The sequence below is a fragment of the Chamaea fasciata genome, unplaced genomic scaffold (genome assembly GCF_029207755.1).
Source record: "Chamaea fasciata isolate MVZ Bird 193981 ecotype frontalis unplaced genomic scaffold, bChaFas1.0.hap1 SCAF_5, whole genome shotgun sequence".
Lineage (NCBI taxonomy): Eukaryota > Metazoa > Chordata > Aves > Passeriformes > Sylviidae > Chamaea > Chamaea fasciata.
The window spans coordinates 44,825,864-45,065,465 of record NW_027094090.1 but is presented as its reverse complement, the minus strand read 5'-3'; the positions used below and the strand labels follow the sequence as shown (position 1 = coordinate 45,065,465).

General features: G+C 39.6%; 4 protein-coding genes and 2 long non-coding RNA genes across 13 annotated transcripts; 4 read left to right on the top strand and 2 right to left on the bottom strand.

Moving 5' to 3' along the window:
• Positions 1-10,120: 10,120 nt before the first annotated feature.
• VEZT (vezatin, adherens junctions transmembrane protein) lies at positions 10,121-65,785 on the bottom strand. Of its 3 annotated transcripts, none has more exons than XM_066183396.1 (12): positions 65,686-65,785; positions 50,600-50,734; positions 45,252-45,341; positions 42,952-43,127; positions 40,230-40,505; positions 34,708-34,845; positions 30,441-30,588; positions 27,323-27,654; positions 26,531-26,724; positions 22,318-22,418; positions 20,929-21,136; positions 10,121-17,021 (listed from the first exon to the last, which is right to left on the bottom strand). In XM_066183396.1, the coding sequence occupies exons 1-12, from the start codon at positions 65,719-65,721 to the stop codon at positions 16,459-16,461; spliced, it is 2,397 nt and encodes a 798-aa protein (XP_066039493.1). In that variant the 5' UTR covers positions 65,722-65,785; the 3' UTR covers positions 10,121-16,458. The 3 variants fall into 3 exon arrangements, with proteins under 3 accessions (XP_066039493.1, XP_066039494.1, XP_066039495.1); XM_066183397.1 differs by lacking the exon at positions 10,121-17,021 and adding an exon at positions 17,057-17,804 and having other exon boundaries at positions 34,708-34,857; XM_066183398.1 differs by lacking the exon at positions 10,121-17,021 and adding an exon at positions 17,057-17,804.
• A 303-nt stretch (positions 65,786-66,088) lies between these two features.
• On the top strand, positions 66,089-140,502 carry FGD6 (FYVE, RhoGEF and PH domain containing 6). Its single transcript, XM_066183395.1, has 21 exons — positions 66,089-66,183; positions 76,297-78,712; positions 96,178-96,325; positions 99,039-99,106; positions 99,199-99,229; positions 107,643-107,794; positions 108,545-108,701; positions 109,360-109,447; positions 115,517-115,567; positions 118,567-118,625; positions 118,794-118,865; positions 119,353-119,421; positions 121,022-121,105; positions 122,253-122,332; positions 126,958-127,060; positions 127,549-127,695; positions 128,537-128,639; positions 130,525-130,652; positions 132,290-132,418; positions 134,722-134,870; positions 137,410-140,502. The coding sequence occupies exons 1-21, from the start codon at positions 66,171-66,173 to the stop codon at positions 137,444-137,446; spliced, it is 4,284 nt and encodes a 1,427-aa protein (XP_066039492.1). The 5' UTR covers positions 66,089-66,170; the 3' UTR covers positions 137,447-140,502.
• Positions 140,503-143,391: 2,889 nt separating this feature from the next.
• Positions 143,392-202,826, top strand: NR2C1 (nuclear receptor subfamily 2 group C member 1). 6 transcript variants are annotated; one of them, XM_066183393.1, is made up of 15 exons: positions 143,392-143,476; positions 157,807-157,882; positions 162,418-162,525; positions 166,976-167,206; positions 170,551-170,632; positions 172,585-172,764; positions 174,739-174,886; positions 174,988-175,078; positions 176,288-176,472; positions 179,789-179,951; positions 181,407-181,528; positions 184,581-184,720; positions 186,527-186,664; positions 190,386-190,491; positions 191,032-191,582. In XM_066183393.1, the coding sequence occupies exons 2-15, from the start codon at positions 157,829-157,831 to the stop codon at positions 191,204-191,206; spliced, it is 1,923 nt and encodes a 640-aa protein (XP_066039490.1). In that variant the 5' UTR covers positions 143,392-143,476; positions 157,807-157,828; the 3' UTR covers positions 191,207-191,582. The 6 variants fall into 6 exon arrangements, 5 of the variants coding, with proteins under 5 accessions (XP_066039490.1, XP_066039487.1, XP_066039489.1 ...); XM_066183390.1 differs by lacking the exon at positions 166,976-167,206; XM_066183391.1 differs by lacking the exons at positions 143,392-143,476; positions 166,976-167,206 and adding an exon at positions 147,815-147,838.
• LOC136289510 (uncharacterized) lies at positions 200,401-202,812 on the bottom strand. Its single transcript, XR_010720810.1, has 3 exons — positions 202,697-202,812; positions 202,516-202,612; positions 200,401-202,405 (listed from the first exon to the last, which is right to left on the bottom strand). It is a non-coding gene; the product is annotated as an uncharacterized lncRNA (long non-coding RNA).
• A 28-nt stretch (positions 202,827-202,854) lies between the features above and the next one.
• NDUFA12 (NADH:ubiquinone oxidoreductase subunit A12) lies at positions 202,855-215,876 on the top strand. Its single transcript, XM_066183394.1, has 4 exons — positions 202,855-202,986; positions 206,171-206,253; positions 207,228-207,315; positions 215,611-215,876. The coding sequence occupies exons 1-4, from the start codon at positions 202,898-202,900 to the stop codon at positions 215,789-215,791; spliced, it is 441 nt and encodes a 146-aa protein (XP_066039491.1). The 5' UTR covers positions 202,855-202,897; the 3' UTR covers positions 215,792-215,876.
• Positions 215,877-228,943: 13,067 nt separating this feature from the next.
• Positions 228,944-236,738, top strand: LOC136290224 (uncharacterized). The gene is made up of 3 exons (XR_010721050.1): positions 228,944-229,032; positions 234,867-234,925; positions 236,348-236,738. It is a non-coding gene; the product is annotated as an uncharacterized lncRNA (long non-coding RNA).
• The last annotated feature ends 2,864 nt before the right edge of the window (positions 236,739-239,602 follow it).

Genomic DNA, 239,602 nt, shown 5'->3' with positions numbered 1-239,602 from the left:
AAGGCTGTAATAAGGGTGACATGAACTTGAAAAACACTGGAAAACTTTGACTGATTACATTTATGTATCATGCGAGCAAAGCAAAGCTTCAAGCATACTTGAATTTTATGCTTGAAGGCACAAATTCATTGCTTGTGGTGGAAAGAATAATGAAATTCCTCCATGTCATAACATCACAGAATCAACCAGGTGAATTGTAATGGAAAGGGTTACATTCCTCTGACAGCGATGGTAATTGCCAGAGGCAGCCTTCTAATTTATATTCACTTAGAAAACTTTCAATGCAGTGTGCATGCATGCATCAGGTCATTTTTGGAACAGAGGTACCTACCCCTTCTATCAGCCTCTTCATTTTGTACAGTTATGGACCACGCATAGCAGGGAACAGCAGTGCTCTTTGTAAAGCACTCTGTAGGCAATCCCACAGTGGCAGAAGGTTCCTTCCTGCTTGTTATCATTTCCATTGTTAGCCACACTGAAACGCTGTCGGAGCTCCAAATGAAACAACACAACCAGCGTGGACCCCACCATGTTTTGGCAGTAGGATAATGCCCATGGTTACAAGGCCAACGTGGGAGCAGTGTTGGGGCTTCCTCATCCACGTGGCAGTGAAAGGCTCAGTTGGACAACACTACATGTGAGGACCAAGTCAAAGTGCAAATCCCTGGTATAGGGAGCAGAGGCAGTAGGCTGAACTGGAAGTGGCTGGGGGTTTCTTTTCGTGTTCTCTGTGCTCCCACAATAGGCAAGGAAAGAACATGCAGAACTGGGGAAGAATGATAAGAGAGATAGAGAACTAAGAGCCTGGATGATCTATGTAATGAAAAACATGATAGGGAAGGAGAGGGAAGGGGAAGTTATGGGAAGAAGGATGAGGCATTATCAAAAAGAAAAAAAACAGGGAGAGAAACATAGTACAAGATACGAGAAAGAGAATGAAATAAGAATAGGAAAATCAAGAAAGAGTCAGGAAAGTTAGAATAAATGAGTAAGAATTTGCCTCAAGGGAAAGAACACAGACATAAAAGGGTCCATGTAGCCAGAGAATCAGCAGCTGAAGCCAAGTGCTAGCATCATTTCCACTTGCTGATGTACACTCAAAACTGTACCCCAAGGAGAGCTTATAGGATTCCCTCTGTTATGATGCTGACACAGCTCCCAGCAGTGAATTTAAACAAGAGGACACACAAACGAGGACTTTTACCATAATGTGACATGTATTATGTTGATATAACTGTTCATCACTTCCAAATCTGTGCTGCTCTGAGTGCTCCTCTCACACAGGTAAATAAAGCTCTTCATAGTAATGAGATTAATGCTACTCAACTGAAAGAAAAATGTTTCTGAGTAAAACAATGCTTTAATAATTTTTGCCAATAAAACTGAAAATTATTCCCCCTCCCTCAATTACCCATAAGTAAAAGCAGTGTTCTATGTTACATTCATTACTGGTCATATGACAGATTAACACATACTGGTATGAGTGTAAGATGAAGGAAATTCACTGGTCCTTTGGATTTCCTTCTAGTGAAAAATACATCCATTGTTGCTTGAATATGCATGACCCTGAAGTATTCATGGAGTCCTGCACACTGAGAGCTTCCCTGAAGTAAGCCAGGGGTTTCCAGTTGTTTAACACCAGGAACATCCCACAACAGAAGTAGTCTTGGATAGTACATCAGCTTTAATGATTCTTAGCATTTCAAATCCAATTCAGTCAATTTTGTCTGAAACAAAGACTCCTTTACACTGCCAGAACAATGACAGAGGCCTTCATGTCAGCACGAATCTGGCCCAACCACGTCACTGACTGAGAAAAGGCTATTGCACCCACGTTCCTTCTTGTATCTAGTATTTCAGCAGGCTTTTCCTCAAGCCCTAAGTCTGACATCATCCGTATATTATATCTGTGTGGAACAGTCTTTGCAGTATGTTGGAAAATTATTTCTCTTATTTGAAGTTGCTCTGGTAATTTTGAATCTGGAGACATAGGATTAGTGTCACACAATCACATAGACTGTGTGATACTGTGACTAAAACCCAAAGCAAACAGAAACACTCTTAAAATTCAGAAGGCTGCCTTCCTTTCATTTGTTGACATCTTACTACAAAATGCATCATTAACCCAACTTATTTAAGAATTAGCACAAAACAGAATTTGGTTTTTAACTCATGCTTTGTTGAGAATGTCATGATGTGATAGAAATCTATAAATGACACCTTCAGGAAACATTTAAATGGTTGAGACATTATGAAATTCACTTCAGAATCAATATAAGGTTCAAAACTGTGGAAATAAGTGTTGGGAAATATTTCTGGATCTTTCTGAACAGCTCTGAATTAGCTTTAGTTTTGTGGTTCACTTTTCTAGGGAGAAAAAATTGCTAAAGTTTCAGAGTTTGCCCACATTTTGAAAACTTTCAGCTTTGAATATCAAGTCTAGTTAATTTCTATAGGTTTATAATCAGTTGTCAAAATAACCTTGGTCACTTTTCTTCTCTAGAAAAGTTTCCTAAGAGATACAGTATTTAAACAGGAAAGTTCATCGCTACTTACAAAAGTTTAGAAGCAGGATATCCTACTTTACTCCTTCTTGTTAAAAACACAAACATGGGGTTTGAAAGTCCATGAAGCAGCATGCAAAATGTTGTTTTGTACACTCCCATATCTCTTTGGAAATCTTGGAAGGACTGGAAGAATCTGAGTTTTATTTTTTAATTTTTAAATAAAGTATTTTATACAAAAAAGTTGTGAAAGGTGAAAGCTGAAAGCCATAATAAAGTTGTAAGTCAGGCTACCTAATAACCCTCTTTGTTTTTCAATCTATCATCTTCATTTAGAATAAGAGGTTGCTCTTGCCAATTCAGCATTTTTTTTGTTCTCTTCCTTGGCAGATGTATATCCAAGGAAAGCTGTTCTTTGCCAACTCTGCTATCAATGGGTACAGCCAGTCTACTAAAGACCTTAAAAAATAGCTAAGACAAAGAGTGATTATGGGTTACTTCCAAGTGATTTCACGTTCAGGTGTTTTACTTTCTATCAGCATTGGTTTTAATCATTTCATTCGGAGACCTTTGGCTTTTTTGTTTAGTTTCTTAAATATAAAGCACTGTGACTCAGAGCAGCAAGCCCAGCAATCTCAGTATCAAAGTACTTGGACATTTTTGGTGTGTTTACAAGTTCTCCATCTTGTATATTCCTTCCTGTCCCATTCAACAGTTTGAGGTGTCTAAACCCAGCTGCTGAGTCACAGAATCTTTACTGGTAGTTACGGTCAAAGAGGAAACAAGAAAAGAGAGGAAGGTCCTGGACTCATCCCGTTTCTTTGTGCATGTCTGACCAAGACGTACTTGTTTATGGGCTGTTATATTTACATTTTGGCACTAGTCATAAAAATTTAATTGCAATTAAAGGAGCAATTACATTAGCCACCTGTCTTCTAGCAATTAGCTTCTTCATTTCATTAATAGTTGCAGGGAAGCTTTAGAAATATAACCTAGAGAAATAACAGGAGATGGTCAAATACCTCACATCCTCATACTGAGCACACAGCTCCAGGAGGGAGCAATCCCAGGAGCTAAAGCATGTGCTGCAACAGTTGGGTCTCTCATAGAAGTTTTCAAAGCAGAAATAGAGACAGGCAGGAAAAGGAAATAATTGCAACTTCTGCAATTTATTTACTTCATGGCTTTTGGGAACCAAATAATTGTTTTCAATTTAAAGCTGATGCAAGCCAGCAATCAAACTGAAACTTCAGAGTTCCTAGAATGAATGCAAAGGTCACTGTTTTCCCCCCTTGATTTAACCAATACATCATGCAGGTAATGATGATGATGAGGATGATGATCTATTAGCCTACTATTAATAGCTAAGAAGGAGGTGGTAACAGTGACAAGAGAGAAGAACACGGAACATAGGCCAAAATGAATTGTGCAGTCTTTTGCTGAGCTGCTTTCAGCTAGCTTAGACAGGTCATGGAAAGTCTTTCTTTGACTTCTTTTTGACTTAACAAAACAATGTATTTCATTTATATCGAACAATGGCACATATTATAGTTGCAGTCCATTCATCTCTGAAGGAAGCTTGTCACTTCATGTGCACACTAAACAAATACTGGAGTGGCAGAGAAGTCAGGGATTAAATATAATAGATAATTAACAGCAGCATTTTCAAACACTGAAAATTACTGGCCTACCATGCTTTCTCTCCAAGTCATGTTCTTCACTGAAGCCTGGACAGATCAGATTTAGGCTGGGTGGTTTTGCAAACACTTCTGTGAGTGATTGAAAAGGCTACACTGGCCTGTGGAATTCCCTGTGCTAGTTCTTCTCTACACTACAATTTTCCTTAATATTTTTCACTGTGGCATCATCCCTGAATGCAACTTTAGAAGCAAATAGCAAATGTGTGCAGTTGCACAGACAGGCATCGGCCTAATCTGAACCTATGTATAACCCATGTCAGGCATGGTCAGAACCAGCATGGTTATTCTACATGTGTGTTTCTGCTTCTTGCTACCACAACACCATGACAAGAAATCCTTGAATGGACTGAGATATTCCGTGGGGTTCTTTCATGCACAGATACAACTGTGGCACAGGAATAGTTTTAATGAAGGAGAGGGTGATGAAGTCTGAGTGAAAACCAAGGTTAGGTGACATAGCAATTTCCACATACTCTACCATAATTATAAAGACGGTGCTGAAATGAGATTACCTTTGTCCTTAAGTTTCCAAGAGCAGAAGTTTCTGGTATTTTCCAAACTTGCCAGTTGATCTCCTAGCCTCAGAAATTGCCAGATACTCACCACACAGGTGTACGTGCATGTTCTGTTCACTTCCTTTCTTTCAATACCTTGGGCCCACTCTACAGGACCTTTGAACTTTTTCTTCCTATATATCATTCTGTGGGGAAGAGATCCTATTAAGAGCTCGAGTTTAGGGAAGATACTACACAGCTAAAAAGGAATTAGCATCAGTGAAACACTGAAAATCTTGCTTTTCACTGGCAGGATAAAAAAAGCACTATAATTTCTCTATCTGTTCATAGAGTGGTTTCTTGTGAGACAGCATTTTCTTGTTTGTAAACCAGCTGTTTCCCTAATGGAAGCAAGCAAACAGGTCCTAATCTGCATTCATTTTTTTCCTCTTTATTTATCTGTAATATGAATTAAGCATGGAGATGGCACAGATAACTGACTGACTTAAGTTGATGGCCATACTTCTAGGAAAAAATAGCCCTTAGGATCCTCTTCCAAATCTCTCCTCAAAATTTGCTTCCCTCAGGAAGTCCACCAATACCTTAGCGAATGTAAGCAGAAACAACCATCCATAAGACTTATGGGTTTCATCATTCAGTACATTGTGTCTTGTCCATTTGTTTATACCTTAGTCCCATTACAGGTTTCTTCTTTACTATATTATATAAGTACAGACTACACTGCAAAATTAAGCTTAATACAATAAAGCTGATTACATGTTGGGATCAGTAGAACAATATACTAGAAGTCTGAATGACTGGCTTTTTAGGACTGGTCTGGATCCACCTCAGGCTGACCCACTACACTAGATCAGGTTACTTGATATGGTGTGAGTACTTCCAATATGAAGCAGCACAGTAGAATGAGAAGAATAGGTTTTAATGAAAGAAAGAAGAAATACAGCAATACAACTGATACAAAAAGTACACAACATAACACAAGAGTCTAATAAATTAGCAGAAAACTTGAGAAACAGGAAGAAAGTTTCAGGTGGTTGAAGAAAGAGGCTTGCTCAAAAAGATACAATCTTAAGTCTTCATAGATATAGATACATTCTTGGCAGTATAGGAAACATACAATTCTAACATAGAAAATATTGACTGAAGTGGTAGTATCAATTCCTGAAGAATATTTGCATATGGTACATTATGAAGTATACACACAGGCAATTTAGCATTCGAGAAGTCTCCAAGTAAAGGAAAACATTATGGATTCCTTTTTGGTAGACAGACATCTCCTTCTAACAGCAGCAATTGAATCTGTTCAGTATTCAATATCAAAACAAATACAGAAACCTGAAAATAGCAAACAGTAAGCAAGACCTTTTGCACAATGAATTATGCACCAATTTGGCAGAAAGATTCAAAAGACAAGAAAAAATACTCCTCCCTCACCTCTTGCCTTTCATGATCAAATTATTTCCCTTCTTCCCAGTAACCTTTTAAGCCTGCCTTCCTGGGGATGTGAATTAGGTGAGAGTGGGTGATACCTAAGTGAGAAGAGTGGTCAATAGCTGTTAACCTGAAAACCAGATCAGGGAATGCTTACAGGAAGAGGTGCACATTAGCCCCAGCTCCTCACAGCAGAACACAGCCTTTGATAAATTCTGATACAAAAATCTAAGCATTAGGAGAGGGAACAAAAATTCTCCAGATAAAAGGAGCCACTCTGTCTTGTTGCTGCTCTTTTGGCACTTTCAAAGCCTACAAAGGAAGTCTCTCTCTTAGGAGTCACACACAAATAGAATACATCTTCTGCAGAGCACCTAAGTCCCGTTCCTGGATTAAAGATCTACCTGCTACCAGTGTCCTCAACTGACACATTATTTTCTCCCTAAAGCCCCATCTACACAGGCATTTAGGTGATGCTAAAGGGTTTGGCCAACAGCTGCCACAGCACAGAGGTCTCTGAAGGATGATGGGAAGGTACAACGGGAAGCATATGACATGCAGAAAAACATTCTTTCTTCAGTCATCACTTACCCAGAAAAGAGTAACCAGTGCTCATTACTAAAGTGCTTGTACCAAGGAGTCAGCAAAAAGTACTGCAGAAACTATTGCCAGGATTGCTTAAAATTAATTTCATCTTCAGGATGAAAGTGGAATTATAAATAAAATTCTGTATTAAAGAAAATCAAGCAAAGTGTTAATACAGCATTTTGCATCCCTGTATAAGCATTCTTCATTCCATTCAATCATTACTAATTGGAGGATGGATAAGCCACATCCACTCCACCTAGGCAACTGTCAGGGATATGGGATAAAGAGAAAAAACGATACAGGCATTAGTGAGGCAGAATTTTATTACAGGTGCTGAAGAAATAATAGCAACTAAAAGGACTTTAAAAGTGGTTAGCATTACAGTCAAGAAAACTAATTCTGAAACTGGGAAAACTCAGGCACAAATTTTAAAATGACTTAAAAATAATCCTGGTGATGTACACGATTACATGTATAAAAAAGACTCTAGGTCCTGACTCATATCCATGGGAAAAAGAATGGAGGTAAATGAAAGTACAAGAAAGACAAACAAAGTAATTTGGCAAAATATCATAGGCAGGAAACCTATCACAACAAAAGGTCAGCATCCAGGAACGTCTTCCCGCTACTGCCTACATCCAACCCAGAACTCGAGTTGTTGGAGCCCTAGCGCAGCCAGCCCCCAGGCTTCATACCTGCTTTAAGGACCTGCTGATCTAAACCTCCTTGAGACTGATCGAGTGAACTGTGTTTAAAGCAGCATCAGCAACTGGCAGGGTGGGTGCAGGGGAGACTCCACAGAGCCGAAGCACATGAGTTTTCAGTGCAGTGGAAGGAAGGAGACTTCACATAGAACTTAAAGGAAGAGATGCAGAGATTGATTACACACAGCTTGAGACAGCAGCACCAAGTCTTTGTGGAAACGAAACGTAGATAAAATAGAAGCTTTTTTAAAAAAGCTGCTGAAGACTACCAGTCTGGTGAGCATTTCCTGTCTCTACATGGACAAGAAACTGTGGATCCTTCTCAGTGTCTGCAAACTTCAGAATGTATCATGTGATTTCCCTCTGTAGCCCTGCCAGAAGTCTCTTGCTGCAGTTTGTTCTTTTGAACATTTCCTCTTACATTTTAGCTCTCATTTATTAGCCAATTAAGCAGCGGCTTATCAAGATTATTTTCTTTTCCTTCCCTGTGGTTCCTTGGCAATCTATGCTGCCTTCAGGCCCTGTTTTGGGAAATGCTAAGACTTAGCAGGCAGGAGATGTTGAGGAACATGTATTTGTTTACATGTTTAAGACAGGGCAAATGGGCATACAGGCACTCACAGCAGCTCAGGTGCAACGCCTTGATAAGTGAAAACAAAGTGAAGCAGCTCTTCTAATAAAAGATGTAAAATCAGGTTTGAAATACACAGTCTGCTTGGTAGTAAACAATTCTTTTGCCTTTGGATAGCAAGAATCAAGTTTTTGTTTACCTTTCAAGTAAGTAACTGGATAGTTTGATATGAGAAAAATACAACCTCTTTGCTAGACAAGCCTTGCGGTGGGATACTTGGCAATACACATTTATATCATAAAGGGGTGTGTGTGTGTATATGTATGTATGCACACATATATATTTATAAAGCTTATTCAAACCTCTTAAATTAAGAAATAATTTGTTCATGCTCCTCAATAAAAATTCAAAATGGTTCAATTGAGGAAGATTTAGTAATACTTGTATTCTGAAAACACATGCTCTTTACCTGTGGGAAAGGTTTAAGCACAACTGCTAGATCCCAGTGCTTCCTGAGCTCAAGATCACGCAGTTGTGGAGACAAAGCACATTGGCACGGCAGCTGGAGAGTACATGGTCAGCCCCTACTGCTGAAAGCAGCAAACTTGTTTTGGGGGAAGGCAGACTTAGCCATGACTGTGCCACTCTCCTGTGGGAAAGAGCAAGTAAGGCTCATGTAATGAGGAACATGTGTTCAAGGACCAGTCTTGCTGAGGAGGCAATACCATCTTATAATCAATCATTAAGGAGGGAAGGAAATTCCTGGGAGTGAATGTTCTGAAATCCAGGAAGAAATAGGAGGCCAGGTTGAAATGTAAGCCAAAGCTTCCTGGGAGGAATGTCAGGACAGACATTGCACCAGCCCTAAGAACCCTTCTGTTTATAAGTTTATGACTGAGAATGCACAGCAGCACCTTGGTGTGGATTCCCTCTAGCCTATCATTTCATGAAGTTTAGACAAAGGCCTCAGAACTGAAGGTAAAAAAAGTGGCCAAATTCCTCAGCAGTTGGCAGCAGAATACTGGAGAAGAGCTGAGGGCAGCTAAAAGGGAGAGACAATCAGAGAAAAGGACAGACCTAGTAAAAACTAGAGCTTTCAAAGACACCTGCAGAGTCAATGCACCCAGCTCAGCACTCCTGTGGTCACCCACCTCAGGAGAACCGTTGGCAGAAGTGGTCAAACCAGAAGAGCTTCTCCAGCCCAGGCTCCATCTTTTGCAGTTTGGCCACTAATGTTTAAGTTGCTGTTGGGGATAACTTGCCTGGTGCATTACAGATAGTCCCATAGGTGAGAAACAAACTATAAAACTCTCTCCAATTGGTTTGTGTGGCCTGTGAAAAGCAAAGGTGGGAAGAAAAAAGTTCACGAGTGGGATTGCATATGGCATGGATGCTGCAATAGAGGAAGACAGACAATAAACTCAAAATGCTTGTGAAGCATCTTGTTCCTATTTAGGTTTGACTCAGCACTGTTCTGTGATCACTGCAAGCTTTGCAGACCTCAAGCACACAGGTGCCTGCAGACCACCCGTGAACACCCACACTGGGACATGAAAAACTCGGACTACATCATGCTGAGCAGTGCAGGAACAGCCAAAACGAACTTGTTTAAATTTCACCAGCTGTGCCTTTGGATGAAAGATCTACAAGACAGTTTGTAGATTTCTGGCTTTTATCCCATAATATAGTCAAAACCTTACTACTGAAACACACATATCAAACATTATAAATAGCTTGCATTTGTGGTGCTTCTGTTGAGATCAAATGCATGATTCCCTGTCAGTAATGGCTACTGAAGATATTAAGCACTGACGTTTCTCTGTTTGTTTAGGAATGGACCTTTCTTTAACAGCACAAAGTAACGGAAAAGATTGGTCACTCTCTCTCTTGGAAATCTGAGACTATTTTCAGTTCTCATCCATGCAGCTGGAGAAGGTCAGGAAGCAATCTTTAAATATTAAGATGTGAGCACAAATCAAGCCAACTAATGACACTTATTTTGGAACCATGTAGCAGAGTTGCAGTTATTTTTAAAATGCAACTTTAAAATGTTTTTCAGTAAGCTGCAATTACTTATAAGAGCCAATATACACCAAGAGTGTGGTATAAATTTGAGCTGCTATCCATTATTACTTCTGTTTTGACTGTATGCTCCCCATTATGGTGCCCGTCTTCTGTTTCAGTTCTCAAGTGAGAAAGTCAGTACACAACTCTAGATCTAGTTATTCCTGTTACGAATACATGTAAAAAGAATTTGTGTGTTATTTTAAAATGTGAACCTCTTAAGAGTGGTGGTCAAGGGAGAGTACCATGGGTGTCAGAGGATCCAGAAGGGTGAAATGAGTAAGTAGAAAAAAACATGCACAATAATTTCAGTTTTACTGGCAGTATCATAAACAGCTCCTAGAAACTTTGGGGAATAAGACACAAGTGGTCTTGGGCACCCTAGGCCTCACGAACAACAACAACAACAAAAGGAATCAAAATGAGTGAAGAAAATAATGAATGGCACCATCTTCATTAGGATCGAGGAAGCCAGCTGTAAGTTAAAGCACCGATGCACTTCCAGGCCTATCCATATCCTAAATCACTGAGTGGTTACAAAAGCCAGCCTAGATGAGGGACTGGGATTTCATGGCCATGGAGTGATTTAAGCTGTCACAGAACTGCATCCCCTAAAGCAAATTGTCCATGAGGCCTTTAAGATGTAAAGCTGAGAAGGTATAAGGGTCCAAATATGACGATCACATGAAAGTATTCAAGTTTTGGTCCCATTCAACCCTTTTACAATAAGCCACTTTGTGACAGAGAAACTTTTTCCTTGTCTACTAAACTGCAGTCACTTTTTCAGAATCCTGTGTTCAATTCAGAAAGTGTAACATGGGCTAACAGTGCACTCACCCTGTTGAGCCAAGTTGTGTTCTGACAAGCTGCCAATAACCCGAGCCATGGCAGTTATTGTGAAAGGGGAGGCAGCACATCAGGAACAGTTTCATATCCAGCTGTAGCTCAAGCCAGATTGCTTTATCCATCTACAAAGCAAAGTTCATGGGAGGTAGATTTCACCCCTAGCTATGACTGTGTCTTATCACACACTACCATTACCTCTTATCTGATTTCTGCACTAATTTCCAAGTTGAATAAATCAAATGTATTTTTTAGCATTTAAAATTCAAGGTGGCAAAATAAACACATATACAGGAGGGAATTAAACATTATGAGAAAATGAATAAAACACACCACCAAGCATTTTAAAAATTAGCTACAGAGGCCTTTGGTTTGATCTCTGATATCCATATATCCACTGCCATGTTTCTTGTGTGATAATGTATTTTGCAATACATGCTTATCCATCAGAGACCAAAAAAGCACTGAAAAGTCAAGCTGAAATTTAAACAAGTGTTGTTTAGCATCTTTAGTTTGTGTTAGACCAGGTGGCAGCTGTTGGGAGATCATTTTGTTTTAACAACTTTTTGTTTTGTTAGCAAAGAAAAACATTGTCCAGCCAAATCCTGCTGACAGTGAATAAATATTTCTCCTCCATCAGACCAAATATTTTCATTTGCCATCCTAATAGCTAGGGCCAAAAGATCTGAAGGTATTTTTCTTTCTATATGGACTCAAATGACATTTGAATGGTTTGGTGTTTTATGGGAGGTAATTATTACTCTGTACTCTGGACCGCTGAGGTTAGTCTGGAGTACTGCACCACACTTTGGTCACTATGCACAACTGGAGAGATTTCTAAGGAAAATCAAAGGGCAGAAAACATGACCTCTGCAGAAGGACTGAGGAAAGTGGAAAAATCAAAAAAGTTTATTGACAAATCTTCTCGTGTGTACAAGATGGTAATGATTGATGTAAAGATGACCACATAGTGGACTGGAACTAGGAAAAATTGACCAAACATGAGACTGAGCAAATCTATGGAAAAGGATTCCATCAGAACCTGTTAAGCTGACGTCCACAACCACTAGGTCAAGAAGTCCCTGAGCCACAAATTGCTGAGGAATAGCCTGGAGAAGTACCACTACTCATAGTCTTCCCTCAGCATCTGTTTAGCCCCTGTCACAGACAAGATCCCAGAGCAGCCTGGCCCTTTACACTGACCAAGTGCCATTCTCACACTCTGCTTGCTTTTTCAGATGAGATCGTATGAAATCTGTTAATTCTAAAAAGCAAATAGCCCTGGGAACAAGCCACTTGCAGAACAACAGCCACCCTTCACAAAATAGTTTAAAGAACTAGGGCAGTTTAGTGTACTTGTCCTCTTGTTTGTTAAAAAACAAAACAAAACAAAAAAGGAAAAAAAAGGATAACCTACAAGATTACAAAATTCAGTGTGGGCAAACAACTCCACACAGTCCACCATATAACTGGGTTTTTATTACCAAACAAATTAATGAGAAAGTTACAAATTTTGCACTTCTGATAAATGTAAGGTTTTCAGTACTGTAACAAACAGTCACATGGAGACAGGTGTGCTCGGGACAAAGTCTGAAATCTCAGTAAAACTGGCTACTCTACCAGATTCAATCTTGCATTTAGAAATCTAAGTGCAAGATTCAGTGATGTCCAGCAATCCTCTGCTGGGAGTAAAACTGTCTCATTTCTATGACTGATGGCAGAAGCCTTCACATTTGCAAATCTTGCTTGTAGTTGAGAGAGTCACATTTAATTGCATTTGAAATTTGCTCTATTATCTGTACCTCTCTACATTTGCTTCTATGACACAACCATGTAATTTCTGTCAGGAATACATACACTTAACAAAAGGGACAAGTTGCCTTCTTATCACAGATCTTTGCCTACATTTAAGCCTTTACCTAGATCTTTAGCTGTAAAATGAACCAATATAAAAAGATGTAGTGATAGACTGCAATCCAATCCAAGAAACAAATATTGTCTTTGGAGCGGTTTCCAGGTAGGACAGAAGGAGAAGAAATTATTTAACCCCACATAATTACTTGTTTCTTTACTTCACAGAACTACTAACTGGAAATGGGATAGGGAAAATGCATTTATTGTTAGCTCTGCTCTTCACAAAGGATTTTGGCTGCTGATATTCTTTGTCATAACCCATAATTTAGTATGGACTTCCTGCTAAATGTTTCAAAAAGTTACAAAGCTCTAAGAAGCAAATGTTCTGTTTTCACAAAAATACCTATCTCGGGTAACGAGCCAAAGAACACAGAACAGCACTCAGACCTTGACATGCTCAATATATTAAGACAACTCACTAGAGCTAATGCACACTTTGGTGTGTTCATTAACATTATTTTAAAGGCAGCAATAAATTATGCCAAAAAATGTGTCAGGTTCATGAAGGAACCTACAGCATGTATGTACAGTCATTTCAAACGACATAATTATGAGGAAATCTGGATCATAACAGAGTGTATGACATAGATAGAACCCGGTTATCAAATCAAGAGAAGTCAGGCTTTCTGTGCTGTACACTGTTAGCAATATTTTTCTTCAGGGAGAATAACAAATAAATCAAAATAAATTGCCTCATGGTTGTTTCATACAGGTGATGAGAGGGAGAGAAAACAAGTCAGTCCAGGTGTTCATATGGGCAACTTCTAAGACTGCATTAAATAAGACCATGGAAATCAGTTAAATTGCTTGCAGAAAATCTATTCGTTCAAAGTAGCATCAGGACTTCCTCCAAAAAGTCATCATTTGGTCATAGCCAAAGGCTGTAATTTCACACTACACCATCTTTGCCAAGAGTGTAAATGTGGGCAATCCTGAGTCTCAGGCCAGCAACACAGTACGTGCTGATACAGCTATTTGGAGGTTACTGCTGTTAGTGCATTGCTGTGATAAGAATGGTGAAAACCAAAAACCTAAAAAGGGTGAATTTTTGACCCAGGTGGACTCATGAACTGGTTTATAACACAGCCACAAAACCCCATGTTGACACATCTGCTGGCTGAATATGGACAACTCATGATGGATGGGTTTTTTAAGGCCAGTTTCATTACCAAGACCAGCATGTAATAAAACTAGGCCCCAAGTGAGCTACCTAAGTAGATTCTCCAGGATTCTTACTAAGGACTGCAGCAAAGGAATAAAGAGATAGCAGCTTTTATAAATGAGAGATCTGTCACAGATTTCTGAAGTCAGGCTACTACTGACTTCATCTGAAACTGTAAGCACAGTGATAATTCATATCCTAAATCTGATCATATTTCCAGGTTGGTATCATAGCCATACACACTGTCAACCATGATTTGAATCCCATAGAAAAAGGTCAGGAGTACCCTTTCTGGGATACACAACATCAGACAGTGGAAGAGTTCATGGAAAAATATTAATGGAAGATATATTTAGGCTGTCAAAACAATTAGCTAGGAACAAAAAATATCTGGGCACTTTGTGAACTCGAGGATCTCAAGTCAAGAATGAGGAAGACTTCTTCTTCAGAAGCATGGACAATGCTTCAAACATAATCTATCCAAAGCAGCTGTTCTAGACTTCGTAAAAAAATTGCTTACCACAGAGAAAATAAAAGTGTTCCATCATCTTAGCCTAATCTTTATTTACAGAAGAATATACTCTACCACTAAGAGGAGGCTTATCTTCTGAATACACTATGAAAAGGATCAGATTTTTATTCTACAACCTCCTCAAGACATCAACCACTCAGCTTCCAGTCACTGACACAAAATAAAGGGCACAGAACACAGTGTTACTGGTCAATGAAAAACAGCAAAACTCTTCCCAAAACCTGTGTGTGAAGGAGAAGACAGGCATTATACAGTGAAAGAACACTGTAAGTCATACTCCCTTCTCTATCAGTTGGTATTTCCCTCTTTACCATCTGTGAAAAGGTCCACATATTTCACAGTGTTCATGCAAAATCACTAATAGAGGCCAGGGAGTTGAAAGGACACACTTTTTTTTCTGACATGCCATCAAGAGTTCCACCCTAATCTGCTGACCTGCGTTACCTTCCCCACTTCCCATGACACCATCCTAGGAAAGATATTGCTCTGTACCACCAGCATCTAAAAACCCCTTTGCTCTATAGAATCTGCAAAACCTAGTAAATACTCTAAGTAACCGATGCAGTGTTTTGTCCTGGAAGGGTATCCAGGTCCAAGTAGAGTATTCCACACAAAGAAGAGATGCTCTTGCCATTACAGACATGTGAGCTTTGCTTCATTTTGTGTAAGAGAGCAAAAGAGAGGGCAATGAAACCATTAACCAGTTCCTCTGTGAGGTAAGCATCAGTTTCCTGCTCCTTGTAACACCACCACAGAGAAAAATGCAACTTGCATAACCTCATACCAAACATCCAGACTTCATCATCACTTAATTAAGTTACCAGAAAAAAAACACACAACTGTAGATCTCTCTTGGATTCTTAATCCCACAGGTTAAAGTTGTGATCTAAGGAAAAGTGAAAGAACTATAGTGAAAAGCAAATACGGTGTTCAAGCAAAATACTGCATGTTGTTAAGATAATTTCCTTTAAGAAAATTGCTTCAGGACGTAAGCAAAAATGTACAATCAATCATTATATCAAATCAAACAATTACATTAAGGTTCAGTTTACAAAAGGTTAACAAACAATTAATAGCTGGCTTCATGAATAGGTGTTTACTTCTCATCTCTGTCAATCCAACAGATAATTTCTAGCTGTCTATAGTACTTTCTACTGGTGTGCTTATAACCTTCCCTGAAATTTACTTACAACACATTTCTCTAACATGAATTACAACTTATAGAAATCATTTATTAACCCTTCATAAAATTCTAAATAAACCTTAATATGAAGCATGACTAACTTTATACTATTTCAGCCCCATACCCCAGGACACAAATACTAGCTCTTTCAAGTTTTTATTTAAAATTCTACATTTTAGCTGGGTGCCACATCACTAGTCGCAGAATCACAAATGCCTATCGTGGCTTAGCCAACACACTGCAGACACAAGTGAAACAAAAGTGGCGGGGGAAGATCACAGGGAACAGTTCAGGTTCTTCCAAAAGAAATGTCCTGGCATTTTTGTTGGAACAAACACTGATACCATGACAAAAGAATCAGAGAGCAAAAAAACCGGAGTCTGTTGTAAATCAAAACATTGTTTTTCCTTCTTTTTAGAAACAAAAAACTACAATATGTCATAATATAAATAAATAAAAAACCAGAAAACACAAAGGTAAATTCCAACCCCCATCACTAGGATCTTAAAAAGGGAACAGCCATCTATTTCTCGGATGCAGCCTAAACTTCTCTTACCTGCAAACTTTCAATATACTTAGAAGTCCTATTTAGTGTATCAGTCTTAGGGAACATGATGTATTATATTTAGGTCTCTTTTTTTTTTTTTTCCATCCAGTATTTTCAGCTTCAACCCCCCCCTTAGTTTTTTTCTATCAAACTGCGTGCTGTTGATTTAATGAAGTTCAGCTCAGACTTATACTTTTCCTTCACTTTGAGAGCCTCCCTTCATTTTCACAGTTCTCCACAAGGTCTTCATTCTCCTGTGTCTTTTCTTCCTCCTCCTCCTCCTCCCCATCATCTCCAAAAGTCTCTTCCTGCATTGTAGTAAAAGTGAAAGACCTGGCAGCAACTTGTGCAGCCAGACCAGATGTGAAGTTGAAATCTGTTGATATGTGGAGCTGGGCCAGCCTATCCTTGATTTTTGAATGTAATGCATCCTTAGAGGGAGGCTGTGAAGCCTCTACTCCATCCACACTGCTTGGCTTGAGTTCTTCAGCATCCCCTTCACACTGATAATACGTTCTTTCTTCAGCCCCTGTAGAAACATCTTTATCTGCAGTACTGTCTTTGTTTTTCTCCATCTCAGCATCTTCATACAAATATTCTGTCCTGCTTTCGTCAGCAGCATTCACTTCTGGACTAGAGTCTTTTTCTTCAGATTTATCACAACTTTGGCTGCAGTCCTGCTTTTCTGTATCTGAATTCATATGTGATTCCACATTATTTAGTAGCTTCAATGGTTCTACAGGAGACAAGGGTTTCACTGCAGCTTAAAAAGGGGGAAAAAATTAAATGATAACTAAAAGCAAGCTGCTATATATAAGTAATTTATTTGCCTGAAAAGATGCAAGATTGTAAGAGTGAGAATTACTGAAAAAACCCCAAAGCAACAGAAACACAACCCACAACAAAACGTAAAATAAGTGTTTTCTAATCACAAAGTTGAAGTGAAATGTGACAGCTACTTGTAACTATTCCTTAAAATCTGTGACACGAAGAGACAGCACAAAATTGATGGTGTTTAAAGCCAATATCAAACACAAAGGCTGTGTTCAGTGTTAAAGCAAAACCCACGTAAAACTACCGTACTGCACACAGATTTAACTGTCTTCTTGTGAACAACAGTTTACCTAATCCACTAAAGACAGCTGGTACGTGAAAAAGTCCTTATAGGCAATATCTGATCTCATACACCACAACATACAAATACAACACATATCCACACAGTCAGGTCGGGTGTCCTCACAAATGAAGAGTGGTTTAATTTAGCCTCTCTTGAAGTTAGTAGCAGCAGCCAGTCCCATTGCCTGCAACGGGATGCTTGCCAGAAAGTCTCTCCTCCCAGTGTTAAGGGTTAGTGTAACTCGGTACAATCACTCCTTGAAGAACAGACGTCTCTCATTTTAAGAAAACGATATAATGTCCATTTCCAAGTAACAGATTCCCTAAACTGCAGCAGCTCCATTATAGTAGCAGCACGAATATAAATGAGAGAGGCAACAGCAGATTCCCAAGTTGCATTTCCCTTTCTAATTCCATTCTGACTTTACTCCTGTAAGCAGAGATGAAAATAACTCTGGGAAATACAATGACTTTTCATGGGAAACAAAATCTATGGTATTGGGATTTTTCAACCTCATCCTATTTCAGTAATATTCACTTTAGCTAGCTGAAGGCAGGCACATCATTACGGTAGTCATATTTATAATTATTGTTATTAGTACACTGAAAGACTGTGGCATTGAATGAGTATTGTACTGTTTTTGTTTAAAACCTTATATACCAAAGGAGCACTGCACCAGACTTGTCTCAGTTGTTTATGGAGCAGTTCTTTCCCTGTCTCATAAAAAAATATGCTTCTACTTATTTCTGCCCATTTGCTGGAAGAGACAGGAATATGCATGGTAATCTCATCATTTGGGAGCAAACTTCTTGCCTACTTCCTCCAAAGAATACTTTGAAAGGCAAAATTTCTCAGAAAATAAACAGATATTTGAGATTGGTAGCTGGCCAATTTGTGGAATTGATTTGAATTAATAAACAGGATGAAATTCATCAGTTTTGATAGCATGGGTTTCTAAATCTGATAAATAGGTATATAACAACTGTTGTATGGACAAGGTGGGAGAAGGGGAAACAGGGAGACAACAGGGAGAAGGGGATACAACACAACCACTGACAGAATGACTTTTTTGCAGAGGAGAGGTTAGGGAAAGGCTAGAAGTGATTTTGCAGCAGAAGAAAGTTGTTTTACAGTGTTTGACAAATGGAAATGAAGCTAGTAAAAACTTAGCAGACCTTTTCAAAAGCACTTCCATGTAGTAGCTCAACAGGAAGCCAAAGGACCAGAAACATAAGCTTACCTACACTCCCATGAACTACTTACTCCCCAGACTGTAAGAAGTATTACCATGGTACTGGGCCTTGGAAAACGTGCTTTAGCCTAGTGTTCTGCTATGATGATATTTTTTCTTCTGGAATCCAACCTGTCATCTCCAACTGACTTCATGTTGTGTTCTTAAGACATATCAACTTGTTTGGAGCTGACCTCTTATGTGGAAACCCTTCCCAGCCCCTCCTTAAAGAAACCAAAAACCCTCATGTCTTCGTTAGGACAAGTCAGAATGGCAAGCTGGATGCCTTGCCTAACAGATTAAAGCCTTGGAATATTTCTGGATCTTTTTCCACAATAATCAAAAGACAGGAAAACACAGGATTTCTGGAATCTGATTGTCCTGTAACAGCAAGATTCAAGAGGACTATGGAAAAGTGGCATCATGGCCATCCATTGGCCAACGGGACAAGAATATGAACCTTTCTGGATTTCAATCTTTAAGATAAGGCAAGTCAGAAATGTGGAAAGTGCAGATCACATAAATGTCTCTTTAAAAACTGATCTGTGTATAGATAAACTAAACCATAATATGCCAGAGTCTATGATATTGTATTTACTGACTTGTGTTTCTTTTGCAGAAATACTGAAGGATTTCCTTAAAAACCAGTAGAAGATGTTATATCTGATAAACATATCAGTCTGTCAGATTAGACACATACAATCTGAGCCAAAAGGAGACAATATTAATTACTTTCATAAATTGCCCTCATGTTTTTCAGGTGTGTACAGGATGGCAATAATCAATGATTAGTTAGTCCTATGCAGCTGGAGAAAATCATACTTTATTCCCTCCTCACCCTTTTATCTCTAATCCTAAACCAATGTAGTACCTATACATGGAAAGGAAAAGGAACCAACATGAGCCACAAAGGCTTTCTGGTGAGCTGTTACTGCAAACTACAGGAATCAGCTGACTTCTTCCAGCTATGGCCCCAGATAGCCTGAGGATATGCTGATATGGACAAGTATCAGCTGCTTAGGTAAGGAAATATCCTAGGCAAGTCCTCCTGACAAAAACTCTTTCTGCAAGAGCTTCACTAGGTCTGTCAAGATTTGAACTAGATGTAGGATCTCTTCTTCCTCCAACAGTTAGGAAAGGAAGATTTGAAGAAATTTATGTGAAGAGTTGTACGGTGTCGTATCTAACACAAGAGGGATAACACAAAAATCCTACTCCTGAGCAAACTCTGGTGCAATTTGATGTCTCAGGGGTTTTTAAAACAACTAGAAGAGAAATCAGTACCAATGGTCAAGTGATCTCTTTTACCACAGTTGTACCTTAATGGATATAAAGAAAATTGTTAAGAATGGATATTTTTGATGGTTTGATGTCAAAAGAGACAGTATCATAAATAGTTATGGTCTTTGTGTTCCTAGTAAATTACTGAGAAGTTGCTATCCATGGTCATTTTTCTGGTAGACACTATCAGAGGCAGAATCCTTGGATATGGTGCCAGACTTGAGGGTTGTTTTTCGGAACATAGAACATGAAACCTTCTGGAAAGCTTTTCCTAACCTGTCTTTAGGAGGAAGAAATGAAAACAAGGAAAAGACAAACTCCTGCCAATTTTAAAGACAGTAAATCAAATAGCTCAAGCAGTGAGAGGAATCAAGTTGTAACAGACAAACTGTCTTGTTGAGGCAAGAGAAATTTTCATATTTCTGTTTTCAAGTGCAAGTGGATGGAGCTACCCAGCTCAGAGTTACTAAAGGCTAGTTGGAAAGAACTCTTCTTCTAAGATGGTTGGGGGTGGGGAGGGTGGGGTTGTGAACAGAGTCTGTATTCACTCTCATAGAAAGAAAAGCTGGTTTTATTATTTTATTTCTCTAACATTTCAAAGTCTAGCTCTTCACTTTAACCTATATACTTCTGTATGTCCGAGATAATTTTCTGCTGGTTTCTTTAAATTCTGAAAAGTAATGTATTTATGCACCCTGATAAAAATTCATATTTACTGGAGAGCCATGAAAGAGTCAGTTCAATCTGCATGGTTTATATCCAGACAGCTTTCTTTATGCTGTCTTACTATTTTTGTGTGTTTAATATCTTAGCTCAGTGTTTTGTTTAAAGCCAAATTCCCACTTCTATGAGTTCATTTCAATATATAGTAAAATGATTGCCAAAATATAAAGATATGGAATGGCAACTAAGACCACACAGCTCTATCAAAGACACTACTACAGCTAAGCACTGTCTGAATTCTAACACAGTCAGAAATTCATGGCAAACAAACACCTATGTTTTCTAAGGAAGGAATTAATTTTCAAAAGAAATGCTTACCATGTTCACTGAATAGTAGCTGTTTCCACTTCTGCCTTTCAATTTCTGAAGCTTTGAATCCCAGTACCGATTTCAATTCTTGTAACACCCTCTTAGATTCCTGTCTCTCTCGCTCTTGCCTCTCTCTTTCTTCTTGGGAGAAGCAGTAAAAATCTTCCCTTTTGTATTCATTTTCTGTATCTGAATAATCAACATATGCTTCCAGTTCCTAAAGAAAGAAAGAAAGAAAGGAAGAAACAAAGGAAGAAACTCTTGATCTTCACTGTCAGGGTGGTTTTAATCCTACACTCTGATTCATGATCAAGTGATGCCCACACAAGCCAACCACAGTAATAGGAAGGAGCCCTATTTGAGCAGGGCCGGTGGACCTGACACTGCTCTTGGTGATATCTGTATGATTTTTGAGCAAGTCCACTCATTAACGAGATTTCCCTTCATACACAAATTGGATCAAGTGATAGAACTTGAAAATAGGAGATCATTTCTCCATAATTAGAGGTGGAAATAAGCAGTGCTGGTGTGGGTTATTTGTTGTTTTGTTTTTTTTTTTTTAATTTACACTGCAACCAATTCTTGGTAGTCTGGCATTTTGCTAATTTAACTTACATAAATCCTTATTAAGAAGATATAGAGAATAGCAAATTTCTCTTCCAATTTTAAATATATTGGATTACAAGCATAAAAAAACAGAGCAGCATTTATGTTGTAACAAATTTTCAATAAACTAATTAGTCACAGCTTTTTGATGTGGAAAAACATCTAGAGAGAATACATGTGGAGGAGAAGCAAGGGAAGGACAGAGCAGAGCATGGGTGTTCACTGTGCTTTCAGAATGCATCTGCCACTCAGTTCTGGGATGGAGGAGGCCCACCTCTCTTCAAGACAGCCCAACCATCACCCAGGAGTTCCTCGAACAACACAAAATTGTTCAGTGTTACAGTAAAAAGATATCCAAAAATGAAGAGACTAAGCAAACTGAAGGCAGGATGGTTTGTGCTTGAGCTTGTCACTTTTGCAGCTGTGTCAGTTTATCCAGCAAAAGTAGGACTATTTCATATACTGCCTTTTAGCAATTCTCACTTTTTATTACTCTGACTTGTGTTGCTGCTCTCCTTTGGTCACTCATTTCTAATGACATACATGAGAATTGAATACTAGTGCTCTTTTTTCCAGGATGGGGAATACCTCCCCATGGAACAGCAAAAGGAATGTACATAATTTTTTTTCTACAAGTCCAATTTTGAAGTGGCACTGGCCACTTACTTGTCTGTCTCAGCAAGACAACAAGGTCACTGCACAAGCAACTGAAAAAAAGAATGGATACAGCAAAGAATCCCCAATTATTATTTTAAATGTATTTTAAATGATCCTTTTTTTTTTTTTTTTTACCTGCTCTTCAGGGATTGGATCTTTGTTTTCTATGTATATGGCAGGCTGTGTTAAAGGTACTGTAGTATGCTGTAGGTTGTCACAGGAAACTTCAATTTTGCCTTTAGGGGAAAGAAAAAAAGGGATTTAAAAAAAGAAAAGTGAGTATTGAATGATGTTCCTGACTCAGTCAGGCAGGGTCCAGGTATTTTCGTAAGCAGGATTTGCACACATGAAAAAAATGGTGAGAAGGCCGGTTAGGTTACACAGAAACACTGTTAGAGAGCGCTTAAGTAACTTGGATGTTTTGATGGAAGCTGGGTCCAACAGAATTGTGCTGAAACACTTTAACTAACAAATCTCAGAAATTTCATAGACTTTGAAAACCTGCAGATGGCAAGGAAAATCAGTAAAACCAGAGAAGAGACTTTGTTCAGAAGTTTAAAAAAATGAATAGGTAAAACAGCTTCAAAAAGCTTGAAAATATTGGAAGAAATAATGAAGGAAAGTTCACAGGAAGATATCTGTGAGGTATCAAGGAGACAAGCAACAGCCAGTGTGGATTTGTTGAAAATAGAAGATGTTAATTTTTCCATGCAGTAACAGGTCTTGTGTACAGAAAGAACCAAAGACAATCCTGCATTTTGTTTTAAGTGGGACTTTTGACATGATGTCATGACATCCTTATAAGCAAAATGTAAAGGCCAGGAAAAGTTGCTATTAGGTGCACAGAACAGCCTCTTGGATCATCACAGCATGGTTATCATTTTCAGACCAGAATACATTGAGTGAGGATTTGTCTCACGTCCAATACTCTCCAATATTTCCAATGGGTGAAAGAGAAGTGTCGTATCTCACTAAATCTGCTGATTTGGGGATAATCTGCAAGAACACTGAAGGGCACCACTAGAATAAAAAATAATATTGGAAAATCAGACACACAACCCAGGTAGAAATGGATTTCAGACCCAGCAGTTTGGTGACAGTGGCTGCAAATTTTTGTGCTTTGGAATAGCCAAGTGGGCAAGTATGTCACAACTGACTGGGGAGCACCACTGAGAAAGAGGTGAGGAGCCTCACAGTCAACTCTACTCCACTGCAAGCAAAAAGCCAAACTGCAAACTAGAGCATACAAGCAACAGCACTGACTCTTAGACACATGAAATAACATTTCCACTCTGGTACTGATTGAGCTGTGGATGGAACATTGTGCCCAGTCTGGGACCCCTTCATTCAGTAACACAGTGGGCCAACTAGAGGGAATATAGAGGAAAACATTGCAAATTATAAGAGGACTAAATAAAGTATAGTCATCGGGGAAGAGGTGAAGCATAGGGAGTCATGTCGAGAAGACAGAAAGAAACATAATAATCATCTTTGAGAACATAAGAGCCATCAAGAGGAAATGGATTTCCATTGTGGGTGGATAAGAAGTACGACTTTTAAATTGCATCAAGAGGTACTTCTATTCAGTAATAACATTTTACTGGTAATGGAATTAAGTGCTGGAACAGATGTCTGGAAATATGGTAAAATGTCTCCTAAAAAAAGAGTGTTTTTTAGGAACAGGTAAACAACATTTACTCACAAATACTAATTTACCCTTGAGAAGGGAAATGGGTTAAATGACCTTGCCAAGCCCCACCAACCCTATTTTCCGTTTCTAATCTATATACTGAATGCTTAAGGGATGGTGAGATTACAGCAGAGTATCATGGCCTTGCTCTTACAAATATCTACAGAAGTTGTGTGTATTTGCAAAGACAGAGACAGTTTAAAAGGAAAAAGGATGGAATTTAAACAGTTTGAGGGCCATTGTTTCAAAGATCATTAACACAATGCTGTAACTAGCCATAAAGAGTACTCCATTCTGTAATATTAACAGTAGACTACATGCTTATATTGTTGAAGCTTTAAGTGGTAAATTTTATCAGTGATGAAAAAATGTGAAAGAATAAAGAGAAGAAGCTGAAAGTTCTAGGAAATGAGCAGAGATGATAGATAGGTCCATCACTGCCCAAGAAATTTAAGTAGAGGTGAATTCCCATCAATATGCTAAAGCCCCACTTGTTCTGAGGCTCTGCTCTGTACCAGACAGGATCAATGAGTAAAGGCACTAATTCTAGAAATACACCAAATCATGTAAAGGAAGAAGCCAAACTGCATTCCCTGAAGGAACCATATGCTAAAATATAAGACACATGCTGGTACCACCAACGACAGGCTGACAGGAGGGTGAGAGTGTTCAGTCTGTTACCCTGAAAGGCTTTGCTCTGGCTGTTTCATATACCTGTAAGAAACCAGCTCCGACATCCAATGATTCAGGGCAAAAAGCATGTTCTGCTTGTTGAAGGGGACTCACCTCTTTATATAGATGCTCTACTGGCTGAACTAGTTAGTTGAACTAAACATCTATTGCAGCAAAAGTGCTCAGCATCCACTTAGACACAATGCTCTAAGCCCATGGGGGCTCTTGAAACAGCTCTTGTCAAAAGATTGATTTAGTTTTGGATAATAATGCATAAACATAAAAGCTGTGCTGAGCTGCTATATTAATTCAACAGGAAGGTATCTTCTCCCAAAGAGTTTTCAGAAAATATTGGGAAAAAAAAGGAGACAATTTATTGAAGTAATTTACATAACATGACTGACAGACCAGCTGTTAAAATTTGTAGGAAGGCAGCAAAAGAATTGAACTTGATTTCACATACAGCTTGACAAGTTCAATTCACAAAAGCTGGATGGCTTAGAAATATATCAGGAAAGCCAAATGTTGTCAGATAAAAATTGTTTTCAATGACCAAAATAATTTCAAGTAGCTCCTGTGGAGTAGTTCAGTAAACTTGTTGCAAAATAGAGGTTCAATCCCAGCACATTTACAGGAAAGCCAGTGGGCAATAGTGAAAGATTATTTTATTTTTTATTTCCCACGCAATCCCTTCCTTCTAGATTACACACAAGGTTATTTTTGTACTGAACTTTAAAGGGAAGCAAGTTATAATAAAAGGCCTGCTGTGAAATTTATACACAAAGTAAAAATAAAACTAAAATAACTAAAAATACTATGGTGTGTACTCTAGAAAGAACTTTTAAGTAAAGGAGAAAAAAGATCAGTGGAACTGCAGGTTGTGGAGGGCATCAACAAAACACAACAGGTCAGCACATGCAGATGTATCAGGCTACATCTAATATCCTCCCAGGCTGTTTTATGCAGCACTGAGGGGGAAGCTGTAAGACTGCACTAGCAGGCAAAGTACAGGAGTTTATGTCACGTCTGGTCTTGCACAGAGCCTGCAAGAAGCCTCCCAGTGCTGCCAGTTCTGATGTAAGCATGAACAAGGTTGGCCTGCCTGCCTCTAGGCACACAGCAATATTTATCCATCTACTGGATATTCCACCCATACATCGTTAAGAGCACAGTGCACTTCAGATTGGGTTTTCTGTAGGTAACTTGCTGATACCCCAAGTTCCCCCCCAATTTTCCTAGTGCAGTCTCCATTACCAGCATTTTTCAGATGCTGGGCTGTGCCTCCCTAGGACAGTAAAAATTCTCCTGGAAAAAAGAAAGATTAGAAATTACAGGTTTAATTCCATGTCAGGAGAGCCTAAATTCACTTCAGTTATTTAAGCTGGTTATGCTTCACAAGAACAGCATGGCCAGTACAGATCCCTAAGGAGAGGGACAACAAACAAAATGCTGGGATATGCTGCTCACCAAGACTTTTAAGAACACCAAAGATTAGCTCACTCTCTTTGAGAGAGGAAGTAAATGGGTATTATGTGCTCAACATGTCCTCCATGATTTAAAATGTTCCAGAAAATGTGATTGTCAATAAAGTTTCACGACAATGCCATTATCATTTCAATCACTGGCATAATTTTAATGCAGTAAATAAACGAAGATCTTGAGGGCGATTCATTAAAATCCTACCCCTTCAGAGGTGATTCACCAAAAAGGCAAAAAGCCATCATCAGTCTACACTTGAAAATGTAACCATTGGAATCCGCAGGTCTAATGGACTGAGTTAAAATGTTTGCATTTTTTGCTGAAACAAAAGCTTCAAGGCCCTCACAGTGAAAAAGTGTGATTTAAAGACACAGTTTTACAAAGTGTATGGTTCTAAGACCTTCTTCAACTAAAATTCTGATACACAGGCTGAACACTGTCACTGATCCATCTGACCATTTCATCTCTGAAGTACATCCCAGTAGCTGCTCAGTCTCTCACATTTACCTTTTTTGTTTGGGTTTCTTCCACTCATTTTTTCCACCTGAGAAATGGCTTCTTCCCAGCAGCTGTTGCTTGCCTGGATATGAGGCTGAATAAACTTTAGTTTTTGTTCCAGAACCTGATGGGCTTCTGTTGTCAACTCGGTTGTCTCCTTAGTGCTAACAAGCTTTTCAAGTTCATCCTCAAGAATTATTACCCTAAGTGATGACACAAACAGCAGTAAGTAATAATAAATATTTGACTTCATCATTCTTTCAAGTATTTAATGTAATATACTGTTATTTTCTTCAAGTTTAAGAACCTAACTTAGTCAATTCCTCAAAGATGCCACAAAATTTTAAAATAAAAATATTTTTTTCTGCATCAAGATACATTGCTTACCTGCATTTGTTACAGTCTCAACTGTTTCACCAAGGCAGTGACAATTTAAGGATATTTACTAGGTAGTTACTATGAGCTGAATGTTCTTATAAAGCATTTGATATATTGAAAAATCAATGGAAGATAATTATGTTCTCTTATTTTTTATAAGGGGGTGACAAAAGCAAGGCAAAATCCTAGTGCACTGCTTGTCTTCAAGTTTTCACCAGATACTCAAAGAATACCCAGGAAAAAATATCAGATTCCATAATAAACCAAGGATCTTTGGGCCCATACTGTGTTAAGGTACGGCTATGATTGCAAAGACTGTATGTATCCGCTTTTTTGCTTTTAGTTGGGGATACAAGCTGACAACCCAAAGAACTTCGAGTCCAAAGCCTTCTGCATACTCCGTTAATTCACATGTAAACTTACTCATTGAGCAGCGCCTTGAGATGAAGCTGCAAGCTGCGTACCGCGGTCTGGAGACTGTTCAGCTCTCTGGACTCCTGCTTGGTCCTGGCTGGCCATTCCAAGCCCGCCTGGTGCTGAGTTTCGAAGTAGCGATAGAACTCGTAGCTCCTCTTGAGCTCCTCCAGGCAGGCGGCGTGCGTGTGCGGCAGGCCCTGGGTCACGTCGCACAGGATGTGGTGAGGCAGCCGCTCTGCCGACACCGAGGCCTTGGGGGATGCGTTGGCTGGGGAGAGCAGCAGCGCCAGCCTCCTGAAAAATTCCGAACTCTGCCCTACCCAGAGCTGAAAGAGGACCTGCAAAACAGGGCAGGGTTAGCTCTGTGCACCTGGGAAGGCAGTCAGCTTCCAAAGCAAATGTACAGATACACCATAGGAAAACATTCCCTGGCCAGCAAGAAGAACTTAGAAAAACTGCAAAAATCCGCTGACTGTTTTTGAAGGGTATGCCAGAGCACGTGAGGTTCAGATCTAGTGAACCCGAGGTGACTGTTAATTCCTTGATGAAGGATATTAAATGCAATTATGCTCAGAAAGTTGTCAGAGTCCAAAACCTCATATTCCCATCGGCCAGTTTCATTATTTGCTATAGTCTCCACATACCCTACAGCTCATAAAGAGCTGCCAAAATTCCAGTGGCAGCAAAGACATTTTTCCCTTTATAAGGCCAAGCTGCCATTTCTACAATCTAATAACTACTGCACTGCCCCTCACCCAACCTTGAAACATGAACCCAACTGCACTGTACTTCAACAAAAAAATATTCTACATCTGAAGAAAGTTGAGCTGCTAACTTATTTCTTTTTTCAGCCAAAGTAAGAAATTCCACCAATACCACTAAGGCTTTTAAGACATGGATTGATTCACAATGTTATATATGGTACTAAAGAGGCCAGTCCATCTGGGAGCAAGGCAGCCCAAAATTTCATTTTCTTGAGAACTTCCATTTCCAATGAAATGAAAAGAGCTGTTTTCTTAGTTTAGAGAAGTTTGCACAGTACAGACCATGACAGTGCAGCAGCACCTTTCATGTCTAAAATGAAAAGGAAAGGTTATGATACTTTTCTCTGCAATAAAAGCAGCCTTTATTAAAAGGCTGTAGGTGATTATGAGGTGCAGACTGAAACTTGTTTGCAAGCATTCCAGACCAAGGAAGACAAAACATTTACTCATCATGTCAAAAATACTTGGATGCAAACTGATAAAGTATTCCAAAAGAAAAAATAAATCTCAATTTACAAAAGAGGCTCATGAGAAAAAAAACCACATGAATGACATGATATTAATTTGGGCCACACATGCAAGACTGATTTGGCTGGGTGCAAAAATACAAAGCAAACAAATGGGCAGCTATCACTCCAATGTCCCTGAATGTGTGACGCCCTAGATAAAAAATCAAAAGCTCATGCTGTAATAAGCACAAAAGACCAATCCCTTCCACCAGACATAAATCACAGGCAGTAAAAAAGTAGCACGCAGGATAGTGGACTTCAGGAACTGATAGTAATAATCAAAAACCTACCTGAAAAAAGGCATGATAACAAGATAAAAGGAAATTCCAGATGTATTTATGGTTGCAAGCAGCTTGCTCTGCCTATAACTACTGATGATCTTTGCTGACACATAAAATATCCAACTGGTCTCTTCAGCTTAAACAGGTATCTTTTTCTTAAGTGAAAAATTTTCAGTCTTTAAATTGCTTTACTTCAAGGACAAGGTAACCAAAAGACACATGCTACATTTGTCATATGGCTTGGCATGACCTGCCTTTTAATATAAAGACAAATTCTCAAAGTGAAAAAAAAAAAAACTGAAGAGGATTGCACATACATTCAAGGCTCACCACACAAATATCACAGGGTTATCAAAGTATGTTATACCTAAAGAGGAACCTGCTTAGGACTGATGTATGTTAATTTAGCTTGGTTCAGCTACACCACATCCAGCCAACATTGGTGGCTGTTACGAGTTACCATAAATTGAGATTTGCTAGCTGTTGTGAGAAAAGCTTGCTAACCAGTTTAACTAAAACAGAGATCAGTTAAATTACTGCAATTGCAGGTAAACAAAGGCTTAGTTTACAAGCTGGGGCACCTCGGACTGGCTTCTTGTGCTTAAAAAGAAGTGGGCAAATTAGCAGACTTACATGGTTGCAATTAGAACTTCAGCTAATGAAATGCAAGAAAAAAAATCCCAAAGGCTTCTATTTATTGTAGCTCTTAGCTTACAACTAATTAGGCAGAGCCTCAAAGCTTAGTAATCACTATTACTGTCAGAACAAAAGAAGTCGATTTCTATAAATTAGAAGAAATAAATGCAACAAAAGCTAACCCCACAGAAACACAGAAGTCATATAATAATGGAATTTTCCATTAAAAAAGACAATGCTAAAGGGGAACTGCCCTGGCAGAGGACCATTAGAGTATAGAAGGCTTGCATTCAAATTAGATCTTCTTTCCAATTCACTCATGCAAATAAAAAATACCTAACATCTCAAAACAAAACAGATAAAAAAGGCCATTATATGGTTGTCACTCTGTTCAGTTAAAAGTTTTTCAAAGATTGAAGAACCATACTGGCCCATGGCAGCAGGGGTCCCAGCTTATGATTTCTGCTCCTCAGTGTGACTAAAAGCATTACTACTCCCTTTGGCATTTACAACCAATTTGTGATTTCTGATGTCTCTCTTTTTATTCACCTCAAGAGATTAGATTAAAAAAGAATTAACTATAATTCCGGAAATTATTTTGTTCAGCTGGGATCAGGTGAAATCAGAGAGCAAAAAATCACGTTTAAGGGGATTGATCAAGCTCATTATAGAACAGTGACTTGAACTTCCATGATTTGCAGAAAAAAATCCTAATGTTGCACTGAACACCTTCTCTTTCTCTACATGCAAAAAGAAATCACGTGAATGCTGATAAATGTAGAAACCCATGGTGAGAGCCTGACTGGTTACACCTTACCCTCAATTCAGTGTCTTGCTACAGGCTAGGACGTACAAGCCACGGGACTTCATGACAACAGAAAGATTCTCACCAGGAGCCTGCATGGATGCATTAAGCCCTTCTAGGAGAGCTTACCTTGAGTGCAGGCAAGCTGAAGCCATCAGTCAGGTTGTGTGCCTCCTCTTCAGAGACCTGCTCTTCACTCAGTCCCAGACCCAGCTCCTTAAAGGGGACCACACAGATGTAGCTGGTCACGTTGTCACTCTCCGAGTTCAGAGGGTAAGTTTAGCTGGAGTTAAGGTGGTAAACAAAGCCACTTTTGCATTAAACACACAGAAAAGGAAAGAAATACTAAGGTTTCTTATTCCAGGCAATTTTTATAAAAACACATACTTTCATCCCAAATCTACCTGAATCCTGTTTAATTGGAAGTTTTGCAATCCTTATTTGAAGCACAAGTTTTAAAGGCTCTTAGAAGGATGAGAAATTAAGACACTGCAAAATACCTATGTCAAAATACAAACACATAAAAAGAAAGAAAGTAGATTGTTGAAGAAACCCTGCATCCCTTTTGAATGAGTAAAACAGCTTACTTTTAAATGTTGAGTTTCCAAGAGATAGTTCATGTCAATCTTAAACCAGAAATTAACAGAGGAAAGAGAACAATTGTGCAGTTTTAAGTTTTAAAGGTAGCCTGTGTTATAGACTAAACTCAGGATGTGAATTCACTGAGAGGTCTGTCTGTGGATGGACTGCTCAGAGGTCTTTACAGTCAAAGGTCTTTGACATTTCAGAGAGCTCTGTGAAGAACAGGAGCTCCCTGACTGTCATAACATTAACTTTACTGATTACATCACTGTAAAGACATTATGGTCTTGGCAGGATGAGTGGCAAACTGATATCTATCAACACCATTCAACACATTTAAAATCTCAGTAGGAAAATGTACATTTCTAGTCCTCAAAAAATGCTTAAAAAGTAGGAAGCAAGCCCAATATAACTGATTCCAGAAGGCAGATAAAATAATTCATAGATTAGGCAGCATTATTTTAAAATAGCACTAATTTTAGGCTAACCTCAGGTTGGGGCGGAACAGTTCAAGAGTTTTGCATGTTTTCTCATGGTTACCCAGTCACAAAATAATAAAATTAATTTTAAAACAGGTATGTAAACGTATGGCCATAAGTACAAAATCACATTTGTTCCACAGAAATATATATATATTTGTAAAGCATTAATGAAAATATGATCTTCATTTAAAATATGTTTTTTTCTTTTATAGTTTGATCTAGAAACTGAATGCCCTCATCTCTTGCAGATAAAGCCAGTTGGAAGCACTTGTCTCTGGTCCAACTAACGTGTTTTCTGGGGGAAGCTACGAGTTCCATCTGCTTTCACACCCAAATTTTCCACGTGCTAAATTCTCAAAGGATTGAACTTGCCAAACTGATCCACTCAAGAGATGTTTACTGGTTAAGCAGAAGAACATTGCATGAAAAAGTAATATTCTGTGTCCCAGGAAACAGTAAAGCAACGTGTCCAGGATCTAAAAAAACACGTTTCCCCCTCCTTTATCCCTAATGCCCAGAAAGAAAGAAGCCTATTAAGTGTTCAGACAAAACCTTGCGATGTAAATTAATTAGGATCAGAATATTACCGTTGTCACCAGCAACTGCCTCACATAAATGGTGTCTACTCTAAATTAACCTGACAGCATGCCCAGCAGAGGGAGCACATAGGATGAGGATGGTATCTCCATCAGAAATTAAAAAGTCACATCAAAATCCTTCAGGACCACCCATCTTAGAGACTACTTGTACTCCTTGATAGCCTTTTCCTGCAACATGGCATTTCCAATAGTATGAATGCCACAAAAAGCAGTTTGGACACATGTGGATTCCTAAGTCATGCTAAAAATAAATTCCGGGCAACATCTCAAATGCGAGGTTTGACCAAGGAGCCACTTACCCGTACTGTGTCTCAGCCAGGGATTCCCAGTGGCCTTCTGCACCTCCTGCCTTGCCCTCCCCTACTGCAGCCCTTCCACTTCTATCTGACAAATGAAAGCAGAGAACTGATCCCATGCCCCCATTAGTTTCCTAAGGATCAAACATTTAGAAAGTTTAAACATGTACACACCATTATATACAGGAACACACTTCCTAAGTGCACTTTGATCTAGTGATATTTTTAGCCCTAATGCCTTCTGTTAAAACCAAAATACTAAAGCTTAACTATCTTAGATTAGTTGATTTTTTCTGTGAAAATTTTTCTGTGAAAATATTTCATTCATCTGTTTAACTTACATGCCTTATTAGCCTGAAAGAAGAGAAGGCAATGCTACTCAATAATGAACTGTCAAATCCAGAATAAAATACTTGTACAGTGAATGTCTAACCTTTATCAGGTTAGACACTCTTATTTTCCTATAGAAAAACAAGAATGCTAATGTATCCCTGTATGTAACAATTTAGCGTTCATATTTTAGTCTTCAAAAGCACATTCCCATCTAAACCTAACAGGAGGGCCTCACAGGATCCCTGGGAAATCCAAGCTGCTCTTCTACAAAATTCTCACCTGCTCACCAGGGGTGAGCTAAGCATGTGATAAACTGGCAGGTCAAGGAAGAAACACTGCACTAAAAAATGCCCAAGTGTCTCTACTCAGACCTTTCAGCATGGCAATTTAGGCTTTTATATTCTCAAGAGGGTGTGACTTTTTGTTTAGCTTACTTGTTTTCTTGTATGAACTTTCCCTCTCTGTAGTTAAAGGTATGTGTTTTTCTAACAGTTCATGATGCAATAACTAAACCTTTACAGAGGAGAAGGAACAAGTTTTTATTAGATTTACTACAGGAAATTTGCAACTTTCCCTGTGTTCAGTGCATCTCAAAGACACAGGATGCATTTTATATGCATTCCATCCTAATGGGGTAAGATACCACTCAGTTTAAAATATTACCATTATTACTTTTATAAATATATTAATATTATCCAAAGTCTGGTTTTATCACTAATAAAAAAGTAACACTATTTATGCCTTGACAACAAAGAACATCACCTCACATCAATACCCAAGCTTTTTAAGTTTATGTGGTCCAATGCCCGGGTCCTACCTATCAAAATAGTTCAAGGGAGGTGGAGTATCAGACCATTCTGCATCAGCTGAGGATGAGATTATTAACATCAGCCAGTAACATAAGCTACAAGATTTCCTCCATCCAGCTTGTATATAATTACATCAGATTCCCACGATGTAGAACCCACAAGGCTCTTAAGAATAAAAATATTAAGCAGCTAGCATGCTGAGGGAAGTACTGCCTGAGCTACCACACAATTCAGTGGAGGACAGTGCAGAGAGCTTTTGAACTGGTCTGCATGACACCCTGTAAATACTTAACCCAAAGTGCCTAATTTCTGCTTCAGGCTTTCAGCCATTGCATCCTGCTATAACCTTAGATTCTGAATTAAAACAGAAATACTCTTTCTCTAGCATTCTGTTCTGCGATTTTGAGCAATACACTCTTGCTGACATGAACAAATCAGAGTAAGAATGGTGTAAGAAAATACTAAGTTGTTTCACTAGTACACAACTACAAAATGCTCGTGCTTACAAAATGTAAGCAATGTGACTTTCCATCTCACTGAATTACTGGTCTACCAAGTTTGACACAACTGCCTGGTATAAGGCTAAAATACGACTCCGTATTTTCTCTTCTACATGGGAATAAATTTTCATTAGGGCAAAATCATTTAACTGTACTCACTGAAGCAGCTATCTAACTAAAAGAGGGTACACTAACCACAAGCAAATATTGCTGAACTTCTAGTTCTACTGAAGTGAGAATGATAACATATCAAATTTATGCAATCTGTACCAGCATGAATAAAGCTGTGACCTAAAATTTTTAATTTTGTCACAAGTTCATCAGATTGATCTCCTTCTAACATATTTGAGATATACATTACCAAAAAAGCTTAATTTGCTGCACTTAATTTTGTTAGGAGAAAACCAACTTACCTTTGAACACAAGAGATGTCGAGTGAAAGGCCATATTGATCAGAGAAGACGATATTTTGGTGTAAGGGATATTTTGGGCTAAGAGGAATTATAAAACAAAATCTTGAAGGGCTCTGAAACACATCATCAGCACTCAAAGCATGGGTGTCAATAATGATACAAGGTTTTCAGCGCACTGAACCTTATCTCACACTGGACAGTACACTAAAAGGGAAATTTTAAGCATGTTCCAAACCAAACACATGCCCCAATTTACTAAGCTACCCTTTTCCCCTTTGTTTAGATACTGCATGTCTCTAGACACCCCGACTCTAAACATTGGCTCAGCTGCAGGTAAGCAACACGGACTACGTGAACTGGTGGGTTTTTAGAGAAAGGATATTTTTTCAGCATGTACAGAGTGGCCAGTCTTGCAGCTCGGAAGTTGGCTCTGACGGATCGATACACGGCTTTCCGGAGGCCGATCAGGTGCTGGCTAGGATGCTGTCCAGCTTTATTAAATGGGCAAGCGGCACTGACCCTGTCAAGCAAACTTGAAAAGTAAAATGTGATACAACTGTACAGATGTCCTAAAGTATTTTTAAAGAACAGTACATCAGTTTTCCTATTTCATTATTTAGAAAGCTTTTTCAAATCACTCGGTAACTATGAGACTTAAAAAAACCCCGATCATATCAGTGATACATTTAATCAAAATTTCAGACAGCAGCCAGGATTCCTCAGTAAATAGCCTTTATCTATCCTCACCTGAGCCATGACAAAACTTCTGAGCACATTTATTTTCTCTAAAATTTTCCAGAATGGTACATTAATGGGAGACATACCGTAACATTATCTCACTCAGGGTACAAAACTATTACAAGCCCACTATCAGCTTTGGACGTTTTAATAAACATGTATTTAACATGTACCTCTTTATATCCAAGTTTATTTTTTCAATAATTTTTGCAGAAAAAAGGTGCCAATACATAGCTTTTCATGCAAAACACTGTATTCTTTTAATCTTCCTGATGCAGGAAGTCTTCTAGGTGAAGAGAAGTATTATTTGAGAGGTGACATAGATTTTATCATCATGCAATGAATGGCAGCTGTATTTGTAAATCTTGACAGGTAAACACGTGAAATGCATACACCACACAAGCATACTGGAAAATACATTTGGTGTCTGGCTATTCAGTGAACGTCCCATTTAAAAGAAACTATGCCATTTGCCTATTAGAATATAACTCAGATTGGCTTTAGCACTGTAAGAAATCGGCTCATCTGGAAATAAAATGAATTGTGAACTGAGTGAACATTGAACAGGTCTGTGAATCTTTGAGCTCCAGCTGTATCTCTTCATATACAGTCTCATGTCAAACCTGTGACTGAGACTCTGGAAACAACCTAGGTGCACTCTACTTGCTGGGACTGTTTTTACTAGAATCAATTTAGAAATGAACATAGTCTGGACAACAGGACAATCAGTTGTGATTGTCTGGGGGCTGGAGGCCTGCTTCTGCTCTCACCTTTCCCAGGGCACAGTGAAGAGGTGATTTCACTTGCAGTCACTTAAAAGGGAAAAGCATACAGGGTACCTGGTAATCCTGAGGTGGGCTGCTGCATTGGTAACTATTTCTCTAGTCCATCTGACTAAAAAGCTGACCAAGTCAGCAGACTGACACAGCTGGGAAAATGACAGCCTACCCCATGTGCTTAGCTGGACTGTGCTGCACATTGACTGGGAAGGGAAATAGCTTGTGCCCTTCACTATCAAATATGAAAACCAGAGCAGCCCACCCAGTGAGCAAGGCTGGAACCACATATCAGTATGTTTAACACCATTAACACAAGCAGATTCATGCCAAATATTGCCATTTATTGAATATGCTAGCTGAAATACAATATAAAATATCCACATACCATTCTAAATTATGTGTTTTTAAAATGGTTTATATAACATCTCATAAACTACTTTAAAATCTGAAAAAAATAAAAACAAACTCTGTTCATTTCCATTTCTAAATGTAAATTTAAAATGCTAGCCTTCCTGTATCTTTCACTAGGGAACATGGCATGTAATGCAGTACATGCCAATCTGTAACCCTTCCCTAGCTTTTGAAAGTAACAACTGGAAGTGTTTATATATAAGCTCCCACATCAGTCTGTAGACCCAAGCCCACGTGAATGGTCAGAAGGAAGTTCAAAGAAAAGGAGCAGAATTCTTCTACCATAAAAAAGAGACAGAGATCTATGTACTACTACAGTTATGCAGACTTTTCCAACTCCTATAGAGAACAAATATAGCATAACTCATGCACAGCACATACTGTCAGTATTCAGCAAAACAATCTGCTTTCCTTCTGGAATGGATTGTTTCAGTGCTTTTTATAAAAAAATTCTTCCTTATTCTACTAATTAAGATTAGTAGAATCTATTATACGTCTTTCTGTCAGGCATGTCATATCCCTAAATTCCTGGTGTTTCATTTATCATCACAGAATCACAGAATGGTTTGGGTTGGAAGGGAACATGAAGATGCTCTAATTCCAAAGCCCCTGCCTTGGGCAAGGACACCTTCCACCACGCTCCTCAAGGCCCCATCTAGCCTGGCCCTGAACACTTCCAGGGATGGGTAAGTCACCACTTCTCTGAACAATCTGTTCCTGTGTCCCACCACCCTCAGAGTCAAGAATTTTTGTCCTAATAACTAATCTAAACCTGCCCTATTTCAGTTTAAAGCCATTCCCCCTTGCCCTATCACCACACATCCTTGTAAAAAGTCTCTCTCTTATCCTCTATGTATTTTAATTGGACTTACATGTTATCAAAATGTTATCAGCTTTGCATATCAGCCACAAGAAGCAAGAATCAAAGAAAGTTTAAGGGTGAATTTCCCCTTTCCTACAGCTCCAAACCCATTTTACTGTATAGAACAACAAAATATTTCTTCATTAATTTTACAAGCCATTTTTTAAATTGGCTTTCAACTTTTAACAAGTTTATATAAACACATTAATAAAAATCTATTACTGCAATTCTCTAAAGATGCTAATATACATCCATATGTATTTAGCTCACACAGTTAATGCTAGTTTAAAATACAGTAAAAAGAAGTTAATTATTTTGGTGACAAGCAAAGGAATAAACGCTGCTTACTGCTGCAGCCTTTCATTATGTATTCCTTCAGTTCTTGTTTTATGATATGCAAGACAATGGGCATACTTTCATTACCCTCCAGAAATTCCAGGCTGCAACCTGTGATCAGGCCTCATTTAGCTAATTGCAAATGAAGCAATTAGACAGAAATACTGCCCTTCTGCCTGAGCAGAGCACTGCCCCACCTTTGCTCCACAATTTCTGTAATCCAAGCTACCCAGGTGAGGCCTTGGCCATCTGCATCACAGAGCTGGTACCACACAGACACACCTGAAATTCCAGCAGAGCATTAAACACTTTCAAAGGCTATGCTGAAATCAGAATATCAAGTTGTCTTTGAGAGCAACTAATGTAAGAGAAGCCTGACAGGATTACAGAATCACAGAATAGTTAAGATTGGAAGGGAGCACTGGAGGCCATCTAATCCATACTCCCTGCTCAAGTTCTTAGTTCCTAATCTATGTGGCTGCAGTCAGTCTTACTGGGTGGGAGGGGAATGAAGGCAAAAGGGTGTCTGACTATCTATTTGAGTATAGCTATTCGAGTATAACTCAACCCATAGAGAATTGACCAAAACCTCCAGTAATAACCTACCATTTACAGAGACAGTCTGGTATCAATTAATACGGGGCAAATAGGGTAGAAGAAAGCAAAGCCATAGATATTTCAATGGATATGTAAATTAGCCTATGAGAACTGCAATGGATGGTGTCACAGGGAGGAAAACCAGCAGTGGAGCATGAGGAACTTCAGCCCAAAGCTGCAGACCTGGACTTGCCCTGTCAGAGTTTAGCTAAGTACAACCAGTCAAAGTCTGAACTTGGTACTATTTAAATGACAGCTTCAGTACCTTTCCACTCACAATATGGTCAATGCACAGGCCAAACTATGCTGATTTAGCAGTACCTTAAAACAGCTGTGCACGTAACACTGACCAGGATGCTGTACCTGATTGAAATCTCATTCCTTCAAGGATGTAAAATAACACAAGAGGATACTCAGTAACTTTTCAAATGCAACCATTTCAATTGTCCTGAGATTCCTTCTGAATAAGCACTAAGATTTTGATAACCTGGCTATGGGAGATCATACTAAACTTTGTTCTGTTGAGGTTTACTCTAGAAAATTCTAGGACAAAAAAAAGAGGGAAAACTAGCATTTTGGACCATACTCAAAGAGATACCCAAAGCAAAGAATTTCACACTGCCCCGTGTAGCAGCATCTCTTGTATATATGGATGCAGAAAAGGACCCTCTGGAGATAGAACTTCCTCTAGGCTAAACCAACCCAAAACTTGTACAGCACTGACTTCTTTATACTGTACAGTTATTCCAGTGGGGATGCTGGCACAGTCAGACTTCTCCCACTCCATCCATATACCAAAGTCTTTTGAAAGCTTGCCAAAGTTTCAAGTAAAGAAGCTATTAGATCAAGCATCAGCTTAAAGACCAGTCTGTTTTTTGTTAATCTGTTATCTAAGATATGTAGTAAAAGAACAAGGCAGCAGCAATTTAGCCATTGACCACAAGTTCGTTTGCTTAAACTTGGGCAAAAATCCAAATGTTTTTCTAATCTGTAATTTGGACAAGCCCGAACAATAATTTCTTTTAAGAACCCGTTTGCAAAGATAAGACTGCCTATTGCTCAAGTATATGCTTCTTCAGCAAAATCCAGACCAAAACAAAACCCACATAGCTAGGCAGACTGAAGACATGCTTATGCATTCCAAAGGGAGAATAAAACATTTCTTCAGTGAAATACACTGAAGGTATCTCTAGCTAAAAAAATAATTCAGAATTTTAAGTCTAAAGTTGCACACTTGCATGTAAGAACATGTGTCTGAATATAGAATAGTTGGTCTGGCACAGATAAACATCTTGTTGCCCCCGAGGGGACTTTTGCTTTTTTTTTAGAAAGAAGTTGACTGTATTTTCAGTGTTGGTGTTTCCCACCTCCTTTAGCCTTAAGCAGAATTGGCACACACATGGATTCATCATAGGTGGGTACAACGCGAAAGCATCCACGGCAATGACAGTGCACAGAAACAGGCCTGGTGGGTTTGGAATCACTGCATACACTGAACACTTCCTGATGTCCTTTCACATAGCAAATCAGCAAAACTTATCAAATAACTACAAGAGCTAAATAATCAGAAACACTTTTGCATCCCTTAAATGGAAGAGAGGCAAATTCGACAGTAAATAATTTAAGAATCTACATGTTTCAACAATTGTATGCAAGCAAAAAAGACTAATGTTAACTTTACTTGAGGTGAGAAATGATGTTTGATGGTTTTTGCTGATTACTGTGTTCTCGCTACTTCAGACATATTTGTTATATAAAAATAGAATGGTTTTCATGTCATCCTGTTTTCTAAAACATGAGCGATTACTTGCAGATCAGTTTTTTACATCAATTTGGTAATATAAGATTAAAAAAACTCTCTAAATGACTCTCCAAAATAGTTAACTTAGTTCAAAGTCCAACTGTTCATATATTTCATTGCTAGCACTGGAGGACATTCAAAGGTATATGAGTTTTGTGAGATTTAATTCACCTTCAGGATGCAGGGTTTTAACACTGAGTTGTTAGAATTCATACTTTTAGTATGAATAGTAATTATACTATTTCATGTAAATTAAAACTTTGAAGCATTATGTTTTCCAGTAATTCCACTTGTTATGGGAGACAGTGTAACAAGACAACTTTAGACAACAGCTGGTTTGAATGGATCTGTGTATTAAACAAAGTGAAATACAGACTCACAGGGTAAATCCTCTGGAAATCACTTCGGTCTCTTGAATGAGTCGTAGAGCTTTCCTGACGAGGTTAGTAAATGCTCGGCTATTGGCCACTGTTTCTTCCAGCTGGACACAGTATTTTCGCAGGGACATTTGCAGCTTGGCCGTCCTCCAGGTGCCCCACACCCTAAAGGCTGCATAGAGGAGCAGCACGGGTCCGCATAGCAGCCATGAGGATTCCTTCCACCACGAAGGGAACATAAGCAGCGCACTTACAAAGGCAAGGAACAGCGAGACATCCCTGCAAACAGACACAAAACCACCAGCCACACATTACTGAGAGCAAACAAGTGGGAAAATTACCAAGTTTTCAGTTACAGTTGAGATTGCAACATCTTATTGTGGGGCTTTTATGTAGGTCCTGAAGGGAGCTGCAAACACTGACAACTCCTTGAGACAGGTTTAGATGAATATGTACGTGATATTACTTGGCTGGTACACTCTAAAGAAACCTTCCTTCAGCTTTTTTACAGCATGAGTAGGAGAGTAATGTACCACTTTGAAAGGTCAGTTTCTCTTACGCATACGACTTTAACAAAATAGAAAAGGAAATTAAAAAAAAGAAAAAACCTGACAACTCAGCATTTTAAGCCAGGGTGTGCAGGAACTGTAGTATCTGTACTTCCAGGTTCAAGAGTACAGTAGGGAAGGGCATGTTTCTTTTGGTAGCAAATCCCTCAATTAGTGCCAGCTGTATTTTTTCTACAGTCTGACTCATTTAACTTGGACATCAATGCACCACTAGTTTCTAACTCAATTTTATAAAGATGGCTTGCATAATCACATTAAATAATTTGGCGCCTTTTGAAAATCCTTGAAAAATAGAGTTCCTAGTATCTCAGTTATTTCTCAAAGACATTTAAAAAGCTTATGAAGTTGTTACTTTCCTCTACAAAAATTCAACATAAATAAGTAACTGCTAGAAAATACACTGCATTTCATATATATTATTACTTGATTTTGTAAAATAATCACAATCTTCAGAGAGATTGATGGGATACCAGCTTCAAGGTGCATTACAACTATACTTTTCCAGAATGTTTTCAATGAAAAACATTTTTTTCCTTCACCCCTTAAAGCTGTGTATCCTGCATTTAGGTTTGGAAGCATTCACATGGAATATTTTTCCATTTCTAAAATAAGGCACAATCTCTGAGTTTCTATTTCCTGGACAGTTTTGTGGTCAAATTTCAACCAGCTTTACAAGTGTTAACTCTTTAGGGCTACTGGCCACTGAGAGGTTTCAGTGAAGGTCCATTAAAATATTCCAAATATATAACTAGCTCTAAAAGGGACAGGTACACAGTCTCTAACTTCCTTGGCACATTAAAAAATAAAGTCCCACAAATAAAATAAATCAAATCATAACAATGAAAAACTAGAAGGGATTTAACAGCCCACTTTGTTCATTTTAAGCTTCTGGTTGGTTAACCCAGATCATCATGGACAAACCAAAGATGAAAATGGAGACTCCACAACCCATTCCATGCCTATTCCATCTCCTAAGTATCCTTAGAGTTCAAAAGATTTCCCCTAAGTCCCAATTTGAATCACTGGCAAATTAATTGCATTATTCCTCTTCATATCCTTCCCTTTTCTGAACTGAAGAAATGATGACTGATCACCACCTTCTACATATCATAACACTATACCATCCCAGAGATATGCAGATCCTTTCCTGGAGTAGTACTGCATATCCAATTATTCCCCACTTGGTGTTTATGGACTTGACTTTTCCTTCCCAAGTGTAGCATTAAACCTGTGTCTTTAATGAATTTTCTATCATTTTCAAGGCATTTCTCCAAGCTACTGTTGAACTCTGGTCTATGAAAACACAAACGTAACATCATCTGGAAGGTGAAAAACATTCACAAATTTTGTAAGTGTACTTTATCAGCTGAAAGTTAAAGAAACTGAATAATGCCAGGATCAGAAAAATCTGGTTCAAAAGTTCTCTTGTTTAACAGCATCAATAATGACATAACTTAAACAGTTGAGGTGTGACTCTATAATAGTTTAAGTGTATATATGAGAAAATTGCACTGGCCCATATTATGTGATTTTTTTTTTCCACTGATTACCGCATTTGAAGAAAGACGCTGTCAGAACAACCACTGGCATTGTTGTTTTTTAAACACAGGTGTTAGCTGTTCAGATACTGCTGCAGTCAGCTCCTTCAGTATTCTTCACTAAATTCCACAAGACTGCTGACTTCAACGTATCTTATTGAAATATTCTGTATTCTTCTGATATTCTGTGTTTGAAAATTGATTGCACATCCCACATCACCTCCCCCCACCCACAACATATTTTATAAAGACCACACCAAAATAAACACTTTTCAATACAATCTTCACAATCATGTCTCATTATCAAAATTACCTCTATATAGCTTCAGAAATTAATGAATTAATCAACTATGCTAGTTCTTCCTCATAGAATATATTAGTTAGGGAGTATTCATTCAGGTTCATGTAGTCACCTCAGATCAAAATTCACTCTTTCAATAAAATGCCCAACGAAAAAAAAACATGCTTATACAAAAATCTGGGGACCAGTAGAATAAAGACCCAAGGACATGAGAAAAAATACAGCTACTTCAGTGATGCATTTTATATCAAGAATGCACAATATATTCTTTGCTTGTTTCTGAGTGACTATAATGGTAGATATCCTCAATACAGTACCAAATATTAGGAGTTGCTAGGGAGCGTAGCGTTGGAAGCTGTCTGTTTTCCTGTTGCTTACACTGCCCTGCAGACAGGATGCTGGGGTCAAGGAATTCAATCAGTTCCACATCCTCCTGCAGCAGAACTTCCTGTTGCAGGATGGTACGGAGCGTGTCAAATCGAAATCCAACATCCTTACCACATACAAACGGGCAGGAGAAAAAACAGGCATTAGTAAAGAATATGCAAATTCTTAAAATTTAGTTAGCAGAACAAGGAAAACACCCCCACGCTCTACACTTTTCTGACAACAATCTGTTCCCAGAGCACAGGAATGTTTCAGATATATCACAAGTAGCTACTTCTTTTATATTAAACTTGTTGAACTTTAAAAGCTCACACACTACCTAAGAGTTCAGGCTGGCAGGATGCATCACACTGACTTTGTGATCTGACCCAGACAGTAACAATAACTGGAAACAGGCCACAGAGTATGCCAATATATTTGCATAAGAATAAGAAAGGTACTGAATTATATAAGATCATTAAAAAACCAGAAAATACATCATTTATATCATTAATAAACAAACAAAACTTAGAGAGAGATTGCTAATTAGTCAACAAAAAGTCACTTGCGGACACTTAATGACAGTAGGATCAGTGCACTGGATTGAAGCCCCAAGCCAAGGCAGTGGAGTACCCTCCTGCAGGATTCTATACGTTTCCCAAGGGAACTCAATCCAAACATCAAACAGCATGGGGCTCCAAAGACCTCATACCTGCTAAACCTCAGGCAAACTTTAGGGTGTTACTTAGTTGAGAATTTGATGCCATAAGCATTTGCTACTTTTTCTCCAACTAGAGCTCTTCAAGACAAATATGCAGTTCATGAAGACAAATACAACCATCAGAGAAGGCCCCTGAAATTTTCATTTGCATACTGCACCAAACCATAATTACTTCAAGTTAAGAATGTCATGACAAAACCCAACAAACACTGAACATGTGCATCCCTGCATCTAGCTAATTACAGGAGAGAAAAGAGAATATTTCTGAAAAGCCCCTAATAGAAGCTTTTAACACAAGTGTGACATTTCACAGTACAAAATCTGTTTCATTCTGTCAGTGACAGAATGAGATTCTTTATGAAACCATAAGATAGTTAGTTTAGAAATTTCATTCCATGCACAGATGTCACCTCAGATAACTTTCATTCTACTTTTAACGGAAAACATTTGTTTCAGGACTGTGTGCAAGAGGAAACTCTGCCCTCCTCCAATGCATCATGTGTCACTTCAGTACTCTACTATAGTATGCAGCAGGACAAACATGTTTTCCATGTTCTTCAGTTATGCCACCATCTCAAGAAAGTAAGGCTAAAAATTGCTGTTAAGATAATACCCTCAATTCATAGGGGAAGAGGGAGGAAGAAAAAAGTCAATCGAAGATCACTAATGAGAGATTTTCAGAGGAAATTTTGTCTTCCTGAGATAAAGGAGAATTGAGATACAGCAGAACTCTGTGGGAAATGGAAAGTTCTAACTTCTCATGTTGTTCAACATTTTCTTTTGAAGCTCCATTTGAAGACATCATCTCTACATCATAGCAGAAAAAATAAATCAAAATTCTAGATTCTGGAGCGGTCTGACTAAGGCGACAATTGCAAGCCACACGAGGAGCGTGAAGGAGCTGGGTACAAGTTAGGGCAGATCTGAGACAAGCCCAGACTGGAAAGGGGTGCTGCAGAGAAAGAGCAAACAAAGTTTGCTTTGCCTTTCCCAAAAGCAGAAGCCCTGGAGAGGGCAGTGTTGAAACAAAGAGGGCAGGATGTGTTCCGGGCCAGTACAGCTGCACTGTGACGGTGCTGTGCGTGAGCTAACAAGCTGAAACGGAGGGTGAAGCAATACTCAGCTGAAGCTCCAGAACCTTCTGTCTTAGGTGGTCTCTACAAGGCACTAGGTTACCACGTGTGGACTTTCTCAGTCAGCATCCCCCACTGCCTTCCACTAAAAGGGTACCTACACTGCAATTAAATTCATTTCAGCTTTCAAGAATTTCTTTAATTTCTCACATATTTTATTATCTTCCACATTTCGAACATCTTCAACCTGGCTACTGATACTGCTCCTGTCCTTTTGAGTCCACTTTGGCACAGTAACTGAAAACCAGAATTAGTACTATCTAAAGAATAAGTAATACTCTTAGAGCCAAAACCAACAATACAGACCAAAGATGTTGTTCAGAGGATGAGACACAGAGGAGAGGAAGAGCTGTGGATTAGGAAAGGAAATGGAAAAATAAAAGAAGTGATCACTTACCAGTCGGTGAAGTATGTCATTGTTCTTCTTATATTGTGGAAAAGGAAACCAGCTTCTAAAAAATTCAACTAGTTTTGACAGGATGCCTTGCTGAAAGGAACAGAAATTACTCCAATTAAAAATACAAAACAAACAAAAAAAACACCCCCAAAATTAAATAAATAACAGCAGACAAAGCCTTTATTTCTGCATTTGATTTTCTTGTTAACTCAGACCCAAGTACCTGTAAGGAAGTTTCACTTACTGTGTCTGGCCTAACTTCAGAGTACACTAAGAGAACATCTGCTTCCCGTCAGTTTGCTTGTGAACAAGACAATAAAATAAAACCTTCAGTAACCCCACCTATTTGGAGCATAACAGATTGTTATGTTGTTCTGTTAAAAATAACTCCAGCTAAGATTAGATTGATCTCAAGCTGGCAGCCACTGTATTGATATGAAATACTTTCTGTCTCCTGGGGGATAAAAACCCAAAGGTTAAATGATGAACAGGCTTTAGAAAAGTGAAAAACCAGAAGAGGGACAACCTCTCCTCAGCAGCCCACTGCAGCTTGAGCACAAGACTCCAGAAGAGCTGTGAACAGAGACAGGGAGAGTGATGGTAAGAAGAGGAAATACCCCAGAAACTCCCTGTCCACACCACTGTGTGTGCTGCCAGGTACTTTGTCTCTATGCTGCTTCCCACACAACCTAAATGCAGACTTTTGTCTGAGCAGTAAACATAACTTCAGACACCACTAATAGAGGGACCCCCTCTCAATCATCACACATTCTACTCTTATATCCTCCTAAAACAAGATGCATGACAGATTATAACTGAATAGATGCATGGTTTTGCTTGTCTGCAGCCATTCTATGAACAAAAAAAGAGCAGTTTTTGACACAGCATTCTGTCTACTTTCCTCAGACTGAACTAACAGGAAGTATTTTTCAAAATATTTACTTATATATATTTCATGAATTCTGAGGCCCTGTCTCAATCTTCAGACTGCTGACATGTAACAATCAAATAAAATGTATGCCAGAAAAAAAAATAATTGTGAAGTGTTTACATTTTGTGGCATACTATTTCAAAATAATAAAGCAAAAACCCCATACAGATTGTAATAGCTCAATGTATAAAAGGTGACAGCACCTGTTTCTCCCTCTTGTTTGGGTGGTTTTTTGGTTTTTATTCCCCTCTTATTTGTTTTTTCTTGGTTTTCTCCCAGCTACAAGGTGGGAAACAGAAAAACAAAACCAAGCAACAGGGGCTCAGAGTTTTGTAGTTAACCTGTGACCAGGCTGACAGCCTTCTGAAAGGCAGTGCCACCAGGCTGGTGCAGGAAGCCAGGGCAGAACAGCCTTAACATCAGGAACTCTCACCCTAAAGCCCTTACACTTCCACAATTTTTGAAATAACTTATTTTGGTGCTCAGTTAAATAATCTAACTGAAGCTTTTCTTTACAAATGTCTCATCTTTCTGTGTACAGTTAGATTTTGAGATCTATGCCACAAGGAAGTGTTTTTAGGTCAGTGAAGAGGTAAACCAGTAACAGGGATCTCATAATGATAGCTCTTCCCGAAACGCTGACATCATTGTGGTTTGTTAGGAGGAGCTATTCACACTTAAGACTATGGAATAAATCCAAGTGATTGTATTTTGATGTTGCTCAAGGGCAGTGACATAAGTCAGAAGAATGTCACTAACTGCAGCACTAGATTATCCTTCAAGTTTCTTGTGGAGTGGTGCAAAATGAAATAAAAGTTTCTAATTAGAATTTGTAGAAAATTGAAATTAAATGAACAAAGGTCTTGCTCTGCATTTGAATTTCTGACAGGTATTTCACTGAACAGTACTTTTCCCTGTACCTTGAAAGCAGGGTACAGAAAGAGTCATCCATTTAATTTAAGAATATGCCTCTTGAATCCTATCATTTTCAACTGCTTAGCCTTTGTAAGTCTTTGGATTTTTATAAAGAACATTTAAAGCTATACCAAGGATAGTTTTAAAGTGCTATCAGCTTACTAAACTAGACTGTGGAGTTACTGAAAAAAAAAAAAAAACCTCTAGTGTGCCACATAAGCAATCTTTTCGTTTATTCTCCATGGTTTAGTTTAAAAATAAAGATCTGAGCTTGCATAAACACTCAACAGGCAAGTCAATGCTTGAAAATACAAAACAAGACAACCCACTGTCTTGGGCTGAGACCCAACAGAGTACAGCAACACACTGAATTATTCACATCCTTGGAATAGTGTCTCTCAGTTTGCATTCCCATTGGGAGTGTTATTGACAAGTAAAACTACTTTCACCAACACACAAGTCAGGTCACGGTGCCAATGCTTCTGGAGTATTCTTGCAGCTTTAGAACAGCACTCAATAAGACTCTCTGTAAACTAAATAACAAAGATGCATAACTCCTAAAAATTGCATACATTAAAAATATTAGCATAATACATGCACATTTTAGGTAAATTAATTTGAATCTAGAAACGAATTCTAAGGTCTACTTCTCTTTTGTAGAGGAATTCTTCAGAAGATAATGCTACACATTGAATACCTTACATTAAGTGGGTGGGAGCCCTAGGCAAAGGCAAAGGACTGGTCCCTCTGCCATCAGGGCACCTGCACAGCTACTGAGAGCTAGCCCCAACGCAATCTTCAGAAGCTGCCTCCAGCACCACCTCTGTTCTAATGACAAAATATCATCATATCTAAGGTGGGACAAGATGTGACAGTATAATCAATTTAAAAGTTCAGATATGCACAGCAGTCTAGGAAAATGGCTGAGAAAGGAAAGATGTAAATGGGAAGTAATAAATTCGATCAAGCAGAATTACCCAAATGGGATTTAATTCCAGAAAACAAGTCTAGGAGCTCTGGCTAGCAGTGTTTTTGAGTATCAAGTGATCATGAGACCAGGACTTCAGATGTAACTTTCTCCACATATTGGCACAGCCAAGAACACGGCAACTGCAATTTCTATGCTAAATCACATCTCCATAATCCCTCAGATGGGAGCTTAGCATTTCATCAGTCCCCAGAACACAACCTTTACAGCTTTTTAACTCAATGTTCATTAAGACCATATTCCAATTAAAAAAAAAAAACAAACAACAACAACAAAAAAAAACCAAACCAAAAAAACAAAACAAAAACAAAAAAAACCCCAACCAAACCAAACCAAACCAAAACAGCCAAAAAACCACCACCAAAAGCACACATCCTGAGAAGTATTTAAAATATGCTTCAAATTCAACTGCTGCCTCTGCCTTTCCTTACACCTGAATCACACGCTCTGCTTGGCAGGACAGCTAGACACAACAGAAATATTGGTATCAGTCACTAGGAACCTCTTTTTCTTCCCAGATTTGTTTTTTCAGTCCCTGAAGATCCCAAAGTAGACCTTTGCCATGCCAAATTTTTGCTGTGTGTCACTTGCTTTCAGCTGCACAGGGTTGCCACTTGACGGAACACGAGAGGAGGAAACAATCTCAACTCAAAGAGAAAGCAATACTCCGGCTTTTACATTTTTATTTTAATAAAGTGTTCAAGGCATTTGGAAAGTTGATTTTCAGAACAGAAGGAAAGTGATATACATATACTGGGAATCACTCAGTATGGAACAGCATCTGCTCCCTGTAATCATAGTTACACCAAGCCTCAAGGAAGATCATTTTATATTAGGACTGTGGGGAGGTACATATTTAGAAGTCAGAAACCATTTATTTTCCAGACATTTTATCATTTCAGTAGACTAGGCCAGTGAAGGCCAAAAGAAGGGAAATGGTAACAGTCTCATGTAAAACTGAGGAAATGACTGGATAGGAATGCAAATTATTTGTCTGTATGTCATAAAAAGTTGCAACAAAGCTTCAGATCCTCCTAAATCCAGTCTACTTTTCTACATGTGTGGCCAGCTGCCTCTCCCCTTATTTTCTTTCCTATTGAGACACCCTACCAAAATGGGACACAGAAATCAAATGACAAAAACAGACTTTCTGATATCAGATTACAAAAGAAAACTATTAACTCTTCCAACTGGTACTGGAATTGCAGCAGGAAGAACCTATGACCATTTATCACTAAAAATTACACACAGGTTTCTTCCTCATTTCCACTATGTATCCTTGTCTAGACAGAGATGAGACAATGTGAACATCACCTAGTGTTTGTAAGAAATGGACAGCCTGATTTCACACACCCACTCCCTTCAAGTTGCAAGGCAAACCATGAAGAATTACTTCTGTGTCTGACACAATACTAGAGGAATTGCTGCCAACACAATAAAATGAAGTGTAAAATGCTTGAGGGGAAGGGAGGGGAGAAAAACAAAATACCTGAGGTTTTTAAAAGTGGTATATCTTAATACTTTTGAGGTTCTTAACCCCACAGCACTCTTGTATAAAATTCAGTGGAAATTATATACACAAACACAACATCATACTGATTTTCTGACTGCCACAAAAGTAACTATGCAAAATAATGTAGTGACAGTCCGTGCATTACTTCATAGTAACCAAGAGTATCAACCAATGAAATGTCATCCTATTTTTTAATTTATGAAATGAACAAATGCTAACATTTAATAAATAAATACTTAATCAAAATCTTCCTACACTAAGTCAGAATAGGTATCTTCAGTATAAACATACCACAAAACAACCAGTAGCTTTAAAGAGAAAACATATTTTCAGCTGGATTCTTGAGGGTTATGGTGAGTGCTAGCTGACAATTCTGAAAAGCAAAAGAGGTAGACCTAATATTTCCATGAATACTTTTAAAGATAGCTCAAAATAAAGAAAATTGTGAGATAAATTCTGATTTAAATCCTGCCTTGCTTTGTGACCAGTGATAGAAGCAATCATTATTAGAAATGCAATAGCTATCCACACCAACTCTGTCATTCAGATTGGTTACTGTGTTTCTACTTCCCAGAAATCCTCTTTCTTAATATGTTTTGTCACAGACAAAGCTATACTTAGCAACTGAATGCTTGGGGAGGGCTGGAAACTATAAATATTCTGTTCTAGAAAATTACAGGTTTTATTCCCAGAACGTCATGCTAAGCTAAAATAATAAGATCCACTATACAAGATAATTTTCAACACTCAAAAATTTATTTATCAAAGCTTCTTGCTTCCCTTGCTTACATAAGTGCAAAGAAACACTCCAAACTATACTGATTAACCAGGACTTCAAGATACCATGACGGGCTGAGAGGTTCATTGCCTGGGGGTTTTTGCCTTTTTTTTTTTTTTTTCAATACAGAAAGCGATTTCTCTCTGTTCTGATTTCTCCTATTTGTGAAGCAATGCAGTTTTCTTGTGAGAAGATAAATACTCAGCAACAGGAGAGTGCTCACCTTCTGGGCAGCACGCACACTCTGCTCCCTTTGGCTTTCCGCTGCTGCACATTGCTCTGCCTTCTGTGACACTGAGGAACATACTTCAAAATCTGTGTGTCCCAGATCCTGCAGATATTGGTACAGTGGGGAATTCTGAAAAGGGAGTTATAAAAAGAAAAAGGAGGAAAAAAACCAATGTTAAAAATCATTTCGTGTTTCCCACAAAACACCACTGTGAATTCAGCAACCACACAACCAGCAATGAATGGATTGAGAAATGGGAAAAATAAATTAGAAAAAGGCTTCCACTCTCTCCAAAGATGGTATCAGTATTCTGGCTTTAAAAAAAAAATCCTACAGCACACAAACAAAAAACCCCCTCAACTTTATAAAATTACTCCAAAACGAATTATTTGCAAACAGTCCTTAATGAAATAGAAAAGGTATGGAATTCTGATCACCAGAGAACAGTGATATTTAGAGTGATTAGATATTTATCTATATAGATGTGTGAAATTTCTTCTTGTCATCTGCACCAGGTATCTAGATTTATTTAACTCTTATTTTTCAGTTTACAACTACATATATGCCAGTATCTAGGACATGTTTGATGAAAACAATACCTAGGATAACTCCAGTTCTACTCAGGACATGCAAAGAGACTTCATTTTTAAGAGAAACTCTCAGGAATCTGTCTGATACAACCTAGTTAGACAGGGATTAATTGTGACCTCTGAAAAATTTTATTTACTATAGTATGCAAACTCTAGCCAACTGCATAGAAAAAACACCAACATCTTAATTTCACATGCTATCAACCAAAACACTGTATATAAAAAGTAAAAACTTTACAGTAAATGATGCACAGTTGAGGAGGTCTGCAGAAATAACCACCAACAGAACACCTACCACTGTTATCATTAACTTGCTGGTGCAAGTGCTTGTGAAGGGACCCACCTAACTCTATGTACCAGCACAGCTGAATCTCAAATGACTGCCTGCCACTAAATAAAACCTGGAAGCCAGCATTCATACCAGCTGAACAAATTAACTTGTTACCTTTAGGAATTTTGTTAACCCTATCACCAAAGTGCTATTTTAATCCCTCTTATCTATTTAAAGCATGCAAAATCATACTTGTGTTTACTCTGTTTCAGTTACTCACAACAGATTCAGCATCCAGTCATTACCTGAAACTTAAATATTCCTACTAACTCACAGGTATAGACAATCACACTCACCCACAATGACAATGATTGTGCAAAACACTAGGATAGGTTAATGACTCATTTCCTTGTGAGAATACACAGAGTGTGATGACACAATCCTGTCTTTTTTCCAAGTACCCTTCTTCCATGGTTGAGTACTTTTTCAAAATGCATCCAACTCTAATTAAACTGTGCTGTTTCTCTCTAAGTAGAACATGCTATTTTACCAGAATTCCTTAATTAAAATGGAAGAGAAAATGTAATAGACTAGAATACTTGTTCTGTTTAAGACACTGTTAAATTCACCCAATAACTTCAGGACAAAAATGAGAACATGCACAGAGATGCATAACCTTGTCTTCTTAAAATGGCTCTCATACAGAGCCAGGCTGTGCGCTGCCAACACACCTGGAACAACCTGAACACCTCCACACAAGGACTTTTAGAGTAGCATGGAATTTTCCCCGTTTAGATGAAGACACAGACAAAGCAGTGGGTGAACAGAGAATGTTTTCTTCAAAGATCATAGTTTTAAGGCTCACTGCAGGCAGAACTTCAAGGAAATCATATCTAGGCTCTTGGCAAACCTGACCATCATCTTGACCATACTTGCCACGAGCAAGGCAGCCATCATACGACACATGACTATTCTTGTACTTAATTGGCAGTCACCAACATACAGACAGCTGGAAAATTAATCCAAAGACACTAAGGAGTTTTTCTACTATTACCTCAGGGTGCACCTTTCTTTGCAGTCCATGATGAGATAATTTTTTAAAAGCTGATCAAGAAAACTCGTCTATTGCTGTTTAGATTAGTTCCATTTCCTCACAAAAACGGGTGAAGGAAGGCAGAATGAGAAGTAGACACAAAGAGAGACTACCCACTGGAAAGTGAATTATCTAAAATCCTGAAAGCTATCACTAGGAAGTGAAATATGGCAGAGATGTAAGAATGCCCAATTCTTCCCTTTTACTGGTTACCTAGTTACGTCACAACCTTCCATCTAACTGCAATTAGTAGATTTTTCTGCTCTACAGAAACAGTAAAAAATACACCATGTCTCCAAATGTTAATGAAATTTCAGCCCCTAACGAGGAAGAATAATTTTATTTGTTCTTGTAACAAAGGTAGAATATGGGCACCTTACTAGTCACCCTTCCAACTAACTCTCAGAAGGCTTTTACATGGTCTCGTAATGGGTAAATTTACACTTTTTTGTCCCTGTTCAGAACTGGAAATCAGTTTTCTGACTGTTAGCTTAGGAAACGAAAATTAATTAAAATTTCATGTGACTGTCATTCCTTTAATTAGATAATGGGTTCTCTCTTTCAGTTTCTCAGAAAGTACTCAGGCTACAAAATCTTCCTCTAACAGATTTCTTTGGCTCCCCATGCTTTGACTATCCCATTCTTCCTAAAATATTATTAGCAGAACTTACTTGCATATTGGAAAAATCTTGTATTTTTATAAACTTCAATGACCAAGAAGTATGCTGTGACTAAAATTCCTTATGTAAGCAAAACCACCATTGTTCCCCTTTCTGAATCAATTAGAAGCATGCAAGATGTGCGTAAAGAAAGCAATGAATAAAAATTGGGTTGAGGCCTTTCTGAAATTAGATTATTACGAATCTTAACAAACTACTCTCAAAAATCTTCCATTAAGAGTCAGGTCTCTTGTGTAGCACAGGCAGCTTCACATTTTGCTTAGAAAAATCTGAAGATTGATCTCCTATTAGAAATACCACAGATGGCGTACATACATTAGTCTATGCAAACATAAACCCACACTATTTATTTATTTATTGTATTTCATTTCCTGGGCCTAATAAGCCTGTCACTTGCAAAGCTGTGTGGTCTGTATAACTCATGGTTGCCTATAATCAAAAGAGGAAAAAATGGGGGATGTCTCCACCAATCTATAGATAAAATGTCCCATGACACGTAAGCAATGTCAAGAAAATCCATTAAAGCAATTTTTAAAAGTTGAAGGGTAGATTTTATGTGTGGACATTCATACAGAATTTCCAATATTATCAAGGAATCAGAAAATTATTAATTATGCAACTACACAATTGCAATGTGATACCATTAAGATATCCTGTTTCGTATACTGTGTTTCAGTGCAAGAGACAGAAGTACTACACTTAACGCTTACAAAGCATGTTTCATCCTCACAAAGCTCTAAAAGCAATAATTAAATCTCATAATGTATCTCCTGTATCACAAATTATAGCTCTGAGTTTTTAGCTTAGATCCTTACCCAGACCTCTCACCCCTAAAAGCCTTCTTTCCCATAAAAAAGATCGCAGACATGCACATATTCTTGAACATGCACTTCTAACTGTGAGAAAAGTTCCTTGGTTACAACTCCTGCTGTTGTTCATCAGCACTGCTAGGCTCGGCTGTTTTCCCCTGCAAATATGATAATATTTTAAAAATATGCTTATTTGTTGGGGAAAAGAGAAGGTCTCTGCCTTGTTTCCTCCCATTTTTTTTTGCCTACAATTCATACATTCCTTATGACAACAGTCCAACATTAAAAAGGGAAAAAAAAGCACAACAGCATTTCTGCATGTGATATAAATGCTACACTTCTATTTCAAGAAATTCAGGATACACCAGAAAGTTTATCCTTGCAAGCAGTAATAGGTGGTAAAAAAAAAAAAAAAAAAAGACTTGTGAAAAAGCTTTTATATTAGAATGTGAGGTAAAGGGACAGCGAGTTTGTTTCAGTGGATGGCTCAAAGAGGGAATTTTAAATACAAAAATCTCATCTTCCTGTTAATGCAGCATATTATTCTAGAGGAATCTATTCCAAGTACTTTTGAATTTTTACTTTCAACCCCTCTCAACTTAGATAATAACTAGAATCATTAATATTACTCCCATTTGACGTTGAGGTTTGTTTGTTTATTTCTAGTTATCTCTGGCAGAATGACATGGTAATGAACAATGTACAAAGTAGAGAGGAAATTTTCAAAAATAAGTAAGGTTATTATTATGTTTCCATCAAACTATCAGTTACTGACAGGAAATATTATCTAAAGTAAGTGTTTCTAAAACAAGGTTTTTCAGCAATATACTGTATTTACTTCTAAAGTTTCCTCCAAGTTGCTAGTGCTTCTTGTAAGTCACTTTCTGAGACACAGGAGACAGGGATTACATTTACGGCCAAGGCATTTTTAAAAATTATATTAATTGTCCAAAATGAGTGCTGGAAATGAAACAGTTCCAGAACAGACAGAAGACTAAAAGCCATTCTTCTTTGGTGTACTTTATACAGATTATATATGAAAAAACTTGTTAACAAGTGAAGCGAGATAGTCAGAAATAGCTGATGTACTGAGCAGGAACATGGCTTTTAAAAGTTTGAAGCATCAGTTTTCTATGGACTCAGCAGAGACCAAAAAAAAAACAAACACGAAACCACATATCTTTTTACTTTTCTAATTCACTATACTAATACTGCAAAGTCATTCAATTCTAACCATATACAGTACAGTATAGGTTTATCTAAACACCTGTTAAGAGAATCAAGAAGGAAAATCCTTTCCTTCTCATTCACAACTCAATGAGCATATTTATTTTAGATCTATACTGCTAAAAATTATTTCACTCACATACATATGTTTAATTACAATTCTTTTTTCATTGCTGAAAATAGTTGAGACTTATTCTAAACCCACGATATTTTTTGGAGGATTAAAGAACAGTCCACTAAATTACTGTGGGTCTTTAACACTTCCCCAATGCTTATTTAATAGAGCACAGACTTGGATTATGAAAAATCATCATCTAAACTGAAGACTAAGCATTGTGTTTGCAATTATAAGACAGTAAAAATAAAAATGAAAAAAAATCGAAATCAAGGCAAACACTGAAAGACAATAAAACACAATATTGCCTACTACTATGTGATGGAAAGGCTGTATTAACAGAGAATTCCCTAGCCTCAGGAAGAGCTTGCTTGAGATACATAAATACTCTGATACTTACATCTATTTATGTTTGCTTTTGATACATAAATACTCTGATACTTACAGCCTCGCAAGCACACATGTCGCACTTTAATATTTGAGGCATTTTGTGCATATCCTGAGAAAAACCTTTGCAAGCAGGTATCAGACTAAGACACTGTTAGCTTTCCTAGCCTTGTTACAATAGCAGCTGAAAATCAAAACCACACCCAATTATTTTTGCTGATGCACCATGAAGTAAATGACTCACCATTTCTCCAATAAAGCTAGGGGCTTCCCTTACCCATGTTCTTTACTATGGTACAATCTGTCACTTTGTAGCTAATGAAACAGATTAACCTTGGAAGTAGTATTTACTGACATTGGACAAAATAAGAGGCTTAAAGATCTCCTCTTAAAATACGAATGTTGTTCAAAGCTGAGGTTTCCAATATATCAAAAACACTGTGGGAGCTTAAGCCACCTCCAAAATACCTACAAATTATGAATTATCAGTTTAAAATTCCAAGAGAGTAAACATTTCTACCAGAATGACAGCAAAGGCTAAGGTATGCTGAACAGGTGGCTAAACTCAGAACAAATTACCAGTATCGAAATCTTCCCCTCTCTCAAAACAGATCTGAAAAAGTTGAGCTAACACTCACAGACAGTGCGATCTTTGTCTCCTGGAAGAGTGTGTTCCATTTTTCTCTTTGGTACTGCTCCCATGCACCTGACAGAATCTCGCCCACCTCCCCGTTTCTTTCTGCTTGTCCCTCCAGGATGATCGGAGATGAGGATGAGAAGTCGTCAGTGTAACTGCACCTGTGTCCCTGCACAGTGGCATTTTCCTCACAGCATCAGCGGATGCAGTTTGAAACTTCCCAGGATCATGCGATTTCTCCTGACTAATGTGGCTTTCTAACTGGGAGGAGGGAGACGAGGATGACAGATTGCTAAAGGCTTTTAAAAAGATGCTGCTTGAAAGAATTATTGCACATTGATCTCATATTCAGCCATTAATAAGACTTTCCAAGCAACAGTATTTAAAAGCCTTGGTCATATTCTCCTGGCTGGTAACCACCTCCTCCTGAGCGCCGACTGACAAAGAGCCAGGCGCTGCTGACAGGGCTAATATTAGACAATGACTTCAAGGCAGCCAAAGAGTCATTTAGATCTCCTATTCTGCTTTCGCCGCCACAGCAGCACAGACCTTGGTTTCTCCAGCACTAGTATCATCTGATTTACAAGGAGGCTCTGAGAACTGCTTTAAAGTCATTAATCTTTTACTGTTCCCAGATATTTTTTGATGCACAATATCTTGGCCAGTGGCAGGACTCGGCATGAGCGGGTGGCATGGGGCTGGGTCAGGGGAGGTTTGGGTTGAATATCAGGAGAGGAGATTTTTCACCTCAGGGGTGGCTGAGTACTGGAGAAGGCTCCTCAGGAGGGTGGCCATGGCATCAGGTCTGTCTGAGTTCAGGAAGCATTTGGAAAACGCTCTCAGGACCATGATGTGATTATTGGGGTGTCCCGCATGGGGCCTGGAGTTGGGCTCGATCACCCGGTTGGGTCCCTTCCAACTCAGTATATTCTCTGATTCCATATGTACCTATTTTGCACGGACTCACGTGTCCTTAAGAGTCTGGGAAGTTTTACAGCCTGTGTGTATTTCTGTATCACTGTATCTCTGACATCAGAATGCTCTTTCCTTTGCATTGTATGGCAGGTGGTTGCACATTACTGCCACCATGGAAAAGCATTGGAAAAAAATAGTGCATACCAAACAAAGCTCTGAAATTCACCGAGAGCTCTGCACTGTTCACCCATTCAAAAGTGGACCTGCAATTGCAGGTGAAAAGCTGACAAGTTCCTTTTGGACAGAAATGAAAAATACCAGAAAAACTGCAAGTAAAAGCCAGCTGACTGTACCTGGAGTTTTGGGTAGGAAGTCACTCATAATGCCGGTTATCAGACTAGACTGATGATACAGCAAGGCTGGTTTGCTTTATACCAGTCATTAACTCACAGATTTACTCCTTCATTTACATTCAAAACTCAATTAATTAAATAATTGCATCTGACTGGTAAAGTAGTGAAATATTTCTGATACATTTTTGAAACCTCTTTAAAACATTAGCTCCAAATAATCAACTTATCTATTACAGATCGTGTCAATTCTCACTCGTAACGACAACACACTGCGCAAACATCCTTACTGAAGAGAAAGGCATACAAGAAACAAAAGGTAGTCACATTATGAAGATTAAAAGAAAACTATACCAAGCAATTCTTTCTATTCCAGTGTGTCAAGGAAGTTGGTTCACGACTTTAAGTTGTAAGAGGAGTACTGCAGTATCAACCCTCTGTAAATGGCTCCAGAGCAACTAATACAGAGGAGGATTAAAAAATAGACCTCAAAATCTACTCTGAATTATCACGCACTTTCTTAGAATTTTTTAGAAGATCTTAAAAATTTCTATTAAAAACAATACAGATTTACACACTATATGGTCCATATAATGCTTTTATCTATCTGTTCTGACATCCAGAAATGCCTGATGAGTTGACTTGGCCTCTGCAACAACCAGACTGTTATTCACATAGTTTGAAGCTTGCAGTTTATTTTATTTTCTCTCTAGTATCACCTGCTCCCAGTCATGTGGTGAAAAGAAGCAAAGTCTGTCCTCCCCGCCAACTCAGCAAACCGCTGAGAAGCAAAATACCTGAAGCAGCCCATCCGTCAGCAGTCCAAGTGCCTGAAGAGCACACTGCAATCCTCAGCAGAGCCACCTCCGCGGGCTGCGTTCGCACGCTCCATTTAACCTGCCATTACCAGTGGGGGCAGCTGAAAGCTGCACTACAGCTTCAGAACACAGATGGTAGTGTTTCTGCAGCCAAGTGGTGAGATGGAACAAGGAAACAATCGGATAGAAAAAATCTAAGATGGATTTTTTTTTTTTCACATTCTTAGCCAAGTGAGTTTATCTAATCAGTCTCCTGAGCCACTGTGCAGCATCACCCACAAATCCAGGGGCCAGCATAATAAAGAGGATGGGAATAACCTGCAAAAGAGGAGTGAAGCCCAAACACTGATTTTGCCAACAGCCCATACTTCAGGCAGGCAAAGCACAGTCCCAAAACCAGCTCATTAGAATGAAAAGTGAACTGTGGCTTTGACAGAGCTGTATATTTATAACTGGCTTTATTTCATGCATATGTAAAAAATAAGAGTACTACTTCTTTAGTATACCCAATATTCAGTGAGAAACATCCTTCTATTGGAGCATTATTGACAGTACTGTTGAAGGTATGTGAATGCTACTTTTCAGCTTCTTTTTCCTAATGTGTGTTTGAGACATTATTTTTTAGAATACAACATTACAAGTCTGATCGCTGACAAAAATCACATTATTTTGCAAGTCCTAAAGTTTTCAGGTTTTTGAATGAAAGTGACTTAAAATTCTGATCCCAACAAGAAGCTTCTGAGGTTAGATTCCCTGGGATTTTCATTTGTTTTTGTTTAATTTTTTAAACACAATTATTTTAGAACAGTTTATTTGGGTGAAAAAAACATTTGGGAAAACACGTGACTGCGTGTTTTGATAAAAGCCCAACCTTTTAAACAAGGTTTACAAAGGTTCAGATAGGATTTGAACATTTAGTGATGCACCAATATTCGAAGAAATACCACATTTTAGACATATTTTACTACTGTAGGCATGTAGAAAAGACATCAGCTAAAGGCTGTTTACTGTGTATCATGCTGGGAAATGGTAGTGCTTCTTGATAGAATCTCTTTCAAATCTTACAGAAATCAGTGGATCAGAACATTATATGCAGGCATCCTCTGTGCCCCTCAGCACCAAGCAGCATCTTGGTTTGATGCCTAAATAAACAGTGAGAGCTGTCTTTCTGAACCTGACGTTGGAACACATTAAGATGTTGCCCAGGACTTCCCTTCTGTGCCACATCCCTGTTAAGCAGACTCCACCATTCCTACCTCCTCCCCACACAAGCCTGACCCAGTGCCATGTAGCTGCCAGCTCTGCTGGGCCCTGGTATTCCTTTCTCTCTGAGGATGGCATGATCCTTGGAAACCACTTCCCCACTCTTTTCAGAACTCAATTCTCACATTAGTTTCTTCCACTACTGCAAGAAGACAAAGAGCACAGAATGTGTGTCTTCAAACTCTGGGAAGGGTAACTCCATTTCTGTACGTATTTTGCTCCAGCAATGGGAAGATCGCTTGAACAAAGGCTGGTTGTGACACGAGAGTAATCTGTTATAGGCTCAAAATCTTTGCTCTGAGTTTGTAGGTTCAGTACAGCTGTGTTCAATATTTTACACAGATACAAACTTCTGAATTTGGACATGAGGTTTTGATGCTCTCTGTGCTCAACCCCAGCTTGCTTTCTTTTAAAATACAGATTAGCATAGATTCTGCAATTTGAGGCAGACAGGTGAACCAAAGAAACCCTCAATTTTGTTAACTTGGTATTATTATCCCACTTGACAAAAGAGAATCTGAAGTCGTGAAAGAACACAATTTATGCAATTTATATGGTACTGTTCAGCCCAGGATTTCTACTGGGCCAAACAATCCCAAACTGAAAAGTCTGGAGTTACAGTAATGATCAGATCCTCTAGATCTAGAACAAAACATTAGATTCCACAGTGATACAACCCTCACGATACACAGCCAGCTATTCTTGAACACGTATTTCTACTAGTACTGAAATAGCTAATGAATAGCAGTATTAAATAAATAATACGGACACAACTGGTTGTAGGAATGGCACAAGATCCATGAATAAATTAAAACAATGCCTCAAGTGAGCAAATATTTATTTCCTAATTAAAAATTTTGAAAATGGAGATTTTATGCCAATGAAATTAATTCAGTATTACACAATTCTACATATACATAATTCTACATGTAAATTTGTATTTCAAACAATGCACATGCAAAAGCCCTTAAAATCTAAAGTGCTGGCAGTTTGATATTGTGTGTGTCAAAATCATATATTTGTGCAGTCTGAGTAACTTTCTTCTGAATACACAGAATTAAAACAGAAAATAACAGTCACCTACAGCCCCCCTACCAGAACTGCCCTGACACAGTAAGGATCACTTTCTGGGATCTCAACAATGGTCTGGGTAAAACTGAAAGAAGGAGCATCTCACACATGAGGAGAGGCTGAGAGAGCTGGGACTGGTGAGCCTGTGGAAACCTCAAGGTAGGTCTCATATCCAAAGAAAGAGTGAAAAGAGGAGAGAAATGGGCACTTTTCAGGGGTGCCCAGTAACAGAGGAATGGGCACTAAGTGAAACACATGAGGTTCCCTTTGAACATCAGGAAATCTTCTGGTGTGAGAGTGACTAAGTATTGGCAGTGGCTGCCCAGAGAGATTGTAAGATCTCTCTCCATCCTTGAAGACACTGAAAAGCCATCTGCACACGGCCCTGGGCCACTGATTCTACATGACCCTACTTGACGAGGGTGGTAGACCAGATGACCTCCAGAGGTCCCTTTCAATCTCAAATATTCTGTGGTTCTATGAGCACAGCTTGAATATCTATCCAAAGGTGTAAAAAAAAAAAACACACAAAAAAAAATAAACAAGCTTGCACAAACTCATTAAAATATAGGACAAATTACACAGCTGAAAGCAGAAACTGGAAGCTGACAATGCAGTATTTGGATCACCTTCATCCCAGTTCTGAAAGAATGGGCACAAGAGATGAAAGATGCAGCAGAAAGGATTTTTAATAAATCTATGAACTTAAAAGCAGAAAAAATCCAAGCACAGTGCCTATATTGAAAAGGAGAAAAAGCAATCAAGAATATGTCAGGTTTATGAATTTGATCAAAACCCAGCATGCCATTGAGAATAATAATTCTTTCTTGCAAAATTCAAAGACACAGAAGAAAACAAATGATCATCAAAGAAGGTATCACATGGGTTCACCAGAGGTAGATTGTGCCAAACTTCCTTGACATCTTTCTTTGATAAGACAGCTAATTTTTATAGACAAAGGAAATGAGGGAAGTTTATATGGACTTTTTACACTATGCTGTATGGGTATAGACTTTTGATACCATGCCATATCAGTCAAGATAAAAAAAATGGGAAAGGAACCAAGTGTGTTGATGGCAGAGACAACAGTGGTCTACACTGAATAGAAAGCCATTGGATCAGAAGTTACTAACGGAGTTCATAAAAAATGAGGCTTTGGTCAAAGCTTTTGCATTTTTAAAAACTTTGATATTTGCCATAATTAAACTTGTATCAAAAACCTTGCTAATGACATTTCCTGATAACACCAAATAGCATCACATATGCAGAAAAGTATTGAAACATAATAGAAAAAGAACTGGAGGACCTAAAGTGGGTAATTGATAATGGCATGCAATTTAACAACTGACAACAGCAAGACCTTACACAGAGGGAGAAATAAAAAACAAACTCTCCAATAATGTGGAGGCTGTTGATAAAATCAAGGACACATACATGCAGTTACCTTATCATATCTGAGTCAAACAGTATGAAGACTTGAAAACATTGTTTGTAGGCCTAGCATGCAAGAAACAAAGTATTCCTAGAAGCAAAAAGTAAAAACAGTTGTGTAAGACCCTAGCAAGACTGCCAAGTACCATGCTACAAGATGCGGCAAAGAAACACGAACTGAAATGATGTGAAAACCCCAACAACCCAAACTAAAAATGATGGACAGAAAAATCTGTTTCATGAAGGGAAACTAAGATACACTGGTTTATCCAGCCTGACATAATGCTTAGCCAGAACAAGTTTGCTTTCTATGAACACATTAGGAGAAGTAAGTTCTTCCCCTGTACTTGGCACTGGTGAGGCCACCCCTTGAGTACTGTGTTCAGTTCTGGGCCCCTCACGAAAAGAAAGACTTTCAAGGGCTGGAGCGTGTCCAGAGAAGGGCAGTGAGGCTGGGGAAGGGTCTGGAACACAAGTCCTGTAAGGACTGGCTGAGGAAACTGGGGGTGTTTAGCCTGGAGAAAAGGAGGCTCAGAGGTGACCTCATCACTCTCTACAATGACCTGAAAGAAGGCTGTGGCCAGGTGGGGCGCAGCCTCTAATCCAAGGCAACCAGCGACAGGACAAGAGGACACACCCTCAAGCTGCACCAGGGGAGATTCAGGCAGGACATCAGGAGAAATTCCTTAACAGAAAGAGTACCTAAACACTACTGCCCAGATAGGTGGTGGAGTCACTACCCCTGGAGGTGTTCAAGAAATAACTGTACCATGGTCCTAGTTGATAAGGTGGTGATCAAAGGCTGGACTTGATCTCAGAGGTATGTCCAAACTAAATGTTTCTGTGATTCTGTAAATTCTGGAGACAGATAAGAACTGTATAAGATAACAGAAAATATTAGCTGATGTGCAAGTAGGTATGAAGTGGCCATGAATAAATTTCCAGTCAGAAATTAGATGGCACTTATAAACCATCAGAGTTCTGACACAGCCCCTCCACTGGCATAATGATGCAGAAATTTAGCTAGCTTGAAAAAGAAGCTTCTTTAATTTACAGTTCTTTAATTTTATAGTTTAAAAAAAAAACACAAACAAAAAGGAGATCATACTGTCCACACAACAATCAAAAAACCTAACACAATTCCAGTCTCATAAAAATACACAAAACGCTCAAAATTTCCAGAGGATTCCAAGGTACACTGTAACTGCAGCATGATGGTCTTCCACGTTTTTTATAAAAACTCATCTTAAGCAATTTAACATCAGTTTGGTATCTCATGATCTCCCCATCAAAATTCAGACAGACACTAAAAAAGAACACCATTTATTGTTCCTCCATTGTTTAGTACCATCTGCTCTACACTGCCACGATTTTTAATTTGTCAACTGGTGGGTAAACAAGCCCAGGCCCAACATATCGGACTCTGTGTTTCTTGAGTTCTGTTCCTCCCCACTGTGTTTGTAGTATTTTAATTAGAAGAGCAACTGCTTGTAAGAAATGCAAGAACTGAAGTGCTGGGACTATTCAGTCAGTGAATAAATACTGCTGGTTGCTGCAGGAATTAATTTATAAATTGGATAGAATATGGCAGCATTTAGGAGGAGGAGCCAAGCATTCATACCTGGATAAAACCTGAGATTCAGAACATCAGGAGAGCTTGTTTCCACTGGATTTTCCAGAGGAGGCCTGCACCCATCAGCACCACCACTGGAGCTTCAGAGGAAAACTTCACCCTTCTAAAGGATCATTGCTTCAACAGAACCACATCTGTCACTCCAGGAGGACTGCAGCCACGATTTAATTGGACTGCTACCAACACCCTGACCAACAGGGTGTCAGGCTGTATTCTGTCAGTAGGGTTTTTTGGTACTACTGCATTTTTATTTTCATTTTCTTAGTAAAGAACCTCTATTCCTGGTCCCGTATCCTTGCCTGAGAGCCCCTAATTTCAAAATTATAATAATTTGGCAGGAGGGAGTTTACAACTTCAAGGGAGGCTCCTGCCTTCCTTAGCAGACACCTGTCCTTCCAAACCAAGACACAGCCCAAACAGCCTGTATACGTCCTACTGTTGCTTATTTGATTTTATTATGATGTGCCACAATATATGACAGGTCTGTTACTGTGTCACTCAGTATACCTGTAAGTGCGTACGGACATACACACACACGCTCGGTACAGTAAATGTATCCAAGAGCCTTTATTAGTGATGGAAGTCTGTTTCCAAAACACAAGGATAATAGTGAAGAGCATATGCAATGAGATCTTTACTGTCTCTGCAGCAGAACTTTTTCAATCAAAATGGTAATTGCTGCATGGACTGAAGAACTGTGAAACTGTAAAACAAGTACCACTCTTACTGAAGATAGAAATGCAGAGAGCAGACATTATACCTGTGAAATAAATTCTCACCACAGATTTACTGTATGAAAGGAGGCAATTTAACATAGCAGCAACATAAACAAATCTTATTGTTAGGATCCAAGGTTGGTTGTGGATGAACACGAAACTTTTTGGTAGGGACCAAAGACTAAAGACCTACTACTTACACAGCTGACAAAAAAATTGAGTGCTTATGTAAGGAGTGTATTGCATCCTGGTTGAAGGAGAAGCCTTATTGCCATTATAATAATTATTATTTTTAAAGACAGCATTTCTCTATAACCACTCTGTACACCTGCAAAACCAGGTGTGCCCTCCATTATGATACAATTGCATTTACCTGCTGCAAACAGAGTCGATTTTGTTACCAAATCGCAACAGCTGATATATTTAGCCACTGTTATTTAAATAAGGCCAAGATGATATTATAGCTCTAACAAGACGTGACATAACTAGACACGGTTTATGCAAATCCAGTAACAACACAAATACGACAGAGATAAAGCAGTTTCAGTGCTCGCTGCACAGTTGTGTGCGTGCCGAAAGACACCTTTTACGTGAGTGACACCAATTCAGAAGCAGAATCTTTTGGCTATTTCCTCCCTCTGCCCCGACGCCGCAGTTGAGCCCGGCGGTGTTCAGGGGCGGCTCTCGGGGAGCCCCGGCCGTCACGGGCCGCGGACACCTCCCACCGCGGCCGCCCGGCAGCGGGGCCGGGCAGCGCCACCGCCGCACAAAGGATCGCCCGGCCCCGCTCAGCCGTCCCGCCCTCGGCCTGCGCGGAGGGCGCGCCGCTGGCCCCGGGCAGCTCCGGGGCGCGGGACACGCCGAGCACCGCCCCGACCCGCCGCTGCCGCCGGTCCCGCCCGACGCCGCCCGCCCGCCCGCCCGCGGCAGGCGCTGCCCTGGGCCGGGCACCGCGCCCGCCTCGCGCCCCGCGTCCACCCGGGCCCGACCGGCGCACGCCGCCCCCGGGGGCCACGGCGCAACGAGGGGCGAAGACACCCGGGCCCAGCCCGCGCCGGGTCGCCCCGCGCCCACCTCAAACACCACTTCTTCGTCGAACTCCGGTGTCATCCTTGCCCGCCATGCCACCCCCTTCCCGCGGGCACGCTGGGAAACCGAGTCCGCCGTGCCGCCGACCGCCCGGCCCCGCCCCGCCCCGCTGGGCGCTGCCTGGCGCCAGGGAAAACTACAGCTCCCAGAAAGCCTAGCGAGCGCCCGCTTTCGGGCGCCCTGTGGGCGGTGCTGATGGGGCGGGGGCGGGGCCGGGAGGCAGAGGGGGCGGGGCGAGGGCCCTGCAGGGGGGGGCCAGTAGGGGGCGCCGGCGGGCGGTGGCTGAGGGCGCTCCGGCGCTGCCGTGGGGTGGGATGCGGCGGTGGCGGGCGGGGGGGAGCTGCTCCTGCTCCGGCTGCTCCTCCGGCTGGGTGGCGGCGCGGGGGAACAATGGGCTCCTTCTCCTCGGCCCTTAGAGGGGCCGTGGCGTAAGGGACGAGGGGAAGCGCGTCTCCGCGCTGGGGAGCACCATGAGCTCCGCCGGTGAGTGCCCGGGGAAACTTCGGGGAGCGGCGGTTTCCGCCCAGCCGGCGGCAGGCGGGGAGTCCGCGTGCCCCCGCGGCCGGACAGCTTCGCCCGGCTCGCCCCGCGGCGGCGGGGACGCGAGGATGAGGGGCACTTGCGGCCGGACGGGAGCCGGAGCCGCTGGCGCGCTCCTTGTCCCGGCAGCGCCGCGCGCTGCGCCCTCGGCTCGCTGCGGGGGCAGCGCGGGGAGCGGTCGGAGCGGTGAGGGGCGCACCCGGCTCTGGGGACAGCCCTCGCCGGAGCGCAGCCCTTCCCGGGGTCCGCTACGGGCTCCCCGCACCCCTCGGCACGTTTGGCCGCGGGGCCGTGCGGGCACGTCCTGCCCGGGGCTGGGGCTCCGCGGGCTCAGCCGGGCTCTCCGCTCACCGCCCCGCGTGTTCCCGGCGGGTCCCTGCGCCTGGGCTGAGCTCACGGCGGGGGAAACCTGCTGGGGGCCGCCTTCTGTCAGCAGAGCCGGCACCGGGGCTGGGGGAGCTGTCGCTCCGTCTGACTCCGCGGAGCTGAGAGAGTTTGTCAGCTGCGGCTTTGCTTCGGGGATGTACCTGCCTTGGCCGAGATCTTCCAAGCAGGAGCCCCACGGGGGTGCTGGAAAGCGTTCCCTTCTGGCCTTTCCAGCTGTGGGTTGGAACTGACCTACTTCAGTGCTTTCCTTACCTTTCCTCCCCTCTTTCTTGACCCCTGCCAATTTAACGACTCGAAGAGCTCCAAGGCAAATTCCTCGTTCAGAACAAGAGCACCCCGTGTTTAAGGGAATTTCTCGTATTTATATTTGCCAGCACGGTGGTGTGCTAACTGAGCGCTCTCGTTCAGACATCTGTTAGACTGCAGATTCCTTTCTTATCTGCCTAAAGACGAGAACAGGAATAGTTTCTGTATTGAAAACGTGTCGTGTAAATTATGATGTATTGGATGGAAACACAGCTAATTGTAGGGTTAAACGGGAAGCAGGAAAGTACTTCCTGGAAGGATTGGGGTGGTGGGTGTTCTACAGAACAAGCAATACACAGTCATCAAGTAGAAATATCAACCCAGTTCTCAGTGTTTGCCTCTCAACTATGTCAACTTGTTATTGACTCCAGCGTTAAAATTAAGTTATCCGAGCTCTCATAGCTAATCAGAATTTATTGGAAAATGAAAGGTGATTTAATGCATCTTTCTGCTTCATTTAAAACGTTCCCATTTTTAATATGTTTGACAGAAGTCATTTTGTTTAGATTTTGAAAAGCATGTAATGAAGCCGGTTATCTCAATGCTTAACCAGCTGCATTGTACGTTCCCGTTTTCAGTAGTGCCGCTGATTGTGCAGTTCACCCCTGGTCTTTTGAGAGTTAAACAGCTGTGCAAATAAGTGTTAGGGGGTGCTCAAGAGCTGGGCTGTTAAAATTTTATACGGTACTAAGTTTCAGAAAGTTGGGTAGTTTCAGTACTAAGCAGTGATTTCAGGACTTGTGGATGTTAGGTGGTGTGACTAAATCAGTTTTAAGTGTACGTTGTGGTGGTGTTTTTGGGGAAGGTGAGGACAAAAGGGGTTCTGGTGAACAAAGTAAGCAGAAGCAAAAAAGGGATGCTGAGGAGTATCAGAACAGAAAGTGGGACAGTTTCATGGCAAATCTAAATTTTAGCAAGTTTTTTCAAGAGGGAGGCATAAAGAGTACTGAGGCAGAAAGAGGGAAGATGAGGGGTATTTAAGAGGGGATGAAGAGTATTTTGTGTTGATGTATTATGTGAAGATAAAAAAAATAAATGGAGAACAGGTGAAACAAGATTAGAGATTCATGATCCTGCTGACAGTGTCATGTCAGCTTTTGACATTTCAGTTAAGGGGTTCCTTCTGAAGGTTTAATATCCTTCTCTTGTTATTGCTGCAGAACTCAGTGCCTGTAATTTATAGGCATTCTTTATAAAGCTACTGCTCACATAAAAACTTAACAACTCCTGTATTTGAATTTCAGTCCTGTGATCTATTTAATCTATTTTCTACATTGAATTATTGAATTGTGAATTCAGTTCTTAGTCTGGTTTGTGCTAGGTAAGCCAGTTTTCTGACACCTGGTTGGCAATATAGCGTTTCAGTAAAAATGTTATTGTCTGTGAAGGCTTCAGGTGGAACTTGAAATGTGAGAAATCTTTCCTTCAGTTTGGCTTGAAAGGCCAAAGTGCCTCTCTTGTATCTTCTATTAATGTACCTTTAGGGTAAAGCAACATGGTACACCATCATCTGTATTGCTTTAATATTTTTTAAGTAGCATTTGTAGGTGTATGCTTGATGTGCAGGGCTTTCTCCAAGAGAGATACTGTGCTCTTTGAGGGGACTGTGGTATGGGGAGAAATGCCAGACATGGCTTCTCCCCAAGGACAGAAGTTCACAAAAGGTCTGAGATTGATAACCCAGCCTGAACCTCGCTCCAGCTTACCTTCTGCTTTTCTAAATAATGCAGTGCATACTCAGTGTCTTGTTGCATATCTTTTCTATTTCCTCCATAGAATTGTTTTGTTTATATCTCAGTCCAGAGCTGAACGTTATTCCCTGATGGAGTTCTGGCATAGCTGCGCTTACATGTTTTAAAATGTATATGTAAGTTCTGGAATTATTGGAACTAAAGAACTGTAGCACTGTAAAAAAATACCTCTATATAATTTGAAGATTATCTTATTGTAGTGATCAACCCACTGTTGGTTTCCGTCTTCACTTACAGCTATGCTCCTGCCATTGCTTTCTCATGCACTGCACAAGATATATTTATGTATACCCACTATGTAGATGATGCCAATGGATGTCCATTTACTCATTTTCTGCCTGAAACTATTATGCTGGCTTCAAGTATGTGCTTTGCCTTTAAAAGGAAAAAACAAAAGCTCAGAGTTATGAGTTTGACATTTATTATTTCTTGCTGAAGAAACAGTCCTTATATGTGAATCTATAGAGCTTATTTAATGTGGGTAGAATGTGTAACTTAGGCTTGAAATTGGATTTGACGACAACAATGAGAAAAATGTATTTTAATGTCAGAAATGTAGTTCAAATGGAAAAAAACATAGCAGGAACACAATAAACAAAATCAACGTGACTTTTCCAATCAAACTTCATTGCTTTCAAGGATTGAAAAAAAATGAGGCCTGCAGGGTTTAATGTCCCTTTAACCCTCAAATGTGTCAAGTCTCATTAGAGTTACTCAGCTCTGTCTCTGCATGTGATCTCAAAAGGTTGTTTATTCATGTCTTGTCCTTACTCTGAAGTTATCCCTAACTTTCCTGTTTTATTTCAATAAGTCAGTGAGCAACCTAAGATTTTGAAATTGATGTTTTCCTTTTGCAGTTTAATTAGGATGTTTTCTAAAACTAGTGACTTGGAAACCACAGTTTTCCCTTGTCCTTTAAAAACTACATGTGTTATCTTCCGGGATGTTATGACTCATTCCTTTTTTTTGTTTCTTTTGAGCATTGTGGCACCTGAGAAAATCAGAGCCTCTCCATAATGAGAAAATAAATAAACATTTGCAGGACGATAAATTAATGATCTCACAGCACTTTTTTGAGGTATTTACCTAATGAAACTTTCTTTTTGTAGCTGAAAACAAAGTAGCCGACCTGAAAAGCCTTGTAACAAGTCTTTAAAATTTTGGCTGCTGGAGAACAGGAGTGTAAAATACTTTATCTGTTTCTCTCTGCAGTGTATTGAGTGCCGGTGTAATAATCTCTCAGCATATCCCAAACATAGCAGTAGTTGTCTTTCTCCCTACATGTTCTTTAAAAGCCAGATCAGCTTTCTTGCTTTGAGACTGTGAATTGTAGTGTTTTATGCCAGAAATAGGCTCAGGAACAGCAGATTGGCTGTTGGAGCAAGCTCTTCCTTCACGTGAGAAAAGCCAACACATTGATCTCTTGGTAAGATACCCTCTGGGCATGGCATTATTTTCATTTGTAGCCTACAGATGTGATTTGCTGTATCTGAGAATGCAGTGCGCATATGTAAACAAGGTGCCACAAGAAAGCCAATGCATGTTTGCTCTAGGCCAGCTGCTGCGTGGTAACTGTTTGAAGCCCTTTTCTGTTCCTACTCTTCGTGAAATAGATTTGTGAAATAGTATGTGAAATGTATGTAACCTTATAGGTGAAAAGGAATAAACTGCCATATATATATTGTGTAGCAAGGTCAAGGTAAGAGTATGTATACGACAAGTTTCTGTAAAGTAGCTGATTTGTTAAATTCACACCTTTGCTTACCCCATAGTAATTTGATTGTGTACCCTTATCTTAAGCTTAGGCTGAGCTGCTGTCAAAATCTGACGCCACACTGATTTATTGTTTTACTTTCTTCCTACTGTTTTGTGGTTCATCAGGGACATTGCTTTAGGGTAGGTTGCGGTAGCCTGCCCAGGGTACCTCTTGGGTGACTTGAGATAGTCCCATAGGACATCCTGAATACTGGGAGGGGAGCCTTTGTTCATGTGAAGCATTGGGAGGAAAGGAATATCCATTTATGTCAGCTTGACGGTAGAACCATTTGTCCCCTTTTCATGGACAGATGCAAGTCAACATGACTTGTTCCTGTTCTTTTGTTGTTTCTAAATGTGGAAGTTGTAAACTCGATCTCAAAGGTATTAGCATTAAAATTACCTGGGAAAAACATTCCTCTAGCAACAGTAGGGCTTATTGCAGAAGGGGTAGTGCTGTTTGATTTTTTGCCTCAGTTCACCTTCATATATCATTGTTTCTCCTTGTTCCTATGTAGGTCAGGGAAAAGAACAAGAGATAAAAAAAAATGAGAAGGATTTAAAGCTGTCTAATAATAATGTTTAACATTGCAATATCTTATTGGCTTTTCTGTTCATTCTCATGATAATGCATAGGAGAAGACACACAAGTGTTTTTAAGTGAGGTTCTCAGTTGTCAAATTCTATCATCTGAAGAACAGAAATGGGCAGCACTTTAGGATCAAAGCATTGAGTAGAAGTTGCTTCAGGATGTTCTCATCCTTCTCTGAAATCAAAAGAAGAACAGGAGCACTTACTAGTCAAGCAATAACAAGTGTTGGTCACAGAGATCAGCAGGATGAGACCAGGTGTTGCTTTTTCCTCAGCATGCTGAAGGATATCATTCACCAGAGAGATAAATGTCTGTTTTCTGTGCTGTGACCTGAAGTCAAAGAGCATGTGCATTGATCTACATAGGCGGTACTAATGGCAATTTGTTGTTAGAAAAATAATGCCCTTTAAAATCCACTTTTTCTAAGGGGGCTAGGTGTTGGTATTTTTCAGCACCTTTTTTTTTTTTTCCTTCAGCACTGAGCATGGTATTGGCAGTTCCTACGTGAGCAGCAGATTTCCTGTTGGTGATGGCAGCACTGCTAGTCACTCTATTTATGGATTTCTTCCTTTGCATAGTCAAAGAGGTTGGAGCATATCTCTTTGACAGTTTCTCTGGCTCCTATACATTTAATCTATTTATGCAAATAAAATTTTATATTTCTACTCTAAGATTTGCATTTATTATTGGAATCCCTGGATGCAGGGATTCTCTTTGAGAAATGGGTTAAGGTTGAAGGTGGGAGTGGGGAAAATCATAGTGATTCTCTAATTTCCTGAGTAAGACAGACTAGAGAATCCAATGTTCAGTCCAAAGTTTCCTCTGAAAATTCTACATGTGTCAGAAAGGGAGTTTAAGTCGCCTGTAAGTGGCTCCCCTGCAGCACTAGGCGAGATGTTTCTGTAGGTAATTGTCCTTTAGGTTTCATAAGAATTTTAGAACTTTGTTTCTAGTTTGAACTTGTCAAACCTCGGTGGTCAGCCAAGGAATCTCATTAGGGGTTAGGTGGTTTTTTTTGTTTTGGCGTATTTTTTGTGAGTCAAGAGCCACCTGTTATCACAAACCTTTCACATGTGCATAAGTATATATTCTGTTACCATCTTAGCTTTAAATTCTTGATTAAATTAACCAGGATGAGCTTCCTTGGGATTTGAAGCATAATTTTTAGACCTTGGATGATTCTGTAGTTATTTCTGAGATTGCCGGAAGGTGACATTGCATCTCACTAACAGTCGTGGCACAGCAGGTGCTATGTACAGAAATATTTTCAACTCCCTTCATCTTTTCTACTTCTCGGATTATTTACTGCTTAGCTTCAGACCTTCATGGAGCTCTCATAAAATAACTATGTGCAATGATTTCCAAATTTTCTTCAATTTTTACGCACCTAAGCATAACCAACCATCTCTGTCCTTAGGTGAATAGTTAGTTCCATATGGCAACAGGAAAAAGCCCACTGTCCAAACAACTAACTACCCCATGCATTTGCTCTATAGCATTTCCTTGATTATATTTATTGTTTTTCACCTTGATTATGCTTGCCATTTAACAAAAAGTCATTCTCATATGACTTCCAGTCATTCTTTACACCTTTATATATAACAGTTGCCTCCTACTTAGTTTTCTTTCTATTTTGGATGGGAAATTGTCCCTTTTAGAGCACTGTGAAGTAGAACTGTGTTTTTCATCCAACATTGAATTGAATTAGTTTATAAGCAACTGAACTTTTATTCTTGATTTCTAATGTAAATCTACCATACTTATCAGCCGGTGTCATTTTTTTCTCATTGCTTGTATTCTTCAGAAACTCTAAGATATTTTGTTGAGGAAAACTACTGGTATGCATTCCCTTCCTGGAGTCTTTCCTCTCACGTCACATTTATGTTTGAAAAGGCTCTTCACCACATTCCTTTCTGATGGAGCGGTTGACTGCAGATCTGTATTGATACCGAGACTATAATGTGCCTGTTAATACGTTGACCCATATCTATTCTAGATGTAATGTGCAATCAGTTAAAAGCAGACAGTGGTGTCTTTATTATCCCACACAGTTTGCTGGTCTCTTCTGTCTGTCTCAATGCTTTTTAACATTGAAGTAATTTGAAAAATTCTAGTAGGCTTCAGAAATCACATTGAATTGCACTTACTATCTGTCTCGGTTAAGATAGACAGGTATTTGCCAGGGAGGGTTGGAGTCTTCCTTAAAATGTAAGCCCTTCCCCCTTTTTTCTAAATTATCATAAATTTGCAATTAAAAGGCTGTCAGGCAAAGATTTTGGGAGGAGGTGTAGCAGTTCTTTACTAGGGATATAAAAATACAGATGTTGTAGTACAGAAGAATAAGCAAACAAATAAACAAACAAGAAATCCTAGAAAACTTTGAGAGAGTCAGAAATTCAACCTGACACCCTGTTGGTCAGGGTGTTGGAAGCAGTCCAAAGTAAGCCTTCCTGGAGTGGCAGATGTAGTTCTGTTGGAGTAGAGATGGTCCCGTTGAAGAAAAAAGGGTCCAGTAATGGTGAGATGGGTCCAGTCTTCTTCCAGGGATCCGGTGGAATAACTGGATACTTAGTGGGACTGTGGCTCTTTTTTATCTAGGTTAAGATGGTTTGGCTCCTCCTCCCTGTGTGGAGCAGCTTACAATAGTGCAGTGTAATGTGTAATGTCATTGATGAGCTCTTAATGGTCCATTAGCAGAAGACATTCCCATGGAAGTAGTGAAACAATGAAGTGAGATAAGTAGCACTCCACCATCTGATAAGTGACACTGACCCATTTGGACAAAGATAAGCAATTCTGCTCCACTCAGATGGAATAGAATAATATGCTCTTTACAAAACCCATGACACTATCAGAAGTGATTTTTTCGGCTCTGTTCATTATCCAGGTTTCTACCACTGGCTTAAAAACAACTGATCCATTTGCTTTTCTTTTCTTTACATTTTCATAGTTTAGTTTTAATAAAACTAAATGGGGGTTTTTGATAGTTTATACTCAGGTAATGGTGTCACATCGTAACTTCTGAGTGTGCTCTCTAATAAATACTAGTTAAAAACCTTGCAGAGTAATCTAGTTTGGTGGTATACAAAATATTAGGCACTCCCACTATAGTGGGAGAAACTTCCAAGGCTTATGGACTTCAGTTTGTGTGTGGGAAAAATAATCCACAGGATATTGCTTACCTAGCCAGTGTTTAATCTCCTGTGTCTTTTTCAATCTGTTTCTCTCACTTGGGCATCAGGAAGGGTTCCAAAGCAGCCTGTCTCTCTCCTGTTTCCAGGGAACTTTAATATCTTAGTAAATATTACTGAACATGGCACAGGTCTACTACTGTGTTGTGTTTGGTGACAAATTTGGCATCCCTTCTTTGTTTTTTTACTGTGGAGCACAGGCTCCTTTCCTGCCATTGCTTCATATTCCAATTGAATAAGCAGTTGACTTGTGTGAAAGTGAGTGAACAGCTCTCTTCTGCTGTTCTGGATCAGTAGTTACCCACCTAAAGAGTTATTTTATTTTTTGCTAGCGAATTGTTGATTCATCTCTGTGTGGGAAACCTGCCTTTAGATGGGATGCAGAAGGTGGGATAGCCTTGGCAGTGAGTTGGGTCACTGTTGTCAGTGGCTGTAGGGAGCTGCTGTGCCTTTGGAAAGAAATTCTGGATTCCCTCTTGCAAAATTTCTTGAAAATGGTCTCTGCCATCAGAGACATCAGAGATTCTGCCATCAGTGGTTTATCTCTTCACTAATATAATGGCAGCAAGGGCAGCCATTCTGAGTGTAGGTAGGGACAGTATGGGTACATTTAGTGATTCATGTCCTAGAAAAACATGGTTTTACTGTTTCTGGCGCTCTGCTTAGAGCAGTGGCTTGCTGTTTAGGAAACAGTTGCAACTGAGGGCATTTGGCTTTTTTTTTTTTTTTTTTTTTTTTTTAAACACCCATCTAGATTTCCTTCAAACAAATCCCCACAAAACAAACCTAAACTTTGAAACTTCATTCTTGCATTTCTAGGCTAGAGATTAAGCTAGTGTGCATATCTGTAGTAATAATGGTGGTAAAACACAACCAAACACCAAACCCACATTTCAAAGGGAGTAATAAATCAATGGCCTACCCTATCTATTTGCATGTGAAACATTAACTAATGTGTTTCTTGAGGGTGTTATTTAACATGTATGTATATGATTTACTGAAAGTATACCACAATATTGATCAAAACAAAGGAAGTAAATACAGAGGTAATACATAAACAGTGAGGAACTTGTTTATATTACAAAATTGCGCATATCAAAAAGCATTCAAAGCACTTAGAAATCTGAAAATATTCCAGCATAGGGAAATGGTCATAAATAATCTCCTGAAATATTCAAATGTTTCAGACATACTTTTAAAAAAAGCAACCACAAAACAAGCAAACAAAAAACCCCCAAACCACTCAAACAACAGGGTCAAAACTCCACAATCTCAAAGTTCCTCATGAGCTCCTTTTCCTGAGTGCTGTACACTCTCCCTGGGGTTTGTCATCTTCTTGTGCCAAGTGGGTCAGAATTCTTAATAGTGGTGACTGTTACTAGGTCAGACATGTGGGGAATTTTGTAATTTTGTATGAGGCACAGAAATAGTGTTTTACAATAGAAAGGTACTGCCTTGCTACAAATTGCTGCATTAACTTCATATCACAGACTAACTGAACTGTTGGTAGTGATGTGCCAGTTTAGCAACAGTTTTTGGTACAGTAGTTCATCTCAGTATTATTTGAAGAGGAGAGGAAGGGAAAGAGGAATTTTAGGTTATACATTTCTCAGCGTGATGGAGGAAGGGATTGAGCTACCCTGATCACTATTCTGGCTGTCCCATTGTCCTAGTGGCTTGTTATATGTGTGGCACTTAACATACTTTCAACATTTTAAAATGGTATTACAGTTAAAACTGCAAAACCAGGCCAATCTGCTCTGCTTTTCTTGGCATCAGACTTTAGCATCTGAGGGAGTACATGTACTAATATTATGTTAAACTCTTTATGAAAAGACTTTGGAAACTTCCCTGCCACTCCTTGATGTGCCTATTAAAACAAAAAAAGGCAGCTAGTAAAGAAGTGGTGTTAGGGAAGGAAGGCATGCTTTTAGGAGAAAAATGTATCCATACACAAACTGAGATCTTGTGGATCACAAGTTAAATGTTACAAAACTTTTAATACTACTGCATTGCAGGTGAAGTTGTTCTGTGGGCAATGGTTACTAAAGTCTTTTTTCTCCATTCTTCCTAGAAATTAAGAAGCCACCAGTGGCGCCCAAACCAAAATTTGTCCTAGGACACAAGGCAGCGCCTCCACCTGTTGCACCGAAGCCTGATATTGTACTTTCTGGTGGGATACAAGCAGCAAGGAAAACCAAGCCAGCAATTGCACCGAAACCAAAGGTTCTCAAAAGCTCCTCCATCCCAGAAGTTAAACCTCCATCGTCTGCACGAAAAAGCACAAAAAGCTTTGAGGAGCACAGGGAAGATTCTTCTCAAACTCTAGACCATTTGAACTATAAAAATGAAACCTCAGAAGGGAGTACTGGAAACACAGCATATATTTTACCTGTGTCACCTTGCAAATTTGAATGCCTTCATAAACTTGGAAATGGACCGAACACCTGTAAAACTCAGATCATTCTTGAGCACTTTGACACCTTAGAGAACATCAAGCTTGGTGAAAGAAATGCACTATCTCTGGGGGATAGTCACAATGAAAACTTGGCAAGTAGAAGTCAGGTGGTTTTGAAAGCCAGCATTTTGGAAGAGAAACTTAAGGATGTCCTAACTCATGGTGTGTTTCCTAACAGCAGTCCTGTGAGGCACAGGTATGCAGACAAATTTGACAAAGGAGATGGCAGCAGTTCCAAGAATGACGTTAAAATAGAGTTTATGGAACTTGTACAGTCTTCGTCATCTTCTGAGGTAGCTAAAGGGAAGCAACAAAATGCTGATGGTAAGATTATTGCTGATGAGTTTCAGGTATCTGAATTTTGTCCTAGTTTGACTGAAAATAATCACAGTTGTTCCTCCCCATTGGACAAGGAAACTCTAGAGAATGAAAATTTAAGTAGTAATAGGATGGTTTTGGGTGAAATAGGGACGAAAGCAGATGCCTATAAAAGCTCCCCTGAAAAATCTTCAGTCCTGAGCTCCAAAGTGCTTCCTATCCCTAAGCCAAGAAAGCCACGTGCTGCATGTCTAGTCCGTCAGGATGGCATAGACAGCACAGAAGGAACAAGGGAACCATCTATTTCAGAGAAAGATTCTTACAGTGTTGTGGACCAAAGCTTAAAAAAGCCAGCAAGAATTAATGTCCTTGGTCAAAGTGTTTGTTATAACAATAATGCAGAGGTGTTTCATCCTGAAAAATGTGAGGTAACTCAAAGCAATGCAGAAAAAATGCCTCAGGAAAAGGAACCTGCTGTGAAAGAGTCAGCTTCACAAAACCTTTTGCCTCAATTTTCACATGGAAGTCCTGATTTGGTGAGACATGCTGCATCTTCTTTAAATGCAGACCATGACTCCGTGGATGAGGTAACAGATGACACCAGTATGCCAGATGGTGTGCACAAAAGGACTGACTTTGTCAGGTGTGATACCCTGTCCATGAGTTTGCCAAAGCAGCTCAAATTGGCAAGCAGTCAGCACTCATCTGCTTTCAACAGCCTTCATGTTTCCCCACAAAACTTGGAAAATAAAGAAGTTAAAACAAAAGCTGAGAGTTCTCCAAAAGTTGTTCCTAAGAAGCCACAGAGGCATGGCCTTCCAGCTGCTGGCCTACTGAAAAAAGCTGCATCAGCAGAGCTTGTGGACAAAAGTTCTTACACCTCCAGTGAGAACAAATCAAACAGCCTTCTAGAAGGATCTCACTTCACACATCCACAAGCCGAGGAGCAGGATGCACTTTCATCCTGTGACGTACGCAAACGTTCTTCTGAAAAACCCGTCTGGAAGTTACCTCATCCTATTCTTCCGTTTTCAGGAAATTCTGAATCATTAAAAAGTGCTACCAGCTTCAGCCACTTGACTGTTGTGACGAAGCCTAGGGCCAAGTCTCTGTCTGCCGTGGACATGGACAGGACAGACAAGCCCTGCAAAGACCATCACAAGAAAAATAGCTTGAAAAAGCTTCTGAACATGAAACTGTCGGTTTGCTTAAAGAAAAGTGACTTCCAAAAATTTCTGTCTAAAGGCAGCCAGTCAGTGGAGAGTGCAATTGCCAACCTTTCCAATGGGGATGGGTATGGAAATAACAACAGGAATATAGGGTCTGTAGGCAGTGAAAGGAAAGCTAAATCTGCCAAGGTGCATTCCATAGAAATAAATAGTCTGTCATTACAGAAGAAGAGGCAGAGAAACAGAAGTCAGCCTGAGATGCGAAATAACCAAAGGCTGGAGCCTTTAGAAAGACATGGACTTTTGGGAGAGAATTTGTCCCAAATTCCTTTGAATTCTGTAACCAGCATTTGTGATCCAGAGTACGAGAATGTGCGTCACTATGAGGAAATACCTGAGTATGAGAACTTGCCTTTTGCTATGGGTGCTAGGAGAAATCTCTGCTCTGAATGGCAGAACTCCAGCAGCATGGAAGACCAGAGCACTGACTTCTATGAAGTTGAGGAGCCTTGTGAAGCTACAAGTAGGCGTTGGAGACTTGACAGGTAAAACAAAGAGAAAGGGAAGTTAAAAAGCTGCATTTGTAACTCTGTTGGTTGTAAATATGTTTAAATGATAACTTGAGAGGCTGTACCTCTTTCGTTAAACGTCAGCAGGACTGTTGTTCCTGTATATCTATCTGTAGGCTTTTGTTGTTTTGAAAACTGCTTGCACATGGCAGTGAGTCAAGAGGAAAAGTAAGCTTGTTATTCCTCATATATTCCTCAAAATTTGGGAAACTTTTCCAGGTTTAATTAAAGCAAATCAGATACAGCCATGTATTTGTATCCAAGAATACTTCATGGGGAGGAATGAACCTTACCAGTCTCACGATGAACTGGAATAACTATCCAAAGAGTACATAGCTGCTAGGTTTGTAGGGGGAATGAGTATATTTTTAGATCAGTTGATAGAGCTGGGAAAAGCAGACAAGCTTTTGGTTATGCAAATTCTTCATCAGGTCTGGAAAGCTTTTTTGGGTATAACAAGCTACTGCCTTTCCCTAAATACAGTGAGTCTTCTGTATCTGCCTGTGCTCCCAACAAAGGTGGTAGTGGTGCACAATTTCTGTGTGACTCATAGAATGTTAGTGTGATGGGGTTTGGTAACTCTGCAGGTTACTGCTGTGTTTCTTTAGCTCAGGAGGTGGTGGAGATAGATAATATCAGCAGATTCAAGAAGGGATTGGACAGGTTCATAGATATGTGGGAACAGCCTCCATTTGCCCCAGGGAGGTTTAAATTTCATACCAGGAAAAATTTATTCATGGAAAGGCTGGTCAGGCATTGGAATAGGCTACTGAGGGAAGTGGTGAAATCACTGTCCCTGGAAGTGTTCAAGAAATGTCTGCCTGTGGCACCTGGGGACATGGTTTAGTGATGAACATGGCAGTGATGGTTTAACAGTTGGACTGAATGATCTTTGAGGTATTTTCCAACCTTAATTATGCTGCAATTCTATGTCCAAAATGGTTGCTAAATGAAATAGGCAGGAATAGATCTTTTAATATTTGTATTGCTGTGATGGATGCTGAGAAATGGGCCACAGAGAGTGGCCAGACTCATATGCTCTCCCTAAACAGCATCACAGTGTGTCTGTCAGTGTGGTAACAGGTAAAGCATTGCTTTGTCCCAATATGGTACCATACAATTTCTTTACTTCAGCTGATCAGTTTGTCTTACAGATAGATCCTGAAGATTTATCTCAACCCAGCAATAAGGATTTGAATGAAATATGCAGCCTGTATATTTCAAAGTCCAGCAAACTTCTTCACACTATTGAGAACATATGCATAATGACAGGAATAAATGAATTAGCTTCTAGATAGTCACATTTAACTTCATTTTTCACTGAGAGTTAAGCTTTGTTTCATTTTGGATGTGTGTATAGCAAACACATGCTCAAAAGACTCTGTGTTCTCTTACATAGGAAAAGACAAATATTTTAAGGGGCATCCTACGTTAATTGTTTTATAGCTAATATTATCAACATGGGTCTGTTGGTTGAAAAGCATGAAACCTTATCATGGACAGTAGGATTTCTAGTTATGGGCTAGGTACAGGTACATTTATTCAAGTGGTTGTTGAGTATATTTATAGTTTACGGCAGGGTGTTTCTTAGTTTTGTCTTTGATATACTTTAAGTTCCTGACAGAGTGCATGCTTTTTGCATAAGTCTAATCTTTGAGCATCTTTCAGGGATTTTGAGCATGGTCTTTTGGTATTCCCTCAATTTCGTGCACCTAAGAGGGGTGAGACCAGACTTGAATAAGGATGCATTTCATGTGTTTATGTGACTCATTTTGGTTGGTGGTGTTTTGTTCTAAATACAGGTGAATATCTGTCTGCTTTAGGAAGAGGACAGTTTTGCTGTGTGAAGCATAGTAGATGTGAGACGGCAGATACTCCTGAAGTGAAATTCTCTAGTTTTATTATCTGGCTAAATGTGTGAGATTTATTGTTATTCCCTCTCCACACAAAAGTGGTCTCTCTTGCACATCTACACCTCAAGCTGCTCCCTAAGTTGCATTTCCTTGGCACAGCTGGATTTGTGTTGTTTTTCTTTAAAAAGCACACATAGAAAACCAGAACTAGGGTCATTTATGTGTTTATTTTAAATTGAATGAAATAGTTGGAAACTACCTTATGAAACAAGTAATGCATATAGTCACTTCAATAGACTTCAGAGAATAAAGAAATCCCTAGGGAAAAAAAAGGAGGCTCAACAGTACAGTAGTCTCTTGACCTGGATCAGTGCTGCTGGGAGAGCAGGGATGAATATTCATTTTGACTCTGACTTGAGAGGTGTAAGGGTCCTCGCCCAGACAAGGCCAGGCAGGCAGCTTCTCTGGTTTTCCCATCCAATATTATCTCAAATCCTTTGAAGCTTCCTTATCAACGTTGCCTTACCCTTTCTGCATAGTTCTGTAAGAGCTTTTTATCATTTCCTGGGCCAGGCTGTATTATAAAACCAGTTAGAGGAACAGTGCTGCTGTTGTTATTGAGATAATTGCCTCTCGCGTTTTCCCCAGCCCGTCAGAACATGCACTCAGCTCTTTTTCATAGATCATGGCACACAGATTCCTGTAATGCACTGCTAATGGGGATCTCAAAGCAAATGATGTTATGGTTAAAGCCAATGCACAAATGAGATTGTTCTTCTGAGAAATTCAGACCAATTGCCGACACTTCTAGTCATAATAGCACATTCAATATATTAGGTCTGAATGCCAGTCTTGCCATTACCAGAAGAGTTCAATGGTGTCTTTAGCTCATGCTACATCTCTTTCTGGAGGAAGAAATAAAATTTTGATAATGTTTTGCTCAATGCTTTGGTGGTTACAGAGGAATTTCCTCACAATCCCATCTGGTGAAACCAGTATGCGTTAATGGAAAATGGTAATAGCTTTTGACACTTTTATCTGAACTTCATATGTTGCATCTAATTCAGCTATGTTTTGTTTGCTTGAGCCTTCCCACAGAGAATTAAATGCAAATGGCAGGCCTGGGTAATTAATAGTAGGTATCAGTTGTCAGGACTTAATTTCTGAGATATTTCATGTCAGCCTCCTTTCTACTGAAAAGAGGAGGCTTGGCTTTGAAAGGAAGAGAGTCAGGGTCCTGATCCAGTGTATGAACCACTGAGGTGGAACGGGTGCTGCTGCTGGGAGTCAGAATTGATTTGGTTTTTGTTAAGTAGTTCAGGGGAATATTCTCAGTAAGTAAGTAATGTCAATAGCTTGGGAGCAGATAGAATAGTCTATGTTTTGTTTCCACTATACAAAAAAAAAGTCTTTCAAAATTATGTTTAGGGATTGTTTCTTTTGGTCTAGCCTACCTGTTTGACTGCCAATTTAAAATGGCTATTTTAGATGAATGTGTTTTTATGAGGACTCTATAAACAAAGTGAGTGAAGACTAGATGCTGTGAGATAGAAAATATGCTGTTAAGTGTAAAAGAAGTTTAAAATACCATTTTCCAGTCAGATGACAACAGGAAATGCAGCTCTCTGGATTTGCTGGATTTTGTGTTTGGTTTTTTTATGTTTGGGGTTTTGGTTTGTTTGTTTCTTTTGGTTTGGTGGGGGTTTTGGGGTTTGTTTGTTTGTTTGGTGTTTTGTTTGTTGTTTCTTTTGGGGTTTGGGGGTTTTTTTTTGAGAAGACAATGGTTCAGGCCTGAAAAGTGAGAGGAAAAGTCAGCTGTGCTGGTACCACAATTCATTTAGTGTTGTCAGAAACCAGTAGTTGTAATGATTGTTTCAAAGTAACACCATTCTTTTCAAAATTCCAAATGCAAGAGAAATATTTATGCATTAGTTATCATATTTTTAGTGTCAAACCTTTATTCTGAGGAGGACAGCAAAATCTTCCTTCGATCTAAAAATAACATCGAGTGTACGTTTGTGCAGTGAACTAAAGATGCAAAGGAACAATGAATGTGCCTTGGAACATCTGTCATGCTGTAGAAAATAGAAACTTTAACATTTTTGGATGGTTTTGCCTTCCTTTTAGTATTGCATTTTTCTAGGCGAGACAGTTGTGTTTTAGGTTGAGTGAGTCTACTCCTTCAGCCTTCTGGGAATAGCATCCTGTATTTACGGGCTACTTTTGACAGTGTTCCTTGAAGATGTTGCAAATGTTCATGACTGCTAATTTATTTATGACTGTGTCATTGTGTTTCCAGCTAAGATTTTTCTTTGGAAAGGCCTGGGGAGGGCGGAATACTATGTGACAACAGTCCTTTATGATTTCAATGTTGGTTTAATCAAATATTACTTTGTATTTTACCCACACGGGCTGATTTAGAATAATCCATTGGTTTTCCAGAAATGAGCCCGTTAATGCAACATATAAATTTAGTTTTCTGTACTAAATTCTGCTCTGGAGACTGAGTCCCCAGAGATCAATTAAGTGTCCATGAAAATCTTCGTGGAATATTGAATTTTGTATTGAAATCTGTGTGGTTAAGCACTTTGCTTTGATACATATTCCTCTTTCATGTTGTGGTAGGGATTTTTTTCTGTGTTTTGTGGGGTTTTTTTGCGTGTTTTAGGGGGTTTTTTTGCAATTGCAAAATTCCCATTCAGAAACACTAAGTTAATAAAAACTGCACGATCTAAATAGCATTTAGAATACTGCAAGTTCAAACCCTTATGATGAGATTTGGATGCACAAAATACATTTTAGGTATTGGACGTGTTATACCCATATCTTCTTTTTACTGAATTTTTTTGGAAGGATATAACTTCCTGATAAGTAGAGGCCAAGTATGTAGGTGGGGTTTTTTATTATTTCATCTGTTTCTCAGAGATTATTTTCTGATCTGAAGAAGGTCAGTTCCTCCTTCTGCATCAGCTCTGCAGTTTTGCCTTGTCTTCCAATCTCCCCTCTGTGTCTAGCTGTCTTCTGCCACCCTTCGTTGTACATAATTTTTTTTCTCTGCAATTGTCCATCAGGTTTTAATGAAAAAGCTTTGATAATAAGCTGTTTAGGTTTCCTATCAGGCTTCATTATCCTTGGTCACGTGTTGTCACTGGCTTTCTTTTTGTGTTGCGCTTCCTTGAGCCTGCCTTTCTTTTCCCCTCCCTCCTTTTGTCAGTGCTGGTGCAGCAGGGAGGCCTCTGGCAGCTCTGAGGGCTTGTCAGTAGGGAGTGAGTCAGAGGGCTCAGATCTGCGCCCCCAGTCCCCTCAAGGCTGCCTGCAGAGCCTCGCTGGCACTCCCAGCCCCAGAGCTGGGAATGGACAGGAATGGACGAAGCAATTCTTGCCTATCAGATATAAGGAATAAACTGTTTTGCTGACTTGTCACTTTTGGCTCTTACAGACTATGAAGAAACAAATTCTGTGATTGTTAGGCATGTCTAATCAGAGGCAAATCAGAGAGGCATGGAAATGTTGGTGAGAAGTGGTAGTTGTACAGTTGCTTGGGAATATTGATGTTTGACATAAGGACTTTGGGGAGGATGCAGGCGCTGGGAACCTTGGATCTCGAACTCCTCTATTTTTTAGTGTTGAGTTAATTATTTTGTACACTAGGGTAGCAGGGTAGCATGGGAAACTGCATGGAAGACATACCTTTTTTTTTTTTTTTTTTTTTTTTTTTTTTTTTTTACTCAGGAGAGCATATGGACTGTTTTGGGTTTTCTTTTCTTTCTTTCCAAGAATCTTTATGTGAGTCACTGTCTCCATGGTCTGCTTTTCCAGTAGGAGTTTTCCTTAGCAGTGGAGTGTCTTTCAGTTACACAGATTTATCGTTTAGTCTGCTATACAATCTGAAATAAAATGCTGTAAGAAGAAAATAGGCACTCTGGAAAAATACTCAAATCTTCTAAAGCAAACTGGTGGAACTATGCTGATATTCTCCTCTGATGCCTCACCCTGTTTTTAAGATCTTTTAAAATCAGAATAAATAGGAACTCTTTTAGAATCTTGACACATTCTCATGCAAATATGTTTTTGAGATGTGCTGATTTAATCTGTTTTGACAGTGGAAGAAGTTCTGAGGTCTCATTGTCTCTGTCTTCAATGAGGGAGAGAGAAGTTGGAGAGCAACATTTTTCCAATACTGTTATTCTGGTGTACAATCCAGTCATGAAAAGATTTAGCATGTCTTATGACATGCAAATAATTGTGAAGATCCCCAAGATGGTAATGAAAAAGAATTTTTTTTCTTTGATATTTTTTTAATCCCCCTTTTCAAGGGCTCCTTCTTGATTTTGGTAAAAGAAAGAGGTGGGTGAGGAAGGCTGGCACAGCTGGGGAAACTTCTGGCAGAGTTGGAGGTGCAATAATGAAAGTCTTGAAAGTTATCAGGTGGTTTTACAAATGCTACATAAAACCAGATGTGGTTTCAATTCTCGATGTTATCTTTTTATTTTATATAGTTAGGGCTGGGTGTGCTTGTAAGTACAAGAGGCAGTAAGATGGTGGCAGTGGTGATGAGGCAGGTGCCGCTGTGAGCACTGCCCAGCTGCTGGGTGAATCCTCATGTGCTCTCCAAAAGATTTGGTGGCTACTTTAGTCACAGTCTTGTGCAGTCTAGAAAATTACATCATATTAACCTTGATGCACATGCAATCCTTATGCATTAAAAGAGTCATTTTGAGGGTAAACTGCGCTATCCTTTGTTTCCCACTGAAGAAATGCTTGCCACAGATATCAAAAATGTCCAAACTTGTGTTGCCATTGCTCCCCCTGTACAATACAAGGATGTCCTTGTCCTTCCGGTGACGCTGCCCTGGGCTCCGTGCGCTAGCTCCTGGCTTCGGCTGGAGGGTGGCTCCGTGTGCCGCGGACAGCCCGAAGGAAGCGAAGCCGCACACAGAGCTGCTGCGACCCTTGGGCTCCTTCCTAACCCCCCACTTGTGGGTGACAGGAACTCCAGTGTCATGCACTTTCGTAAATTAATCTGCAGTGCTTTATCTTTTTCTTTCCTCTTCTATTCCGTGTTTGTGTTTTTCCTAATTTTGGCATTCTTCATATGTATTTCCTTTTCTTAAAGGCGGAGGAAGCTAAGTTAACACTGCATATTTGTCACCGGTGTTGGCCTTTCTCCCCCGCCTCCAGCGTGTGTGTGCTCTGTCTCCTTTTGCCAACCATGATATAAATTAGCAAAATGTAGCTCTAGAGAATACATCAGATGCAGCGTGGAGAGTCAAATGTGATATGAGAATTGATGAAAGACCCATTTATATGCTCAACAGCAGCTTTTTCCTGTGGGTTATTTTCAGCATCAGCTCAGGAAATGTGCTTGTGGAGCTCTGTGGCACAGTGATATTCCAACTGCATTCTAATGTAATAGTATGTGTAAAACAGTAAGATTTTGGGGTTGCACAAAATAAATGTGTACAGAAAGTGACCAAATATAAACTTAGTTTTTTATTTAAATGCCAACAGTGTTATTGGCATGTCACGTTTACCCAGCATTTCTATTTGACCTAGTTAAAGATGTTTTAATGACTAGATTTACAAAAGTGTGCAGCTATGTTGCTTCAATGCACTAGACAAAATTTAGGTAAAGAAATGCTGGTTTTATTTTAGATGCTAGAATCCAATGAGTTTCATTTAAAAACATAAGGTTTAAACAAGTTTTGATTTTTCTTTAAAACATCTTTGTGCTTATGAAAAACTGTTCTATTCAACCAGAAGACTAAAGAAATCTTTAAGGTGCATATAAATGGTAAATAAAGGTAGTTTTTACCAAACCTAGCATTTTGAAAGCTACAGTCTGAGCCTTATGGCTCAGTGATTTCGACTGCTCTGAGTTCACTTGGTTTTCTTGTTGCATTTTTCCCAGTGGTGTTTGTGGAGGTGGGCTGTTCTGTACAGGTTTTTAGATGAGCTGAAAAGTTTATAAAGCGTGTCTAAATCCCATTCTTCTTCTAATTTGTGCAAAAGATTAGAGGAAGAGATAGCACAAGTCTTATCTTGCAGGCAGCTCAGTTATTCTTTACTGTTAGTCTGTTGCTCTTGACCAAACTATTTCAGCCTCTCTTTTCTGACATACTGTCCAGGAAGCTGCATCAGCTCCCGTGCATGAAGAGAGTTGTGTGTTTAGGAACTAAGCCACTCCATTTTTATTTCAGATCTAGGTCACTACCTTTTGAGTAATCTGTTACTCAGCTTTCTTTTGTCATCTACTTGATATGTGGTATATAAAAAACCCTGAGGGCAATAGGATATGCGTTATTTTTAAAGTGAGTGAGCAACTGTTTGAAGAGAGATATTGGAGACCTGATTCAGGAATAGTCATGCAAAAATCATAAAACTAATGCTGAGTCAATACAGAGGACACTGGGTAGGGCCTTGCATTAACTCTGATTATAGTGAGCAGTAGCTATGCATTGAAATGTCATGGTATCTCTGGCAGGGTAAGGTCAGTTTTATTTGAAATGGGTATTAATAGTTTGTTCTCACTTGATCTGAGTTTGCCCTTTCCTATTTGGTACTTTTGTTTTGACATTTTTGGTCACAATTGTATTATAGTTTTCCAGAAGTCTATTTGATGTGTGCTAGAGTTCTGTTGTGGTTTTTCCTTTTTTTGTGTGACTGGAAAACAAAGTGTTGTTTTTCTTCTGATCCTGCTATCCTTTCTCAATCTACTTCATCCCATTAGAGTATGTTTTGTAAATTGAGAGAAGTTAGAATAAGAGGTGATTGTGAATGGGTGCTGTATTTTTCTGGTCCTTTTTTCTGTTTTTTTTGCCAAGAGCCTCTTCCTAAGGTCGTGCCCATGAGCACTGCAGCTCTCCCTATGAAATAAGAATTAATGATAGGGGAAGGCAAAAAGCTCTAAATTCTGCTGTAAATCTCTGTAAGGAGATAATTGGCGAGCTGTTTGCACCTTTTTTAAACTGTGCGTTCCAGAGTCATGCTGCAAAGTCTGCTCATGACTGTAAATTCTCTTTACCTACCCTGGGAGACAGGTAATCCCTCACAGCCTTTGGTGGTGACAGAAAGCACCAATGCAGGGACCCCTTTCCCTTTACACACTTCCAGCCAAGCGTTTAAATCCCTAGGTTTTGCCACAGTATTTCACTTTCCAGTATCAGTGCTCGAGACTGTCCCACTGTATTCTCCTGGATCATATTCTACTACATTGGCATCATCTACTTTTGGCACCTTTGATGGGATGGGTAAGATAAGTAAGACTCCTGGCCTAGGCTGCATTTCACTCTCATTTCTTGCTTCATGGTCCAATATGCCCAAAGGAGAATGGAAAAGCAAGGGGACATGGAGATGACAATGAGAGAGGGGATTTTTTAGCTCTAATGGCAGACAGTCACTGTTGTTCAGAGAATCTGAAGTTCAGGTGTCAGTTCTGAATTTATGAGATGGGTTAGGCTCCAGGTGCATCTAGAGTCATATGGAATTCATCTTTATGCTTTCTAGACTGGCTTGTGAACAGACAAGCTGATGTTGACTTCTTCAGGCTGGTTGTGAAGGAAAGGTATTGCAGCAAAAAGTGCAGTAATTGATGCCTTTACTAATCTTGCTGATCACTAATATCATTATATATTTTCTTAAACATTCCATAGAAGCCCACTTGTGATCTTGGTTAGTATTCATGATGATTTGTCAATCTGAGTGTCTGTCCTGCTTGTCACGATGTCAGCTGTGCCATGCTGTTCAGGAGCTGAGCTGTCCCACTGTGGCACCAGTTTTCTTGCAGACTTTTAAACTGAGACCGCTCTCTTTCTTATCCTTTTCTTTTTTAATGTGGCTTTGCTGTGGTGAGTGTAGAAACATCTGAAGCATGCGTGTGTGTTTATGCTGAACTTTCCAAGGAACTGAGGAATTGTCAACAAATGGTCTCACTGAAGATGACTTCGGTGAGCATGGGAGGCTGCCTGTGGTGAGCCATCCTTGGGTGCCTGTGGCCTCAGGACCTCATATTTGCAAATCACAGCTAAATAAGGAGATCATTTGAGATCTGTTTGCATTTTTTTTTAAACTGTGCTTTTTAAGATTGTGCCATGGAAATATGGTCATGACTGTATTGATCATAGTGTGCGTGAAGAAGGGTGACTGAGAGAAAGGATAACTTCATAAATTTTGTACCTTTTTTTTAATGTGAAGCATATATAATAAGTGTGCTTTTTTTTTTCTTTTTTTTTTCTTTTTTTTTTTACTTAGAATGAGAGTCAGCTGTATTTTTCTTGCATCTTCTTGAGGAAAGTAGTATGTGTTGTCTTCACCTGAGGATAACAAATGCTAAACTGAATGCTGCTGGCTGCAAATGTTGGGATGACTTGGTTCAAACAAGTCAGGTGCAGAAGTTTGCAACATGCTCAGCCAGGTATAGAAGGAGCTGCCAGTAGCATGATCTAACAGGCTAAACGTGGTGGCAGCTCTCACAGTGTTTGTGATATCCTCCTTGCCCAGAGGTCCCAGGTGTAACCAGTGAGTGCCAGAGGTAAGGACTGCAACAGAGGGTAGTTCTTGGTGTTTGTCCTGGCAAGAGCAGACTCCTGACATTCCCACATGGCCTCTCTCAGCAGCCAGCCCATTGCCCAGGAGGCAGCTGGCAGATTTCAAAGTGCAAGCGGCACTGAATGAAAATCCATTTCAAATAGATTGTATTGAGCTTTTCTTTTGATAGTGTATTTCTGTCATCAAGGATCCGGGCTTTCTATAAAAAGTAGGCACTAATGAGTGTATACTGTACATATGATATTGTTCAAAATAATTCTGTTTCAATTCTTGAAGTCTTTAAATTGAAATTTGAAAAAAAGAACCTGGAGTGCACAAAATATTTTCAATTGTAGTTGCTCTGCTGGATGCTAGTCGTTTCTGTTTTCTAGCTGTGATTCTTGAGGAGTGTTTATATTTGTAATTGAATCCTTAAAATTCCCTAACCAGCCTGGAGAGAATATAGCACAACAGTTCTAAGCAATGGAAATTGTCATGGATTCATCGGTCTAGTTTGTTTGCCCCTTGTTTTGTGGTGCTTTTTATTTCAAAGACCATTGTAGAGGTCTGTTTTATTCCTTGCCATGCCACCTGTGGAAGGATCGCTTGCAGAACGAGCTAATGAATCTCACAGGCATGATCTGTTTTAGGTAGTCTTAAAAGATATAAAGAAAAAGAAGATCAAAATCAATTGTCATATTCCTTGGGATCACACCAATAAAAATTCATGTCTGGTTGCCTTTTTTCTTGTTATGAGTTGTAATAATAATAATAACGTATTAATATCATTGACTTAAAACTGCAGAAGAACAAATGGCATAACATTAGTGCTCTTGTGTAAAATCATATTTGAGAGGGCACCTTGCTATCTTGCTCTCTTGCTGTGAAAAGGCACCATTTTTGGCAGAGAAGTTGAAGCCCAAGCAGCTTGGCTGCAATAAGGCAACCAGTCTCCAGTGCTGGCAGCCACATCAGCACTGCGAGAGACACAGCAGCATCACCAGCCTTTCTCACACTGTCCACTACACCTAGAGAAGAGAGATGGGATCTCAGCTTCAGCTCTTGTCATCTGTGAGTCTGTCAATAAACCAGAGAGGTGACTGATGCTGTAGAAATAATTCAGGGAAGTAATCCCCCTGGCCTGGGTTGAATTTCATCTTCATTTGCTGGTCCAGTGTGCCTGAAGGAGAAATGCAAAGCAGGGGAACACGAAGACAACAACAAGGGATGGGATATTTTTAGCTCTAATGGTAAACAGCCACTGTTGTTCAGAGAATCTGAAGTTCAAATGCGAGGTGAATATTAAGCTCCAGTTAAGCTCCAGGTGTATCTAGAGTGATAGGAAATTCATCTTTATGCTTTGTAGACTGGTTTGTGAAAGGAAATGTGCTGGTGTTGACTTCTTCAGGCTGGTTGTGGAGGGAAGGTATTGCAGCAAAATGTAACTCAAGCAAAAAGTGCTGTAATTGATGCCTTTACTAATCTTGCTGATCACTAATCTCTATGTATTTCCTTAAACCTTCCATAGGAGCTCACTTGTGATCTTGGTTGGCATCCTTTATTATCTTAGTGCTTTGCCAAGTATGCTTGCTTTCTAGAACTGGTTTTCTTTTTCTAAAAACCTGCAGTAATTAAATAATAAAGACACTGGGCTGTCTTTAAAAAGAAGCATTAAATAAAAACAGAAGAAATTCATTAAACAAAAGAAAAGGTTATTAACCAAGCATTAATTTCACTTTTGCTTTGACTTCCCAGCAGCATCTTCTGTTGTTTGAGCACCCAAATCAGGGAATTACTTCCTAAATTGTTTTGGGATATTGATTGGAGTTCTATATTTACAGTCCTTCCTCAAAAGAGATTCTGAATTTAGGTAGGACCAAACAGAAAAGATTCCACAGAATATTTTGTTTCTTTTACCATTGCATCTTCCCAGAAGTGTACAACTAGGGTTCATGGAGGGAATCAATTAGTGAGGTATGTGTAGAGTTACTGGGAGAATGAGGGGTTATGAAAAAAATAACAATGTTACCAGCCACTGCCTTCACAGGGAACCAGTGTGCTTTTAGGTCTTTGGAAACCAGCAGCTGAATATGCCTTAATTACTAGAATTGATTGCAGGGACTGGTGATGTTAAAAACTGAAAACGGATAAGCACTAATAATAGTTGCTTGCTCTGGGGGGAAATGAGGTTCCAGCAGTTGTGAAAAGATTGTGAAATGCTGTAATGATACGAAAAGGATTTGAGATGAAATATAATAGGGCCTGTTTAGTTGCTCTCTCAAGTTCTGGTGTGTATTTTTTTAGTTGAGCAGGAGCTTCAGTTTATGTAATTTTGCCTGCATGTTGAAAGCTTGCTTTAAAAATAAACAAACATAAACACCCACAAAAAACACGCAATAAAATACTGGAGGAAGAGACAGAAGGATAAGGCAGAGTATACCAGAGACTCCTTTTAAAACAACAAAAGGATGAGAAATGAGGAGTTTAGCAGTGTTGTGTGCAAAGCTCTGTTCATTCAGCATTCCTGCATATTTTTATTACTTGCTGAAAGTAGGAAAAAAATCTAAAAATAATGAAAATCACACGGAAAAGTGTGTAAAGCAGCAGCGTGGATGAATCTATTTTAGCAAATACTTTGAAGCTGTGGAAGCTTGCTTTTTAGTAGTTATGGTGATGCTAACACTTGAAGTCGTTCCAATATACTATAAAATGCTTAATGTTGTAGCATTCTGTGGCGGAGAATCTCTCTGAATGATTTCAGTCAACCTTAAAATACTATTTGCCTTCTACAGGAGTTGGAAACTGAGACTGAAATGTTAATTGTGACTTCAGGCTATAGTGCCCTATGCAGGGTCCAAATCAACAGTGTCTGAAAGTGAAGCCACAGGTGTATTTGGAACTTCGATAATAAGACAAACTAGTCTGAACAAGTCTTGGTCATCTCTTGAAGACATAGGTGGTTTTTATGCTGATTTCCAGTGATAATAATCTGATGGCGATTTTTGACAGTTTATCTTGCTGTGTGTCTTGCTAGGACTATTATGTTTTGTTTCATTAGTATTTTACTATTGCAATAGGGAAATATAGCACAACATATCATCCCATAAGCCGCTCATTCCAAGGCAAACTAATGATTCCTTCATTTTGTGTCAAATAAAAAAGCCCCACATCTATATTTAGATAACTTGCTCACGAGATATGGCAAGATGTTCTTACTCAGTGCACAGCACAGTGAGTTGGCAGGGCTGGTGTTTCACATGACTGATAATGCAGAAGTTTCTGTTGGTAGGACAAAGAATCGTGATGAAGAGGGAACAAGATAGAGACAGTTCACAGTATCCCCAAAATACCTATCAGAAGAGCCACTTAAAATAAGCCTTACTGCATGCTTGTGGTATTTTGGAAAAGGGGGATTCATATGTGTTAGAAACTACTCTGTTTATTTGAACATTTACTACCATTTCCAAAGACAGTTAAAGTGCAAGGAATTTCACTTTATCCAGAGATGACTTTAGGAGAACCATACATACACTTTTGTTATAGATGACTTCAGAGGTAAAAGTACAGAAGAGAGTAATCAGTAAATACAAATCTGCTTTCGGTTTCACCAGAAAAGGCTTAGCATTTAACCTGTAAGGTTAAGGTGGAATGTGAGAGCAGAATTGTGTGTTCTTCAGCAAGTGGCTGATAAACACAAACCAACTCTGTCCTCATTTTCTATGAAGAAGGGGACACAACTGCAGATACCACCAGGAATGTATCTACCCCTGGCTCCAGTATTGCATCCTATCCCTGGCTTGTTTGATTCTGGAAAATGGCTGAGTGTGAACTGACTCTTCATCATTAATCATCTAATCATCCAATGCGGTTTTTTCTTTAAAAAGCAAAGAAAAGAAGGGGAAAAGTATTAAAAATACCACTAAAAAACCCCCTCAACAAGGTGTATCATGTAGAAGAACTGGAGGGCCGTGAACTGAGCAAATACAGGACAAAAGTGGAGTAGATACTGTATGTAGGGTTTTATACATGGTTCTCTCAGCTGTCATAGCTTCCTTTACGTGAATAGGAATAGGAGGTGAATAAGCACCACAAAGGCCAGGAAAGGAGCTTACTGTTTAAACATTGTGATTTATAGGAAGAAGAAAACCTTATACAATGAGTGGCTGTCCTTTGTGGACACTTACTAGACATCCTAAATTATCACTAGTTAATTATTAAAAATTTTAAGTATTTGGGGTTTTTTTGGTTTGTTTTTTTTCTTTTTTTTTACTGAAACTTTCTAGTAGATAAGCTGGTTAATCTTACACTTAGAAAATGCTTCACACAACACAAGCCAGCTAGTTTATTCTAGCTCATCCTTCAGTGGTGAGGGGATTGTGTTTGTGCAAGTAAAATACAGCTTCACCTGGAAGTATTCTTGTTTCTCACTTCCAAAAGGGTGGATTTTCTAAACCTTCTAAGTTTTGGCACAGCTGCCCTGAAAAGTTTAAATGGAAAATGGCAGCAAAGCCTGGGAGTGGGCATCCAGTAGAATATGCTGAGGCAAAAGAACAGTGATGTCACAGGTGTGAAAACAATGTTTTCTTGATGAGAAGGAATCTCAGTTAAAGGAAATTAAAACATCAATTAAAACAAATAGGCTAGGAAAAAGGGCAATAAAATGTCTAGTAACAAAAATGGACATTAATGAATAATGGAGTAAAAAGTGTATTCCAGTGTGGTCAGAGATAAAGCACTTAATATATTTTGGAGTGGGGGAAAAATACCCTTGATCAGAGGTAGATTCAGTGACAGATGCGGATGGTAAAGGTGAGTAATTTAGTAAAGGAAGGAACAGCAGTAATTTCTGTTGCTGGTTTCGAATAAAGCTGGGGCATATATCTACCTCATGTCATGCTACTGATGTAATAAAGATGTTTGTCATAATAAAAGAGTATAAGATGGCATCTGCTAAAATAAATATTCTCAGCTGACTGTGACTTACATAAACTAGACAAGGAGTTTTCTGAATTGCTGAAGTTAATGAATAACTGCAGAAATCTTAGTTTCCTGCTAGCACAATTCCACGGAAAGCTCCAGTAAAAAGCTGCTTTTTTGCCATCCTGAAACTCCAGGAGACTCTGTGGGAACTGTCCCTGGCATACACCATGTGCTGTTGTCAGCAGCACTCATCTCTCTGGTGGCTGCTGTCTTCCTGCATGAAGCTGGTAATTTCCAAACCCAAATAAAGGGGTGTCTCCCTCCACCCTGGGTGCTGCAGTGTTGGCTCAGGACCTTGTTGAACTTGGTGATGACCTTACAGTCGCCTTCCTTCCCCCCCTCCCCCCCCCGCCCCCCCCAGTTCGGTTCTGGGAGACAGTAACTGCTTGGGAGTTTCCCAAGTCCTTCCTGTGCTGTCATAATAGAACCAAGTTATTTTAATCTTCTCTCTGTCTTCATGGTTGACGAAGGTCTGTCCAGAGGCCAGCTAATCGTTGTCTCCAAATATATTTCTATTTGTGATCAGCATTTTTTAATTGGTTTGTTTGTTTTTAACTCTATCTTGAGCAATGATAAATTTTATTGAGTAATAAAACACTTCTCTGTAGCAGAATCCCCTTCCTTGACGTGCTGAGCACTCTTGCTGAGTGTGCCCTTAGTCCCACTATCCATGTCACTGACAAACCTATTTAACAGCACCAGTCCCAATACTGAACCCAAGCCCTGAAGAATACTTCTGCTTTTCAGATTGCTGGCAGACACCTTCCATGGGAGCCATGGTGACAGGTTTTCTTTCTGGTAGCTATCACAGATAAAGTGGCAAGTCTGAAGAGTTTCTCTCCATCCCTGCTTTCCTCTGATTCAAAGCAAGTAAAAAATCAGTTGTAACTATGCCTTGCCTTGGGAGGCAGAGGGACAGGTATATGGAGAAGTGTGTAGCCCTGGCAGTTGTTGCAAAATTAGGTGTTGGTCAGCCCAGTGAGATCTCTGCTGGCTGCAGCAGCTGGTGGACAAGGGTTCCTGGATTTGCTTTTTTGTTTCGCAGGATGGGTAATCAGTTTTTGGCAGATGTCAAAATAAATTTGTGGCATCCCAGCATCTTTTTGCAGACCTTGAACACAGATTATGTAATTTTTAGATAGTTTTAGTGTAGTTGAAAATCATTAGATATTTTTAAGGTTTAAAAGTAGGAGCCCAGGAATTTGCTGTGTTTCCATGTAACCTTTCAAATACTTAAGGCTGTTTTCTCTAGTCTGTTTTCCTATCTATCTTTCCCTACCACCTTTTTTTACTTTCTTCTAGAATTGTGTGTCTTAAATCTCTTCTGAAGTTGTCAAGGCTAGTTAGGGGAAGGAGATTGTGTGCCTGTCTCATGCAATTCCTGTATTGCAAATACAGCTGAAGCTAATAAAAAGAGACTTGTATAATGATTGTATAGCAGCAGAACAAGGTTATGTTTTATAGCTTTGACAGCTATCCAAAAGGTGTCTGTTTCTGGGGGATGGGTGTTCTTAATTGCAAAATATTCTGCTTTCCTGCTTTTAAGAAGAATTGTTAGACAGAATGGTTGTGATATTGCCATCACTGATGCAGTTTAGCATATGCATTGAGAAACAGTCCTGTATGTATGCATGCATCTAGAATTTCACACAGAAAGCTCCAGTGTGAGTACTGCATCTGGAACAAGACCTGCTGCTGTGAGATAGAGGATAGTAAAATGGCTATGATCTTTCTCTATCCCGGTACACAGTACAATGTTGCTGTATACATGTGCATAGCAATAAGGGAATAGGTTTATCAGACATTGTTAGGCAAACTCTGGATATGAATAATATAAATACTCCAAAGGTACTGTGGCTTTTTCTTCCTGTAAATGACCATTCTATCAATACTAGCATAAATAAAATTTTACAGAGTTAAGAGTCCACTGTGGAAAAGCCTCCAACTGTTGTAATCTTCAGACTACTCACTACTGTTTCCAGGGTCTATGATACCAAGTAGATAATTTTTTTTTTTTATTTGTGGGGTGAAACAGAAACCTCTTTACATAAATGAAGTATGATGCATATATTTTAATATTAGGTCCTTAGAAGAACACCATGATCATCCCAACGTGGTAATGGGAGATCTTCAGTCAGATGAAGAAGATATCATGAATAGTTCTGATGAAGATGATGACACAAATTCTGATTCCAGCAAAGGGGAGACTGATCCTCAAGAAGATAAACAGGTATCTTTTTATCTTCTGAAACTATTCCTTGCTCTTGCAGTATTTTGTAAGTTGTAACCTCTTGGGATATTTTTAAATGTAAACCACCTGTCTCCTGTTGAGGTTGAGGTCTGACCTTCTGTTACCTCCTGTGAGTGCCAGCTTGGAGTGATTTTCCTTATTTTAATCTTATTCCTTCTTCAAATGAAGAGCAGGAAGACAGTGCTAACTGCTCTAAATGAAATAAAATTATGAGGGACCTGTCCCTCCCTTTGGGGGTACCCATGTTCTTACTTCTCAGTCCTGGACCCTGAAACCAGCCTGCCTGTAGACCAGTGCCTCTCCTCAGCACCAGTCCCGGCAGCTGTTTCCTTTGATAGTAGTTATATCTGCTTCCTTTCTTTAAAAATAATTAATAAGCAAAACAAAACAAAAACAAAGCCCCAACAAGATAAGCAGAAAAACCCAATGAAACTTTATAGTGCTGGAAAAGAAGACTTGGCGTGTTGGGTCTGAATGTTGTTAAACCAAATGAGAGGACTAAATTGGGAAAGCGTCAAGGGAGAAGCTTGTTTCTGTGAAACTAAACAGGACTTTACCTGTATAGAAGCTAACTTACCGTGCGTGCCTCTAGAAATGCCCTCAACCTTTCACAGCAGAGTTTTACAGGGAAGTGTCCCCATTAGGAGGGCTCTCAGGCAGGTTTTATGGAGTAATTCAGCGCTTGCTGTGAGGCATCTGCTGTCGCTGGCTTCAGCTGCCTGTGGCACGTGCAGCCAGCAGCTGGGAATTAACAACCAACTTCCTCACAGCGAGAGCAGCTGCAGAGGAGAATGAAGCAGTCTCTGCATCGGTCATCAGCTGGGCTTGTTTTATTTTTCCTTACCACAAGCATCTGGCTGTTTTGATGCTTTATATCTGTTAGGGGACTTACAGGGCTTCTTTCCAGTGTTGTGCCGAAGAGCCTTATTTGGATCCCTTTGGTTCTCCCATTAGAGACTCTCAGAGTCAGAGTATCTTTGTCTCACCAAATGCAAAGTGGCCCTTTCAGCGCCAGCTGGTATGTGAAAAGTCTTTCAAATGGGGTTGAAAACAGGCTGTGATATTTCATTTTGTAATTGTTTAGCGGTAGCATCTTGTTCTCAAAATACTAATTTTCATCTCATTTGCAACTGACACATCTACAGTGATGGCAGATACCTTGCTTTGCATAATTGACTTACTTGTGAATTCAGTCTTGCAGGGAGGGTGTCAGCTGTGCTTTCTAAATAGCCACAGAGGCCTGAGAATAGGTGTTAGAATCTCGCCTTAATGCGACTGACCCACACGGGATAGATCTCAGTGTTCTCTGGAAATAATTTTATAAGTAAAATCCCAGATTTGTGTGCAGATGTCTTTCTATGCAGTATGTAAAATAAATAATGTTTTTTGCACATATGTGGTGCTATACAAAATTATTTAATTTAGAAATTAATTTTAATTCAGTAATTAGGTGTGGTGTCATTTAAATTCCAATGAAAAAAATTAATTTAGATTTCCTTTATTTTGAATACAACAATAGCATTAAAACCAACCTATGAGTACTATCTGTTCCATGGTTTATTTTCCAGCTCTTGAGACTAATTTATAGGTTTCGAGAGGAACTAAATCTTCAGAGAAATCTTGCAGCATTAGTGCTTATGAACCAATGTTTTGTGGGTAAAATGCCACTGATACCTGATTTTCTAGATAAACTGTTCAGTGCCCATATTATACTACCATACTCAATACAGCCATCCCAGGACTTCCATCTCACTTGAGTTGTATATCCTGTGATGTTTTAGGGCGCCTCATCCTCTGTTTCTTTGCAGCCCATTAAAATGAAAGCCTGAATGTGCAATAGATGTGGTGACAGCTGGCAGCACAGAAGCATATGGCAAACCATGAGAACTGTTTTTGAGAAAGGTGTTCCATCTGAGGGAAATCATACATGGAAGTGACACTGTGTAGCAAACACGTTTGCATCCTGACGCCTGCCTGCCCCCGTTTGCTTTGTTATACCTATTCCCTCTATCTGATGTTGGACAGTGCCATTGGTTTTTTGGAAGCCAAATGGGCATGTGAAACCCAGAATCATCTCCACAGTGTTTCAGGGGGATGACAAGGCTCACATATCTGCATCTTTGGAGTACAGTTGCTATGTACTCCAGCAGCTCCATTAGAACGTCAGAAACTGGTTTTTCTCTTCAGTGTGATTTTTTCTTTTTCTTTTTTTTTTCCTCCTGTCGTCTTATTTTTCAATAAAGAAAATGTATATGTATTTTAAGATGTTCCTGAAACACATTTGAGTTCACTGCAAATATTACTATTGCTGTATTAATCAGAAAAAAGGAACAAAGTAAGACAGAAATACTTGCTGTACTTTAGTACTTTTGCTGAAACAGTAGTTGTTGTTTGCTAGGACTTCATTCATTATGGGCTTCAGTGTTTCCTGTAAAAATTAAAAGAAAAGGCTAGCAGTGTTGTAAAAACTGCTCCTAGCTAATATTGTTTCCAGATACAAGCTAAATTGATTTTCTCACAGATCCTGAAGAACCACAAGGTGTCAAAGCCAAGAGATTTCAAAGCAGTATGAAGTGTTTTTCTTAGAAGTAAATATCAAACAATTACATTGAATTTAGGGAACTAAAAGCTGGAAATTATCTTTGTGACAGTTTTAGTAGGTGCATAGTGTAACATGTAATTTTATTTGCAGGGTAAGGCAGCTGGAAAGAAAACAAAGGTATACCATATTGCCAAGGAGATCATGAGCTCAGAGAAAGTGTAAGTGTCAATGCTGCACTTAATAACTACTCAATTTATTTTAATTGGGTGATTAAAATGTAACTATTTACTTTTTCTTGCTTTTCTGATAGGTTTGTGGATGTGCTAAAGCTCTTACACATTGTAAGTACTCAAAAAAAAAGCAGTTTCCTCTTCCATTTGTTTAATCTATTAAAGTTTTATGTTAGGCTTTATGGTAGTGACTGTTGTTTTTCTGCTGCATCTACATATTCAAAATATAAAAAATAATCTAATTAAGCTGAACTTTAAAGTTTCACATTTTACATAATGGATGAGTATTTTGGTGGTTCCTTCTGGATCTCCTTAATAATTCATACGCTTTCCAGTTCTGTGTGGGTATTGAATACTGAAATTTGAATATATATCAATTTATGTTAATCAGAATCATATTTATAAGCCAGCTTGTACTGGCTTATAAATACATACATAGCAACAAATAGGTTTTGGTTAGAATAACTGCTTAAAGGGCGAGGGGAGGCAGGAACAATTTATTTTAGAAATGGTACATTAAAATGCACGTTCTTGAAGTAATCCAGTTAATAGCTAATAGCTCTAATGGTGCATCCATCGTCATGGCAGTGTATTTTTTGGAGGCTGGAGTTCCTCGACAGATGTTTGCTTTCTGGAAATACCTGTGATTGTAGTACCTGCAATGTGTTGTACACAGCAAGGGTGAAGTATTTCATCCGTGTTTGTGCAGATCAGTCATCTGTAAAATATGCTCTGTTGAGGGTGATAAAAAGAAATTAATGAAGAATTTTTCTTTCTCTAGCTCTATTTTGTGTGTTTTCTGTCAAGTTTGAAATGATACGTGTTTGTACCATTTTGTTACTGTATTAAGTGCAAACATAGGTTTTTTCCTTAGGCAATAGAAGTGGTTATATTGCAAACAGATGCATTGGTCTGTCTCAGTCTCTTGAGAAGTGTGTTCTGTGAAACTGGGAACAAAGGCTCTTATAGATGGTTGTATACAGTTCTGTAATAGAGATTTTTTTCAGGGAACAAAAAACTCACCACATCTTTTGCTGATTCCTCTTTTGCTTTCCTCCTAACAACTGATTTTCTGATTCTCTTCAAGCTTGGTTTTTAAAAGCTGGCTCAGCCAATATATCATTTATATTCAACATGGTTTCTAATACAGAACTCAAGCTTAAATACTGGTAAAAGGAAGAGAGTTCTCCTAGGCAAGTTTTAAGCTATGTAATTTTAAATCGTCATATTTTTTAGACATTTAACTTATTTTTAAAGGTATCTTTGCTTTTCAGTGTACCATTTTTTTAGGTAATATGTGCCATGCTGGAAGAAAGGCTATTGGTAAGGAGGATGCAGGCAAGCAGAAGAACAGTGTGAAAAAGGGAAGAGTAGAGAGCTTAGGAAGTTTCTACGATAAACTTAAAGCTGTCTCTACAGTGTCAATGTGCAGTGGTGTAGGATGTGTTTTGCTTTTCCTTTAATGGATAACTTGTAACTCTATTCATGACAGTCTGCTATTTTCTAGCTGCCAAATAAAAACTATTAGAAATGTTTTTGTTGGCTAGCAGTAACAATCAACATGTATTCAGCCTGGTCTAACAGGGAGGATGCTAGGCGAGGAGTTTAGGAAATACCTTGTGCTTAACTTGTCAGTTGGCCTGCAGCAGGAGCCTTGGTGACTGTCCTTGTCAGAGAGGGCACTGGTTTGGAGGGGCTGTGTGTGTGTGCATTCTTCATTAAATAAAAACTGCCATAGCTGAGAAAGTTTGCAGATACCCAGTTTTTTATTTCCACAGAGTGGTATGCCAGAGGATTTGTGTGTTTTTCACACACATTATTAAATCAGTTGATTCAGTCATATATTTCTTATGGATAATATTTTAATGTTGATAAAACTATCCTTTTGATTTCATGTTCACCAACCACTTTGGCTTACTAACTACCAGTCAAGTAACCTCTGACAAGTTTCTGAATTAGAACTTAGATTCTCCACAGACTGGGTTCTTTTACACATAATAAAGATTTGGCTTATCAGAGGATGCTCCATTGCACCTTCTGAGCTGTCCATTAGTGGTTTTCCACTTGAAATTTAGTAACCAATTGCATTATCAATGATCTGAAATGAATAATACTCTCCTCAGTATATTTTACCAATGTCAGCTAAATGCATCACATGGCGCCAAGGAAGAGGACTGTTGATGCAAGAGAAGGCTTTTTAATTTGCTTCATCTTAGAGCCTTTGAAGTGGAATCTAAAGCAGTTGAGGAGGTAGGAATGTGACTGCAAACTGGTTACAAGTACCACTGAATTTTTTTTAGCATTTTTTCTTTTATGTTGACAAAGTCAAGTTAGGTGGAACAGCTCTTCCAAGATACCAGAGTGCCAGCCTATGTGGACCTGTCACACACTATAAGTATATCTGACTGCTTCTGTTGAAGACTCACTGCAAAATTATAAACACTTTGTGATACTTCTATAAATACTAAACAAGCTGATCATAACAGAGATAAGGGACTCACCTGGCTTTGCACGCAGCACACAGAGTCTCAGACTCAGCAAATGGGGTTGCTTGAGGATGTAATCAAACATTAGATGTTATTTTGAATTCTCGGTATTTCTGTTACTGTGTTAGTGCTCTTTTAGGGCGAGATTCCAGTAAATGCTTTTAGAAACTCCTGAAAAGAGAGGAGCTTAAATCAAACTAGATCTTCTGTATGCATGTTTGTGAGATGGTTCTTGCATTGCCTCCTGAGAGTGAACAAGGGTTGGGAATATGGGAGAAGTACTATTTTTTCCTAAGAACACTTGCAGAAAAAAGAAACAGTGAACTGGGTGTAAAATGCAAGTGACATAAGAGAAACAAGCTTATCACTTCTCTCTGAGTTGCCCTGTGCGTAAAAAACACCCAGTCTTCCTGGAAAAAGGAGCAAGGCAGGATTGGTGTCCTTTGTACTTTTGTTGTGGTATTCTTTGGAGATGGTTTACTTTGCATGAGAGAGAAGACCTCCTTAGCAGCACCCTGGGCTGTGAGGGTAAGCTCCTGGCTTATTTGTTGTCTTTTTTTCTTTTTTTTTTTTTTCTTTTTTTTTTGTACATTTTTGTTCTGAATTTTGTTCTCTCGCCAAACCCTCTGCTCTTTTTGCTTTTCCACTCTTTGGTTCTGTTTCCTCCCTGCTGCTGTGGTATAAGCAGCAAGGCTTCTGGTCCAACAGAGATACTTGGTTTTTTGAGATTACTCCTTCTACTGCAAGGCTTAGTGTGTAACCTTTTGCTGTGTGAAAAGAAAAGCTTGGGCTTGTGGACTTTTGTCTGAGCCTTTAAATCTGTGCCTCTGACTTAGACTCCTGTTCTGTCCATATTTGGACTCTGAGACAAAGTAGGTGGGAGCTTGTCAGCAGGCACCTCTTAGCATTTCTGCAGCCACAAGATCAACCTCTTATTGCAGAAGGCAGGTAAGAGGTCATCATTTTCTATTGTGTGTCCTTCCAGAGACACAAGAGCGAAAACTTCTGGTTTAATGTTTCCATTTTTCAGAAGAAAATGGCAAAATTGTGTATATAAAAACTACATATAGTTTTATATATTTATAAACTGATGTCTCTTGTAGCCAAGTATTATGAAAAATAATTCATTTGGAGAAAGAATGTAATGAAAAAAGATAGCTATGGCCTTTGGAGCAAAGTTCTGACATCTGATCCTGGCTTACAACTGACTTACTGTTTGACTGTGAAAAATTCTCTCAACATCCAACTCCTTTTTCTCCATCTGCAAAATTTCAATATTTGACCAGTCTGAGGTGAATATGTTGATAAATTTTTGGTCTCTGAAGTACTTTAGGACTGCTGAGACATATGACAATGAGCTGCAACTGTAGTCGTCTTACTAAGAAGAGAAATAACATAGTTTTAGTTTAGAAGGAAGTGTTGTTCTACTCCCTAGCCTGTTGCCTGAAATGGCATTCTGGGAATATACCACAGTCAAATCATTGATTATTGTAAAAAAAATCAACTATGTTATTTGTTAAAGACATATATTATGTATTACTTGAGAAAAAAGGTGTGAAACTGCTTGGCAGCTTTCGAAAAGTAATGGCATATATTTGAAAAATGTCATGATCCACACTTATTCATAGTCTTGATTAACTATAGGTGCTGTAGTTTAACTGAGCAGTGTATGGCTAACAGTCTGAATCTAGCTAGGAATACCTATTTATATTTTAAGTAATCTATTTGTGAAATCTTCTGTAGCTGTATTGCTAAGCAGTCATGTTTACAGCTTGTCACATCTAGCAGCCTGGCTGTTGTGAAACTTCCTCCTCTTCCCTCCTCCTTCCCCATAGGATGTCTGTGTGTGTGTGTGTATTCCTTGAAAAGCATCCAAGTGCAAACATACTTTTTTCCTTAAATTAAACTGATACTTGAGCTATCTGCAGGTGTATTTAGCTGGGGCAGTTGTTCCTCAGTGGAAGGAATTATGACTTTTTTTTTTTCTTTTTGCTGATGGTATGTTCTGGGAGAACAGATCCGAGAAGGTACTGGTTGAAGCTTTAGGAATAGGATAGGTGACGATGTTTAGATTATGTAGTACTTTCTCTTCCTGTTAAATTGGCAAGAAGTTGTAATTTCACCCGTTTGAAATTATCTTCGTTCAACTATTAGATACCTGCAGGTGCACTTGACCCGGTCAGCGGCTGAGTGAGGTTTTAGTCTGCTCAGAACCTCTTTTGTTTTACAACTAAAATAGTCCTTTGCTCCTTCGACTGACATGGGCCGATCACTGCAGGCTGGGAATCCTCTGGTGGGAAGAACTGAGGGATGGTGAGTCAGGGCCTTTGCAGAGGGGAAGTGCATGGGCAGATTGCAGATGATTCAGAACAGGGTCAGAATTATTTCAGATATCACAGCCTTTCTGCTTATTTAAGGAAGTTGCATTGAAGGAGTGGTGTGAGGAAACAGAAACAGTGATGATGGTAACCTCCTCAAATATTGTTTAAAAACTCCACAGCTATAAGGGGAGCGTATACCAACAGGATAAATAGAATTTCCTACACATTTTCAAGTTGGAAGTGCTTTGTCAGGCAGTAATTCAGCGACAGTATGTACTCATAAGCCTTTAATATCCCTAGACTAGATTTTTGTATGTACCTCCCAGTACCCAGTGGGAGGCTGTCTCAGCCTAGCATAAACTAAAACTGTTTCTGGTTTGGAAAGAATGTTCTTTCCAGGGATGGTGATGCACGCTGTCCTCTTGAAGTCGCTGCGTGAAAACAATTACCTTTACCTAATTAGTAAAGAGTGATATCAGAAGATTATTATTGGACCAGAATATAATGTAAAACTAGAAACTTTAAATAAGCATTTCAAAAAATGTACAATAGCCTCCCCACTTCTGAAAGGAAAAAAAAATATCCTGGTAAGAAGCTGGGATGATACAGTATAACTAGCATAATATTTTGTCATGCAGCATATGAAACATGTCTAGAATTGTAAATGTTTTTCAGTGAAATAGGCACATTAATTCCAAAGTGTGGCAAGTTTTTAAAATTTTTTTGTTGTTCTTGTTTTTTAGGGGTTTTTTTTTGGAGGAGTAGGATTTCAGTATTTGAAAGACCCATTTTTAATTAGAAAATCTGTCTTTAGAATTCACTTGTAATGGATTGCTGCATTGGTTCAAACAGAATTATTTCTAGGACAACCTAGGTGATTGCCTTTGAACAGGCTGATGAAAGCAGTGCTGTTCATCAGTTTTATATAGGACAGTGCGCTAAATATGTTTGTAATATAAATCGCATCAGGCAGGCATGTATGGATATCAGAGCAATATATATATTACTTGCAAGAGCAATTCTGCTTTTATTTAGCAGTGAACTGGTTTATGTTTAGAAGAATCTAGGTCCTGGTATTTTAAATTATTTTTACTGCATTCACCTACTTGCATTAAAAGTTGTTGTCTGAATACTTTCCACCCCTTGGGGTGAAATATCAGGGTTTAGTTTGTAAATCAGCATATTTTGTATCTGGTAATTAAAACAGACCTGATCTATGTTTTGTTCTTTTGGATATGAAATTACTTTCTCAGAAGGCCAGTACCTTCAAGTGTAAACATTGTTAATTCCAACCTTGTTACATTTGTTTTTCTTTTCCCACCCCCAATCCCCAGGCATGTGCTCTCTGCATTCAACTCTTGAGTTTATCTCAAGATGAACTTGGCATGACAGTTACTTCACACCCACTGCCAGGTTAAAAATAAATCTTAATATGATTACAGTGACAAATGCATACTCAGTAGTGAAGATAATTTAAAAAAATTTAAAAAAGAGGATTGAAATTTAGCTCCTGTTGTTTTTCAGGCTTTTGGAATTTGAAAGGCTCACATTATCTTTCTTCCCTGTATTTCCTCTCTGCAGCACTTCCTCAGTTTATTCAGTTGTGGAAGGGGACATAGGGGGTGATGAAGTAAAGTTTTGGTTGGTTGGTTTAATGATAGAGCCTTTCATGGCATAGTCTATAAACCATGATGAAGCTGACAGACTTTGAAAAACCAAATCTGTATTTGGAAAACGCCCTGCAGACTCTGTGAATGCTGTATCTAGAAGTTAAAAAAATGCTCTTAACTACAGCTGACGTTCCTGTGTTATCTACTGGTGCTTAAACCCGGCTCCCTGATCTCCTTTTATTGTTTGATCAGGGAAAAGCCTGGCTCGTTGATTATGGTACAGACAAAACTGCTTTGCTTTTCATCATGCAAGTCACCTTACAACATTCAAACAAAATTCTTGTCACACCCTATGGCAAAATACCTACAGTATATATTGTGTGTGCATATAATTGGGGGTGGGGGGGAGAATATTTTCATGATATGATGATGCATTGTGCATGAAGCTCTCCAGAATGCCTCATTTGAGCTTTTGCCGTTGTAATTCCATGTATCATTTCAGTGTTAAGCAATGCCCCAGGGTCAGAAAAACCCATAAGATGCAGCTGGTAGTTAGCCTATGTGTCATTAGTCTGCACAGAGGATGTAAACCAGAACATTTCCATATGAATAATGCCATCTGTTTTTTAACTCCCTTGCATTTAGGTCTCAGCCTTCCCCCTTACAGCTAGTGCCCTGTATCTCCTTTCAGTTTCTTGTCAGAACTGCCCAGTCACAGCCTTTGTGACCCATAGGGTCACAAAGCAAGAAAGCATGTCTGGAGCTCACGTTGCCCAGAGCTGATGTAATGAGGAGGGAGAGCAGGGGAAAAGTTGAGGCTTCAGTTTGAGAGACCCTAAATAGTGCCAGATGCTGGACTGACAGGATAGCTAGTAAGAGCTGTAGTAGTAGACCTGGGGAGGGGGAAAAGGGGGAATTAAAATTTCTTTTTTCCTCAACCTGAGAACCCTACAGGTTTCCAAAGACAGGCATGGACCCCGTGCACATTTAAAATATAACTTATTACTGTACTCACATACAACATTTTGTTGGTCACTTTTTTTCAAGATACCTACAGATTGTGCATGTGATATTAGGTTTCATTAACCACAAACTCCAGAAGAGCTGTTTTGAATTAATTCTCCTTTTGCCCAAATTTAAGTGAGACATGGTAATAAGTAACACTATGTAATTTATATTTTCTTTTTTTGTCAGTTAAGACAGTGTTGTTTTTCAAGTGAAATGCTAGATTGCTAAACTTCTTGAAAGATTTGTTTGCTTGTGAATAGGGAAAATACCCTGTATAATGGATACTGAGTTTCAATCTTGGCTATGCTAATTTGTGCGGGATCAAGATTTTAATTTCAAATAGTTTAATGAGGACCAATGAGCCTCAGCTCTGTCCTGTTGGGAGCTGGTTATAGCATAAAAATGCTATAAGATTCTTCAAGAGCAAGTAGGGTGCTCCTCCTCCCTTGTAAATGTTTCAAAGGTACCAGGCAGAGTTGGCTTTGATCATTGCTAATGTTTGAAATCTTGTCATTCCCATGTTGTTATGGTATATTTTTGTTAGATGTTAATTTTCCTGTATATGGAAGAGCTGCTACATATAGTAATTTTTTGACCCTACTTTTTGCCCTCCAAAATGGTATTTGTAGATGAATTATGAACACTAGGATGATTTTTAAGTAAGATACGATGACTGTGTTAGTTGATTTAAAAGTTTTGCTTTTTGACTTACATGTTTGCAAGAAGACACTCAAGGCTGCCAATAACCTTGCAGACACAAGCCTTGTTTAGCCTGCCTTAGTTTCCTTATAAGTAATACTAACACATTTCTTAGGGGCATGTTGTAAAAATAATGAACAACTTCTATATTATGCATACAGGACCAAGAAAGTAAAGCTCCAGTGTCAAACCAAAAGGATTAAGGCTCTCCCAAGGGAGTAAATGAAGCTGCAGAAAAACATAACCCAGATGGTACCTGCCCTGCCTTTGGTAATAGGGAGCAGTGCCTGGAATGTCTGCGATGAGAACGATGAGAACGCGGTTGTGCTCTCTGTGTTGGTGCTTTGAAGGCTGTTCACTCATGGCAAGGGGGGTTTCTGTCCTCTTTGTACTCCGGCAGGATTTCCGGGATGCTGTGGCGCATGCCTCTAGGCAGCTTGGAAAGCCAGTGATTGAGGACAGAATCCTGAATCAGATCCTCTACTACCTACCTCAGCTCTACGAACTCAATCGGGACCTCCTGAGGGAACTGGAAGAGCGATTATCTCACTGGTGACTATCAGTAAAGGGATTCCACTCCTTTGATGTTGAAATTTATCTGGGGGGCTTATGTGACTTCATGTGATCATGGTTTGACTCTTGTTTGTGTTTCATGTACCTTCCTAAATGTCAGAATTTACTTTGAAAGTACAGGAGATTATTTTTCATGTGATTGTGATTTTGTGCCATTTAGATGCATTCCAAAAGGTCCAGAAGGCATGCCAATATGTTTTTGTAGCAATCACAGTTTTTATTTGAAATTTCATTTTTAATTGAAAGTTCTGGTCCCTGCATGAGCGTGATAGGTGCACTGATTTCATTGGGGAAAAGGGGGCTGTTCTGAAGACTGGTTTGCATTTTAGAGGTAGTTTAGATCTACTGATCAGGCACAGTGCTGATTGACAGCCACAATCCCCCTGAAGACCATTCTCAGTTACCACTGGTGGGTGAAGCTATACAAAACCTACTGACAAAGGTCCAGCAATGGGTAAAGACTTTTCTCACCTTGAACCAAAATGTTCAAACAGTTCAAGACCATTTTTAAAAGACTGTATATTAAGTGGTTGTCGTCTAACACTAGTGTGTTTATGTGTGCCTAATAAGGTTTTTCAGAACAGAAACTGAGATGAGTGCCTGTCTGCTCTAAGCTTTTTGTTCAGAACATAAACTAGCACATCTTCCTCTGAAAAAGATGTTTTGCTGTAGGGTTAAGATATATGCTTTTTTTAGCTCTAATTGCATTTTTTTTGTTGTTGTTTCTAGGCTTGAGCATCAAAGAATTGCTGATATTTTTGTTAAAAAGGGTCCCTACCTAAAGATGTATTCAACTTACATCAAAGAATTCGATAAAAATGTTGCATTATTAGATGAACAGTGTAAGAAGAATGCAGGATTTGCATCAGTAGTCAAAGACTTCGAGGTATTGTATTCTTTTTTAAGATATATCCTGTTTTGTGACTTCTTAGCAGTTGTGATCGTCCACTGGGCTTTAGAAACTGTCCTTAATTTGTTTGTATTTTGATGGTGGAGTTTTTTTCTGCAGTCTTGGCTTAAAACAGGAAGAAGACAAGGCCTTTTGAAGGACTCGATGTTTCAGATTATTTTGAATGCAAACTCCAAATTCAAGATAATTAGCATTTTTGAAGCATGGATCTTTTAATTCTGTGTTGTCTTTAGAGGTGTGGATCAATTAAAACTTCTGCAGTGGGCATTCCTGTCTTCTCTGGCTTTTTGCCTAATGGACACTGACAGCAATCACTAAGGAGCATGTTGCCCTTGCTATCCTGTTTCCTTTATTCTGGAAAGCTTCACCTCTCTTCCTCCTAGGTCAAGGCACCTGTTTTGAATCTACAGAATATGAGTGCTTACTTGTGTCTTTCACGAATGGGTAATTTTACATGCAGTCTTCCACGTGGAAATACTTGCTCTGTAGTGTGGTGCTTAACACTGTGGCAGTAGCACTTTTCAAAGATAAAAAGCTTATCCAGTATAATCAGTAGTTGTTTGTAGGCATGTTTTCTTTTGCTGGAACCTTTGACTGCTGTGGAATTGTGGTTTATTTTGGGTGTTTCTTTCAGATGAGCCCCCGCTGTGCTAGTCTGGCCCTCAAGCACTATCTGCTCAAGCCAGTTCAGAGGATTCCCCAATACAGGCTCCTGTTGACAGGTACAGTCAAGCTTTTTGCAAGCTTAAGAAGCCAGTCTTCACATGCCCCAGGCCACCTGTCTTCAGACAGCTATATCCATCTCTAAAGCATGTTCATCTGACTTCAGATATGTGAGGCTTTTTAAAAAAATGTCACAATATGTAAAGCTCTTTTTAAAACATGGCATGGGTTTAGAGGCTTTTCTTGCTAATACTGACTGTGGTAAGATACACAAACAAGGTTCTAATGTTTCCTGCACTGTGGTGTGTTCTGCTGGTAGATTCAACAGTACATAGAAAACATGAAACCTGTGATGGTTTTTACTTGAATGTGTAGTAAGAGAAGCCTGTAATTTCCTCAAAGGGTTGGAATGCTCCTGTTCTACTTTTAGTTTTGCTTTTTTGGTTTTTTGGGGGGATGTGGATTTAACAAATAAAAAAGGCAGTATAGAATATTGGAGCAAGGAGAAGAAAGATATCTATGCAACTCTGAACTTCTGTTAGTTCTCCATTTCTCCCCCACCCAGGTGTTTTGTCTGTAAAATCCATTCTCTTTTAAAGGCAAAACACGTTTTTAGTGCACACCAGTAAGTGCTTAAGACTTGCTACCAGAGCAGCTGAGGAGCTGATTTGGAGCTGGGAAATCTGGTGCTGTACCCTGCTCTGGCACTGGCGTGTTTGGGTGGCCTTGAGCAAGTCATATCCACGATGCAGTGGGGTTTTTTGTCTGTAAAGGGAGGGCAGTGACAGAGGCCTCCTTTGTGAAGTATTTTGGGATGTGTTTGTTGTAAGAGGGGGATGGCTCCTGTAAGGATTTGGAAATACTTAAGGCATTGTTTTTGAGAGCCATTGCTTCTTGATGAGCAGTATAAAAATAGCCTCTGTTTATGTAGTAACTGCAAAATAAAATGCTCTGTGACCTTTTTTATTGGCTCATAGCAGCACATTGGCATTTCCCCAGCATGTACTTAGACTAGTGACTGTGAGAAATGACACTCAGTTTTAAAAATTTCAAAGGTTTATTAAACCTTTACAAAATACATCGAAGAACTGAATAAGGAAAAATTGCAGCACGGAGAGCATGGAACTAAACCGCCACGTGCTCACGCACAAAATGTCTGCTCTGCCTTTGATGCCTTTGATGTTGCACCAGGTAACACTGGCCCCTCCCAAAATGTGCCAATCAACTCTTACTCACTGCCCATTGGTGGACATTGCTTTCTTGCAACTTGATTGGAGGTCAAGTGTTGCTGTGCCGCACCCCGTGGTACCAAGCTGGCCCTCCCCCAAATGCCCCATGCAAGGGGCACAGGTACACGCCCCCTCTCCTGCCATCCCTTGGCAGCCATACAGGGGGAAAGGGGACCGTGGGGAGAACAGGGGGTGTCCAAACAACAAATCACAATTACATAACTATACATCAATAAAACTTCCCTTAACATACACACAGTATTCATCCCTTAACTGCGAGAGCCAACCATCACATTAGTTATCTAAAACATGATGCTGTGGCAGATTCAGACTTAAGTGTTATAGAGCAGTTACCAAGTTATTAACATTGACTTATTTATTTTAATCATCTGATTAAACTCAAGGTGTTGAAAAAAGTGGGATAACTCTTATTAAATGGAATACTCTATGGGGGAGAAATCTTAATGACACTTAACTGATGAAATCAACCCATAAAAAGGCTTTTGGGGACTTGATTTATTTTAAAAGGATACACACTTAGGGCATGGTATACTTTTTTATAGACTTCAAAATCAGTGGAGCCTTGGGTAAGTTCAAAGGTTTTAATTGAAACAGAGTTTAGGTGAATAGAGGACCAGGATGAAGCAAATGCTGTTGTCAATATACACAGCAGAGCAAGAGATGTCAGGGATGGATGGCACTGAAACAAAACTCAGATGTTGAAAGGGAATTCCTCGTGATAATTGTCTGTCACTGTGGCTGGGACAGATTGTTTTAGACCTGAAAAAAGCCTGATCCTGTGCTGATGTGGGTTATTGTGGGTGTCCCCAGTCTGGAGACCTTACTGTGGCTGCCTGGCTTTAAATACAGCTGGAAATGCTGCTGAAAGGAATGGGATTGCCATGCTGGTGGCAAATTTAGAAATGTAATGTTCTCTTGTTCCACGTGGATAATAAAAGAGATCAGGCCAAAAATTTAATTATGCTGGAGCTGGAGAGTGATGTTTTGGATGTGTTTCATTTTCAGCCTGTTCAGTCTTTCATGCATGTGTGTTGCCCTCGAGTTCTGACTCTTCTATGTCTCTGTGGATGACCCATCTGCTTAGTTACCTTCCAACAGCTCTGTCTAATAACGAACAATGCTCTATAAACTTGTGCTATATGAACATCTGGAGTACATGCAAAACATTTGTATCTTTTGTTGCAGTGGGTGAGATGTGGCGATGGAGCAGCTGCCTAGGCCAAAGACGGGGCAGGAGGAGGGGGGATCTGTGGGGAGGAGGGCGAGAGCAGCAGAATGAAAATAATCCAGGAAACTAAGCTGTCAGGCCTGAGTCAGCAGGGATTTCTTCCTATTTAGATGTTCTGTGTCAGTGGGACAGCTTTGTGCTGGTAACCTGCTGCTACTCGGTCACATCACAACATTGTTGCAGTGCTTTGAAGTGGAATTACTTTTGTGCTAACAAAAGCAGGAGCAGAAGCAGGTGGATTCCTAAATCAGCCAAGGAGATAAACAGCTCAGCACTGTTTCTGTTTAATTATACAGCTTCCTCAGTCCAGTAAGAGGACTTCCACTTCTTCACATATTGGCCCTGAGCGCTGTACAGTAAATATTAGATAGCTTATGGGGGAGCTTAATCAGAGGCCTCTGATTTCTGAGAGAAATGAAGGAGAGGTGATTCTCTTCCCCCAAAAACCTCCAATTTGAGTAGATGACTTGAGACTATATGAACAGGCTCTTGATTGTCACAGGATAAGCCTCTCTCCTCTTTTTCACAGCATAAGGTTGGAAGAGAGTGTCTTTTATTATCCTTAACTGGGTTATAGTGAGGGAAGGCTGAGTGGGATGAAAAATTAGCCTTTTTGCACTCTGCAGCTTTGCAGGTTGGAAATAGAGTTGTCAGACTCAAGGCCAATTACATGTTGTGGAACAATTGCTTTGAGTTTAAATTAATTACATTAGACAACCCAAGACAAAAAGTGGTTAATGACGCAGAAGATAATTTTAAGCAGAAGTGATAGCCACTGCCCCCAGCAAGTGGGAAGAGAGAACTGGGGGCTGCTGTCAGGTAGAAGTAAGCACACAGAAATTTTCTTCACAAAAACAGTACTAGTGTGCTTTTATGTTTATTTTTGTTGTGCTTTGGGATATCCAGCAGAATTAAGAATTTCTGAAGGCATGATTAAGGTCTTTCTAGTCTGAACAATGAAAGCTCATTTCAGAGGGGAATTCTTTTTTTTTTTTTTCTTAGCAAAGACATTAGATGCCATTTCACTTGAATATCTGACTTCTATATTTATTTAATCTAGCAATATTTTTGCAAAAATTTTACTGCAACATTTTTCATGTTTGTGAAAACAGCTTGTCTGTACAGTTTATGCCAGTACCTCCAGAAAGCTGTTGTAAGCACAGAATTTCCAGTGTATATTCACAGAAGAGACTAAAAATATCTGTTCTGATGCTTCTCTGAAGCTGAGTTTTAGCCGTGAACTGAGGTCCACTTACCAGATAAATAGAGTACTAAGATGAAAATTACCTATTCATCACTTCCAGGATTTTACAGTTGTTTTATTGGCTGCTGCAATTTTGTGAGGCAAAGGCTACCTTCTGTTTTAAATACATAATTTTAAATGAATGCAATTATGTTAAAATCTTGATCTTCCCTCTTCTATTCACTGATTATATAATTTAAAATGCTAGAAAATACCCATCCAAAAATGGGTTTGAGTGGTCGTGTTTTGGGAAACATGTTAAAAGCATGAATATGCCAAGAAATAATTAGTTCCCATCTTAGGTCTCTGGTTTTATGTTTCCACTGCAATTACTTTGGATGTTAAATTGGATGTCTTCATGTACCAGGGGCAGTGTCTTAGAGTGCCAGCTGTACATTTGCAGATGAGGAAATTATACCCACCTTACCTCTTGTTCCCAGGCTGTAGAGGTGAGTGTGTGGTTTGAGAGCCTTATTTCTGTATGAGCTGTAGGGACTCATTTTTTATACGGGGAGATTCCCTTTGGAGTCTTTTATGCTGGCCCCAATGAAGATCAAGTTGCAATTGTAAAGCTTTAATTTGTTGGCTTAATGGTGGAGTCCGAAGAGTGCTCTGCCTCAGCAGCATGGCACAGCTCCAACGTGAGAGACCACCCATTCACAGGCAGGGCAGGAGAGGGCAACTGGTGGTGTATCTGTGACAGGTTCCTCTGAAGGAAGGAGGTTAAACCAAATTAAACCCTGTGCAAACTCTTCTCAGTTCCTTTCAAAACACCTCTTGTTAATTTCCACACCCCCCTCATACAAGCCTCTTACCAGAATAACCCAAGGTGAAACAAGATTAACTTTTTTTTTTTATGGAATATATGGCTACCTAAATATTGTGTTGGAATGGCTGGTAGCTACTACAGCATGAGATTTTGAGGGACATGAAGGATGCAATGTTGATGTAGTACAGTAGGAGAAGTTTTGGTGCCAGATCAGACTTGTCTTAAAAGGTCACGTGTTAGCCAAAGCATGCTAATGATGAGGCAGAACTCTGAGGAGAGCAGAAAGCCGAGTGTTCCCATGGCCCAGCCAATCATGCTTCCCAGAGCTCCCTCCCTGCCTCCCAGCCGGTTCCTCTTCCTGCACCCCAACCTGCTCTTCATGCTTCTCCCGTGGATCCTCCCTTAGGTCTCTGCCAAACAATAAAATGTCAGTGCCAAATGTTTCTCTTCCTGTAGTTATGTTTTTCTCAAAGCTTTAATTAACTGTGAGAAGTTCTCTCACTCTTCGTAGCAGTTCTACTGCAGAAACATATTTCATAATTCCCTTTTAATTTTGTGCATAAGGAAAAGATTACAAAGCGCTGAATGGTCTCTGAGGGGCACGCATGAAGGAAGACATCTTATGAAGGCAGGAACAATTGGCTCCTGATCCTTTTTGAATGAAAGAATGAATTTGGGTAGGGCAAGCATATGGGAGTTGAATTTTTTCACTCCCACATGAAGCTTGTACAAGCGAGAAGCTAAAATTGAATGCTTGCTACATTACATGTAATTAGTTTTCATTAGATCTGCCAGAATATTAATACTTTATTTAAAAGGTAATTATAAATCAGTGTTTGTTGCTTTTATCAACCTAATGTGTATCTCTTGAAATGTTTCTGGTTTGGTTTCTTTTCGTTTTAAGGAGGTCAAAGCTTATAGAGAGTAGATGATTGAAGTTTTACTGAGGATATTTATTAATCTTTGACAGGGTGTTGCATTTTTTTGATGAACTAGACACTCAACCAGGGAATGGAAACCCGAGGGGCATGTTTTCTTGCATAGTCATACATTTGGAGTTAATTTTAGCGAAATAAAATAGATTTTAAAACTACCAAGACTTTAGTGGATCGAGGGTGCCATCTCGTGGTTGAACTACATGTCATTGAAAACAGAAAATACCAATTTGAACATTGAGGGAAGTCTGTTGTTTTTATTACTGAAAAATATTAATCATTATCAGATCATCCGTAATGGACTACTTCTTTTATTAGCTCCTATAGAGTAGTTTAGGTGTTCAGACAAATATCCATAGTCTTCAAAAGTTTTTGTGTCAGCTTAAATGTAAATGATTGCAAGTAATTACTAATTTTTCACTTGCTTGGTTTTTTTTTCTGGAATAACGTATACAATATATCACTTTTCACTGGAGAAGACCACTTTTTCAGTAACCTATCTCTTTGCTGATATACTTCCATTATGGAAATGCTGGTTTTCACTTTGTTATTACCTTAACAGATTTAAAAGATGAGGTAATAGATCTTTGTTGATTAAGTAGTAGAGCTGAACAGCTGATTTCCAGGAAAAAGATGGGGTTTACTACTTTCTGGTGTTATTTATTTAACAAAACTGTCTCTATATTTTTTTTTCTTTATACAGATTATTTAAAGAATCTTTTAGAAGAATCTGCAGACTATAGGGATACTCAAGGTAAAGAAATAACGGCTTATGTACCAATGTTTCCAGATTTTAAATGCAAAATACTAAGTCAGTAATAGAACTGTTTTCTATTTAGTTCTAAGTTTCTCAGCAGAGATACTAAAAGATTGCAAGCTTGTGTTTCAAAAAAGTTTAGAGCTAGAAGTCATATCAGCTCACATTTGAGTTGAAACCAGGAGATAAGAGTGAAGTTCCACAGGCAGTTTAAACAGATATTTCAGGCACTGCAATTGAAAGAGACATCCCTTGCATCTGTAAACCTTTAATAGGCAGCCTGCTCTCTCCAGCTATGAGCCTTTCTGGCCTCCTCCTCTCTCTTTGTGCCAGGACAAGCATCCATGTGGCAGAAGTGAGCAAGATCAAGGAGCTGCCATGGGTAATATTTAACCTGAGGAGTTCTCCAATTTGACTTGTCAGAAGCTGCACAAACACAAGTTACTGAAAAAGGTTTGCCTGCATGTGGGAAGAAAGGAGAGCAGAGGAAATGAGAACTAGTTGGTGATGGAGAGAACACCATGCATATCATAGTAGTGCAGGATTAAGGTGGTTTAACTCAAGCATATCAATGCACATTCAGGCTGTTTCCTTCTTTAGAGTGTGCCTCAGCAGTGCAAAAAATGCTCTTAGTCGATGTTCCCATTCCATCTGCATGAGATCGTGTCACATTTGTGCAAGTCCCTTACCTTTAGAAGGCTTGTGCAGATGTAGTTGACTGAACTTCAATAAATTAATACCTTCAATATACTGAGCCAAGTTTGTTTTGTTTGCTGGTACAATACCATCAAATATATGAGTAAATATATTTCTTAGGACATTTAGACATATCTGAGTATGTTGAAGATACAAGCCAAAAATATTTTAATTGATGGCTCTTCAAGAGATAGAAAAATTCAACTTGCACTTCTTATGGCTGTGAACAAAATAATACTTGCGCTGCATATTAAATAGTTGACCACTTGAAAAGAGAGCAACCTAAGTATATACTTCACTTTTTTTCTGGTTTCTCCAGCTTCTCTGGTTTTTGTAGTTATTTCATTCACAGTGTTTTTCTCTCCCTTCTTATAGCAAAGATATAAGCTGAAGCTAAGTTCTAACAACAATTAAGCATTAATTTGCCATTTGATGTGTTTAGTAGTCCATCTTAGAACTTGGGTAAGAAAAGAAAATCTAATCTTTAGTCACCAAGATCTTTCTTGCAATAATTAAGCTTGACTTACTTCTGACTTTGCTTAGTTGTTTAATTCCACTGCGGGGCCTGGGAGTGAAGGGGAGGAGTGGAGAGGGAGATTAGGTTTGGTTGTGATTAGTACTCTTGGAAAAAAGAAACAAATAGCAGAATTCTTCTTGCTGACCTTCATTTGAATACATTACTTCAGCTAAGTGGTATAAGTGGAATGCTCTTCCCTGCCAAAAAGCACTTTGTTTATGGACTTTGACCCTATAGATTATTTTCTGTTGTTGTTTTGATTCATTTAGTCTTGGCTGTATAAATAGTCCTGAGATCCTGGAACTTTCCCTTCAATAGCTATCAAATTTTAGAATTTTCTCTAAAATTCTTCAATCTTTCTTGAAGTCAATTAATATAATTTTAAGGTTTTAATATATATGTAGTAACTAAGAGATGAAGGAAAGTATAACAGAGAGAATCGGATACTCATTCCTATCTTCCTACATTTCCCTTCATCTTCTTTCACGTGGGTGGGAGCTGGGGAGGGTTTTGCCTGAAGCAGTTCCAACATTTCCTAGAAAGAGACCACCAACTACCTTTCAGCAGGCTTGCTTGATACCATGATATCTATATCTAAACTTAAATTTTGATCAAATGCTTGATATGTGCTATGTATTTTAGCTGTTTGACTCTGTGCTTGCACTGCCTTGGTTTGTGACAATCTTTTACAAGAATTCTCCTTCGATTGGCTTTAGAGGAGCTTTTTGTTCATGTCTGTTTAGTTTCTTATATGGCTTCATGACCCTCTGAACCTTTCAGTTCAGAAAGCTCTGTCTTTTCACATACTTCCTTTCCGAATACGAGTCAACAATAAGGGAAGTATATGTATTCTACAGTACTAATGCTCTAATGATTATCTAGGAAAAAACCCAAAGGCCTTGGTTTTTCCTGGTTTGGTAGGCTTCTCTGTGGACTTTTAACCAAATTTATTCCTTTCTTTGAAGTGCTTGACTATAATTCAGTTACTCAGAAGGTGCTAAATGCTTTCAAGACTACATTTCATCAGAACAGTTTTTCTAGCTTTCTGTTAAGTGTCTTTTTTCTGCTTAAGTAAATTGCAGGTTTTTGGATAAGATCCTTGTATGGGATGGATCCTTGGACTGAAGACTCAGAGTGTTCACATAATCATTTTATATAACTGGTTTTTGCATTTATACCTTAGGATATTTTACAGTTGAGTTGCTGGTTATTAAATATCAGTACTTAATACAGTTGCTCATATTCAGTAACTTTTTTTCAGAGATTTATTTTTTTTTTTGGTATTACAAGTTCAAAATTTAGAAATTTGAACTTTACTGCTATTTTGAGAGGCAGCAAAGCTAAAGACAGAAGAAAGAAATGGCAAAGATTTATATAATTTTTCTTAGTAGTCTTCCATGAATGGCAGTGATGGCATTTACGTAAAATGGCAAAAACTTAGTCCTTACAGAGTCTCTGTTAAAATGTTGTTAACTTTTCCATTGTAAGTATAGTAAGTAATTTGTTGTGTGAGAAACTGGAATTTAATTTGGCCTGTGGACTGTTTTGAGTGGCTGTAAGAAATAATTGACACTGTTGGTTGCAGCAATGACTTGCTAGGGCATACTTACTAAACCCTGATCCAAAGACTCTGCGATTTTTGGTAAGTGCTTCTGAATTCAGTGACTACAGTAAGATCCTTCAGTCTTGGAATGATGTAGAAATGCAATGTGGTATCTGTGCTTTACATTATAGCAATGCTAACTAGTCTGCATAACCAAAACATAATTCCTTCATCTTTCAGATGCTTTAGCTGTTGTCATAGAAGTTGCAAACCATGCCAATGACATCATGAAGCAGGGAGTAAGTATTATGCCTTTTGAAGCTGGTTGATTAAAGCTTTCTCTCTCTCTCTCTCTCTCTCTCTCTCTCTCTCTCTCCTTTTCTCTCCTTTTCTCTCCATTTTTTTCCTTAAAAAAAAATAATGAATGCAAGGGCAAGTGCTTACGTTCTGCTTTTTTTCCCTCATAGGATAACTTTCAGAAACTCATGCAGATCCAATACAGTTTAAATGGACACCATGAGATTGTACAGCCAGGAAGAGTAAGTGCCCCACATGGCATTCAGCAGATTGCAATGAGAATGAAGATGATTTGCCAGCAAAGACTGGTGCTGGAATGTACCAAAAAGAAAATTGGTCCATTGCTTCATTATTAGGTTCTAACAGTCAAATGAATACTGCCACTCCATATGTGTGGGATTTTTTTAGACGTTTATCTGACAGAAACTTAGAATTTTTAGAATATGACTCCTTGACAGATCTTGCAGGCAGGTTTTTGCCCTCAAGCTTAACCCTGTATTTCTCATGGTTTCATGTGCAGAATGGAAAACTAATGCAGTCACCCACACTCACTTTTAGAGAAACCTAAGGATAAACAGCTTTTCTCAGAAAGGGAACTCTGAATCCCAAAACTGGTGCAGCACTTCTAGTGTTGTAATCATCATCATAATACTTTTTAAAAAGTCAGCTCATTTACATGGCCCGTTCCCTAAAAAGATACATTTTGCATTTCTTGTTTTAATTTACTAGGTCTTTTTGAAAGAGGGAACACTGATGAAGCTATCACGGAAGGTCATGCAGCCAAGAATGTTTTTTCTGGTAAGATGCTATGTATGTTGCTATGTGCCTTATCCTGGTGTAGTTTTTAGTGATTAAGACATTACACTACAAATATAACTCATAATTATAGGTAGTAGAAAAAATTACTAATTGTTGCTGTTCTATTCAGTCAGCTCTAATGCAGAGATATTATCTGTGGCATATGCACTAATTTTAATGGAAAACCGTTTCTCACTAAAATGTACTATTTTGAACAATGCTCATTTGAAATCTGAGAGTTTTCATGAGAAGACATTATCTGTGGTACTGTGGAAGGTAGCACAGTTACTCCATCCTCTTAGCAGTATCAGATCCTAAAACTTAGAACTCTTGTCGTTGTTACTGCACCCTTCCCTCCCTTCTTTCCTTCCTCCTATCGCCCTCCTCCTCTCTCCTTCCCCCTGCTCGCCCTCCTCTCTCCTTCCCCTTGCAGGAGCCCATGTGTATCCTGAACAGAGCACTGGGTGGAAGTTAAGTACCGGGTTCTCTTCCTGTCTCTGCTACTGCTTTGTTTTGAAACTTCTCTGCATCTCTGAAGTTTCTGTTTCCACTTGAACCTTTTGTTTATCTCTTCTATTTAGACAGTAAAGCAGCTGCTATCCTGTAATTTATGGCATTATTGGTCCACAGTCCTGGCTGAATTCTGTCTTGTAGTTACCCTAACATGAAGAAATACTTCCCTAAGCAGTCCTGGAGTGTGTATTATACCAGTTATAGAAAAACTCTCAAAAATGTGGTGCCATCTCAAGCTTCACAAACCAGATATTGCTAATTTCAGTGTTTCTATCTTGTATTTTCTGTGTTTTGTTTTATCAAGGGGTTTATTTGGTTTGGGGTTTTTCTTAGATAGAAATTGTACAGGGTAGCATTCATACCATTAGACACAGTGATTTTTCCATTTATCATGTTGTGAAAATTTAGTAATCATTTGAACCATTTGGTTATTTTGCAAAGAATCGCATAGCAAAAAACTTATGAGACAATTCAGGTTTTGGTATTTGCTTATGTGTAGTAAATGAAGTTTAGATCCATGTGTTGAACAGCACAGAAGATAAAAGAATCTTAGTTACTGTTCAGTAAGTGCACTGAATGAATCCAAGTCTGGTAGAACAGGAAATAAACAGTAGATGCACTTTAAACTGGTAAATTTCACAGGGTATGGTTAAGTTTGTCCTTATAAATTGCTAATCCATTCTGCTGTTTCCTAGTTTCTGGATTGTTTTGATTTGTTTGAATGGTTAATTCTAATATCCTTTTAAAGTAGTTTGCTATATTATATACCTGTGTAGAAGAAGAAGAAGAAGAAGAAACATTTTTGTCCCTTTTGACAGCCTGTTCTTTGACATCCGTGCACTGTTTACTCATGTGCCAAATGTATATTTATACAAGGAGGATATAAATAGATACCTATTGTTATCTAAATTCATACATGAAAATGTTTATTGGATTCTAAGTGGAATAATAGGAAGTAGAGGATACCCTTCTGGACAGTTATCTCAGTGCTGTAGGAGTTCTGTACTTCCAGTAAAATGCATCTGAAATTATCTGAAATTATGTCTTTTAACTAACTTCAGTCAGTAAAAAGCATTCTGTATTACAGTTCAATGATGCCCTGTTGTACACTACTCCAGTTCAGTCAGGGATGTATAAACTCAACAACATGCTGTCATTGGCTGGAATGAAGGTGAGTCCCTTGTTAAAGTGAGCCTTCCTTTCTCCAAATCTACCTAAACTCAGGCCTTCAAATTTTGAAAATACAACTGTGTTTACTGTTGGCAAGAGATATTAAATACGCTTATATTCCAGAGCAATCCTACAGGCTTAACTTTTTTTGCATAATGTGGCCTGTGGGATTGCTGTCTAGGTTTCCCTAAATATTCTGTTGCCACAGGATCATCCTGACTGCATTTCATCCAGTGTTGTCCTACTCTGGAAAGGTCTGCCAACTTATTTTTTGTATTGTATTTTGTTTAGGCTGCATCACTTTTGCCTTTTAATTTTTATTGCTGACACCCAGAGATTAGGCATCTTTGCCTGATAAGATCCTGGTGGATCAGTTCTCTGTGGTTTATAGAGGTTTGCTAACTGTGAGAGAAGATACGTCTTTTCTTCCTGAGCCCTTGTGAAAAGCATTAAAGTTAAGCCTTGAGCTCCGCTGGGTAATGATAAGGGACGTGCATGCCGTATAATAACTCAGTCACTGACATGGCAGTTAATGGGAACAATAGATCATTGCCTTGGGAATCATTGTCTCCAGTCCTGTCAGAAAAAATCACCAAGTCCAGTTGCAGTGCAGATTTGGCACCCAGGTCCAAGTTTTGCAAGCAGAGCTACAAAACCTCTTTTGCCGGCAGATGTCTTGTGGTGGCTCAGACCCACTCTTGAGTTTTAAGCTCCCTTGTGTTTGAAATTCAGAAGGTAGCTCAGAAGGATCAACAGGGTAGTGCAGCCCTTGCCCACTCTGGGGTACACCAGTGGGCCACACCTCATCCTGCAGCAGCAGCTGTGCCTTTTTTTGTCCAGTTGCAGGAGGTGCTGAGAGGGCAACATGACTGGGCCTGTATGGAAGGTGTTTGACAGCTCTTGAGCTTCATTCCCCTGTACATCTCCAGTGTTTGTATGAGGGCCAGTCAAATAAAAGGATGGGCTGCATGTAATCTTAGTGTAGCTGGGCCCTTTGGAGTGGTGTATGATTTCCTGTTTCTGAGACTGTTCTCTCCAATGTTCCCCTTCTGCAATAAAAATGTAAGAGGTTTTACAGGAATTAAAATTAAAGCAATGACAAAAGTACCGTTTTAGTCTGAATATGAAGTTTTCTCTCTCGACTGAAGGTTAAGAAGCCAACCCAGGAAGCGTATCAAAATGAACTGAACATTGAAAGCGTAGAGAGATCCTTCATTCTTTCAGCGAGGTAAGTCTTTCAAATAAAGTGATTTTAAATTTTTAAAATTTAATTTTAAAATTTATTTATTTAAATTAATTTTTATTTTCTTTAATTTGATTTTTAAATAAAGTGATTTCAAATACAGTGGTTTTAAAACTACACACTTTCAAACAGGCCACACAAGCTTTTTAGAGCTTGTTTTGCACTTAATGTAATGAAAAGTTACTCTTGGCTAGATGATTACAGAACAGAGGGAATCAGTAGATCAGAGTGAATAAAACCATTGTTTGGTTCTTCTTTTTCACCTTAGCTACACCTGCTGAAACTTCAAGTAAACTGAAATACTACCCTGGCACTGCCTTTCCTTGAGAGGATTTCAATTTAATTCATTTTAGGCTTTGTCAGTAGTTTTTTTGTTCTTCTAAAGTTACTGATATGCTCTGTTACCAAATTCTCTTAGTAACAGCAAAAGGATATATGGTCATTAAGCCTAGGGAGCTATGGTCACCTTCATTGAGATGCCTTTAGCAAAGGTCTATTTTTGTGGATTGTTGTTTTTACGGTGCTTGAGTTGAAGTTTTATGTGTTCTGACATCTGTGACAGTGCTGATACCAATGAAGAAAGACATGTTTTCTCTTTTATTTAGCAAAGCTGAGCAAGAGCAGACTGCTGCTTTTTGTGTGACCTTGTAAATACTGACATGAGAATGCACAAAGATAGCAGTATCTGCAGCTGAGGGGTAGACCAAGGTTAACATTGTCAAAGAAGCCAAAGGAAGTAGCTCAATTGTCAGAGCAGTAGGTCGTTATAATAACACACTTGAAGTGGGTAATTTTGTATTTCTTCAGCAAATTTAAATGTGTCTTATAGGTCTTCTGCACACTGGGGAAAAAAAAATGCATTTCACAGTTTAGGGTATGGTTCTGCTCCAATGTAATATGAACAGCTCTGTGCTGCTTAGGTGCCTTGGTGACTGGAGGTCACACAGACACATAAAAGCATTCAGGGGATGGTAGCAGGCAATGAGGATTTCTCTCTGCTTGACTTGAAACACTGTTTCACTTTGAATTCAGTTGTTTTGAAAAATTGTAAAAGAATAATTGGGACTTCTGAAAACGTTGTCATCTTAACATACAAGCTACCTATTTCCCACGAAACAGGATAGACTAGTCTTTTTGGTGAACTGATTAAGTGGTAGATTAAAAGCAACTGCTGGGAAAGATGTGCTGGTCTATAGGGGAAAACCCCTATATATAACATGCTCATCAATTTTGGCATAGTTTGTGATATGCTTTTGTCTTAACTTTGAAACTGCTGGAATTAACCTCATATTACCAACTGAGGCTGCTACAATTTGCTTTTTTGTTTTAGTGTTGTTGATATTGCATCTTTGGGGAGCATTCAGCTCTGTTGCTTTTATACTTGGTGGGAGCCTTGCATATGCGGGAGCCCTAAGTTACACAGCAGGGGCAGACAGAGGTTGCATTTGCGTGGCATGAAGGAGGTGCTAGAGACCCCAGACATAAATGACAGTTTTCAGATTTTTTTCTGTCTGTCAGCAGAACTGGGCCTGTTATGGTATAGGAGGGAAGCAGTTGAAAAACACTACCAGCAACAGGTGCTTGCATATATTTGTCCCAATCAATCATGTTCTTCCTATTGATAAATATTTTAAATGTGAAGAGAATTCATATCTAGTCAACCCAGGCTGCATCTTCCTTTGAATGAGGCCTCATTCTTACAGCTTATCATATAAGTAATATATGAAAAAGCCCCCACCCTAATTTCAAAACTGTTCAAATTAGTCTTAAAGACACTGGAGAAAAATTTCACTTCCATGTTTTTTTTTCAAATAATAAGCATTATGTGAAGTGTACACCAGAGATTCTGAAATGATCCTGGGAGCAGAGACAGGGAGGTGAAAAATTAAGCTGGTGAAAAATTGCTAGTAATAAAAAGAAGGCCAGTTAATAACAAATATGGACTAATGCCTAGACAAGAGTCTTTTGTCACTTCAGGTTTAGTTTTACTGACTGCATTAATATTCTGCTTTATCTAGTCTGGGTTGAGGTTTCGGTTTTGGTTTTCGTGGGATATCGGTAAGAATGTGAATTGTTTTTCATAGTACAATGCAGTATTGTACTAGAAATCTCTTCATCAGAAAAACAAGTTAATGCATCTGCATGATACAGCACTGTACAGAAGTAAAGCTTTGGTCCTGTCAACAACAGCCACACCAGCCTGACGTGGTCTGGCCCCTCAATAAAGGTGATGACGAGTTACTCCAGGCAGATAGAGCTGCATCTCTTCCTATCCTACCTAAGGATGGTCAGGCAAGACTGACTTAGCTGGGAGAGGTACCCTAAGGCTCTGATCCTGGAAACAAGAGAGACATGGTTCCCCAGTGCCCTCCTGGGGCCACTGAGCTATTTAGCTCCAGTGAGCAGCTGGATGTGTGGCCCCAGCACAAGCATTTGCCAGTAGGGGCCATTGCTGGGGTTCTCTGAAATCCATTCGAGGCTTTCTACTCTGATGTTAAATCTTAAATAAAAATAGCGATGTTTAAAAAACCCAAGGAACTCCTGCAATTTTAAGTAAACAAAATCAGTTTTGGAAGGATGCAACAAATACTGGACCTGCAGCAGGGGAAGCAGTAGGGCTGGGCAGCTGTGGGGAAGGGCTGGCGTAACAGCAGAAGAAACTGCTGATTTTGCTGCAGCAAACCATGACATCAATTCCGTTGCCAGTGGCACCACCTTTGCTCTTATGTTCTGAAGGATTGTAAACAATCTTAAAGGCTACCACTAGCAAACCTAGCAAGCACAAGGTTCCTGGTGAAATATTAGGGTGTAAGCCTGTAGCTCATTGTGCAAGCCGCTGCATATGGAGCAGTCCCCACGTGATGGGGGTGGTGGTGGTGTGTAGTCTCCAAAACCTGTGCCAACTTTCAATTTAATTAACTAATGCAGTTACAGGAATCTAATTAAGTGTAAGCAGATTTTGAAAAAGCCAAAGTTGATTAGAGTTATGAATATTACTAGTTAATGCAGACCAGTTGTTCTTTCTGGATGAGGAAGCAAAGGTAAATAGACTGAGCAAAATGTTCCACTCAGAATGCAAGATGTTGGGACAGACACTAATGCATTGCTTTGCCCTTGCATGCTCTCCTTTTGTTCTGATTTTGTTGCAGTGTGCTAGATCTTTTTTTTTTTTTTAGCTGATGCCTCACAAGCTTCCTGTGTGTTTACTTTAGAAGATTTGTCCTCTCTGATTCTGTATAGTACTCAGTTTCATCCCACTCAAAGCCCCCATTCAAAATATTTTCCTTAAAGGTCCAAAGATGATAAAAGCTTCCAAATTCACCTACAAAACCATTAAATAATAATTGGCATCAGACACCTCATTTGTCTAAGTTATTGCTCACCTCTTCCCTAACTTTCCTTTCTATATATTTGTGTTCAATTCCTTGGTTTAAACCAATTAATTTCTTCGATACCAATTAAAAAATGGGGAAGGGAAAAAATGTTGGGAGTGGGTTCTTGTTTAAATTTTAGAAGCCCTTTTTAAGCTGGCATGGCATCTTAAACATTCTGTTTAGCTGTTTCTCTGCTGCAAAACTGCTTCATCCTTCCTCAGAGCCTTCTCTGTGTTGCTGGCACAAGCAGTTGTTTGGCTGTGTGATGAACCAGTCTGTCAACTGATCCAGAGGAAGGGCAGGTTGATGGCTTGTTTTAATATGGATTTGTTTCCCAATCCAGCCTGCTACATATCTCTGTGTGTTCTGGCACAAGTGACAATAAGATCTAGTGGCTGAGAGAAAGGATAGTAGGCTGCCCTTTGCAGCAGGAACAGCACAGATTTATGAAGATGATGTTGTACCCATGGACAGAGGAGGTGCTTTGGCACTGCACATAACCCAGTATAGCTGCAGGGTCCTGCTGCACCAGTACACCTTGTGCTCATTGTGCCATGCCACTTCAGCCTTTCCTTGCACTTGATTAATGATTCACCAGCTGTGGGATAAAGAGATAGACTAAGCTTACCTGTCTCTTTGAGTTAGCTCATCCAATGGAAACATTTTGGGAAAATAAATTATTATTTGAAAGTAGCATGACCTGGTAGAAGCAAATAGGAGCACAAGACAGGAGAAGAGTCACTGTTTTTATCTGACAGAAGCCTGGAGTTTCACAGGGGGTTGGGTATAACAAACTGCATTCTGAGACAGAAGAAACTGGGGAGATAAAAAGCTTGTTGAAATTTCATGTTGCCTTCAAGATGGAAGGCCCATGCCTTTGTTCTGGGAGAATCATTTAAACAAGTATTATTCAGGATATTCAAAGGTCTGGGGAGGAGGGGGAAGTGAGGACAGACAAGTCTTAAAAGAATCAAAGGAATTTTGAAAGGAGGGAAGGGAAGAAGGCAATCCACATGACAACAACAGACAAATCTTTTTTAGTATTAGTCAACATAAATAAATAATACCATGCCAAAATTTAAAAAATAATGCCAGTTACAGTAGGAGTTGTAGATGTTTTATAAACTGAAATTGCGAGAGAGTTACTCCAATGTGCAATAGTGTTAGTGGAATTCTAATCAACACTTGCTTCTTAGAATGTTAATAAATTGCTTTTGTGGGTTTTTACTCCAACAGTTCTGCTACAGAAAGAGATGAGTGGTTAGAAGCTATCTCCAAGTCGATTGAAGAATATACAAAAAAGAGAATCACATTTAATCCGAGCAAAAGTCTTGAAGAGGTATATCCCACCATTATTGTTGGTTTGTTCCCTTTTTGAATATAAGGTTTCCTGACAGGTGCTTAGAGCAACAAGAGGTATTCCATGACAAATAATAAAGCAGGATGGTAAATAATTGAACAGATGGTAGAACAGAATATTTCATAGTGTTATCTGCTTCATAAATTTAAAATTACTTTCTTTAAAAAAGCCAAATCAGCTCTCGCAGTTCTCTCTGTAGCCTCATGCACAGAAAGATGAAATCAAAAGCTTTTAAAATAAAGCATCTATTGATCCAAGTAGGCTAAAGCTTAAAAATCATTAAATGCATCTCTTTTGTCAGACTTGCATTATAATGGTCACTGATGAAATAGCAAGTAACATTTAAGACCATGACAATTTATCAGAGAAGGCTTTCCAACACCATTAGTATTATCCTGTAATCACTGATGAATATTATAGTGTTACTCCTCACTGAATGTAACGGTATTGTGCCTATGTTCTCTCAGGCAGATCCAGAGAAACAGGAAGAAGATAGTCCTCTGGGATCAAAGGCTCCCATCTGGATCCCTGACACGAGGGCCACGATGTGCATGATCTGTACGAGTGAATTCACGCTGACATGGAGAAGGCACCACTGCAGGGCGTGCGGGAAGGTTGGGTCATTTTGTGGTTACCTTTTCAGTTGGTCATTCAAGTTCCTTGTGTGACATTCAGGTGGAGCCTCAGCACCCTAGCTAGTCTTCTAAGCAACCCTGTACTATGACACAATTATGTGGGTTAGAACCAACATGTTTGGGTTGGTGATCTGGGGGCTGGGGTTTGGGTTTTTTGGATAGGTGTTATGACAGACCAGTATTCAGTCTTCAACATGCTACGTGTTAGTTATTTTGCATTCTGGAGTGCTATTTATGGTTACTTTGCAATTACATAATACCCACGAATGTTAGCTGAAATGAAGAAGTATCTCCCTCGCTAATTTTCGTAAGATAAATAATGATTTTTGATTTTAAGTTAGTACCAGCCTTCTTTTACATTTTACACTTATGAAAGCTATATATAATAAACTTTATCTTTCTTGTTTTAATCCAGTGGGAATACAAAATCAGAATGCAATGCAGTTGAGAAATGTGTTGTAAAAAAATAATCAAGAGAGCAATAGCTTTTTAGCTATTTCAAAAAATTTATGATTGAAACAGTTCAGTAACACAGTAGGCTTGTTCTGATTTTAATGGATTATTAACATGGTTTATTGACTCCTAATTCACTGATTTTTTTTAATGTTTAAATTTTTATCCTTTAATGGAGGAAAGGATAGCATGTTAAGCATAAAGATATGGGAAAAAGCCAAGATCTTAAAACATTTGCTCAGTAAAATAGTGCCTATTTCAGGTTTTTATGGCCCTAAAAGTGCTGAAGTGAATGTCTTTGGGTATTTGGTGATTTAGGTGCACATCATGTACAATAATGCTTTTACCTGTTTCTATCTGTTTCCAGATTGTCTGTCAAGCTTGTTCATCAAACAAACATGGCTTAGACTATATGAAAAACCAGCCAGCTAGAGTATGTGATCATTGCTTCAGGGAGCTACAAAAGCAAGGTAAATAAAACCTTCACAAACTGTCTGTCTTACTTTTGTGGCCTTTATAACATGGTATGTATGTGCCTTATCTTCACTGCTGGGTTCAGGCACTTAATTCTGCTTATGCCTGAAAAACGATAGGCACCTGAGATTCTAAGCCAAACAAGCTTCTGTGGAGAAAGCTAGGAAATGAATTTGCCTTTACCCTGTGCTAATGACATGTAGCTTATGCTGCTTTCCTTTTGAGATAAGTGTTACATTGCTTTTCATTAATCACAGGCTACAAGTGTACATTAGAGTCCTTGCAGTTTATCCTGCCCTCCCAGGGTGTTCATGTGTATGGTTACACTCTGTAACTTGTATGTCTGTAAACTTCATTTTTGCCAGCTAAGCTGCTGAGATGGCTAAAGTTCTGGGGCTCTGTAGAGACATAGGCCTTATTCTTTCTGAAGCTGAGTCTCTTCAGGTCTATAAACTGGCCTCAAGCCTCAGCTCAGATGGAATTCAAGGATTTGGCACATCTGTACCTCAGTTCTGAAAGAAAACTAACCTTTGCCTACTAAACACTGGCAATATGGAATTCAACATAAAACAGCTAGAGCAGTTTTCATTGAAATGCTTTCGGAGAATGTGGTGCCCAGTGCAAAGCAATGGCTGGATAGCCTAATGGTAATAACATTTGCTTAGAGAGGACGTCCAGGGTCAGTGTCCTCATCCTGAGAAAACTCTAGTACATCTCTTTGAAGAAGCTTCATATCATTCTGCAGAAACAAGTGGAAAATCAATGGAAGAACCTCCCAGTGAGGTAGGAATCGAGTCCCATCTCACAAAACCTGCTGTGAATTAAGTTGAAATACTCGAGTATAAAGTACACAAATGAGCTGTAAACAGACTGAAAGAGTTTTCTGCCCTTGCGACAGAAGCTCCTGTGCGACACAAGCTCTCTAGGGTATTGGGAAATCTGTGGTGCCCAGTGAAATAATAAAGCTATGGATCCCAACACACTGGGGGTGACATTTCTCATGGGGGTGCAGAAGGCAGCATGGATAACCCTGGAAATGACAGTGGGAGCCTGCGGTGATGGAAGGCCAGTGGCTAAACCACCTGCAGATGCCTGCGCTGGGCACTAGAGGCTGCTGTGCTGCAGGCAATTGCAGCTGTCTGAAGCTGGGAAAAGGGCTGGGGAGCAGGTGCTGTACAGCTGGCCATCACATTGCTCTCCTGCTCTTCTCATTATTTCAGAGCCTTACCAAGTTCAGGGCCAACTGTAGAAGTAGATTTTATGAAACCACTCATTGCAAGTGTGGCTGTAAAAAAAGTGGCAGGTGTTGCTAGAAAAAGGGGTTTTGAAGATGTGAAGTGTTGCAGAATCTTCCAAGAGAGATGAAGTAACTGCCTGTGGCAGTGAAGAAAGCACATGCTGGGAGATGGGAATGTCCAGAAGTGTGTGTGTGTGCTGGAAGAGGAGCATCCCTATTGAATAAAGTTGAGAAGTTTACAGATGTAGAGAATGGAAAGAGAGATAAAGTACAGACAACATAGAGGACAGCTGTAAAAATTTGCTGTGATTTTTAAGACTGAATTATCACCCTCTTTATGAGAAAAGGCAGTTCAATACCCAGAAAACAGACTGTGAAAACAAGCAAGACCAAATTGTTTAATTTTAAACTTCTTGTGGGTTTTTTTAGTATGATTGTGATTTGGGGGATTCTAACTCATGGTGTTGATGATAACACCGAAAAGTTAATTCAGTGCTGAATTTAACGTGATTAGGTGTTACTATTGTAATGCTGTAATCTGAATAAAAATGCCAGTTGTTTTTAAGAAGAAAAATCCAAGAATGAATTGCCTGTGTTTAATCATCTGTGGCATGAAATCAATATATTCATCCTGTGCATTTTAGATAATCAGTGCACTCCTAAGAGTGGATCCCCAATCAACCATAAATCTCCATCAAGTGCCTTGTCTACAGTATTACAAAGTATTCCCTCTGGAAGAAAGCAGAAAAAAATTCCAGCAGCCCTCAAAGAAGTAAGTGTTTTATTGGTCAAAAGTGGTGTCTTGTTGCTATTATATCATCAATATTACGAGTAGGAAAAAAAATCCTTATTTTAACCATCTTATCTAGAATAAAAAAATCAAAATTTTTGATTTAGGTAAGATGGTTAAAATAAGGATTTTTTTTTTTATGTGTCTTTGAGGTTTGGGCCTTAGTTTTAAATAGGCAGGGACATGAACCATGAAGCACTGTGTGAACTGCATAAACACCTGTGAGACTGCGATTCAGAGCTATAGTTAAAATTGTAATTTCTTTCTCGCTTCCCTGTTTCCCTGAAGTGTGATTTATCACAATCAACTGTCAATGACAAGACTCTTACACCAACTCAGCCCTTGGTTTATGATTAGGAAAGGTAGAGTGAATCCCGACTTACTGTAAGTCTTGGGAATGGGAGCAAGTGATTTTTCAGCAGGTTTGCTGATGACACCAAGCTGTGTGTTGCAGTCCACACACCAGAGGGAAGGGATGCCATCCAGAGGGACCTGGATAGGCATGAGAGATGGGTCTATGTGAACCTCACAAAATTCAACAAGGCCAAGCACAAGGTCCTGCATGTTTGTCAGGGAAATCCCAAGCATAAATACAGGCTGAGTGGAGAATGGAGTGATACCAGCCCTGGGGAGAAACAGCTGGGGCTATTTGTAGACAAAAAGATAAACGTAAATTGGCAATGTGCACTTGCAGCCCAGAAAACCACCTGTGTCCTGGGCTGCATCCAAAGCCGCATGGCCAGCAGGGTGAGGGAGGGGATTCTGCCTCTCTGCTCTGCTCTGGTGAGACCCACCTGCAGTACAACTCTGGGGTCCTCAACATAATAAGGACATGGACCTGCTGGAATGACTCTAGAGGAGGGCTACTAAGTTGAGGGTGGGCTGGAACACCTCTCCTAATAGGCTGAGAGACTTGGAATTGTTCAGTCTGGAGAAGAGAAAGCTCCAAGGGGATTTTGAAGCAGCCTTCCAGTACCAGAAAAGGGACCTACAAGAAAGCTGGAGAGGGACTTTTTACCAGGGCATGTAGTGATAGGACAAGGGGCACCCTTCGTAAGTTGAGGGAGGGTAGGTTTAAATTAGATACCTGGAAGAATTTCTTTATTTATAAGGGTGATGAGGAACTGGAACAGGTTACCCAAAGAGGTTGTGGACTCTCCATCCCTGGAAGTGTTTAAGATCAGACTAGATGGGGCTTTGAGCCATCAAAGCCCATCACCATGGGAAGGTGTCCCTGCCCATGACAGTGGAGTTGGAATGAGATGATCTTTAAGGTCCCTTCCAAGCCAAACAACTCTGTGATTCAATGGTTCTTCTTATATAGGCATGTGTGTTCTCTAGCTGTATGTTTTCCTCATTGTTTCATCTCTCTCTTGTTGGGCTGCATCCAACTTAAATTCCAACTTTCATTTACTGGAAACCTCTCTTCCAGACCAGATAGATGGTAGCAGGTAAAATAATTTGTCTTTCATCTGAGCTAGTTAGCAATGTTAACCTGAGATCAGGTAAGAATTTCAGTCTCTGGCAGGAAGGGCTCTGGAAATCTGTAAAAAAAAAGAAAAAAAAACTGTACTGTGAAATCTTATTATTTGTTGATTCATTTTGTTTTTCCTCTTCAGGTTTCAGCAAATACAGAAGACTCTACAATGAGTGGCTACCTACACAGATCTAAGGGCAGTAAGAAACCATGGAAACACCTGTGGTTTGTTATAAAAAATAAGGTGCTATACACATATGCTGCTAGTGAGGTAAGAGGCCACACATTAGAAATTAAATATCCAGTGATAATACTGTCTTTGTAACAAAGTTGTTTATTCTTATGATCTAGAAAAAAAGCTATAAAATTAGATCACCTTACAGGATTTTATCTGATTGTGATGCAGTACTTTGAAAAGGCCCAGTGAGCTCGATACCATAAAACACTAATATAGCTACGCTGTTTCTGATTCTAGATCTAGCTTTCAGTACCTCTGCACTGCACACCACTGCTCAGTTGTAGGTATGTTCTGAGTCAGCTGAATACATGGGGGATCTGTTTGCATGCATCACAGTGTACTAGTGGCAAAGGCAACATTATAAATGCATCTTGAACTATCTTGATCTGCAGTCCCATAAGGTATTTTGAATGCTTGCAAAAGGAGTACACTAAATCTCTTTACTTCTCCTCGAAGTGTTTTCTTCAGCCTGGAGTTGTTATTTGATATAAAAGAAATGCATTTTATGTAATGGTATTTGCTTTTTTATTTAGAACGTGTAGTCCTATTGCAGTGTGGAATAATCTCTAACATATACATATATATATATTTGTATATATGATATATATATGTGGTATCCCAACATGTGCTGAGGATGTAGTTTTATTGCATCTTAGAATGTTCTTAGAATGTTTTGTGACATATATGGATGTATTAATCTTGGGCTTCAGGTTTATATTGTTTGTTTTAGTTTACTCCTAGCTTTCAAGAGCAAAGTATCCAAAGCATCTGTTTTAGGGTATTGCTATCCCTCACTTTCTTTCAAAATGTAAGGCCCAACCTATCCTGGCCATGTAAAAAATTATCCTTCTTCAGTCCACACCACCCCCACTCTAGTTATTTCCTGGTTTGTGCTCAGATTCGTTCCTGGGTTGTTCCTGCCAACCTTTATTTTAGAATTTCTGAATTATGTTCAAAACCTGTGATGTTATTTCCACTAAAGCACTGGCAATACTAAAAAACCCCCAACCCGAGTAGTTCTAAAAATAGCTTAAATAATTATGTAGAAAACAATTACTTTTACATTAATTAGAAAATCATTTCAGAGCATTGTGTCTCTTCTGGCCTTTGCAAAGGAAACTTTGGCAGAGGTAAAAAAAGACCAAAGTTTGTGACAATCACCTTAAATTTTCTTTTGCTTTGCTTTCTCTGAGATATCAACCTTACAGAGTAGCTTCAGTTTGCAGTTCACAATCACAAAATTAATTCTTTCCTATTTTCTTAAACTGAGGAATATCTGTCCTTAGTTTTCATCTTGGTGAGCCATTGCAGGGGACATTGTTTAGAGAGTATAAAGGGAAGGTGCAGTGTTGCTTTGGCCACTTAGGCTACTTATATTTGTTCCAAGTGATAGAAAGATCAATGGTAAAGAAATCACCTGTTAGTGGTATCATGACCTGAGACAGTAAAACAGATTGCTCAGCCTTACATGACTCTTTTCCAATATCAAGAAATGCTGCTGTCACAGGACAATTTTTTTTCACTGTAGAGGCAGTTACCAAAGTCTTCACCTGATATGTCAGTGTTTATGTAAATCTGGGGAGGTCTTAGCTATTTTTTTTCCTTCTGTTCATAAGCATTGCAGGACCTTGCCTAGTTACAAAACATTGTTTTGGAATTTGCACAGGATAAAAATACTTTTTTTTTTTCTTTTCAAAAATGCTGTGTATTGTGTTCATTAATAAAAAGACAAAAATATATTTTTTAAAAAAAGTAACTGAGCTAAATGACGAAGGGTCTTTTCTAGTCAACTGTTTATGAACACTCAGCAACCTTGTTTTCCCCTATTGTGTTAATTTCCAGCAAAAGAAAGTGAGATAAGTTTAGCCATTTGAAGATTTGGAAATTACTTCAGTACTTGAGAACACAGGTTGCCTCTGTAGCTCCTCCCTTTAGCATACTCTGTGCAGTTAATAGCATCCCACTTCATTTCTGAGCTTGCTGGATACAGCACTGGGCTTGATGGGCCTCTGGGCTGCTGCCAGGTGGTGGCTGATCTGTTGATACAAGAAGTCCTTGCCAGGCAGAATGATGAGACCATGCAGTGAAAGCCAAGGTAGATGCTATCAGGGAAATGAAAAGAGGATCAGTGATGTTGAGATCTGCAAGGTTTTATTTCCTGCCCCCTGGCTCATGCATGGTGGATATGAAAAGTGGCCTTCTGTGCGTGCCATTTATCACAATTTGTTGTATTGTCTGCTGCAGTGGTATGGTGTATGAAGTATAAATGCATGCCTTAGAATGTCACTTACAAGCTCTAATTTTGGGTTTTTTTCCTTTTTTTCTCTGTTACATAGGATGTGGCAGCATTAGAGAGCCAGCCTTTACTTGGATTCACAGTCAGTGAAGTAAAAGGTGAAAACTCAGAGTCTAGAGTGTTCCATTTACTGCACAAAAACACTTTATTTTACATATTCAAGGCAGATGATCCCCACTCAGCTCAAAAGTAAGAAACTGTTTAAATTCATTTCTGTTACATATTTCTAGAAAATTTGGAAATGGTGAATATTAATATTTACACATTAAGCATATGTATAAAAGATCCATATTATATCATAAGAAAATGAAAGTTTTAAATTATTTAAACACAAGGTTCTGGTTCCATTAGGGCTTCTAAAAATTAAGGAAACACTCACCTCTGCAAAGGACTGAATGTAGAATGAGAAAGTCAAAGATAAAATAAGAAATATTTCCTTGCCTGTTCCTCTCACCCTGGTCTACTCAAGTGAAAATTGAATGTTACCTTTGGAGAAATCCAGAAAATGTTTTTAAGAATTAACTGATATGCTCCTTTTTTAATTTCACCTGCTCATATTAGTTACTTTTAATCAATATACAGTAGTGAAAAATAAAGCAAGCACTAAAACTGGGGGGCCAAGGTTTGAAGTGTTGTGAGCTGATGCCCATGAGCACCTAGGCATGCACTCAGACCAAAAGCTTGCATTCAAAGAACATTCACACAAGCTGTTTTGTTTCAAGCCCTGTCTGAATTTGGAGTCATATTTATCAAGCTATGTATTGTATAGATGTGTCAGTTTTGTATAGAATAACCTGGAAGTTTGGTCATTAATCAGTAGAAAACATTCGCTACATGATTCATAAAGTAAACTAGAAATGAGCATAGAAGGAATATATGTGAGCTGTCTTTCTTATACGCCTGTCTTATCTGACTGGTTTCACTGCAGTTTTCCCAAATGAACTTTACATTATTAAGTAGATTCAATGCATTTACAGGTCCATTATTGCTACTTAAACATTCAAATGGCTGCAGGTTTAGTTTTCTGCAAATAGGAACAGAAAGTTACTATACTATACTATACTATACTATACTATACTATACACAAAATATCCAGTACAACAGGAAATTTTGAACAGCTGAGGGCCTGCTTAATGATATTTCTCTACAGAAAAAAATCTGGAAGTCTTCATTTGATTTTTGGGAGTATTTTGTGCAAATGTGCATAGAAGTTTCTTTGTTAATTAAGATACTATCCTGTTGTTCTCCTTGTGTCCTTATTTTTACTATATAAAACAAACTAAAAAAACCCCAGGCATTTAATAGGTTTATTTTTCTACCCAGACAATGGCTCTTCTCATCAGAATAAAACTTGAAATTGTTTTTTATTGTGGTTAGGAATAACATTAAGTACTTTGAATTTCAAGCTTTCTCCAAGTATTTAATATCCTTAGAGATTTATGCAGAACCTTCAGAATAAATACAGCTTTTACAGCCTTAAAAGGAAAAACAAAAACATGCTGTTGGCCTGTTTGCATCAGTGGACACTATTTTTTCCTGACAGGACCAAAGAAATATCTGGTATATTTGTCTAAGTGCAGTAATAAATTTTAACAGATGGTTACTTTTCAATGTGGTTTTAAATTCTAGTGCTATGTTCAATGCTTAAGCTGCTTATGAATTTTTTTTTTTGCAGGTATATTCCACTTTAGTTGTTTTTAATGTATACACGGCACTGAAAAATACTAAAAATATTATTAAAACGTAAGGTAGATGTTTGAGTTGTGTGTGCAGACATGCATGAGCACTAATACATGATTAATATGTTCATGCCAAAAGCTTGAATTCAAAGAACATGCACACAGTTACAAAAATTAAATGCTCAGGGCAAGGAAGAGCCAACATCTGTAACTAATGTTTAGATACCCTGTGAATACCAAACCAGTTTGAATTTCCATGATGAAGATAATTACAGTCTTTGTCTCATTCAGTTCTTCCAAGATTTCCACTCAGGAAAAAATTTCATATTTTTTGGGCCTCTTACCTTTACAGTTCAGCACTCACTCAGAAAACAGAATTATTTGTTCTGTAGCATTGGAGTGCTTCAGGAACATTAATTTTTGCGTCCTTGAGAAGCTGAGGATGTTTATTACCCTCCTAACCAAGTAGGAAAAGAAAACACAGCTATAGGGAGTAAAAGTGTCTGAGTATTAACTTTGAATTTTCAGTCTGAGAAACCTTGGATCAGCTGTTTGGGACTTCCCCCTGTGCCCTCTTTGCCCTTCCCTAACTTTCCATATGGCATGTGACTCCCTCCCTCAGCCCCACCAGTCCTGGCTTTTACCTGCTGCAGAAGCAGAGAGCATGGGTTGTGCAGATGGCTGTCTCAGTTCCAGCAGTGTTCTGATTTCTCCCAGATCATGTTTGCAGTGAAAAAGAAAAGGGGGTATTGAGGGTTTTCAAAGGTATGCAGAACTTCGGCATAGCCTACTTTTGGAGCATTTGATTTGCCATCTTCACCGGTTCTTTGTGCATGTAACTTCAGTATGGAGAAAAGCTTCTATTGGATAGCCTTGCACCAGGCAGCTCTGTATGTTTGGACTCATTGGGTAGCTTTTGGTATTTGCACTCACAGACCAACTGGTAGTGGAAGTATGATGGTACTTCTTGTGTGAATCTGTAGCTAGTGACAGCAATGAGATTCATTCTTTTATCAGCTACTTCCTAACAGTGTTTCATTTTCTAACAGGTGGATAGAAGCTTTTCAAGAAGGCACTGTATTATAACAGTGTCAGCATTGCATCTGCAAGTTTAAAGGAAAATATCCAAGGATGGTCATAAAACAGACTACAACTGTTCAAAGAAACAGAATCCGTCGCAACCTACACAAAATTGTATATTTGTCAGGATTAGGAGTTGTTGCATTTTTAGTGTAAAGTAATATTTTTCTAAAGAATTGTATGTATTTCTGTGTTGATACAAAATGTGTTATTTATTAAATTCCAATGTTTACTTAAATGGGCAGAATTATTTGTGCATTGAAGTCCAAAGTGTCCTCAGAATGGCAGATTGTTGGTCAACAGACTCATAAACTTTATGCTTTATTTAAAAAAAACCCCACAAAACAGATTTGTTGCAGTTGTACATTTCCTCGTGATTTGTGTATAGGTTCTTGAGTTGCTGGTGTTCACTTTGCAATTTAGCAAGAACAGATTGGTATAGGAATTTCACAGATTTGGGATCTTTGTTGACTATGTAAGCTCCTTTATGAGCAGTTGCATGATATCGATGCTCCTTTCCTTGAATGGCAGTTGAAATCTTGCATACCAATACATTAAAACAGTACAACAAATTCTGTATCACAAAAACAAAATACAGTTCAATTATTAAAAAACAGAAAAGGGAAAAATAGTTTTAAAAGCAGTTTGCAATTACAGGGATAAGGCACTAGAGCTGTTACAGTACTACAGATGCCAAAGAGACTAAATGAGTTATCTTCCAGCAATGGCAGGATGTATTATCTTTTTATGTTTCCAGTAATAATTCAAAGCAGAGTAAAAAGACACTTTTGATAATCGAAGACAAAAGATCTCATTTGCTTCAAAACTTCATGTCAAATGAGTTCTGTACACAATATGAAACACTGTATAAACTATTGTTCAAAGAACAGTAAACAAATATGTGCACCCTCCTCTCTGAAAATTTTAAAACTATTGTATATTTAAATTTTATGTTTAAACTGGAATTGCCATACCAAGACAGAAGTGCAGAAGGCATTGAAAATGCATACCATTCTTTGAAATGCCTTTTATTTGCAATTTGATTTGTTCTGTTCGACACTTTAAAACAGAATTCAGCTTTAGGTGTTTGGGTTTGGGGTTTTTTTTCTTAAAGAAAATCATTGGTATACCTCATTAGGAAATACTTACTGATGATTCTGGTGCATTTATTTTATTTAACGTTTTAAAATTTTTAACACTGTAATAGCATATATGGAACTAGAACTATGAAACCCACATGAAAGGAAGCCATTTTTATGTCAAATGCAATGCATATGTAGTCAATTGATTTTACTGTATGAAATACTTGTCATAGTCCCCTGAATCAAGCTAGTCATGGTAACAAAATTAAGAGCAATTAACTTTTAATTAATAGTTTGAGTTCAACGTTAATAGCTATTCTGTGGCCTCACAGCAGAAAGAGATGATAGAACTGTTAATATCCATCACAAAAAGGCCAAGAATGAAAATGCAAACCAAAATTCTCTAATTCCCTCAATATACCTCAAGGTCAGGTCCAAGATACTAACAGAGCTCTGAAGAAGTTTAATTTCCAAGAGCTTTTCTAAAGGTAGTAGTGGGCTTGGAAGGCGAATTCTTAATATTAACTGTACAAGAAATTTCATTGACTTCCAGCATTTCAGTAGAGTACCTTATGAATCAGGGACTTAAGGCTGTAGATCTGACTTCCCTCAGGAACGCTAGAGATTTGACCAGATAGTGTTGGAAATGCAGTAGGAGTCTGATCAAAGCCTTTATTCTCTTCTATTGTAATACAAATGTGCTAAATGAATACTTTCCTCTTGTTTTATACAAAGGGCTTTTACTTAATTTTCAAGAACAACTGCTGACTGAAGCTAAGTAAATTATTACCGTGTCTCTTCAGGGTGAATTCTGACATGATTTTTTACTGTATCCAAAACAAAACTGATATCAATACAACAGATGTGACGTGTCTCTTCCAGTTTATAGTATCAAAGGGAAGAGCTTCTTCATATTTTCATAGGGACTGCACACCAACGAAGATGGCAAGTCCTGAAGCAGCAAATGAATCCGAAATTTGGCTAGGAGCAAGCTAATTTAATTTCAATTTATGCTTTGATACTTTCCCTGCTGCAAAACAAAGCAATAAAAGTCAAAACACACACTGAGTAAGGTGGCCAAGTTCTGCTTCATGTGGTGTCAAACTACCTCTAGTTTTTGGTGCAGAGGGAGAAAACAGTTTAAAGTGTTCTGTGGAAATCAGAGGACTTCTTCCAGAAGTGGCTGATCAATCAAAATAATTGTGACAGAAATAGATTGGAACAGTAGTATACATATTACAGTCACATTCTGTGTGAAATAAATTGTCTTTGTAAATGTGTTTGAATATTTCTTTTCCTCTCTCCTGCATTAGTCCTTTGTGTCATATGAAGAACCCACAACACAAGCATTTTCACAACACTTTCAGATGGTTGCTTTTCAAACTTGTCCTATTTCTCCCCTTCACCTCCCAGTTTAGTTCATTACCATCAAAAGTAAAATATTCACATCTTGATTCGGCTAAACACTAAAACAAGATTGGAAGTTTTTAGACACCTGGCTACCTCTTCTTATAAGAATCTATAGTTGGTAATCAATTTAAGATGAGTTAGTAGAGTATGAGACAAACATTAGCATTGAATATTAGTTCTAACATTTTTATTCATAGATAAATTAAAGCTTCTAGGATCTTGAATTCTCTTTAACTTAAAACTGTGTGCCCAAAGGACTTAAAACGAACTGAGCAGCTAGCTGTGGAACACATTTTACTAAGTATTTTGTGCATGGAAACTCAATTACTCAACTATGTTTATTACATCATAATGTAAAGAGATGTCTGGAAAGACACATTCAGTGCATTTGTTTGCTGTAACTGCTGTCTCCTATTTACCATCCAAATAGGCTTTTATTTGGAGCAGTCCTAAATCATACTGTCTAAATGGAAGAATAGAATTTTTATTTTGTAACTGAAAACGGTTTAAAGTTGTAAATATTCCTGTGGATGTTCATCATTTTTGTATAAATAAATTCACATTATTTGAGTTTGTGTCTTTTAATATTTTCAGGGTTTATGTATTGTGTAATTTGTGTATTCAGTGATTTTCAAACAGCAGAACTTGTTGCCATTAGCTGCACATCAGTCTTACTGAATGAAAAATCATTCAGAAGAATTAAGGGGGTTAATGTCTATGTGAAGGTCAAATGAAGGGTTTTACATTAATAAATCCTTTTGCAAAATCTAGTTCTGCTCTATCAGTCAAAGTATGCCTGAATCACAGCTTCTGTTTGGCATTGGGTCCTGCACATGGGTGGGTGTCCCAGCAGGCGTGGGGCAGGCAGAGTGTCTGGAAAAGGACCAGGGGGTGCTGATCAACAGCAGTGGAACGTGAGCCAGCTGTGCCCAGGTGGCCAAGAAGGCCAGTGGCATCCTGGCCTGGATCAGGAATCGTGTGGCCAGCGGGAGCAGGGCAGTGATTGTCCCCATGTACTTGATACTGGTGAGGCTACACCTCAATTGCCGTGTTCAGTTCTGGGCTCCTCACTGCAAGAAAGACTCAGAGGTGCTGTAGCGTGTCCAGAGAAAGGCAATGGAGCTGGGGAAGGGGCTGGAGCATAAGTCTGATGAGGAGTGGCTGAGGGAGCTGGGGTTGTGTAGTCTGGAGACAAGGAGGCTCAGGGGAGACCTTAATGATCTCTTCAAGCACCTGAAAGGAGGTTGTAGCCACATGCTCAGCTTCTTCTCTCAAATAACAAGAAACAGGACAAGAGGAAATGGCTTCGAGTTGCAAAAGGGGATGTTTAGATTAGATATTAGGAAAAACTCTTCATCTGAAGGGTCGCCAAGCACTGGCACAGACTGCCCTGGGAAGCAGAGGAGTCACCATCCCTGGGGGTACTTCAAAGATGTGCAGATGTGGCACTTGGAGACACGGTTTAAGTGATGGGCTTAGCAGTTGCTGGGCTAAGTTGGACTCAATGTCCTCAGAAGTTTTTTCCAACCTAATTCTGTAAGTATTTTAGCAGGGCATGTAAGGGAGAGATTTTTCTGTCAGGTTAGTTATGCTGCCTCCTTATATATGTTTGAAAGTGATTTTTTGAAAACTTGCAGTAATAGCAGAAAAGGTTTTGCTTCTCTGCATGTTTTTGATAGGAATGTGTCTCTTGTAATCCTGGCTGACACAGCTACAGAGGCATGCCTTCATATACAGATCAAGTATGAATTGGGTCACTTGCTAAGAAAAAAACAAAGTATGTTTTACTGGTTACAGTGACATTTCTGCTGTACTGAGGATTTCAGAATACTTGGCTTAAATAAGCTTTGGTGCAAATTCCTTGGCATTTGTTAAAATAAACTGCTCTAAGCTCCATCATTTAGAAAGTGGATGTGCAGCTCAAGCTAGTTTGGGAAGTGACAAGTACTATAAATTGGGAGTGCTGGAACATTTGACACTTAAAGGAATTGCTTAGAGAGTTAATTTTTCTGACTTAAAAAACGTTCACTGAGTTCATTTGCATTCAGTGTTTGAGAACGTCTTTGATCAAAAAGCAAAATAAGATGCTTCCAAGTACTGACTGAACTAGTGATCTTGAGCTAGGGTTGATAGATAAAACTGCAGCTGTGGGACTGGGAGTGGGAAGAGTAAAGGAATTGACAAGAGCGTGCATAATTTTATTAATGTTAACACATAAATTTACTGGTACTCTTTGGGGGTTTTTTCCTATCACTGCTGCTCAGATGTTGATGCTTATGTCATCTGATTCAGTAGAAATTGCATTAAATGGTCTAAGTGATTTTCAGATCATGAAATTGCACATACAGCCCCAGTGACCTAAAAGATCTTGGAAGTTGCTGCTGATCTCTGACCACAGCTAGACCATCTTCATTGAGCAGATGGAAGAGGAAGAAGGGAAAGGCTGTATTTAAAGTATAAAACTCTTACTTAAAATCAAGGTAATTTAAAATAATTAGCATAAACTAAGTTGGTTCCCTGGCAGGAACAGGCATGCATTGGCAGCCAGGCCATTGTTCAGGGCACTGTTGACATTTAAGGATGGAATTTGCTTCTGCCATGCACGTGAAGCGCAGCTCTTCCACACTCAGCTGGTTGAACTGCAGTGACTGTGCAAGGCACTGTGTGTGCCTACGTCACCTTGCACGTTTCGAACCCAATGTGCCAGGCTTGCCTGTGGATCTGCCTCAGCTGGAAGAGCCCAGCAAGGTCCCCAAAGCCCAAATGCTGTGCACCTGTGATGTTCAATGCCGCTTGGTCCCATTTCTCTGCTGGGAACTGAGACTCGTGCTCTACACTTGATGGGCAGAATACCTGAGGATGGCGTTCCGTTTTGGACCCCTCACTCTAAAAAGGAGCATCCAGAGGTCAACAAGGCTCATGAAAGGTCTCGAAAACATGCTCTATGAGGAAGGCCTGAGGGAGCTGGGTCTGTGTAATCTCAAGAAGAGGAGGCTTAGGGGGGCCCTCATGGCTCTCCCACAACTACCTGTAAAAGAAGGGTGTAGTGAGGTGAGGGACTGGTCTCTTCTACCGTGCCTGAAGTGAGAGAACTGAAGAAGTGGCTTTAAGCGGCACCAGGAGAGATTTCCAGATTAGAAAAAATCTTTTTTCCGTTAGGATGGTCGCACTGGAACAGGCTGCGTCAGGGACGTCGGAGTCACCGCGGCAGGAGGTGTTTTAAGAGGGGTCTGGGGGTGGCTGATGTGGTTTAGGTGTTACAGCGGCAGCAGTGCTGGCCGGACGGTTTTACTGGGCGATCTGCAAGCTCCGTTCCCACCGCGACGAGCCCGCGGCTCCCCAGCGCTGCCCGCGGCCCCGGCCCGGGGCCCCGCCCTCACCGCCGCGCGCCCCGACGCCAGTCTCGAGCGCGGGCGCAGGCGCAGAGCCCGCGGCGGGGCGGGGCCGAGCGGCGGCGGAGGCGGGGTCGCGAACTCTGACCCCCGGGAACCGGAGCCGCGCCGCCGCTAAAGAAACCCGCCGGACCGGCCACCGGGCCCGCCAGGTGAGAGGGGGGGCCCCCGGCAGCCGAGGGACGCCCCCCGCAGCGGGCGCGGCCCGGCGGCGGGAGCACGGGGAGCGGGGACGGCCGCGCTGTAACGGTGCGGGCCCGCGGGGATCCCGGCCGCCACCGCTGCGGAACGTGGAGCGGAGCGCGCCCGCCCCGCCCCGGGGCCCGGCCCGGCCCCGGCGGCCCTGCGCCCCCCGACCTTTCACCTACAGGAACCGCTTGCGTGTCCCGCCGCCCCGCATCCGGGCGGCGCCGGCCGCCGCTTCCCGCGGGGGCCGGGCGGAGGAGCCGCGGGGGGAGGAGGCGGCGGGCGATGGGCGATGCCCGGTGCCCCCTCGTGCTGGGCCCGGCCCCGCGCAGCCATTTTGTGCGGAGCGCCGCGGCGGGGGCGGGCACGGCGCTGGCTCCGCGCCCTCGGCCCGGGCGGCCCCGGGCAGGGGAGATGTGAGGGCAGCGGGCCGGGGCGGCGGGGCCTCGGCGCATCTCCCTTTCCCCCTCCCGGGCCCTGCTCCTCAGCATTCCCGGGAGGTGACCGTGCCCTTCCCCGAACCCCCCAGCCACTCTGCCTGCCGGCGGCATCGCCCCTCCAGTTTGCTCCTTTTGTATACCCCTGGCGGCTATCAGGGTTTATTTGGATTAAGGCGGTCCTGAGCAGCACCCGGTATTATTTTCATTGGGTCAGATGACCCTGTCGCTGTTCCTTATTTTGTCTCGTTGCGTGGGGTATTTCTTTTAAGCTGCGGGGTTTGTGGAGTCTTTATTTTTTATTCGTTGCCTTAAATTGCTTTAAGTGTGAGAGGCACGGCCGCATGCCCCAGGATGCGCTCACATTTGCAGATTGTGGAGGGAGCAGAGGAGATGCCGTGTGTTGTGCGAGTGAACTTACGCAACAGAAGAGGGAAGAAAATGCCTTGATACTGGTTTTACTGAAAAACGAGGGTGTGGACATGATTCTTGAAAGACCAAGTTAGGCATTCATTCTTATGTGAAATCTCTGATTTGAAGCTACTGATGTCAGCAGAGAGGACTTGGGAAAGTGGCGTAGCAGGAAGAACTGCGTCCACACTTGTCATGGAAAAATAAGATGGGAAAAAATTCCAGTAGTTTTCTGTAGGACAGCTTCCTGGTTTTGGAATCAGCCTTATATAAGTAGAAATAGAACTATCTCATTGGTGGGAAAACATCACAATTTCTGTGCCAGTTCAGAGTGTTCATCTGGTGACCCTTTGTAATTTTGTATGGCTTTTTCTGTAAGTTATTATTCTGAAAGTAATTTTGTGACTATTTTCTCCACCCCCTTTAGTCCATGGTTGGGAGCTGTGACATGAGATGTCCAACAGAGCATTTAGCCCGTGGCTTGCTCCTTGCTGTACAGCTTTACTCAGGGACACTTGTTTCAGTGAAGTCTTAAGGTCTGGGAAATGTTTGCCTGCTCCTCTCTTCAGCTCTTTCTCCAGAGATGTTGCTGAACCTCTCTTATGGCAGGGCTAAGTATTGTCATGTGCTGGTGGTCAGCTGTGTGTGTGCACATGTGTGATAATGCAGGGAAGGTAACTGAGGTCACCTGGAGGGGTGTGCAGTCCTGTGCACTGCTCTGAATGGGTGGGCACCACTTGCTGAGTCTGCTGCCTTCTGCAACAACAAATCAAGATGCTTATTGCAAAAAGCGGCTCACAGATAAATTAACTTTTCTCCTCAATTCTTATTAATATTTCTGATTTTCTTGCTCGTTGTGTTTTCTTGTGAAATGTACTCTTGAAAGGAACAAGTTTCATGAGAATTCTGATATCTTTAAGAGTAGTCGTGTCAGGCTAGATTGCAGGATAGGAGGGGGGTTTTTTATTTGGGGTTTTCATGTTTTTGGTACTTTTTTTAAAGTCTGCCCTAATTTTATAGTTTAAGGTTCTTGGCCTTTGAAGAGAAAGCCCTGAGCAACATGTGTAACTCTGAAGCTGACTTTGTTTTGGGGGAAAAGGGGTTGAACCAGGTGACCTGCAGAAGTACCTTTCAGCATTAATTATTTCATGATTGTATTGTTATTAAAGGTCAGGGGGAGCAGACAGGTGTGCAGGGAACCAAAACCAAACAAAACCTCACTGATGTTGTAGCATGCAGGTAAATAGCTCACCTGTGAAATGCAGCTACAGAATGCTTGTAGGTACTGTGGTAGTCCAGGGAAAACTGACTTTGATCCATAATGTGAAATCTCATATTTACAATAGTAAGATTAGTTTGTTCCCTATGCTTATACTCAATTTTTGCTTTAATTTATCGTGAGCTTATTGTGCTGTGTAATGAAAGTTTGTGCAGCCAGTGAATTTGCTGGGGTTTCCCCTGGAGTTTGTAAAAGAAAGCATACTCCCTAAAGAAAGTAGTTTGTGTCTAATGTTTGGGTCAAAAAAAAGCAGTGCCTCTTCCTTAAATAAGAAGTTAAACTGTGTGTAAGAGCTAGGCTGGTGCTGCATCTTAACTTGTCCACGTTTGTTCTGCTGGTGGATGAAGTGTGGCTCTCAGCTGGCAAGTGCTGCAGGGTACAGGGTGTGTGTCTGTCCTGCTTCAGCAGCCATCCTGGCTTAGCACCTTTGCTAACCTGGGTTATTTTAGCTGATGGAGGTCAGGGAGCCCTCTGGCCTGTGGTGGGTGTAACATCCCCTGCTGGGGAGGGTTACCCACATGCTCTGGCTGGCACAGCTCTCTGCTTTTTGTCACCCGCAGGCTGTGGTGTGCAACCAACAGTGACCATCAGGGGAAACTAAACTGTACCTGGGTTACTTTCTGGCAACGTTGTTTTTTTTTTTGGGGGTTTTTTTTTTTTTTTGGGGTTTTTTTTTTTTTTTTTTTTGTTGTTGTTGTTGTTGTTGTTGTTGTTGTTGTTGTTTGGTTTTTTTTGGGTTTTTTTGGTTTTTTTCCCCCTCAGTGGTGTTTTGAGCTGCTTTTAGCACTTTAAACTTTTGCCGGTACATTAGTAGGATAAAGTAACCTGCTGCAAAACAGAATTCTTTCAGTAGAATTTTATGGATAAAGCTGTGAACGTGCAGTTTATTAGATTCTTACTCTTGTGTACACAGACCTGTCCATATTTTTACCCTTCAGTCATCAGCTTTTGATTCCAGAGATTACTGCAGTACCTGCCAAAATCCTAAATCAGCAAAGGATTTATTTTTTTGTAAAACCAAACTCTGAAATTCCAGTTCTCTTGAGACTGGAAGATGGCTTGTGCTGTCTGAGTCCAGTGTATCTGATTATGCAGTGCTGCAGATTTTGTAAGGAAATACATTCCTTCCTGAAAATCATGGTCTAACAACTGCCTTTCTGTATCAATATTTAGATTTATTTTTTTTTTTCCACTTTGCTAGGCCTTCTCTAAAAGGGTGTTTACATTTGTTTAACTTTAATTACTTTTGTTCAACTTGGTAGTAAGCCAGGCTGGACTAAGCTCAGTATTTGAATGCCTTTGTCAGAAATTAAAATGGAAACTTAAAAAATATAAACCGCCAAAAAACTAAAGCAAACCCTCTGCTATTGTCATATTAGCTCTCATGAATGGTTTTCATTCCAAATAAGATGAGGTTGCTGTTTATAATTTACTAGTAACTTTGTGGTGTGAGAACTACCCCGTTTACTGTGGTAATGTGTTTCCTTTGAAGTATTAGCTGGACAGTGTGTCAACATGACTCTTAATTAGATTTAACATGAAGTTTTTTTCAGAGTGCTTTTCACATGTTTTTAGGAATTTAAAAAATCTCAAACCCAACAAAAAAAATTCACAAATACACACCCATACCCTCTTAACAAAATCTAATCCTGTGTAGTTGATAACAAAGGAAAAAAACCAGGGAATCACAAAATTACTTGGGTTGGAACAGAACATAAAGGTCATCTAGTTCCAACTGCCCTGCCATGGGCAGGGATGCCATGTGCTACATTAGTTTGCTCAGAGCCTCATCAAATCTGGCTTTGAATGTTTCCAGGGATGGGGCATCCGTTGATTCTCTGGGCAGAACAGGGCAACCTGTTCTAGGGCCTCACCACCCTCTCTGTAAAGAATTTCTTAATATCTCGTCTAAACCTGCTCTCTTTCAGTTTGAAGCCATTCCCCCTTCTCCTGTCACTACACACCCTTGTAAAAAGTCCCTCTCCACCTTTCTCGTAGGCTCCCTTCAGGTACTAGAAGGCTGCAGTTAGGTCACCCCAAGCCTTCTCTTTTCCAAGCTGAACAATCCCAGTTCTCTCAGCCTTTTCTCACAGGAGAAGTGCTCCATCCCTCTGATCATCTTGGTGTCCTCCTCTGGACTCTCTCCAACAGCTCCATGTCCTTCCTGTGCTGGGATCCCAGAGCTGGATGCAGCACTGCAGGTGGGTCTCACCAGGGCAGAGCAGAGGGGCAGAATCCCCTCCCTCCTCTGCTGCCCACACTGCTTTGGATGCAGTTTGGATGCCCAGGACACGTTTGGCTCTCTGGGCTGTGAGTGCACACTGCTGGGTGCAGCCTTTCATCCAGGAGAACCCTCAATTCCTTGGCAGGGCTGCTCTTGTTCAGTTCATCTCCCAGAATATTTTACATGGGGCAGTGTCAGCTGTGATTTACTGGAAGGATGTGTGAGAAACTCAGTTTTGTTGTATGGGGGGTTTTTGCTTCTTTGTTTGGGTTTTTTGTTTTGTTTTTCCTTTTTATATGAAGGAAGCTTCCATGGATATGCAGATGTGCAAGTTTGTAAGGGTTGTCTTTAGTAGTACTGTTGAAGAGGTGTGCTGATTTCTGTGGAGTACCTTCATGTAACAGCTACCTCATCTGTGGCTGTAGTTCAGTGAATACTCCAAATGGTCATCTTGCATAACACCTGAATGGGCAATTGGGCATTATAGATAAGCTGGTGTAACATTTGGCCTTTTTCCAAAAAGAAGTGGTCTTGATTCTGCTTCTACTTGCTTTTCCTGTGTTGTGTGTAACAATTTTTGGGTGCAGGGTGAATAAAGTCAGAAGATGAGTTTACAGCTATACAACCATGAGGGCAAATGCAGAGTGGTACAAAACCAGCAGTGGGGCTGCCTCTCATGAAATCCTGTAATTGTACCCTGGAGGATATACTGCCTCCAAGGGTTCAGAAAGAAGCATTTTCCGTTGCTCTGCTGTGTTAGGGTGATCTTTCTGTGCCAGCTGCAATGGACCTGGCCGAACCTAATCCACTGAGTCTTCAATCTGATGAGCTTCCTGGCCCTGGTTCATGGTGCAGGTTCAGTTCTGGTGCAGGGCATTGGTTAGGGGGTTTTTTTCTCATTTTTTCCTGTTGCAGACTTGAGGTGGAGATGCAGGCTGTGGCTGGCAGTACGCAGGGCAGGTTAGCCTGATTCAGTGGCTGCCCTTATCTGGCTCTGGCATGTAGCCACTGCTCCTGTGAGGAGACTCTGCTTTCAGACAGCCCCCTTGCCTGTCCTCTTCCTTCTTCTCCCAGTTGGCTGTGGGACTGTGAGGTAAGTCAGCTTACCTGTAGCTGATGGGACAGGTGATACCAGATAAAAGAAGCAGGAGCCAAGGCCTAAAAGTGGGACTATCCCTTCGGTGGCCCAAACTTTAAAAATGAATTGTCAGTCACCTGAAAATTTATCCTAGTGATTCTGTTTTCTCATGTTTCCTCCCACTGTAGAACTTGCTTACAGGAAAATGTAGTGAGAGCACTGATTTTAAATTAATTGCACAGACATGCCTATAAATGCATCTCCTTCTATATTGCTCTGTGCCTTTTAATTACTCCCATATGCTTTTGCAATCGTCTCATTTTCCCTTGCTTGCCTGCAGGTCCAGCTGCTTCAGTTTCGTGTTGTTACTTGTCCCTTTTATATTCACTGTCTAAATCTTGATCTCATGTGAATTTAAAAACCAGTATCTAACTGGGTGTCAAGGGTGACATAAATATTCCTCAGTTCATTGATAAAGACAGTCTTACTCCTTTAAATATACCAACTGTTCTGCCCTCTTGAACAGTGTGGTTTATAGAACAATAATCCAAGAATAGCTCTTTGAGCTTGCCATGTTCATTGAGCTTTTCCTGTATGAAGCACTGAGCACAGTAGCATCATTTGTTTCATAAATGTGTTTGAATTCCTTTGCTTAATATCTATAAAGCATCACAGAAAACTGCTCTAACATATAAAGAAATCTTGTGGGGTTCTTATTTAAGAGCTATCTTGGGCACATTTAATCATAGAGGGATTGTTAAGTGCATTCTGTTTTATGTGTAGGAGTTTATTAAACAACTTTGGCACAGCTATGCTGAATTCTTAATTAGTATATGATTAGTTTGATAATGAAAGTGAGGACTAGTTTCCATGTTAAGGTACAGAGTACCTGTAAGCCCAGTGTGATGACCTGAGCTAAAATCCTTAGTTGACTTCGAGGTGTATTGAAATCATTAAGTACTGAAGCAGTATGACTACAGAGAGAGATTGTTTCCTCTTCTTTTGCAGTTAGTTTTCTGTTACATTAACTTTTTGAGCTTTCCTAAGAAGTTGTGTTGTCCTTCCTGTATTTGTCTTTACTGTGTGTCATGGTTTAACCCAGGCAGGCACCAAGCCCCAGGCACCACTTGCTCCCCCAGCAGTGGGACTGGGGAGAGAGTCAGAAGGGTAAAAACTGGAAAACTCATGGGTTGAGATAAAGACAGTTCAGTAGGGAAAGCAAAAGCAACACAGACAAGCAAAGTGAAGCAAAGAGTAATTCACTGTATCCAGCTGACAGGCAGATGTTCAGCCATCTCCAGGGCAGGTTGCTGGCTGAATATCCAATGTGATGGCAGGGCCCTATCATGCATAATGGTTACTTGGGAAGACAGATCCCGTTGCTCTATCTCCTCCTTCCTCTTTCCGTTTTTATATACTGAGCATGATGTCACATGGTATAAAATATACCTTTGGTCACCTGTCCTGGCTGTATCTGTTACGCATCTCCCGTGTACCTCCAACTTCCTCACCAGTCTGGCAGCACAAAAAGCAGAAAAGGTCTTGGCAGTGTGTGAACACTGCTCAGAAATAACAAAAACATCTCTGTATTATCCCCCCTGTGTTCATGACAAATCCAAAACACAGCCCTGTACCAGCTACTGTGAAGAACCAGCACACTGATAAAAGAACAAAAAGTAAAGTTCACAATAACTTCTGCAGTCATAACTAGTTAATGTACCTGTACCTCTAAAGTATCTAGAACATACTTGTGTAACTTCATTGGTTTAGGAGGTTAATTTCATCTAGGAAAGACCCCTGTATTAGGACACATTCCATACACAGTAATTAGAAGAATCGTTATTCATTCCATACATAGAGTCAAACTGGTTTAACCGTGCCAGCAGAGTAAGTTAAACTTCTAAAATTTTGCAAACATTGTTTTTTTACCAATAAAACTGGTATGACCGTTTATTTACTTTATTTACTTTTTTTCAAAGTAAACTGAAGATCTTTGGAATGGACAGAATTTTCTCATGTTATGTCTTAATGCTGATGTGGTTCTTACTCATTTGAAGGATATTCCATCAGAATCAAGGCACTTGATAGTGGGGCAGCTCTGCCAACAGGGTAATATAATAAAATGGGAGATGTTGTTATTTATATCAAATTGAGCGTTGAAACATAAAGAAATATACTGCTTTTAAAGTCCTTAGTCTACACTGGTATAATATTTAAAAATACTGTTAATAGGAACCTCCTACTAGGACAATTAAAGTTGTATAACTTTCTCCCTGGAGAAGGGTAAGTTAAACAGTGATGTCTGCTGGGTATAACTTAACTGTACTAGTGGAGAGGTCAGTGCTTCTGACTACCAACCTTCAAAATTGCTGTCTGCCCCCATGGGAATGTCTCCTGACCCATTTCAGTTGAAGTAGGCCTGAAATACCTTAAAAAAGTAAGTATTTCATAAGTTACTTTGACTAAAACATTGAGACAACTCTGGCACGTAAAAGCTGAGGAAGAAGTAGAGAGGAGGGATTTAATTGGTGCAAGCTAATGAAAGTTTTCCACTGCTTTGGTGGCCTACACAGTGTTTATCTAAAGTAGCAGTGCAACACCACTGGACTTGATGACAGATTCGCCACCAACCAGTTTCTAATAACTGATGATAGTGATGCATTTAAAAATAATTGAGTCTTGTCAAGAAGGCTCACAAACTCATTTACCGGGGACATAAACTAACAACATGTAACTTATAGACAAAAAGATTTTGGCAGCATTTTGAGTCTGAAGATTGAACAGAAAAGCAGTAAATGCATTTTAATGCATTTAAGAGGAAGTCTAATGCCTGCCTTCTGTCAAAATGCCTGCTTTCAGATGCTGCTTCTAGTGGATGGGGGAATTGAGCTTTTGTAAGAAAGAGAGATGGCTATATAATTCTGTTTATTATTTTTTCAAATGTTTTTGAAATAGCTTCCTTTTTTATTTAATTATGTGCAAGTAATGCTGTCAAACACTCAGGGAATAAATTTGAGAAAAAGTGCAGTGATTATCCTTGTAAAGCAGGTCTAATCAGTGTAAGTGCAGACGCTGGTATTTGTGTTACTCTGTACCTAGAGCAACAGAAGCAAAACATTTCTGTGCTGTGGATCTTCTGAGAAGGGGATTTTTTCCTTTTCCCAGAAATAAGAAAATACACAAAGGGATCATCAGAGACTAAGGGAATGCAAGGCTGCCAAACTGGAATGTATTGTACATTTGCAGAGGCAGCGGTCTAATCATATTGACAGTCTTAATGTTACCTGACATAGTTGTCAGCAATAAATCTTTTTAAAGGAAAATTTTAGAAAGGTTATGTTTATTCTGTAGTTTTACAGTGTGTTAGATCTTAATGGTAGATCTGCAGGTTGTAGAAAGAAGTAACAGCTTAAGCTGTGAAAGTGTCATTGGCTAAATGGCCGTGGGACAAAGCACTTCTTACCACTTTGTTTTTCAGAAATTTTGTGGTAAAAGTAAAGGCAAGGATCTTAGTCAGATGTGAAAAGGGAAACCAGTAGAGCAATTGAGCAATACTTGTTATAAGCTGCTATAGGCTTACTGGCTGAAACAGCAGCAGTTGAAAATAATTTTTGCAAGAGTATTCAAAGTGAGGTGTAAATGAGGTAAAAATTATTTGGGCAATATTTGTAAACAGTGTAATTGTTGTTGTAATTATTCTGTTTGTGGGTTGGCAGGAGCCTTAGCTCTCCTTTCTCCTTTGTAGTCATAATATAACTAATATTATTACAGTTATTTTAATTGTTGGACCTTATAAAGCAGATCCTAAAAGTAAATGCAGCTTTTTAATGTTATGGTCTCTGGTCTTGTAGAATTCCAGGTGTCCTCCATCCAGTGTTTTAAATAACTTTAGAAGGGAAATAAAAATGTGATTAGCAGTCTTAAGTATCTGAATAAAGTTTGGTTTGTCATGATTTGTCTCATTCATTTTGAAAGGAGAAGAGAGTATTCAAAGGGAAAAACCTGTCTATTAATTGACTCCATCTACTTTCCTATACTAGTAATAAACATTTCTCATATATGGTCTTATGTGTCCTTTGAATGTGTGTGGCATGGTTTTGACAAGCACGGAAAAGAGCATTTCTGAAATCAAGAGGATTCACATTAGATGAGAACACCTTGAAGATCACTTCTGGTTTTTGAAGATCAAAACTCAGACTGATGATACTTAGAATCATTAAGATTGGAAAAAAATCAAGTCCAGCTGTTAAGCCAGCAGCCCTGTGGTTGCCACTAAGCCTGGTGCTACACGCACATGCATTTTGAGCGCTTCCAGGGATGGCAATTCCACTGCTTCCCTGGGCACTCTGTACCAATGCCTGACTACCCTTTCAGTGAAGAAATCTTTCCGAGTATCTAATCTAAACCTCCCCTGGTACAGCTCCCTTCAGGTGCTTCTAGAGAGCAATAGGTTTCTGCTGTGCCTCCTTTTCTCCAGGCTGAACATCCCCACCTCCCTCAGCCACTCCTCAACCAAGTTACGCTCCAGACCTTGCACCAGCTCTGTTGCCCTTGTCTGGACTGCCTCCAGCACCTCAGTGTCTTTCTTGCAGTGAGGGGCCCAGAACTGGACACGGCACTGGCCTTACTGGTGCTGAGTACAGGGGCACAGTCACTGCCCTGGTCCTGGTGGCCACACTGAGCTGATCCTGGCCAGGGTGCCATTGGCCTGCTTTGGTCACCTGAGCACAGCTGGCTCGTGTTCAGCCACTGTTGACCAGCACACCCAGGCCTCAGCCCATTGATCCAGCCTGTCCCGATCCCTCTGCGGAGCCATCCTACCTTCCAGCAGGTCTCCGCTCCTGCCCAGCTTAGCCTCATCTGCAAATTTAGCAAGGGTACCCTCAATTCCCTCTTCCAGATCATTGATAAAGGTATTAGCTGGGGCTGATCCCATACTGAGGCCTGGGGAGCACCACTGGTAATTGACCATGAAGTGGATGTAGCTCCATTTATCACCACTCTGGGCCCAGCCAGGCAGCCCAATTTCTACCCAGGGAACAGCGCCCCTGTTCAAGCCGTGAGCTGCCAGTTTGTCCAGGAGAATGCTGGGGGAGATGGTGTCAGAGGCTTTGCTAAACTCTGGGTAGACAACATCCATGGCCTTTCCTTCATTCCCCAAGTAATTTTCTTTGCTGGGAAATGAAGGTTATAAGGTGTTAAGGGAACATTTCTCAGTTTCAGGTAGCTTTGAATTTAGAATATATGTATCATTTAATGTGAAACAATTCAGCCACTGAGAATGTTGGCTGCAGTAACTCAGGAAAAGCAGCTTTTAAAAACATGAAAAATGTGCTAAAGATGAAAATCCACAGAATAGAACAGCTGAAGTGGTTTTTGTCTCCTTAATTCCCTGCAGGGATGTCTAAAGAGTGTTTAGGCATACCTGATGTGAAGTCTAACACAGATACCCTAGGTAAGCAAAATATGAACTAAAAAACCTTTTACAGCTGTCCCAAAGTTAGCTGAGAATTTGTTCTCCTTGACCTGTCCTGCTCCCCTGTCCCCTGAGGAAGATGCACAGCGTAACACATAGCTGCTCCTCAGAGAGGTGACCTTGCTTCTTCACTTAAGTGACTGTGGGCTGGTCTGACTGCAGAGTGAGCTGCATCAGGCAGCTGGCTGGGCCCAAAGCAATGGGTACGGTTTCATGGTGCAGTTCAGCTTCAGCTAAATTATCAGCTTCCCACCAATAACAATGGAATGGAGGTTTGTCTCCCCCTCAAATCTTCCTTCTTTTCCTCCCTCTCTTGACTTACAACAACATATTTTCCCTTTCATCTGCGTTAGAATGAATCTGACTGCAAAAGAAATCAGTTCAGGGTGCGTACCTAGATGATGTTTGCTGCATTTCTGCCAGCTGGGTTTTCTCTCTTTTATTGAGTTGAATTTTCCTACTGTGTGGTCAAGACCACTGCAGCTTGGTCAGGGTGAGCAGGATTTCCTTCCTGGGCATGAGCTGTAAGTTCTGTTCAAACTGCTTTTGAGAGTTCCTTGTTTCTGCAAGTAGGAAAGAAGTTTCTGCCAGTTCAGTTGCTTGAACTGACTTCTCAAGCATTATGTGTATGCCAGCACATGAAGAGATGAAATTATAAACCAAAAAGGGAAAATAGGATAGGAATGCCTGTTTCAGCTCTCCATATCTGTAGTTGACCTGCGACATGAAATGCTGTCTAAAAGTTTATACTTAAAATATTGAAGGTGATTTTTTTCACTATTATACATGCTCTTCAAAGCAAAGTTGCATGATTTATTGAAGGTGATTTCAATTAAGATACTTTAGTTTTGTCGGTGCCCTTCGGTTTAGGGATCACTTGAGTTAAAGCAACAATACATAGAAGAACCTACTTCTGAATATTTATGTAAATTGAAAGTGTGTCAAAATATAAAGCACCATATGATTAATGTGTAAATTCTTGTCAATAATAGTGAGTACATTCGTTTTCCATTGTGTGCATGCCTCACATTGTCAAACTCAGATGATTGGTGTCGCTTTGACAGCTGGTTCTGCATCCATAAGTTGAATCTCCTCATGCTTGTTCCAGACAGCATGAAGAGGTAGGACAGGTTCAACCTTTTCTCCAGGTTCCTCTTCATCATAAGAGTTCAGTCTTGTTTGTGTACTTGGTGTCTTATGTTCATGCAAGTGTAGTTCAAATGAGTCTCTTTTAGATCAGTTTCAAAAATTCACTGCTAATGGTTTATGCCTCTCTGAGAGCAAGTTTCCCTCCAACTGGTACATCATAGTTGAATGCATATATATTCCTTCACTGCTTCACTCCAAGGTGAAACACGTCAGTTTAAATCACTTTCAGTTTTCAAGCTAAGTTGTTTTCCTAATACATCTTGACTGTGAGAGTAGTCGCATCTGAATTAGGAGAGCTAACTAGCCGGTGCAAATGAATACCTCAAAGTGATTTTTTTGTTATTTGGTAATGAAGTAGCAGTCATTTCTGTCACTCTATATGTAAACAGTACAATATTTTGTTGCTAGTATTTTATTTAAAAGAAGAAAACATTGACAAGACTCATTGCCTGCTTTGAAAATTCCAAATGCTCTTTGAGTAGTGATTGTGCTGCAGCTCACTGGATGCAGAAGTGGGCTAATAGAGTGCTCCTGCAAGGATGCTGACACCTAGATCTTCCTAGGAGATAATGCTTTTAAGCATAAGCTTCAGTGTCATATCTCTATATGCATGCCTGTTATCTTTTGTCCTAATTTAACTAATAATGCAGCATGCTAGTGAGTGGTTAAGAATGGTCTACAGTGCCCAAATTCTGTATTTACTATTTGTGTTATGCCCATTTCTGTATTTCCCCTTTCACATGAATTCATTAATTATGCTTTAGTATACCATTGGGCACACCTCCAAGGCCTGCAGTTCTCGCTGTAGTTGAAAAAGATTGCTCTTTCCAATTTTAAGAGCAGAATCAACTTGAGTTAAACTTGAGTTAAAAGGGAGTTAAATTTTTTACTTGCATGGCTCATTGGGGAGGTTTCAAGATTCTGAGGAGGAGGTAATTCCTAGGAGTTCCAGAAAAGTTAACAAAAACCAGTATGTGTAAGAGCACTGCCTTTGTTCCTGCAGAAAGTAGGCATTACAGTGTTTTTAATTTGCTTTTGTTAGTAAAATTGTTTATATGGTGCTTTATAATTTGTGAGTGTTCTTTTAAGTACTGCCTAGTGAATATTGCTGCAGCAGCCGTCTTGTTAGAGGGTAGAAATGAGCCAAGACACAGACTTCTTGTTTATCTCAGGATGAAAAGGGTCCTGGTTTATTCCTCTTTATAACTCAGCCATCCTGACTCCAGCCATTCCCTAACTCTGGCTGCAGCAAGCTCCTTCTGCAGGTTTCCCTTGCAGCCTCTGCCTGCTGGTTATTTCCTGCTAAACTATGACTGCAGGTCTGCAGACTCTGAATGCAGGCTTTCACCAAGCTAGACTGTGACTGCAGGTTCCAACAACAGGCCGTAACTGCAGACCCAGACTGATTCACCCACAGCAGTGAATCTCTCCCCAGAATCCTGCTTCTTTATGACTTTCCCTCACCAGCTAACCCACTCCCTTGTATCACACTTATCTTTATTGGATATAGCTGTGACTCGTCAGGGACGAGGCTGTATTGGGTTATTAACACAACTGTCACTTATCAGGGACAAGGTCATCTGTGTTCCCTTCTCCTACAAATATTTGTATATCTGTAATATATGCCTTGCCAAATAAACAAGGCAAGCATCTGAATCTTTTGTACTGCATTAATGGTGCAGTGTCTGCTACCCTGCATAAACCCCACAAAATTCTTTTAGTGAAGATTTGGGGTCATGCTGTACCTACAGTATTGATAACAAAACAGCATCTTTTTTTTTAAAGACTTACCTTCTGTGTCCCAAGTACTGCCTCCTGTTAGTTACAAAATTGACCTTCAGGCACTCTTGTTAATACTAAAAAATCTGCATGAGTTCAGAAGAAGTTAGATTTGTCCCTCTTGATTTACATTAACAAAACTGTGTTCCAGTTTTATAAGATGTACCTGCTGATGTCATGGTCAGTAAAAGACTTCTGTTCTCACTCTGATTTTACTATATTGTTCTTGTTGGAAAAGCAGAAGAGGAAAAACAGAAAGTCTCTGTGTGAGTTATTTGAATAAAACAATTCAAATTTTTCAAATAGCAAATTATTTATTTTTATAGTATAATCCAACTTCAAATTCTGCAGGGATGTCATCTTCATAAAACTATGAATGCACTTATGTGAACTATATTTTCCCCAGGATATTTTTACTTTTGAAACTACAGATGTTAAGCGTCTTCTTTCCTTTCTTTGACAGGAAATTCTGGTGATTAAAGATCATGGCAACCATAGAGGAACTGGCCCATCAAATTTTTGAACAGCAAATGGGAGAGGTACATAAATTTTGAGTCCTGTTTAAGAGAAATTGAATAATAAAATACACAGACTGATATGTAAAAACCAAAATCATAAGAGAAAATTTTTGGTGTAGACAAGGCTTCTGGACACTTCCCTCAGAAGAACCTACTATGTCCATTTTAAAGTTATGCTGCAAAGCCTTTTTTGCCAAAGTTCGTCCCACAGAAATTAAGAACAATCTAGCAGTGTTTCCAGTAAGTCACTACTTTTCAGCTTGCTGTCTGAGCCTGTAGTGGTTTTCAGAGAACCATCTGGTTGTGTAATTGCTTTGCTCTCTTTTAGTTAAAAAAGTCAGGACACAGCTTTTACTTTACAACTATGCAATTACTTCATTGGTCATTTTTGTTTTCACTAGTAAAGTTTTGCCATGTTCTTCACTTTCAGATATATGTGCTTGCTATGTGTCAAAAGAAAGATTGAGTTCCTGTTTCTGCAGATTTCTGGTTTTGGTTCTCTCTCTTGACCTGTGTGCAGAATCTGTACTGCAGCCAGAGATGCACAGATAGTTTGAGAGTGTTGATATGAGTATACGTAGTTATCTAGAAAGTCTCAACATGGCATAGACTGTTTAAATTAGCACCACTTTAAATAAGATAGGGGCAGTAATTTATATAATATTAATATATAATACTATTTTTTACCTTGAAATATCTGCTCTTGGATCTTTGTTTAGACATAGACTTACTTCTCAAGTAATACTATTTCCTCTCAGCCTAGATTTCAGATGGAAAGGTTGGAGTGGGGGGATGGGATGGTTAATTCTACTCTGAATAAATTCTCTCAGCTTTTATTTTTGTAGCATCTCAGTGTTGCTAAGACTGTTTCAAAAGGACATAAGTGGTCTATGGGATACGTGATGTTTTCTTTTTGTTGTCCTTTTCATTAGGTGAGAACACATGTTTAATGCAGTTTTGTTTTGGGACTATTAATTCTTTGTTGAGGTCTAAATAGGATTGTATTTCCTGTTTAAATTTGGGGTTTTTTGACAGTACAAGGCTAGTCAAAGCTAGCTTGAAGTGTGCGTTCCACTCAGAGAATGGTGTGATGATGGTGTTTAGCCTCTGTGGTGGCTGTTTCTCAATTTTGTAATGTGACTCCAGGAGACAGTGAGCTGACTTAGTATCTCAGTATCATAAGAGAGAGAGGGTCCTTTTTCTGTTTCTTTCCTTAATAATTTCCCCACTAACAGTAAGCTAATAACCCAGCCAAAACAAAGTTTTCTGCTGGGTTAGCGTAGAGTAGGGTCTGAGAAGGCTCCAGTGACTACCCAAGCCAGCACAAAGAAGATGATGACTGGTAGCCAAAAGAAGGCAGGAGAGATAACAGACATAGAGTGAAGGTGCAGTGCTGCAGGGAGCTGTAGCTATTCCTGTTCTTGGTGAAATCACAGCTCTACAGTTTTCATGGCTGTTGTTTTGTAAGCAGTGAAGATTATGATTTGTCCTTTAGCAAGGTTTTACTTGTGTCTGAGATGGTCACACAGTGTTTGGCAGCAGTGCAGCTTAACCATTCCCCAGTCCTCACTTAGCCACTTATTCTCATGCTACACTAGTCTTGCTCATGTTAAGCTCTGTGTGTCATCATTCAGTGGACAAAACTAGGAAAAAAAATTAATTGCAGCATAGTGGAGCAAGGTCATCTCCCTGTTGGTTGTGATCAGTGTCCTTATTTCATACAAGGTGCGGCCCAACCAGGCACATGGTTGGAAGGACTGAAAAGCATCCCGGAGGGCAGTGCAAGCTGAGACTCCTTAAGCCAAAATTACTGTCAGAGGTGCATGCCATGTATGAATGTGCTGCCTGAAAGGTGGAATCAGCAAGGAAAGCAGTCTCACCAGGGCCTCCATGCACTAACTTACATTCCTGCCTACCTACAGACTGTAATTGCCTGGTGACACTTCTAATCACTCTAAGCTCTGAAAAATCATAGTTTAAGATCTAGAGAACTTCAGCAGTATTTTTGGTACCATTTATAATTATAAAATATAATTTTTGAATGTAGAGGTAGTTTTAATTGAATTTACAAGAAAATATTACATGAGTAGAACCTGAAAGGAAAAAGACCTGAAAGGAAAAGGTTCCAATATTAAGGAGAATGGAAATGCTTCTGTGTCTCATTGAAATAATGGTCAGAAGTGTTTTGTACATGAATTTTAATTTTTTTATAATATTAATTGTTTTTCATGAAGCATTTTAAATCACTAAATTACCACAACTATTTTACAGTAGTCTTCACAAACATGCTTTTATTAATTTAGGACTTTCTGCATGAAAGCAAAACATCGAAGCAAAATAAAACCCTCTGTCTATGGGGCATTGTGGAGTGATCGTCATTGCTCAGATGCTGCCATCTGCTAGTCATCTTTTGTTCAGTGCAAAATAATTCCTATTTCTACATCCAGACCACATTTCTTGATTCAGGTAGCGAAGCTACCTGCCAAGAGCCTGCAGCATTCTTCTTTCTTTAATCTGTGGCTGGGTACACTACCTATATGGTAGTTCATTTCCACAGTCCTGCTAGTTTACTGTAACAGAGGAAAGCTACATAGTTTTGAAACTGTCACACACATGAAAAGCACAATTCAGAAAAAATTTTGCAGTTACTCTTATCAGTATTAACTGCAATAAAAAAACCTTGCATTTTGCATAGAAGTAAAACTGTCAGGCTGACATTTTGTGGAGTTAAAAAGCCATTTTACCTTACACAACATGTGGATCATGACATTTTAAGGGAGCAAATGGGAAGCAGTTCTATAATATGTAGCATATTTTGTAAAGCAAAGGTAAATGCACATAAAACTTTAATTGCTTCTGAATCACCGCGTGTACCTGGTGATTTGAGTGGCTGATGCAGAACTTCAGTGCTTGAAAGTATCTCTCTTGAACTGAAAATGCTGCTGGGTAGTGAGCAGGTTTTTGTCCTTTACTTAAGCAAAGAAGTAGATGAATTGTTTAAAAGTACTTGTACTCAGAAAAATTGGGTATTTTTAGAAAGCAGTGTCCAGAAATGGCTTGGGCAGTAGTTTGAGAAGCATTTCTTTTGGTGGTGCTGGCAGCTTAAGCAATCTCCCCAGCAGCTTAGCCTCTCTCATTTGCTCTGATGCATCTGCTTCTGAGCATTGTGGAGACTGGATTGAAGGTTTGATCTGTGCTAAGAATAGCCTTTGTTTGCTGGGCTGCTTTTCAGCCTCCATTGGTGTCCTGTTCCAGATCACAGAATGACTAACCAGCCAGTTTTACCTGCCAAACTAAGGGGAGAGGAGCAAGTAGATTATGAGACTGCTACCGAAAGTAACACCTTTTTGGGCAAAATTTCAAAATCAACGTAGGCTGATGGGAGCTTGTATTTCTGCTATAAGGGGAAGTCTTACCCTCCACCCTGTCCCCCTCTCATACTGATCTCTAGCTGCATGGTCTGGCCTGCTTTTGTGTGCTGGTACTACCATTTAGATGTTGATATGGTTGCAAAATCAGGAAGCTGATCCAGGAGGAACAGAAAACCCTCACAGACTGTTATGAAACAGTACCTTTACTGCAATATACATATATATTCTCTATATTAATTGATTGGAGGGGGCAGAGGGACAATCAGGTGCAGAGGAGTATTTGTATAATGGTGTAAATACTGGGAATTATTGGTAGTACAGATTTGCAAGATGTTGCAGGCAGTTTTGTGAGCAGCAAAAAGGCTTTGGAGTTACCGGAGAATTTAAGAAAAAAATTTCAATTTGAAGGTGGCTGTAAACTCTGTGAGGACAAATTCTCTTTGTACTGCAAAAAGTCTGGCCTTTCTGATCAAGCCTCTACAAATAGCAGCTGTCCTTAATTTTTATTGACAGATAATGTAATGACTAATACCTTCCCCCATATGCCATTGGCTGTAGGATGTGAAGAATTTTAAAAATCTTGATAATTGTTAAAACACTTCCTTGAATTGTGTCTGAGAGCATTCAGGCAGAGATTTTAATACAAGATACACTGTTTGCAAACTCCACACAATTTATTAGTTTTCCCTACCTTTGTTAATAGTTCCCCAGTATAGAATTCTTTAACAGAAAAACAGAATTGGTACTGACAATTGCTGTGTTTCCATACAAAAAACCCTCCTGTCACTTCAGGTGAGCCATTAAAGTATATTTATTGCAAACATAGCACAGCTATGATGATAGGTATTGTGTCTCATGAACATCAACAGTAGTAAATATTCAGTTCGGTTGACATACATGGACTTGTCAACCATTAATTGCTTTACTTAAAGTGTTTGTAAATTTCACATTGGAAGGTACTTCAAAATGGGTTTAAATCAGGATTTTCTAATTAGAAAAATTAAGGTGTTGAATTATATTTACAAGCATTTGCATTTTTTGTAGAATAAGAGTGTCAGACTTTCCATGGCCTCGTTCACAGAAATTAGAAGTTGATGAAACCTTAAGGTTTAATCCATTAAGATAGTGGATCCAGTAAAATAGTACATCTGTTGTCAGTCCATTACATCTGTTTCTTCTTTCTAGGTGACACATTCGCAGGAAGGTGGTACACAAACACTAATGGATGGGACAGCACAACGAATACAGATTGTCCCTGCGGATTCGGGCCTCTCGTTATCGCAGCGTATACAGGTATGCTTTATCTGATGCCTTTTAAAAGCAGACATGACCTATTCACTTCTGCATGTTTTCACATGCAGTTTTTTTTCTTTTTTCATCATGTTACTTGCTTTAATGTAAATATTCAGCTCCTGATGGCAGAGACCCTTTCTATATAAACAGGAATAAAACATTATTCCTGTTGTTCCTCCCTTTTTTCCTTTTTTTTTTTTCCCCATGAAAGAATTTTAACATTACAGAAATCCTAAATCACTGAACAGAAAAATACTTTTTGCAAGTCAGGCTATTCCTTGAAAGTTGAATATTTTGTCAATTTTGTAGTTCAACTAAGTTGGAGGATTTCTACATTTTGGAGCAGAAGTGGGGTGTGAAATACTGCATTTTATCTTTGAAGTGAAAAAGTGCAGGGAAACTTAGTGTCTGAGAAGAATACCGGTTTTTGGTTGTCCTAACCCATGTTATATGTCTTGATATTATAATCCATAGCCTGGCCAAGTAATAACCTCCAGCTGGAGTGAGGGTAGTGAAGTTTTTGGCAATGTAGGTACTTAAATCAACATAGAAATGTGTATAAGGAGACTAGAAAGATTTGAGGAATTAAATTTCATATTTTATGCCTTAGAAGTCAGTGTAAGTCAGTTTTAGTTTTAATTTTTATTGTAGAGAAAGATAACAACTGCAGAATAAATGTAGAAATATTCTCAGATATATGTTGTTCATACAAAAGCACACATTTAAGTGAGCCAGCTGCTAGTATAATCTTGGCTGCTTTTTCTTTTACCAGCTTCACTCTAAAACATTGTCCTCTGTTTTTTCCCTGTTCTGGTGCATTATGTTCAAGCTGTCAACCTTCCAAGGCTCTTTACAACCACCCCCATACATGATGGGGCTTTTTTGTATTTATTACCCCCCACCTGTGCTCTAGTCATGGTATCTGTCTTACCAATCCAGCAGGTCTTCATTCTTTCAGCTACCTCCACTGCATTTCTACACTTCAGCTGTGGCTGTGTACAGCTGTACTTTTTATTAATTAATTTGTGCTCATCAATTTACCACCATCCTGTCTTCAAAAAGGACGATAAGCTCTTTGGTTGTCGTCTCTTGATATGTGTGGAACAAGACTCAGTCAAAACCCTCATCCTGCAAGAGACATCTACAACCATATCACTAGTATCAAACTTAGTAATAAAAACTTTGAATTTATGTGATGAGAAAAGTAGTTTGTAGGAATAAAAGTATCTCAGTGAAATGTCCACCATAAATGTTACAAGTTGAAGAATTTTCAGTATATATTTTCAATTGATATTTTTTCCTTTATTATTATTAAATGCACCTAATTATCTGAAATATTGAAATAGAAAATCCTCAGTAAAAGGTTCTTTAAAACATTTTTCATTAGTCACTCTTCTTAGGGAATGCTAGCATTTCTTCTGGGAGAATAGTTGAATGCTACATTTGTTGAACAGGCATTTCTGCACAAAATTGGCAGTTATACACAGGTGTATTAGTTGTCTGCGTTTAGACATCTTCTTTTATGTAAAACAGGAACGCACAGTTACTGAGGTGTTTAATTTACTGAAATGATGTTCAAATGGAAATCAAAACTTGTTAACAAGGCTTAAAAGCAATAAAGGAAAATAATACCTTCCATTATCATCAGGGTGCTTAAATGAAATATATGAGGGTAGTGTATTTTTTATGCAGTCAATCCTGAATTGATATATTCCTGTTTTATAGTATTACTGTTTTAGCAATATTGAGTTTCAGATTATTAAAAAAGATAACGTATTGTCACTGATTCGTGGTCAGAAGATGAGTGTTTTCCTCTTCCCTCTGATTATTTTTTTCTCTTAGCTTGACATTTAGGTATTGCAAGTTGTACTCTAGTGAACTGCTCCACTTTTCAGTGTCCCCATTGCAGTGTAGGTGGAGGTTTTGCAGGTGTATGGCCATAAGAGGTCAGCTGCAGACAGAACATCCTTAATTGTTCAAACTGCTTTCTCTTATGCCTGTCAGTTGTCAAATGCTTGTCGGCTGCAGAACTCACTTGTGCAGGTTGAATAGCTTTGTAAGGATATTAATGTAACACTGTACCTACAATATCATGTAGTGAAAACTACCTGGGCATCTTCCTAGAATTGCAGGAACCGATTTGAAGACTGGGACTCTATTTGTTAAATAGAAGGTCAAGTGAATTGGATGAAGTAGCAGTGGTTCTTCTGCCTGCTGTCCTGCCATATTTATCTACAAGCACGTATATTTTTTAATTACACAGCTGGGCTACAATAGGAAAAAAGATAACTTAGTATGTATGTTCCAAAAGTAATTTCAGCTGTAGTTCAAGTTTGTGTCTTTACTGTTTGGGACATTCTGGGTTTTGAGTATGGTAGAAGTATACTTTGGGTATACTTCTAGTATAAACCTAACTATATGGAGTATATTCCTTTTTTGTGGTACACACAGTTGTGCTTTTAAGATTTGATAGGGAGACAGATTTTAGCTAAGAGTATCTTTGAAAGAGCAGGTCTGGAAATTCAAAAAACAGCACAGTGTTCTTTCTGTTTAGCTTTTGTACATCTATGCACCCTGTCGAGCATAACATACATTGGATTTCTCCTAATCCCAGTAAAATAGATGTTTGGAAAGAAGGGGGATGGAATATCAGCTACTGTGAAAATAGCCAAAAATAACACAGGAGAAATAAAGATTGTAAATGAAGGAAAATGGAACAAAGAAAACGAAATTAAGGAATGAAGGAAATTAAAAGGGGAAGTTTGCCTTCTAAAAAATATAAAACAAACATAAAGGAATTTAAAGAAGAAATAAGGGTCTGCTGTAGCCATTTGTGGTCCCAGACCTGTGGATATATGAAAAAACTAAACAGAAAATTTATCATGTTGATAATTATTGTCATGCTTTAGCATTGTCTTCTCACCCTACACCCCAAATCCCATGATAATTTTTAGCATTTAGAATTTTATCATTTTACCTGCACTTTTCTCTTAGATATGGTTTTAATCATATTTTGCAGAGAAAAAGATTGAAATATGATCCATTAAAATGTTAAGAGCACAAGGCTATCTAAAGGAAACACATTTATTTTCTGCATTGAAAGTCATGATTTCTGATTGCCTTAGAACTGCTGAAATTGGATACTTGTCGCTGCTTATCTTTTTAAACTGTAAAATATACACAGGTATTGAGCACTTAGAGAAAGTAATAAGCCTGTTGTGAAGGTGCAATAGCAGAGTTGATAAAAACCTCATGTGAAATTATACCTTGTTCAGTTTCTTTGTGCCATGGTTCTCCACCTAGGAAATATAATTAATATTGGCACCCCAATTACTATGGAACTAGTTATGGTAAATATTAGACAATGAAATAAATGTCATCTGTAATAAAAATAAAATTCATATCTTTAATGTGAATGTTGGGAATGTGTAAATAAACATAAATGTTTGGCTTTAGTTTAAAAAACAATTAATAGGAGCTATTTTATTGATCTCTAATTCAAAATAGTTTGCAGGAAACAATCTTCGTAGGATAATTCTCCTGAGTCTCCAGAATAAACCAGGCAGTTTTCCTGGCATAGGAAAACTTTTTCATACAGGCATTTTGCTGGAGAAATGAAGTGACTACAAGTGAGATTTATAATGGAATATATATATATATATATATATATAATCTTGATTATATTCTCTGAAGATTATAATCTTTTGACAAAGTTGGCAGGAAGTGGAGGATTACTTAATAAAATTCTGCTGAATTCATGCTTTAAAATAGGGATAAAATGGAAAAAAACCCACCCTGTAGATCAGTTCTTGATTATAAAACGAAAATCAGTTTTTCCTTAGAAAAAGAAAAGAAAAAAAGGCAGGGAATGAGATTCTGTTTCACTTACTTTATTTAGAAATGTACATGTAAAAAAAGGTCCCCACAAAATGAAGTCTGAAATGTATATATAGGTGCAACAATATAATTGCTTTTATTGCTGTTTGCAGCTTACTTTTTTCACTTGGACGTCTATGTTTGTGATTTTAAGAAGTTCTTTACTAAGTAACTAAACCATGGAGGTGCTGCAAACGCTTTGTGTAGAATGCAGTGAATTCTAGATTTAAGGTTTCTTACAACCTGGGTCTTAGGGCTCAGTTACAGACATGCCTTGAGTTCTGGATGTTGGAATTGTGAAGAGTTTCGGTAGTGTTGTAAAAGCACGTGCCAGTTGTAAAAATTGAGTACAAACTCAGGTTTTGACTTCAAACACCCTTGATTGAAATGTGTTTCAAATACAGCAAAAATCCAAGTTTTCACCTGAGTTTAATTTGCTCTTGTGTGATGGAGGGAAAGATGATCCTGCTTCTCAAATGTGAAAGGCAAAATTCCCATTTTCTTCAAGTGCCCGGATTGGGTCCAGTAAGTTAACTTAAATCGCCATAACAATTTGAGATAAATGTATTATTAGATTGTCACAGATCAGCAGACGGGCCAGAAGATTCAGATTGTTACAGCACTTGATCAGAGCTCAGCAGGCAAGCAGTTCATCTTAACAAATCATGATGGCTCTACCCCAAGCAAGGTGATCCTTGCCAGACAAGATTCCACTCCAGGAAAAGTTATCCTAGCAACTCCAGATGCTGCAGGTGTCAACCAACTGTTTTTTGCATCCCCTGACATATCTGCACAACACATCCAGGTAGATAATCCACTTTATTTCATATTTTTCATTCAAATGGGATAAGAAAAGATGTTTTATTTCCAGATAAGTCTGTCTGGGTTCTCCTTTTTGATTTTTTTTTTAAAAGTATAATTTTCCTTGCACTACGACTCATTGTGGAAACTTAAAAATTATGAAAAATCTTTTTTTAGTAAATTTCTTGCTTTTAAAATTTATACGTTGGCTCATAACATTAGGAAGAATACAGTTATTTTTATTGTCGTTTCCAGATTCTGCCATGCCAACAGTCCTTTATTTCTGCTCATTAACTCTCCATCTGTTTTCATGTATTGTTAAAAAACATTCACTTTTCTCCATTGTCCTTCTCATTTACCATTTCCTTTTGCTCATTTTCCTTTTTGTACACTGTTGCAACTGCCATTCAGCTGTGAGAATTGTAGTCCACAGCAGTGCTCAGACTGTTTAGTAGGGAAATACCTCACTCCTTGGGGGTGAGTAACTAGCCAGGGTTGTAACCCCTAAACTGGTCCCCACTGCACCTTACTCACATGCACATTATATGTGCCACTTCCTTAGTTGCCATCCTCCAACTTGCAAGCTTTCTGTCCCGCATCCTCAGCCTGGCAGGGATGGGATGGCACTGATGTGAAGAATGTCAAAAAGATGCAAGAAGAGTTAGGAGATGTGACCTCTTTCAGTATGAAGTAGGAAGTTACTGCACTCCAGCTAAAGGACAGTTACTGCATATAATTCACCCACAGACATTTATGCTGCTGTTACATACAGTGGGAGGCCAGACAATGTTCAGATAGCTGCAGTCCATTTAGTCCCATGTGAAACACTTAAACATTATGAACATAAACAGCTGCTTAAGGAAAAATATTAAAAGATGGCCAGGTAAATAATGTTTTTTCTGAGCATATCCTTTTACTTCCATTAGCTGATGATACAGAGCAACCTGCTGATTTGGAGACTGCAGTAAGACCATCATATTTGATAGCTGCTATTAAAGTTAAACAACCTTTTTTGTTATTTATATAGACCATGTAAGCTTTAGTCTGTATAATATCCTATAGTATTGTATGGTGTGCAAAAAATACATTAGATGATGTGACCATCTGAGAGAAGTGTTTAATTAGGTGTCTCTTGCATTATAAGATACTATTAAGGATTTGTGTGGGGGTTTATAAATCACTACAAAATCCTCTTTCAAGTAATCTCTTTTCAGCTGCAGACCATTAAACTGTTTAGTTTGTGCTCTTCTGTGAACCAGTCCACTGATTCACTGTCCACACGTTGTGTAAGCTTGAAAGAATCTCTGTATTATATAGTACTTTTGTTTTTGAAACTCACAGTTCTTTGCAAATGGACATCCTAGGTCCTTGCTCCAAAGAATCTGATAATTGTGAATAGGGGACCAGTAGCAGAAGCCAATCCTATTGAGAGGCATTGAAGCATGCTTAGTGTTATCATACACGTTGTATTTTAGGTAAGCCTCAACAAAAATGTAAACCAGTGGGATGTGAGTAGGCCACATAAAAACTATTTTCAAAAACAGCTTAAGAGATGAAAAGTGTGTCACACTGGTTTAAAAGGCAAAATTCAGGAAAAGAGGATATCTGTACAAAAAATTGAAAGCTGTAGTTCTGATTGTATCATTTGGGCAAAATAAATCAGTTTAAGAGGCAGCAGAATATTCTGTCACTCCAGTTTAATTGTTCTGTTGTCCACTGATACGTATGGGTAGAGATTTCCTTTGTCCATTTAAAAGTTCATGAAATGCAGAATACCATTCATTTGTTGTTCACCTGCATCCCTTTGGGATCTTTCATATTTTCTCCCTCAAATGATCTTTCCATCTGCAGTTTCACCTGTTTTCTTCTTCTGTAGCCTTCACTTGAAATGCCCATTTGTTTGTTCTGCCAAAAACCTGTTATTGCATCTTTACATTGACTCATTTAGCAAGAGCCTTTTTCCCATCATCTATTTTAACTTCAGTGGCTCTTTTTCATATTAATAATCAATTTTTATTCTTCATGTTCTTTAGTTAATAAGGTATCTGAGTCTGAGGATTTTATCTCCTCATGGGCCAATTCTGTAGTCCTTCCTTATGTGGAATTTCCTGTTTCAGTGCAACTTTAATTTATGGAAGGATTTAGAGTTTATTTTTTTATAATATCATGAAAATACATAATGTTAATACTGAAAATTTGGAAGGATCAAAAGGTTAATATTCTCTTAACTCATTATCTTATTTTTCTTAAAAAGTTTGGTTTTTTTAAAAGAAAACTTGAAGAGATGAATCTCAGAGACAGTATTGTTAACATGGCTAACTAGAAAAAGATGCTTGTTAAACTTTCCTACATATATCATCTGTACTATGTTCCAATCTCTGAAAAGGAAATTTCTAAATTTTCTCTGTGGAAGAGAGACTACTTTCTGTTTCGGTTACTTCCCTTTTTATCAGAGGTCCTGTTCTGAATATGCAAAGCAAGAATTAGGAGTCTGGCTTCCCTTTAAGGCACAGTAGAAGTTAAAAACTCTTCAAGCTTCTAAGCTATATTCTCTTTTCAATGAGAAGGATATTTTTTTCTTTTCTATGTCAAGATGATGTTTGGTTGTTACTTGCAATTTGTGTGTTCCTTCTTTAAATGGAGTTTTTGCTGTGCTTTATTTATGTTGTGGTGGGATAGTTCTCAAAGATTAGGTGAAATGTTCTGGTGCCTGCCCTGTAGTAGTGGGATTCTAAAATTATGTGCTTAACAAAGCTTTACAGGTACCAGAGATAATTGAATGAAACAAGATACTTTAATAATGTCAAACTGTTACTGAAAGCCAAGCTATATACCAATTGGAAGTTAATGGTAGCATCCAGAGTACATTTTCTTTTGGTCCATATTAATGTGTATTATAAAAAAAAGGAGTTAATAAATCTCTACGTAGCTCTAGTAGCCTTCACAATGGTTTTTTTGTTCCATTGTTTAGTGCTTCCGTCTCTCTTGTACTATGAATGAGCCATTAGTATATAAATATAAAATTGAACAAAAGGTAAGAGTATGCAGATGCTAAATGTTTTTCAAAATGTCACTCCATTTTGGAGAAGTAGTATTTAGAGAAATGAAATCTTGAATTCTTCTCAGAAGCATTACAAGTAAAACTCTTGTTCTCTCCTGAAAGGGCTCACAGTGGCTTGGCAGGTAGTGACTTTGCGTCTCTGAAGACTATTAGACATAATCAAGAAAACATGATACCTTGTAGATTTAGTCCCCTATCTTAGACAAAAACCACAAGCATGAGATATATTTTACTATTTCTAGATGGCAAGAAAAAGAAAAATTAAATTCTTTCATGCTTTTTTTCAGATTTTAACAGACAATTCCTCCAATGAACAGGGCCTAAATAAAGTGTTTGATCTGTGTGTTGTATGTGGAGACAAAGCATCAGGTATTTTTTTTTCTTTCTTTCTTTCTTTATTTTTAAGGTGGTGCAATTTTATGAAAGCAGTTTAAAATTCTTCTGAAGCTGTGTAACAGTTTGCATGCATATACGTGTATAAATTTCTCTACATGCAATGCAGGATTTCACTAAATGGGACTCTAGTATCCATGGATAGGACTTATCATTGTTTTACATAAAATCACAGAACATCCTGAGTTGGAAGAGACCCACGAGGATCACTGAAATCCAACTCCTGGCCCTGCACAGGGCACCCAAGGAGTCACACCATGTGCCCGAGAGCATTGTCCAAGTGCTTCTTGAGCTCTGTCAGGGCTGGTGCTGTGACAACTTCCCTGGGGAGCCTGTGCCACTGTCCAACCACCCTCTGGATAGAGATCATTTTTCCTAATATCCTGTCTAAAATTTCCCTGACCAGCTTCATGCATTCTCTTTGGGTCCTGGCACCAGAGGTCAGTGCCTGCTCATCCATTTACCCTTGTGAGGAATCTGCAGACCACTATGAGGTCTTCTGTCTGCAGGGAGCAAACTTGCTAGAAAGTAAAATGTATGATTTTTTTTTTTTTTTTTTTTTTCAAAAAAATTGGCAAAGTTTAATAAAAAATGCAGTTGCTAGAACTCTAAATACTTGTCAGACCTCATCCATCTCAAGGAAATTTCTGCCAAACTTAAGGCAAAGATCTGATTGGTGTGTTCTAATTGTTAAAACCTCTCTGACTCTCCAGAGGAGGGCTGGAGTCTCCCTTGAGGGGCCTGAGGTCCAAGGAGGTTTTCCCTTGGAATATTGGGCAGTGGTAATGACTTTGGGGAGAGTGCCATGTTCCTCTGAGCAAAAGCTGCAGCTTTTGGGGAGCCTCCCATGTGATAAGCACTGTCATGAAAACGGATTTGCAGACAGTTCCAAACTGGAATCTAAGAAGCTACATCAAAAGAGTAGATGAAGAAGCAGCCCTGTTACTTTGCAGAATGAATATTCATAATCCAGCTGCCACTAAAATGTTTCAGACGTTATTCTTTTAATATGTATGATGCTTTTGAAATTTCACATTTTAGTAGTGGTAAAAAGGTTGTGTCAGAATTTCAGGAAACTTTGGGAAAGACGCTAAAAGTGTTTTCTCCTAAATTAGGTCATATTTGTGATTTATTTTGTAATGTGCCATAGGTGTTTCAAGGACTCATAAATTAAAATTGTTGTAGCTGCCAAGCATGCCTTCATCAATCCTTTTTAGTAATGTTTATATCTTGGGCAAAATCAAAATAATTTACTTCTAAAAATAATTTTAAAACTTGCTTTTTGTAATATATCTTAGAAATTTTTTTATTGTACAGAAAACTTGAAGAACTGGTCTTTAAAAAAAAGAAAAGTTGTAGCTATTCTAGATTATTCTTTCACTGATGTTTTATTGCAAGAACTACAGATATACCATTACCCTGTTAAGAAAATGAAAGGTGAAAGTAAAGCTTTGAAGTGATTGCCTCATGCTGTCAATTGCCATGTGTGCACTTTCCATGGTTCTGTTAGATTTAATGCATACATTTTCAGCAGCTGAACTTGTAATGAGCAATCACGGGGGGCTTGTCTGTAGGGAGAATTACTAGAGAAACCTATAAATTAAAATTTTTTTTTCTGTGTTCTTACTAACCTGTTTTCTTAGCCTTTTTTAACACTACTGTCAACAGATAAGGAAATAATTTAATAAGCAACTTGCCTGTTTGTCAAATCCTGTTTAAGTGCTTCGAATGAGAAAAATGGTTCACTTGCTTTTTTATGTTTGTTTTATAGTCCCAATATATTTTAAGATCTGCAACCCATGGGGAAAAACAAGTGGGTTTTTTTCTGGGTAAAATAGCTAATATTTTGTTTTTAATTATTGTAAAGTTTAAAAAAATAGTATTATACTGTAAAATTAATGTCACATTTTCTGTTACTTTGTAACTAGGGCGTCATTATGGAGCAGTAACCTGTGAGGGATGCAAAGGCTTCTTTAAAAGGAGTATACGGAAGAATTTAGTTTATTCCTGCCGAGGAACAAAAGACTGTGTCATTAACAAACACCACCGGAATCGCTGTCAGTACTGTAGGCTGCAGAGATGCATCGCCTTTGGGATGAAACAAGATTGTAAGTGTGAATAACAGTGAACTGCTTTACCTGGCAGCTATTTTCTGCTACAAAAGATATGCTTTGAATAGATACAAATTGTTATTTTAGTTACATATTTTTAAATCATTGTATCTTTTTCCTTTAAAGAATTGTACAAGTTTTGTGTATCAGAAATATTAAATGCTTTCAGGTGTTTGCTTTAAAAGCTTAATAAGCACCATCCCACGTGATGAAAGTGAATGAATTGTCACTCCTACATGGCAAATATCGAACATGTCTGCATTTTTTTTTTTAGTGCAGTTCAACATTTTTATGTGTAGATTAAGCTACTGAACCTTTTGAACTGTACCTTCCTTTCAGTTTTTCCATAGCTGAGATTACTGGCAATTTCTGTTCACTTTTGGCAAAGCTCTGCAGAGACAGTTAATCACAAGACAGGGATCCATAGTGATCTAAAGTTCAGTTCTTACTGATTTCTGCAAATTCCAAATTCCGTTTTTAGCTTTCCATACATTAGATGTAGTGGTATTGCAATATCACAGCAGTATCAGAATACTAATTACACAGAAAATCACACAAACCACAAATTCTTCAGACCTGATACTGTGGCGCTGTTGCAGTACATACAGCATTGGTCTTATTCTCTGCTCTCTGTCATCCTGCACTTGTTTTACTGACCCTCTTGAACCTCTGCGGACGTTTTCCTCCTTAAAAGCCCTGCTTTTGTCAGCAGAAATCAGTAACACAGAGGAAATTAATTCAGAAAGGGAGGAAAAGCTGGGGCAGTGAAAGTGGATCTTTACCCTCTAGTTCAGCTGGCAGTAAGTTAGAAAAGGCCCTTCCACAGAAGACTTTTTAAGCAGAACAAAATCATTGGACTTAGGGATCAGAAGGCAGGAAATAATCTCAGAGTCATGAGGGAATACTGAGTGGGGGAGCGGGTTGTGTGGTGATAAGAAGTCTCATTCCTCCATGAGGTGGGGAAAGGAAAGAAAACTTAGCATTGTCTTGTACTATAGCTCCCTCAGTGAGGGTTATTTGTCCCTTGAAGAAGCCTTGACCTTTTCTCAACAAGGTGAGACCCTGCTATAAAGTACAGCATTTACAAACGAAAATTAAATGCTTGCCTCCATCTCCCATCCTTTAATGCAGTATTTGTGGGTTGCAGGCTGACTTCAGTGGCATTGTCGATACTTAATATTGCAGCATTTGGGAGTTAAGATACTTATCAGTGTAAAAATTGGAATAGCATCACAGTCTACTGCTATCTTGAAAAGTTTTAATTTTTTTATATGAAGTTACATGTTTTTCACATTTCCACATTTTTCCCATAGGGGATAATGCTGTAAGTTTCATTTTAATGTTCAAAGCAAGGTGGTTTATCTGTAGGCTAAAGCCCAGATTCATTCCAACTTGTTTCACTGAGTCATTCAAAGTAAAAATCCACTTCTTCTCTGAAGTCAGTGACTCTGGGTCAGGGTGTTGCCCAGGTTGATTTTAAATGGTCTGAACTGAGCTTTGTCAATGTACCTTTCCTTTGTATTGTCTGAGGTCCTAACTTGAGAGGCTTCTTGAAGTGAATGAAATTACATGGGTTCAACACAGACCCACAATCCATAGAAAAATGCATCACGAGTCCTTTACAAAGGAAGTGAGAGTGTGAGATAGTGAAACTGAGAGAATGAGACGCTTTAAGCTCCCACTTTGATTCCAATCAAAAATGAGGGGATGTCTCCCTTAATTGCAACTTAAAAATGTTCTATATGTTTGATCTCAGATTTTGACAACTACAACACTTCACTTAGAACTCATCAAGTCGGTGTGCTGGTTTTTATCCAAATTGTTAGCTTGTTGGTTATGGGGATATATTTTATATATTTTTTAGTTATTTTCAGAATTATAATTAAAATCAAATATTAAATAGAGAAAAAGGTATTATTTCTTATTCTGTAATTCAGGATGTGATTTTATAGTTGGATATTATTCCTGTAGCTGTACAGTGTGAGAGGAAACCTATTGAAGTGTCAAGAGAAAAATCTTCAAACTGTGCAGCTTCTACAGAAAAGATCTACATTCGGAAAGATCTTCGTAGTCCATTAGCTGCAACCCCAACTTTTGTAACAGACAATGAAACAGCAAGGTATGTAAATTGTATTCAGAAGTGGCTGTCTCTGTCTTCTGAATAATTAAAATTGAGTTTTAAAATTAATCAAAATTAAAACTTACGCTGTTTTCTGTCAGATCAACGGGTTTGCTGGAATCGGGAATGTTTGTTAACATTCATCCGTCTGCAATAAAAAGTGAGCCTACTGTGCTGATGACTCCAGATAAGGTATGTGATGATATGACTTACATAATAAGTAGAGCTAATTGCTGTAATTGTATATGTAAGGAGAGAAGGGTATTCTATTTGGTTAAATTAATTTTTAAAATACTCCTTTACAACAGTCACTGGTGTTACAAATGCCTTCTCTTTACAGGAATCCTCTTGGCTTCACACAGTAAAAATGCTAAAAACATGCCAAAGTAAATGCCCTTCCTTCACATTTTTAGAGAGCCTTAAGGGCTGTATTATTTTAATTTTTGTCTTGGGATAATCCTGACACCTGGCTCGCGCTTTTGTACAAATAAAGTGAGATGTTCACAGAACTTCTTATGGCACCATCACAGTGCCATGTGTAAATATGGTTGGATTTTTTTCTCCTGAATCACTATTTTTTTTGGCAAAGCTAATAAGACCTATGTCATCAACAGTTTTATTTCTGAGCTGGTTTTCCTTTGTTTCCATTTTGTTGCACTTACTGATCCACTAAAGCCATGTGGTGGCTTCCTCACATATGCCCATTAGGAAGCATTTGTGTTTCTCTAGCTTATATCAAATTACCTCCTCCTATTTTCTTGCATTTTGCTTTGCTTGCTGTGTCTGGTGTTAGCAGCAGTCTGTAATAATGTACTTCTTTTTTTCTTGTTTTTGTTTTTGCTGTGACAGAGTGGGGCATGTCTTACTGCCTCTCTGAGTTGCTAGCCAGTGCTGAATCACTTTTTTCCTTTGCAGTTAAACAAAGACATAAACACCATAAAGGCTACAGCAGAATTCTTTTTCTGCTTTGTTTATAAAGGTGACTTTTCATGCATTCCTTCTTCTCAGACATTCTGCTACCCTACTGCTACTGACTCATTTACATGAGTAATGAAGGGAAGGGAGATGCTAAAAATACAATCTAGAGCACTCTTATATCCTGGTGATGGACTAGTGTGTAGAGATGTGAAATCTTTCTGCATTTGCTTTCCATCAGCAGTATTCCTTCTGAAAGAAGTAGATAGCTATTACTTTTACAAGTAAATTTCAAAATATTCCATATTTTAGATGCAGTGCAGTGTCTAATTGATGTATTGTGGTTATCCATATACTGAAAACAGTTTTCTTACAGGTATATCTTTGCATATGCTCTGTTCTTCATTTATGTGAAAGTTAGGCTCTTCTCTTGCAGGTTAACAGCTGCCAATTAACTGAGATTTAAAAGCTGTTCTTTTCCCTTAGGTAGAAGCATGTCAAGGAGATTTAAGTACGCTGGCAAATGTGGTGACTTCATTAGCAAATCTCAGTAAATGCAAAGACATTTCACAAAGCAGTACAGAGCTATCCGTGATCGAGAGTTTGAGTAATGGAGATGCATCATTATCTGAACTCAAGCAAGAAGAACAAGCTAGTAGCGATGTTACAAGGTAAGGCATGTTACACTTAAAAATACCATCCTTTTCAAGAGAAGGTCTCTGTCAATTTGGACCAGTCCATTAATTAAATCATCACAATGTAGGAAATGTATCTGCTTTAAAAGTAATAGTAATAGCAGCGTAAGCTCATGTAGAAAATAAATATTGTAAGATTCTTCCAAGTGAAATCAAAGGAAAGTTCCATTAGAGAAATAAATCATTTTAGTTGTTTGTACTTGAAATTAATTTCAGTATTAATGTTACAGCTAGTTTTCTTACCTTTTGGTTGGCCATACTAAGGTATGTTAGGTCTTGTATTATAGTCTGAGTACTTTGCATCATCCTGGAAAATTTATTCTTAAGAGATCTCATCTGTGTGGTAGTTAAGTGCCTGTGACTATTAATCATCTCGAAAGCTTGAAAAGCATTTTCCTTCTACACAGGAGAAGTAAAGAATTCTCACTATCAATATTAATACATTCACTGAGAATCTTACAGACTTGTGTCTTGCACTGGTTTTAACTGAGCCATTGTGGTGAGCATATGTGTAAGATGTATATACAGAACTATAGAGAACATCCACAGTTATTCCATCAATCACAATCATGTTCTTCCTTGGTTGTCATTTCATGCAAGCTTCTGACTGCTGTCCCAGCAATATTCTTTTACATACCATCTACGTTTTACATGCTGTTGTGAAAGTGTGTGGAGTAAATCCATTAAGGGGGGAAAAGGTGGGCATATAGTGGCTGAAATTGCTGATTTCCCCTGTGGTCTGTACTGAAAGCAGATTACATTTTTTTCTGCTCCTTTCTTTATATACTGCTTAGAAAGTCAGTCTGACTTCTTACAGATGCTGATTTGGGCCTTTGCTGTGTCCTCCTAGTTAAAGAATGTTAGAGTATGCCGTGTAAGTAGTATTGTTACATGTGCTGACAGACATCATTCAATACTATGGCTATTCAAAGAGATGTAGTAATCTTTCATTTGCTGGCACTTTTAGATACTAATTTTTGCCACCTTCAGGGTTTCTGTTCAGTTTTAAAAATCTGTTTATGAAAAGGCATCAGGTTCTCTCAGCCAGAGAGCTTGAAAAAGCTCTGACTTGATGTACTCTGTGTCAGGTAAATTACCTAATAGTTGTACAGTGGGGAGGTTCAAGTTAAACATTGTTGTGAAAGGGCAGTTGTTACTCCAACAGAAACTAAAATTTTTCTCTAAATTATTGATTTCTCTTTGGCAGTATGATCTAACAGATGCAGATGTTTATTAAGGAAGTAGAGTTTAAGGGACTTCAAAGACCACATTTCCTTCATCCACGTTTTTTTTTTATTTTATTCATTGCTTGCAGTAGTTACGATGTCACTTTTGCTGACATAGAGTACAACTTTGGCTGCAAGCACCCCACTGCTTTTGTATTGTAATTTTGCATGCCTTGTCCTCTAATGCTTCATAATGTTCTTTCTTTACAGTTTATCTGCAGTCCTGTATATCTGTTGATGAATGAGCCTGACAAAAAGAGAACCAAAATTGTTTGTAGCAAAGAATATCAATGCTATGTATTTTAATGTTGATTATGTCTTGTTTTCTCACTTTGTGGGCTAGATTTTCATAGCTCCCAGGCAGGCTTTGTTCTAGATTCTCTTTTCCATGGTGTACCTGACAGACATTGCTCGTGTTGGGGCTTTGTGTAGGAAAGGACTCACATTGCTGAGCCATGAAGAAGCAAAGCTGCTACTGACTTCTGCTGGCTTACTGCTGGCAGTTTATGAGATAGGAGAGAGAAGATTTCTTTGAAAGCAACATTGAAGAATGAGTTGGGAAAAAAGTGTCATGGGCAGACATGGTTAACAAGTGTACATGTCCACAGTATTTAAAAAGAACTCCTCAGCCTGTGCTAGAATAAATACAGGACAGTGACAGATGCATATGATATTTACCTTTTGGGGAAAGGAGGAGTCTTGTTCCTCTCCTTAATTTCTGTCCCTGCCACATGAAGAACCCTGCAGAGATCCTGTTGTTTCTTAAAAAGCAGCTGTCACTGAGCTGTGTTTGCCTGTTCTACCTTAGACTGCAGAGAGTGAATTGTGGAAGACCTGAAACTCAGATCTTCTAGCAGGAGTCCATAGTATAGTTTCTAGAGCTGAGCCATGAATACCTTCCCTTTGTGCCAACTTTGCACATACCAGAGACAGAAGATGGCCCAGGTATGTCTGTGTAGTCCACTCGTGTATGCCCCAGTCACTCTCACGTGTACACATCAAGGTACACAGGCTAGTGAGGACCAAAAAGTAGTTCATTTACCATCCCAAGCCTTGAGGTAGTGTCAGCAGCTCTTTCACTGTGAAATTTCATTTGGTTGTGCATAGTTATGTCAAACAGCTCAATCTTTTAGCTTGTTAGTGACTTCATACAGCTGTAGTATGGGGGTAGAGAAGGTGGCCGAGTTCTGTCCCAGATTTTGGCATTAAATCAGTGATTTTAGACTCTGTGGTAATAAACATGTCTATAAATTGAGAATGAGCTCTACATACAACTTGATAATCGGTTTTTGTAGGGTTTTCAGGCCTCAATGCGTAAGTTTTTCATGCAACATGTTGCTGTTCCCAGGATATGTCATCTGTCTGTAGGCAGTGATCAAGTCTGTATTTTTGATTGAAGGTGTGTCAGTTGTGTTTCTCAATTGTATTTATGAACAGAAAGACAACACGTGTTATCAAGCAGCAAAATATTGAGTAATATATCTGTGTTTGTCCTGACATCTGCCCTCTGGCATCTCTGCTTGTGAATGCTGAGAGTCCCTGCCACGCAGCAGAGGGTACTAAGGATTGTATTGAAAGCATGGGAGTGCTTTCTCTTACATATTTTGAAACAGTCTTTTCAAATTAAGTTGAAAAATCTAACTACAACTCATTATTTAACAAAAAAAATCTTACCCTATTTGTGCTTCGTAGCAGTAAAAGCCTGTAAAATTTATACATGCACTAAGTGATTGTAACAGCAGTCTGGTGATCATGTCCTCAAAACGCTCATGCCAGCGCTCTCAGTGAACATCACGAAAGAGATCTTGAAAAGCAAACTGTGATTCAGCAGCACAACCAGTATGTCAAAACTGTGAATTTGTTGGCAACTAGTGTAAACAGGGTGTGTTGCTAATTTTTGTTTCAGGGTTCGGTGGAATGTCAGGAAAAGCATGCTACTGATTTCTATTTTCCGAATCTCACTCTTTGAAAAAGACTTCTGCAAACAGGTTTCAGACTTGTGCAGGTTCCTCTTAAATTGAAACAGTCTCCAAAATGTAATTTTCTTTTTGTTTGTGATCTTACAGGGCATTTGATACTCTTGCAAAAGCATTAAATCCAGGAGAGAGCACAGCATGCCAGAACTCTGAAAGTATTGATGGCAATGCACAGCTGCTTGGTGGAGAAACAAGCATGAACATCGTTGAAATAGAGGGGCCACTACTCAGTGATGCTCACGTAGCATTCAGGGTACTGAATACTTTCTTACTGTTGACTGTTTATAACTATTTTGCCATAGTGATATACAATAACGATCTAAGTTTTATTTTTAATTTCCTTAGAGGTGTATTTGTTCGGGCATTGGCATTCATTTCCAATTAATGAACTGCTTTTGTTCATTGGTTAATTCTTTGTTTGGCAGAAAGTACTGCACTCTGAAGTGGTTTAGCTGCACTATAAACTATTTTATAGTTTCTTACCTTAAAAGTACTGGGTAATCCATACAAAAGGATTTGCATGGATGGAGTATTTGCATGAAGCAGAGTCAGCATTTCATTGCATGAAGCAGAGTCAGCATCCACATTCTCACTCGTTAACTGGTGGATCTGATGCAATCTGCAACTAGAGTTTGAGACTTTAAAGTGTATTTGTCAGTTTCTTGTTTGTGTAGATACCCTATTTTAGCATGGTAGCAATTGACTTAAATACAGTTTCTGTGTTAGTTAGCCATATATTTTCTGAATTTATTTCTCATTTTACAAGCTTGCAGAAATTCCTTCTGTCTATTTTTTTCATCATCCTATTTTTCATGGACAAATCAAAATGCTCGGTCACCTGTGTAACAGGCATTTGGTTCAACTTTACCTCTCTTATCAGCATCTGTTCTGATCATTCAAATGACCATCTCTAATGGAAATGTCAAGGTTTTTTTTTTTAAATTGCATTAGCCAGAACATTATATTAAAAAGTGTTAATTTCTGAAGACAGAATTACAAGTTCTAAGCTATTTTGGGTCAAATCTCTTTCTTCACATATGCAGGTAACATCGCTAATTTTACTAACATTGCAAATGGTCTTCTTCCTGATGTATGTTGGTTATATTTTTTGGACTTGGGAGCAGCTGTATATTGGCTATTTTACTCAAACAGCAAAGGATTTCTCATGTATTTATTTGTAAAATATTAAGTAAAAGTAAAAAAAAGATGTTTTGTGAAATAGAATTCTCACACACACACACCCTCCCTCCCTCCCTCCCTCCCTCCCTCCCTCCCTCCCTCCCTCCCTCCCTCCCTTTCACTCCAGGAGCTGTAACTCCTCTAATGTAAGCAACTCATTCTAGTTAAAATGATTCTTCTCTCTTATTTGAGAATGTCTCAGGAGTTGAATTGTGAGATTTTCCATCTCCAGTTGTCCCAGACAAGAATCTTTATCCGCAAATCAAACTTTTTGTCTTTTTTGTTGCTTTGTAGTTATATAACATACAGCGTGTAATCGTGTGGCTAATAATGCAAAAGGCAGTCATTCAGTTTTGTGTTGAGATTATACTTTTTTTATTTAAAGAACAGATTTTTCACTTAAAAGAAACTCAAAAGACTGATTTCTTCCTAAACATACCATGAATAAAGTAAAATAAGTGTGTTACACTTTCTTCTTTTTCCTTTTTTCTTCCTTTTTTTTTTTTTTTTTTTTTTTTTTTTTTTGCAGCTCACCATGCCTTCTCCTATGCCTGATTATCTTAACGTTCACTATATCTGTGAGTCTGCCTCCAGGTTGCTTTTCTTGTCCATGCACTGGGCACGTTCCATTCCATCTTTCCAGGTTTTGGGGTAAGTGTTCAGTTACTCTGTTCACTTATATTGTGGATATGTGCTTCTGAATTTTTGGTTTTTGCTGTCTTCTTCAGGGACTTCTAAAAATAAAAAACTGCTAAATAAAACTGTTATCAATCTTAATTGTAAGGTAAATTTTCTGAATCAAAACAACTCCCAATTTGAGTCCAAATTCAGTACTTTGGTTGGGTTTTGTAAGAAAAAGGAGGAGATTTAAACAATCAAATGTCCTCACATTGCTGCTTCTTAAATATATTTTGAGAAAATAGGAATTTCTATCAGCTTTTTAATAGCTACAGCTCTGTGCTACATCCTGATGCTTATCAGGCAATCACTAGAAAGAAGCTCCTATCTGAATCCCCAAAATTTTTGTCCTTACAAGGTGAATTACTAGTAATAATTTTGCCTTTAATATAACCTACATGAAGAAAATGGTTAGCTAGATTCAGCAAACACTCAGAATGAAGTTGTCTAATTTCAGAAGATTTGCCAACAATAAACAGCTCCTGTAACCAAAAGGTAATTCTGACTGTTCTTTTTACAGTTTGTGTAACATCCTGCTTCTCCATCAGAATTCGGTGTATCACTTAAAATTCTTAAGTTCAGTTTTGTAGTCCATTGCTGATCATCACGAAAAACATGTCCAAACTGCATGGGAAAAACTGATTTATGTTATATTCAGAAGTAATTTTATGAAGATACATTAAACAAATAAAGATGTATCAGCTCTGACGCAAATGGTGAATAAATCATGTTAGTTTGTTCTCATCTGCAGTGTTTCTGTTTAATTCAATATCAAAATAGCCTGTGACTGTGGCAGCAAAGAGAATTCCTTTTCAAAATGAGGGATTGTCCCCTTTTCCAGGAAAGCTGTCAAAAGCAGGATGATCTGTGATTACCATTTGTGTTTACTCAGGTGCTTCAGCCAAATGATTCTACAGTTTTTAAGGAAAGATCCTGTATTGTGTGTAATGAAGCCTGTGTTTTGGGGAAGGAGAAAGGAGTATCATATAAAGTTAAAGAATAGTCAGGCTAAAAAAATAGGTAAATACGATGTTTTATTTTGGTAATTTGGCAGAATTACAAAATGCATAGCAAATAAACATAGTACATTATGTCGTTCTAAGTTTTAAAAAGGTTTTTGTTACAGAGAGGCACTGCAAATTAGTACAAATCGATATTCTAACAACAAATGGGAACTGCTTTTTAAAAATAAAATGTAGTACAGAGACCTCTCTCTCCAAAAAGATTTAACAAGAAAAATCTGCACATGCTCTTTTTATCTGTTATTTCACAATATATTTTTCTGCTTAAAAATATGGAGAAGTAAGCTGCCATAATAGTGTTAATATTCACCTGTAATAGCATTTATAGACACAGTCAAGATCATGGGCAACAGTATATAAATAACATAAATTCACAGTTTTCCTTTGAAGCACTTAAGATGCAAACTATTTTCAAGTGGAGATTTATTTAAAATTAATGTAGCCCTTATAGTTGGAACACATTATATCCTATAATTTTGACTTTCAGAAGGGTGACTCATTTCACTTTTAAACTGAAGAGAAATTCATGGAGCATGATGCGTAATGGTTTTGTAAGGAAGATGGATAATTGTACCTAGATTGTTTCCTCCACAGGAAGGAACATTCTTCTTTAGTCACAGCAGGATAGTTGCCTTTGACCTCATGATGTAGTTAATGATGCCAGATACGGATTAGTTCATCTACCTGCATGGGCATCTTTGTTCACAAGAGGGTTTCCTATTGAAACCTTCACCAAGCTGGTTGCAGCCTCTTGGATTTGTGAGGCTGCTTAAGCAAACAAAAGAACTGGTTCTGGTGTAACTTTGTTTAGCCATAAAGATGCTGTAGGTGATACGTCTATCTACACACACGTATCAGAGGAGTCGTCAGTACACCCTATTTTCAGGGGTGCTCACAATAGTCACTTTGAGGACGTTAAAGGAGATGAACAAAGATGTGACAAATACTTGCAGAAACTGCGTGTACAGTGTAGTGCCTACCATAACAAGAACTTGATCATAATGAAAAACATTGCTCTCAGTAAGCTCCCTGTAATCCAGTTACGGACAGTCTGTATTCACCTGTCATTTGGCATCTTAGTATTGCACCAAATCATCAGAACTGTTCTTGAAAATTACATCAACATTTTTGCAAAAATCCATTCCACCATATTTTTGTAGTTGAAATCCTAGCTTTAATATGCTTTTCTTCTTTGATAGCTTTTGTACTTCCTTTAAATTTCCATTATTTATATTCACTGGCTAAAACTGTGAAACATGGTACTGAATTTGACTCCTCTCTGGTGGGATTTGCATTCTAAGGTACTGAGATCTTGTTAAACTCTGTGAGTTAGAGATGCTTGGCATTACTGAAAGTTAGGTTACTAATATGGAAGTGGCTGAATATGAATTGATATATTTAATTTTAAGCTACAGCAAAGAAATCCTTATGACTGGTATTTATACTTTGAAGTCTGTATTTCAAACCTTATTCCAAACTTGAAAGGGATGCAGAAGGTAGCAGTCAGGAATGTCAGAAGCTTGATCACACATGTTCCATTTCACCTGTATCTTTAATTTAAAAATTATACCAACATGTCAGTTTCCAAGTTAAAAAAAAAAACAACAACAACAAAAAAACCCCGCTGATTCTGTTCTATGTCCACAATACAGGAACAGTGCAATCTTTTTTTGTCCGTGCATGCAAATGTTGTCCCAAATTTTAAGAAAACTAGCAAGGTGGAATACACTGACAGTTGTCATTTTACTGTAACTTCAGCTTGCTTTTGTAATATAAATCTGTCTCCTTTTTAGGTCACTTAAACAAAAATTTATTGCTTTACAAAAGTCACTTTAAACTGGATACTTTAATTCTAGCATGCAGAGAAAAATGCACAACTTCATTTTGGTGTTGGTTGTAATGATTGAATTAGATTAATGTTTTATGAAATGTTCTTCAAATTTTTTTAAAAAATGTGTGAATGCAAATAGCTGGTTTTCTTAAATTATTGTGCTTTTTAATAGACAGGATAACAGCATATCATTAGTAAAAGCCTGCTGGAATGAACTGTTTACGCTTGGTCTAGCACAGTGCTCACAAGTTATGAATGTGGCAACGATCTTAGCTGCTTTTGTTAATCACCTTCAAGGCAGTTTACAACAAGGTAAGGTGTATACTGTGCACATGCCAGACTTGGGGAATTGCTTGATGTTTTTTAAGTTTTGAAGTGCACAGAAGCTATTTATCCTTCAGTTGTTATTGTAAATTTACTGTTTAAAGAATTTAATGTTAGTATTGAAACAAATGATACTAGCAAGTACAGTCCACAGGACAGATTTTTTTAGCAATTTTGCAAAAGTCAGTTATGCTAATATTTACCTCCAAATGTAAAAAAAAAAATAAAATTATTTTTGTATGTTGTAATGTCTAATAGTGTTCTGCTGTCTGTTAATATCATCAGCCCAAATTAGGAACGTTTGTGCAGAATCAACGTTAAGAACACAAGAGTACTGTGAATATGATTCCTGTGTATGAAGGATACAAAGTAAACAATGACCCACCTGTCCTTGCTCTTCATAGCTGTGACAGGAAGCAGCTGAATGTCAACTTGGTGATACCATTCCTTTACATAACTTGGCTTGTTGACTTCCATGTATCAGTTTTAGTCTACATGGAAGTCTTCAACAGATCTCCACTAAGTATACTTTGTTCCTTGTTAATCCTATGTCCTGCATCTTTGGCATATTTTTCATTCAGATGAAGGACTTGTCAGTTTGCCTCTTTAATTCTGTTCTTCTGAGCAGGAGGAGAGTCTTTTAGCTCAACTTTGTGTGCTTGTGGATACTCACTAGGTTGTCAGCACTAAAAGCTAATCAGTCAATAATAGTATAGTCTTCATCTGTTCATTGTCATAACACATTATTCATAAGGTAGATGCACATACAAAAATCTAAGCATTTTCAGATTTAACTAAATTTTTGAGGTGTTAGGGGTATGAAAATTCACTGTTGCTGATGCTATGCAAATGCAGATTGGTAAACTGGAAAAAAACAGCCTACCAGACTATAGATTTTTCATCTTCTTTTATGATAAGGTAATTAAAGAATTATTTCCAAGGGGGTTTTGTGATTTAAAAACATCCACAAGATCCTCCTATAAATAACGATAGCTTAAAACAAACTGATCAAATCACAAGATGTACTGAATCAGCTAAAGATACTAACAAGTCTGTGATTGTCTCTAGGGCAGGTACAAATGGAATCTGGAAATTTTGGTCTACGTAGTGTTTCAAGTATGTTTACCAGAAAATGTATTGTAGTAATTAGTCATGTTTTTATCATTATCACACATACATATTTCTACCATTTGAGAATTCAGGTTGACCGCAAGAACCAGTTGTGCAGTATGCCAGTTGCAGTATCTCCAAGAGATACCAAGTTTTTGGAGTCTAGAGACTTGTTGGATGGGTTATGGAGGGAATGGGGTTTTCAGGCTGCTTTGCTATTGCTGACTCAAGGGGAACAGCTCTGCCCCAACCACATTCCCCTCAGTGCAAATCAGGGCAGATGTATAGCGCATCTTTCCCAGCAGTGGCATGGTTTCTGACTAAACCCATGAAGCTGTACACTATCCTACTATGTGCCACCTGATCCTTAGACACACAGCACAGGTCAGCAGTAGCGGTGTATGCTTTACTTATAAGTAGTCTCTTCCTTTCTTGATCATTTCAAGCTCTAATCCCTGCCTGATTACTGGAAGCATTAGTGTCAGGAAGAGCCCTGATTGGAAGAGGTGGAAAAGACACTCCATAATTGTTGGTGTCAAGATTATTCAGACATAATAGGAACTTATAGATGGCATAGATTTCCCATTGTTTGAATCTAATAAAATAATTATTTTTAAAATCTAGTGTGACCACATTTTTTGCTTGTGTGTTAACTTGGGATTTTTTATTCGTGTCTTGATTTAGATAAGCTGCCAACAGACAGAGGAAGACTAGTAATGGAGCATGTCTTCAAGTTGCAAGAGTTTTGTAACAGTATGGTTAAACTGTGTCTAGATGGATATGAATATGCATATTTGAAAGCAATCGTGCTCTTCAGTCCTGGTATGTAATTATTCCAAATGTAAAATTTTAATCTGTGCTATTTGTTGCTATATAACTGTTTCATTATATGCAGTTACTGCCTCAATTGTTGAGGAATCTTGGAAGGCATGTAAGGACTGTTAGGAAGAGGAAGGTTAATCTTCTAATGTAAACAGCTGAATGTTGCTTTGGGGATTTTTTTTGCCCAGGGAGACTTTGATTCTTTTTATTTGTAGATTTTTATTCTTGGCTGGGCCACTCATGCTTTTTGTTGTTTTGGGTTTGAGTTTTTGGTTGTTTTGGGCTTTTTTTCTTTTCATTTATTTATTTATTATTTTAATTATGTGCCTCCTTTCTGGGGTACATTTTCTGAAGACCTGCAGTTTATTTTTCTGAAATGTTGCTCTTGCACATCCAGATGAGATGGATTGAAGTTGGGATTTTAATATATGAAAGACTATCTAGGCATCAGTTCTCACATTCAGAATTACAAAAGCATCACCTCCCTCCACACATCACCTCCTTCCACACAGACAATGCATATAGCATTTCTGGTGAATGAACACCACAAACATTCACTTATGTTATAATTTCTGTCTTCTAAACAGTATTTGCTTAATGTAGTACTCTCAGTAGCATTACTAGACATACATTAGACAGTGAAGATAATAACTTCATTTCCCTTCTGGGTGATTAGTTTACAGTGGGGAGGAAAGAGTCCTTTGGTTATGGTAGATATTTACTGGGTAATTACATTGTGCAACCCATATGCCTGGACTGTAGGAAGTTACAAAATTAATTTTCTTTATTTGAAAGTTGTAGAATTAACTTTTCACAAAAGGCTTTCAGGTATTGTGTATCAGTGTCCTGCAGGCCTTAGATTCATCGTTCAAAATGGAGATTTAATACAAAGCCAAAACCAAGTCTTTTGATTAAAGAAAAATGTACAAATCTCAAGTACTTCCTCTATCTTCAAGAATTTATCACTCTCACATTTAGAAAGTAAGTCTTTGGTTACTCCATTTTACATCAGAAGGTTTTAAAAGCACCAGCATCTTCCTTTATCCTGTTGCTCTGCCTTTTGTAGATGCTGATGTCCTGTAGAAAAGATTGGAGCAGATGTTAAAAGGCTCACAGAATCTTAGTGACCCCTGTCAGTAGTGTAGGACATGGAGGAGATCGGGGTATTTGGTTCTTGTCAATTCTTATTACATCCAAGAACTACCTTTTTGCATTCAGTTGCAGTTCACCCTTACACAGAAAAATTAGTTGAGGTGAGAAAATCTTCTAGAACTTGGGCACTTCCAAAATGTAAATTTTAAGCAGATTTTCTAATATATGGAATCCATGTATTGTGAGGTTCTTACTTTGCAGTTTCCCTCAGATTTGCATGATCTTTTTTATATGTAGTATGTACCAGTAAAAGTGGCAGCATGAACAGGAATTCATGGTATTCATCTAAGTGCACAAACAAAACCCTGCATATCTTCCATTGCTATATATACACATATACATACATACATACATACATATATATATATGTGTGTGTGTGTGTGTGTGTGTGTGTGTGTGTATATATGTATATATATTGCAGTAATGGAAGACTTCTGAGATGAAAGACGTTCATGCAAATAAAAGGTGGTATAAATAGAGTCAGATCCCCTCAGGAAAGATGATAAATTTCCAGAGGATATTCCTATTGAGATATTTTTCTATTGTGGATCACTAAAGAAAATCAGATCCTGGGTGTTTTACTATAAAACATAATCCTGCTGTCAGTCCTTATGATTAGGAGAGTCTTGCATGGTTTTATGTGTTTGCTTGTACAGTTCATTGTATCACTGAAACAGTTTCAGTTTCCTAATAAGCAGGACTCACCATTAAACCCATGAAGTTAAAACATAACATTAAGCATGCTTGAAAACCTTTGCAGTTTTCTGTTTCTGCTGAGGACCGAACAGTTGCAAATACACCATTATTACAGAAGAGACTTTGTCAAAGTGGATGGTCGGAGGATGTTTGCTGGCTTAATTTTAATAAATAATACTTGCAAGGGATGTAGTTCTCCTGCAAGTGTTCCTTACCCCAAAATAATACTTTTCATGGCATTCTTATACTAAGAACTGGTACAGATTACTCCAGAAAAGAAACAAAATTATGGCTCAATACCTCAAGTCCATTTTTTAGAATGATGTCCACTAGGATATATGATCGAATCCTCTGGCCTATGTGGAAAAATCAGTCCTGTTAGACACCAAAAAATACTTCCTGAGGAACCTTGCACTTGCAAACTATTTGTTTTGTCTGAAGTTTATTTGTCTCCTTCCAATTATATTTGACAACACAAAAGGTAGAAGGAAAAATACCTTGGGGACAAAAACTCTTGTCCAGTGACATGATTGAGAGAAATTTTCTTTGGCTGATGTTTTCGAATTCACACTACTAATGAGTAGTTGCTTTAAAGGTAATGTGTTGTCAGGACTTTTGATCCTTGAGGCATAGAACAAAATCTTCATACACATGAAAGTCATGTTTGGTACCTTGAAGAGAAGGGATGTCCTGGCAATGATTCACAGGCCTGAAATCAAAATTGCAGGGATTTTACTGCTCTGCTGCAGGATGGGGCTGGGCTGTGCATGCAGCAGAGCCTTATGGTAAGAACCTCTGCTTTAGTAGGCCCTAGTGATTCAGCTGTGCCAAGCTAGCTGTTTGATTGCCACAAAACAGCCTTGGGCAAAGAGAGTAGTGTAAAGGGTGTGCCAGGAAGACTTGACATCTTAGTAGATGGCTGCAAGTGTACAAGCAGTGGTCTTCAAAGTACTGTTTCCAGAAGTTGACTTCTCACTGTGTTCCTGACATGGCTCTAAAAGCAGCAGCATGAAGTGATGCATTTTGCACATCAACTCTAACTCTTCATCTACAAAATTTGTCATGCTACTATGACAGTAAAATTTTTACGTTCAGATAGATGGATAATAGAATTACAGACCATGTAGAGAGCTCAGAATTACTGGATAATAATGTCCAAGAGTGGCTTGGCAGTTCGGTTGATGTCCTTTCATTTTAGCAGCACTTACATTTCAAATCACTGCTAAAAATTATGATTAGCACATTTGAAATTTTTACACCAAATAGTTGAGAAAGAACAATCTGCCACATACAAGCATGTCTGAATTCAAAAAGCATTTGGACAATGCTCTCAGGCACATGGTGTGATTCTTGGGGTGTCCTGTGCAGGCCCAGGAGTTGGACTCAGTGATATTGATGGGTCCCTTCTAACTCAGCATATTCTAAGATTCAGTGCTGTTTTCTACATGTCTTAAGAAACAGACACTTCACAGCTTTTTATTCTGCTTCTTCCACTGATCCTAATTTTAATACTTCACTTTTCACCTAAAAATTTTTTGTGCATCCAATGTTCCAGAAAATGTCAATGTGTTGAAACAATCCTGTTTACTGCTACAGAGAACAGAGTTGTATCATCAGGATTAACATAAACATTGCAAGCACTGAATTTATTTGAACCCTTTAAAATGTCTGATTTTATTTATGGAAAGTTAAGTAAAATATAAATGTTAAGAAAGAGAAATACAAGGAGGTAAAGTAGTGTCTACCACTAAAACTGAAGTTGCTGCAGCTGCCACATAATTATTTCAGTATGTTGGCAACTGGATAGTCTGTATGGATTTTAGTTCATTTTCTGTAGAACGGGTATGACAAAGAAGAGGGGTTTGTTTTTCAGATCACCCAGGTCTAGAAAATGTGGTACAGATTGAGAAATTTCAAGAAAAAGCTTACATGGAGTTCCAAGACTATGTAACAAAGGCATATCCGGACGATACTTACAGGTCTGTAAACTCGGATGCTAACCTGATTGATTCCCCTTTCAGAGTCACTGATTTGTAAGTTTTTCATGTAATAGACATATACATTTTCTTCCTACCTCCTTAAAGATAAGAAATTACCTTTAGACTTTAGAATTAAGAAATTACACTTTAGAACAATATTATGCCTGTGGTCATACATATTATGAGTGGTATTTTTCATCTCATTATTAATTTCTAAAATTAAATATCAGAAATGAATATTAGTAACATTCAGTTCGAATTTAATCTATTTGGACTATTTCCTCATTTAGTCTTAAATCCAAACATACATAGTACAAGTAGTTGACAGGCATTTTCTGTACTGTTCCAAGATATGAATAAACATAAATTCAGTGCTCTACTGATTTATATATTTAAGCCTTTCATGGACTAGATGTAGCAAACTTTGACCAGTAGTGTCCGTTGTCAGTTTTCTCTCTTCTTTTACTAATAACATCATGGAGAACAACACCAAAATCTGTGATCTGCTAAGTAACACTTTTCACCAAACTTACTTTCCAGACTCTCTAGACTTCTTCTCCGATTGCCTGCTCTTAGGCTGATGAGTGCTGCCATCACTGAAGAGCTGTTCTTCGCAGGACTAATTGGAAATGTTCAGATTGACAGCATCATCCCGTACATTCTGCGAATGGAGACAGCAGACTACAACTCTCAGATCATAGGTCATGGTGTGTAAAAGTAGTAGTCCAGGATTCTGTACCATGGCAATCATGGTGATATAAATGCATACCCTGTCTCCAAGAGATGGTCATAAGCCTTCCAGTGCACCTTTCCAAAGAAGGCTCATATTCCTCCTTTCCAGTACACTTGGGAAACATGGTGGAGTGTATTAGAATATAGGATCATTTCCTGTTCATCTGTCTTCAAGGACTTGTAAATTAACTTGATATCTGAAGAAAGTCAAGAATTTGATCTACCTATTTTTGTAGGTAGACAGACTTGGAATATTTATGAAGTTCAGGCTCATGAGGAAACTGAAGAAGCTTTGACTGAACTAAGGTATCTCAACTTAGTTGGATGTTTTAGACAAATAAATTAACTTTCCTCTCTGAGTCTTGTTTTCAGTGTTTTGCTACCAGTTCTTTTTCACGTGTCAAATTGAAAATACATAATCAAACATCCTGAAAAGGGCAGTTTCCATGCTGACAAGACCCAACTTAGTTTTGGGTGTTGTTTTGAAGAGAGATTTGTTTCTTGCGGAATTAAACCCTGGATACCATTACAAGTGCCGGGAAAGTAAAGGACGTTCACATTTTAAAATATTCTGATGTTAACATTGATGCAGTTGATAAAGAGAAGCAGCAAAGAGTCAATAGTGACTGTTTTGCAGATGCAACAGAATACTGTATTGTAGCAATAACGTAATAGACACCAGCTGTTTTATACTTCAAAGAACTAACAGAGAAGTGTATACTGCAGGCATTCAAAGACAGCATACTCCTGCTTTTTCTGGTCTCAAAGCTTTTTCACCCTACCACTTCCTCTTTCATACTCAGTGCCCAGTGATGGAGGTATTCTAGATGCCTCTTAACTTTTGTCCATGACTTATTTTTTGTTACAGCTAGCCCTTGAGGATGTAATTCTCTTTTCCAACCAGTCCTGTATGATTACTTTTCAAATTTGAGTTTGTCAAATCCAGCGTCCTTCCATATGGGAGCATAGCCTCTGCTGTTTTTCCTTTCCTCATTAGAAAGGGGTCTAGACACTCCATTCATGTTGCCTGAATCATTCTCCATAGCTCCATCTAAGAATGAGTTCTTAATTCTAAATGTTCTTCTGTCTTGAGGATGTGACTCACATGACAACACTGACATGCGGTTGCTTCTTGCTTCCTTTTGCAACAGGAAGTTACGCACCCCTGGCATGTTTAGTTCCTGATGGTTAAAATGAGAGAAATATCCTAGTGAAAGTGGTGGTCTTCTTCAGACATTAGTATTTAGCATTTTCTGAATCGTGGGTCAATGCTGAGTTCTATTTAGCATGACCCCATTCTTTCCCTGGTAAAACTGAGTGAGGAAGAACCTCACCCAATCAAGAAACATATGGTTGCACCAGAAATTGCTTAGCCAGAAGATCAAATTAAATGGAGGCCTTTGGCCACTCCACAGTGGCAGTTCCAAGGCCACCCTAACACCAAGAGACTGCTAGGTGAGGCTTGGGTTCTAAAGTTCTTGAGTTTTTCTCAGCACCTGAGGATCACTACCGGACAAAAAACCTGATAACTGCTTCTGATACTGAATTTCTGTGTTCTTCTCAATTCCACTAACTGAGCTGTTTGGATCTTGCTCTACCAAAGCTTCATAATCAAAGACTGTATCATGTAATCACAGAATCAGATGATGGTTGGGGTTGAAAGAGGCCTTAAAGATCATCTAGTTCCAGCCACCTGTTTGGACAGGGACATCTTTCACTAGACCAGGTTGCTCAGAGCCCCATCAAATCTGGCCTTGAATGTTTCCAGGGATGGGGCATCCGTAGATTCTCTGGGCAACCTGTTCTAGGGCCTCACCACCCTCTCTGTAAAGAATTTCTTAATATCTCATCTAAACCTGCTTTCTTTCAGTTTGAAGCCATTCCCCCTTCTCCTGTCACTACACACCCTTGTAAAAAGTCCCTCTCCACCTTTCTCATAGGCTCCCTTCAGGTACTGGAAGGCTGCAGTTAGGTCACCCCAAGCCTTCTCTTTTCCAAGCTGAACAATCCCAGTTCTCTCAGCCTTTCCTCACGGGAGAAGTGCTCCATCCCTCTGATCATCTTGGTGTCCTCCTCTGGACTCTCTCCAACAGCTCCATGTCCTTTTTGTACTGGGACCCCAGAGCTGGATGCAGCATTGCAGGTGGGTCTCACCAGGGCAGAGCAGAGGGACAGAATCCCCTCCCTCCTTTGCTGCCCACACTGCTTTGGATGCAGTTTGGATGCCCAGGACACATTTGGCTCTCTGGGCTATGAGTGCACACTGCTGGGTCACGTCCAGCCTCTCACCCACCTGCACCCCCAAGTCCTCAGCAGGGCTGCTCTCCATCTGTTCATCCCCCAGCCTGGACTGAGAGCAGGGGTTGCCCTGACCCAGGTGCAGCACCTTGCACTTGGTCTTGTTAGACCTCATGAGATTTCCATGGACCCATTCCTTGAGCTTGTCCAGGTCTCTATGGATGGCATCCAATCCTCCAGGTGTGTCAACCACACCACTCAGCTTGGTGTCATCAGCAAATCTGCTGAGGGTGCACTCAATCTCTTCATCTGTCATAAATGAAGATAATAGACAACACTGGCCTTGATACGGACCCCACATATCACTGATGTCCCCTGGGATTCTGAGCCATTGAACACTACCCTCTGGTTGCGACCATCCATCTCCTTTCTATTCATTTAACAGTCCACCCATCAAATCCATCTCCAGTTCAGAAAGAAGAATGTTGTGGAGGACAGTACTACACAACTGGTCATATCCTATCCCACAGATCAAAGCACTTACTGCTGAGGATCCCTGATGGCTTGGAACAATGTGTGTGGGCCTTTGCTGTGCCTTGGCACTTAACTGACTTCCTGGAAGACAGCTTTCAGTGTTGGAACTGGCCATGGCTGCTGAGCTTTTCTTATGTTACGCCTTTTGAAGGTTGTACGGTTCAAGTTCTGTATCTGTGTTTCCTGGAGAGCTGTAGGAAGATGACTGTCCTGTGCCTCAGGAGGTGGGCATCTCATCAGCGGAGTTTATGGAAGTATGAAGGACTCTTGCTGCCAACTTGCTGTGCTTGTTCTCTCTGTACGGGTTAGAGGCTCACTTTTGATGTGTAGGACCAAGCTGCAGATGGGAGGTTGATCATTCTCCTCAGGAATTGGTCAGCTCTCGTCAGAAATTCTGACCCTGCTTTCTAGTCCCTTGCTATCCCTAACCCACTTCCGGCCCTACAGGCACAGGAGATTTACAGTCCTCTACATTAAAAGTTTAAAGGAAACTGACAACATATTACTCCTGAATATACTGGAGGTAGTTTTCCAGGCATTCCACTACTCTTGGAAGAGTTTTATTCTAATATTCTCCAGGTTTATGAAACCCAGGTAATAGTAAGATGGAAATAAAAACCTGCTTTCCTTTGTAATGCAGTACACTGTGCAAATTTCTCTCACATCCTTGAAGAAATTTTTCACTCCATAGCTTGAGCCTCAGGTGTGATATGCAGTTCTTTGTTTACAGCTGACCAAAACGTTCAGCTGATGCAGCCTCTCATGGGATACTGTCCAGCTTTGGAAGCAGTGTATCTACAGATGTAAATTTTTAGCAATTGAATCCCTCAGTTCAGCCATCTTTATTGCTTGAAGGGACCTTTCATGATCTTTCATTCCAACCTTTCATGGGAACAGGACCCTAGAAGAGACTATCTAGTACCCTGTCCAGTCACATCTTGTGGTGATTGACTGCTCTCAGCATGAGAAATATCTATCATAAAGATTGTCAAGACTTCTTAAAGAGAATGGCCATGCACCCATGTCAGCCACTTCCCTTAATATTCTAGGGCAGATTTCTTAGCCCATGGATTTCTGTGGGTTGAGCCCTTTCAAGAGGCTGCAGACCAGCTGTTCACCTACTAGTGGGTTGATGCATGTGTTGCAGATACTTGGTCCAGTGCTCTGTGGTCCAGCTATGCTGGTAAAGATGGAAATAAAGACAATATTGAGAACCTCTGCCTTGTCAGCATGACTAGTGAGTAGTTTCCCTGCCTAGTTAGGCAATGGCTGTGTATCTTCCCTGTGGTTCTGCTTACTACTCACATATCTGTAGAAACCTTTCTTGTTATTCTTGACATCTTTGGCCAATTTTAGTTCTGTCTGAGCCTTAGCATTCCTGACCACATCTCTGCATACCCTAGCAAGGTTTTTGCACTCCTTGATGAGTACTAGACTGCCTTGCCATAGCTAGTATGTGTCTCCTTTTTTTTTTTTTTTTTTTTTTAATTGGAGCACTGTTTTGGAGGAGATGTCCTCAGAACCTGACTTTCTCTGGATTCCTGTCCTTGTTTCTTCTTCGTGCCCTAGTCTGTTTAAATGCAAGTTAACTTCAGTTACATGTGGACTGCAACTACTACGGACTGCTGGGTCAAGACTACGTGCTTAGGATGTGTTAACTCATAAGGAGAGAAACCTTGGTCATGTTTCACATCAGGTTGTTTAAATTCAGGTGTTTCTATATTGTGAGGGCCAAAAACCCCCTGCATTTTATGATCTTGGATACCTCTGAAATTTGGACCTCTAAAGAGCCAAAGTGCATACATACCATACATAGCAGACAGCTCTGGCTCCTGGTAAGTGACCTTTTACCCCCAAAGTTTTACATTTTTATGATAATAAGTTTTCAAGATTGATGTAAATGTGGAGTGCAGGCTATGCTGCCCGCCAGGCAATCTGTTTTGTCTTTATAATGATCTAAGAGATGCATCCCGTTCAGGAGTTTGTTTTTTCAGTGTTACTCACTTTGCTGAGCAAGATCATCATTAATTATTTCAAATAATTTCATTAATCATTCTTAAACTATAAATTTGTCCTTTTGGTAAGGAATGTCGCATAATGGAGTTTTCTCAGGAATGGGAGCTCTAAAACAGGTAAACACAGGAATCAACATGGCTTATCCTTATTCATCCATGTTAACCATTACAGTCATCTAAGAGCATTGCAAACAGCTCATGGAAAAACCAAACTGTGAAGTTCTGGTTTTGTTGTTTTGGTTACTTTAAGATAACTGCTTCTAAGTTAAATGGAATATATCAAGTTACCTTCATCTGAGACCCTTAGTGTTTCTAACAGGTTTTTTTATGATTACATGATCTCACATTACCACCTGTGTCATTTATCGGCATTTATAGTCTTGTGAATGAATATTCCTTAGTACTGAATGACAGACTGGCTAATATTACTGGGTTCTGTCAGTACCACTGTCAATACAATAACAAAAATATGAGTACTGAAACTTACTCCACCATGGATGTTAAAATAATTTCATTGTTTTGTGATTTCTTTTCAGCTTTAAATTACTTGTCAACTTTTTGATCTTTACAAGCCTTGACAGTTTTCAGAGCCAGTCAGGGTTTAACCAAATTGTGGCATTTACCAACCAAAAAGTCTTTGTCAATGAAAGGAAAAGTTTAGTTTCAACAGCTTTAAAATTTTCAATATTGATAGCAAGAAAAATCATTTTAATATAAATCACCTGAAAGGAAAAACAATTTTATACATTTTAGAGTCCTATAATTTAAAGATGATAGTACATAGTACGTAATAAGCTTATTAGTTCAAATATTTTTCATGAAACTATGTTGCACACGTGTATGTGGGTTTAGGTTTCTTGTTTCATACTGCTAAAGTTCCTAGTGCAAATAATTGTTATATTTTAAACTTTTTTCAAGAGTACCTTCATTGCAATACCTTCCGTAGTTACAAATCTATCTGTCCATACATTTATTCTTGTTGTGTGATCTTCAGGGTCAGTGAAAGTCAGTCTGTTGTTTTTGAAACTGGTCCTGTTCATTTTATTCAGCCTTTGTGGTTTGCTAGTACATCAGTTTCAGTGTAAGAAATAGTGTCACTGTAGCTGTCTTGCTGTTGTATAAAAAAAAATCACTTTAAATGTCTTGAAACCTGGCTAAATTGGAAAACTCTATTTTGGATGTATTTTTAAAAATAAATTGTAACTTTCTATTATAGAAAACAACTGCAATATCCTATTACTTCATTAGTGATTTATACAGATTGTCATATGAACCTAGAACACTGTATATGATTACAAATAGTTTGTGGATCTTTCACATTTTTATTACACAGTGTAATATTCTCAGTTATATTCTGTCTCTGGGATTTGTGGTAGCTGCAATACCTTGCTGTTTGCTAATCTTTGTTGCAATTAATCCTTTGTTTCCATGCTTACTACTTTCTGGCCTATGCATTTGACAATTACTAATTTATTGTAAAATTTAATTTACCAGTGTTTTGGTTTTTAAAATGCTGTATGGAAATATGTATTGTAAGGAACCTCGATCATGGATCTTCATGTCATATAATGCAATAATGGATATTTGGAAATTAGTATTTGATTCATTGTGAATCAGTTTTAGGTTGAAAGTTACAGTATGGTTGAACAAAGTGTTTTTTCTTTTGAAAGAAACAAACCTCAAATGTTCAAGTAAACTTATCTCAGTTTTAAATACTACTGGATGAATAATGAATTCATTAATGTTTAAAATTGTGAAATCAGCACAAGTTCTGGTCTATTTCAGAACTGATTTCTCAATGATAATTTAAAAAGTGTAAGGTTTTTAGTTGTCATCTTCTATTATAAATGAATGTGGCATTTGCATGGATGTGCAGATAATCCAGAATGTTACCAAATGAGAAACTAATTGCCATTCTTTCCACGTTTAAATTCTGAAATGTTTTTTATCATGAAGTAAATTAATTACCCACTGACACACTGCAGAGTGTAAGGTGCACTGGTAAAAGGTAAAGTTTGGATAATGCAATCAGTTTACTACTTATGAGAACTGGAAATAAGCATTTAGAGTCTTTTTCCCAAGAAATTTTACTGCAGGCTCTGTCTTGCCTCTTTTTTGAAGACCTAACCTTTCTTGGTACTTAGAATCACAGAATGGTTTGGGTTGGAAGGAATCTTAAATATCATGTAGATCCAACCCCTGCCATGGGCAGGAACACCTTCCACTAGACCAGATTGCTCAAAGCCCCATCCAGCCTGGCCTTGAACACTTCCAGGGATGGGGCACCCACAACTTCTCTGGACAACCTGTTACAGTGCCCACTACCCTTATCATATAGAATTTCATAGAATCATAGTTGTTAAGGTTGGAAAAGACCTCTAGGATCATTGGGTCCAACTGTTTCATCCTTCTGTCCAATCTAAATCTGCCGTCTTGCAGTTTCAAACCATTGCCCCTTGTCCTGTCACTACAGGCCCTGATGTCCTTCTCCACCTTTCTTGTAGACCTCCTTTAATTACTAAAAGGCACTAGAAGCTGTCCTCAGAGCTTTCTCTAGGCTGAACAGCCCCAACTCTCTGTCTTCATAGGAGAGGGGCTTTAAGCCTTCTGACCATTTTTGTGGCCCTCCTCTGGATCCACTAACTTCTACAGGGCCCTGCTCCCCAGTCAGTCTGCTAATGAACTACTCTTTCTTCTGCTAATAACTTTCCACAGCCTTTTGGCCACCTCTGCGGCACTTGTCTTTTTCTGTCAGCAAACATCCCTAGCACCCAGTCTTGCTTTACCTAATACCTCTGTCAAATAACTCCAAAGAACATTTCTGTTTCATCACAGGAATCCATCTATGGCTGCTTTGTTTTTCTTCCCATGTGTCCCAAGTCTTGTGTTAATACATGCTGTGGATAGCCCTACCCTCGCTCTGATATACAATGGCTTATACAGAATACAGTTTTCTCTTAGGTGAATCTTTATGAGAAGAAGTCAGGGTTGTGCATTTAGCTTGAATGTAAAAAGTGATTGTGCCCTCAGAGGCAGTGTGTTGCAGATGAAAGCAAGTCATTTGGACCACTAGGGCATCACCATCTTCAAGTATCAACATCTGAATGCTTAAGGGGTTTTGATGCTGTTGTTACTGGTTGAACAAAGGCATTTCCTGATTTTTTAATCACTGGATCTTGTAGTAATGCTTGCTGAAATATATTTTCAGGTTAACTCTGCTTGGATTAAGGGGAGGTGGTGGGGTGCTGATAAGGAGACAGGAATATTTGTGTTCTGTGTGAAATGATGGGGAAAAGGGGATAGCACAGAAGTGATGTTATGGGAATGCTTTTAACTAAACTTGTAGATTTGCCTATGACAACAGAGAAACCAGATGGAACACCTCCACCATGGGTTCTTCTGAATTAGTACAGTGTATTTCACTCAGCAGAACTGTCTGCTGGACATCCAGAGAACCAAAGTGCCATGCTTTGAACCTCCTGGCAATACCAACTGCCCAGACAAGAAAGTTGGTTGGCAAGAGACATGCGAGCAGCCAAACCTGTGGCTTTGGTCCTTTGCGGACCTGCAGTCTAATCCCTTCTAATAAGCTGTTCATGAGGTGTCTGAGCTCCTTTATGATGACTTCAGTTCTACTACATCCTAGGGAGCAAACTGACCAGCCACGTAGTTTGACTAGTGAAGGCTGCCTGAGGAACAGCTTCAAAGGAATTTTTCTTTCACTCTGTAACCAGGACAATTTTGCCATTGGAAAATCAAAGGTGAATATAGAATTACTGCTGGAGAAATAACCCAGACACTTCCCAGAAAGTGGCAGGTGTTTCTCAGGAAGTGCCAGTAAATTTATTATTCTAGGGGTTTTTAACCTAAACTGTTCTCACAGTTTACATACCCAAATGATTTTGAAAATTATGAGGTATGTGCTTTTTGGTAACATTTCACTTAGTTCCAGGCTATGAAGTTACTGTCTAACTTTTTCAATCAATGGAACCCAAGTGACAAAAACTTCTTCCACTGTGTTTTTGGGAAATATATATGGATGACAGGACTAAAAAAATGTTTCAGTGAAAGCATTAGAGATTTCACTGTTTAGACTTAAGTGAGGGACACTGTGATTAGAGACTGGATTAGATTATTATTGGACCCTGAATTGTGGAGATTTGTGGATTGGACTTTGCTTCTGGAATTCTGCAGTTTTAGAAGGATGGGGCAGGAATAAGAGCATAGTATACTCTTATTCGTTAGTCTTTCTTCTGTTGGATTTTTTTCTTAGTTTAAGTAAGAAAAGGATTTCCCTTTATTGTTGCAAATGTATGTTCCACAGTTGTGAACCACTGCAGGGTAAATTTACATGACTTTCCATACTAAGAACAGAGGAAATGGCAGTGAAATAGGCAAATGCAATAAAAAGTTCTTCTAAGGTAAAATGTAAACACTAAATTATTCTGTAGATCAGTCCACTTTTGCACTTTCTGAGAATATATGAACTTAAGTTTTTCAAGATAATTGTACCACTGAATAAAGCTCTTTAAAGGAAAAACCGAACTATGTAGGATTCAGTGCGATGGCTGTGTGCTAACAAAATGAAGGGAAGTTACAAGTCCTCCTTTGAGTAATTCAGGAAATGGATTCGTTTATTTCCAAAAAATGTGTTGTTTGTTATGCTTTATTAGGAAAGAAGCCAGTTACTTGTGTTCAGACTTGAAAGGGAGTTTTTTAGGCTTGAAAAGGAGTTCTGGTGCTAATTTTGTGACATGTACTTGAACTAGAGGAGAAAAACGAGGTAGCGTTAAATATACTTAGCAAGAATTTTTGAGGCAGTGAGGTTCAGTGTGCTAATTCTGGGGTAAAAAAAGCAACATCTAACGAGAGTCTTAAATTTTAAAACCCTGGGAATTAAATATTTCGTATGGGTGCATGAATTTAACAAGCATCTTGAGTGACAAGATAGCATTTCAATGCTGTCTCCCAAAGATGTCCCAGTAAATCCTTAAGGAAGACATACTTGGATTTGCATTCCTGTATTCACTGTGACATTTGCACTGAGTTCAGGAAGAATTTTTAAACACTGTAGTCAGATTCTCTTTTTCCTGCACAGTGACAAATTAACAGAAGCAATTTAAGTAGATGTGATGGGACTTCAGCAGTTACGGGGTAATGAAATTCTTAGTGGAGATCTCACTTGACTAAAGTAATGGAGAAAATAGTACAAAAATATTTAAAATGTAATTTGAAGATGCTGTAAAATGTTCCTGCTAAGACAGTATTCCCCACAAAATCTTCTGTAGCATGGAGGTCACATTAAGAAGTTGATCCAGCTTTGTGTCACAATGCCTTGTCCCCCACAGTGCTCTAAGACAAAGAACCATGGTGCCACATGGATCAGTGAAGTGAGATTCAGATAATTTTAACTCTTGGGGGAAAACCCCGTAACAACTATATTATTTCACTGCCAGCAGAGAAAATGCTCATGGAATTATACTCGCAGTCAGTGAAAATTATCCCAGTTACATTAATCAGGAATAGGCTTAGAAACTGGCATAAGCATTGAACCTACACAATGTTTCCAAAGTTAGCTTCCTAATTTAAACTACGTTTCTTTCATATTTTACACTCCATCATCAGTTTATATAAAAATAATGGTTTCTGTGGATGAAATTAAAGACAATGAGTGAATTCTGACTGTAAATGTTTCTCCCTGTTTATGTGCCTCCTAATGTACACTTATCTGACCACATTTTAATATACTTAATGAATTTTCTAACTTTGGACTGTGAAAATGCAAATAACCTGCCGTGAGTATACGGAAGCCAAAGACTTGTAGCAAAGAGATGCTGTCGTTCGAGCACAGAGCACAGAATAAGCAGGGCCTATGTTTTGTGTTTGAAAACAAAACCACTTGTGTTAAAACTAAAAAATTTTGAGTGGAAACTCAGACCACTAGACTTCACATTGAAATGGACACATTTCCACACTGTGAACTTGGCTGACACAGGTTTTTTCCAGTCTCATTTTCCTTTCAATTTTAGCACTACCTACTTAATTTTCCAGTCCAACTCCTGTTTTGTCCCTTCCCGAAACCCCAGTTCCGACAGTGACGGTGTCCAGCAGCTTGGCCTTTCCATGTTTTACACCTGGTCTCTGCTCATCAGCTAGCAGTGGTTGCAGCACCGATAATGTATTTACCAGGTGCTTTTCCAAGTCCTACCAGCGCTGACAAAGTACAATGGATCTATTTTTGCCTGGCCTGTGTAGCAGTAGCCTTGTGAAGGTCAGGGAAAGTTTCCGCAGCTTGCCTGCTCAGCCTTGTAGCAACAGCAGTAAAGTCCCGCCAACGTCCACAGCAGGGCAATCCAAAGTCTTTCCTCCTGCTGGTGCAGAACCAGGAGAAGGCACTGGGACAAGATGGAGAGGTGGGTGAGACAAGAGAAACACATTCCTTGGCCTGCCAGGGTTGGGAAAAGCCAGGAGAGGCAAGACTGTCAAGTTCTTCTCTGACCATCACCTGCAGTCACCTGCCCTGCCCCGGATTCTTGATCCGGGCAGTCCCGGGCTCCTTACTGCCAAGTCTTGGGAACTTTCCTCACCGCGTATCTTGTGACCTGTATGAAATAAGGGATTCAGTAGATATTTCTAATATAAAGAGGCTTTTCTCCCTATCCTGAAGTTCTTTGTATCTTGCTGACCTTCCCGTGTAAGCAGCAGGCAACTGTTCTATGAATCTGTCCTGTGCAGACTGGGAGCAAACGGCAGCCAGCTCCTCGGAGGACACCCTTCAGCGCCCCGGCGAGCTCCGAAGGACGATCTCCTCCTGCCGCTTCCGCTTCCGCTTCCGGGCGCCGCCGTCCCCGCGGGCGGCGGGGCGGGGGGCGGCGGCCCGCCCCAAGATGGCGGAGTACGTGCAGGTGCTGAAGCGGGCGCTGAAGCACATCGGCGGCCACGGCGGCGCCCGCGGCGCCATCCTGCAGCTGCTCAGGTAACGCGGCCCCGGCGCGGGCGGCGGGCCCTCCCCGCCGCGCCACCGCCGCCCGCGGGGTCACCTTGAGGGGGCGGCCGGGCAGGGGCGGGCTGGGGGCGAGCGGCGCCGCGGGGCGGGCGCGGCCGGACGGGCCTCGGGAGGAGCCCGCTCCCGCCCAGGGCGGGGCGGCTGCCCGTCCCCTGTGGGTGCTGTGCTCGGAGCGGGCCCCGGGCAAGGCCCGCGGCTGTTTTCTTCTCTCGAGGCACCTCGGAGCGTTCCTGGGTGCTGAGCTGTCGGTGTTGTCCCGGCCGGTTGTCCTGGTGTCCGGCCCCAGTCGCAGTCCTGTTGCCACAGCCGTGTCTCTGGCGTAGCTGCGCTCAGTGATCCTGTGTACACCATCGTGCTCTTTGCTCTGGGTCACCTCAGTCTGGCAGTGGCTTTCTTGAACTGTACAAGTCTGAAAGCCGTGCATCTGCTGATATCCCGTGGTGTAAAGCAAGAGAATTACCTGGCTCCGTTTCTTCTAATTCACTTCCAACTGCAGATCACAACTGCTCTTTGGCTGTGGACTGTCGCCACTGACCTGTGCTCAGCTTTGGATGCCCTCCAGCCCCAGTGGCATTTAGTGCAGAATAAGTTTCTGCCTTTGTTTCCATTCATGTCTGAGTACTTCCTTCTCCAACTACAGAACACTGCATTTGTCCACATTAAACTTCATCCTGATTTTTTCCCTCACTCACATCCCATCTCTTTCTTGTGACAAGTATTTTGAATTGCGATGCAGCATGCTTGAAGCTGCTCCCAAATAGGAGCTGCAGGTTTACGAAGGCACTCTTCTTCATTCAGATCCTTGATGAAGTGTAGGGTGGAAGTCTAAACAGTACGTGATCCAACTTCAGCAGTGTCAGTAACCTATGCTGTCCTTGTAGTTAGTCCTGGAAAAATATTCGGATGTATCCAGTAAATGTTTTAGGCCTGACCACATGCTAAAAAGCCTTTTTTTAATCAATATTGGGAAGTCAGGAATATGGGATAGGGGTGATTTGCAAATATGAAATTCCCTGCTATATATTAAGGGCTTTCTTATCTTGGAACAAAGAAGCCAAGCTTTCTGAGCTGTCTTGAAAGCTTTCCCCACACACATACATATCATAATGGCCATTTTTCTGTTATTTCTGGTGGCTTCAATTGATCTGTTTTAAAGAGTTAAACATAACATTTACACAGTTGTTGATCAGGCCTCATCAGTACTTTCATACAGTGGCTTTAGTCCCTGTTGAGCAGTAAGACAATACATGGTTTCCCTGGCTAGTGCTTTACTGTGATTATAATTATTATTTTTTGCCACACACCTGCGCCCCCTCCCTCCCCCAGGTTGTTTCCTCCACTTTGTTTTCCTTCTCAGGCTGTAGCTATTTACTCTTGACAGTTCTCAAGAAGAAATAGAGCTGGGGAAATTATAGCGTGGAAGAGTTTGAGTACTAGGTGTCATCAGAGTGCCTCTTCCTAAGCACAGCTTAATGAATGTCTCCTCAGGGATCTTTTGTGAATCTAAGATAGCAGGCTGTGTTGACACCTTTCTACCACACAGAAAAAGAGGGCAGGCTAGACTGGAGACAGTGCTGTCCTTTTTTTTCCTTCAGAAGGCTGAAGTTAGGTGTACTAGGTGGGGAATCATACACAATCCTCATAACCACACCAACCACAAACAGCTGCTGCCTCCTGCTCACCTTTCAAGCCATTAAATCATCCATTGCAGCTCAAGGAATAGGCTTGATGTTTAAAGGAAGAGTTATCAAGGTGTTCTTTCTTGCAACAGTCGATTTTCAGAAGTAATCACTGGTAACTGGAAAAAATTATTTCCCCAAGTCAGGAGACTCTTCCTCTGAACTTCCCTGCTTTTCTCTATATGTTTTCCACTGAGGCAGCTGCAGGAGATTTATGTGCTACAAAGTCAACTTATTAAGAGCCTTTGTGGCTGGAAACATTCTCCTTACTTAAAATTCAGTGAAATTGGCTGGAAAATATTCTTGAGAAGCCATAAATAACTGTTAGTGTGTGTTACTGGTATTCAGGGCATGAAGTCATGACAAGGGCGTAAGAACACTTACAAGAAAGGGAGGGGGGAAAAGGAAGGAAGAGCAGCAGTGGAATCGCTCTTCTTTTGCTGAAGCTGGGAACTCAGGCTTGAGCCAGAGATCTTTGAATGTTTCTTTGACAGAGGAGAGATGTGTCAGAGAATCTCTCTGCCTGCCCCCACAGAGGTTTAAAATGAGTACCTGCTGGAATGATTGTCACTTTCACGCACTCTGGGAGAAAAGACAGCAAAAAAACTTCATCTGAGCACATTCCTCCTCTCACCTGGGATTGAGTTGAGAGTGTGCTTAATATTACAAACGACTAAAACCTGTGAGAGGAAACTTTTCCCTATCTAATTCTGACTGGAATGAATGTCAATAAAAAGAAAAGCAAAATTGCAGATATAGAGGGAGAAGAGCACTTCGGTTAATTTTAAGGTTTTATCACTAGAATGTAAATCATAGGCTCAGTTTAATTATTCTACAATAACGTTAAAATATGTTCTGTATAGAGATTTGAAACTTGTATATACCTTTGCTGGGTCAGTGTAAGTCTCACAGAGTTGCAGGGTAGATGCGTGGATCTTTCACAATTATACAGAAGCAAGACAGTAACAATTATAGTTTAGGGTTTAGCATGTATTTCCTTGGCAAGCAGCTGCAGTGGCCTAGAATATTACTCTTCCTTTCTTGGAAGTTACTGTCCACACAGACATGTGAGGTCTCTTGTGCTGCTTCAGTGCTGACCACTTCCAGTGGCAATTCAGGCTGAAATAATCGCTACTAATAGTTGAGAAGGATAGTAACATTAACTACTAAGTGGATTAACTTGTGCCTCTGGGATTCCCACAGTATTTAAGGTGTTAACTTGTTACATTTTAGAGTTGCTTTATCTTCTACTACAATGAGCTGTAAAATAAGTAAGAGCCCCTGAAAGCCTTCTATGGCTTTTATCATCCTGCCAGTGGAATTGGTGACTGTTTTGCAGTCCATAAGCTTGAATAGTTTTTTTAAAAATATCGTTGCATACATGTATACAGATTTTTAGTAACCCTTAAGAAACCTCTGTCACAATTTCATTCTGAGAGGACACCAACTGAAACTGTTGTTTTGATAATTCACAGGGTCAATGATTTGAAGACTGGTAATCTGATAGGAACTGACAAATATGGAAACAAATACTATGAAGACAAAAGAAACTTCTTTGGTACGTGTGCTAATGTGAACACCTCCCAACACACTGTGCAGCTCCCACATAGCTTGTGTGCTTTCTGCGCGTGAAATACAACTCGTTGCCTGCTTGACTTCCCAGTACTTGTCTCGTGTGAATCTTAGACTTACAGAAATGCTTTGCCAGCTTTTGTTTGTCTGATGCATCCCTCAATTCACTTGCAAACACAGTCAACCTGAAACAATGAATATGAGATAAATATAAGCCAGTCATACGGTCTCTGTGTAGGTAAAGCTATATGATAATGTGATTGAGAGTTGAATTTGGTCCTTGACCTAAAGGCTGGTAGTTTAACAGGTGGGGAAAGAAGAACTACATTTAAAACTGCCTCACAGCTTTACTCACTTACATGATCACTTCAGGGCAAAGAGCACATTGGCTTAAAGTTACTATTTACCTTAAGTAATGGAATTTTAAGTCAAGCTTGTAGAGTACTGGAAAAGGCAGCACCTAAAGCAACACAGGTGACACATAAGCAACTGACTCACTGGTCAGGCCAGGCTGACTGCTGACTGTAGGTTAACTTGGAGTGTAACCAGGAAAAGCACCTGCTGATTAACATTGCTCAGTAGGTTTGTGTAGCTAAAATTTAGTTTAGTCTTAGATGATAACTGGCAAGGTCCTTTTGGAAAAGACTCCTCAAAACGGGGGATAAAAAACCCTAAATCTGTTTCTCTGCCTCAAAATTTTCTAGGTTACTATTTCCCATTATTTACACAATAGCCAATATTTGCTACCTTGTGAGTATTAGATTCAGTCATCTAAAACTACAGTAACAGTGTAAATACAGAAAACTTGGAAAAAATAAAAGCTGTGCTGGCTTAAAAATAAGTGCCTATTATGGAAGATACTGTCACTCAAAATGTTTTTCCTTGGTTTTCCTGAACTCTTTCCTTTATAAGAAAATATTTTTTTTGAGCTAATATGATATTTCTGTTTGTTTACTTAAGGTCGGCACAGATGGGTTGTATATACTGATGAAATGAATGGCAAAAATACCTTTTGGGAAGTCGATGGAAGCATGGTGCCCCCTGAATGGTAAACTATTTAGCTTAATGATGTGGACGGATACCGATTGTGTAATTGCTTTATGTTTTCTTATATTACAAAGCAGAATATTTAAAAAAAAAAGGTTTTTGTGGTCGTAGCTGTCTTATCTATGACCAGAGGATTTCAGACTCATCACTTCTAATGTTGAACTGGATTCATGTTTATTGCTTGCTGTCTTGGCAGAGGCACTCACTCCTTTTTGGATTGAGAAAAGCGTTTTGCCAGCCAGATTGGGCAGGTCAAGACAGCCTTCTAATTTTCTTGATTACTTGTGATTCCCTGTTAATGGTTTGGCAAAGCCTTGGGCCACCAGAAGTAAAATATTTGTTACTGCCATCATTAGCAAGAACCTAAGGAACATATGACAGTGGTGGAACAACATTCCTTAACCCACTGCCCCTAACAGCATGATTGTTTCAATTGATATGCATTGATGTGGTAGTAAACACTGACCTGCCAGGATGCTCCATATGTTGACTGTTACTTGACTATAATTTTTATTGAGTTTTATTTTCTGTTCATGCATTTCTCTAATAATTCTGTACAACCTTGAGTTCCAGAAGGTCTCTGGCCACTGCTGTTGACCCCTTTTTTGTCTTCCCAGAAAACTCACACCACGTAAAGTAGCAGTGTATACTGGTAAAAACAATCTGTGCAATTCTTAAGGAACAGGAAAGGCACTTCAGCCAGAAAGCAGCAAAAGGTGACATCAAGAGAGAAGTGCTTGGCTAGACTGAGCAAACAGTTTTTTATTACTCCTGTGACTAATGATCTGTGCCAAGGCTGGGATTGATTATAAAATCTCTTTAAATGGTGGCTCTCACTGGAACAGTTGAGGAATGTGTGGGTAGACTCTCTAGGTGGTCAATTTTGTTTCAAGCTCTCCAGCCTTACATTATGTTTAATGTGGTTAATGCTTTTTTCTGCCTTGCTTGGTAAGAACTGAATGGCTTTTGTAAGTGACATTAGAATCTCCAGCACCAGGATGTTCGTGCCTTGCTCTCTGCATAGCTGTTGTTTGATTCTGGTTGTTATCCACTATTAGACTGTGCTAGATTGTAGGATTTTCTTTATTTTGAGGCACAGGTTTTGTTTCACACAGGGTTTGGTTTTTATTTTGTTTTTTCCCCTTGCTTGTGTTTGTGGGATATTTGTTGCCTCTTTACAAACCTCAGTAAAGGGTTTCTTCCTGAGAATCAAAGTGCTGTTTCAAGGGTTAGGTAGCTTGTTTATTTCACAGAAATTAATGAGGTAGAAAAACTTGTTTTCCTATCTATGTGGAAAAAAATTCTTTTAAAAGAAGCAGTAAAGATTTTGTTATTTTCAAGACTGGTGAGTGTAAACAAAAGGGTAAACAGTCTTGTGTTCTTAGGTATTTTTTGTCAGGAAACTTAGTTGTGCAGTACCAGTCAGGTTTGGGTTTTTCTGGGGGGGACTGGGGTTGGGGGTGGGGTGTTTCTTGCTGATAAAGTTGTGTGTCCCATGATAACATATGTTTATTCTTACATAGGAATGCCAGCCTTGTGACACATCTAAATCACTGATGTGTATTTCCATACAGCTTAGACACATCTTTAAAAATAGAAATATTTGACTGGGAATAAATGCTGTCTTTTAAGACTTTTTAAAAATTTTAATCTGCTGCTATACTGCCTTAAATTTTTAACATGGCATAGACTTCTGAACTGAGAGTGACAATAATTTGTACAAGCTGCTGTCAGTGTAACACTAGAGTTGTGCAACAGGTGGTTATTTGGACCCAGAAATTTGTTGGAAATAAACTGCATGAAATTACCTATTTTAACAAAGAGAGGAATTAGTCCATAATATAATAGTATGATACAAGTTTGTCATGCTTGGGTCAGCTGGGAAGTATTTAAAGTACTGGGTGTGATCTGAGTGCTTCCTCTAAACATTGATGGTTTTACTCTGGAATTCAGTTAATTTAGCTCAGCTCAGTGAAGTTTTGTGGGTATGTTGTTGTATCCTCTTCTTGCAGTAAGTTGTGTACCTTCAGGATTGCAGAATGTGAATGATTGTTCAAGTACAATCAAGTGAAGCTCATGAATGATGAACTGGAAAAAAAACATTTTGGTATTGTAGTAGTTTGAAGGCAAAACAAATGAGAGGCTCCAAGTCAGAGATACAATTTAATAGGAAAAAAAGAAAAAAAGGAAAGAAAGTAAAATAAAATCGATGCAATAATACAAAAGACCACTGACAGAGTCAGAATACAACCTGAGCGTAGTGATGGAAGCAGTCCAGATGAGGTGGTCTTCCTGAAGCAGTGATCCTGTAGAAAGGTCTGGTAGCTCGGGTCCTCTGGGAATCCAGTGGGTAAGCGCCCCTCTGGTGTTCAGAGTCTCAGCTTATATCCAGGCTGGAATGCTTGGTTTCTCCCTCTGGGCGGAGCATCCCACAATGGGATGGTGAGTCATGTGATAAGGCCTGATGGGCCCATTAACAGGAGGTAGTCCAGGAGGGGGTTATCTGTGAGCTGTGTAGCAAAGGTGCTGATGGCCCATTAACAGAAGATAAGCCAGAGTGGAGGAGGCAGGGAGCACTGCCTCACCTGGTTTCAACAGTTCATGAAGATGGTGATAGAATATACTTCAACCCAGGACAGGTATGTTAAAAAGTTCTGGAAACAACTAAAAAAAATGCTACCCTTTACCTTCTCTCAGATGCTAGAGGAAAAGAAAAAGCAGCAAGAAAAAATACCTTATATGTAATAACATATTGTAATACCAGTTTAGGAGCTACTGAGTATTTTTGGTATTCTGAAATAATTGATGTAATGTCTTTTGACAACGGATGTACTGAAATTGTACAGTCTAAAGGAAATCAGAGTGTTGTTTTGGCATATGTCTACTCTCCAGGGAGTCGAGACTGTTGCTTTTTAAAAATGTTTCCACACTAGAATATGTAGGCTTGTTGTTTATTCTGATTTAGTTGTTATTTGATTTCTTTTTTATTCTGGGTTTTCTTTTTTTTTTTTGGTCTCCAAGATCCAGATGTTGGTATCTGCTTTGTTGGAGACAAGTTAATTAGATTTTTTAAAGAGTTCTTTAATACCTTGGGAATGACAAATATTAATCTTCTTGTAATGCTTTACAAGATACTTGGCACAATTTTTTTCCCTACACAGATCTGCCTTTTTCATTTTTAGACAGTGAGAGAAACCAAATACTTGGTTTGTTTCTTACTAATCAGCGTTGTTTGCAGGAGCTCAATGCTTCCATTTTTGAACACACTGATGGGGTGTGCTCTGTGAACTATAAACAATAGAAGTTAAATCCCTTTATAGCCGTGCCTGTGGGGACTCTGTTGGGTGCTTTCATGGATGTCTGTCTCCTTTGCAGCATCACTAATCCTTGGCCTGTGTGTTTAAGCTATTTGTTTAGGGTATTTCTGGTGTAATGTACTTTGGTTTGCATTTTGGCCAAATCCTTTGAACAAACACATTGACAACTGGTGTAAGTGTACAGACTAGTTAAAAATAAATTGCTCTTTCAATGTCTTCCTCTGGGGAAAGAAGAGCTGTAATTTGAGAATAGTTTTTCCTTTTGTAGGGACACTTCATTTTGCCAACACTGTCCTGTGTATTTGTGGTGTCTGTCCTGTATTTTGAGGTTTATTTCCTTATCATGCAAGTCTGACATCTTTGGAAGGAGCTCCAGGAGTGTTTATATTATTGCAAATTTACTTTCAGTTTAATAGTCTGCATCCTCTTTAGTTGATCTGACAGGGAGGAATGTAGTACCTCAGGCTTAAAGTGCCAACACACTATAAAATGTAAGGAAATGTGCAATTCTCCTGTAAAAATGCTGCGTTTCAAGTTTGCCTTCAAGGAAAACAAAAAGAAAGATTGAACAGAAAAGGAAGGGGATTGGGAAAATTTCCATCCTTCTAGTAGCTTCACAATAAATTTGTGGGGTTTTATAAATTGATTAAATGCTAATTTGGTGCTTTCCATCTCATTGCTATGGTGTAGTAGCTTGCATGGGAAATTAAAATTATCTCCCATGTGTAAACAACTAAACACATTTGTTCTCCCTTTTTCCTTCTCCGCCCTATGACCTGAATCCACATCTTCATTTCTCTTGTCTCATTGCAATGTGGTTAACTTGTGGCAAGAAGTGGATGTTAGCAAGTTGGCAAACACGGTGAGCTGACGCAGGCTGTGCCTGAACCTTGCAGATGCACATATGGTAGAGGCTGCTGAGTTTGTGTCGCATCAGTTCTTGTTTGACAGCTTGTACATCATAGAATTGGCTCCAGTCCCTTGTAGCTTCAGTTTAAAATCTACTTGCTTTTAAATATTTGGTAAAACTTAGGAAAAAATTCTAGATAGTCTTGAGCACTTTTGAAGATACTTTGAGGTGTCTTTCATCCATGTATGCAAGAAAAAGTTGCAAAGGCTTTGCTGGCCTCAGTCTGCTTCCTAGTCACTGCTCACTGATTCAGGAAGCTGCTTCAGCCTCTTCAGAGCTGCTTGCATCCTCCTGATTTTTCTGTGCTCTGTGCAAGTTGACTGCTTCTTTGTAGGTTTTCAGTCATTAATTGCTTTTGAATCCTTTTTTTTCCAAGATGGATTTATAGGCAGAGTTTGTATAGAATTCTGGCCATCTGCAGGATGTCATATCTCTTTATTCATGCTGTTCAATCTAGTGCATGAAAAGCTTTTCTTGAGCATCTGGGGGTAGAGTCTGAGATATCAGAACTTCAAACGATTCTCTGAGGCAGGTGTCAAGGGGAAAGTCTTCCCAAAATAAAGTTTTCAAGATTTTAAGTGGAAAGTGGGAGCTTTTGTTTAAGAGAACAGACTCAGCAAACCAAAATCCTTTTGTAAGTCACATGTTGTGCTTCTAAGGGGAATCTTTTGTGACCAGGTTATGCCCTGAAACTCCTAAGTATAAGCATAATTCATAGTGGATTGATTGTCTAAACAAACTTTTGAAATACCTTCATGTTTTTCAATACCTGTGACTGTACTGGCATGTCTTATCAGTGAGCAATTTTATTTTTACTTTCCAGTGAGAAAATGTGATTCAAGGACTGGTTTTGCTGATCTATTTAAATTTGAGTCTGGTTTCATGTTGATGTTGTAGAAATCCAGAAAATCTTAAACCCAAAGATATTAATTACTCAAAAATGCTGTATTTTAGAAGACTTTATGGATTTAGTCTTAAAAAGCTGCAAAGCAATAGTTTAGATGACAGGTAAAGCTACTCTGTTAAATAATATAATGAAACTTTTCTCTTTTTCTGGTGTTTCAAGGAATGAATATGTGACAAGTACACTTGTAAGGACGGAAGTGCCAGACATCATGCAAGCTTGGAATATAGTTGATTTTAGCTGAGCATTAGTACGGTTCTAGTGCTGTGCTTGCTCCAGCCTGTCTTTCAGGGCCTTTGTAACTGGATTTCTGTCTGACAAATATTTGTCCATCCTGGTGGTGCGCGTGACTCTTGGGGAGCATGAGGATGGTGATGAGAGGTGCCTAAAGAGGGATTTGTGTGCAGGATCCTTATCCACTGTTACCAGAAGCATCACTAGGTGAACGTGTGTGTGCTCTAAGTTGCCTGTGTCATGATTTAACCCCAGGCAGCCACTTGTTCACTTCCACTCCAGTGGGTCTGGGGAGAGAACTGGAAGGGAAAAGGCTGGAAAACTCGTGGGTTGAGATAAGTACAGTTCAATAGGAAAAGCAGAAGCTGCACACAGGCAAAGCAAAAGAAGAATTTATTCACTGCTTCCCATGGGCAGGCAGGTGTTCAGCCATCTCCAGAAGAGGAGGGCTCCATCAGGCATAATGGTGACTTGGGATGATAAATATCATCAGTCCAAACATCCCCTTCTACCTCCTTCTTCCCCCTACTTTATATACTGAACATGATGCCATGTGGTACAGAATATCCCTTTGATCAGCTGGGCTCCCCTGTCCTGGCTGTGTCTCCTCCCTAAGTCCCATACACCCCTAGTCTGCCTGACTGCATGGCAGCACAAAAAGCAGAAAAGGTCTTGGCTGTGTGTGAGCACTGCTCAGCAGTAACAAAAACATCTCTGTATTATCAGCCCTGTGTTCAGCACAAATCCAGAACACAGCCCTGTACCGGCCAGCTGTGAGGAAAACTAACTGGACCCCAGCCCAAAGCAGCACGGTCACAGAAGAGTTTAATTCACTTTATTAATATTCCTTGCACATTGCAATAAACTTTAATTTTTATTTTTAAAAAGTAAATTAACTCTACCCTGGCCAAAGCCAGCATAAAATGTTATGGTAAGCGGTTTTGAAAAGCTGAGGCTCCTCTGGAGCGATACCACAAAGCATTTTGAAATGCAGTCCTTGAGGCAGTATTAGCAGAATGGACTGTTCCTTTGCCCTTTCTCTCATGCCACAAACTCTGTGTTTCTGTGTCGGCAATGGAGAGCTTGTTGGGTGTGAGCACAGCATCCCTGCTCTGTCTGGTTAGCTTTTTTGCAGCGTTTCTGCCAACCTTGATGCAGGCTGTCACAGGACACGTGATACCTGAGGCGATGTGAGGCACTGCAGTACACAGAATTCTTCTGACAGGTGTGAATCGGGCAAGAGGGTTCGCCCAAGGTGAGAGCTTTGTGTGGTGTGGCAAGGCATTTCAGAGGCTGGTTTAAAACACCAGGGTTAAAATTGAGCAAGATCTGATCCTGTATCATTAGACCACATTGTGATTAGTAGTGCTATGGGGCCACCTTTTTCCAGACTGAAATTGTTAGCCATTTATCTTTCTTTTTAATAAAAGCAACACAAAATGTACACTTCAAACGAGACCACATTTGAAAAGGAGAGCGGAGACAGGAAGAGCATTATACACATGTATAACTTCCAAACTCCGAAGTGGATCATTTTTCCCACAGGAAGCTGTTCTTTGCCTCCAAACACAGATTTTTCTTAGTTTTAAAGGATCTTATGGTTCTATCTGATTTTATATTCAAGCCAGTTTCCTGGCAGCCCTTAGTCCTACAATATGTGCTTCAGGTTGGGAATTTCGGTTTGGTTTTTACTTCTAGAAAAAGTACTTTAGGCTGACACTTTTTTTAAAGTGACATTTTTGTACTAAAGTTATAGCCAGTGTCGTGATTTTTTTTTCTTTTTTTTTTTTTTTTTTAAGGCATGTCAAGAAGTAATTTGAAAAGGTTAACAACCTTCTGTAGAGCTCTTTGGATTTAGAAAATACCTATCAGTCTATTTCTCAGCACTTTTATCATGGTTTTGTTTTGCTGTACAAATGAAGTGTGCTGGATTTGTTGCTAAGGGCTGAAGATGCAATTTTTAGGTTTTCTAATAGAACTAGAAAAGAGAACTTCATATTTTTAGGTCAAGTCTTTGCAAAAGCTGATTAGCAGAAGTCTCCTTAATTCTACCTCAGTAAAAAAATACATAAGCTTGCAAAAAATGTCATAACCTCACTTTTGTCGTAGCTACACACAGTATGAAGTCCATGTGAACTGACAGATAATTAGAATGTAATTCATATTTGAAAGTTGCTTCAGGCACTGAAATAGGAAAGGGATGAAATCAATTCAGTTGGTCCCTCCTGCAGTGTTTCAGTAAATTGTTGGGAGAATGCTTTGCTTGATCATTAGTGTTGCTTGCACAGAGGAAAATTGACATTTAGTTCATAGATAAGGCTAATCACTGGAATCACTTGCTAATTACCCTATTACTGATTGGTATTAATCATTGTCTTGTGCAGTCCGTAAATATTTATGTGCTTGTTTTAGGTGTACTTATGTCATTAATCTGTATCCCAAGTGGCAGCCTCATGTATGCTTCGAAAATGGCATTGCAATTGTTGTGCAGTGTAGTCCTTTGGTAATTAAAAACAAAACAAATCTCTATAATCTAACAAGGAAAAAGCTCAGGCAACAAAGCCAAACCTTCTAGTTTTGTCATTTATATTTGTAGTGCCTGCCTTAACCTGGCTGCCTGGTGAAGGCTGTACAAACAAGTGACCACATACTCTGCCCAAATACTGAGTGTACAGAGGAACAGGAAATTTGAACTTGGGTGTGCTTTCAGTTGTTTGGAGGTAGAACTGTTACTTATCAGTTATGCTTGTGAAACTAATTTAAATCAATATCCTGTAGTCTCAAAGTCACACTGGATTAAAATTATTTTTTTCCCTTCTCAGAATAAATACTTAGTGTCTCTTCAGAGGACGACCCTTGGGAGTCAGGAGATAGACATTGGTAGACATCATGTGATGTTCCTTAATAACAATATGTCTTTTTCCTCTTAAGGCATCGCTGGCTGCACTCAATGACGGATGACCCTCCAACTACTCATCCACCAGTTGCTCGTAAATTTATCTGGGAGAACCATAAATTCAATGTGAGTGGCACTCCTGAGCAGTACGTGCCTTACTCTACTACTCGCAAGAAGATACACGAGTGGATCCCACCTAAAACAGCCAGCGAATAACAACAGCATCAACATGACTTCTCTCAGCTTGGGCTTTCAGTGTAAATTTCACTGGTTTTGTTCAGAATAAAAGCCTCCTATAGCAGTTGTAGTTTAATTTATGGAATTGGGGGCAGGGGAACAAGGGAGAAAATTTTGGGAATAGGACAGAATACATGACAAGTCTAAATCTTATCGAGATATTGTGCTTTTTCTCATATTGTCGGTGTCCTGTCTTCACAAAAGCAGCTCTTAAACTCTTTTTAGCACGATAACCATTCCTGTGATAGTTACTCCTCATATTTGTGTCATTCAGCAAAATACACATACACATTTGAAATACAGATTTCTCATCTTTAACATTACTCATCTTTCACTGTCTCTGCATGGCAGATAATGCACTCTTCACATACTATTTTGGGAAGCCATCTCTTTAAATTTTTATAAGACGAGTTAGGATAGTTTGACCAGTCAGGATTATAGTTTTCATTCATAAAGTGTTCATAAGTATATGCATGAGCATGCAAAAAGCATTGGTGTATTCCAGTATGGGATGAAATGCAACATAAAACTTGTAAGGCTACATTAATCAAATGACATCTCACCCCTAAGGGAACTCAGCCATAAGAAGAAGGCCTTCTGTCACAAAAATCTCTTTTGCTGTGCAGGTTGATTACAAGATGTTCTCATAAGGGTTTGAGATGGACTCTTTGCTCTCTAGTGGCAAGATTTTTAAAGGTCTTTAGAAGTTCGATCTTGCACACCTTCCTAGGAGGTAGAGAAGTAAAATGTGCCAGAATCCAGTTTCAAAAACGTGAAGCTGGCAAGTTCACGTTTGAAAGAGAGTTGATTTGGGCTGTGGCCTTTCTCTGTATCTTGCTAATGGTTGACTTTTATTCCAGTCTGTTCATGTGATTTAGCCAAGCTTGCCCTCTCCACAAGGCTTCCTGTACCTGATGCCCTACTCTGTGGAAAACTGTTGGGGGGGTGTGCCCACCCAGCCTCTCACTCACCCCAGCATCTCAGCTGGTTGGGGAAGAAAAGAGAAACTTCATGGGTTGAGAAAGATGGGAAGAGTGTGTGCCAGTTACCATCAAGAGCAAAAGAGACTGGAATTTATTGCCAGTAAAAATCACGTAGTGAGAAACAAAGTCAAAACCTGTAAAACACCACCTTGCCTTCCCACTACTTCACACCTTCACTCCTGACTCCTCTGCATCCTCCTCAGGGAATGGTGGTCAGTCCATAACAGCTGTTGTGGGCTCTGCTGTTTCTGCCCTCTGCTTCAGCCTGGGTCCTCTTCATGATCTGCAGTCCTTTTGGATAAACGCAGCATGAGTTTTCCACAGGCTCAGGTTCCTATTGGGAAATGCCTGCTTGCTGGTGTGGATTCCTCCTGGGGCTGCCAGGAATCTCAGCTCTGGCACCTGCAGCACTTCCTCACCCTCCTCCTGCTTTCAACTTGGTGTTCAGGTGACTGCTGCCCACTTCTTCCTGCCTCGTCCTCTGCCTGTGCAGTATTTTTTGCCCCACCTCAAATACTCTTTCCCAGAGGTGTCCCCATTTGGCAGCCGGACTGAGCCGTGCCCTGTGGTGCATTGGCTGCATCAGCACAGGGCAGCCCTGGCCTCTCCCAAACGAGGCTCCTGCAGACCCCGCTGCCAGCACCTTGACAATAACACTCAGTGTAATGACTGACAGAAATGGTTGTTAAAGATGACTGAGAAGGGGGTTAGATGTATTACATGCTTGCAATTGCCTGTCAAGAAGAAAAAAACCTTTGCTCCCCAATAACCCCCAGAGTGGTTGCACCACTGACTCTACACTAGCTGATTGTCCTTTGCATGCCCACCTGACTGGGTTCCTTAACGCTCAGTTGCTTCCTTCCTATATTAAATCAAATTCTGGATTAATTAGTTGTTTAAAGGTGGGGGGTTTAGCTTTAATTTCTTGAAATTAGTTCTAGTCTTTAAATTAGTAGGAAGTAGCATCAACATCTCCTAACCTATCTAATTAAAAGAGGATAACGTTTAATTTACTTTAAGTCAGGAAAAGCACTGGGCACAGCTGAAAAGCAATTTGAGCCATACTGAGAAGCATAAGTGAAAAGGACTTGTTTAGCATTTTTTTTCTTGATAGATTATTTCACCTTAAGAACAAAGTTTGCCCCAGTGCCAATGGAGAGCTTCATCACTAACACTCATGTACACAAGCCTTGTGGGCTCAAACATAGGTAAAGCAATTAACTCTTTTTTTTTTTTTTTTTTTTTTTTTTCCCTCTATTTTTGTTTAATATGTTTTCTACCAATTTCATTCCTGTTCTTTCTTTGTCCTGTGGATTTTTGGAGTGCATCCTAAACACACATCAGGAGGTACATTTGGGAATGAGATTCTGTACTGAGGGGAAAGGCAGTAACTCTTCCAACATGTTCCATGCTGAAGAGATCTCAGCTTGCTTGTCCTTTTGCTGTGATCTGGAACAGAAATGTTGAGGTAGCAAACACTTTTGAACAACTTTGTGTGCAGCAGTGCTACACAGAAAGAGAGAAAAATGGGCATGTCCTCCTGGCCTGCTGGGCTGAAGCAAGTCTAGGACTTGGTAGCTTGATTTAGAAAATATCATCAATCCCATTTCTGGAGAGGACAGAAACCTGTTCATCCTGCTTTAGCCAGCAGGAACCACAAATGCTGTATTTTAAATGCAAAATTTCAGTTATATCTCTTGTAGCATTGCTTCTCCAAGGTAGATTGCACAAGGCACATACAGGAAATAAAGCATATGCAGAAGAATCAGTCTTTTTATCAGCAACCTCATTCAGCTACGGAAGTTCACCTTTGCTCATGATTTCTGCCTCCTCTATTCTGGTTCAGTTGCTTTCTGGTCTAAATGACATTTTAAATGCCGAGCTGGCCAAGTGTCACAGCAGTGTCTTCAACCAAGTGCAACCGAAGCACTGACAGAAATACTCGCCTTGCACTAAATGTCAGTTTCAAAAGACACAAATTTCTGATATGGGAACAGGCTCCTTAAGAAGACAGGTGCCTCTTCCAGGAGCAGCAGAATGCTGAAACCCACTTTTATTTTGAAATTGTGTCTGTACCAGTAGCTTTCCACATCCCCTGGGTCCTGAGCAGCCCTTTGCTGTAGCTGCCTGCAGGCTTTTGCTGTGCTCAGCCCAGCCCAGCCCCGTGTGTTGGCACGGCGCCCTTCCCTCCATGGGGCACTGCATCCTGCACCGCCGCTGCCCACGGCTGTGCCTCTGCCCTCTCAGCTGAAACTGCCCAGGACATGGTGCAGCTGAGAACAATGGTGAAGTGAGCTTCAGGAGACCATCTCATAACCATTCCAGCTACAGCAAGAGAAATTTTTGACAGGCAGGGACATCCTAGAGCATTTAAGGATGCTGAAAGGAGAGGAGCGGAGGCCTTGTCACTTTTCCCCAACTTCTGCTGTACTACTAACTCCTGCATAGTGCCCACCTGATACTTTGAGGGCACACTGAGAACATTTAGATATTCACTAACTCGTATTTCTATGTCATCTAACCTCAGGCTTCAGTTTTTGGGATGTTTCCTGCTAAAGTTGGTGTTGGGAAGCAGTATTGATTGGGAATTACAGGGGCAGTTATTTTGGATAGAGCTGGAAGTCATCAGCTCTGAAAACTGAAGTATGTTTTTCACAGCTGTAATGCATTCAGAGTGAAACCTTTGATTTACTAATTCTGTGAGGACTATTATTCTGATAGCAACTGGGGGTAAGAGAGGAAACAGATCCTTGCTTTGCTTAGAGGTTAAAAAGCGTGTAAATCTAAAGGCTCTGCTTTCACATGGTGCTTACAAGGAGTGTACAAAAGTGGTACTTCAAGGTGTGGGCGAAAGTGGCCGTCTTCAAATGGCACTCCAGGTTCCTCATGCAAATCCCACAGTAAATGCTGGATTGCACCAAGGGGAAGCCTATCTCAGTGGAAGATCTCAGAGCAGCCCATGTCAATGGGGAAGGGCCCAGCAGGCATTTTGTCCTGGAGACGTGCTGGGCTTTCAACACCACCCTCTGGTTGCCAAGCAGAGCAAGGCTCTTGTGCCAGAGCTGATGGTGACTTAGCTCCAGCATGGAGCCAGGAAGGGGAGTGCTTTGCTGTGTGCACCATACCCAGCTGCCAGCAGGACCGTGCTCAATCTGCAGAAGAAATCAAGAGCTGCCAGAGACTTCCCTTTGCTGAAGGGCCAAAACCAGGTTTTGGGTTTTCTGGCTATTTCTTTATGTTTTTGAATCATGAATCTTGAATCCATGCAATGTCACTTCACATGCTGATGAGGTCTTAGCTTTGTTCACAGGCAACAAACATAAAGGGCTGAACTGAACCAGGATCTTGAGAAAAAACATTGTTTTCAAAATATATGTATGTAATAATCATCTATGAGAGGGTCTGTTTTTTTGAAAAAGCACTTTAAGACTTAGATTTATACATCTCTCTGCATTTTACTTAGAGGTTTTGATTAATGATTTCTTTTGGTTTTAAATATTATCAGAGTAAAAAAAAAAAATTAGGGCATGAATACATGTACTCCAAGCAAAATCTGTATACACAAATGTGTATGGGTACACAGGTAGGAAAAAAAATACCACATTTAGCATCAAGATTATATTTAGGTGGAAATTTGCATTACAAAGTTTCAACAAACAATGCTAAACTTTCTTCAAATCAAATTACAAAGATGTGTAATGCAAGTTAAAAACTCATATTCAAATCAAAACTTCTTGCTTGTTAATTAAAATAATGAATCTCTTTATTTAAACTGGTTTATCCTGCACTATAAACCAGAAAGGGCAGAAGAGATTAGGCAAGAATTTTTGTTTGTGTGCATGAATGAAAATAAAAGTTACTGGCTAATTTCTGCCTGGAATTTAGAGCAGGAGCAATGATCACTGGATGGTTTCACAAATTGCTTCTAAAATCAAAATTGTTTTGGAATTTGTTCCCATTAAGAAGGATATGCAGAGAACTGAATTTTTAGGAGCCTAGCTTTTTCTTTATGTAAATTACCCCAAAACTACATTATTATCTTAGTGTAATTTAATCTCTGTAGCAACGACAGAGTTACAAAATCTATTTAAATGATCTGTGGTATTGTTAGCATCACTTAAACAAATCACAGCTCCATAGACTTTTTTTTTACATTGGTTTGTACCGCTAGAATTCATATCTATTTCTTTCTCTTTGTCTATGATGTAATTCCTTTCCCATTCCTCTAATGGACTACTCAATTTTTCCCTGTGATATTTAAATATTAGTTTTAGGGCAAGTGGTTGTAGGACTGTTTTATATCCTTCATAGCCCAAAGGATTTTTAGTTAATGGAATAACAATCTATCAAAACACAGCCTGAATGTAACAGATGAAGTCTCACGTGGTTGAGCATTCAGACACAGGCCTATTAATAGTTTGTTTTTTCAGAGTAACCATCCATAAAAATCCAGTGAGGCAAAACCAAATTCAGCAATATGTGTGTGGCACTTTCCTTGTGTCTAGCAGTGGCCAGAGAAATCAAGGAAATCATAGCATGTTTTCATTTGAGGCAGCTGTGTTAAAAAAAAAAGAAAAAAAAAAAAAGAAAAAAAAAAAAGAGGATTTATTTACCTTGGATGTTGAGGAATCCATGGATCTGCTTTACTTTCCAGAGAAAAAAAGATAAATGCATGAGCCTCGGATACAGCTCACTAGCCTGCAACACAGCAGCAAGATCACTGTTGGCACAGGAAGGACATTTCTGTTATTTGGTATATCTTCACTTGACCTTGAACATCTTCAGTCTGACCTTCACATCTCTCTGGGACCCAGCCTAGAAGTGGCTTGGTCCACTCAGCACAAAGCCACCCTGAGAAAGAGACGTCTCTGCCTTTGACAGGGGACATCACCTCTGAATCTCAAACTGAGCCTCAGCACTCAGATGATTTAGACTCAGATGAGTCTACATCAGATGCCGACTCTCGGCAGTGCTCTTAGCCTTCTGGGTATAGCAAAGCTTAGTTTCTGGATGTCTGTGCCCCAGAAAGTCCATTAATAATGTGAATCCAAAGCAGAAGAGCTAGTCTGGAAATAGAAACAGAGGCCAACACAGGATTTGCACTACCTTTCTTCTGTTATGGATAGGGCAAGATCTTGCCCATGGATAGGGCAAGATGCTGGTGGTACCAAGTGCTCTGCCCAGCACCTGGAAGTCATGGTGGCTATCTACCACCAAAATCTACCCGGCTTTCTTTAACTCCTGCTACTTCGTTTGCATTCCTCTCCAGTGGAATCTGGTTTCATTTTTATAAATAAGATTTTTCAGTTTGGGTCTCTCTGTCCAGGAGTGTTGTTGCTGTAAATACTGACAGCAAAAGTTAATTTGTGTTTTATCAACTTGAAATTCCTTCCAGTAGACTTCAAATGATAGACTTCAAATAATTTCTGATTGATTTTTTTCTGATTGATTTTTTTCTTCAAAAAAATTCCTTACACATCTGTTAGTCTTTGAGTTTTTAAAGCTTGAATTAGCCATTGAAGTTTAGGATTTGAAAAGCAGGAACAGACGCTGATATTTCCAGGATCACTTCAAACTGCAGCAAATAGCAACATATTTGACATATTTTAAAGTACAGAACCTGAGAGGGCAAAAATTAATTCAGCACCCAACTATCACTTGCTGTGACCAATGATCAGAGCTGAATGAAGAATTAAATTGATCATGGATATTTTTGTTTGCATTCATCAAACTGGGTTGCAAAATCTGCAGTCAGTCATAGGCAGGTGCATGTGTGGGTGCCCTGGGCTGGGGGCAGGCAGTGGTGTGCCTGCCCCGGGAAGGGGCTGCTCAGGACACAGCAGCACTGGCCCCTGCTCGGCACCAAGGCTGTCTGCTCTGCTCTTCTGCAGTTCCCTGTGGTTGTTTACATCTGTAATGACAAAACAGAGGCACAGAGATTAATCCCAAATCTAACGTGCAGCTTTGCCCGGTGACTGGGGAATTGTATTACCCATTGGAGCTGGATCTGCATGCACTGTCCCTGCTGTGGCTCACACAAATCCACAGCAACCACTCCCCAACAAAGCACAGAGTTGGAAAGTGGATACCTGGCTCTGTTTACCCTTCATCCCCAACAAATCTGTCATCCTGGGAAGGTGCCAACCCCTCACTTGGATATAAACAATTGTTAGAACATCTATCAACTCTGTGCTAATAACAGCCTTCCTCCCCAGAGCTGGAAAGCTTCTCCAAAGCACAGTCCTCTCTGCTGCTTGCCACTCACCGCTGCAGGTTACAAAAGAAAGGACAGCAAGTAACTGCTGTGTAACTCACCCCCGTAACAGCCACCTCAGAGCTACAGGGAGCTGCCAGTAACCTTGCCACCTACTCACGCGTGCTGTGGCTGCAGGCTTGCTTCTGGCAGCTGAAGAAAGGCACAAACTGTTTTTCAAAAAGCAAACATCAAAAACAGTGAATCTGTCCATCATGTCGAAGCACTGACTGGATGTTCTAAACCCAGCCTGTGAGGGCAGTGATGTATCTGCAAAAGAAAAGCAGTGAGCAGCAATTAATCTGTGTTGTAGGACTTGTGTAACTACACTTAGTAAACTTTGTTTCTTTTAAAGCCCAAGTGGGTTCTTATCTGTACTTGTAGCTCCTATTAATCAGGATTGTAATTGCTGGTACTCAGCAACAGGGAAATGCAAGCCGTGATTGACCATCCATTTGTCTAACTCCACGCTGGGCAAAATGAACACCCACATGTCACAACCCATGATTCCACAGTATAATTACCTTCATGCTCTGCAATTAACAAAATAGCATCTTGTTACAGAAAGATATTAAGGAAACAAACCACTTCTATCACCCACGGTAAGCTGCCTAACATCAAGTGTTTAAAAGCTGCTGTAGACTAGCACTTGTGTATTGTAACTCATACAGGCCTTTCAGAGAAGAAGATATCAGCAGGCAGATAATTTCTGAGCTTCTCGGTGTTAACAAGGAGCCCTGAGTGAATCTGTAGGACTGTCTTGTCCTCCTTTTTGTCCTCCCCTTTCTGTCCATCCCCTCTGCCTCAGTTAAAATAACATTTAAATGAGAATTATCAATTAAAATAAACTCTTCTAAGGAAGACAGTAACCTCCTAAATAGGGTTAAAAAACACATGTTCATTTATATAGACATTTTATACAGGAATATTTGTGCTTATCACATGAGTTTGCTTAAGGCTGTAATTGCCTTTTGGTAGCTATTTAGCTTTTATATATCTTAAGTCTACAGGAGAGCCATTCTCACCTCCAGCATTGCCTGAAATTCCCTTCTCTTATTTTAATCTCCAAAAGCCATGCCACAGTAGGTCAAGAAAGCCCAAGCCCATGGGTTGCATAAATGTTTCGTCTCTGCTTTTTAGTGAAGCTTCTAAGAGCACTGAAAAGCTTTTCACTCGCTGCGCTGGATTGTTCAGTTTTTGCTGGGAGGCCTCATGGTGCTGAGAGCACTGTAGCAGTAGCTGGTGAGATCCAGGAGCAAACTTTTCAGTCCAGGACATACTGCTTTTACAGCGACGACTGTAGCAGGCAGTGGGAGGCCAGTAGTGTAAACAGATTTTCTAGTTGAGGGCAAAGCAGGGGAAGCTCTGTGCAGGTAATAGTTTTGCTTCTCTTGAACAGTCAATGAGCTTGTGTTATTACTCAGAGGTGCATCTGCACATCCTTCCCGCTTCCCTTCAATTTCCTGCACACTTTGGGCCACCTTCCATCCTGTGTTGCCTCATTCCAGGGGCTGCCACTGCAGCTCTGCAGGCTGCCTCCTGTCCATCTCCCCACAGCCACAGACAAGTGGTTTTGTGCCACCCCTGACTTCCTGCACCAGGATCTGCTATCCCTTCTCACACCAGTAGCCTTCTGCCTCCGCCCTTTCATCTAATCCTGCAAGGCTGCCCCTTCTGGATGTTAATGATGCTGTGCTCATCACCAATGGACCCGAGTGCTTAATGCAAATGCATCAATACAATGGCCAATATAATTAAAGATGGTCTTTCATTTTCTTCCCCCAGACATCCTAACAGGAAGGTTCCATGATTACTTACCAGTATGAAGGAGCAAGAGATGCAAGATTTCCATTTTGTCCTCCTAGCACATCATTCTGGGCCATTTCCCTCTCAGCTATCTGTGATTCTTTTGTTAGGAAAAGAGACTGGAAATGTCTCCCCTTGTTCTTCTACTCTGACAGATGTCCATGAATTGAGCAAAGTAGACCTAAGATGTTGATTTGGGTTTTTTTTAAGTTGTTGTTTTACAATTTAATCCCTCCTCTTAGAAATCACTAAATTGCATTTATTTTATTCTAAGTTGAGTGAAATGTCTCATTTGGCTCAAGCCTGTCTCTCACAAAGCACCCTGTCTTGCTCTGTGGAACAGTCTCTCCTTGTTCATGTGTTTACTAAGCAGGCATCTTTACAAAGCTGGGCCTAATTTCTAATTGAATTTGGCTGGCTCCAGCTTTCAGCCACTGGGTCCTGCTGTTGTCTTTGCAAGCTGTGAGAAGTGATGACTGCCCAGTATTTTCTGCCTAGGGAAGCACTCACACACTGTATGCAAGTAACTTCTCACTTTTCTTGTTGACAGGCTAAACAGATGGAACCCTCCATCTCTCTATGAAAAGCACTTTGCCCTTGTCATTTTTTTTGTGGTTCTCTACCCTCTCTATTTTTCATCAGTCTTTTCAGAATGAGGACTACCTATCATACCAATCCTGTATAAAAAGTGTAAAATTCATCCTTTTCCTCATGCTTGCTTTATTCCCCTCAAGCCTCCGGCAAGTACTCAAGGACATACTAGACATTTTTGCTTGTTTGCTGCAGGATTGCACAGGGAACTCAGGTTGCTCGGAAGGTAGTGGGTGAACCGGTCCATCCAAGAAGCTTGGCTGTGGTCTGGCACCTGGCAGCAGCCCTGGACTCCTCTAGTTCCTGTGCAGAGTACTGCTCACCATGGGCTCCAGACCTACCTTGTACCCTGACATTCCCATCGCACCCAAATCCCGCTGGTTGCAGCACCAGCTCCACTCTCAGACACTTCCCTCTAGCTAAGAGCTCCAGAATTATATGTTAGCAAACACTGAGAGGGAAGACAACATGGAGCATATACTTGAAATACAGAGAGAAGAGCAAAAAAAAAAAACTATGCTCATGGGAACTGTTGTTTCTAAACCACTTAGCAATGGCTTTTCTGACATGGTATATTGCTAACTTTTCATTAGGTTTTACACAGTACAGAATTAACCCCCTTGCAATCACCTAGGTGTGTTACATCTCCACAGGTACCTGTACAAACCTGTAATCCGAAATTATGAAATACAATTTCTTTGGCAAGCCTCAGAAAAATCACCACAATTGACATTCTGTGCCTATTGCTCATTCTTGGATTGTTGTCGGTCTTTGTTGTCTCTACCACTGTGTTTTTTCTACACTCCCTGTCACTGCTAGGGGATGTTTATCTTAGTCAAGTCACTTCAACACTTTATATACTAGCACAGAATAAATATTCTTTCAGTCTCCTGGAATTCTCCCAGTGCCTTCAAATTCAAGGTCAGTGAAAAAGAATCCTCAGCCAACTATTCTATTACTCCTGAGGTTCCTGGGCATCTAAACATGCAGGTTATCCTACATGTTCATACTACACATTTTCCTCAATTCTGGATGATCAAAGAACAAATTCTCTCTAATTTATATGAATAATAGGAATACCTTTTTTTTTTTTTTCAAATAAAAATAATAAGCCGTTCTGTATTATTAGCACTTTTACTACTCAGTTCTGAACCAGCCACTCTCCCAAGATGTTTGGCTCTCTATGTACTTCTGTACTGACTAGCCTCACAGCTGGCATGCAAACCTCCTGAGCAGGAGCTGCCTGACCTTTAGAGGCAATGGTGAGAAGGATAAGTGCATGCACACGTCATCTTTCCTCTCAGAGGAACCTGTGAACTAGAGAATCTATTCTCTTAGAGGTTCAATAAGGCTGGTGACTTCTATGGGGAAGAACAGGCCATGGAGCAGCAATTGTTCTCCAGCCCTCTCTGACGACTGTTAATCATTTCAGCTCATAACCAGCTCACAAGCAAGTACAGGCTTTAAAATGATTGATGACTCATATGCAAGTGCTTTTTATTGGGGTAGGTATAGTCAGGGGACTGTTAAGGAAAGATGGAAACTCCTACTCTGCTCTTAGTCTCATGCTGTTCTCAGGTTTCTCCATTTCTACAGACTCAAGAGTAGTGCTGGGACTGCATTCCCTGATCATCAGTGATACTGTATGTCACACTGATCCCCATCAATTTAAAATCATACAGAAAAATGGGAAATCAGAATTAAAATAAAATCAAAGTCAGGTATCTCATTAGATTCCGCTTTCTGTGACCTTTCCTGTGATGTTAGGTGTCCCAACTGGTCAGTCGGCATGGGGTGTGAGCCAGCAGGGCTGCAGGGAGCAGGGGGGAATTCCAGGTGTGCAGAGGAGACAGAACATGTGAGCAGTTCATGGGAGTAAAAGCCGGAGCTATTTTGGTGGGTGCATGTGGCCATGTGGGTTTCCCTAGTTCCAGTTCTTCTGCAGCAGTGTTTGTATTTACCTACATTTAACAGCTAACCTTTTGAAAATAATAAACCAAACCATGAGGGAAGAGGTTGCCTCATCATTATGAGTTCTTCATGCTGGCCAAGATCCCACCTACTTTTTCTAAACAGAAAGTAATGGCCTTCTAAGGCCTGACAGAATGCCACTGCAATAGGCACATGGCCTTTCTCTGCCCTTCTCCTGCCAGACTACAAGAGCTGAATCAGTTTATTACATGCTGCCACAGACTATTTATATTTTGCATTTGTTCAAAACAAGAAGTCATAGTTGTGTAAGAGTAAGTGCTAAAAACAATAACAAAAAATCCTATATTAAGACACATTATATGTTGAACTTAAGCTTCCACTATTCGATTTACAATCCAACAGCCAAAATATATAACAACAACCTCTGTGATGGGAATTGATTTCCATATGATGGGTTTTATGAAGCAGTAAACATTACACTACTCGGGTAATTCAATGCAGCCATCCATGGCGTTCCCTTTTGCTCTGCACAGCCCGTATACATTTTCTCTGTGCTGTGTGCTAAAGATCATTTTGAAAAACTGTCAGTAAATGCCTGACAGCTTTATTTCTACTTGGTAATTAAAGGGCCTGTCTTGTTTTCCAAATGGCTCTGGAAAAAGTTACACCTTTTTGGCCAAATTTATGCCTTATTGCTCCTGGTGTTTAAAATAGTCTTTGTTCTATAAGAAGGGAACCAGCTTCAATTATTGGGTGGGGGAGGAGTATTGAGTGGAGTGGATATTCCTCTACTTATTTTAAGTAAATTTACTTAATTTCTCATGGAAGGAGCCTGCCTATAGGCAAGGTAGAGGTAAACAACTTTCCAAGAGTTGAGCTAGACAATAAGCATCTCATGTGTGAATACCCACCAGAAGGTACCAGCTGGGAAAGGCAGAGGAATATTTCTCTGAATTGCAATATTTGTTCTGAATTGCCATGTTCTCAAATCCTTGCTGCTATAAAAAAGTAGGTCATTATTACGATTTTGAAGTGAACCGTGGTGCTTTCAATGCCCCATGTTATGTCCTATTTACAGTTTGGTGTGGATTTACTGTTGGGCTGTTGAGAGCTGTGCCCTGTATGGTAAGCTGTAATGAGAGAGGATCTGCTCCTCAAAATACGTTTCACACGGAGAAGATACTGCTAGTGGATTGGGAAAGAATACAGTGAATGACGCTTCCAAATTGAATTTCTTCTACAGAGGCAGGTAAAGCAATGCTGGGAAAGACCAAAAGTCATTTCAGAACAGTCTCGCCCTGTATGGAGTCAGTACAAGAAAGCATTTCAACACACAGTAAATTTAAAGCACCTCAAGAAAGTTATTAAGGATATTATTTAAAGCTGTCCTGAGTCAGGACTAGTATCTGTTTATTTAAATAAAATAAAAAATTCTGTAAGCTCAGAGAGAATGCAAAAGTGAAGGCAAACCCCAGTTTGATAAAAGATCTACAGCCCAGGCAGCCTTCTGGAGGGCAGGCATTCTCAAATGTCACTGCAGTTAAGAGATGGAAAATATTTCCTGGATGCACCAGCTCTGTATCTGTCCAACTCTGGGAAAAGCTGAGCTTATTTTTGCAGCAGCTGGGGAGAGAATAACTATATCTATGGAGCAGGTAAACTCAAATGCAAACATATTTTTGTATCTTTTAGAAAATTTACAGACTTGAACCAGAATAACAGTTACTGAAATTGCTACAAATGCAGCTCAGTGTGCTGAGTTCAGTGATGTTACATGCAGCTAATCTTGTAAGTAGCAGGGTAGCTACCTACCATCATTCCATGAAAATGTTGGAGGGGAGCATAAGGTCTGGCTTAGCTTGTTTCTTTAGCCACAGGGTAATGTATTTCCATTAACTCTGCTGTCCTCTACCTGTCTGTGGTATTTTATTCCTTTCAAAAGGTTTTTGCTCCTTAAGCTTACTCATGTGCTTCAAAATACACACTTATCTGGTTATCTTGGTCTGTATTTGCTTTACTAATAAGTGCTGGATAGTGGTACTAATGCCATCATTGAAATAAGTTTGTTCTCATGAGTACTGGATGATGTTGAACTAGTGATATTGAATGAATACATGTTTGCTACTATTGTCTTTTCTGGGGAAAAAAAAAATCTTTCCAATGTCAACTTTAGTATGTCCCAGTTGAGTTCTTTTACTAAGGTCTATCTATCTAGTTCTCTCTCTCTCTCTGTTGGTTAAAATATATTAAAATAACAACACCATGGCCAATTAATAAGCTACAATCTTTTCATTTTCGTTTTTCCTACTAATAGTCTTGAAGTACAGGTTTTATTTGCAATGTGCAGCTTGTTTAACAAAGCCAAACTCTGTTCAGATAAAAATACCCCCATGTAAAATTTTCAGCTCCCTTGCAACAGCCTATGGAGGCAGAAAAGGCAATTTCATAATCTTTGCTGGCCTGGAGCACTTGATTCCTGACTACTAGGCAATTTGTTAACTCCTCTAATCCGAATACGCAAAAGAGTGAGTAAGCAATAAACCATTTCAAATCAATCCATCTGGCAGTAGGTAAAATAGCTATAATGAACAGCCTGTTTACAGAGCACATTTCCTACTCAGTCTAGTCATTTGCAGGATTCAGGCCACGGATGTCACAGGTTGTCTAAGAAGCATTAGATTCGAGGAGATGACAGGATGTGAAAGGGGACTTTGAGGATAATTTATGATGATGGATGTTTGCTGTTTACGCACACTTCATTAGCCAAGTCAGCCCAGCTGGCGCTGCTGGGACTCCTCTGCTTTCCCTGCTGCTGCTGGCCGTTTGCTCTGAGTTCATAGGTGGGTGAACACAAACATATGCTTCTAAATGTATGATTTGTTTAATGATGATGTGGTTTAACCCCAGCCAGCAACTGAGCCCTGCTCAGCCACTCGCTCGCTCGCTCGTTTGCTCACCTCTGGTGAGATCAGGGGGAGAATCAGAAGGTAACAGCTTGAAAGTTTAATAGGGAAAGCAAAAACCTCACATGAGCAAAGCAAAAAAGGAATTAATTCACTGCTTCCCATGGGCTGGCAGGTGTTCAGCCTTACAAGAGAGCAGAGCTCCATCACACATAACAGCGACTTGGAAGATGAATGCCATTGCTCTGAATGTCCCCTGCTTCCTCCTTCTTTCCCCAGACGGATACACTGAGCATGATGCCATATGGTGTGGAAAATCCCTGTGTTCAGCTGGGGTCAGCTGCCCCAGCTGTGTTTCCTCCCAGCTCCTTGTGCACCCCTAGCCTCTCTCTGGTGGGGTGGGGTGAGGAGCAGAAAATGCCTTGATGCCGTGTGATCATTGATCAACAATAGCTACAACATCTCTGTGTTATCAGCACTGAAAAAATTAACTCTATTCCAGCCAAAAGCAGCAGAGATAACTGAGGAAGGCATGAGGCATCTCAAACGGAGCTCTTAGAATTTCCCATTCTCAATAGAGGCTGAAAGGGATATATTGTAGTATATCCCTCCTCTGCAGGCACAGCAAACACACAATCTATTAAGTTTCTGTTTTAAATATGGCAATTTTATTTTGACTTGAAATACTCTGGGATCTAAAAAGATCCTGAATTCACCCCCAGCATGAGAAGCTTTGTATTTGTCTCAGCCAATGCTATCAGCATAATATCTAGGTATTATGAATTTGGATTGCCTTCAATGAGAACACAAGTCTTACTAAATAACAGCAGGATTTGGCTTTGTGTATGAAAAATTATTAGGTAAATCAGTAGTAGCAGCAAAAGTAACTGAATAGCTGTCTGAAAAGTGAAAACATGAAGTGCTTTTCAATGATCCTGAATACAACAGCTAAAAATCACACCAAGCTAACAGTTATACTACAATTGTGGTAACACACTGTTTAGCAAGGATGAGCCAATTCTTTTGCTTTGTGAACAATGAGTAACACCAAATTTTTACAGTTACAGTCAAATTCCTTGAGTAAATACAGGTGGAAGTGTTCATACAGGCAGGAAAAACATCATGTACCTCCCAGATTTTTAATGACAAAGGACAGATCATTTTCTTACATTTAGTATGAAGAAAGTAACTAGGTTGATGGTCACATTTTATTTTGTATTTCTGCATATAGTGTTGTTTTATTTTTATTATGGGCCTTGTGAGCAGACAGCTACTTCCTTTCTTCCATGAGCTGTCTCATAGCTTTAAATTGACAGCTCCTGGAGTAGAGAGACAGCATGTGACATGTGTACAGAATCCAAGGTTGATAAGGGTATGCTTTTATCCATTTTAATAACTAAGAAGGAGTGAAGATTGACAGTTCAATCACTCATTAATGAAGACTGACTTTATTCCCATTCATGAAATGGCTAGTCAGATTTTAAAATATTATTATTATTATTATTATTATTATTATTATTATTATTATTATTATTATATTTAGTACTTTCCCCTCATATAAAAGTTTAAAAAAATCACTGTCAACAAACAGAGTTTGAATTAGTCTGAAAACTACCCCAAAATTACTGATCTGTTTCAGTTGCTGGTGGTTTTTTTTGGAAATATCTTTTCTGCTTACAGAGTGACCAGAGGCAGGACTTAAATGATCACTGTAGTTAAACGCGTTGCTAAACCTTAGCAGAGCCACAGGACTAATACACCATTCCAGACAAGAGAGGATCAAGCTAGGTTATATTACTTTTAATTTTCCATGGATAGAGGTCTCTGGCTCACCTTGACTGAATTAAAACATTAATGAAGAGAATAATGTTAGAGTCCACTGTGAAGGACTTAACAGAGCAGACCCAAGCCTTGCCCCATTGGTCACTGGGGAAAGTCAATGCTGACAGTGGCTTTTGCAGGCTACCGGGCTGTGGCTTGTGTGAGAACAGCCTGCACACTCCTGTGGTGGGATGGGCAGGACCAGCTTACAGAAGAGAAAATCACCACACAAACCAAGCCTCAACATGTGCAGGGTAAAGGAAGCAATCACACTATCATTTAAAGGCTTTTCCTCTGTTAGCACTATTCCTCTTTCGAGTCCTTTGAAGATTTCTTCAAGCTTTCCCTCCCAAAGCAAGGTTTAGTTAGATTTGAACAGTTTCACACCCATTTCTTTCCTTGGTTGCACTGTCAAATGAGATTGATTTGTCAGTTTGTCTTATTGCCTGTTCATGTTCTACAATAAGATGTCAATCTCCCAGACCTAAGAAGCTCACAGGGCATTTTGGCAGTGAGTCACATTTTCAATGGTTTGGCTGTGAAAATAATTGTTCTCATTCTTGTGTTGACTGATTAGGTGAAGGGCAGATAAAGACAATCATGTTGTTTAAAAAAAACTCCACCTCTTGCTTCAGCTGATTGGGTGGAGAGATGGCTTTGTTCCCATAGCAACATTTTGCATCCAAACCTGCAGAAATGAGGCTGGCTACAGGCATTTCAAACATGCTGCCTTTAAAGAGCAGGTTGCACTCTTCAATGTGTTTTCAATTTTGCATCTGACAGAATTATTCAGCAAACATCAAAGGGAAAAAAAAAATCTTTGCATCCACATGTGTGAAACTGGAGCCTGGTGATATTAGGTGTGCTCCAGGGCACCCCTTGGACTGCTCTCATGGAATGCTCTGTACTATCAGTTTTCTGGACACCAGAACTTTCAGTAAAAAGCCATCAGCCCAAAGCTCAGATGTCACTTTTGTAAGAGTTCTTTTACTTTCAGTGGAGTCAACACCACTGAGCAAGATGTTTGGAGGGAACTGGCTAATGGACTGACGAAGAGTAAAACCAATGTATGAGGTTCTACATCAGAGAGGTGGGGCAGCACTAGGGGACGGGCTGTTGGATTCTTGGACAAGTGACAGGATGAAGGAAAAAAAAGTCTTTCCCAATACAAGGAGCTGCTGAAAGAAGACACCACTGGACAAAGATCGGAGGAAAAAAGTAATTTATGTTCTGGGTTTTTTCACCCTTAAACATTGATCATAGAGTAGCAGGGGTAATTTTTGTAGGAATTGGACTTCAATGACAGAGGAACAAGACAAGGAATGGATTTTGCTTCAAGACTTTTGGTTCATTTGTGAAAAACTGGAAAATAAGGACAGGGCAGAAGAAATTTGTAGTAGTCTTTAGGGAAGATGATACAAGCTGGCCGTACCTCTTTGGGTGCCATCCAGCTGTGTTTCTCTAGACAAACCCTCTCAATCAGCACAAGTCTTGTTCAGGCAGAACAGGGAGATTCCATGTATCTATCCAGGATTTCACTTTGGCAGATAAACAGCTCAGTGGGACAGTACATGTCAGAAGCACAGTGGTTTGGTCCAGGAAAAAATGATTAATTCCTCCAGAAGGACAAAACTGCCAACAAAATGCACACACAGAGTATTTTGCTGTATACAGTACTGTTAGAGTATTTTAAGAATTGTATATTATATTAGTATACAGTGATATTTTATGGGAAGTTGCATCACCTTTTCTTCATATTTGGCTTTGGGCACTGATAAGCGAAGTATGACATTAAGAATAACAAAAAGTTGGCGTTGTTGGCAAATTCCTTAGTGGGAACAAGTTGAGAAGACTATAGCATAGCACCATTCAGCTAGTAATGTAAAACTGTAAAATTACCCAAATATGAGAAGGCAGCAAACTGTTACCTAAAGCTTTTTGGAGGGAAGGAAATACAGACAGAATGATTTGACAAGTTTTGTGAAGGAAGACACCAAAAAATATGAGTGAAAGTCAGAGGAAAGAAGAAGCAGGTGTGTTCATACTGAATGCCAGCTGCTCTCCAGTTATCCAGACTTATCTGAGCTGTCCAGCATGGGGTGGACTTCCCACCTGTCATATTCTGATTAAGTGGCACTATTGCATGTGGCTAAAGTTCTTTGAAGATGAGCAAACTAACATGACTTTGTCAAAACAAACTTGAAAATAATTGTACAATTCTTGTAGGTCATAATTTTTATTAAAGGGTTTTTGGAGGAGGAAGTATGTTTTCATACAGGGTCTATTCCTGGAGACAGTCGATCAATTCCACCAAATCACACATAGCTTTGTGTCCAGACTTCCTCTGAAGATGTCTGGTATTGAACAAGCACGATAAGTGGGCTAAAACTGTAGGAGAAAAGGGGCACACGGACTGATGTAAGAGTGAGCATACTGAGGAGGAACATAAAGTTACAGCAGCAGAGGGGCAGGAGAACGTGGGTGCCAATGGCTACATACATCATAACAAAAACACCACAAAAAACAAAAACACAGTGATGGGATGAAAGAGTGGAAACATAAGCAGTCCTGAGGCCCTGAAATGATGTTATGTCAGACAAGACAAGTCAATAAATTTAATTATTTGCTGCTGCTTGGCCAAATGGCTTGGAGTTGTATCAAAAATCCCTACCCACCACATTTCTTGATAGGTCTGGATTCCAAACTTTTCATCTATCTAAAAATGCTTGTTTTCAAAATAAAGTGATGTACTTAAACTTTTACAGCTCCAGAAAAAGATGAAGAGGTCAGCAGTGTGAGAAGGAGACAGAGCTGTTACCAGAAGGTAATTTAGAAACATGCACTGAGGTGAGTTATCTAACACAGCTTTGGACATCCAGATCCATCTTCAGGGCAAATGGCTCAGCCCTGAATTGAGAAGACAGAAGTTCTGGCCTTGAGGTGGGAACCAGACTTCCATAATCTGTTGTTAGGTATCCCAAGGAGGTTATTTGAAAAATCTCTTTCAGTTGCTGACCTTGGATAGTTTCTGGCTTATCAGGAGATGAAACGTGTTCCAAAGCACTGAACCCTACTAATGAATAAAAAGCCAAGGTACCAAGCACTGATGTTTGGAGGACGCTAAGAACTCCATACATGTAATTTTAGTGTTGCAACACCTAAATCTCAGGATTTCAACTCTTTTTTAATCACACTCTGAGATTTTCTTCGGAAAACAAGTGATTTCAGAGCACATATATTTTCATGAGTGTAACTACAGAGAAAACAAGCTAAATACCCAGAGAAGTTTCCCCTACATCTATGGTCTAGGGTTATTGCTGATGTTCTCGTTCCTTGTTACTATCCTGTTTCACTTACTGGTAAACTAGTAGTTTTATCAAGCCTACACAATCAAACCTCATGCAAGCAAGACATGTGCAATTCAGTGAGAAATGTCTGGAAGAAATCTGTTTGAGAGTTTGTCCCAACCAGGGTGACAGCAGGTACATGAAGAGGGATGTGTCTCAGCATTTTACACTGGGTAGTGGCCAAGAAGAGTTAATGACTGTAGCAGGCAGCATTCTTGGAAACACCACTGGTTTCTGAGCATAGTCATCTACAGTGACTCTGAAAACATCCCATTGTACCTGTAATACGGACATTTTGACAAAACTCAGGGTTTTTCATTTTCAGGAGACAAAAGTAAGGGGAAGAGGCAACCTGAGCAAGTGAATAGGAGCACTACTGAAGTCTGTACACACAGACTTGATTGTAGAGCAGAGAGAGAGCCAAAGCTGGATGGCAGAAGAGAGAGCAGAAGTATCTAACAACCAGCATCAGGAGACACAAATCCACATGCTAAAATGTGTACAGCAAATTTTAGCCCAAGAGCTGGCACTGACCATAACCAACATAACGAAAGGCTACTCATGCACATTCCACTAAAGTGACAACCCCACCATTTTAGCACCTTAAGGCAACACTGTGCTGAGTGACACCACATACCACAAGATCAAAAGCAGCAACGTTTGGCTCAGCATCATAAACACGATGGCCGAAATTTGACGGCCAAGTACTCTCTGTCTGCTGCTCTCCATGACACAATGTTACTAGTCTGCCAGTGAGTATTCTCTTGCTTCAGCTAAACCGCTCCTGTCGAACTAAGTTCAAGTGTAAATGTGATGACAGTTTTCCGTAACTTGTCTGATTTTTATTTGTTAACTATCTTGCTAGAAATTAATTTCTGTGGGTCGCTATATGCTCACAGGACTGAAGTTTCATGAAAGTTACTTGAAGAATGTACCAGGACACAGAGAAAACTTGAAATAATGGGTCGCCCTAAGATAAGTCACATCCTTCAGAATCTGAAATGGTGGTCCTGTCCTCCCGAGACACAGCACAACCTGCTGCTCTATTTTTGGCTGCTCAGCACACAGGCTCACCCGGGGCACGTGTGTGCAGATGCAACATGCCACGATTCATCTCCACACAGCCGACAGCGGGAGCCCGGGATTCTTGCATTCAACATTATTACAGAAAGCGTGTAATAATTAACAATAAATACCTTTTGAGATCGGATTCTATTTTAACTTCGGAACAGCTTGTAACTCTGGCACTGTACTACAGCTTTCAGGAAAAATAAATTGCTGCTGGAATGCGTGTAATTTTGTTCGGGTGAGACTTGTTTCGCTACGGAACAAGCGGGTTTGCTTCGCGGGTTTCGAGCACCGAAAGCAGCGCGGTCCAAGGAGCTTCCCGCAGTCGAACCTGGCTGGGGCGGTGCAGCCATCCAGCACCTCGGACCATCCGGCCATCCAGCCCGGCGTCTCCTCGCTCCCCAGCGGGAGCAGCCCCAGCCCTGCCCTGCTCTGACCCGGGCCGGCCAACGCGGCTGAGGGGCGAGCGCGCCGCTTTCCGCGGGGGGCTCTCCACAGCGCTCCGGGCGCCCGCGCGGCGTGACAAGGAGCCGGCCGGAGCCAGGCGCCCGCTCCGCGCCTCTCCCCGGCCGCGGCTGCCCCGGCCCCGGGCAGCGGGGACGGGCGGGGGCCGCGGCCGGGGAAGGGGCCGGGCGGCGGGGTGGGTGGGCCCGGCCCCCCCGCGGCCGCGCTGCCTCGTGCCGGGCGCAGCCGTCGCGCCGCCGCTCAGTGCGGGCAGGCGGGCGGCGCGCACGGAGGGGCCGCCGCGCCGCGAGGGGCGGGAGAGCGCGGCGCCGCGGCGGGGAGCCCCCGGCGCTGCCCGCCCAGCATGCTGCGCAAGGTAAGCACCGCGCCGGCCGGAGAGGCGCGGGGAGCGCGGGGCCGCCGTGCGGCTTCGGGCGCCGACCCGGGCGGCGACGGGAGCGGGGGCGGCGAGCGGCGGGCCCGGCGGGGCCCCGCCAGGGGGCGCCGTGGCGCCGGGCGGCCCCCGCGGGGCAGGTGCGCCAGCCAGGGCGGGCGGGGCGCGGAGCCGCGGGCGCGGTCCGAGGGGCGCGGTCCCAGGGGCGGGCAAACTTTGCCTCCCCGGGCGGGCCGTGCTCCCGCCGGAGTTGCCGTGGATGCCGGCGGCGGCGGAGACCCGGGGCGCGGGGTGTCCCCGCAGGCCGCCGCCGCCGGCCGCGAACGCGGCTGCGGCGGCGTGGGGCGAACGCCGAGCGCCCGGAGCCGCCCGGGGCTGCGGGCTGGAGCGGCGGCCGTGCGGCGGGGCGGGCAGCCCGGGGCTTCCCCCGCCGCTATTGTTCCCTGCACGGCCGCAGACGATCGCTTGGCTGCGAGATCTCGGGCACGGATAGACTCGGGCGAAGGGAACAGCTCTCCATCCACACTAGACAGCGGCTGGTGGTGCTGTGTGCAGGCGAACGCAAGGCTCCCATGACTGCCGAAGGCACTGCTAAAAGGTGTAGAAAAATAACCTGAAGCTCTTAGCGGAGGAGAGCGTGGTGCTTAACCAGACCCCACTTTGGAACTGCAACCGAAGGCTGTTAAAGTCAGTGGGGATCCTTTCCCTGACATTCAGCTCCAATCACAATTTCCACTGCTCCTTCCATAAAGGGAAGCTCCCCTTCTAGGTAGACTTGGGCTGCGTTCTGAAACGTTCTGCGTTCCTGCTGTAACAGGATAGTGCCAGTGTAGAAGGCACGTTATCAAAAGAGTGAGTCACATAACTGCTCATGCTTCTTGTCCCGCTGTTTTCCTGTCTTGCTCCCATTTTGTGTGATCTTTCCAAATTTTGTTGTTACATCCTTAGGCCCATTAGCCTAAGTGTGCATTAGCTCACACAACTGGAGTAGTAAGACATCTCTCAAAATTCATGTTAAAAGACACGGGAAATCTCTTCCCTCGCTCCCTGGTGAATGAAGTGGCTGCAGCCTGGGATCCTCTTCAGCTGATCTGAGCCACAGATCCAGGTTGCAAAGGCTGTGCTTGGTTTGGCAGAGCCCAGGGAACGGAGAACAAACAAGATGATTTCTCTTTGTTTTGGGAGCAACTGTCCGCTTAGCTGGACTCCCTAAACCTGATATTGCTAATCTCTTTTACAAATAGCAGTATTTTACACATAGTGTTAATTATCATGTGTTTGTTATATGGTTTGGATGAGCTGGTTAAGAGCTGATTAATTCCGTTCTCTCTTTGTGAATAATGTGGAACAAATGCTTTTTCTGAATTTTATCTTCTTCCACTGCCCATCACAGTCCTTTGCTACAAGGAGAACAAATGCAGATGTGGTCAAGATTTGAAATTAAGGGTTTCTTAAAGGGCGAAATTACCTTGGGGATTGTGGATACAAGGTATTTGAGCCTTGTTTCTTTTTCATACCTAGTTCAGTGGCTGCTCAAGGGCTGAATCGGGCTTTGAGGGTTGGTTTATGCTGTCAGCCTGTTTTGTGCTGCATGTTTATGAGCTGTCCATCGCAGACTGACCTCCATGTGAATTATGAGCCACCTGCACTAAATTCCTCTGCTGTGCACAACTAGAGCACTGCTAAGAGATGTTAAACCAAGCTAACTTTAGCTTAAAGCAATAAGATTTGTAATTCCTAATTTTTAGGCAACACCTTAGTGCTAATGAAGGCTGCATAACAAATCATCTCAGAAAGGAACTCTCCTTTTAGACAAATGGAGCAAGAAATAAAAAGAAATTGCAGCTCTGACTTTGCATCAGGAGTGCTCTGGTTCTACTTTAGGCATCCCACTGGACAACCTTTCTCACTGAGTTCACAGTCCTTAGCATGTCTTGGAAAAACAGTAATCATGTGCAGAACCAACGGTAAAATTAATTTCATGTCATGGCTCTCTAGGATGGAGTATGAAGCTTCAGTGTTGACTGCTTTGTCTCCTCTTTGTTCTCTGCTGTTCCAGAGGATTTTCTACCATTTCTATCTTAACATCCTCCTTTTTTGGCTTTTGTATCTGTCAGAAAGGGAACATAAAACACAGAGAAACCCCTGTTTTTCTACTGTTCCCCCTTCATATGATTTTATGGCCAGCAAGAGGAAGCCTAACATTTGAGACCCCTCTGATTTGCTGTCCCTAAATGCAGTTTATGTT

Coding starts and splice junctions, on each gene's coding strand:
- VEZT (XM_066183396.1), bottom strand. CDS start 65,721: ATGACACCGGAGTTCGACGAAGAAGTGGTGTTTGAG. Junction 21,137..22,317: donor ATCCAATCCCTGAAGAGCAG/GTAAAAAAAAAA, acceptor TTCTTTCTTTAG/GAACTGGAAGCATATGTTGA. Junction 17,022..20,928: donor GCTACTATTCAGTGAACATG/GTAAGCATTTCT, acceptor CCCCTTTTTAAG/CTGCAGTGAAACCCTTGTCT.
- FGD6 (XM_066183395.1), top strand. Junction 107,795..108,544: donor GAAGAGCGATTATCTCACTG/GTGACTATCAGT, acceptor TGTTGTTTCTAG/GCTTGAGCATCAAAGAATTG. Junction 128,640..130,524: donor CAGGGAGCTACAAAAGCAAG/GTAAATAAAACC, acceptor TGTGCATTTTAG/ATAATCAGTGCACTCCTAAG.
- NR2C1 (XM_066183393.1), top strand. CDS start 157,829: ATGGCAACCATAGAGGAACTGGCCCATCAAATTTTTGAACAGCAAATG. Junction 162,526..166,975: donor CGTTATCGCAGCGTATACAG/GTATGCTTTATC, acceptor ATGTATTATTAG/ATTGTCACAGATCAGCAGAC. Junction 170,633..172,584: donor ATGTGGAGACAAAGCATCAG/GTATTTTTTTTT, acceptor CTTTGTAACTAG/GGCGTCATTATGGAGCAGTA.
- NDUFA12 (XM_066183394.1), top strand. CDS start 202,898: ATGGCGGAGTACGTGCAGGTGCTGAAGCGGGCGCTGAAGCACATCGGC. Junction 206,254..207,227: donor AGACAAAAGAAACTTCTTTG/GTACGTGTGCTA, acceptor TGTTTACTTAAG/GTCGGCACAGATGGGTTGTA. Junction 207,316..215,610: donor AGCATGGTGCCCCCTGAATG/GTAAACTATTTA, acceptor TTTCCTCTTAAG/GCATCGCTGGCTGCACTCAA.